Source organism: Petromyzon marinus, unplaced genomic scaffold, assembly GCF_048934315.1.
Source record: "Petromyzon marinus isolate PM22_M1 ecotype Great Lakes invasive population unplaced genomic scaffold, UKy_Petmar_22M1.pri1.0 PM_G_Scaffold_33, whole genome shotgun sequence".
In the NCBI taxonomy this organism is placed as follows: domain Eukaryota; kingdom Metazoa; phylum Chordata; class Hyperoartia; order Petromyzontiformes; family Petromyzontidae; genus Petromyzon; species Petromyzon marinus.
Window position 1 is genome coordinate 2,412,501 of NW_027422906.1, and position 205,607 is coordinate 2,618,107.

At 48.0% G+C, this 205,607-nt stretch overlaps 4 protein-coding genes, 1 long non-coding RNA gene and 1 pseudogene across 9 annotated transcripts; 2 read left to right on the top strand and 4 right to left on the bottom strand.

The window, feature by feature from the left end:
• Positions 1 to 33,779: 33,779 nt before the first annotated feature.
• On the top strand, positions 33,780 to 173,646 carry LOC142915635 (uncharacterized; annotated as a pseudogene).
• LOC142915659 (uncharacterized) lies at positions 45,707 to 50,615 on the top strand. The gene is made up of 2 exons (XM_076061393.1): positions 45,707 to 46,137; positions 48,529 to 50,615. Exon 2 carries the CDS (start codon positions 48,692 to 48,694, stop codon positions 49,736 to 49,738), a length of 1,047 nt encoding a protein of 348 aa, XP_075917508.1. The 5' UTR covers positions 45,707 to 46,137; positions 48,529 to 48,691; the 3' UTR covers positions 49,739 to 50,615.
• LOC142915626 (uncharacterized) lies at positions 66,083 to 68,530 on the bottom strand. The gene has a single exon (XM_076061348.1). The coding sequence runs from the start codon at positions 68,518 to 68,520 to the stop codon at positions 66,973 to 66,975; it is 1,548 nt and encodes a 515-aa protein (XP_075917463.1). The 5' UTR covers positions 68,521 to 68,530; the 3' UTR covers positions 66,083 to 66,972.
• LOC142915657 (protocadherin Fat 1-like) lies at positions 120,752 to 141,835 on the bottom strand. The gene is made up of 11 exons (XM_076061387.1): positions 141,761 to 141,835; positions 136,634 to 138,016; positions 136,250 to 136,374; positions 135,886 to 136,117; positions 134,301 to 134,362; positions 132,638 to 132,964; positions 132,202 to 132,415; positions 130,145 to 130,284; positions 125,324 to 125,620; positions 122,567 to 122,777; positions 120,752 to 121,872 (listed from the first exon to the last, which is right to left on the bottom strand). The coding sequence occupies exons 2-11, from the start codon at positions 137,886 to 137,888 to the stop codon at positions 121,622 to 121,624; spliced, it is 3,114 nt and encodes a 1,037-aa protein (XP_075917502.1). The 5' UTR covers positions 137,889 to 138,016; positions 141,761 to 141,835; the 3' UTR covers positions 120,752 to 121,621.
• LOC142915658 (uncharacterized) lies at positions 157,228 to 167,694 on the bottom strand. 5 transcript variants are annotated; one of them, XM_076061391.1, is made up of 7 exons: positions 167,522 to 167,694; positions 164,466 to 164,555; positions 161,750 to 161,842; positions 161,471 to 161,576; positions 159,965 to 160,131; positions 159,330 to 159,500; positions 157,228 to 157,946 (listed from the first exon to the last, which is right to left on the bottom strand). In XM_076061391.1, the coding sequence occupies exons 2-7, from the start codon at positions 164,533 to 164,535 to the stop codon at positions 157,813 to 157,815; spliced, it is 741 nt and encodes a 246-aa protein (XP_075917506.1). In that variant the 5' UTR covers positions 164,536 to 164,555; positions 167,522 to 167,694; the 3' UTR covers positions 157,228 to 157,812. The 5 variants fall into 5 exon arrangements, with proteins under 5 accessions (XP_075917506.1, XP_075917503.1, XP_075917504.1 ...); XM_076061388.1 differs by lacking the exon at positions 167,522 to 167,694 and adding an exon at positions 164,698 to 164,971; XM_076061389.1 differs by lacking the exon at positions 167,522 to 167,694 and adding an exon at positions 164,698 to 164,968 and having other exon boundaries at positions 164,478 to 164,555.
• A 27,887-nt stretch (positions 173,647 to 201,533) lies between the features above and the next one.
• LOC142915660 (uncharacterized) lies at positions 201,534 to 205,413 on the bottom strand. The gene is made up of 3 exons (XR_012936041.1): positions 205,256 to 205,413; positions 204,216 to 204,560; positions 201,534 to 202,426 (listed from the first exon to the last, which is right to left on the bottom strand). It is a non-coding gene; the product is annotated as an uncharacterized LOC142915660 (long non-coding RNA).
• Between the last annotated feature and the right edge of the window lie 194 nt (positions 205,414 to 205,607).

Here is a 205,607-nt window from a genome sequence, read left to right on the forward strand (position 1 = left end):
ACACAGAGACACACACACACAGAGACACACACAGAGACACACACACAGAGACACACACACAGAGACACACAGACACACACACACAGAGACACACACACAGACACACACACAGACACACACACAGAGACACAGACACAACACAAATGTCTCCCCGTGTAGTCTCCCTGACGGGCTGCGTGAGGCTGACAGAGCCCGCGCGTCTTTGTGGGCCTCAGGCTGTGAGGGCGAGAGGTCGGCTCCACTCTCTCACTCACCGCCCCCGTTGTGTCGCTCGCTCTCGTTCACGTTTTTGTTTTATTATAGTCGTAGTAGTTGTTGATATTACAGTATTAGTTATTATAGCAGTTCATGTTTTTATTACTATTGTAATTGTTTCTATTATTGCTGTTGTAAGTTGTTGATGTTATTATTAGTGTTATAGTTACGATTGTAGATGTTATTGCTATTATAGTAGTAGTTATACTTATGATTATAGATGTTGTGGTGATGGTGGTGCTGGTTGTTAGTCTCCTCAGAACACACAGCCGCCTTCTCCCGCCAAAACGCGACAGTTTGGTGGTGGAGGGAGAGGGTCGTGGGCGAAACCAACGCGAGCAGCGGGCGAGGGAGGGGTGAATGCCACCGGCGAACTTAAATTGTTTTAATTTAGGAGGGTACACAGCAAACCCCACCTTTCACTAACGCTAGCGAGCCCCTCTTGCTTCTTGTCGCTATGGATGAAATAATTAAACATCAAACAAATTCGCTACATTTATTCAGCGCGTCTTGAGTTTTGATGCTTTTCATCCCCCTCCCCCTCTTCTGGGCTATGCTTGGTATAGTCTGAAACGCAGCAGCGCCTTATCTACTCTATGCTATTTACCATGGGCCTTAATCCGGGCTATGAAATAAAGTTCAATGTCACGTGCAATGGAGCTGACCAATTAAAAAACACCCACAAAATATCAACACCACGTGACTCGTGGTGGGAGGGGGGTTGCCATCTTGGTAAGGGAGAAGCCACCACACACCCCCCTACCCAAGATGACCGCCCACACGTTGTTTGACTGGTTGTTGGGGAGAACCTCTGATAGCCAATAGCGACTATTAGGCGACTATTCACACTCGACTATTGCGGAGCTGTAGAAGCCCATCACGCTTTTACCCCGTCGTGGTCTTTGCGCAGGCAAAGTGAGTTCCCAGGCCCGTACGGGCATACAGCCGTTTCAATATGGGCAAACAACAATACAAATCCGTGTCGATTTGTTTGTGTTTCTTCCTTGTGATGGGACTTTGTAGGATTAACGTTGAGATTTATAAGGGGCACGGGGTGATCAGTAAGGTCTGAATTGGTCTGTAATAAGGTAGGGCACTGATAAGGGGTTGACAGCTGTGTAGTGTATAGTGTAGTATAATGTATAGGATGAACGTTGAGATTTATAAGGGGCACGGGGTGATCAGTAAGGTCTGAATTGGTCTGTAATAAGGTAGGGCACTGATAAGGGGTTGACAGCTGTGTAGTGTATAGTGTAGTATAATGTATAGGATGAACGTTGAGATTTATAAGGGGCACGGGGTGATCGACCAGGTCTGAATTGGTCTGTAATTAGGCAGAGCGCCGATAAGGGGTTGACAGCTGTGTAGTGTATAGTGTAGTATAATGTATAGGATGAACGTTGAGATTTATAAGGGCCACGGGGTGATCAGTAAGGTCTGAGTTGGTCTGTAATAAGGTAGGGCACTGATAAGTGGTTGAGAGTTATGCTACTGACACTAACGGTGTGACTATGCATACGTAGCCGTTCAGAGTGTTCAACGTCGGCCTGGGTGCTGTGGTCGTCCAGGCGGGCACCGTTCTGGCCCACGCAGTGGCCGCGTGTCGTGGGGAGGCCGGCAAGGCGACCACAGATGTCTCGTGGCCATGGTGAAGCGGAGGAGCGAGCCGGACGAATCATGGATGGACGCGCTGCGCTGCAAGAATTCCGATTTTATCCGGCGAGCAGCGGGGCGAATTTTCAAAACATTTTCAGTCAGGGTAAATATGACACTTTGGGCGCACGTCCCTGATGGCAGCACCGCATTGACACGTGCAACGCCGCTTCCGTACGCCAGAATTCACACGGGCTCAGTCGTCAGGAGGAGGACCACGTTCGCCACTGCGGTCGACGAGGGGAGCTCTCGTTGTTCCCGTTAAGAAACACGATGGGAGTCTGCGGCTTCGCGTGGATTTCCACCAATTGAACAGGGTCTCCGTGGCAGATGCACACCCGCTCCCACGGATGGACGATTCATTGGATGCCCTGTCGGCCGTGTGGGTTTTCTACCACACTTGACTTGTCGTCGGGGTGTTGGCAGTTGCCTCTTGATGAGAGCTCTAAACCAAATCCTGCCTTCTGAACACCTCGGGCTCTGTTCCAGTTTAATTGTCTCCCGATGGGACTCCACTCGGCTCCGGTCACGTTCCAGCGACTCACGCAACTGGTCCTAGCAGGCCTCCAATGGGACTCGTGCCTTATTTATTTGGACCACGTGATCATCTTCGGATGCATGTTCCAGGAGCAGCTGCAGCGGTCGCGATCGGTGTTTGTTAAACGTTCGGGCGGCCAATCTTACGTATAAACCACAGGAGTGTCATCTCCTGCAGACATCGGTTCGCTACTTGGGGCACATCGTCAGCGAGTCCGGGATAGCCACGGACCCCAACAAAACTGCGTGCGTGCGCAACATGGCCAACCCCCACGTCGGTGGGTGATGTTTGCAGCTTTGTCGTAATACCGCCGCTTTGTGCCCAAATTTTGCAAAAATTGCAAAACCGCTCCACGCTCTCACCGCGGAAAGGCCAAAGATTTCGCTGGGGAGGGGGGGTGGAGGAGGAAACCGCATTTGTCGCGCTGTGGGACGGCCTCGTGACTTCTTTGTGACGTCATACACCAACGTGCATTGAGGCCCTTATAAGGACTGCTTTGTGACGTCATACACCAACGTGCATTGAGGCCCTTGTAAGGACTGCTTTGTGACGTCCTACACCAACGTGCATTGAGGCCCTTATAAGGACTGCTTTGTGACATCATACACTAACGTGCATTGAGGCCCTTATAAGGACTGCTTTGCGACATCATACACCAACGTGCATTGAGGCCCTTGTAAGGACTGCTTTGTGACGTCATACACCAACGTGCATTGAGGCCCTTATAAGGACTGCTTTGTGACGTCATACACCAACGTGCATTGAGGCCCTTGTAAGGACTGCTTTGAGACGTCACACACCAACGTGCATTGAGGCCCTTGTAAGGACTGCTTTGTGACGTCATACACCATTTGCCATGACGTCCAAGCCATTAAACACCGGAACGAACGTGCCATTCAAGTACATCTTGAAACCCATTATCTGAAGTAGTTTGTATTAAACAATAACTAAATAATAGAAACACGTTTACAATATTGAGCGAAGTTATAGTCACGGACTTTTTACAACTTTAGCTCAACAGGACCACAAAAGCTCAAATATGTGGTTCATAATAAATGAATCAATCTGATTGCAATCATGAACTGGCCAAACACTTTTCGATTTCAACATCACTTTATAAAATAACATTTTAAATATAAGCGCACAACTTTATCTATCTGTGATGAGCGCTGCACTTTCCGTTGTTTTCATGCAGGGGGCGCTGCAAACCTACGCACCCCCTGCATGGACGACGGAGGCGCAGGGACAGACGTTCGATTACGTTGGAATCGATCTGCAGACGGCGGTCTTCTCGCACGGCCAGCAGCTCCGTGTCGCCTTATCTCGATCCCGCAATCCCAAACAGGTGAAAGTCCGCATCGAACCGAACCCCCGGCAAGGCCGTCTACTTAACGTTGAGATAAAATTCACACGAAATGTCCTTTTCAATGAAGTCTTCCAGATGTAAATTGAGACAAGCTTTTAATGAAGAAATAAAATCATCTAATTCAAAACACAACACAATTCAAAGATGTTTCATTTTAAAACTTCAAAATGGAGCATGGGGTACTTGCGTGAATGCGTCCTTCGTGTGCAAATGTTGTGACTTTCCTGGCCTGAAAGCCGTCAATGTGTTGGACCCTTATTGGTGGACAGCGTCTCAACAACAGCAGTGGGGTTTGCTTCAACCGATAGGTACGAACATCCAGACATCAATCAGCAAGGAGCACTTCTAGTCCTAGTTAGACAAAATCTATGTCTACACTTAAGACAAAACTACAATTCGTGTTATAGAGAATGTACCTCCTCCTATACGTGTAACTTTCAAGTGGTATGCCTTGTAACTGATGAATGATCCGAGCGTGCTCCCTATTTCAAAGACAATGAGGCAGACGCTTCGTGGAACACAAAAATACCCTTTGACTTGTATCACAAGAACAACGGATCTCAACTGAGTTCTCTGTACAGGTTACTTCCAAAACACACACACACTTTGTCCTAACATCACTTATTCAATGTTTGACCCTCAGACAAAATGTTACATGCACGCGCACAATCAGACAAGTATTCATTCTAAATCATTGACGGGCATATTAACAAAATTGAATTTCTGCAGCGAAATTGACTGCATCACGTTACATCGTATTAACAAGAAGTTATTTTACAAATACGCACCGTCTGCTTAACCGTGTATGTACAACGTACTATTGTTGCGTCATTCAAAACGAGTAGGCCGTTGCATGCTGGCGCCTGGGTCAAAATGTAGCAAATTCAAACCATTACGCTACGAATAATAGATCATGGCACTTCAATGGCAACACAAGCAATCGTCATCAGGTGGGACAAGCACAGCAGCAAGAAGAAGAAACTGCTGGAGTAGGCGCCTACTACTTCAGCAGTTTCTCTTGCTGTGGTTGTCCCACCTGATGACGATTGCTTGTGTTGTGATCTAAACGCCGTGATCTGTTATGTTTCTACTACGTGATGACTTTACTGAAAGAATTCAAGAGTGTGGATTCCTGCAGTCACGAAAGCTTCGAATCAAGATTGCCTACAAACTACACAAATGAGATGACGCATCAATCATCGCCCCCTACTGACAGGCTCTTGCCAGTGCAGGGCCACCACCTTGTGCCACACAGGGGCAGCTGCTACTTGGGGATGTTTCAGACGAGGTATGACAAAAAACTCTGAGTTGCTGAGGCGGTTAAGCAAGCACCGTGTAAATGCAATTATTATTATAACATAGTGAATGCTTGGGGGCTTATTGTCTCTCGCTCCTGGTTAAAGATCTACCCAACCCACAGGTCCACAAAGACTGGCCGCTCTTACCCTGCAGGTTGAACCAAGGAACTGAGTGTCCAACTTCACGTTCTTGTCATTAAAGGCCTGTGACAAAGGTGCATCTATTGGAGCGACATTGACTCAAGCTTACACATCTACCGGGTCTCCACTTGACTTTGTATTGTCTCGGAGGAAGTCCACCCACACCTCCACTTCCACAAACTGCTGGGAGTTGCATCGCTCTACCTCACAGTCAGAATTCTCCTCCTGCTTCACGTTGCCTCCATCGATGTGAAGGTCCCATTTTGGATTTGAATCTTCATCTTCACATTTCACCTTCACTTCTTCACTCTTCACCATCACTTCTTCACATTTCACCTTCACTTCTTCACATTTCACCATCACCTCTTCATATGTCACCTCGATACCTTTAAAAGTGTCCAAGCTGGGATTTTCCTCCGGTTTGTGTTTCATGAGGGATGGGCTCATTGCGGCACTTTGACTTTCACAAGCTGATTTCAGACTGCACTCCTTGTGGATCTTCTGATGCTTCTGTGTTCTCTGGTGTACGTGAAGATTTGATGAATTTGCAAATGCCTTCCCACACACACTGCACTTGAAGGGTTTCTCTCCCATGTGTGTTCTCTGGTGTTTTTTAAGAGCAGATGACCGTGAAAATGCCTTCCCACAGACACTGCACTTGAAGGGTTTCTCTCCCGTGTGTGTTCTCTGGTGTGTTTTAAGAGCAGATGAATCTGAAAATGTATTCCCACACACACTGCACTTGAAGGGTTTCTCTCCCGTGTGTGTTCTCTGGTGTCTTTGAAGATGAGATGAATCTGAAAATGCCTTCCCACACACACTGCACTTGAAGGGTTTCTCTCCCATGTGTGTTCTCTGGTGTGTTTTAAGAGCAAATGAACCTGAAAATGTCTTCCGACACGCACTGCACCTGAAGGGTTTCTCTCCCGTGTGTGTTCTCTGGTGTTTTTTAAGAGCAGATGGCTGTGTAAATGCCTTCCCACACACAGTGCACTTGAAGGGTTTCTCTCCCGTGTGTGTTCTCTGGTGTTTTTTAAGAGTAGATGAATCTGAAAATGTCCTCCCACACACACTGCACTTGAAGGGTTTCTCTCCCGTGTGTGTTCTCTGGTGTTTTTTAAGAGCAGATGACTGTGTAAATGCCTTCCCACACACAGTGCACTTGAAGGGTTTCTCTCCCGTGTGTGTTCTCTGGTGTGTTTTAAGAGTAGATGAATCTGAAAAAGTCTTCCCACACACAGTGCACTTGAAGGGTTTCTCTCCCGTGCGTGTTCTCTGGTGTCTTTGAAGATGAGATGAATCTGAAAATGCCTTTCCACACACACTGCACTTGAAGGGTTTCTCTCCTGTGTGTGTTCTCCGGTGTGTTTTAAGAGTAGATGAATCTGAAAATGTCTTCCCACACACACTGCACCTCAAGGGTTTCTCTCCCGTGTGTGTTCTCTGGTGTGTTTTAAGAGTAGATGAATCTGAAAATGTCTTCCCACACACAGTGCACTTGAAGGGTTTCTCTCCCGTGTGTGTTCTCTGGTGTATTTTAAGAGCAGATGACTGTGCAAATGCCGTCCCACACACAGTGCACTTGAAGGGTTTCTCTCCCGTGTGTGTTCTCTGGTGTGTTTTAAGAGCAGATGAATCTGAAAATGTCTTCCCACACACAGTGCACTTGAAGGGTTTCTCTCCCGTGTGTGTTCTCTGGTGTATTTTAAGAGCAGATGACTGTGCAAATGCCTTCCCACACACAGTGCACTTGAAGGGTTTCTCTCCCGTGTGTGTTCTCTGGTGTTTTAAGAGCAGATGAATCTGAAAATGTCTTCCCACACACAGTGCACTTGAAGGGTTTCTCTCCCGTGTGTGTTCTCTGGTGTTTTTTTAAGAGCAGATGAATCTGAAAATGCCTTCCCACACACAGTGCACTTGAAGGGTTTCTCTCCTGTGTGTGTTCTCTGGTGGGTCTCAAGAACTGATGGCCATGCAAATGCCTTGTCACACACAGTGCACTTGAAGGGTTTCTCTCCTGTGCGAGTTCTCTGGTGCTGTGTCAAATTTCCAGTCCGATCCGTGCTGTATGCACGCTGGTCGCATTGTTGGCTTGTTGTACCAAGCTGCTGTGCTGAGGGCCTTTGCTCCATCAGACCAGCATCAGCTGCAGACAGAAAAAAAGAATATCCACACCATCTACACGTCAGTATCGAGCCATGGAGCAATTAATATATACAGTCACACGTGACTTAGACGTCTATATTCATTCATGTATTCACGACTAGCTGTACTACCCGGCTTCGCCCGGGACTTTCATCCACCACGTCCGGCCGCCTTTGTTTCCCCAGTGGCGATGTTCACACCTCAACAGTTACTCGTTTTAGGCTGAGTCGACCTAGGGGAGGCCCAGAAGCGGTTTAAATAATCGTCGCCGGTGGTGGCCGTGAGCGGGAATCGAACTCGGGTCGCCGGGTTCGTAGCGTAGCGCTAACCACTACACTACAATGCGTTACGCTTCCACACACACACAGACACAAAAACACAAACACACACACAGACACACACACAGACACACAGACACAAAAACACAGACACACACACAGACAACGCTAACGGCTACACTACAATGCGTGACGCTTCCACATGCGAGGGTCACGTGACAGATTTGACGTCACAGCTCACTTGCTGTGCAAAAAATCTATACATTATTGAGCTCCCCCCCCCTAAAAAAACCAAAAGTGTATTTGTATAATGTTTGTACGGTGTACAGTCTGGAAAGTACCCACATGGCAAACTTCCAGTTTGTTGCATGTCGGGAAGTACGCTAAACATTTTGAACAGACGCACACAATCACAACTTTGCCTTTTATATATATTTGGAGATGCAGTGAAAAACTTTCCCAAAATTCATCACGCAGTTTCAGTTTTTTTTTATTTTCAGTTTGATTTATTTTGGTTATAGTCCCGTGAGCCATTCGGCTCTTGAATTGGGTGCAACCACAACAAGCAACAAAACAAAACCACGACCAAGAAAAACATCTTACAGTGACTATGTGTGACTGTGCAAACAGCACTGTCATGGCACGCAATGAGAGGGCAAATGTCAAATATTCCTGTAAGCCCTCGCATCTTCAACATTAATGTTGCCATAGAAACGTTGTGGGGTGTTTTGCTTCATTGTAAAAAAATATATATCTGTTATTTTTATTTTATTTTCTATCTACGTGACTTTACCGAAAGAACCAAGAATATTAATTCCTGCAGTCACCAACGTTTTAAGTCAAAACATTCACACACGTTGACAAAGCCCCACCTTGTGTTGTTGTGGGCAGGTCGCTTCTGATAACAAGAGCGGTAGAGCAGCTCAAGCGGGCTTGGCCTTGTGAAAAAAATCAAAACTGCGTGAATATTGACAATAAAACAAAGTTACAAAGTGGCGAGCCGGGTGAAGACAAATTAAACTTAAGCGAGATAATTAAAGTGAATGCAATCAGGCGAGGGCAGGAGGCAAGGCCCCGCGTGGCTAGGCCCCGCGTTGTAAAGTTCCAACCTGGACATCGATTCCCATGCACGCTGCTACTCAACTGACATCCCTGAGAGAGAGAGCGAGGCTCTACCTTGGTAAACAACAACAACCACCACCACAACAACCACCACAACGACCACCACCACCACTACCACCATGAGAATTTCTCACCTCGGATTTCAGTGCAAGGGCGGATCGGCAGCCTCCTGTTACCTCGCGACGTCACGCGTGTAAGGAGGTAACATGACGTCACTTCCGGGGTAAGAGACACGCCCCTCCCACAAAGAGCGGCTCTGTAACTGAATTATGTTAATGAGCCCAGGCCATACGTCGAGGGATGGGGCGTGGCTGCTGAACCCGTCGCAATAAACTCTCGACGGCTTCAACAAATACATTATGTTAATGAACCGCCAGTCACTGGGCGTAGCTTTGCCCAAATAAGGATTTCCACTGGAACGATATCGGCAGTGACCCAAGCGGAGGTGACGTCATGCTCAAGAGCGCTGTGGACGGGGTTGGGGGAGTGTGAATACCTTGGTGACCTGACGTCACTAGCGAGGTACACCTCCCGCTGGCACTTCATGCCGATGAAGTCATGGGGATGGAGTTTAAGTTGATTTAGATTCATTTTCCATTGCCCCCTCCCTTGAGTGCGTGAACTCAGCAACAACAACGTGGACATTATTGTGTATACGTACACACTGTGTACACTTTGAGGCCACGTGAAGCGTCAAAGGCTCGCTGGAAGGAGGAAGTCGCGTGACAGACTCAGCAGTTGCGATGGGTTAACTGACAGATGGCTATCGATTAGAAATCACATATCCCCGAGTCTCACCTGTGAGTGGCACCGCCTCACGCTGTTGTGGATCCCCACGTGGCTCGGAGCCTCAAAAGCTCCGTGACTCCTGGGTGGTGATACAAAGACAAAGATCCCCCGTGTAGCCTTAACAGACTGTTGGGGAAAGTGTTGATAGCAAGTAGCAGCACCACCTATGAAGGCCGGAACGGAACACGAGGGGGTGGGTGGCCAGCACCGCGCCTGACCGCCTTTGTCTCCCCAGTAATGATGTTTGCACATCACACCGGGTACTCACTTGAGGCTGAGTCGACCTAGGGGAGGCCCCCCAGAACCGGTTCAAATAATCGTCACTGGGTGTTGGCTGTGAGTGGGAATCAAACTCGGGTCGTTATGTCCGTAGAGCAGCGCACTAACCGCTAGACTACCGCCACACACGTTACACACACACACGGTACACACACACACAGTACACACACACACAGTACACACACACAGCACGCACACACACAGTACACACACACGGTGCACACACACGCACGACACACACGCACAGTACACGCACAGTACACACGCACAGCACGCACACACACACGCACAGTACACACACACGCACGGTACACACACACACATGCACAGTACAAACACACATGCACAGTACAAACACACACGCACAGTACACACACACGCACAGTACACACACACGCACACACACTCACAGTACACACACATTTACGGTACACACACACGCACGGTACACAAACACGCACGGTACACACACACGCACGGTACACACGGTACACACACACACGCACGGTACACACACGCACAGTACGCGCTCACACGGTACACACACGCACGGTACACACACACGCACAGTACACACACACGCACAGTACACACACACGGTACACACACACACAGTACACACACACGTACGCACGGCACGCCCACACTCCTTCAGTCACGTGACTAAGGTTGACGCGCCGCCCCGTCTCCCGAGGTGACCTCTTGGCTCTCTCGTCTCTCCTCGACACGTAGATTCATTTCTTACTCTAACCTAGAAACCTCATTGTCTGTCTGTGTGGACGCAACTTGCGAGGAATTGTACTCACAAACTGTGGGGTTTACGTTTCAAATAAAGTGCCCAGATACCACGCGATAAGCCCCGTGGTGAGCCAGTGCTATTCCTATTTCCAATCCGTCAACATGAAAGTAGTTAAATTAACAATTTATTACTAATCTCCATATATATCAAAGGCAAAGTTGTGAATGTGTGTGTCTGTTCAAAATGTTTAGCGTACTTCCTGAACTTGAAATTTGCCATGTGGGTAATTTACAGACTGTACACCGTGCAAACATTATACAAATACACTTTTGTATATTTTTGGGGGGGGGGCGCGCAATAATGTATAAGCATGAAAACACCACGATACATAGGACTTACTTTGATTAGAATCTTGGAATTGATTGTGTACATGTTGAAATTGTTAAATGAGCATTTTGAGCACACTGCTGTTTTAATAAATGTTCATGATTCTGAGAATATAAGTGTAATTCTGAGCATCATAATGACCATATTGGAATTGTCATCATGAATGGGGGTACAATGATTTTCATAACAATAGGAATGCGGTTGTGAGCATGACTATTGATATTTCGGACTCATTTATGACAATAGATTCACGATTAAATTGCGATACTGTTAATGATGCGCATGCCCATAAATTGTTGAAATTACTAGAACTGCAAGTTGTGTATACTCTCCAACCCCATTCCTCTACCTACCCATTCCCTTGACGGGCTCCGTGCCCACTTAAACCCATGACGATGGCGGTGATGATTCCACCTCTCGCTGTAACAATCAAAGCACCTCCAACTTCTGAATGCAAAGGTGCTGCTTGGTGTAACGCCAAAACACATCGTCAACGCCGCTCCCAAGCTCGCCCTATGTTAGTTCAATCGTTAGGATCAACAAAATAAAAAGTTCCACAGAGGAAACTAAAATGGCATTACGCAATCCCCAAAGCTGCACGCGGTAGGCTACACGACTCGGAGAACAGCGTCAGACTTCAAGACTTGCATCGCCATCATCATCATCATTCTTCCTCTCCACAAGTCATCGCACGTCAATATTCAACAAGCTGCACACACGTGCAAGTCACCTCTCGACCCGCCACCTGCACAGTTAACGCGATCAGACCCGGGGGTCAAATTAAAATTGTGTCGTCTTTGGTGACGTATTGCAATCTTTTAATGATGTACGTACAGCAACTGCTGTACAGCAACTGCTGTACGTACATCGAATTATATCATTGACAACGGGGTCCGCTTTTGCGACATCTGCGTGCGGCCTTTTAATTATATAAATACGTATTCAGTTCATTAGTATGGGGTTCCTCTATGAGGAATTGTAATTGTAAAATGTATTATTTAATAATACGATTCCAGGGCGCACTTAGCTTGTAGCAGTCAGAGCAGTTAAAATGACTGTACATGTGTAGGTATGAAATAAAATAAATTTAATTTAAATAAAATAAATGTAATTTATTAAAAAATTAAATTAAACGTAGGTATAAAATAAATTAAATTTATTTAAAAAAATCAATTTAATTTAACGTATGTATGAAATAAAATTTAATTCATTACAAATTTAAATTAAATTTAACGTAGGTATAAAATAAAATTAATTTAAATATAAAAAAATATTCATTTATAAAAAATTACGTATGTATAAAATGAATTTTAATTAAATTAATGAAAATGTTAAATTTAATTTAACGTAGGTATAAAATAAATTTTAATTAAATTAATTAAAAAATTTAATTAAATTTAACGTAGGTATAAAATGTAATTAAATTAAATAATAAATAACATTTATTTTCTACCTCCGTGACTTTTACCGAAAGACACAAAGAGTGTGGACCCACGTGACATCAAGGCTGTCCTAGTCTAGGCAAGGCGTCAGGGTGTACCGGGCCTTTGAACAACAACAGCAGCAGCAACAACAACGGTTCTCTTGAGAAAATGATTTTTTTAAAAAGTCAACGTAGCTTACCTTGAGACTCGCGAACTTTAATGATTAAAATAATTAAAACAAAACTAAACACTCATACGCACATGGGCGCGCGGCGTTCAGCGTGTAGGGCATTAAAAATGGTAGCGTCCTCCCGCGATCTGATTGGTCGCCGCGTGCCAAAGTGGGGGGGGGGGGGGGGGGGGGGGGGGGGAGGGCCAGCGATCCGATTGGTCGAGAGGCAAACCTGGGCGCGTCTCCGGCGATGGTGCGCAGCGATTGGTCAACGGTTGTCCTATGCTAATTTTGGTATGCTAATTAGTTTTAATCTATATGCTAATGCAGTATATTTATCCATACTCATTAAGTTTAATGCTTATCCTAAATTAGTTAAAAATGTATTCTCGTTTAGTTAACATTCTATGATAGTATCGTTATATTTTTTATGCTATGATTACAGCAGTGCATACTGGCTGTGGTGGTACCTGCTATGATTACAGCAGTGCATACTGACTGTGGTGGTACCTGCTATGATTACAGCAGGTATACTGTGGTGGTACCTGCTATGATTACAGCAGTGCATACTGTGGTGGTACCTGCTTTCATTACATCAGTGCATACTAATGTGGTGGTACCTGCTATGATTACAGCAGGTATACTGACTAGTGGTACCTGCTATGATTACATCAGGTATACTGACTAGTGGTACCTGCTATAATTATATAAGGACATACTGTGGTGGTACCTGCTATAATTACATCAGGGCATACTGTGGTGGTACCTGCTTTCACTACAGCAGTGCATACTGACTGTGGTGGTACCTGCTAAGGTTACAGCAGTGCATACTGCTTATATGCTTTATCACGTGTCGTGAATGTGATAGTTTCATCCCAGAAATGGTGTCCTTGACTGGCCCAGAGCAGACATTTCACTTTGCCTTAGAACCTGAGGTGGCACAGCATTAGCAATTCCAAGATCTTTATGTGACCAATAGCAACGAATAATGTGGCAAGCATTTGAAATGAGTTGGTTATGACGTACTGTACTTCACTCTTATCGACCATTAACATGAGTCTGTGTTACTGGCGTTGTGCTGCCTTGGCTGGTACCAACTTCTTCTTTGACCACGTGGACCACGCAGATGAACGGTCTACGCGAGTCGAGCGACCGATGGAGAAGATCTATGGGGGCACGCGGCGGGAGACTTTCAGGCGAAATCATGGAAGTCGCGTGACAGAAGCCACGCGTGGAGGATAGATGCATGCTGGCGAGACGTCGTCTTCAGTTTAATTTAAGTTTCATGTGTCAGGTGTAGAGCCCTGTGAGCCGTGCGGCCCTTGACTCGGGTGCAACCGCAACAAACAAAAACGTGAACATATTCATGTTGTGGGTCACTGTTGACGATGTGGGTCCCTGATGACGATTTGGGTCCGTGTTAACGATGTTAGCACTGAATTGGTCCTCGTCTAATAGCCTATATGTTCTACCATATGTAAACCCATAAGACAATGCATGTTACAATACATAGCATGTATAAGAATTCAAATTCATGTCAACCACCACTCACCCTCCCCTCGACTCACTCCCACGCTCAGCCCTCCACCAGGGTACCCCCCCACCCCCGCCCACACCGGTGGCAGAGGGCCTTGTTTGACCCAAGACACCTCTCCATCTTTCCACAGAGCTACAAGACAATCAGAGTCTAGTCGTCCTACACATCGTCAGCAAGACGGATGAGGTGAGCTACGTCTGGCTGTGTGTGGCGCCGAGCGTGAAGATTTTCTTCTCTTCCGCAGCGTGCGTCCACGTCAACTTTCACCATCAAGCGCGCCCAGACTCCTCCACGGCTCCGCTGCCTCTCCTGCCCTCGTCCTCCTGCTTCCGCTCTGTCCGATCGCCCCCCTCTCCTCCCGCCCCTTGCCGTCTCTCTTCACACGCGCACTCCGACCTCCCTCGCCTTCCACGTCAGGAGGTACGCCCGAGATCATTCGTCCTGCCCGCACCAACGGCTAACCCATCGTCTGACCGCGTCTCCGTTCATGCAGGTAAGGGCACCATCACGGCGTAGCGGTTAGCGGCGCTGCGCCATTCTCGCTCACGGCCAATACCAGCGACAATTAGGGGCCGTCCGTGAATGACGTCACGCACCTAGAGGGGGGGGGGGGGGCGGGGTCAGAGGTTTGTGACGATGTGACGAGGGGGGGGGTTTGAGAAAAGTGACGTCACATCAAATTGCGCAACTATAAATAAATATAAACACGTTCTACTTAATTAGACTTTGTAATAAATGTTTTTTACCTACATCAGAGTGCAGCGCCCCATTAACTACGCACTACAATGACAACAATAGTTTAAAGCAATTTGAAGCATGTTTTATTTTTTGGGGGGGGGGGGCGGAGGGGGGCAGAGCTTTGTGACGTCATATTTGAGGCGAGGGGTCTGACTTTGTGACGTCGTGTGACGATGGGGGCGGGGGGGGTCAAAAAATCCTCTAAAATCACGTGACGTCATTTAAGGTCGGCCCCTTACCTGAAGCAGTCCTGAGCGTCACTTAGGTGGACTCAGCCATAATTAAGGAGGTGGTGAGGTGGGTGGGGGTGCTAACATCAGAATTTGAGAGACGAGCGGCCAGCCGTGGTTCTGTCCACACCAGCCCCTGGTGTTGTTCCATCGCGACCCTCACCGGTGCTCGCTAACAGCGCACGCCCAGTGGGAGTCGATGAGCCCGTGGGTTTCTGTGCGAGTCCGTGGGTCCACGTGTGGGTCTGTGGATGCGTCAGTCTACATTGGGGAGCCTTTGTCTTTGCAGTTTGGGGACTAGTGCAGCACTAGTGTATGTAGTGTATAGTAGTGTATAGTAGTGTAGTGTATAGTGTAGTGTATAGTAGTGTAGTGTATAGTAGTGTATAGTAGTGTAGTGTATAGTGTAGTGTATAGTGTAGTGTATAGTAGTGTAGTATATAGTGTAGTGTCTAGTGTAGTGTAAAGTGTAGTGTATAGTGTAGTGTATAGTAGTGTAGTGTATAGTAGTGTAGTGTATAGTAGTGTAGTGTATAGTAGTGTAGTGTATAGTGTAGTGTATAGTAGTGTAGTGTATAGTAGTGTAGTGTATAGTAGTGTATAGTGTAGTGTATAATAGTGTATTGTATAGTGTATAGTAGTGTATATTGTAGTGTATAGTGTAGTGTATAGTAGTGTAGTGTATAGTAGTGTTTAGTGTAGTGTATAATAGTGTATTGTATAGTGTATAGTAGTGTATATTTTAGTGTATAGTGTAGTGTATAGTAGCGTAGTATATAGTGCAGTGTATAGTGTTGTGTATAGTAGTGTATAGTGTAGTGTATATTGTAGTGTATAGTAGTGTATATTGTAGTGTATAAGTGTATAGTGTAGTGTAAAGTAGTGCATATTGTAGTGTATAGTGTAGTGTATAATAGTGTATTGTATAGTAGTGTTTAGTGTAGTGCATAGTGTATAATAGTGTTTAGTATAGTGTAGTGTATTGTAGTGTATAGTTTAGTATACTAGTTATCACGTGACTAGTGTAGCTAGCCAGGTGGTGACCACACCCGTGCGTGCATCTCCACTCGTCCGTGTCTGCAAGTAAGCGCTCGTGTGTGTATGTGCACCCGCGTGTTTGTTCGTGTTTGTATGTACGCACACTGTTGCACATGGTTCGCTCATGTGGGTGTGTAGTGGAACGCATTGCTCATGAAAACGTTGCCTCGTTATGCGGTAAATGCTGCGGGAGAACAGGAGGGAACTGCAGGGATGAGGCTCTCCGCTCTTGGTGCTGTGAATTAAAACAGCGTCAGGGTGGAGCGTCCCGTCCCTACAGCTCGTAGCTGTGACGGAGCGGGAGTGATCAGCGGACAGCCACCATGGTTGCCAGGTAAGGGGAGACTTGAACATTGTTGCAATAAACGTACGATCAGTAATCTTTAAAATATCCGACCTTTGTTGTTCCGCAAGAATATTAACGCTCAAACTCGTATCGAACTCTTCGTGAATTCACTTGGTCAAACAGTTCAGGTACTCGGCAAAGCATTTCACCACCCGGTATGCAACAGTTAAACAATCTACTCCAAATCAATACCGAAATGTCAAATTATCATCCACCATTGACTTCCACATCGATGGAAGCCATTTGCCATGACGTCCAAGCCATTAAACACCGGAACAACGAACGTGCCATTCAAGTACATCTTGAAACCCATTATCTGAAGTAGTTTGTATTAAACAATAACTAAATAATAGAAACACGTTGAGCGAAGTTATAGTCACGGACTTTTTCCAACTTTAGCTCAACAGGACCACAAAAGCTCAGATATGTGGTTCATAATAAATGAATCAATATGATTGAAATCATCAACTGGCCAAACACTTTCCAATTTCAACATCACCTTATAAAAGAATAACATTTAAAATATAAGCGCACAACTTTATCTATCTGTGATGAGCGCTGCACTTTCCATTGTTTTCATGCAGGGGGCGCTGCAAACCTACGCACCCCCTGCATGGACGACGGAGGCGCAGGGACAGACGTTCGATTACGTTGGAATCGATCTGCAGACGGTGGTCTTCTCGCACGGCCAGCTCCGTGTCGCCTTATCTCGATCCCGCAATCCCAACCAGGTGAAGGGCCGCATCGAACCGAACCCCCGGCAAGACCGTCTACTTAACGACGAGAGAAAATTCACATGAAATGTCCTTTTCAATGAAGTCTTCCAGATGTAAATTGAGACAAGCTTTTAATGAAGAAATAAAATTATCTAATTCAAAACACAACACAATTCAAAGATGCTTCATTTTAAAACTTCAAAACGGAGCATGGGGTACTTGCGTGAATGCGTCCTTCGTGTGCCGTAAATGTTGTGACTTTCCTGGCCTGAAGGCCGTCAACGTGTTGGACCATTATTGGTGCACAGCGTTTCAACAACAGCAGTGGGGTTTGCTTCAAACAATAGGTACGAACATCCAGACGTGAATCAGCAAGGTGCATTTCTAGTCCTAGTTAGACAAAATCTACGTCAACACGTAAGACAAAACTACAATTCGTGTTGTAGAGAATGTACCTCCTCCTATACGTGTAACTTTTAAGTGGTATGCCTTGTAACTGATGAATGATCCGAGCGTGCTACCTATTTCAAAGACAATGAGTTGCTCCAGATGCTTCGTGGAACACAAAAGTACCCTTTGACCTGTATCACAAGAACAACGGGTCTCACCTGAGTAATCTGTACAGGTTACTTTCAAACACACACACACACACTTTGTCCTAACATCACTTAATCAATGTTTGACCCTTATAGATCAAATGTTACAAGTATGCACAAAACCAGACAAGTATACATTCTAAATTATTGACAGGCATATTAACAAAATTGGATTACTGCAGTGAAATATACTGTTACATCGTATTGACAAGAAGCTTTTTAAAAAAAGTTGCACAGTCTGCTTCACCGTGTATGTAAAACATACTATTGTGTCATTCAAAACGAGTAGGCCATTGCATGCTGGCAGCTGAGTGAAAATGTAGCAAATTCTAAACATTACCTACAAACCACACAACTGAGATAACACATCAATCATCGCCCCCTACTGACAGGCTCTTGTCCACATGCAGGCCGGTGCAGGGCCACCACATTGTGCCACACAGGGGCAGCTGCTACTTGGGGATGCTCTTTGAGTGTTTCAGGCGAGGTACGACACAAAACTCCGAGTTGCTGAGGCGATTAAGCAAGCACCGTGTAAAAGCAATTATTATAACATAGTGAATGCTTGGGAGCTTAATGGCTCTTGCTCCTGGTTAGAGATCTACCCAACCCACGGGCCCACAAAGTGTTCAACTTCACATTGTCATTAAAGGCTTGTGACAAAGGTGCATCTATTGTAGCGACATCGTCTCTGGCTTACACATCTACCGGGTCTCCACTTGACTTTGGATTGTCTCGGAGGAAGTCCACCCACACCTCCACTTCCACAAACTGCTGGGAGTTGCCTCGCTCTGCCTCACAGTCAGAATTCTCCTCCTGCTTTACGTTGCCTCCATCGATGTGAAGGTCCCATTTTGGAGTTGAATCTTCATCTTCACATTTCACCTTCACTTCTTCCCTCTTCACCATCACTTCTTCCCTCTTCACCATCACCTCTTCATATTTCACCTCGATACCTTTAAAAGTGTCCAAGCTGCGATTTTCGTCCGGTTCTTGTTTCATGAGGGATGGGCTTATTGTGGCACTTTGACTTTCACAAGCTGATTTCAGATTCCACTCCTTGCAGATCTTCTGATGCTTCCGTGTTCTCTGGTGTACTTGAAGATTTTATGACTGTGCAAACGCCTTCCCGCAGAGTGCACCTGAAGGGTCTCTCTCCCGTGTGTGTTCTCTGGTGTACTTTAAGATGTGATGACTGTGCAAACATCATCCCACACAGAGTGTACCTCAAGGGTTTCTCTCCTGTCTGTGTTCTCTGGTGTACCTGAAGATTTGATGAATGTGCAAATGCCTTTCCGCACACACTGCACTTGAAGGGTTTCTCTCCCGTGTGTACTCTGGTGTTTTTTAAGAGCAGATGACTGTGAAAATGCCTTCCCACACACAGTGCACTTGAAGGGTTTCTCTCCCGTGTTTTCTGGTGTGATTTAAGACCAGATGACTGTGAAAATGCCTTCCCACACACACTGTACTTGAAGGGTTTCTCTCCCGTGTGTGTTTTCTGGTGTGTTTTAAGAGCAGATGACTGTGAAAATGCCTTCACACACACAGTGCACTTGAAGGGTTTCTCTCCCGTGTGTGTTCTCTGGTGTTTTTTAAGAGCAGATGACCGTGAAAATGTCTTCGTACAAACACTGCACTTGAAGGGTTTCTCTCCCGTGTGTGTTCTCTGGTGTTTTTTAAGAGCAGATGACTCAGAAAATGTCTTCCCACACACACTGCACAAGAAGGGTTTCTCTCCCGTGTGTGTTCTCTGGTGTGTTTTAAGAGCAGATGACCGTGAAAATGCCTTCACACACACACTGCACTTGAAGGGTTTCTCTCCCGTGTGTGTTCTCTGGTGTGTTATAAGAGTAGATGAATCTGAAAATGTCCTCCCACACACACTGCACTTGAAGGGTTTCTCTCCCGTGTGTGTTCTCTGGTGTGTTTTAAGAGTAGATGAATCTGAAAAAGTCTTCCCACACACACTGCACTTGAAGGGTTTCTCTCCCGTGTGTGTTCTCTGGTGTCTTTGAAGATGAGATGAATCTGAAAATGCCTTCCCACACACACTGCACTTGAAGGGTTTCTCTCCCGTGTGTGTTCTCTGGTGTGTTTTAAGATTAAATGAATCTGAAAATGCCTTCCCCCACATACTGTACTCGAAGGGTTTCTCTCCCGTGTGTGTTCTCTGGTGTTTTTTAAGAGTCGATGAATCTGAAAATGCCTTGTCACACACAGTGCACTTGAAGGGTTTCTCTCCTGTGCGAGTTCTCTGGTGCTGTGTCAAATTTCCAGTCGGATCCGTGCTGTATGCACGCTGGTCGCATTGTTGACTTGTCGTACTGAGCTGCTGTGCTGACTGCATTTGCTCCATCAGACCAGCGTCAGCTGCAGACAGAAAATAAGAATATCCACACCATTGACACGTCAGTATCGAGCCATGGAGGAATTAATATATACAGTCACACGTGACTTACACGTCTATATTCATTCATGTATTCATGACTAGCTGTACTACCCGGCTTCGCCCGGGACTTGGATCCACCACGTCCGGCCGCCTTTGTCTCCCCAGTGGCGATGTTTACACCACAACAGTTACTCGTTTAAGGCTGAGTCGACCTAGGGGAGGCCCAGAAGCGGTTCAAATAATCGTCGCCGGTGGTGGCCGTGAGCGGGAATTGAACTCGGGTCGCCGGGTTCGTAGCGCGGCGTAGCGCTAACCGCTACACTGCAATGCGTTACGCTTACACACACACACAGACACACACACAACGCTAACCGCTACACTACAATGCGTTACTCTTCCACACACACACACACAGACACACACAGACATACACACACAGACACACACACACAGACACACACACACAGACAAGGCTAACCGCTACACTACAATGCGTGACGCTTCCACGTGCGCGGGTCACGTGACAGATTTGACGTCACAGCTCACTTGCCGTGCAAACAATTCAATACATTATTGAGCTCCCCCCCCCCAACAAAAACACAAAAGTGTATTGGTATAATGTTCGCACGGTGTACAGTCTGGAAAGTACCCACATGGCAAATTTCCAGTTTGTTGCATGTCGGGAAGTACGCTAAACATTTTGAACAGACAACACACACAATCACAACTTTGCCTTTTATATATATTTGGAGATGCAGTGAAAAACTTTCCCAAATTCATCACGCGGTTTCAGTTTTTTTATTTTCAGTTAGATTTATTTTGGTTATAGTCCCGTGAGCCATTCGGCTTTTGAATCGGGTGCAACCACAACAAGCAACAAAACAAAAACACGACCGAGAAAAACATCTTACAGTGACTATGTGACTGCAAACAGCACTGTCATGGCACGCAATGAGAGGGCAAATGTCAAATATTCCTGTAAGCCCTCGCATCTTCAACATTAATGTTGCCATAGAAACGTCGTGGGGTGTTTTGCTTCATTGTAAAAAAGAAAATTTTGTATCTGTTATTTTTATTTTATTTTCTATCTACGTGACTTTACCGAAAGAACCAAGAATATTAATTCCTGCAGTCACCAAAGTTTTAAGTCAAAACATTCACACACGTTGACAAAGCCTCACCTTGTGTTGTTGTGGGCAGGTCGCTTCTGATAACAAGAGCGGTATAGCAGCTCAAGCGGGCTTGGCCTGGTAACAAAAGAAAATAAAAACTGCGTGAATATTGACAATAAAACAAAGTTACAAAGTGGCGAGCCGGGTGAAGACAAATTAAACTTAAGCGAGATAATTAAAGTGAATGCAATCAGGCGAGGGCAGGAGGCAAGGCCCCGCGTGGCTAGGCCCCGCGCTGTAAAGTTCCAACCTGGACATCGATTCCCATGCTCGCTGCTACTCAACTGACATCCCTGAGAGAGAGAGGCTCTACCTTGGTAAACAACAACAACCACCACCACCACAACGACGAGAATTTCTCACCTCGGATTTCAGTGCAAGCGCGCACACGGCAGCTTCCTGTTGTGTCGCGACAGCAGGAAGTAGTATGACGTCACTTCCCTCCCACGAGCGGCTCTGTGACTGAATAAATTATGTTAATGAGGCCGGCCCATATGTCGAGCGATGGGGGCGTGGGCGCTGAACCCGTCGCAATAAACTTGCCACGGCTTTAACAGAAACATTATGTTAATGAGCTACCAGTCACTGGGCGTAGCTTTGCCCAAATAAGGATTGCCACTGGAACGATATCGGCAGTGACACAAACGGAGGTGACGTCACGCTCAACAGCGCGGTGGACGGAGGGGTGAATACCGTGGTGACATGACGTCACTAGCGAGGTACACCTCCCCCTGGGGTTTCACGCCGATGAAGTAATGCAGAGTGGTGATGTCACAGAGTTGGAGTTTAAGTTGATTTAGATTCATTTTACATTGCTCCCTCCCTTGGGTGTGTGAGCTCAGCAACAACGTGGACATTATTGTGTATACACTGTGTGTGTGTACACTGTGTGTGTGTCACTATGTCACTGTGTGTGTCACTGTGTGTGTGTACACTGCGTGTGCACACTGTGTCACTGTGTGTGTGTACAGTGTGTGTGTATATATACACTGTGTGTACCCTGTGTGTGTACACTGGGTGTATACACTGTATGTACACCGTGTGTACACTGTGTGTGTGTGTACACTGTGTATATCCTGTGTGTGTACACTGCGTGTGTGTACACTGTGTGTATAAACTGTGTGTGTACACTGTGTGTGTACACTGTGTGTGTGTGTGTACATTGTGTGTGTACACTATGTGTGTGTGTACATTGTGTGTGTGTACACTGTGTGTGTACATTGTGTGTACACTGTGTGTGTGTACACTGTGTGTGTGTGTACATTGTGTGTGTACACTGTGTGTGTGTGTCACTGTGTGCGTCACTGTGTCACTGTGTGTACACTGTGTGTGTACACTGTGTGTGTCACTGTGTCACTGTGTGTGTGTACACTGTGTGTGTACACTATGTGTGTGTGTACATTGTGTGTGTGTACACTGTGTGTGTGTACATTGTGTGTGTGTACACTGTGTGTACACTGTGTGTGTGTACATTGTGTGTGTACACTGTGTGTGTGTACACTGTGTGTGTACACTGTGTGTGTACACTATGTGTGTGTGTACATTGTGTGTGTGTACACTGTGTGTGTGTACATTGTGTGTGTGTACACTGTGTGTACACTGTGTGTGTGTACATTGTGTGTGTACACTGTGTGTGTGTACACTGTGTGTGTGTGTGTCACTGTGTGCGTCACTGTGTCACTGTGTGTACACTGTGTGTGTACACTGTGTGTGTCACTGTGTCACTGTGTGTGTGTACACTGTGTGTGTGTGTACACTATGTGTATACACTGTGTGTGTACACTGTGTGTGTGTACATTGTGTGTGTGTGTACTGTGTGTGTACATTGTGTGTACACTGCGTGTGTGTGTACATTGTGTGTGTGTGTGTACACTGTGTGTATACACTGTGTGTGTGTACACTATACTCTTTGGTTCTATTGGGTAAAGTCACGTAGGTGAAAATAAAATAAAAATCACGACGTTTCGGCCACAACACAAGCGGCCTTCATCAGGTGAAGGGACGAGACTGCCTGGAGGACAGCGCTGGAGTGAGAAGCCACGCTTAGATCACGACCTTTAAGCTTGTGATCGCGGCATCTTTTGAGGAAGGTCAGCGTCTCGATGAGTTGCGACTTATTGTCCCGTTGTCTGTTAATAGAATAGAACCAAAGAGTATGGATCCTAGCAGTCACGAAAGCTTTAAATCTAGAATTGTGTGTACACTGTTTGTACACAGTGTGTGTGTACACCGTTTGTATACACTGTGTGTGTACACTGTGTGTATACACTGTGTCACTGTGTGTCGCTGTGTGTGTCACTGTGTGTGTCACTGTGTCACTGTGTGTCACTATGTGTGCGTCACTGTGTCAGTGTGTATATACTGCGTGTGTATATATACTGCGTGTGCACACAGTGTGTGTACACTATGTATATACACTGTGTGTACACTGTGTCACTGTGTGTGTGTACACTGTGTGTGTGTACACTGTGTACCTTGTGTGTACACTGTGTGTACACTGTATGTGTGTACAGTGTGTACAGTATGTGTACACTGTGTGTACACTGTGTACACTGTGTGTGTGTACACTGTGTGTGTGTACACTGTGTATACAGTGTGTGTGTACACTGTGTGTGTACCCTGTGTGTGTACACTGTGTGCACTGTGTGTGTGTACACTGTGTGTACACTGTGTATACAGTGTGTGTACACTACGTGTGTTTACACTGTGTACATACACTGTGTGTGTGTACACTGTATGTGTTCACTGTGTGTACACTGTGTATACACTGTGTGTGTAAACTGTGTGTGTACACTGTGTGTGTACACTGTGTGTGTGTGTGTACACTGTGTGTACACTGTGTGTGTACACTATGTGTGTGTACACTGTGTGTATACACTGTGTGTGTACACTATGTGTGTGTACACTGTGTGTGTGTACACTGTTTGTGTCCGCATTGAACCGAACCCCCGGAAAGGCCATCTACTTAATGACGAGAGAAAATTCACACGAAATCTCCTTTTCAATGAAGTCTTCCATATGTAAATTGATACAAGCTTTTAATGAAAAAATAAAATCATCTAATTCAAAACACAACACAATTCAAAGATGTTTCATTTTAAAACTTCAAAACGGAGCATGGGGTACTTGCGTGAATGCGTCCTTCGTGTTCAAATGTTGTGACTTTCCTGGCCTGAAGGCCGTCAATGTGTTGGACCATTATTGGTGCACAGCGTCTCAACAACAGCAGTGGGGTTTGCTTCAACCGATGGTTGCGAACATCCAGACGTCAATCAGCAAGGACCATTTCTAGTCCCAGTTAGACAAAATCTACGTCAACACGTAAGACAAAACTACAATTCGTGTTGTAGAGAATGTACCTCCTCCTATACGTGTAACTTTCAAGTGGTATGCCTTGTAACTGATGAATTATCCGAGCGTGCTTCCTACTTCAAAGACAATGAGTTGCTCCAGAGGCAGACGCTTCGTGAAACACAAAAGTACCCTTTGACCTGTATCACAAGAACAACGGATCTCACCTGAGTTCTCTGTACAGGTTACTTCCAAAACACACACACTTTGTCCTAACATCACTTATTCAATGTTTGTTCCTCATACAAAATGTTACACGTACGCACACAATCAGACAAGTATTCATTCTAAATCATTGACGGGCATATTAACATTGAATTACTGCAGCGAAATTGACTGCATCACGTTACATCGGATTAACAAGAAGTTATTTAACAAACACGCACCGTCTGCTTAACAGTGTATGTACAACGTACTATTGTTGCGTCATTCCAAACGAGTAGGCCGTTGCATGCTGGCGTCTGGGTCAAAATGTAGCAAATTTAAAACATTACGCTACAAATAATAGATCACGGCGTTTCGATGGCAACACAAGCAATCGTCATCAGGTGGGACAAGCACAGCAGCTAGAAGAAGAAACTACTGGAGTAGGCGCCTACTACTTCAGCAGTTTCTCTTGCTGTGGTTGTCCCACCTGATGACGATTGTTCCTGCTGTGATCTAAACGCCGTGATCTGTTATGTTTCTACCCACGTGGTGACTTTACCGAAAGAACTCAAGAGTGTGGATTCCTGCAGTCACGAAAGCTTCGAATCAAGATTGCCTACAAACTACACAACTGAGATGACGCATCAATCATCGCCCCCTACTGACAGGCTCTTGTCCACATGCAGGCTGGTGCAGGGCCACCACCTTGTGCCACACAGGGGCAGCTGCTACTTGGGGATGCTCTTCAAGTGTTTCAGACGAGGTACGACACAAAACTCCGAGTTGCTGAGACGATTAAGCAAGCACGGTGTAAATTCAATTATTATAACATAGTGAATCATTGGGGGCTTATTGTCTCTCGCTCCTGGTTAAATATCTACCCAACCCACAGGTCCACAAAGACTTGCCACTCTTACTCTGCAGGATGAACCTAGAAACTGAGTGTCCAACTTCACATTCTTGTCATTAAAGGCCTGTGACAAAGGTGCATCTATTGTAGCGACCGTCTCAAGCTTACACATCTACCGGGTCTCCATTTGACTTTGTATTGTCTCGGAGGAAGTCCACCCACACCTCGACTTCCACAAACTGCTGGGAGTTGCCTCGCTCTGCCTCACAGTCAGAATTCTCCTCCTGCTTCACGTTGCCTCCATCGATGTGAAGGTCCCATTTTGGAGTTGAATCTTCATCTTCACATTTCACCTTCACTTCTTCCCTCTTCACAATCACCTCTTCCCTCTTCACCATCACTTCTTCCCTCTTCACCATCACCTCTTCATATTTCACCTCGATAACTTTAAAAGTGTCCAAGCTGGGATTTTCTTCCGGTTCTTGTTTCATGAGGGATGGGCTTATTGTGGCACTTTGACTTTCACAAGCTGATTTCAGACTCCACTCCTTGTGGATCTTCTGATGCTTCTGTGTTCTCTGGTGTACTTGAAGATGTGGTTGCTGTGCAAACGCCTTCCCGCACGGAGTGCACCTGAAGGGTTTCTCTCCCGTGTGTGTTCTCTGGTGAATTACAAGAGGAGATGACTGTGCAAACGCCTTCCCACACACACTGCACTTGAAGGGTTTCTATCCCGTGTGTTCTCTGGTGTATTACAAGAGCAGGTGACCGTGAAAATGCTTTCCCACACACACTGCACCTGAAGGGTTTCTCTCCCGTGTGTGTTTTCTGGTGTTCTACAAGAGTAGATGATTGTGCAAACGCCTTCCCACACACACTGCACCTGAAGGGTTTCTCTCCTGTGTGTGTTCTCTGGTGTTCTACAAGATTAGATGACTGTGCAAACGCCTTCCCACACACAATGCACTTGAAGGGTTTCTCTCCCGTGTGTGTTCTCTGGTGTGCTAGAAGAGCAGATGAATGTGCAAACGCTTTCCCACACACACGGCACTTGAAGGGTTTCTCTCCTGTGTGTGTTCTCTGGTGTTCTACAAGATTATATGAATGTGCAAACGCCTTCCCACACACACTGCACTTGAAGGGTTTCTCTCCTGTGTGAGTTCTCTGGTGCCGTGTCAAATCTCCTGTACGATCCGTGCTGTATGCACACTGGTCGCATTGTTGACTTGTCATACCGAGCTGCGCTGAGTGCCTTTGCTCCATCAGACCAATTCTGCAGAGGAAGCGTCAGAGGAAGCGTCAGCGGCAGACAGAAAAAAATAATATCCACACCATCTACACGTCAGTATCGAGGCACAGAGGAATGCATATAGTCACACGTGACTTACATGTCTATATTCATATATTCATTATGTAATAAAAACGTTTCCCAAATTAATCACACGGGCTGTTATGGCACACAATGAGAGGGCAAATGGTTATAAACATGCCTGCAAGCCCTCGTATCTTCAAAATGAATGTTAACACAAAACTCCGAGCAAACAATTTCAGCTGTCTGGCTACAAAAGGAATATTTATGAGAGCTAAATTCAGCTGACATAGCAGAGGGTGTTGAAAACAATACTTCATAAATTAATGTTCAATCGCAACTTAGAGGTGTGAATCCAGGCTCAGATGTCCTTGAATGCTGGGATGAACAGTTCCGACTTCAGCTGCATGTGCGTACTGTGTTAACTTCCTGTTTCCATTCTTATAAAGAGTTCCAGAGGAAAACAAAAGTAAACTATTGTTACGCTATAACCTCCGTGTTCAACAGAGTTAATAGACGTTACTGCAAACACAAACTGTACACTGTCACTGGGTAAACAGGCGGTGGCGTGTCTAGAATCACGCCTGGCCACCTTCATCTGCTTGGCATGAATGCTTCCTCACTCCACCAAGTAATTAATTGAGGATCAATGAACATAGCTGAGGCTAACTGGAGTTTGCGTGTCTCTCTCCGTGGTGAGATGTTAACTACCTCACCTGGTATACAGGAAGTCGTGGGTTCGATTCCGACCCTGACGCCTGCTGTATATTTGGAGTTTGCGCGTCTCTCCGTATAGCGTCTTTGACCGATAGACATTGACACACGTATTCTTGTTTCTTTCGGTAAAGTTACATAGATAGAAGATAACAATAACAGATAATACAATTACATTAAATAAAGAGCACTTGTGTTGCGATCAAAACGACGTGACTTTTTTTGCTTTATTTACATTCATTTTTATTGTTATTTTCATTTAATTTTCTATCTACGTGACTTTACCGAAAGAACCAAGAATATTAATACCTACAGTCACCAAAGTTTTAAGTCAAAACATTCACACACGTTGACAAAGCCTCACCTTGTGTTGTTGTGGGCAGGTCGCTTCTGATAACAAGAGCGGTATAGCAGCTCAAGCGGGCTTGGTCGCTTCTGATAACAAGAGCGGTATAGCAGCTCAAGCGGGCTTGGCCTGCTAACAAAAGAAAATAAAAACTGCGTGAATATTGACAATAAAACAAAGTTACAAAGTGGCGAGCCGGGTGAAGACAAATTAAACTTAAGAGAGATAATTAAAGTAAACGCAATCAGGCGAGGGCAGGAGGCAAGGCCCCGCGTGGCTAGGCCCCGCGCTGTAAAGTTCCAACCTGGACATCGATTCCCATGCTCGCTGCTACTCAACTGACATCCCTACGAGAGAGAGGCTCTACCTTGGTAAACAACAACAACGACCACCACAACAACCACCACCATAACGATGAGAATTTCTCACCTCGGATTTCAGTGCAAGCGCGCACGCGGCAGCTTCCTGTTGCCTCGCGACAGCAGGAAGTAGTATGACGTCACTTCCCTCCCACGAGCGGCTCTCTAAGTGAATAAATTATGTTAATGAGACCAGACCATACGTCGAGGGATGGGGGCGTTGGCGCTGAACCCGTCGCAATAAATTCGCGACGGCTTTAACGGATACATTATGTTAATGAGCCGCCAGTCACTGGGCGTAGCTTTGCCCAAATAAGGATTGCCACTGGACCGATATCGGCAGTGACCCAGGCGGAGGTGACGTCACGCTCAAGAGCTCGGTGGACGGGGGAGGGGTGAATACCTTGGTGACATGACGTCACTAGCAAGTTACACCTCCCCCTTGCGTTTCACGCCGATGAGGTATGGCAGAGTGGTGACGTCACAGAGTTGGAGTTTAAGTTGATTTAGATTCATTTTCTACTGCTCCCTCCCTTGGGTGTGTGAGCTCAGCAACAACAACGTGGACATTATTGTGTATACACTGTGTGTGTACACTGTGTGTGTGTACACTGTGTGTCACTGTTTGTGTGTACACTGTGTGTACACTGTGTGTGTGTACACTGTGTATACTGTGTGTGTGTACACAGTGTGTGTCCGCATTGAACCGAACCCCCGGCAAGGCCATCTACTTAATGACGAGAGAAAATTCACACGAAATGTCCTTTGCAATGAAGTCTTCCAGATGTAAATTGATACAAGCTTTTATTGAAGAAATAAAATCATCTAACTCAAAACACAACACAATTCAAAGATGTTTCATTCTAAAACTTCAAAACGGAGCATGGGGTACTTGCGTGAATGCGTCCTTCGTGTGCAAATGTTGTGACTTTCCTGGCCTGAAGGCCGTCAACGTGTTGGACCTTTATTGGTGCACAGCGTCTCAACAACAGCAGTGGGGTTTGCTTCAACCGATGGTTACGAACATCCAGACGTGAATCAGCAAGGACCATATCTAGTCCCAGTTAGACAAAATCAACGTCAACACGTAAGACAAAACTACAATTTGTGTTGTAGAGAATGTACCTCCTCCTATACGTGTAACCTTCAAGTGGTATGCCTTGTAACTGATGAATGATCCAAGCGTGCTCCCTATTTCAAGGAAAATGAGTTGCTCCAGAGGCAAACGCTTCGTGAAACACAAAAGTACCCTTTGACCTGTATCACAAGAACAACGGGTCTCACCTGACTTCCCTGTACAGGTTACTTCCAAAACACACACACACACTTTGTCCTAACATCACTTATTCAATGTGTGACCTCAGACAAAATGATACATGTACGCGCACAGACAAGTATTCATTATAAATCATTGACGGGCATATTAACAACATTGAATTACTGCAGCGAAATTGACTGCATCACGTTACATCGTATTAACAAGAAGCTATTTTACAAATATGCACCGTCTGCTTAACAGTGTATGTACAACAAACTATTGTTGCGTCATTCAAAACGAGTAGGCCGTTGCATGCTGGCGTCTGGGTCAAAATGTAGCAAATTCTAAACATTACGCTACAAATAATAGATCACGGCGTTTCGAATGGCAACACAAGCAATCATCATCAGGTGGGACAAGCACAGCAGCAATAAGAAACTGCTGGAGTAGGCGCCTACTACTTCAGCAGTTTCTCTTGCTGTGGTTGTCCCACCTGATGACGATTGCTTGTGTTGTGATCTAAACGCCGTCATCTGTTATGTTTCTACCCACGTGGTGACTTTACCGAAATAACTCAAGAGTGTGGATTCCTGCAGTCACGAAAGCTATGAATCAAGATTACCTACAAACTACACAACTGAAATTACGCATCAATCATCGCCCCCTGACAGGCTCTTGTCCACATGCAGGCTGGTGTAGGACCACCACCTTGTGCCACACAGGTGCAGCTGCTACTTGGGGATGCTCTTCGAGTGCTTCAGACGAGATACAAAACTCCGAGTTGCTGAGGCGGTTAAGCAAGCACCGTGTAACTGCAATTATTATAACATAGTGAATGCTTGGGGGCTTATTGTCTCTCGCTCCTGGTTAGAGATCTACCCAACCCACGGGCCCACAAAGACTGGCCGCTCTTACTCTGCAGGTTGAACCTAGGAACTGAGTGTCCAACTTCACGTTCTTGTCATTAAAGGCCTGTGACAAAGGTGCATCTATTGTAGCGACATCGTCTCTGGCTTACACATCTACCGGGTCTCCACTTGACTTTGTATTGTCTAGGAAGTCCACCCACACCTCCACTTCCACAAACTGCTGGGAGTTGCCTCGCTCTGCCTCAGTCAGAATTCTCCTCCTGCTTTACGATGTGAAGGTCCCATTTTGGAGTTGAATCTTCATCTTCACATTTTACCTTCACTTCTTCGCTCATCACTTCTTCCCTCTTCACCATCACTTCTTCACATTTCACCTTCACCTCTTCATATTTCACCTCGATACCTTTAAAAGTGTCCAAGCTGGGATATTCGTCCGGTTCGTGATTCACGAGGGATGGGTTCATTGCGGCACTTTGACTTTCACAAGCTGATTTCAGACTCCACTCCTTGTGGATCTTCTGATGCTTCTGTGTTCTCTGGTGTACTTGAAGATTTGATGAACGTGCAAATGCCTTCCCACACACACTGCACTTGAAGGGTTTCTCTTCTGTATGTGTTCTCTGGTGTTTTAAAAGCAGATGAATCTGAAACTGTCTTCCCACACACACTGCACTTGAAGGGTTTCTCTTCTGTGTGTGTTCTCTGGTGTTTTTTAAGAGCAGATGACCGTGAAAATGCCTTCCCACAAACACTGCACTTGAAGGGTTTCTCTCCCGTGTGTGTTCTCTGGTGTAATACGAGATTATATGACTGTGTAAACGCCATCCCGCACATCGTGCACCTGAAGGGTTTCTCTCCCGTGTGTGTTCTCTGGTGTTTTACAAGATCAGATGACTGTGCAAATGCCTTCACGCACACACTGCACTTGAAGGGTTTCTCTCCTGTGTGTGTTCTCTGGTGTTTTTTAAGAGCAAATGACCGTGTAACCGCCATCCCGCACACACTGCACTTGAAGGGTTTCTCTCCCGTGTGTATTCTCTGGTGTTTTCTAAGAGTAGATAAATCTGAAAATGCCTTCCCACAAACACTGCACTTGAAGGGTTTCTCTCCCGTGTGTGTTCTCTGGTGGTTCTTAAAAACTGATGGCCATGCAAATGCCTTGTTACACACAGTACATTTGAAGGGTTTCTCTCCTGTGCGAGTTCTCTGGTGCCGTGTCAAATTTCCAGTCCGGTCCGTGCTGTATGCACGCTGGTCGCATTGTTGACTTGTCGTACCGAGCTGCGCTGAGTGCCTTTGCTCCATCAGACCAATTCTGCAGAAGAAGCATCAGCTGCAGACAGAAAAAAAGAATATCCACACCATCTACACGTCAGGCACAGAGGAATGCACACGTGACTTACACGTCTATACTTATTAATATATTCATGATGTAGTGAAAAAGTTTCCCAAATTCATCAGATTTGATGAATCTGCAAACGCCTTCACGCACAGAGTGCACCTGAAGGGTTTCTCTCCACGGGCTGCTATGGCACACAATGAGAGGGCAAATGTCATTAATATGCCTGGAAGTCCTCATATCTGCAAAATGAATGTTAACCCAAAACTCCGAGCACACAATTTCGGCTGTCTGACTACAAAGGAATATTTATGAAAGCTAAATTCGGCTGACATAGCAAAGGGTGTTGAAAAAAATACTATTTCTGTTGTGCAGAAATGCATTAATTAACGTTCAATTGCAACTCAGGTGTGAATTCAGGCTCATATGTCCTTGAATGCTGGGGATGAACAGTTCCGACTTCAGCTGCATGTGTGTGCTGTATTCACCTCCTGTTTCCATTCTTATAAAGAGTTCCAGCGGAAAACAAAAATAAACTATTGTTTTGATATAACCTCCGTGTTCAATAGAGTTAATAGACTTTACTGCAAACACAAACTTGACACTGTCACACACTGCCATGAGTAAACAGGTGGCGGTGTGACCAGCACCATGCCTGGCCACCTTCATCTGCTCAACATTAATTCTTCCTCACTCCACCAAGTAATGAATCGAGGATCAATCAACATAGCCGAGGCTATCCGTGTGTCTGTCTCTCTCTCCCCGTGGTGAAGGTGTTCCCCTCCACACATTCAGAGTCAACAGCGGCACGCGCTTAGCGTCTTTGACCGATAGATACATTGACACACGTATTGTTGGTTCTTTCAGTAAAGTCACGTAGATAGAAAATAAAAATAACAGATTACATTTAATAAGATAAAGACCACTTGTGTTCCGATCGAAACCTCGTGGGTTTTTTGCTTTATTTTCAATTTTTCATTTAATTTTATTGTTATTTTTATTTTATTTTCTATCTACGTGACTTTACCGAAAGAACCAAGAATATTAATTCCTGCAGTCACCAAAGTTTTAAGTCAAAACATTCACACACGTTGACAAAGCCTCACCTTGCGTTGTTGTGGGCAGGTCGCTTCTGATAACAAGAGCGGTATAGCAGCTCAAGCGGGCTTGGCCTGGTAACAAAATAAAATAAAAACTGTGTGAATATTTACAATAAAACAAAGTTACAAAGTGGCGAGCCGGGTGAAGACAAATTAAACTTAAGCGAGATTATTAAAGTGAATGCAATCAGGTGAGGGCAGGAGGCAAGGCCCCGCGTGGCTAGGCCCCGCGTTGTAAAGTTCCAACCTGGACATCGATTCCCATGCTCGCTGCTACTCAACTGACATCCCTACGAGAGAGAGCGAGGCTCTACCTTGGTAAACAACAACAACCACCACCACAACAACAACAACAACCACCACCACGACCACCACCACCACAACGATGAGAATTTCTCACCTCGGATTTCAGTGCGAGCGCGCCACGGCAGCTTCCTGTTACCTAGCGACAGCAGGAAGTAGTATGACGTCACTTCCCTCCCACGAGCGGCTCTGTAACTAAATAAATTATGTTAATGAGGCCGGCCCATATGTCGAGCGATGGGGGCGTGGGCGCTGAACCCGTCGCAATAAACTCGCGACGGCTTTAACGAACACATTATGTTAATGAGCCACCAGTCACTGGGCGTAGCTTTGCCCAAATAAGGATTGCCACTGGAACGATATCGGCAGTGACCCGAGCGGAGGTGCCGTCACGCTCAAGAGCGCGGTGGACGGGGGAGGGGTGAATACCTTGGTGACCTGACGTCACTAGGGAGGTACACCTCACCCTGGTGTTTCACCCCGATGAGGTAATGCAGAGTGGTGACGTCACAGAGTTGGAGTTTAAGTTGATTTAGATTCATTTTCCATTGCTCCCTCCCTTGGGTGTGTGAGCTCAGCAACAACGTGGACATTATTGTGTATGCAGTGTGTGTGTGTACACTGTGTGTGTCACTGTGTCGCTGTGTGTGTCACTGTGTCACTGTGTGTGTCACTGTGCCTGGCACAAGCATCGTGACGTCACCACCACTTAGTGGCGAATGGCAGTTGTTGTTGTGTCACTATGTCATTGTGTGTGTCACTGTGTCACTGTGTGTACCCTGTGTGTACACTGTGTGTGTACAGTGTGTATACACTGTGTGTAAACTGTGTGTGTACAGTGTATACACTGTGTGTGCACACTGTGTGTGTGTACACTGTGTGTCTACACTGTGTGTGTGTACATTGTATGTGTACATTGTGTGTGTACAGTGTGTGTACACTGTGTGTACACTGTGTGTGTGTACACTGTGTGTGTGTACACTGTGTGTACACTGTGTGTGTACACTATGTGTACACTGTGTGTGTGTGTACACTGTGTGTACACTGTGTGTCTACACTGTGTGTACACTGTGTGTGTGTGTACACTGTGTGTCCGCATTGAACCGAACCCCCGGCAAGGCCATCCACTTAATGACGAGAGAAAATTCACACGAAATGTCCTTTTCAATGAAGTCTTCCAGATGTAAATTGATACAAGCTTTTAATGAGGAAATAAAATAATCTAATTGAAAACACAACACAATTCAAAGATGTTTCATTTTAAAGCTTCAAAACGGAGCATGGGGTGCTTGCGTGAATGCGTCCTTCGTGTGCAAATGTTGTGACTTTCCTGGCCTGAAGGCCGTCAATGTGTTAGACCATTAAATGGTGCACAGCGTCTCAACAACAGCAGTGGGGTTTGCTTCAACCGATAGGTAACGAACATCCAGACGTCAATCAGCAAGGAGCATTTATAGTCTTAGACAAAATCTACGTCAACACGTAAGACAAAACTACAATTCGTGTTGTAGAGAATGTACCTCCTCCTATACGTGTAACTTTTAAGTGGTATGCCTTGTAACTGATGAATGATCCGAGCGTGCTCCCTATTTCAAAGACGATGAGTTGCTCCAGAGGCAGACGCTTCGTGAAACACAAAAGTACCCTTTGACCTGTATCACAAGAACAACGGGTCTCACCTGAGTTCTCTGTACAGGTTACTTCCAAACACACACACACTTTGTCCTAACATCACTTATTCAATGTGTGACCCTCAGACAAAATGTTACATGCACGCGCACAATCAGACAAGTATTCATTCTAAATTATTGACCGGCATATTAACAAAATTGAATTACTGCAGCGAAATTGACTGCATCACGTTACATCGTATTAACAATAAGTTATTTTACAAATACGCACCGTCTGCTTAACAGTGTATGTACAACGTACTATTGTTGCGTCATTCAAAACGAATAGGCCATTGCATGCTGGCGTCTGGGTCAAAATGTAGCAAATTCTAAATACGCTACAAATAATAGATGACGGCGTTTCGATGGCAACACAAGCACTCGTCATCAGGTGGGACAAGCACAGCAGCAAGAAGAAGAAACTGCTGGAGTAGGCGCCTACTACTTCAGCAGTTTCTCTTGCTGTGGTTGTCCCACCTGATGACGATTGCTTGTGTTGTGATCTAAACGCCGTGACCTGTTATGTTTCTACCCACGTGGTGACTTTACCGAAATAACTCAAGAGTTTGGATTCCTGCAGTCACGAAAGCTTCGAATCAAGATTGCCTACAAACTACATAACTGAGATGACGCATCAATCATCGCCCCCTACTGACAGGCTCTTGGTCACATGCAGGCTGGTGCAGGGCCACCACCTTGTGCCACACAGGGGCAGCTGCTACTTGGGGATGCTCTTCGAGTGTTTCAGACGAGGTACGACACAAAACTGTGAGTTGCCGAGGCGGTTAAGCAAGCACCGTGTAAATGCAATTATTATAACATAGAGAATTTCGATTTAAAGCTTTCGTGACTGCAATGATTCATCTTCTTTGGTTCTTTCGGTAAAGTCACGTAGAATGATAATAAAATAATAAATTGATAAAATAAAATAACACAATAATATTCTCACGACGTTTCGGCCACAACACAAGCGGCCTTCATCAGGTGAAGGGGGCGAGACTGTCTGGTAGGACAGCGCTGGAGTGAAAGAGCCACGTTCAGATATGGCCTTTAAGCTGTGTGAGAGGAACAAAGCGCCTTGACAAAGGAATTAGCATATCATTTAGCATTGAAATGGCTGAATGATTAACTTGTGACTGGTCACAGAAATAGCTATGTTAAAAGTTAAAGCATACACACCCGCAGAGGCACCCATTGTTAAAGGAATTAGCATAGAATTTAGCATTGAAATAGCTAAGTTAAGGCATACACATCCGCAGAGGCACCCCTTGACAATGGAATTAGCATACAATTTAGCATTGAGATAGCTGAGTGATTAGCTTGTACCTGCTGCAGAAATAGAGCTTGTACCTGCTGTAGAAATAGCTACGTTAAAGTCAGAGCATACACATTCACCGAGGCCCTTAGTACAAATCAAACAGGAGAATTTAGCATTGAAATAACTAGGCGAATCCAGCATTGAAACAACTGATTGATTAGCTAGTGACTGGTCACAGAAATGACTACACATCTGAGCTATTCACAGTACTATATAGTGAACCAATAAAAACTAAAATATAAATTACCTTCATGTTCATATTCTTAGTTTTTTCGGTAAAGTCACGTTGAAGAGAAACAACAAAATAACAAAATATATATAAAACAATAAAAAATTCTCACGACGTTTCGACCATAACTCAAACGGTCATCATCAGGTGTGTCGGTTTGCATAAATTTATTTTGAAAACGGCATATCTATTTATTTATTTATATAAAAAAATAACGTTTGCGTCACGCGCAACGATTGGCAGTTTGCCAGGACTAGTCCATCTATTTTTTTAAAAGAGGAGGGGGGAGACGAAATTTGTTTTTATGTATGCTGTCTGAAAGCCACTGTAAGCGTGAACAATCAATCAAGAACTGAAATGATTTATCAAATCTTTCCAATGATTGCTAAGATAGAATCCATCTTCTCGGTTGAAATTGTCTCTGTGCTTGTATATGTGGATAGCCTCATGAACGAATCTCTCATGGAAGCCAGATGGCTTACAAAGAACCTCCGTCTTGGAAAAGTCAATGGCATGTGAGCCTACTGAATTAGAACAATGATCTGCTACGGCCGAGGTGTTGGTCCTACCGTGTTTAAGGTCTGCTTTATGTTCACGAATGCGGTCCGAGATATGGCGTTTGGTTTCTCCAATGTAACTACTACCACAGAGGCAACTTAGTTTGTAGACACCAGGGTATTGTATGTCCGGAATCACATCTTTTACAGACGGAACCAGATCACGGATTTTATGTAATGTGTTGAAACGGACCTGGATCTTGTGTTTATTCAAGATTTTGGAGATCTTTTTTGTGATCCCAGCAATGTAGGGTAAAGTGATGGTTTTGAAAGGCTCCTCAAGAGGGTTTTTCTTCATGGTTTGAGTGATAGCTTTGCGGATTGTATAGTCGGAGTAACCATTAGCCCTAAGAGCTTGGTGTACGTGCTTGAGTTCACTGCTTATGTGTTCCTGGTCGGATATGCATTGGGCTCTATGATACAGAGTCTTGATGAGAGAATTCTTCTGTGATGGATGGTGGTGGGAATCCGGTTTCAGATAAGCATCCGTATGGGTAGCTTTCCTGTAGACAGAGTGGCTCATTGAACCATCAGGTCTCTTTTTAATTAGGACATCCAAAAAAGGTATCTTGCCATCTATTTCGACTTCCATGGTAAATCTGATGGCTGGGTGTATGGAATTGATGTGGTCGAAGAATTGGTCTAGAGCAGGCCGGCCATGTGGCCAGATGACAAAAGTGTCATCCACGTACCTCTTCCATAAGGTTGGGCGCAGAGTGGCAGTCTGGATGGCGTCAGTCTCAAATTTCTCCATGAAAATGTTAGCTATAACTGGAGAAAGGGGGGAGCCCATTGGGGTGCCCTCAGTTTGTTTGTAGAAAGTTCCATTCCAAGTGAAGTATGTATTGGTTAAACAGTGTCTCACCAGGGGGGGTACCTCAGTGTTTAGTCCTTGATGAACCAAGTCTTCAATGATTGCAATGGTGTCAGGTACAGGAACCTTGGTGAATAAGGAAACTACATCAAAACTGACAAGCAGGTCGTCTGGGGACAGGGAAATACCCTTGATTGTTGATACCAGGTGAGTAGAATTTTGTACCGCAGAGGTAGTTTTTCCAGTGAAAGGACGCAGGATTTCAGACAAAAAACGAGCTAGTTTGTAGGTGGGGGAGCTGATAGTAGAGACTATGGGACGAAGAGGTGTATCAACTTTATGTATTTTTGGTAAGCCGTATAATCTTGGTGGCCTGGCAGCAGAAGGTTTCAACGAAAACTGTTTAGATTGATCAATTAATGCGGTTGAATCAGAAATTATTTTGTTGGTTTGTGTGACGAGGCTGTTGGTGGGATCTCTTTTTATTTTTGTATAACTACCATCGTCGAGTAATTCTTTAATTTTGTTGTTGTATTCTATTTTATCCATGATAACAGTAGCGTTGCCTTTGTCAGCTGAGAGAACTACAATATCATTCCTCTTTTTTAATTTATATGATACAAAACGCTCATCTTTGCTGAGGTTGCTAGCTGGCATCTTAGCGTTTTTGAGGGTTGCAGCGATTTCAGATCTTGCTACGTCTGCAGCGATGTGACCCAGGCCCCTGAGAGCAACGTCTACTTGGGCAATTATATCATTAACTGGTATGTGTTTAGGTGTGACTGCAAAGTTTAGACCTTTAGCTAAAACGGATTTCAGACCATCGGAAATAGAACTGTTACTGCGATTAATTACGACTTTATTAACGTCTAACTTTTTGGTGTATGGGTCCGGTCTTTTGTTGAAGAGGAGGTTAAATTTGGAAATCAGGTTTTCCTTACATTTGGTCGACATAGTAGCAGCTGAAGAGGCAGTCATATTGTCTACATGTTCCCAATCCGATGTGGACATTATTGCCGTCAATGATAAGTGTGATTTGTAGAGTGTCTTGTCTAACTGATCTAGTTCTGTGCGTATAAGTCTGATTTTTTCTGAGATAAGAGCTAAGCTAGTTTTGAAAAGAATTCGTTTCGCATTAGAAGAAGTTACAGTAGCAGAGGTGAGTGTAAATGCGATTGGTATTACCCCAGAGTCGCGGCATCTCTTCAGGAAGGTGAGAGACTCGATCAGCTGAGCTTTCTTATCCCGGAGTTTGTTGAACGATCTTAAAGTTATGTGAAAACCCTCCCCGTAGAGGCGATTAAATTTTGATTTAAAGCTTTCGTGACTGCAGTAATTCATATTCTTAGTTTTTTCGGTAAAGTCACGTTGAAGAGAAACAACAAAATAACAAAATATATATAAAACAATAAAAAATTCTCACGACGTTTCGACCATAACTCAAACGGTCATCATCAGGTGTGTCGGTTTGCATAAATTTATTTTGAAAACGGCATATCTATTTATTTATTTATATTAAAAAATAACGTTTGCGTCACGCGCAACGATTGGCAGTTTGCCAGGACTAGTCCATCTATTTTTGAAAAGAGACTTATACGCACAGAACTAGATCAGTTAGACAAGACACTCTACAAATCACACTTATCATTGACGGCAATAATGTCCACATCGGATTGGGAACATGTAGACAATATGACTGCCTCTTCAGCTGCTACTATGTCGACCAAATGTAAGGAAAACCTGATTTCCAAATTTAACCTCCTCTTCAACAAAAGACCGGACCCATACACCAAAAAGTTAGACGTTAATAAAGTCGTAATTAATCGCAGTAACAGTTCTATTTCCGATGGTCTGAAATCCGTTTTAGCTAAAGGTCTAAACTTTGCAGTCACACCTAAACACATACCAGTTAATGATATAATTGCCCAAGTAGACGTTGCTCTCAGGGGCCTGGGTCACATCGCTGCAGACGTAGCAAGATCTGAAATCGCTGCAACCCTCAAAAACGCTAAGATGCCAGCTAGCAACCTCAGCAAAGATGAGCGTTTTGAATCATATAAATTAAAAAAGAGGAATGATATTGTAGTTCTCTCAGCTGACAAAGGCAACGCTACTGTTATCATGGATAAAATAGAATACAACAACAAAATTAAAGAATTACTCGACGATGGTAGTTATACAAAAATAAAAAGAGATCCCACCAACAGCCTCGTCACACAAACCAACAAAATAATTTCTGATTCAACCGCATTAATTGATCAATCTAAACAGTTTTCGTTGAAACCTTCTGCTGCCAGGCCACCAAGATTATACGGCTTACCAAAAATACATAAAGTTGATACACCTCTTCGTCCCATAGTCTCTACTATCAGCTCCCCCACCTACAAACTAGCTCGTTTTTTGTCTGAAATCCTGCGTCCTTTCACTGGAAAAACTACCTCTGCGGTACAAAATTCTACTCACCTGGTATCAACAATCAAGGGTATTTCCCTGTCCCCAGACGACCTGCTTGTCAGTTTTGATGTAGTTTCCTTATTCACCAAGGTTCCTGTACCTGACACCATTGCAATCATTGAAGACTTGGTTCATCAAGGACTAAACACTGAGGTACCCCCCCTGGTGAGACACTGTTTAACCAATACATACTTCACTTGGAATGGAACTTTCTACAAACAAACTGAGGGCACCCCAATGGGCTCCCCCCTTTCTCCAGTTATAGCTAACATTTTCATGGAGAAATTTGAGACTGACGCCATCCAGACTGCCACTCTGCGCCCAACCTTATGGAAGAGGTACGTGGATGACACTTTTGTCATCTGGCCACATGGCCGGCCTGCTCTAGACCAATTCTTCGACCACATCAATTCCATACACCCAGCCATCAGATTTACCATGGAAGTCGAAATAGATGGCAAGATACCTTTTTTGGATGTCCTAATTAAAAAGAGACCTGATGGTTCAATGAGCCACTCTGTCTACAGGAAAGCTACCCATACGGATGCTTATCTGAAACCGGATTCCCACCACCATCCATCACAGAAGAATTCTCTCATCAAGACTCTGTATCATAGAGCCCAATGCATATCCGACCAGGAACACATAAGCAGTGAACTCAAGCACGTACACCAAGCTCTTAGGGCTAATGGTTACTCCGACTATACAATCCGCAAAGCTATCACTCAAACCATGAAGAAAAACCCTCTTGAGGAGCCTTTCAAAACCATCACTTTACCCTACATTGCTGGGATCACAAAAAAGATCTCCAAAATCTTGAATAAACACAAGATCCAGGTCCGTTTCAACACATTACATAAAATCCGTGATCTGGTTCCGTCTGTAAAAGATGTGATTCCGGACATACAATACCCTGGTGTCTACAAACTAAGTTGCCTCTGTGGTAGTAGTTACATTGGAGAAACCAAACGCCATATCTCGGACCGCATTCGTGAACATAAAGCAGACCTTAAACACGGTAGGACCAACACCTCGGCCGTAGCAGATCATTGTTCTAATTCAGTAGGCTCACATGCCATTGACTTTTCCAAGACGGAGGTTCTTTGTAAGCCATCTGGCTTCCATGAGAGATTCGTTCATGAGGCTATCCACATATACAAGCACAGAGACAATTTCAACCGAGAAGATGGATTCTATCTTAGCAATCATTGGAAAGATTTGATAAATCATTTCAGTTCTTGATTGATTGTTCACGCTTACAGTGGCTTTCAGACAGCATACATAAAAACAAATTTCGTCTCACCCCTCCTCTTTTCAAAAAATAGATGGACTAGTCCTGGCAAACTGCCAATCGTTGCGCGTGACGCAAACGTTATTTTTTTATATAAATAAATAAATAAATATGCCGCTTTAAAAATAAATGTATGCAAACCGACACACCTGATGATGACCGTTTGAGTTATGGTCGAAACGTCGTGAGAATTTTTTATTGTTTTATATATATTTTGTTATTTTGTTGTTTCTCTTCAACATGACTTTACCGAAAAAACTAAGAATATGAATTACTGCAGTCACGAAAGCTTTAAATCAAAATTTATACCTTCATGTTATCAATAAACTCTATATTCTCCAATCAGCTAAGCTACCAACAATAAGTCGTTATATATCACAATGCTATATGGCGAAAAAATGGGTGGATTCTTACCCTCAAATTTCAGCACCACGGATAGCTACGGGCCCCGTTCAGACGGACGAGTTCGTCCATGGTCGGAACAGAGGAGGGGGAGAGAGACAGCTGCGAGGCCCTAGTATGCTCCATGTTGTAAAACTATACCATTAACCGTGGTGTGAGAGGTATTAAGAGGCAATGCTGGCGAAAGAGCTGCGGTCTGAAGGTCATCGTAAAAATACAATTAATTAAGAACAGAAATGATTTAAAACATCTTTCCAGTGGTTACTAAGCCTGAATCCATCTTCTCGGTTGAAATTGTCTCTGTGCTTGTATATGTGAATGGCCTCATGAACGAATCTCTCATGGTAGCCGGTTGGTTTGCAAGGAACCTCCGTCTTGGAGAAGTCAATGTCATGTGAGCCCACTGAATTATAACAGTGATCTGCCACGGCAGAGAAGTTCGTCCTACCGTGTTTCAAGTCTGCTTTGTGTTCGCGGATGCGGTCCGAGATATGTCTTTTGGTTTCTCCAATGTAGCTACTACCACAGAGGCACTTTAGTTTGTAAACGCCCGGGTACTGTATGTCTGGAACAGCATCTTTTACAGATGGAACTAAATCACGGATTTTATGTACTGTGTTGAATCGGACCTGGATCTTGTGTTTGTTCAGGATTTTGGAGATCTTTTTAGTGACCCCTGCAATGTAGGGTAAGGTGATGGTTTTGAGTGGCTCCACAAGAGGATCCTTCTTCATGACTGGAGTGATGGCTTTGCGGATTGTGTAGTCGGAGTAGCCATTAGCCCTGAGAGCCTGGTGTACGTGCTTGAGTTCACTGGTAATGTGTTCCTGGTCGGAAATGCATTGGGCTCTATGGTATAGAGTCTTGATGAGGGAGTTCTTCTGGGATGGATGGTGGTGGGAATCCGGTTTCAAGTAAGCATCTGTATGGGTAGCTTTCCTGTAGACAGAGTGGCTCATTGAACCATCATGTCTTCTTTTAATTAAGACATCCGTTAAAGCCGTCGCGAGTTTATTGCGACGGGTTCAGCGCCCACGCCCCCATCCCTCGACATATGGGCCGGCCTCATTAACATAATTTATTCAGTTACAGAGCCGCTCGTGGGAGAGAAGTGACGTCATACTACTTCCTGCTGTCGCTAGGTAACAGGAAGCTGCCGTGTGTGCGCTTGCACTGAAATCCGAGGTGAGAAATTCTCATCGTTGTGGTGGTGGTGGTGGTGGTCGTGGTGGTTGTTGTTGTTGTTTACCAAGGTAGAGCCTCGCTCTCTCTCATAGGGATGTCAGTTGAGTAGCAGCGAGCATGGGAATCGATGTCCAGGTTGGAACTTTACAACGCGGGGCCTAGCCACGCGGGGCCTTGCCTCCTGCCCTTGCCTGATTGCATTCACTTTAATTATCTCGCTTAAGTTCAATTTGTCTTCACCCGGCTCGCCACTTTGTAACTTTGTTTTATTGTAAATATTCACGCAGTTTTTATTTTCTTTTGTTAGCAGGCCAAGCCCGCTTGAGCTGCTATACCGCTCTTGTTATCAGAAGCGACCTGCCCACAACAACACAAGGTGAGGCTTTGTCAACGTGTGTGAATGTTTTGACTTAAAACTTTGATGACTGTAGGAATTAATATTCATGGTTCTTTTGGTAAAGTCACGTAGATAGAAAATAAGATAAAAATAACAATAAAATAAATGAATAATTCCAAATAAAGCAAAACAACTCACGTCGTTTTGATCGCAACACAAGTGGTGTTTATTTAATGTAATTGTATTATCAGTTATTGTTATTTTCTATCTACGTAACTTTACCGAAATCAACAAGAATACGTGTGTCAATGTCTATCGGTCAAAGACACTAAACGGAGTGACGCGCAAAATCCAAATATACAGCAGGCGTCAGGGTCGGAATCGAACCCACAACTTCCTGTATACCAGGTGAGGTAGTTAACATCTCACCACGGAGAGAGACACGCAAACTCCAGTTAGCCTCGGTTGTGTTCGTTGATCCTCAATTAATTACTTGGTGTAGTGAGGAAGCATTAATACCGAGCAAATGAAGGTGGCCAGGCGTGATTCTAGACACGCCACCGCCTGTTTACCCAGTGACAGTGTACAGTTTGTGTTTGCAGTAACGTCTATTAACTCTGTTGAACACGGAGGTTATAGCGTAACAGTAGTTTATTTTTGTTTTCCTCTGGAACTCTTTATAAGAATGGAAACAGGAGGTGAACACAGCACACACATTCAGCTGAAGTCAGAACTGTTCATCCCCAGCATTCAAGGACATCTGAGCCTGGATTCACACCTCTGCAAATAGTATTGTTTTCAACACCCTTTGCTATGTCAGCTGAATTTGGCTCTCATAAATATTCCTTTTGTAGACAGACAGCCGAAATTGTGTGCTCGGAGTTTTGGGTGAACATTAATTTTGAAGATACGAGGACTTCCAGGCATGTTTATGACCATTTGCCCTCTCATTGTGTGCCATAACAGCCCTGTGATGAATTTGGGAAACGTTTTTACTACATCATGAATATATGAATAAGTATAGACATGTAAGTCACATGTGACTATATATGCATTCCTCTGTGCCTCGATACTGTCGTGTAGATGGTGTGGATATTATTTTTTTCTGTCTGCAGCTGACGCTTCCTCTGACGCTTCCTCCGCAGAATTGGTCTGATGGAGCAAATGCACTCAGCGCAGCTCGGTAGGACAAGTCAACAATGCGACCAGCATGCATACAGCACGGATCGGACTGGAAATTTGACACGGCACCAGAGAACTCGCACAGGAGAGAAACCCTTCAAGTGCACTGTGTGTGACAAGGCATTTTCAGATTCATCGACTCTTAAAAAACACCAGAGAACACACACGGGAGAGAAACCCTTCAAGTGCAGTATGTGTGTGAAGACATTTTCAGATTCATTTGCTCTTAAAACACACCAGAGAACACACACGGGAGAGAAACCCTTCATGTGCAGTGTGTGTGGGAAGGCATTTCCAGATTTATCTATTCTTAAAACACACCAGAGAACACACATGGGAGAGAAACCCTTCAAGTGCAGTGTGTGTGGGAAGGCATTTTCACGGTCATCTGCTCTTAAAACACACCAGAGAACACACACGGGAGAGAAATCCTTCTTGTGCAGTGTGTGTGGGAAGACATTTTCTGATTCATCTGCTCTTAAAAAACACCAGAGAACACACACGGGAGAGAAACCCTTCAGGTGCAGTGTGTGTGGGAAGACATTTTCAGATTCATCTACTCTTAAAAAACACCACAGAACACACATGGGAGAGAAACCCTTCAAGTGCAGTGTATGTGGGAAGGCATTTTCAGATTCATTTGCTCTTAAAACACACCAGAGAACACACACGGGAGAGAAACCCTTCAAGTGCAGTGTGTGTGGGAAGGCATTTTCACAGTCATCTGGTCTTAAATCACACCAGAGAACACACACGGGAGAGAAACCCTTCATGTGCAGTGTGTGTGGGAAGGCATTTTCACAGTCATCTGCTCTTAAAACACACCAGAGTACACACGGGAGAGAAACCCTTCAAGTGCAGTGTGTGCGGGAAGGTATTTGCACATTCATCAAATCTTCAAGTACACCAGAGAACACAGAAGCATCAGAAGATCCACAAGGAGTGGAGTCTGAAATCAGCTTGTGAAAGTCAAAGTGCCGCAATGTGCCCACCCCTCATGAAACACGAACCGGAAGAAAATCCCAGCTTGGACACTTTTAAAGGTATCGAGGTGAAATGTGAAGAGGTGATGGTGAAATCTGAAGAAGTGATGGTGAAGAGCAAAGAAGTGAAGGTAAAATGTGAAGATGAAGATTCAACTCCAAAATGGGACCTTCACATCGATGGAGGCAACGTAAAGCAGGAGGAGAATTCTGACTGTGAGGCAGAGCGAGGCAACTCCCAGCAGTTTGTGGAAGTGGAGGTGTGGGTGGACTTCCTCCGAGACAATACAAAGTCAAGTGGAGACCCGGTAGATGTGTAAGCTTGACATGATGTCGCTCCAATACATGCACCTTTGTCACAGGCCTTTAATGACAAGAACGTGAAGTTGGACACTCAGCTCCTAGGTTCAACCTGCAGAGTAAGAGCGGCCAGTCTTTGTGGACCTGTCTGTTGGGTAGATCTTTAACCAGGAGCGAGAGACAATAAGCCCCCAAGCATTCACTATGTTATTATTGCATTTACACGGTGCTTGCTTTATCGCCTCGGCAACTCGGAGTTTTGTGTCGTACCTCGTCTGAAACACTCGAAGAGCATCCCCAAGTAGCAGCTGCCCCTGTGTGGCACAAGGTGGTGGCCCTGCACCGTCCTGCATGTGGACAAGAGCCTGTCAGTAGGGGGCGATGATTGATGCGTCATCTCAGTTGTGTAGTTTGTAGGTAATCTTGATTCGAAGCTTTCGTGACCGCAGGATTCCACACTCTTGAGTTCTTTCGGTAAAGTCACCTCGTGGGTAGAAACATAACAGGTCACGGCGTTGAGATCACAACACAAGCAATCGTCATCAGGTGGGACAACCACAGCAAGAGAAACTGCTGAAGTAGTAGGCGCCTACTCCAGCAGATTCCTCTTATTGCAGCTGTGCTTGTCCCACCTGATGACGATTGCTTGTGTTGCCATCGAAACTCCGTGATCTATTATTTGTAGCGTAATGTTTAGAATTTGCTCAATGATTTAGAATGAATAGTTCATAATAAAGGTTTTTGGGTTAGATCGCGTTATTTATAAATGTGTCGTAACCCTCCACCACCCGACACGGCCAATCAGCAAAAAAAGTCACGTTGACAAAAGACAAATAATTCACTACTTTAGCCCACCGGTGTGTTGAAGAGTGAATCCACAACATTTACAGTTTGAGTAGTACTGTGACGTTTCGCTGGTAAATACATCCAGCATCATCGGGCAATTCGCCAGAATGGTAAAGCCCTCGCTTGCTCCCGGTTTTATATAGAGCAGCAGGGTGACGTCATCACTTAACTCATATCAGGTGCAGTGATTAGAGGCGGAGGGGGGTATTGTAATTATATAATCGATTAGTAATCAGTCATTGGTAATGATTAGTAATAAGTGGTAGATTAGTAATTAGTTGTAATGTGTGTTAGTGATTATATGCTATGTTAGTAATCCGTTAATTAGTTTGTGTTTCCCCTATAAGGAATTGTAATGTGCATTCATGTTCTTAGCTTCCTCGGCAAAGTGACGCTGAAGGGAAACAACAAAACAACAAACATAGATATTCTATTATTTTATTGCTTCCCCCCCAACGTGACTCCACCGAAAGAGCCAAGAACATGAATCACTGCAGTCACGAAAGCTTTAAATCAAAATGTAATGTGTATTATTTAATAATACGCTTCCAGGCCGCACTAAGCCTGTAGCTGTCAGAGTGATTAAAGTTATTCTTATTCCTCTCAATTTCAATGGATTCTCTAATTAGTCTTTGCCAGTAATAATTAGTTTTACACAACACTGCAACATTGTCAAAATCAATTAAGTGTCCTTGTTTACAAGCATGTTCTGCCACTGCCGACAGTTGTGTTTGAGATAATTTATATCTCTCTGATGTTTTTTTAGTCTTACACTGATGTTACGTCCCGTCTGTCCAATATAGCATCTGCCACATAAACAATTAATCCGATATACACCTTCTGTTGATAATTTAGGTAATGCGTCTTTAGTGCAAGATACTAGTTTTTGAATTTTGTGTACTGTACCAAATCTTACTGTAATGTTTTGCTTTTGCAAAACACGGGCTAATCTGTCAGTTACTCCTGAGATATATGGAATTTTTATTGTTTTAACAATCTGATCGCTTTCAGCAGTATTGCTTTGCGACCGTGATTTGGCATTCAGTGCTCTGTTAATTTGAGCATTATTGTAGCCATTCTGTCGTAGTGCGTCTTTAACGTGTTTGATCTCTCTCACTAGACTCTCACCATCTGACACTGTTTTAGCCCGATGTATGAGCATCTTGATAAGAGAGGATTTCTGAGCTGGATGATGATGCGAATCTGCATTCAGATAGGCATCAGTGTGCGTTTGCTTTCTGTAAACGCTGTGTGTTATTTTACCGTTTAGGCCATGTCCAAGCAAAATATCTAGGAATGGGAGTGTGTTATTCACCTCCATTTCCATGGTGAACTGGATGGCCGGGGTTTGTGCATTGAGATGATTTAGAAAATCATTAAGCGTATCTTTACCATGTGGCCAGACAACCAAAGTGTCATCCACATATCTAAACCAAAAAGATGGTTTTAACGTGAATTATTTGTCTTTTGTCAACGTGACACTTTTTTTTGCTGATTGGCCGTGTCGGGTGGTGAAGGGTTACGACACATTTATAAATAACGCGATCTAACCCAAAAACCTTTATTATGAGTTTATATAGGTAGCTCTGCTTAAACGCGTCTCTCTCTCTCCATCCATCTCTGTCTCCACTCTCTCCCTCTCCCTCTCTTCCTATCCCCTGTAGGTTCGGGCCCGAGCGAGTTCCTGCCGGGGATTTGGCTCTTCAGGAGTTGATTCCCCCTGTGGCTTTGTCGGCACGAGGCGACCGCGCGAAGCGTCAAGGGCTCCACCGGGCCCCAAGCTGCCGCCCCAGCACCACCGTAGCAGCCAAACCACCGGTGCTCGGCATGGCCTGTATGAAGGTCTTGCTGGACCGCATGTTGCGCACGGGGTACAGCGTCGTCCAGGAGAACGGACAGAGGAAGTTCGGACCGCCGCCCGACTGGCAGGGGCCCCCTCCCGCCCGTGGCTGCGAGGTGTTTCTGGGGAGGATCCCGCGCGACCTCTACGAGGACGAGCTGGTGCCCGTGCTGGAGACGGTGGGGAAGCTCTACCAGCTCCGCCTCGTGACGGGGCACGGCGGAGAGACCCGCGGCTACGCGTTCGCTACCTACGCGACGCTCGCCCAAGCCACGGATGCCGTCAAGAAACTCGACAAATTAGCGATCCGTCCCGGACGCCGCATTGCAGTCTGCATCAGCGTGGACAATCGCCGCCTCTTCATTGGGGGGCTGCCAAAGAACAAGAAGCGAGCGGAGGTGATGATGGCGATGAGCGGTGCCACGGAGGGCGTGGTGGACGTCAAGATGAGCGTCTGTCGCCGAATCAACTTCCAGCTATGGGGCCGGACCATCAAGGTGGACTGGGCCATCCCGGAGTGGGACACGGTGGCTGCGGCTGCGACAACGGAACACGAGGAGGAGAAGGAGGCGGCGGTGCCAGACCTGCCGGAGCCGGAGTGCACGGGCACCGGCAAAGCCGCACACAGCCTGTTTGAGGGCTGGGGGGCACGGACGCGGCTGTGGTGGGTACCTCTCCACCTGCGGCCCATGCCCATTGCTCTCGAGGCGCTGCCGGAGGCGGCCATGCTGTCGTGGGAGGTGCGGCTGTGGATGCTGTGCCGGACCGCCGGTATCAGCTACCCAATCTTCGAGCTGCACGCTTACTCGGAGCCCGGGATACCCGTAGGCCTCCTCTATAAGGTCTCGGTTCCCGGGATGGGAGAAGGCGCCGGCATCTTCCCTGCATTTCTGAGCTCCAGCGAGGAGGGAGCACGGGAGGTGGCGTGTCAGCTCGCCTACAACATCCTCAGCGATGCGAATCCTCTGAGAATGTGCCCAGCCTCTGCCGCGACACCGCCTCCCAGCCGCCTTTTCCAGGACCTCTCGGCGTAACCCGGCTCCTTCCCCATGACCCGGCAGGTGGTCGCCATGTACTGTACCTGCCCAAAAGCGACATGTACCCGTAGCGCATGTGTCCATTGCAGCGGCGTTCGTCAGACCACTGACGATGTTCTACCCACGAGCCCTCACTTAGCGTTCACTCTGAACCTCACGTCCATTGCGGCGTTCAAACAGCAAATTGTCCGGCCACTCACTCTCCACGTTCACGTTACCGCACGCTCTCCACTCAGCCATCCGCCCCCTTTCCTTTTTCCCTCGTGGGGGGGGGGGGACCACCCCTGACTTCACGTCGCGCCTCTCTCATTTGACTCATCGCTCCGCACGTGTCCTCGTTCGCTCCTTCTCACCAGACCACGCGCCGCTACCTCGCTCGCTACGCACGTCTCACGAAATGACTTTCCACGTTAACGTCTCGTCACTGTGCCGGCTCTTCTTGGCCGCGATTCCGGCTGGCGGCGTGACGGCGACGGAGAGAGATGTCGGCGAACGGCGACACGCCAGGACCCGGGACCCCACGCATGAGCCCCGAGCTCCGGGTCTGCTCCCCCATATATACCCCTAGGCGTGACCTTCCAGCAGGTTACACGAGAGGGCGCGGCCGAAGGCGTGGCTAGGCCCCGCCTCCGGCCACGCCCTCTCGTGGAACCTTCCAGCAGGTTACACAAGAGGGCGTGGCCAGAGGCATGGCTAGGCCCCGCCTCCAGCCATGCCCTCTCGTGGAACCTTGGAGCAGGTGACCGGAGTAACTCGGCTAGCCCCACCTGTTGCCTTTGCCCCAGATGCGCCTCCTTCCCTGATTGGTTCTTACCTCTGTGGCTGTACCCGTGAAGCCCTTGCCAGGCCAGCGGGTGTCACCCTGTCATGTCAGCAGGTGTCACCCTGTGATGTCAGCAGGTGTCACCCTGTGATGTCAGCAGGTGTCACCCTGTCATGTCAGCAGGTGTCACCCTGTCATGTCAGCGGGTGTCACCCTGTGATGTCACCAGGTGTCACCCTGTCATGTCAGCAGGTGTCACCCTGTCATGTCAGCAGGTGTCACCCTGTCATGTCAGCAGGTGTCACCCTGTGATGTCACCAGGTGTCACCCTGTGATGTCAGCAGGTGTCACCCTGTCATGTCAGCAGGTGTCACCCTGTCATGTCAACAGGTGTCACCCTGTGATGTCAGCAGGTGTCACCCTGTGATGTCAGCAGGTGTCACCCTGTCAGCAGGTGGCACCCTGTGATGTCAGCAGGTGTCACCCTGTGATGTCAGCAGGTGTCACCCTGTCATTACACTTTAATGTAAATCGACAACAGAATCCTTGAAGAAAAAAAAAACTCATTCAGGTTTTTTGACATGTCGACGCCATTTCGTTTTTGAAAATGCACGGGAGAAAAATATATTTTGTTCACATCGCATTCTGATGTCAGAACATTTGATTGTTTATCAAATTGAAAAACCCTTGAACAACTTTGCTGCACACGGAGATGTTCGTGCACCGCCTCGTTTCCACGGCCTCTATCCCGGTGCCATTTGTATTTCAGTTCTGTTCCTTCGCCTGAAGAAGGCTACTTGTGTTGTGGCCGAAAACGTCGTGATTTTTGTTGTTTTATTTTTTACCTACGTGGTGACTTTACCGAATAGAACCAAAGAGTACACATACAGCTGTTAAGAGTTTGATGTTTTATTGATTTTCAGTTTAGGTGTTTTTTCCGGTAATGTTTCTGTTAATGTTTCAGTGGAAATAAAGTCCTGAAAAGTCTCTCTCCACTCTCTCTCTCTCCACTCTCTCTCCACTCTCTCTCCACTCTCTCTCCACTCTCTCTCCACTCTCTCTCTCCACTCTCTCTCTCCACTCTCTCTCTCTCTCCACTCTCTCTCCACTCTCTCTCTCCACTCTCTCTCTCCACTCTCTCTCTCTCTCCACTCTCTCTCTCTCCACTCTCTCTCTCCACTCTCTCTCTCCCCACTCTCTTTCTCCACTCTCTCTCCACTCTCTCTCTCCACTCTCTCTCTCCACTGTCTCTCTCCACTCTCTCTCTCCACTCTCTCTCTCCACTCTCTCTCTCTCTCCACTCTCTCTCTCTCCACTCTCTCTCTCTCCACTCTCTCTCTCCCCACTCTCTTTCTCCACTCTCTCTCCACTCTCTCTCTCCACTCTCTCTCTCCACTGTCTCTCTCCACTCTCTCTCTCCACTCTCTCTCTCTCCACTCTCTCCACTCTCTCTCTCCACTCTCTCGGCCGAGCCTCTGCCACTTGTGGTTCTGAGTGTCGCACGCTTCGGATCCTTCTTGCCCTCCTCTGCGGTTGTGTGTGTGACCGACGACGTGTGTGGAGAGCTGAAGGGTAGCGGTTAGCGCTACGCTGCACCACGATCCTGGCGACCCAAGTTCGATTCCCACTCACATCCAACACCGGTGACGATTCTCTGAACCGGTCCAGGGCCTCCCCTAGGTCGACTCCGCCTCAAATGAATACCTGGTGCGGCATGTAAACATCGCCACTAGGGAGACAAAGGCCGCCGGGCGTGGTGCTGGCTACCCACCCCCTCGTGTACCATGCCGGCCTTATAGGAGCTCGTTAACAGCACTTGCCCCTACAGTCTGTTAAGGCTACACGGGGGATCTTTGTCTGTGTGCGGCACGGTGAGTGTGTGCAGCGAGGTTCTCTGCTGGGCGTATCAGAAGGCAACAAAAATAAGGACAACTTGGCAGTCACACAGACACAGACACACACGTGCGCAGAGACAGACACACACATGCAGAGACACAGACATACACACGCAGAGACAGACACACACACAGAGACACATAGACACACACTCGCAGAGACAGACACACACGCAGAGACACATAGACATACACACGCAGAGACAGACACACATACGCAGAGACAGACACACGCAGACACACACGCAGAGACGCAGACACCCGCAGACACATAAACACACACGCAGACACATAGACACACACACGCAGACACATAGACACACACAGAGACACATAGACACACACGTAGAGACATAGACACACACGCAACCACATAGACACACACGCAGAGACAGACACACAGACACACACAGAGACACATAGACACACACGTAGAGACAGACACACATAGACACGCACGCAGAGACACAAAAACACGCAGAGGCACATAGACACACACGCACACACCGATACAGACACACACACAGATACATGCAGAGACACAGACACACACCGATACAGACACACACACACAGTCACACACAACAACAACTGCCATTCGCCACTAAGTGGCGGTGACGTCACCATGACCCTTGTGCCAGGCCATGTGCACCTTGAGGCCAAGTGAAGTGTCGAACGCCCGCGGGCAGGAGGTCACGGGGCAGACCCAGGTACCACGGGTCGACTGACTGAGATGACTGGCTGGTGCACCACCTGTGCCCCCTACTGTGCTAACTTGCTGTGCTTTAGCCACCCGGCGCTCCGCTCGAGACAGACACACACAGACACACAATCACGCAGAGACACATAGACACACACGCACACACCAATAGACACACAGACCCACGCAGAGACACAGACACATACCGATACAGACACACACCGAAACAGACACAGACAGACACATAGACACACGCAGAGACACAGACACACACAGACACACGCAGAGACAGACACACACCGATACAGACAGACACACACACAGAGACAGGCGTGTGTGTGTTGGGATGAGTAAAACAAAACCCATAAAAAGCGTTGTTGTTGTGAGGGAGTTTTTGGTGTTTTCACTTTGGGAGCTCATTGATGAGAGATGTAAACATCTCCAATAAATACATGTCAGTGGGTTCATAATGGCCGTGTCAGAGACACTGACACCCTGGGTTCAAGCCCTGGGTCTGGGTGTCTCTCTCTCTCTCAGTGGGTTCATAATGGCCGTGTCAGAGACACTGACACCCTGGGTTCAAGCCCTGGGTCTGGGTGTCTCTCTCTCAGTGGGTTCAAAATGGCCGTGTCAGAGACACTGACAACCTGGGTTCAAGCCCTGGGTCTGGGTGTCTCTCTCTCAGTGAGTTCATAATGGCCGTGTTAGAGACACTGAGACCCTGGGTTCAAGCCTTGGGTCTGGGTGTCTCTCTCTCTCAGTGGGTTCATAATGGCCGTATCAGAGACACTGAGACCCTGGCACCCTGGGTTCAAGCCCTGGGTCTGGGTGTCTCTCTCTCTCAGTGGATTCATAATGGCCGTGTCAGAGACACTGGGACCCTGGGTTCAAGCCCTGGGTGTCTCTCTCTCTCAGTGGGTTCATAATGGCCGTGTCAGAGACACTGAGACCCTGGGTTCAAGCCCTGGGTCTGGGTGTCTCTCTCTCTCAGTGGGTTCATAATGGCCGTGTCAGAGACACTGAGACCCTGGGTTCAAGCCCTGGGTCTGGGTGTCTCTCTCAGTGGGTTCATAATGGCCGTGTCAGAGACACTGACACCCTGGGTTCAAGCCCTGGGTCTGGGTGTCTCACAGTGGGTTAATAATGGACGTGTCAGAGACACTGACACCCTGGGTTCAAGCCCTGGGTCTGGGTGTCTCTCTCTCTCAGTGGGTTCATAATGGCCGTGTCAGAGACACTGACACCCTGGGTTCAAGCCCTAGGTCTGGGTGTCTCTCTCTCAGGGGGTTCACAGTGGCCGTGTCAGAGACACTGAGACCCTGGATTCAAGCCCTGGGTCTGGGTGTCTCTCTCTCAGGGGGTTCACAGTGGCCGTGTCAGAGACACTGAGACCCTGGGTTCAAGCCCTGGGTCTGGGTGTCTCTCTCAGTGGGTTCATAATGCCCGTGTCAGAGACACTGACACCCTAGGTTCAAGTCCTGGGTCTGGGTGTCTCTCTCTCTCTCAGTGGGTTCATAATGGCCGTGTCAGAGACATGTGGGGGCTACCGTCCCCCGCCATCACTGAATTGTCGGGGCCGGTGCCCACCGACTCCCCCGTTCCACTCACACCGCTACCCCCCGGCTGCTCTGTCAGGTCCAGACTAACGACCCCTAACCTCTCGCCCCCCTGTACCTCTGCCTGGGATGTCGACCGCGTTTGCGTAGTTTAATTAGCGGCTCGTACGCTTCGTGCTTGCGATGCGCTACACTGTGCAACGGCGGGGTGGGGCTGTAAGTGCGCTCGCCAGTAAATCTCCGTACCGCCCGTAAACAAACAGGCGCGGCGCGTGTTTCCCTCCCACCCGCGCTCCACGTGTGCCGACAATAACAACCACGCCCCTACCCTCCGCCCGTAAACAAACCAATCGCACGCGAGGGGGTTGGAGCTGGGGGACGGGCGGGCGGGGTTTCTGCCGTGCGTGCGCCGCTGATTGGGGACGCTCGCTTGGCTCTGAGTTAAAGGTCCCGCTCAAACAGTCGCGCGAATACACGCGCGCTCGGCGCTTTAATTAGCTACCTCGCGATCAGACATTTGTGCGGGTGCGTGACCGCGGCCCAGCCACCCAGGTACGCGATCGCTAAGCACTATTGTGAGCAATCGTGCGGGCACGTAAGCACCCCATGCTTCGTCTCGAGGTGCACAGCCGCGCATACACGTAGACACCCAGCGCACACTGCCCTCCACTTCACACTGCCAAAAGACCACGCAACACAGTTTTATCCCCCCACTAGCGAATTTTATTTACCTGTGATGGTATGGTCAGTGGACGCTAATCTATCCCTCGGAGGTCTTCGAGTCGATTTCCCCTACCGATCGCCCCGCTCTCTATCCTGGATTTAAAACGCCTAAACTTACTCCTCTCTCGCTCGTACTTACTTCTCCCCGATGTACTGACCGCTGTAAGGGAATGAGGCGGCGAGCCTGCTGATGCTGGAGTACGTCTCACGGACGTCTCGGATGGCTGACTCTCCTGCTCCCGGGACCGCGATGATCTTGAACAAGAAGAACCCCCCTGCTACCCCAACCCCCCTCCTTTTATCCTACCTACAACAAAGGAATTTTTTGCTCTTTCCGACCCTTGGCCTCCCGTCCAATCAGGGGCTCGGATTCTCCCGCCCTTTCGATGCCCGGATCCCAGCTCAGGTGACGTCGCCGCAGTGATCTCACCGACGTCCGCTCTCTGTTCTCCCGCTACCAGTCCACTGACCCGTGCGTGTGTGTGTGAGGCTCCACTCGCGGTGGTTCGATGGCCCTTGCCGCGACCATGCAACTTTAATATCAGGTCGCGGCGCCGCAGTGCATGTCAGCTACAGGGGGAAGATCGCCCAATTTCCCGCCCGCAGGAAACCATGAAGTTCGATCCCACTAGGGACTTCTGGACAAAAACCTATCAGCCGGGTGACCTCCCTTCCTGGCTCTACGTGGGGCGTGTGTACGTTCGTGTGGGGGGGGGGGTGGTGAGGGTGCGCAGCAGGGCCGCTCTGCCGACCTCGGCAGAGCGGCCCTGCTGCAGCGGCCTCACGACTGTGCAGGGGCCAAAACGCGGACGTCTGAGAAGGCACCGGCTCCGGGAGAGTGGCGGGAAATCCGCGGCATAGGTGATGGCGCCGCGGCAGTGGGCGCGGTTCCGCTGGAGCGGCTCCGCTGCGGCGGCACCACAAAGTGTCGATCCACACACACCCACAGACACCCACACACACACATACACCTACCCACACACCCACACACACACACCCACACACACACCCACACAGACAGACACACCCACCCACACACCCACACACAGAGAAAAAGACAAAGATCCCCCATATAGCCTTAACAGACTGTAGGGGCAAGTGCTGCTAGCGAGTAGCACCTGTAAAGGCTGGAACAGTACACGAGGGGGTGGGTGTCCAGCACCACGCCCGACCACCTTTGTCTCCCCCGTGGCGATGTTTACACACCGCACCAGTTACTCATTTGAGGCTGAGTCGACCTAGGGGAGGCCCGGGACCGGTTCAGATAATCGTCACTGGTGTTGGCCGTGAGCGGGATTCGAACTCGGGTCGCCGGGTTCGTAGCGCAGCGTAGCGCTAACCACTACACCACCGCTCCCTACTTTGACACACACACACACAGATAGACACACATGGACACACACAGACACGGACACACACACAGACACACACACAGACACACACACGGACACACAGACACACACACAGACACACACACAGACACACACACGGACACACACACAGACACACACACAGACACACACACACAGATAGACACACACGGACACACACACACACACAGACACACACACAGACACACACACGGATACACACACATGGATACACACACACAGACACACACAGAGACACACACACAGACACAAACACAGACACACACACGGACACAATGTATAAACCTCCACCCACTCGTGCGAGTGATGAATATAATAGTTAAGTGCCAATATGGCCTTGTAAACACGCGTCCACGTCACGTGCTCTCGCAATTAACTCATTAACCCGATTGGCAATCATTGACATCCACGCGCGTGGCTTCCCAGCGTCACGTGGCCGTCAAGGCATCGGCCAATCAATTATGCAAATTAGTGTCGCAATCCCACTGATTGATGAATCAAGGCGGGCAGGCTGAAGGAGGAGTGAGCCTAGTGAATAGTGAATTGTTCACTCGGTGCGTGTGTGGAGCGGTGGCTACCACCGGCGCTGTGGAGGGCTTGTTAATGATCGTTCACTGGACTCGACATTGGTGGTGGTGGTGATCTTGTAAGGAGTTGGGGCACAAAGTGAAGCTTCACCTGGCCAGGAGCACGGTCTGTTGTCTCGAGTTTACGACGTTTGTTATTCGAGCTACAAATAGCCGAGTGGGGGGTGGGGTGTGGACGCGTGGCAGACCCCCAACTCTGTGCGTTCTCTACCGTAGTCTCCAGATTCATAGACGCACTTTCTGGAGAATGTGACCATTCTTAATTTCAACAACAACAGCAACAACAAACACCGCGTTAAGCAGTAGTGGTAGTAATAATACTGTAGCTCTTGGGTTACGTTATGCATTTCGTACAATGCCGAGCCGTTAGGATGTTTTGCGATGACCATAATATTAATGACTTAAAACTGTCATGACTGCAAGAATCACTTTTATGTTTCCTGCCTCAGCAGCTCTCCCGCTATATGATATTGTTATTATTTTTATATTTTTTTTCTATCTACGTGGCTTTACCGAAAGACCCAAAGAATATAATAATCATGTTTGTCAATCATCATCATCATCATCAGCTGCGATAGCATTAAGTGGCATCATCAGTTGAATCATCATCATCAGCAGCATCATCATCACTGCCCTTGTCGCTATCTGACAGCATCATCATCACTGCCCTTGTCGCTATCTGACAGCAGCATCATCACTGCCCTTGTCGCTATCTGACAGCATCATCATCACTGCCCTTGTCGCTATCTGACAGCAGCATCATCACTGCCCTTGTCGCTATCTGACAGCATCATCATCACTGCCCTTGTCGCTATCTGACAGCATCATCATCACTGCCCTTGTCGCTATCTGACAGCATCATCATCACTGCCCTTGTCGCTATCTGACAGCATCATCATCGGCAACAGAGGCAGCAGCAGCAGCAGCGTCATGACCGCCATGCAGTGCAGCGCTGCCAGCGAGACTCTTCCCAACTCGAACTCCTTAGCAGGAGGAGGAGGAGAGGCCGCAGCCGCAAGCACCACGTGGCCACTCGCAGGCGCTGCGTCACGTGGTGTCGGCACCGGGCTAGTCTCACTATCGCAGGGTTACCTGCACGTACCTCCAGGTGTGTATCAGACAGGTGTGTCTGTGTATCAGCCAGGTGTGTCTGTGTACCAGCCAGGTGTGACTGAGTGACAGCCAGGTGTGCCTGTGTACCAGCCAGGTGTGTCTGTGTATCAGCCAGGTGTGTCTGTGTACCAGCCAGGTGTGGGTGAGTGCCAGCCAGGTGTGTCTGTGTACCAGCCAGGTGTGTCTGTGTACCAGCCAGGTGTGTCTGTGTACCAGCCAGGTGTGGGTGAGTACCAGCCAGGTGTGTCTGTGTATCGGCCAGGCGTGGCTGAGTGCCAGCCAGGTGTGTCTGTGTACCAGCCAGGTGTGTCTGTGTACCAGCCAGGTGTGGGTGAATACCAGCCAGGTGTGTCTGTGTATCAGCCAGGTGTGTCTGTGTACCAGCCAGGTGTGTCTGTGTACCAGCCAGGTGTGTCTGTGTACCAGCCAGGTGTGGGTGAATACCAGCCAGGTGTGTCTGTGTATCAGCCAGGTGTGTCTGTGTACCAGCCAGGTGTGTCTGTGTACCAGCCAGGTGTGTCTGTGTACCAGCCAGGTGTGGGTGAATACCAGCCAGGTGTGTCTGTGTATCAGCCAGGTGTGTCTGTGTACCAGCCAGGTGTGTCTGTGTACCAGCCAGGTGTGTCTGTGTATCGGCCAGGTGTGGCTGAGTGCCAGCCAGGTGTGTCTGTGTATCAGCCAGGTGTGTCTGTGTACCAGCCAGGTGTGTCTGTGTACCAGCCAGGTGTGTCTGTGTACCAGCCAGGTGTGTCTGTGTATCAGCCAGGTGTGTCTGTGTACCAGTCAGGTGTGTCTGTGTACCAGCCAGGTGTGTCTGTGTACCAGCCAGGTGTGTCTGTGTACCAGCCAGGTGTGTCTGTGTATCAGCCAGGCGTGGCTGAGTGCCAGCCAGGCTCTCAGAAGGGCCACGCTCGTTGGGGGTTCGCGACGGGCGTGCGGCCGGTGTCGACGCCGGCGTGGGCGGCGGGCGAGCGGCGGGCGCCCCGCCCGAAGCCGGAGTCGCGTTCGCCCGGTTGGCAAGCCGGGCGGGCGGGCGGCGAGCTCGCGGGTCGCGGTGCGGGCGACGGCGAAGACGCCGCCGGGACTCGTGCGGGCGCGAGGAGCGGAGGTGACGCAGAGGCGCGGTCTGGCGCGCCCTGGTTGGACGCCAATCCGCGGGGCGCTTCTCACGCAAGTGTCAGCAGCCCAGGTGCGAGTCGCCGCACGGGTGCGCTGCGGGTAGACCCGAGTCCTCCAGGTGAGACTCGGTCCGGTGAGCCCCACCCAGGAGCTGCGAGTTGTGCAGGTGTGCCGCAGGTAGGGCGGCTTATTCCACGTGCCGGCGGAGGTGATGGCAGTGGTGGTATTGATTACGGTGGCAGTGGTGGTTATGACATTGGTGGTGATGGTAGTGGTGGTATTGATGATGGTGGTGGTGGTAGTGGTGGTGTTGGTAGTGCTGGTTGTAATATTGATGGTGGCAATGGTAGTGGTATTGACGGTGGTGTTGGTAGTGATAGTGCTGGTTGTAATATTGATGGTGGCAATGGTGGTGATGATAGTGGTGGTATTGACGGTGGTGTTGGTAGTGGTAGTGCTGGTTGTAATATTGATGGTGGCAATGGTGGTGATGGTAGTAGTGGTAGTGACGGTGGTGCTGGTAGTGGTAGTGCTGGTTGTAATATTGACGGTGGCGATGGTGGTGATGGTAGTAGTGGTAGTGACGGTGGTGTTGGTAGTGGTAGTGCTGGTTGTAATATTGATGGTGGCAATGGTGACGATGGTAGTAGTGGTATTGACGGTGGTGTTGGTAGTGATAGTGCTGGTTGTAATATTGATGGTGGCGATGGTGGCGATGGTAGTAGCGGTAGTGACGGTGGTGGTGGTGGTGGTAGCAGTGGGGTGTTGTGGCATGGCGTGAAAGCCCTTGGCGCTGCTGCTGCTGCCGCTGTGAGCCAGGCAGGCACCAGGCGCGCCCCGCCGGCACCCCCGGCCGGGGTGATCTGCTGCGTGGCGGCGCGCAACGCCTCGCACGGCCGTGCCATCCCACAACGCTCACAGGTAACGGAGCTCCCTCGCCACCCCCCCTCCCTCCCCCCCCCCGCGATGTCGCGAACGTCAACACACATTGCACAGTAGGTCCTCATTAAGACCGCACATTTATTTCACCGATCTGTAGTGCAAACGAATGAATGCACGTGTGTGTGTGTATGCATCTTCATTCGCGTGCGCCTATCTCCGACATTTCAGGAGATTAATTCCCGCCGCCTTTCCAGTCCTGCCAGGGTCGATAAAATAACGACCACTTTGTTAGGGGGGGGGGGGGGGAGTTGAAAGGGATCGCCCCCGCCAGAGGAATATGGAATTTCCACCATCGGCTCAGGGCTGTGAAACCGGACATGAGCACCGCCGCTCACCTGAGCGGCAAATCACTTTGACCTCGAGTTGACCTTCAGCAGAAACAAAATCACGTGACGTGCCTTGTGAACGCCTCTGATGCACCACAGTGCCTTGTGAACGTCTCTGATGCACCACAGTGCCTTGTGAACGCCTCTGATGTACCACAGTGCCTTGTGAACGCCTCTGATGCACCACAGTGCCTTGTGAACGCCTCTGATGCACCACGTGCCTTGTGAACGCCTCTGATGCACCACAGTGCCTTGTGAACGCCTCTGATGCACCACAGTGCCTTGTGAACGCGTCTGATGCACCACGTGCCTTGTGAACGCCTCTGATGCACCACAGTGCCTTGTGAACGCCTCTGATGCACCACAGTGCCTTGTGAACGCGTCTGATGCACCACAGTGCCTTGTGAACGCCTCTGATGCACGTGACGTGCCTTGTGAACGCCTCTGATGCACCACAGTGCCTTGTGAACGCCTCTGATGCACCACGGTGCCTTGTGAACGTCTCTGCTGCACGTGACGTGCCTTGTGAACGCCTCTGATGCACCACAGTGCCTTGTGAACGCCTCTGATGCACCACAGTGCCTTGTGAACGCCTCTGATGCACCACAGAGCCTTGTGAACGCCTCTGATGCACCACAGAGCCTTGTGAACGCCTCTGATGCACCACAGTGCCTTGTGAACGCCTCTGATGCACCACAGTGCCTTGTGAACGCCTCTGATGCACCACAGTGCCTTGTGAACGCCTCTGATGCACCACAGTGCCTTGTGAACGCCTCTGATGCACGTGACGTGCCTTGTGAACGTCTCTGATGCACCACAGAGCCCCGTCGCCCCCTGCGCCACGGAGCGGCTGCACGCCGGCTCCCGGGGGTCACGTGACCCGTGGGGCCACGTGACCCCTCTGGAACCCGTGGCCTCCGCGGACCCGTCGAGACTCCGGCAGTGGCCTCCGGGACCCGCGGGGCCTTCGGAGCCGGGCCGACCCCCGGGGCACCCCTGGCCTGGCCAGCCGGTGAGGGGCGGTGTTGGCTGTGCTGTGTTCGCTGTGTTGTGTTGTGTTCGCTGTGTTGTGTTCACTGTGTTGTGTTGGCTGTGTTGTGTTCGCTGTGCTGTGTTGGCTGTGTTGTGTTCACTGTGTTGTGTTGGCTGTGTTGTGTTGGCTGTGTTGTGTTGGCTGTGTTGTGTTCGCTGTGTTGTGTTCGCTGTGTTCGCTGTGTTGGCAGTGTTGTGTTCGCTGTGTTGTGTTCGCTGTGTTGGCTGTATTCGCTGTGTTGTGTTGGCTGTGTTGTGTTCGCTGTGCTGTGTTCGCTGTGTTGTGTTGGCTGTGCTGTGTTGGCTGTGTTGTGTTCGCTGTGTTCGCTGTGTTGTGTTGGCTGTGTTGTGTTCGCTGTGTTCGCTGTGTTGTGTTGGCTGTGTTGTGTTGGCTGTGTTGTGTTCGCTGTGTTGTGTTCGCTGTGTTGTGTTGGCTGTGTTGTGTTCGCTGTGCTGTGTTCACTGTGTTGTGTTGGCTGTGTTGTGTTCGCTGTGTTGTGTTCGCTGTGCTGTGTTCGCTGTGTTGTGTTGGCTGTGCTGTGTTCGCTGTGCTGTGTTGGCTGTGTTGTGTTCGCTGTGTTGTGTTGGCTGTGTTGTGTTCGCTGTGTTGTGTTGGCTGTGTTGTGTTCGCTGTGTTCGCTGTGCTGTGTTGGCTGTGTTGTGTTGGCTATGCTGTGTTTGCTATGTTGTGTTCGCTGTGCTGTGTTCGCTGTGCTGTGTTGGCTGTGTTGTGTTCACTGTGTTGTGTTGTGTTGGCTGTGCTGTGTTCGCTGTTCGCTGTTTGCTGTTTGCCACGAGGGCAACCGCGGTGTGTCAGTGACGTGTGGCCGTCTCTGTGGCGGTCTCTGTGGCGGTCTCTGTGGTGCGGCAGTCGAAGCCCAACGGGGCAGGTCGCGTGCGGCGGGCCGAGGCGTGGGAGTGGCCGCCGCCTCTCCCCGAGTCGTCTTGGCCAGCGTGGAAGAGCAGGCCGACACATTTACCCCCCCCCCCCCCCCCATCGTGAGGGGGTCGCTCGCCCTGTGCTTCTCCTTCCGCAGCGCCGTTCGTCGGGCCCCCGGGCCGGCCCGGTGGCCTGGTGCCCCCCCGGTGCCGCCCCCCCTGTTGTTCCGCACCCCGGCACCGGAGCTCTTCTCTGCCGTGCAGCGTGGCGAGCTGCGAGACGACTCCCAGCCAAGTCTCGTCGATATCGTCCTCCTGCAGCACCACCACCAGCAGCAGCAGCAGCAGGTCCACCACCAGCAGCAGCAGGTCCACCACCAGCAGCAGCAGCAGGTCCACCACTACCAGCAGCAGCAGGTCCACTACCACCACCAGCAGCAGCAGCAACAGCAGGTCCACTACCAGCAGCAGCAGGTCCTCCTCCAGCAGCAGGTCCACCACCACCACCAGCAGGTCCACCACCACCACCAGCAGCAGGTCCACCACCAGCAGTAGGTCCACCACCACCACCAGCAGCAGGTCCACCACCACCACCAGCAGCAGGTCCGCTACCACCACCAGCAGCAGCAGGTCCACCACCACGACCACCAGCAGCAGGTCCTCCTCCAGCAGCAGGTCCACCACCACCACCAGCAGCAGCCACAGCAGCAGCGGATGCTGCAAGCGGGGTCGTCCTGCGTGGTTCTCAAGGGGTCTCAGATTCCAGCTGGGCTCTGCAGGACTCTCACGGGTCCCTCCGTCAACTTCACCACCTCCACCACCTCCACCACCGTCTGCTCCACCACCTCCACCGCCGTCTGCTCCACCACCTCCACCGCCGTCTGCTCCAGCACCTCCACCGCCGTCTGCTCCAGCACCTCCACCGCCGTCTGCTCCACCACCTCCACCGCCGTCTGCTCCAGCACCTCCACCGCCATCTGCTCCAGCACCTCCACCGCCGTCTGCTCCACCACCTCCACCGCCGTCTGCTCCACCTCCTCCACCGCCGTCTGCTCCACCTCCTCGCGCTCCTCCCGCTGGTGCTCCTCCGCCTCCCCGAGGACAGCGGCTGCTGCCGCGTTAGCTCGGAAGAGCAAAGCGAACGCGCGCGAAAGGCTCCGGGTGAGAGGCCACGATCCCCTTAGGTTGACTCAGACTAAAATAAAACTTGGGGGGGTAGGGGGGGGAGGGGAGGGGGGGTGATATGGCCCGGCGGTGGCATGTTCGAGATTCGGTTCGGATCTCGCAGGCCACCCCAGCGATTACGTGAAAAGAGTAGCCCATCGTGGTCCATGTGAGTGATGTTTTAAACATTGACACTGCGCCTACATCAGTTGGGACCGCACGTAGCAGCGACAGTCTCCTCCCGACTGGCCCCCACTTGCAGGCCGGGCGTCACGTGGTGCAGCACGAGGACAGCTGCCACTGGGAGAGCTGACGGGTGCCCTTTCAAACGTCTGAGGTGTAAAACGTAAAGTCGCTCATCGTCGCGCGAAGAGATGGCCCACGACAAGGACGCCGCGTAAAACAAATAATTTTGATTTAAAGCTTTCGCGACTGCAGTAATTCATATTCTTAGCTCTTTCGGTAAAGTCACGTTGAAGGGAAACAATAAAATAATAAAATATATAAAACAATAAAAATTCTGATGACGACTGTTTGTGTTATGGTCGAAACGTCGTGATAATTTTTATTGTTTTATATATATTTTATTATTTTATTGTTTCCCTTCAACGTGACTTTACCGAAAGAGCTAAGAATAGAAACAAATAATTATTTAACTTAAAACTCGGAACCATCCGTCCGTCCGTGTGTCCATCCTCCCGCGTGCCCGTTTCTCTCCCCGTGCTTTTGAGTGACTTCGCGTTATCGTGCAACGCGGCACGGGGTGACGCGAGACGGTTTAAGTCTGGTCGAACCGAGTCCTCGCCCACGGGTGGCGGAACGAGTTAAATTCATGGGAACAAAAATCCCGTGCTGGTGGCGAGAGAAGAGCGATAGGGAGGGCGACTGACCGCCAGCGAGCGACCGGAAGCCGATCGGCGATTCACCGGATCGTCGATCGCCTTCGACGCCGCTTGGCCCTCGAGCGCCGTCGCTCAAGGGCCAAGCGGCGTCCATCCCCGGCGCTGACGGCGTGTCCGCGCGCGTCCGTCCGTCTGCGTGTCCGTGCCCTCAGGTGCGATACCTGAACCGCGCGTTCCTGCTGCTGCGTCGCCTGCTGCCGCTGGACCGCCTCCGGCCGTCGCGGGTGGCGACGCTGCGTGCGACGGTTCGCTACGTCGGCCTGCTGCAGGCCGTGCTGGCGGAGACCGCCGCGGCATGCGGCTCCTCCCCGCGTGGCGCGTGACAGCGCGGGGTGTGTGTGTTTGGTGAAGGGTGTCCCGCCGACTCGGCCAGGTGCGTACACGTAGGTGCGTGTGAGTCGGAGATGCGGGAGCGGGGGGGGGAAGGACAAAAACAGTTCTAAGTAATCTTCTTTGGTTCTTTCGGTAAAGTCACGTAGAATGAGAATAAAATAATAAAATAACACAATAAAATTCTCACGACGTTTTGGTCACAACGCAATGCATTGTTGTGAAATGTTAAACTTTAAAAATCTTAACTATTTTTTTGTGCTTCGGAAACGTGTACGAAAAAGGGGGGGGAACCCGCCCCTCTCTCTGGACGAACAGCGTCGACAGACAGACGCCTTCGAGATGAATCGAAGCGTCTGTTTCCTTGATGGTTTATGGCTTGAGGAAGACCCGAACAGAACCAGGACACAAACACACACACGAACGCACACACACACACAGACCACGCCCCCCCCCCCCCCCCCCCTTTTCCACTGCGCGAAGAGAATTGTCTTTGAATATAACGGTCAGCCGCATTTTCAAAAGTCAGTCAAGAGTGAAGCAGCGAGTCAAGACAGATCAGCGAGTCAAGACGTCCACAGGACGAGCAGTCGCATGGAGCGGCTGGCTCCGAGCCTCGCTGAGTAGTGAGGATCGCATGAGTCGCCATGTATCAACAAAAGTGAGTCATACAGCAGTGGAGAGAAACTGCTATCAGCGAATCAGCGCTGAGAGCGCTCGAGCATCTCCACAGAGAAAGCACGTGCAACGTAGCTGAACCAGCAGCGGAAAAGCTTGGACAGCCGCCAACAAATTCAGCAAACCAGCGACCAAGCGCGGTCCGAGTGTGCTTCCTATTTCAAAGACAATGAGTTGCTCCAGATGCTTCGTGGAACACAAAAACACCGTTTGACCTGTATCACAAGAACAACGGGTCTCACCTGAGTTCTCTGTACAGGTTACTTACAAAACACACACACACGCACTTTGTCCTAACATCACTTATTCAATGTTTGACCTTTATAAATAAAATGTTGCATGTACACACAGGAATTTTAACAAAATTTAATTACTGCAGTGAAATATACTGCATCAGATAACATCTGATTAAGAAGCTACTTGAAAAAAAATATGCACCGTCTGCTTAACAGTGGATGTAAAACATACTATTGTGTCATTCAAAACGAGTAGGCCATTGCATGCTGGCGAATTCTAAACATTAGTGACAAATTACACAACTGAGATGAAACATCAATCATCGCCCCCTACTGACAGCCTCTTGTTCACATACTCTTTGGTTCTTTCAGTGAAGTCACGTAGGCAGAAAAAATAATAATAGATCACGACGTTTCGATCGTAACACAAGCGGTCGTCCTGAGGCGGAAAAAATAATAAATGCAGGCCGGTGCAGGGCCACCACCCTGTGCCACACAGGGGCAGCTGCTACTTGGGGATGCTCTTCGAGTGTTTCAGACGAGGTACAATACAAAACTCGGAGATGCCGAGGCGGTTAAGCAAGCGCCGAGTAAATGCAATTATTATAACATAGTGAATGCTTGGGAGCTTATTGTCTCTCGCTCCTGGTTAGAGATCTACCCAACCCACAGGTCCACAAAGACTGGCCGCCCTTACTCTGCAGGTTGAACTAGGAACTGAGTGTCCAACTTCACATTCTTGTCATTAAAGGCCTGTGACAAAGGTGCATCCATTGTAGCGACATCGTCTCAAGCTTACACATCTACCGGGTCTCCACTTGACTTTGTATTGTCTAGGAGCAAGTCCACCCACACCTCCACTTCCACAAACTGCTGGGGGTTGCCTCGCTCTGCCTCAGTCAGAATTCTCCTCCTGCTTCACGATGTGAAGGTCCCATTTTGGAGTTGAATCTTCATCTTCACATTTTATCTTCACTTCTTTGCTCATCACCTCTTCACATTTCACCATCACCTCTTCATATTCCACCTTTATACCTTTAAAAGTGTCCAAGCTGGGATTTTCGTCCGGTTCTTGTTTCATGAGGGATGGGCTCATTGCGGCACTTTGACTTTCACAAGCTGATTTCAGACTCCGACTCCGCTCCTTGTGATGCTTTTGTGTTCTCTGGTGTCTTCGAAGATTTGATGAATCTGCAAACGGCTTCCCGCACAGAGTACACTTGAAGGGTTTCTCTCCCGTATGTGTTCTCTGGTGTTTTACAAGAGCAGATGACTGTGCAAACGCCTGCACGCACTCACTGCACTTGAAGGGTTTCTCTATCGTGTGTGTTCTCTGGTGTACTTCAAGATTTGATGAACGTGCAAATGCCTTCCCGCACAGAGTGCACCTGAAAGGTTTCTCTCCCGTGTGTGTTCTCTGGTGTTTTACAAGACCAGATGACCATGAAAATGCCTTCCCACAAACACTGCACTTGAACGGTTTCTCTCCCGTGTGTGTTCTCTGGTGTGTTTTAAGAACAAATGAACCTGAAAATGTCTTCCCACAAACACTGCACTTGAAGGGTTTATCTCCTGTGTGTGTTCTCTGGTGTATTACAAGATTATATGACTGTGTAAACGCCACCCCGCACATCGTGCACCTGAAGGGTTTCTCTCCCGTGTGTGTTCTCTGGTGTGTTTTAAGAGCAGATGACCGTGAAAATGCCGTCCCACACACACTGCACTTGAAGGGTTTCTCTCCCGTGTGTGTTCTCTGGTGTTTTTTAATATTAGATGAATCTGGAAATGCCTTCCCACACACACTGCACTTGAAGGGTTTCTCTCCCGTGTGTGTTGTCTGGTGAATTTTAAGAGCAGATGACTGTGAAAATGCCTTCCCACAAACACTGCACTTGAAGGGTTTCTCTCCTGTGTGTGTTCTCTGGTGTATTACAAGATTATATGACTGTGTAAACGCCACCCCGCACATCGTGCACCTGAAGGGTTTCTCTCCCGTGTGTGTTCTCTGGTGTGTTTTAACAGCAGATGACCGTGAAAATGCCGTCCCACACACACTGCACTTGAAGGGTTTCTCTCCCGTGTGTGTTCTCTGGTGTTTTTTAATATTAGATGAATCTGGAAATGCCTTCCCACACACACTGCACTTGAAGGGTTTCTCTCCCGTGTGTGTTCTCTGGTGAATTTTAAGAGCAGATGACTGTGAAAATGCCTTCCCACACACAGTGCACTTGAAGGGTTTCTCTCCCATGTGTGTTCTCTGGTGTTTTTTAAGAGTCGATGAATCTGAAAATGCCTTGTCACACACAGTGCACTTGAAGGGTTTCTCTCCTGTGCGAGTTCTCTGGTGCTGTGTCAAATTTCCAGTCCGATCCGTGCCGTATGCACGCTGGTCGCATTGTTGACTTGTCGTACCGAGCTGCTGTGCTGAGTGCATTTGCTCCATCAGACCAGGGTCAGCTGCAGACAGAAAATAAGAATATCCACACCATCGACACGTCAGTATCGAGCCATGGAGGAATTAATATATACAGTAACACGTGACTTACACGTCTATATTCATTCATATATTCATGACTAGCTGCACTACCCGGCTTCGCCCGGGACTTGGATCCCCACGTCCGGTCGCCTTTGTCTCCCCAGTGGCGATGTTTACACCACAACAGTTACTCGTTTAAGGCTGAGTCAACCTAGGGGAGGCCCAGAAGCGGTTCAAATAATCGTCACCGGTGGTGGCCGTGAGCGGGAATCGAACTCGTGTCGCCGGGTTCGTAGCGTGGTGTAGCGCTAACCGCTACACTACAATGAGTTACTCTTCCACACACACACACAGACACACACACAGACACACACACACAGACAGACACACACAGACACACACACACAGACAACGCTAACCGCTACACTACAATGCGTGACGCTTCCACATGCGAGGGTCACGTGACAGATTTGACGTCACAGCTCACTTGCCGTCCAAAAAATCTATACATTATTGAGCTCCCCTCCCCCCCCCAACAAAAACACAAAAGTGTATTTGTATAATGTTTGCACGGTGTACAGTCTGGAAAGTACCCACATGGCAAATTTCCAGTTTGTTGCATGTCGGGAAGTACGCTAAACATTTTGAACAGACAACACACACAATCACAACTTTGCCTTTTATATATATTTGGAGATGCAGTGAAAAACTTTCTCAAAATTCATCACGCGGTTTCAGTTTTTTGATTTTCAGTTTTATTTATTTTGGTTATAGTCCCATGAGCCATTCGGCTCTTGAATCGGGTGCAACCACAACAAGCAACAAAACAAAAACACGACCAAGAAAATCATCTCAGTGACTATGTGTGACTGTGCAAACAGCACTGTCATGGTACGCAATGAGAGGGCAAATGTCACAAATATTCCTCTAAGCCCTCGCATCTTCAACATTAATGTTGCCATAGAAACGTTGTGGGGTGTTTTGCTTCATTTAAAAAAAGATAAATTATTATCTGTTATTTTCATTTTATTTTCTATCTACGTGACTTTACAGAAAGAACCAAGAATATTAATTCCTGCAGTCACCAAAGTTTTAAGTCAAAACATTCACACACGTTGACAAAGCCCCACCTTGTGTTGTTGTGGGCAGGTCGCTTCTGATAACAAGAGCGGTATAGCAGCTCAAGCGGGCTTGGCCTGGTGAAAAAAATAAAAACTGCGTGAATATTTACAATAAAACAAAGTTACAAAGTGGCGAGCCGGGTGAAGACAAATTAAACTTAAGAGAGATAATTAAAGTGAACGCAATCAGGCGAGGGCAGGAGGCAAGGCCCCGCGTGGCTAGGCCCCGCGTTGTAAAGTTCCAACCTGGACATCGATTCCCATGCTCGCTGCTACTCAACTGACATCCCTACGAGAGAGAGCGAGGCTCTACCTTGGTAAACAACAACCACCACCACCACGACAATTTCTCACCTCGGATTTCAGTGCAAGCGCGCACACGGCAGCTTCCTGTTGCCTCGCGACAGCAGGAAGTAGCTTGACGTCACTTCCCTCCCACGAGCGGCTAAATGAATAAATTATGTTAATGAGGCCGGCCCAAACTGGGAGGGATGTGTGTGTGTACACTGTGTGTGTGTACATTGTGTGTGTACACTGTCTGTGTACACTGTGTGTACACTGTGTGTGTACACTGTGTGTACACTGTGTGTCTACACTGTGTGTACACTGTGTGTGTCTACACTGTGTGTGTGTGTGTACACTGTGTGTCCGCATTGAACCGAACCCCCGGCAAGGCCATCCACTTAATGACGAGAGAAAATTCACACGAAATGTCCTTTTCAATGAAGTCTTCCAGATGTAAATTGATACAAGCTTTTAATGAAATAAAATTATCTAATTCAAAACACAACACAATTCAAAGATGTTTCATTTTAAAACTTCAAAACGGAGCATGGGGTACTTGCGTGAATGCGTCCTTCGTGTGCAAATGCTGTGACTTTCCTGGCCTGAAGGCCGTCAATGTGTTGGACCATTATTGGTGCACAGCGTCTCAACAACAGCAGTGGGGTTTGCTTCAACCGATAGGTAACGAACATCCAGACATCATTCATAATAAAGGTTTTTGGGTTAGATCGCGTTTATTTATAAATGTGTCGTAACCCTCCACCACCCGACACGGCCAATCAGCAAAGAAAAGTGTCACGTTGACAAAAGACAAATAATTCACTACTTCAGCCCACCGGTGTGTTGAAGAGTTAATCCACATTTACAGTTTGAGTACGACGTTTCGCTGGTAAATACTTCCAGCATCATCGGGCAATTCGCCAGAATGATAAAGCCCTCGCTTGCTCCCGGTTTTATATAGAGCAGAAGAGTGACGTCATCACTTAACTCATCAGGTGCAGTGATTAGAGGCGGAGGGGGGGGTAATGTAATTATATAATCGATTAGTAATCAGTCATTGGTTATGATTAGTAATGAGTTGTAGATTAGTAATTCTTTAAATCAAAATGTAATGTGTATTATTTAGTAATACGCTTCCAGGCCGCACTAAGCCGGTAGCTGTCAGAGCGATTAAAGTTATTCTTGTTCCTCTCAATTTCAATGGATTCTCTAATTAGTCTTTGCCAGTAATAATTAGTTTTACACACCACTGCAACATTGTCAAAATCAATTGAGTGTCCTTGTTGACAAGCATGTTCTGCCACTGCCGACAGTTGTGTTTGAGATAATTTAATATTTCTCTGATGTTCTTTTAGTCTTACGCTGTTACGTCCCGTCTGCCCAATGTAGCAGCTGCCACATGAACAATTAATCCGATATACACCTTCTGTTGATAGTTTAGGTAATGCGTCTTTAGTGCAAGATACTAGTTTTTGAATTTTGTGTACTGTACCAAATCTTACTGTAATGTTTTGCTTTTGCAAAACGCGGGCTAATTTGTCAGTTACTCCTGAGATATATGGAATTTTTATTGTTTTAACAATCTGGTCGCTTTCAGTAGTATTGCTTTGCGATCGTGATTTGGCATTCAGTGCTGTTAATTTGAGCATTATTGTAGCCATTCTGTCGTAGTGCGTCTTTAACGTGTTTAATCTCTCTCACTAGACTCTCACCATCTGACACGGTTTTTGCCCGATGTACGAGCGTCTTGATAAGAGAGGATTTTTGAGCTGGATGATGATGTGATTCTGCATTCAGATAGGCATCAGTGTGCGTTTGCTTTCTGTAAACGCTGTGTGTTATTTTACCGTTTAGGCCATGTCCAAGCAAAATATCTAGGAATGGGAGTGTGTTATTCACCTCCATTTCCATGGTGAACTGGATGGCCGGGTTTTGTGCATTGAGATGATTTAGAAAATCATTAAGTGTATCTTTACCATGTGGCCAGACAACCAAAGTGTCATCCACATACCTAAACCAAAAGGATGGTTTTAATGTGCTCGAGGCAAGTGCTCTTATTTCAAAGTTTTCCATGTACAAATTTGCTATAGCAGGGGATAAAGGAGAACCCATTGCTGCTCCTTCCTTTTGTTTAAAGAAATCCCCTCTCCATAAGAAGTAAGTGTTATTTAAGCAATGGCCAGCAAGTTTCGGAATATCTTTTTGTAAACCGGTATTCTTTACTAGTGTATCAAGTAATTTAAGCGATTCGTCCACTGGAACCTTAGTGAATAGAGAAATCACATCAAAGCTTACCAGAATATCATCAGGAGTAAGTTTAATATCTTTAATCACATTCACAAGATGTTCTGAATTTTTTATGAATGAAGATGTCTTACCGATGTAGGGCTGTATTTGTTTGGTTATATATTTTGCTAATTGATATGTGGCAGAGCCAATTGTACTGACTATGGGTCGTAATGGGATGCCGATTTTATGAATCTTTGGTAGCCCATAGAGTCTAGGTGGTTTTGAGGCCCTTGGCTTAATTAGGTATTGCTCATTTTTAGGGATTAATGAATTTGCAATTATTGCAGTGGTCTTACGTTCTAAAGTATTAGTTGGATCTCGTTTAATTTTAATGTAGGTACTTTCCTCTAGTAAATTTCTAATTTTATTATCATAATCGGCTCGTGACATCAGTACAGTAGTGCGGCCTTTATCAGCTGCTAGGATTTGGATATCCTTATTTACACGCAGCTCTCTTAAGGCTTTTGCCTCGTTAGAGCTAATATTTACTTTTGGAACTTTGCTATTCTCAATTATTTTAGCAACCTCATGTCTAGTCATCTCTGCCTCATTATGTGGAAGGAGTCTAACTGCTGATTCTACCTCAGCAATTATCTCATCCACTGGAATTGTGCGTGGGGTAACGGCAAAGTTAAGGCCTTTAGAAAGGATAGAGACCATGTCACCGGTTAATACAGTGTTGGTCAAGTTCAGTACAGTTTTGTTTTTACATTTTTGGTTTTCAGTAGGGATTTGTTTATTATGTAGTCTAGAAAATTTATTAATTTGGTTAGTTTTTGTTAGTTTAAACACATTATCAGCCGATTGTTGTGTTATGTTATCGATTATATTCCAATAATGCATAGATACACTATTGCTTATATCTAAGTGTAACTGCTTTAGCGATTCCGAAATGTAAGATAATTCACTCCTATTGTGCTGTATTCTCTCTATTAATAATAATTCGCTAGCTTTGTGTAGTATTTGGTTAGCTTTAGAAGACTTTATGTGATGTGTTATTTTAACTGCGTTTGGTATTACCTTTGAATCTCTGCACCTTTTGAGGAACGCCAGTGAAGATATCAATTTCATCCGCTTAATGCGAAGCTTCTCCAATTTTCTGGTTTTAAGAAAAGTATCCTCCCCATAGAGGTTAGTCAGTTTAACACGTAGGCTTTCGCGACCAATATTATTCATAATAAAGGTTTTTGGGTTAGATCGCGTTTATTTATAAATGTGTCGTAACCCTCCACCACCCGACACGGCCAATCAGCAAAGAAAAGTGTCACGTTGACAAAAGACAAATAATTCACTACTTCAGCCCACCGGTGTGTTGAAGAGTTAATCCACATTTACAGTTTGAGTACGACGTTTCGCTGGTAAATACTTCCAGCATCATCGGGCAATTCGCCAGAATGGTAAAGCCCTCGCTTGCTCCCGGTTTTATATAGAGCAGAAGAGTGACGTCATCACTTAACTCATCAGGTGCAGTGATTAGAGGCGGAGGGGGGGGGTAATGTAATTATATAATCGATTAGTAATCAGTCATTGGTTATGATTAGTAATGAGTTGTAGATTAGTAATTCTTTAAATCAAAATGTAATGTGTATTATTTAGTAATACGCTTCCAGGCCGCACTAAGCCGGTAGCTGTCAGAGCGATTAAAGTTATTCTTGTTCCTCTCAATTTCAATGGATTCTCTAATTAGTCTTTGCCAGTAATAATTAGTTTTACACACCACTGCAACATTGTCAAAATCAATTGAGTGTCCTTGTTGACAAGCATGTTCTGCCACTGCCGACAGTTGTGTTTGAGATAATTTAATATTTCTCTGATGTTCTTTTAGTCTTACGCTGATGTTACGTCCCGTCTGCCCAATGTAGCAGCTGCCACATGAACAATTAATCCGATATACACCTTCTGTTGATAGTTTAGGTAATGCGTCTTTAGTGCAAGATACTAGTTTTTGAATTTTGTGTACTGTACCAAATCTTACTGTAATGTTTTGCTTTTGCAAAACGCGGGCTAATTTGTCAGTTACTCCTGAGATATATGGAATTTTTATTGTTTTAACAATCTGGTCGCTTTCAGTAGTATTGCTTTGCGATCGTGATTTGGCATTCAGTGCTCTGTTAATTTGAGCATTATTGTAGCCATTCTGTCGTAGTGCGTCTTTAACGTGTTTAATCTCTCTCACTAGACTCTCACCATCTGACACGGTTTTTGCCCGATGTACGAGCGTCTTGATAAGAGAGGATTTTTGAGCTGGATGATGATGTGATTCTGCATTCAGATAGGCATCAGTGTGCGTTTGCTTTCTGTAAACGCTGTGTGTTATTTTACCGTTTAGGCCATGTCCAAGCAAAATATCTAGGAATGGGAGTGTGTTATTCACCTCCATTTCCATGGTGAACTGGATGGCCGGGTTTTGTGCATTGAGATGATTTAGAAAATCATTAAGTGTATCTTTACCATGTGGCCAGACAACCAAAGTGTCATCCACATACCTAAACCAAAAGGATGGTTTTAATGTGCTCGAGGCAAGTGCTCTTATTTCAAAGTTTTCCATGTACAAATTTGCTATAGCAGGGGATAAAGGAGAACCCATTGCTGCTCCTTCCTTTTGTTTAAAGAAATCCCCTCTCCATAAGAAGTAAGTGTTATTTAAGCAATGGCCAGCAAGTTTCGGAATATCTTTTTGTAAACCGGTATTCTTTACTAGTGTATCAAGTAATTTAAGCGATTCGTCCACTGGAACCTTAGTGAATAGAGAAATCACATCAAAGCTTACCAGAATATCATCAGGAGTAAGTTTAATATCTTTAATCACATTCACAAGATGTTCTGAATTTTTTATGAATGAAGATGTCTTACCGATGTAGGGCTGTATTTGTTTGGTTATATATTTTGCTAATTGATATGTGGCAGAGCCAATTGTACTGACTATGGGTCGTAATGGGATGCCGATTTTATGAATCTTTGGTAGCCCATAGAGTCTAGGTGGTTTTGAGGCCCTTGGCTTAATTAGGTATTGCTCATTTTTAGGGATTAATGAATTTGCAATTATTGCAGTGGTCTTACGTTCTAAAGTATTAGTTGGATCTCGTTTAATTTTAATGTAGGTACTTTCCTCTAGTAAATTTCTAATTTTATTATCATAATCGGCTCGTGACATCAGTACAGTAGTGCGGCCTTTATCAGCTGCTAGGATTTGGATATCCTTATTTACACGCAGCTCTCTTAAGGCTTTTGCCTCGTTAGAGCTAATATTTACTTTTGGAACTTTGCTATTCTCAATTATTTTAGCAACCTCATGTCTAGTCATCTCTGCCTCATTATGTGGAAGGAGTCTAACTGCTGATTCTACCTCAGCAATTATCTCATCCACTGGAATTGTGCGTGGGGTAACGGCAAAGTTAAGGCCTTTAGAAAGGATAGAGACCATGTCACCGGTTAATACAGTGTTGGTCAAGTTCAGTACAGTTTTGTTTTTACATTTTTGGTTTTCAGTAGGGATTTGTTTATTATGTAGTCTAGAAAATTTATTAATTTGGTTAGTTTTTGTTAGTTTAAACACATTATCAGCCGATTGTTGTGTTATGTTATCGATTATATTCCAATAATGCATAGATACACTATTGCTTATATCTAAGTGTAACTGCTTTAGCGATTCCGAAATGTAAGATAATTCACTCCTATTGTGCTGTATTCTCTCTATTAATAATAATTCGCTAGCTTTGTGTAGTATTTGGTTAGCTTTAGAAGACTTTATGTGATGTGTTATTTTAACTGCGTTTGGTATTACCTTTGAATCTCTGCACCTTTTGAGGAACGCCAGTGAAGATATCAATTTCATCCGCTTAATGCGAAGCTTCTCCAATTTTCTGGTTTTAAGAAAAGTATCCTCCCCATAGAGGTTAGTCAGTTTAACACGTAGGCTTTCGCGACCAATATTATTCATAATAAAGGTTTCTTGCACTAAAGACGCATTACCTAAACTATCAACAGAAGGTGTATATCGGATTAATTGTTCATTCATCGGTAAGACATCTTCATTCATAAAAAATTCAGAACATCTTGTGAATGTGATTAAAGATATTAAACTTACTCCTGATGATATTCTGGTAAGCTTTGATGTGATTTCTCTATTCACTAAGGTTCCAGTGGACGAATCGCTTAAATTACTTGATACACTAGTAAAGAATTTCGGAATATCTTTACAAAAAGATATTCCGAAACTTGCTGGCCATTGCTTAAATAACACTTACTTCTTATGGAGAGGGGATTTCTTTAAACAAAAGGAAGGAGCAGCAATGGGTTCTCCTTTATCCCCTGCTATAGCAAATTTGTACATGGAAAACTTTGAAATAAGAGCACTTGCCTCGAGCACATTAAAACCATCCTTTTGGTTTAGGTATGTGGATGACACTTTGGTTGTCTGGCCACATGGTAAAGATACACTTAATGATTTTCTAAATCATCTCAATGCACAAAACCCGGCCATCCAGTTCACCATGGAAATGGAGGTGAATAACACACTCCCATTCCTAGATATTTTGCTTGGACATGGCCTAAACGGTAAAATAACACACAGCGTTTACAGAAAGCAAACGCACACTGATGCCTATCTGAATGCAGAATCACATCATCATCCAGCTCAAAAATCCTCTCTTATCAAGACGCTCGTACATCGGGCAAAAACCGTGTCAGATGGTGAGAGTCTAGTGAGAGAGATTAAACACGTTAAAGACGCACTACGACAGAATGGCTACAATAATGCTCAAATTAACAGAGCACTGAATGCCAAATCACGATCGCAAAGCAATACTACTGAAAGCGACCAGATTGTTAAAACAATAAAAATTCCATATATCTCAGGAGTAACTGACAAATTAGCCCGCGTTTTGCAAAAGCAAAACATTACAGTAAGATTTGGTACAGTACACAAAATTCAAAAACTAGTATCTTGCACTAAAGACGCATTACCTAAACTATCAACAGAAGGTGTATATCGGATTAATTGTTCATGTGGCAGCTGCTACATTGGGCAGACGGGACGTAACATCAGCGTAAGACTAAAAGAACATCAGAGAAATATTAAATTATCTCAAACACAACTGTCGGCAGTGGCAGAACATGCTTGTCAACAAGGACACTCAATTGATTTTGACAATGTTGCAGTGGTGTGTAAAACTAATTATTACTGGCAAAGACTAATTAGAGAATCCATTGAAATTGAGAGGAACATGAATAACTTTAATCGCTCTGACAGCTACCGGCTTAGTGCGGCCTGGAAGCGTATTACTAAATAATACACATTACATTTTGATTTAAAGAATTACTAATCTACAACTCACTACTAATCATAACCAATGACTGATTACTAATCGATTATATAATTACATTACCCCCCCCTCCGCCTCTAATCACTGCACCTGATGAGTTAAGTGATGACGTCACTCTTCTGCTCTATATAAAACCGGGAGCAAGCGAGGGCTTTACCATTCTGGCGAATTGCCCGATGATGCTGGAAGTATTTACCAGCGAAACGTCGTACTCAAACTGTAAATGTGGATTAACTCTTCAACACACCGGTGGGCTGAAGTAGTGAATTATTTGTCTTTTGTCAACGTGACACTTTTCTTTGCTGATTGGCCGTGTCGGGTGGTGGAGGGTTACGACACATTTATAAATAAACGCGATCTAACCCAAAAACCTTTATTATGAATAATATTGGTCGCGAAAGCCTACGTGTTAAACTGATCCAGACATCAATCAGCAAGGAGCATTTCTATTCCTAGCTAGAAAAAATTTACGTCAACACGTAAGACAAAACTACAATTCGTGTTGTAGAAAATGTACCTCCTCCTATACGTGTAACTTTCAAGTGGTATGCCTTGTAACTGATGAATGATCCAAGCGTGCTCCCTACTTCAAAGACGATGAGTTGCTCCAGAGGCAGACGCTTCGTGGAACAGAAATATACCCTTTGACCTGTATCACAAGAACAACGGATCTCTACTGAGTTCTCTGTACAGGTTACTTCCAAAACGCACACACACACGTTGTCCTAACATCACTTATTCAATGTTTGACCCTCAGACAAAATGTTACATGCACACGCAAAATCAGACACGGTATTCATTCTAAATCATTGACGGGCATATTAACAACATTGAATTACTGTAGAGAAATTGACTGCATCACGTTACATCGTATTAACAATAAGTTATTTTACAAATACGCACCGTCTGCTTAACAGTGTATGTACACCGTACTATTGTTGCATCATTCCAAACGAGTAGGCCGTTGCATGCTGGCGTCTGGGTCAAAATGTAGCAAATTCTAAACATTACGCTACAAATAATAGATCACGGCACTTCGATGGCAACACAAGCAATCGTCATCAGGTGGGACAAACACAGCAGCAAGAAGAAGAAACTGCTGGAGTAGGCGCCTACTACTTCAGCAGTTTATCTTGCTGTGGTTGTCCCACCTGATGACGATTGCTTGTGTTGTGATCTAAACGCCGTGATCTGTTATTTTTCTACCCACGTGGTGACTTTACCGAAAGAACTCAACAGTGTGGATTCCTGCAGTCACGAAAGCTTCGAATCAAGATTGCCTACAAACTACACAACTGAGATGACGCATCAATCATCGCCCCCTACTGACAGGCTCTTGTCCACATGCAGGCCGGTGCAGGGCCACCACCCTGTGCCACACAGGGGCAGCTGCTACTTGGGGATGCTCTTCGAGTGCTTTAGACGAGATACAAAACTCTGAGTTGCTGAGGCGCTTAAGCAAGCACCGTGTAAATGCAATTATTATAACATAGTGAATGCTTGGGGGCTTATTGTCTCTCGCTCCTGGTTAAAGATCTACCCAACCCACGGGCCAACAAAGACTGGCCGCTCTTACTCTGCAGGTTGAACCTAGGAATTGAGTGTCCAACTACACATTCTTGTCATTAAAGGCCTGTGACAAAGGTGCATCTATTAGAGCGACATCATCTCAGGCTTACACATCTACCGGGTCTCCACTTGACTTTGTATTGTCTCGGAGGAACTCCACCCACACCTCCACTTCCACAAACTGCTGGGAGTTGCCTCGCTCTGCCTCAATCAGAATTCTCCTCCTGCTTCACGTTGCCTCCATTGATGTGGTCCCATTTTGGAGTTGAATCTTCATCTTCACATTTCACCTTCACTTCTTCACTCTTCACTATCACTTCTTCACTCTTCACCATCACTTCTTCACATTTCACCTCGATACAAGTGTCCAAGCTGGGATTTTCTTCCAGTTCGTGTTTCATGAGGGATGGGCTCATTGCGGCACTTTGACTTTCACAAGCTGATTTCAGACTGCACTCCTTGTGGATCTTCTATTGCTTGTGTGTTCTCTGGTGTACTTGAAGATTTGATGAATGTGTAAATGCCTTCCCGCACACACTGCACTTGAAGGGTTTCTCTCCCGTGTGTGTTCTCTGGTGTGATTTAAGACCAGATGACCGTGAAAATGCCTTCACACACACACTGCCCTTGAAGGGTTTTTCTCCCGTGTGTGTTCTCTGGTGTGATTTAAGACCAGATGACCATGAAAATGCCTTCACACACACAGTGCACCTGAAGGGTTTCTCTCCCGTGTGTGTGTTCTGGTGTGTTTTAAGAGCAGATGACTGTGAAAATGCCTTCCCACACACACTGCACTTGAAGGGTTTCTCTCCCGTGTGTGTTCTCTGGTGTGTTTTAAGAGCAGATGACTCTGAAAATGCCTTCCCACACACACTGCACTTGAAGGGTTTCTCTCCCGTGTGTTTTCTGGTGTTTTTTAAGAGCAGATGGCCGTGAAAATGCCTTCCCACACACAGTGCACTTGAAGGGTTTCTCTCCCATGTGTGTTCTCTGGTGTGTTTTAATATTAGATGAATCTGAAAATGCCTTCCCATACACACTGAACTTGAAGGGTTTCTCTCCCGTGTGTGTTCTCTGGTGTTTTTTAAGAGTAGATGACTGTGAAAATGTCTTCCCACACACACTGCACCTGAAGGGTTTCTCTCCTGTGTGAGTTCTCTGGTGGGTCTTAAGAACTGATGGCCATGCAAATGCCTTGTCACACACACTGCACTTGAAGGGTTTCTCTCCCGTGTGTGTTCTCTGGTGTCTTTGAAGATGAGATGAATATGAAAATGCCTTCACACACACACTGCACTTGAAGGGTTTCTCTCCCGTGTGTGTTCTCTGGTGTGTTTTAAGAGCAGATGACCATGAAAATGTCTTCCCACACACACTGCACCTGAAGGGTTTCTCTCCCGTGTGTGTTCTCTGGTGTGTTTTAAGAGTAGATGAATCTGAAAATGTCTTCCCACACACAGTGCATTTGAAGGGTTTCTCTCCCATGTGTGTTCTCTGGTGTGTTTTAAGAGTAGATGACCGTGAAAATGCCTTTCCACACACACTGCACTTGAAGGGTTTCTCTCCCGTGTGTGTTCTCTGGTGTCTTTGAAGATGAGATGAATCTGAAAATGCCTTCCCACACACACTGCACTTGAAGGGTTTATCTCCCGTGTGTGTTCTCTGGTGTGTTTTAAGAGTAGATGAATCTGAAAATGCCTTCCCACACACAGTGCACTTGAAGGGTTTCTCTCCCGTGTGTGTTCTCTGGTGTATTTTAAGAGTAGATGACTTTGAAAATGCCTTCCCACACACAGTGCACTTGAAGGGTTTCTCTCCTGTGCGAGTTCTCTGGTGCTGTGTCAAATTTCCAGTCCGATCCGTGCTGTATGCACGCTGGTCGCATTGTTGACTTGTCGTACCGCGCTGGTGTGCTGAGGGCCTTTGCTCCATCAGACCAGCGTCAGCTGCAGACAGAAAATAAGAATATCCACACCATCTACACGTCAGTATCGAGCCATGGAGGAATTAATATATACAGTCACACGTGACTTACACGTCTATATTCATTCATGTATTCATGACTAGCTGTACTACCCGGCTTCGCCCGGGACTTGGATCCGCCACGTCCGGCCGCCTTTGTCTCCCCAGTGGCGATGTTCACACCACAGCAGTTACTCGTTTGAGGCTGAGTCGACCTAGGGGAGGCCCAGAAGCGGTTCAAATAATCGTCACCGGTGGTGGCCGTGTGCGGGAATCGAACTCGGGTCGCCGGGTTTGTAGCGTAGCGTAGCGCTAACCGCTACACTACAATGCGTTACGCTTCCACACACACAGACACACACGGACACACACACAGATACACACACACAGAGACACAGACACACACACACAGACACACACACAGACAACGCTAACCGCTACACTACAATTCGTGACGCTTCCACACATAGAGACGCACACACACAGACACACACACAGACACACACAGACACACACACAGACAACACTAACCGCTACACTACAATGCGTGACGCTTCCACATGCGAGGGTCACGTGACAGATTTGACGTCACAGGTCACTTGTCGTGCAAAAAATCTATACATTATTGAGCTCCCCCCCAAAAAAACAACACAAAAGTGTATTTGTATAATGTTTGCACGGTGTACAGTCTGGAAAGTACCCACATGGCAAATTTCCAGTTTGTTGCCTGTCGGGAAGTACGCTAAACATTTTGAACAGACAACACACACACACTCACAACTTTGCCTTTTATATATATTTGGAGATGCAGTGAAAAACTTTCTCAAATTCATCGCGCGGTTTCAGTTTTTTTGATTTTCAGTTTGATTTATTTGGGTTATAGTCCCGTGAGCCATTCGGCTCTTGAATCGGGTGCAACCACAACAAGCAACAAAACAAAACCACGACCAAGAAAAACATCTTACAGTGAGTATGTGTGACTGTGCAAACAGCACTGTCATGGCACGCAATGAGAGGGCAAATGTCATAAATATTCCTGTAAGCCCTCGCATCTTCAACATTAATGTTGCCATAGAAACGTTGTGGGGTTTTTGCTTCATTGTAAAAAAGAAAAATTATTATGTTATTTTAATTTTATTTTCTATCTACGTGACTTTACCGAAAGAACCAAGAATATGAAATCCTGCAGTCACCAAAGTTTTAAGTCAAAACATTCACACACGTTGACAAAGCCTCACCTTGTGTTGTTGTGGGCAGGTCGCTTCTGATAACAAGAGCGGTATAGCAGCTCAAGCGGGCTTGGCCTGGTAACAAAACAACGAAAATAAAAACTGCGTGTATATTTACAATAAAACAAAGTTACAAAGTGGCGAGCCGGGTGAAGACAAATTAAACTTAAGCGAGATAATTAAAGTGAATGCAATCAGGCGAGGGCAGGAGGCAAGGCCCCGCGTGGCTAGGCCCCGCGTTGTGAAGTTCCAACCTGGACATCGATCCCCATGCTCGCTGCTACTCAACTGACATCCCTACGAGAGAGACAGCGAGGCTCTACCTTGGTAAACAACAACAACAACCACCACCACCACGACCAGCACCACCACAACGATGAGAATTTCTCACCTCGGATTTCAGTGCAAGCGCGCACACGGCAGCTTCCTGTTGCCTCTCGACTGCAGGAAGTAGTATGACGTCACTTTCCTCCCACCAGCTGCTCTGTAACTGAATAAATTATATTTTGATTTAAAGCTTTCGTGACTGCAGTAATTCATATTCTTAGTTTTTTCGGTAAAGTCACGTTGACTCTGTATCATAGAGCCCAATCCATATCCGACCAGGAACACATAAGCAGTGAACTCAAGCACGTACACCAAGCTCTTAGGGCTAATGGTTACTCCGACTATACAATCCGCAAAGCTATCACTCAAACCATGAAGAAGAACCCTCTTGAGGAGCCTTTCAAAACCATCACTTTACCCTACATTGCTGGGATCACAAAAAAGATCTCCAAAATCTTGAATAAACACAAGATCCAGGTCCGTTTCAACACATTACATAAAATCTGTGATCTGGTTCCGTCTGTAAAAGATGTGATTCCGGACATACAATACCCTGGTGTCTACAAACTAAGTTGCCTCTGTGGTAGTAGTTACATTGGAGAAACCAAACGCCATATCTCGGACCGCATTCGTGAACATAAAGCAGACCTTAAACACGGTAGGACCAACACCTCGGCCGTAGCAGATCATTGTTCTAATTCAGTAGGCTTACATGCCATTGACTTTTCCAAGACGGAGGTTCTTTGTAAGCCATCTGGCTTCCATGAGAGATTCGTTCATGAGGCTATCCACATATACAAACACAGAGACAATTTCAACCGAGAAGATGGATTCTATCTTAGCAATCATTGGAAAGATTTGATAAATCATTTCAGTTCTTGATTGATTGTTCACGCTTACAGTGGCTTTCAGACAGCTTTCATAAAAACAAATTTCGTCTCCCCCCTCCTCTTTTCAAAAAATAGATGGACTAGTCCTGGCAAACAGCCAATCGTTGCGCGTGACGCAAACGTTATTTTTATATAAATAAATAAACAAATATGCCGTTTTCAAAATAAATGTATGCAAACCGACACACCTGATGATGACCGTTTGAGTTATGGTCGAAACGTCGTGAGAATTTTTTATTGTTTTATATATATTTTGTTATTTTGTTGTTTCTCTTCAACGTGACTTTACCGAAAAAACTAAGAATATGAATTACTGCAGTCACGAAAGCTTTAAATCAAAATTTAATCGCCTCTACGGGGAGGGTTTTCACATAACTTTAAGATCCTTCAACAAACTCCGGGATAAGAAAGCTCAGCTGATCGAGTCTCTCACCTTCCTGAAGAGATGCCGCGACTCTGGGGTAATACCAATCGCATTTACACTCACCTCTGCTACTGTAACTTCTTCTAATGCGAAACGAATTCTTTTCAAAACTAGCTTAGCTCTTATCTCAGAAAAAATCAGACTTATACGCACAGAACTAGATCAGTTAGACAAGACACTCTACAAATCACACTTATCATTGACGGCAATAATGTCCACATCGGATTGGGAACATGTAGACAATATGACTGCCTCTTCAGCTGCTACTATGTCGACCAAATGTAAGGAAAACCTGATTTCCAAATTTAACCTCCTATTCAACAAAAGACCGGACCCACACACCAAAAAGTTAGACGTTAATAAAGTCGTAATTAATCGCAGTAACAGTTCTATTTCCGATGGTCTGAAATCCGTTTTAGCTAAAGGTCTAAACTTTGCAGTCACACCTAAACACATACCAGTTAATGATATAATTGCCCAAGTAGACGTTGCTCTCAGGGGCCTGGGTCACATCGCTGCAGACGTAGCAAGATCTGAAATCGCTGCAACCCTCAAAAACGCTAAGATGCCAGCTAGCAACCTCAGCAAAAATGAGCGTTTTGAATTATATAAATTTAAAAAGAGGAATGATATTGTAGTTCTCTCAGCTGACAAAGGCAATGCTACTGTTATCATGGATAAAATAGAATACAACAACAAAATTAAAGAATTACTCGACGATGGTAGTTATACAAAAATAAAAAGAGATCCCACCAACAGCCTCGTCACACAAACCAACAAAATAATTTCTGATTCAACCGCATTAATTGATCAATCTAAACAGTTTTCATTGAAACCTTCTGCTGCCAGGCCACCAAGATTATACGGCTTACCAAAAATACATAAAGTTGATACACCTCTTCGTCCCATAGTCTCTACTATCAGCTCCCCCACCTACAAACTAGCTCGTTTTTTGTCTGAAATCCTGCGTCCTTTCACTGGAAAGACCACCTCTGCGGTACAAAATTCTACTCACCTGGTATCAACAATCAAGGGTATTTCCCTGTCCCCAGACGACCTGCTTGTCAGTTTTGATGTAGTTTCCTTATTCACCAAGGTTCCTGTACCTGACACCATTGCAATCATTGAAGACTTGGTTCATCAAGGACTAAACACTGAGGTACCCCCCCTGGTGAGACACTGTTTAACCAATACATACTTCACTTGGAATGGAACTTTCTACAAACAAACTGAGGGCACCCCAATGGGCTCCCCCCTTTCTCCAGTTATAGCTAACATTTTCATGGAGAAATTTGAGACTGACGCCATCCAGACTGCCACTCTGCGCCCAACCTTATGGAAGAGGTACGTGGATGACACTTTTGTCATCTGGCCACATGGCCGGCCTGCTCTAGACCAATTCTTCGACCACATCAATTCCATACACCCAGCCATCAGATTTACCATGGAAGTCGAAATAGATGGCAAGATACCTTTTTTGGATGTCCTAATTAAAAAGAGACCTGATGGTTCAATGAGCCACTCTGTCTACAGGAAAGCTACCCATACGGATGCTTATCTGAAACCGGATTCCCACCACCATCCATCACAGAAGAATTCTCTCATCAAGACTCTGTATCATAGAACCCAATCCATATCCGACCAGGAACACATAAGCAGTGAACTCAAGCACGTACACCAAGCTCTTAGGGCTAATGGTTACTCCGACTATACAATCCGCAAAGCTATCACTCAAACCATGAAGAAGAACCCTCTTGAGGAGCCTTTCAAAACCATCACTTTACCCTACATTGCTGGGATCAAAAAAAAGATCTCCAAAATCTTGAATAAACACAAGATCCAGGTCCGTTTCAACACATTACATAAAATCCGTGATCTGGTTCCGTCTGTAAAAGATGTGATTCCGGACATACAATACCCTGGTGTCTACAAACTAAGTTGCCTCTGTGGTAGTAGTTACATTGGAGAAACCAAACGCCATATCTCGGACCACATTCGTGAACATAAAGCAGACCTTAAACACGGTAGGACCAACACCTCGACCGTAGCAGATCATTGTTCTAATTCAGTAGGCTCACATGCCATTGACTTTTCCAAGACGGAGGTTCTTTGTAAGCCATCTGGCTTCCATGAGAGATTCGTTCATGAGGCTATCCACATATACAAACACAGAGACAATTTCAACCGAGAAGATGGATTCTATCTTAGCAATCATTGGAAAGATTTGATAAATCATTTCAGTTCTTGATTGATTGTTCACGCTTACAGTGGCTTTCAGACAGCATACATAAAAACAAATTTCGTCTCCCCCCTCCTCTTTTCAAAAAATAGATGGACTAGTCCTGGCAAACAGCCAATCGTTGCGCGTGACGCAAACGTTATTTATATATATATATATAAATAAATAAATATGCCGTTTTCAAAATAAATTTATGCAAACCGACACACCTGATGATGACCGTTTGAGTTATGGTCGAAACGTCGTGAGAATTTTTTATTGTTTTATATATATTTTGTTATTTTGTTGTTTCTCTTCAACGTGACTTTACCGAAAAAACTAAGAATATGAATAAATTATGTTAATGTACACGGCCCATATGTGGAGGGATGGGGGCGTGGGCGCTGAACCCGTCGCAATAAACTCGCGACGGCTTTAACGGATACATTATGTTAATGAGCGACAGTCACTGGGCGTAGTTTTGCCCAAATAACGATTGCCACTGGAACGATATCGGCAGTGACCCAGGCGGAGGTGACGTCACGCTCAAGAGCGCGGTGGACGGGGGAGGGGTGAATACCTTGGTGACATGATGTCACTAGCGAGGTACACCTCCCCCTGGCGTTTCACGCCGATGAGGAAATGCTGGGTGGTGACGTCACAGAATTGGAGTTTAAGTTGATTTAGATTCATTTTCCATTGCTCCCTCCCTTGGGTGTGTGAGCTCAGCAACAACGTGGACATTATTGTGTATACACCGTGTGTGTGTACACTGTGTGTGTGTGTACACTGTGTATACACTGTGTGTGTCACTGTGTCACTGAGTACCTGGTGCGGTGTGTAAATATCGCCACTAGGGAGACAAAGGCGGTCGGGCGTGGTGCTGGTCACCCACCCCCTCGTGTACCGTTCCGGCCTTCATAGGTGCTCGCTAACAGCACTTGCCCCTACAGTCTGTTAAGGCTACACGGGGGATCTTTGTCTTTGTGTGTCACTGTGTGTGTACACTATGTGTATACACTGTGTGTGTGTACACTGTGTGTGTACACTGTATGTGTGTACACTGTGTACACTGTGTGTGTGTACATTGTGTATACACTGTGTGTACACTGTGTGTGTATACTGTGTGTACACTGTGTGCACACTGTGTGTACACTGTGTGTGTGTACACTGTGTGTGTACAGTGTGTATACATTGTGTGTGTACACTGTGTGTGTGTGCACTGTGTGTGTACACTGTTTGTGTCCGAACCCCCGGCAAAGGCCATCTACTTAATGACGAGAGAAAATTCACACGAAATGTCCTTTTCAATTAAGTCTTCCAGATGTAAATTGATACAAGCTTTTAATGAATACACTCATCTAATTCAAAACACAACACAATTCAAAGATGCTTCATTTTAAAACTTCAAAATGGAGCATGGGGTACTTGCGTGAATGCGTCCTTCGTGTGCAAATGTTGTGACTTTCCTGGCCTGAAGGCCGTCAATGTGTTGGACCCCAACAGCAGTGGGGTTTGCTTCAACCGATAGGTACAAACATCCAGCCGTCAATCAGCAAGGAGCATTTCTAGTCCCAGTTAGACAAACTCTACGTCAACACGTAAGACAAAACTACAATTCGTGTTGTAGAGAATGTACCTCCTCCTATACGTGTAACTTTCAAGTGGTATGCCTTGTAACTGATGAATGATCCGAGCGTGCTCCCTATTTCAAAGACGATGAGTTGCTCCAGAGGCAGACGCTTCGTGAAACACAAAAGTACCCTTTGACCTGTATCACAAGAACAACGGGTCTCACCTGAGTTCTCTGTACAGGTTACTTCCAAACACACACACTTTGTCCTAACATCACTTATTCAATGTTTGACCCTCAGACAAAATGTTACATGTACACGCACAATCAGACAAGTATTAATTCTAATTAACATTGATTACTGCAGCGAAATTGACTGCATCACGTTACATCGTGTTAACAATAAGCTATTTTACAAATACGCACCGTCTGCTTAACAGTGTATGTACAACGTACTATTGTTGCGTCATTCAAAACGAGTAGGCCGTTGCATGCTGGCGTCTGGGTCAAAATGTAGCAAATTCTAAACATTACGCTACAAATAATAGATGAGGGCGTTTCAATGGCAACACAAGCAATCGTCATCAGGTGGGACAAGCACAGCAGCAATAAGAAACTGCTGGAGTAGGCGCCTACTACTTCAGCGTCTTCTTCTTGCTGTGGTTGTCCCACCTGATGACGATTGCTTGTGCTGTGATCTAAACGCCATGGTCTGTTATGTTTCTACCCACGTGGTGACTTTACCGAAAGAACTCAAGAGTGTGGATTCCTGAAGTCACGAAAGCTTCGAATCAAGATTACCTACAAACTACACAACTGAGATGACGCATCAATCATCGCCCCCTACTGACAGGCTCTTGTCCACATGCAGGCCGGTGCAGGGCCACCACCCTGTGCCACACAGGGGCAGCTGCTACTTGGGGATGCTCTTCGAGTGTTTCAGACGAGGTACGACACAAAACTCCGAGTTGCCGAGCCGATAAAGCAAGCACCGTGTAAATGCAATTATTATTATAACATAGTGAATGCTTGGGGGCTTATTGTCTCTTGCTCCTGGTTAAAGATCTACCCACCAGACAGGTCCACAAAGACTGGCCGCTCTTACTCTGCAGGATGAACCTAGCAACTGAGTGTCCAACTTCACGTTCTTGTCTTTGAAGATGAGATGAATCTGAAAATGCCTTTCCACACACACTGCACTTGAAGGGTTTCTCTCCTGTGTGTGTTCTCTGGTGTTTTTTAAGAGTAGATAAATGTGAAAATGTCTTCCCACACACACTGCACCTGAAGGGTTTCTCTCCCGTGTGTGTTCTCTGGTGTGTTTTAAGAGTAGATGAATCTGAAAATGTCTTCCCACACACAGTGCAATTGAAGGGTTTCTCTCCTGTGTGTGTTCTCTGGTGTGTTACAAGATTACATGACTGTGCAAACGCCATCCCGCACATCGTGCACCTGAAGGGTTTCTCTCCCGTGTGTGTTCTCTGGTGTTTTACAAGATCAGATGACTGTGCAAATGCCTTCACGCACACACTGCACTTGAAGGGTTTCTCTCCTGTGTGTGTTCTCTGGTGTTTTTTAAGAGTAGATAAATCTGAAAATGTCTTCCCACACACACTGCACTTGAAGGGTTTCTCTCCTGTGTGTGTTCTCTGGTGTGTCTTAAGAGTAGATAAATGTGAAAATGCCTTCCCACACACACTGCACTTGAAGGGTTTCTCTCCCGTGTGTTCTCTGGTGTGTTACAAGATTACATGACTGTGCAAACGCCATCCCGCACATCGTGCACCTGAAGGGTTTCTCTCCCGTGTGTGTTCTCTGGTGTATTACAAGATTACATGACTGTGCAAACGCCATCCCGCACATCGTGCACCTGAAGGGTTTCTCTCCCGTGTGTGTTCTCTGGTGGTTCTGAAAAACTGATGGCCATGCAAATGCCTTGTTACACACAGTACATTTGAAGGGTTTCTCTCCTGTGTGACTTCTCTGGTGCCGTGTCAAATTTCCAGTCCGGTCTGTGCTGTATGCATGCTGGTCGCATTGTTGACTTGTCGTACCGAGCTGCGCTGAGTGCCTTTGCTCCATCAGACCAATTCTGCAGAGGAAGCGTCAGCTGCAGACAGAAAAAAATAATATCCACACCATCTACACGTCAGGCACAGAGGAATGCACACGTGACTTACACGTCTATACTTATTAATATATTCATGATGTAGTGAAAAACTTTCCCAAATTCATCAGATTTGATGAACGTGCAAACGCCTTCCCGCACAGAGTGCACCTGAAGGATTTCTCTCCACAGGCTGTTATGGCACACAATGAGAGGGGAAATGTCATTAATATGCCTGGAAGCCCTCGTATCTTCAAAATGAATGTTAACTCAAAACTCTAAGCACACAATTTCGGCTGTCTGACTAGAAAAGGAATATTTATGAAAGCTAAATTCAGCTGACGTAGCAAAGGGTGTTGAAAACAATACTATTTGTGTGATGTACTAATGCATAAATTAATGTTCAATCGCAACTTAGAGGTGTGAATCCAGGCTCAGATGTCCTTGAATGCTGGGATGAACAGATCCGACATCAGCTGAATGTGTGTGCTGTGTTCACCTCCTGTTTCCATTCTTATAAAGAGTTCCAGAGGAAAACAAAAATAAACTATTGTTTTGATATAACTTCCGTGTTCAACAGAGTTAATAGACTTTACTTCAAACACAAACTTGACACTGTCACACACTGCCATGAGTAAACAGGTGGTGGTGTGACCAGCACCATGCCTGGCCACCTTCATCTGCTCATCATTAATTCTTTCTCACTCCACCAAGTAATGAATCGAGGATCAATCAACATAGCCGAGGCTATCCGTGTCTCTGTCTCTCTCTCTCCCCGTGGTGAAGGTGTTCCCCTCCACACATTCAGAGTCAACAGCAGCACGCGCTTAGCGTCTTTGACCGATAGATACATTGACGCACGTATTGTTGGTTCTTTCAGTAAAGTCACGTAGATAGAAAATAAAAATAACAGATTAAATTTAATAAGATAAAGACCACTTGTGTTGCGATCGAAATGTCGTGGGTTTTTTGCTTTATTTTCAATTTTTTATTTAATTTATAATTTGTTATTTTTATTAAATTTTCTATCTACGTGACTTTACCGAAAGAACCAAGAATATTAATTCCTGCAGTCACCAAAGTTTTAAGTCGAAACATTCACACACGTTGACAAAGCCTCACCTTGTGTTGTTGTGGGCAGGTCGCTTCTGATAACAAGAGCGGTATAGCAGCTCAAGCGGGCTTGGCCTGCTAACAAAAGAACGAAAATAAAAACTGCGTGAATATTTACAATAAAACAAAGTTACAAAGTGGCGAGCCGGGTGAAGACAAATTAAACTTAAGCGAGATAATTAAAGTGAATGCAATCAGGCGAGGGCTGGAGGCAAGGCCCCGCGTGGCTAGGCCCCGCGTTGTAAAGTTCCAACCTGGACATCGATCCCCATGCTCGCTGCTACTCAACTGACATCCCTGAGAGAGAGAGAGGCTCTACCGTGGTAAACAACAACAACAACCACCACCACAACAACAACCACCACCACCATGAGAATTTCTCACCTCGGATTTCAGTGCAAGCGCGGATCGGCAGCCTCCTGTTACCTCGCAACGTCATGCGTGTAAGCAGGTAACATGACGTCACTTCCGGGGAAGAGACACGCCCCTCCCATAAGGAGCGGCTCTGTAACTGAATAAATTATGTTAATGTTAACTGGGCATACGTCGAGGGATGGGGCGTGGCTGCTGAACCCGACAGCTTTAACGAACACATTATGTTAATGACCCGCCAGTTACTGGGCGTACCTTTGCCCAAATAAGGATTGGCACTGGATTGATTTCGGCAGTGACCCAAGCGGAGGTGACGTCACGCTCAAGAGCGCTGTGGACGGGGTTGGGGGAGTGTGAATACCTTGGTGACATGACGTCACTAGCGAGGCACACCTCCCGCTGGCACTTCATGCCGATGAGGTCATGCTGAGTGGTGACGTCACAGAGCGGGGATGGAGTTTAAGTTGATTTAGATTCATTTTCCATTGCCCCCTCCCTTGGGTGCGTGAACTCAGCAACAACAACGTGGACATTATTGCGTGTACACAGTGTGTATGTATGTACGTACACACTGTGTACGTACATACGTACACCACGACATCAAACAGAGGAATGAAGTTTAATAACTTTTTTGTCACAACTTCGTTCAACTCACCGTCGAGAAGTACGTCAATGATGCGGCGCCTGCTCACACATCAACGCTTACTTGAATTAATTGGTTATTTTATAAATCAATCTTCAATGTACAACTTTTGTTTGTGTGGAGTGAGGGTGCCCGTAACTCGTTCACACGGAGCAGGCGAGGCGATTCCACAGTTTAGGGACCGCGGCGTTTTTGACCTGCACACAAATATATATGAATAATAAGGCGTCCATACAAAATGTTAATCGCTTTAAGGGAGCCAATTAATTGATTAATTGATGCCGATTTTGATACAGGCATGCATTGTCACCGGATCTGAGTACCATGTGCGAAATGTGGAATTTATTGGACGACGGGAAGTGGACGAAATTTTTATCACAAGATTTGACCACGACAAACAGAGGAATCAAGTTAAGTAAAACCATTTTGAACGCGAATGAGAAATCCCCCCCCCACCCTCCACCGATGACGCGCGAGCGTTGCTAGGGGCATCCCCCGGGCAGCTTTAGCGGCGCAAGGAAATACTTAAATAATGCGAAATAGCACTAAATTATTAATTTAACAACATTTGAAGTTTACGGATGGGAAAACGGAATGGCGCTGGCTCACCACGGGGCTTACGGCGTGGTACCCGGCTACTTTTTTTAAAAGTAAACTCCATGGTTCGCGAGCAAGTGTGCGTCCACACAGAGACAGACGGACATACACACAGAAAAAAAATGCCTTTTATAAGTAAGAAAAGAAAAACGATAACGAGACTCAGATTAACACGTAGGCTTTCGCGACCAATATTATTCATAATAAAGGTTTTTGGGTTAGATCGCGTTTATTTATAAATGTGTCGTAACCCTCCACCACCCGACATGGCCAATCAGCAAAAAAAAAGTGTCACGTTGACAAAAGACAAATAAATCACTACTTCAGCCCACCGGTGTGTTGAAGAGTTAATCCACATTTACAGTTTGAGTACGACGTTTCGCTGGTAAATACATCCAGCGTCATCGGGCAATTCGCCAGAATGGTAAAGCCCTCGCTTGCTCCCGGTTTTATATAGAGCAGCAGGGTGACGTCATCACTTAACTCATATCAGGTGCAGTGATTAGAGGCGGAAAGGGGGGTATTGTAATTATATAATCGATTAGTAATCAGTCATTGGTTATGATTAGTAATGAGTTGTAGATTAGTAATTCTTTAAATCAAAATGTAATGTGTATTATTTAATAATACTCTTCCAGGCCGCACTAAGCCGGTAGCTGTCAGAGCGATTAAAGTTATTCTTGTTCCTCTCAATTTCAATGGATTCTCTAATTAGTCTTTGCCAGTAATAATTAGTTTTACACACCACTGCAACATTGTCAAAAGCAATTGAGTGTCCTTGTTGACAAGCATGTTCTGCCACTGCCGACAGTTGTGTTTGAGATAATTTAATATTTCTCTGATGTTTTTTTAGTCTTACGCTGATGTTACGTCCCGTCTGCCCAATGTAGCAGCTGCCACATGAACAATTAATCCGATATACACCTTCTGTTGATAGTTTAGGTAATGCGTCTTTAGTGCAAGATACTAGTTTTTGATTTTTGTGTACTGTACCAAATCTTACTGTAATGTTTTGCTTTTGCAAAACACGGGCTAATTTGTCAGTTACTCCTGAGATATATGGATTTTTTATTGTTTTAACAATCTGGTCGCTTTCAGCAGTATTGCTTTGCGATCGTGATTTGGCATTCAGTGCTCTGTTAATTTGAGCATTATTGTAGCCATTCTGTCGTAGTGCGTCTTTAACGTGTTTAATCTCTCTCACTAGACTCTCACCATCTGACACTGTTTTAGCCCGATGTATGAGCGTCTTGATAAGAGAGGATTTCTGAGCTGGATGATGATGTGATTCTGCATTCAGATAGGCATCAGTGTGCGTTTGCTTTCTGTAAACACTGTGTGTTATTTTACCGTTTAGGCCATGTCCAAGCAAAATATCTAGGAATGGGAGTGTGTTATTCACCTCCATTTCCATGGTGAACTGGATGGCCGGGTTTTGTGCATTGAGATGATTTAGAAAATCATTAAGTGTATCTCTACCATGTGGCCAGACAACCAAAGTGTCATCCACATACCTAAACCAAAAATATGGTTTTAATGTGCTCGAGGCAAGTGCTCTTATTTCAAAGTTTTCCATGTACAAATTTGCTATAGCAGGGGATAAAGGAGAACCCATTTCTGCTCCTTCCTTTTGTTTAAAGAAATCTCCTCTCCATAAGAAGTAAGTGTTATTTAAACAATGGCCAGCAAGTTTCGGAATATCTTTTGGTAAACCGGTATTCTTTACTAGTGTATCAAGTAATTTAAGCGATTCGTCCACTGGAACCTTAGTGAATAGAGAAATCACATCAAAACTTACCAGAATATCATCAGGAGTAAGTTTAATATCTTTAATCACATTCACAAGATGTTCTGAATTTTTATGAATGAAGATGTCTTACCGATGTAGGGCAGTATTTGTTTGGTTATATATTTTGCTAATTGATATGTGGCAGAGCCAATTGTACTGACTATGGGTCGTAATGGGATGCCGATTTTATGAATCTTTGGTAGCCCATAGAGTCTAGGTGGTTTTGAGGCCCTTGGCTTAATTAGGTATTGCTCATTTTTAGGGATTAGTGAATTTGCAATTATTGCAGTGGTCTTATGTTCTAAAGTATTAGTTGGATCTCGTTTAATTTTAATGTAGGTACTTTCCTCTAGTAAATTTCTAATTTTATTATCATAATCGGCTCGTGATATCACTACAGTAGTGCGGCCTTTATCAGCTGAACACAGCACAGCCAACACAGCGAACACAGCACAGCCAACACAGCGAACACAGCACAGCCAATACAACACAGCGAACACAACACAGCCAACACAGCGAACACAACACAGCCAACAGCGAACACAACACAGCCAACACAGCACAGCCAACACAGCGAACACAACACAGCTAACGCAGCGAACACAGCACAGCCAATACAACACAGCGAACACAACACAGCCAACACAACACAGCGAACACAACACAGCCAACACAGCACAGCGAACACAACACAGCCAACACAACACAGCGAACATAACACAGTGAACACAGCACAGCCAACACAACACAGCGAACACAACACAGCGAACACAGCACAGCCAACACAACACAGCCAACACAGCAAACACAACACAGCGAAAACAGCGAACACAGCACAGCGAACACAACACAGCCAACACAGCAAACACAACGAACACAGCGAACACAACACAGCGAACACAGCGAACACAGCACAGCGAACACAACACAGCCAACACAGCAAACACAGTGAACACAGCGAACACAACACAGCCAACACAGCCAACACAGCACAACACAGCCAACACAGCGAACACAACACAGCCAACACAGCACAGCGAACACAGCGAACACAACACAGCCAAAACAGCACAACACAGCGAACACAGCCAACACAACACAGCGAACACAGCACAGCCAACACAACACAGCCAACACAGCACAGCGAACACAGCGAACACAACACAACACAGCCAACACAGCGAACACAACACAACACAGCCAACACAGCGAACACAACACAGCGAACACAACACAGCGAACACAGCACAGCGAACAGCACAGCAAACACAACACAGCAAACACAACACAGCAAACACAGCGAACACAGTGAACACAGCACAGCGAACACAGCACAGTGAACACAACACAGCCAGCACAGCACAGCCAACACAACACAGCGAACACAGCACAGCCAACACAACACAGCCAACACAACACAGCCAACACAACACAGTGAACACAACACAGCCATCACCGCCCCTCACCGGCTGGCCAGGCCAGGGGTGCCCCGGGGGTCGACCCGGCTTCGAAGGCCCCGCGGGTCCCGGAGGCCGCTGCCGGAGTCTCGCCGGGTCCGCGGAGGCCACGGGTTCCGGCGATGAAGGCGGAGGAGGAAGAGGAGGAGGAGGAGGTTTTGACCGGGTGGTCACCGCTAAGCAAGCGGCGGGAGGCTGCGGCGGCGGATTGCCCGGCGGGACCGAATCCCGATCCCTGCCCGGGCTCCTCTACCTGCCGCGCTCCTCCGCCTCCTCCGCCTCCTCCTCCGCCGCCGCTGCCGGCGGCGGCGGTCGCGGGCAAGCGGCGCTCGGCCCCGCGTGGGGCGATGTTCCACTTCTTCTCGCTGATGCCGCGGCCGTTGGCTGAGCCGCCACCACCGCCCACCGGGAGGCGCCGGGGTCGCGCCCTGGAGAAGCAGCGGCAGCGACGGAGACAAATTCAGCAACAATACCGGCAGCAGAGAGCGTCGTCATCGTCGCCCAGCTGTTGGTCGTTCTCGGACGCATCGTCGTTGTCGTCTTCATCGCCGGAGGAGGTGGTGGAGGGTGACGAGGCGAAGGAGCGGAGGGGCGAGGAGGAGGTGGTGGAGGGTAACGAGGTGAAGGAGCGGAGGGACGAGGAGGAGGAGGTGGTGGAGGGTGATGAGGTGAAGGTGCGGAGGGACGAGGAGGAGGTGGTGGAGGGTGACGAGGTGATGGAGCGGAGGGACGAGAAGGAGGTGGTGGAGGGGGACGAGGTGAAGGAGTGGGGGAACGAGGAGGAGGAGGAGGTGGTGGAGTCTACGGGGGGCGTCCGCAGGCTGCTGCTGAAGTTTTGTGCCAGCCGCCTGCAGCCGAGCGTCGACAGAGCACGAGACGATGGGGAGGTGGCGGACAACGAGGAGGAGGAGAACGAGGAGGAGAGGAAGACGAGGAGGAGGAGGAAGAAGAAGAAGAGGACGAGGAGGAGAAGGAGGAGGGGACTACGGAGATCACGCAGTGCAGCCGATGATGGCGACTGCAAGTCGGGCGACGAGGCGGAGGAGGAGGAGGAGGAGAGGGTGGCGAGTCTCAAGAGGGTGGAGGAGTGCCGGATTCTCAAGCAGATAGACGACATCATGGCTGAGATACCCCAGCTGGAGGGGAGATGCAGGGTGAGGAGGAGCAGATGAGGTGTAGGGTGGTGAGGAGGGGCTGGGTGGTGAGGTGTAGGGTGGGGAGGAGGGGCTGGGTGGTGAGGTGTAGGGTGGTGAGGAGGAGGGTGAGGAAATTCCAGGGCAGCGGGTGAGGGCGTTGGGAGTGGCTCACTCAGTCACTCACTCAGTCACACACTCAGTCACTCACTCAGTCACTCACTCAGACACTCACTCACTCAGACACTCACTCAGTCACTCACTCGCTCACTCAGTCACTCACTCACTCAGACACTCACTCAGTCACTCGCTCAGTCACTCACTCACTCAGTCACTCACTCAGACACTCACTCAGTCACTCACTCAGTCACTCACTCAGACACTTACTTAGACACTCACTCAGACAGTCACTCACTCAGTCACTCACTCAGACACTCACTCAGACACTCAGTCACTCACTCAGTCACTCAGTCACTCACTCAGACACTCAGTCACTCACTCAGACACTCACTCAGACAGTCACTCACTCAGTCACTCACTCAGACACTCACTCAGTCACTCACTCAGTCACTCACTCAGACACTTACTTAGACACTCACTCAGACAGTCACTCACTCAGTCACTCACTCAGACACTCACTCAGACACTCAGTCACTCACTCAGTCACTCAGTCACTCACTCAGTCACTCACTCGCTCACTCAGTCACTCACTCACTCAGACACTCACTCAGTCACTCGCTCAGTCACTCAGTCACTCACTCACTCAGTCACTCACTCAGACACTCACTCAGTCACTCACTCAGTCACTCACTCAGACACTTACTTAGACACTCACTCAGACAGTCACTCACTCAGTCACTCACTCAGACACTCACTCAGACACTCAGTCACTCACTCAGTCACTCAGTCACTCACTCAGACACTCAGTCACTCACTCAGACACTCACTCAGACAGTCACTCACTCAGTCACTCACTCAGACACTCACTCAGTCACTCACTCAGTCACTCACTCAGACACTTACTTAGACACTCACTCAGACAGTCACTCACTCAGTCACTCACTCAGACACTCACTCAGACACTCAGTCACTCACTCAGTCACTCAGTCACTCACTCAGACACTCAGTCACTCACTCACTCAGTCACTCACTCAGACACTCAGTCACTCACTCAGACACTCACTCAGACAGTCACTCACTCAGTCACTCACTCAGACACTCACTCAGACACTCAGTCACTCACTTAGTCACTCAGTCACTCATTCAGACACTCAGTCACTCACTCAGACACTCAGTCACTCACTTAGTCACTCAGTCACTCACTCAGTCACTCACTCAGACACTCAGTCACTCACTTAGTCACTCAGTCACTCACTCAGACACTCAGTCACTCACTCAGACACTTACTCAGACACTCAGACAGTCACTCACTCAGTCACTCAGACACTCACTCAGACACTCAGTCACTCACTCAGTCACTCACTCAGACACTCAGTCACTCAGACACGTACTCAGACACTCAGTCACTCACTCAGACAGTCACTCAGTCACTCACTCAGACACTCAGTCACTCAGACACACACTGACACACACACACTGACACACACACACTCAGACACACACTGACACACACACTGACAAAGCAAAAAACAAAGATCCCCCGTATAGCCTTAACAGACTGTAGGGGCAAGTGCTGTTAGCGAGCACCTATACACACTGACACACACACTGACATACACACACCATGATACACACACTAACTGGAGGAGGTGGAGCGTGGTCAACACATCTACGCCTGAAACATTTTAGAAAGAAGCGGAGAATACGGAACAACCCACCTGTTGTTTATTTCGATTTCCGTGTTGCCTCTAATCTTCAGTCTTGCTGTGTATCCACCGTTTGCTGGAGCTCGCCTTCTATAGCGAGGATATCCATCATCTCCAGTTTGTGTCTTTAATAAATTGTCTCGGATATTTCTTGCTGCTCTCTATGTCCTTCATACATGCTGCTGCATTGACATTAAGGTTTCCGCATGGCCCATGAATCATATTTGCAGTCACTACTGCAAACAGATTTTGGGTCTTCCTCTGGATTTGGAAACTCGACAGATATAACATCGATTTGGATTGGATGATTTTTTTCTTTCAGCCAGATTAAAATATGAGCGTGGGGAAGTCATCTACATCATTAGACCTCCTTTGGCAGTACCAAAATATAATAATAGAGGTTTTTACCCTTTTTTCCGGCAACAAAACTGAAACCTTTTTACAAGGATTCATATTACAGCATTAACCACAATACCTGCAGTCAAAATGCAAACAAAAAACACGCACTATGATAATATATATGTGGCATTGTCCTTGAAACAACTTGTTCCACACCAAGGGACGGCTTTCTTGAGAGCCTCGACCCAATTGGTGCTCGACCAGAGGACGCCAAAAGGTTTCAGATTTGTTGCCACAAAAAAAGGGGAAACCCCTATGATGTGGAAGTCCTCGTTTCTGCCACTCAGTTGAGTACATCCAGCATCGTTTCTCCAAAAAACACGACTCTCAGTGAATGCTCTCGATGAATTTGACTTGCTTTTGTCTGAACACCCTGGCTGTGAAGTCGTATCGACGGCTGGGTGTCTGGCCGAATGAAAGTTATTATTTTTGTTTTATCTCAGGCCAAGTTGGATTACATGTAAAGGTAATAAATAAGTCGGGGACATCCATACGCCCGAACGTACGACATGGCACCTTGAGCATATTCGTGCATGCGTCTAGGGCTTCCTGTGAACGTAGCAGACGCCTGGATGTTACAAGGGGGGGGGGGGGATGATGTAGCGCCATTGTTGGGCTGTATGCGTATTACCACGGGAGCTGACCTGTAATAGCGGACATGCGTCAACAGGGGGTGGTGTACAGACCAGGTGTGACGAACAGGGCCCCCAGACCCCAAGAGGGGGGGGGCTGGGGGATGTTCCAGGGCCCCCTAGAGAGTTCCAGAAGGCTTGGCCAGGGGCGGAGAGACCCTGGAATGGGGATAAAAGCCGGACCCCTGAACGGGTTTGGCGGTCCTCGTCCACCTGAAGATCTGAAGAAGTCTCTGAGCGCTACCCTGAAGACCCTGAAGACCCTGAAGCAAAGAGCCCAGTGACCCTGGCTAGGGTCGGGTTCAGACATAACCAGTGTAGGGTTAGCGCTAGAACCAGAGTAAGGGCACCGTAGTGTGGAGGGACTGCCTACTGAGGTTATCGGTTGTGAGGGGTCGTCACCCCTCTGTGCTGTGGTTCCCTTGTTGAATAAACGTGTTGCCTCCAGCGAACCGTCTCGCCTCGTCTTGGACCCACTGCACGTGTCACCTATGGTAATGAAACCTCTTGTCGTAAAAAAATTAGCGGCGTGCGAAAGTGAAAGGTGTTAATGAACTAATAATAACTTTGATTTAAAGCTTTCTTAACTGCAGGGATTCATATTCTTGGTTCTTTTGGCAAAGTCACCACGTAGAAGGGAAACAAATAATACAAATATAAAACAATAAAAATTCTCACGACGTTTCGACTGCAACACAAGCAATCATCATCAGGTGTGAAAACCACAGCAAGAAAATTTGAAAAAAGTGGCGTTTTTGTTAACGTTAGCACCACAGAGAGCGATTTGACAGTCATTCAGATGGACGAGCCCATCTATGTTCGGGATAGAGGAGGGGGTAGACGAAAATAATGGATGCGGTCTGAAAGCCAGCATAAGTGTGAACAATCATTTAAGACCCGAAATGGTTTATCAAATCCTTCCAATGATTGCTAAGCCAGAATTCCTTCCTATCGGTTGAAATTGTCTCTGTGTATATGTGGATAGCCTCATGAACGAATATCTCATGGTAGCCAGATGGATTGCAAAGAACCTCCGTCTTGGAGAAGTCCATGTCATGTGAGCCTACTGAATTATAACAGTGATCTGCCACGGCCGAGGTGTTGGTCCTACCGTGTTTTAGGTCTGCATTCTGTTCTGTCCGAGACATGTCGTTTGGTTTCTCCAATGTAACTACTACCACAGAGGCAACTTAGTTTGTAGACGCCAGGGTACTTTATGTCCGGAATCACATCTTTTACAGACGGGACCAGATCACGGATTTTATGTAAAGTGTTGAATCGGACCTGGATTTTGTGTTTATTCAAGATTTTGGAGATCTTTTTTTTGATCCCCGCAATGTAGGACAAAGTGATGGTTTTGAAATGCTCCTCAAGAGGGTCCTTCTTCATGGTTGGAGTGATAGCTTTGCGGATTGTAAAAGCTTGGTGTACGTGCTTGAGTTCACTGGCTATGTGTTCCTGGTCGGATATGCATTGGGCTCTGGTGCAGAGTCTTGATGAGGGAATTCTTCTGGGATGGATGGTGGTGGGAATCCGGTTTCAGGTAAGCATCCGTATGGGTATCTTTCCTTAGACAGAGTGGCTCATTGAACCATCAATTTTTTTTACCAATTCCACTTTACAATAAAATTGTAGACACGGCACAATATATACTTCTGAATCTTTATTTTTACCAACATTTTAAAAAATATTCTCCGTTAAGGCAAACATTCTGAAATATTGGATTTTTTTACAAAGCCTTGTGAATTCACCTTGTATCTGAACAAGTTCAATTTGTGCAAAGATATTTTTTCAAACGTATAAATAAAAAAGACAATGCTTACAAATATCAGCTCTATGTTTTCAAGTAAATACATTTTGGGTAGTGAATAAATTATAGTCTAAATAAGCTACACATGATGAATTGTAGGCAATTATAGTTATAATCAAAGACATTTTTAAACAATCACGTGGTCCCTGTAGTCGCCGTTAGAGACAATCTGCTTGAAACAGTTTATCAACATATATGAATACATTGATTCGAATAAGCAGAGTTAATTTCCTATTTATGGCATGCCAGTTATGTGTCAATTTTCGATATCAACATCACCTTATAAAAGAATAACATTTAAAATACGCACAGACAAGTATTCATTCGTAATTATTGACAGGCATATTAACAAAATTGCAAGCACCGCGTAAAAGCAATTATCATGAGAACATCGTGAATGCTTGGGAGCTTATTGGCTCTTGCTCCTGGTGAGAGATTGACCCAACCCACAGGTCCACAAAGACTGGCCGCTCTTACTCTGCAGGTTGAACCTAGGAGCTGAATGTTCAACTTCACATTCTTGTCATTAAAGGCCTGTGACAAAGGTGCATCTATTGGAGCGACATCGTCTCTGGCTTACACACCTACCGGGTCTCCACTTGACTTTGTATTGTCTAGGAAGTCCACCCACACCTCCACTTCCACAAACTGCTGGGAGTTGCCTCGCTCTGCCTCACAGTCAGAATTCTCCTCCTGCTTCACATTACCTCCGTCAATGTGAAGGTCCCATTTTGGAGTTGAATCTTCATCTTCACATTTCACCTTCACTTCTTCGCTCTTCACCATCACTTCTTCACATTTCACCATCACCTTGTCATATTTCACCTCGATACCTTTAAAAGTGTCCAAGCTGGGATTTTCTTCTGGTTCGTGTTTCATGAGGGATGGGCGTATTGTGGCACTTTGACTTTCACAAGCTGATTTCAGACTCCACTCCTTGTTGATCTTCTGATGCTTCCGTGTTCTCTGGTGTACTTGAAGATGCTGTTGCTGTGCAAACGCTATCCCGCACGGAATGCACTTGAAGGGTTTCTCTCCCGTGTGTGTTCTCTGGTGTTTTTTAACAACAGATGAATGTGCAAATGCCTTCCCACACACACTGCACTTGAAGGGTTTCTCTCCCGTGTGTGTTCTCTGGTGTTCTACAAGAGCAGATAACTTTGCAAACGCCTTCCCACACACACTGCACTTGAAGGGTTTCTCTCCAGTGTGTGTTCTCTGGTGTACTTGAAGATTAGATGAATTTGCAAACGCCTTCCCGCACAGAGTGCACCTGAAGGGTTTCTCTCCCGTGTGTGTTCTCTGGTGTTTTTTAAGAACAGATGACTGTGCAAACGCCTTCCCACACACACTGCACTTGAAGGGTTTCTCTCCCGTGTGTGTTCTCTGGTGTACTTGAAGATGTGATGAAAGTGCAAACGGCTTCCCGCACAGAGTGCACTTGAAGGGTTTCTCTCCCGTGTGTGTTTTCTGGTGTTCTACAAGAACAGATGACTGTGCAAACGCCTTCCCACAAACACTGCACTTGAAGGGTTTCTCTCCCGTGTGAGTTCTCTGGTGTTTTTTAAGAGCAGATGAATGTGCCAACGCCTTCCCACACACAATGCACTTGAAGGGTTTCTCTCCCGTGTGTGTTCTCTGGTGTATTTTAAGAGCAGATGACTGTGCAAATGCCTTGTTACACACACTGCACTTGCAGGGTTTCTCTCCCGTGTGAGTTCGCTGGTGTATCTGAAGAACTGATGGCCATGCAAATGCCTTACCACACACTGTGCACTTGAAGGGTTTCTCACCCGTGTGTGTTCTCTGGTGCCGTGTCAAATATCCAGTCCGATCCGTGCTGTATGCACGCTGGTCACATTGTTGACTTGTCATACCGAGCTGCGCTGAGTGCATTTGCTCCATCGGACCAATTCTGCGGAGGAAGCGTCAGAGGAAGCGTCAGAGGAAGCGTCAGCTACAGACAGAAAATAATATCCACACCATCTACACGACAGTATCGAGGCACAGAGGAATGCATATATAGTCACCTGTGACTTACACGTCTATACTTATTCATATATTCATGATGTAGTAAAAACGTTTCCCAAATTCATCACAGGGCTGTGATGGCACAGAATGAGAGGGCAAATGGTTATAAATATGCCTGGAAGCCCTCGTATCTTCAAGATGAATGTTAACCCAAAACTCTAAGCACACAATTTCGGCTGACTACAAAATAAATATTTATGAAAGCTAAATTCGGCTGACATAGCAAAGGGTGTTGAAAACAATACTATTTGTGTTAGGCAGAAATGCATAAATTAATGTTCAATCGCAACTTAGAGGTGTGAATCCAGGCTCAGATGTCCTTGAATGCTGGGATGAACAGTTCCGAATTCAGCTGAATGTGTGTGCTGTGTTAACTTCCTGTTTCCATTCATTTAAAGAGTTCCAGAGGAAAACAAAAGTAAACTATTGTTACGCTATAACCTCCGTGTTCAACAGAGTTAATAGACGTTACTGCAAACACAAACTGTACACTGTCACTGGGTAAACAGGCGGTGGCGTGTCTAGAATCACACCTGGCCACCTTCATCTGCTTGGCATGAATGCTTCCTCACTCCACCAAGTAATTAATCGAGGATCAACAAACATAGCCGAGGCTAACTGGAGTTTGCGTGTCTCTCTCCGTGGTGAGATGTTAACTACCTCACCTGGTATACAGGAAGTCGTGGGTTCGATCCCGACCCTGACGCCTGCTGTATATTTGGAGTTTGCGCGTTTCTCCGCTGAGCGTCTTTGACCGATAGACATTGACACACGTATTCTTGTTTCTTTCGGTAAAGTTACGTAGATAGAAAATAACAATAACTGATAATACAATTACATTAAATAAAGACTGCTTGTGTTCAAAACGTGAGTTTTTTTGCTTTATTTACAATTTTTTTTTTCATTATGTTATTTTTATTAAATTTTCTATCTACGTGACTTTACCGAAAGAACCAAGAATATTAATTCCTGCAGTCACCAAAGTTTTAAGTCAAAACATTCACACACGTTGACAAAGCCCCACCTTGTGTTGTTGTGGGCAGGTCGCTTCTGATAACAAGAGCGGTATAGCAGCTCAAGCGGGCTTGGCCTGCTAACAAAAGAAAATTAAAAACTGCGTGAATATTGACAATAAAACAAAGTTACAAAGTGGCGAGCCGGGTGAAGACAAATTAAACTTAAGCGAGATAATTAAAGTGAACGCAATCAGGCGAGGGCAGGAGGCAAGGCCCCGCGTGGCTAGGCCCCGCGTTGTAAAGTTCCAACCTGGACATCGATTCCCATGCTCGCTGCTACTCAACTGACATCCCTACGAGAGAGAGAGCGAGGCTCTACCTTGGTAAACAACAACCACCACAACCACCACCACCATGAGAATTTCTCACCTCGGATTTCAATGAAAACGCGGATCGGCAGCCTCCTGTAACCTCGCAACGTCACGCGGGTAAGCAGGTAACATGACGTCACTTCCGGGGTAAGAGACACGCCCCTCCCACAATGAGCGGCTCTGTAACTGAATAAATTATGTTAATGAGTCCGGGCCATATGTCGAAGGATGGGGCGTGGCTGCTGAACCCGTCGCAATAAACACTCGACTGCTTCAACAAATATATTATGTTAATGAACCGCCAGTCACTGGGCGTAGCTTTGCCCAAATAAGGAATGGCACTGGATTGATATCGGCAGTGACCCAAGCGGAGGTGACGTCACGCTCAAGAGCGCCGTGGACAGGGTTGGGGGAGTGTGAATACCTTGGTGACATGACGTCACTAGCAAGGTACACCTCCCGCTGGCACTTCATGCCGTTGAGGTCATGCTGAGTGGTGACGTCACAGAGCGGAGATGGAGTTTAAGTTGATTTAGATTGATTTTGCATTGCCCCCTCCCTTGGGTGCGTGAACTCAGCAACAACGTGGACATTATTGTGTGTACAGTGTGTGTGTGTGTACACATTGTGTGTGTGTACGTACATACACAGTGTGTACACACTGTGTATGTACGTACATAATGTAAAGCTGTAAAGCTAACCTGATTTCTAAATTCAACCACCTATCAAAGAAGAACCCAGTTCCACATATAACAAAACAAGATGTTAACAAAATCGTCATTAATCAGAGTAGCACCCCGATTTCGGACAATCTGAAAACAGTACTGGCTAGGGGACTAAATTTTGCTGTCACCCCAAAACACATACCAATAGATGATATCATCTCTCAGGTCGATGTAGCCCTCAAAGGCGTAGGACACATCCAAGCAGATGTTGCGAGAGCTGAAATAGCCACTATTCTTAAGAATGCTAAGAAACCCATTAGTAACATCAGCAAAAATGAAAACAGAAGTGATATAGTCATCCTCTCAGCCGATAAAGGCAACGCTACTGTTATTATGGATAAAGATTCATACAACAACAAAATCCAGAATCTGCTCAACGATGGAAGTTATTCAAAAATAAAAAATTACCCCACTAATAGCCTAGCGATAAAAACCAACAAGATCATCACAAGTTCGACCTCCCTAAGCGACCCAACTAAACGTCCCTCCCTAAAACCTTCTGCTGCAAGACCCCGTAGATTCTATGGTCTTTCCAAGATTCATAAAGAAGGCACCCCACTTCGACCCATCGAATCCACGATCAACTCCCCTACCTATAGACTAGCCCGCTTTCTGTCAGATACCTTGCTGCCTTTCACTGGCAAGACCGCCTCAGCAGTACTTAACTCAGCCCAATTGGTCTCTATGGTCAAAGACGTTGTACTGTCCCCTGACGATATCCTTGTCAGCTTCGATGTGGTCTCTTTGTTCACCAAGGTCCCAGTACCTGATACCATTAAACTAATTGAAAATTTGGTCCTACATGGACTAGACCCCGACACACCTGCACTGGTTAGGCACTGCCTCAACAATACCTACTTTACTTGGAATGGCTCCTTCTACAAACAAAATGAGGGTACCCCCATGGGATCCCCCTTATCACCAGTGATAGCCACTATTTCCATGGAGAAATTTGAATCAGACGCCATCCAGACTTCCACCCTCAGACCTTCCCTGTGGAAGAGATATGTGGATGACACTTTCGTCATTTGGCCACATGGCCTCCCAGCTCTGAACCTTTTCCTACACCACATCAATTCCAGACATCCCGCCATCAAATTCAAAATGGAAGTGGAGAAAGATGGCAAGCTACCATTCTTAGATGTTCTGTTTGAGTGTAGACCTGATGGCCCATTGGGGCATTCTGTCTACAGGAAACCCACCCACACAGATTCCTACTTGAAACCTGATTCCCACCACCACCAAGCCCAAAATAATTCTCTCATCAAAACTTTATACCATAGGGCTCATTACATTTCGGACCAACACCACCTGACCAGTGAATTAAAACATGTACACCTGGCCCTCAAAAGGAATGGTTACTCTGACCGTACCATCCGCCAAGCTGTCTCTCCCTCCATACAGAAACAACACTTGATACTCCGGTCAAAACCATCACACTTCCATATATAGCAGGCGTTACTAAAAAGATTTCCAAAATTCTAAACAAACACAAGATCCAGGTCCGGTTCAATACAGTACACAAAATTCATGATCTGATCCCATCCGTGAAGGATGTCATTCCTGATGTACAGTACCCCGGGGTTTACAAATTGAGATGTACCTGCGGTGATTGCTATATCGGTGAGACAAAGCGACATGTCTCTGACCGAATTCGCGAGCACAAATCAGATTTGAAACACGGCAAAACGAATTCTTCTGCCGTGGATGATCACTTTTACAACGCTGTGGGGGATCACGATATAATTTTCTCCGATACCAAGGTTCTTTGCAAACCCACGGGCTTTTATCAGAGATTTGTTCATGAAGCAATTCAGATCTACAAACACAGACACAATTTCAACCGAGAGGATGGTTTCAAATTAAGCAACCATTGGAAAGGTGTTCTAAATCGAACTAAACATTAAACTCATTTCAATGGTACAGTATATTTTTCAAGTAGTGGTACCCCAAACTTTCGCAGCTCTTATAAATTCCCTTTTCACACCATCAATAGGTAAACTCCCCCTCCCCCCCTTCTCCCCCCCCGCGCCAAACGGCACGTACACCACCTCTTTCCTAAAATCCGCCAATCAAATGCTAATTTTTATGCTAATTTCTTTGTCAGAACACCTTGTTTGCTCGCACACAGTCTAAAGGTCCGCTGTCTGAGCGTGGTTGTGTTTCGCTAAATTCTCCTGTTTGATGAGTACTAGGTGCCTCGGTGAATGTATATGCTCTGACTTTAACATAGCTATTTCTGTGACCAGTTACAAGCTAATCACTCAGCTATTTCAATGCTAGATTCTATGCTAAGTCCTTTGTCAAGGGGTACCTCTGCGGATGTGTATACTTTAACTTAGCTATTTCAATGAGCCATTTCAATGCTAAATTATATGCTAATTCCTTTGTCAAGGCGCTTTGTGTTTTTCTTCTCACACAGCTTAAAGGTCGTGATCTAAGCGTGGCTTCTCCCACTCCAGCGCTGTCCTCCAGACAGTCTCGTCCCTTCACCTGATGAAGGCCGCTTGTGTTGTGGCCGAAACGTCGTGATTTTTTGTTATTTTATTTTCACCTACGTGACTTTACCCAATAGAACCAAAGAGTATGGATCCTAGCAGTCACGAAAGCTTTAAATCTAAAATTTATTTGTTTTGGCTTTTTTCTTTCTTGCAAGCATCATTTTTTTCCAGGGTTTTTCAGTGAAATAGAAGGGAATGCGAAGTTAACCAAAGACAAGAATCCAAGTCCCGGGCGAAGCTGGGTAGTGAAGCTCGTTACTAATAAACCCCAATGATCCTATCAAAATGAGGGATTTCAATCGGATCGTTGGGGGGGCACGTGCCACCCCACCCCCCACTGGCTCCACCACTGTCACACACTGGCATGGTTCACAGGTGGTGGTGTGTCCAGACCCACGCCTGGCCACCTTCACCTGCTCAGTATTAATGCTTCCTCACTCCACCAAGTAGTTAATTGAGGATCAATCAACACAGCCGAGGCTGCGTTTCTCTCTCTCTCCCCGTGGTTGTGTGGATTTCCTTCCCGATCCCCCGGTCTCCCCTCTACATGTAGAGAATTAACACCGCCACGCGTCTAGAGTGAACACCACCAAGCGTCTAGAGTGAACACCGCCACGTGTCTAGAGTGAACACCGCCACGTGTCTAGAGTGAACACCACCACACATCTAGAGTGAACACCACTACGCGTCTAGAGTGAACACCGCCACGTGTCTAGAGTGAACACTGCCAACGCGTCTAGAGTGAACACCACCACGCTGTTGACAAGCCCCACCTTACACCATTGGAAACCTCATTTGCCAGTAACAAAATGATTGTTTTTTTACCCTTTTATCTGGCAACAAAACTGACACCTTTTTTACAAGGAGTCATGTTTACATTGACCACAATACCTGCGGTCGGAACGCAAACACAAAACAACAACTCTGATAATGTATGTGGCACTGTGGTGCATTGTCTTCTGGTCCAACACCAACGTGAGACGAGGCTCTAAAGAAAGCTGTCTCGGGTGTGGACCAATCAATTTCAAGGACAGTTCCAATACATTATCAGAGTTGTTGTTTTGTGTTTGCTTTCCGACCGCAGGTATTGTGGTCAATGTAAACATGACTCCTTATAAAAAAGGTGTCAGTTTTGTTGCCAGATAAAAGGGTAAAAAACCAATTATCAAGTCCCACCTTGTTGTTATTGTTGTTGTGGGCAGGTCGCTTCTGATAACAAGAGCGGTATAGCAGCTCAAGTGGGCTTGGCCTGGTGAAAAAAATAAAAACTGCGTGAATATTTACAATAAAACAAAGTTACAAAGTGGCGAGCCGGGTGAAGACAAATTAAACTTAAGCAAGATAATTTAAATAAACGCAATCAGGCGAAGGCAGGAGGCAAGGCCCCGCGTGGCTAGGCCCCGCGTTGTAAAGTTCCAACCTGGACATCGATTCCCATGCTCGCTGCTACTCAACTGACATCCCTACGAGAGAGAGCGAGGCTCTACCTTGGTAAACAACAACAACCACCACCACAACCACCACAACAACCACAACAGCAATGAGAATTTCTCACCTCGGATTTCAGTGCAGGAAGCGATAGCTTCCTGTTACCTCGTGACGTCACGTGGCAGCAGGTGGCATGACGTCACTTCCGGGGATGAGACACGCTCCTTTCTAGATTTAAAGCTTTCGTGACTGCTAGGATCCATACTCTTTGGTTATATTGGGTAAAGTCACGTAGGTGAAAATAAAATAACAAAAAATCACGACGTTTCGGCCACAACACAAGCGGCCTTCATCAGGTGAAGGGACGAGACTGTCTGGAGGACAGCGCTGGAGTGGAAGAAGCCACGACCTTTAAGCTGTGTGAGAAGAAAAACACCAAGCGCCTTGACAAAGGAATTAGCATAGAATTTAGCATTGAAATGGCTCATTGAAATAGCTAAGTTAAAGTATACACATCCGCAGAGGTACCCCTTGACAAAGGAATTAGCTTTTTAAATTTCGATTTAAAGCTTTCGTGACTGCAATGATTCATCTTCTTTGGTTCTTTCGGTAAAGTCACGTAGAATGATAATAAAATAATAAATTGATAAAATAAAATAACACAATAATATTCTCACGACGTTTCGGCCACAACACAAGCGGCCTTCATCAGGTGAAGGGGGCGAGACTGTCTGGTAGGACAGCGCTGGAGTAAAAGAGCCACGTTCAGATACGGCCTTTAAGCTGTGTGAGAGGAACAAAGCGCCTTGACAAAGGACTTAGCATAGAATTTAGCATTGAAATGGCTGAATGATTAGCTTGTGACTGGTCACAAGCTAAAGATGGATTCAGGCTTAGTAACCACTGGAAAGATTTTGATTTAAAGCTTTCGTGACTGCAGTAATTCATATTCTTAGTTTTTTCGGTAAAGTCACGTTGAAGAGAATAAATTTATGCAAACCGACACACCTGATGATGACCGTTTGATTTATGGTCGAAACGTCGTGAGAATTTTTTATTGTTTTATATATATTTTGTTATTTTGTTGTTTCTCTTCAACGTGACTTCACTGGAAAGATGTTTTAAATCATTTCTGTTCTTAATTAATTGTATTTTTACGATGACCTTCAGACCGCAGCTCTTTCGCCAGCATTGCCTCTTAATACCTCTCACACCACGGTTAATGGTATAGTTTTACAATATGGAGCATACTAGGGCCTCGCAGCTGTCTCTCTCCCCCTCCTCTGTTCCGACCATGGACGAACTCGTCCGTCTGAACGGGACCCGTAGCTATCCGTGGGGCTGAAATTTGAGGGTAAGAATCCACCCATTTTTTCGCCATATAGCATTGTGATATATAACGACTTATTGTTGGTAGCTTAGCTGATTGGAGAATATAGAGTTTATTGATAACATGAAGGTAATTTATATTTTAGTTTTTATTGGTTCACTATATAGTACTGTGAATAGCTCAGATGTGTAGTCATTTCTGTGACCAGTCACTAGCTAATCATTCAGTTGTTTCAATGCTGGATTTGCCTAGTTATTTCAATGCTAAATTCTCCTGTTTGATTTGTACTAAGGGCCTCGGTGAATGTGTATGCTCTGACTTTAACGTAGCTATTTCTGCAGCAGGTACAAGCTAACCACTCAGCTATCTCAATGCTAAATTCTATGCTAATTCCATTGTCAAGATGTGTATGCCTTAACTTAGCTATTTCAATGCTAAATTCTATGCTAATCCCTTTAACAATGGGTGCCTCTGCGGGTGTGTATGCTTTAACTTTTAACATAGCTATTTCTGTGACCAGTCACAAGCTAATCATTCAGCCATTTCAATGCTAAATTCTATGCTAATTCCTTTGTCAAGGCGCTTTGTTCCTCTCACACAGCTTAAAGGCCGTATCTGAACGTGGCTCTTTCACTCCAGCGCTGTCCTACCAGACAGTCTCGCCCCCTTCACCTGATGAAGGCCGCTTGTGTTGTGGCCGAAACGTCGTGAGAATATTATTGTGTTATTTTATTTTATCAATTTATTATTTTATTATCATTCTACGTGACTTTACCGAAAGAACCAAAGAAGAAAAAGGAATTAGCATAGAATTTAGCATTGAAATAGCTGAGTGATTAGCTTATAACTGGTCACAGAAATAGCTATGTTAAAGTCAGAGCATATACATTCACCGAGGCACCTAGTACTCATCAAACAGGAGAATTTAGCGAAACACAACCACGCTCAGACAGCGGACCTTTAAACTGTGTGCGAGCAAACAAGGTGTTCTGACGAAGAAATTAGCATAAAAATTAGCATTCGATCGGCGGATTTTAGGAAAGAGGTGGTGTACGTGCCGTTTAGCGCGAGGGGGAAGGGGGGGAGGGGGAGTTTACCTATTGATGGTGTGAAAAGGGAATTTATAAGAGCTGCGAAAGTTTGGGGTACCACTACTTGAAAAATATACTGTACCATTGAAATTAGTTTAATGTTTAGTTCGATTTAGAACATCTTTCCAATGGTTGCTTAATTTGAAACCATCCTCTCGGTTGAAATTGTGTCTGTGTTTGTAGATCTGAATTGCTTCATGAACAAATCTCTGATAAAAGAAAGCCCGTGGGTTTGCAAAGAACCTTGGTATCGGAGAAAATTATATCGTGATCCCTCACAGCGTTGTAACAGTGATCAGCCACGGCAGAAGAATTCGTTTTGCCGTGTTTCAAATCTGATTTGTGCTCGCGAATTCGGTCAGAGACTTGTCGCTTTGTCTCACCGATATAGCAATCACCGCACGTACAACTCAATTTGTAAACCCCGGGGTACTGTAAATCAGGAATGACATCCTTCACCGATGGGATCAGATCACGAATTTTGTGTACTGTATTGAACCGGACCTGGATCTTGTGTTTGTTTCAAATTTTGGAAATCTTTTTAGTAACGCCTGCTATATATGGAAGTGTGATGGTTTTGACCGGAGTATCAAGTGGTTGTTTCTGTATGGAGGGAGAGACAGCTTGGCGGATGGTACGGTCAGAGTAACCATTCCTTTTGAGGGCCAGGTGTACATGTTTTAATTTACTGGTCAGGTGGTGTTGGTCCGAAATGCAATGAGCCCTATGGTATAAAGTTTTGATTCGAGAATTATTTTGGGCTGGGTGGTGGTGGGAATCAGGTTTCAAGTAGGAATCTGTGTGGGTGGGTTTCCTGTAGACAGAATGCCCCAATGAGCCATCAGGTCTCCTCTAAAACAGAACATCTAAGAATGGTAGCTTGCCATCTTTCTCCACTTTCATGGTGAATTTGATGGCGGGATGTCTGGAATTGATGTGGTGTAGGAAAAGGTTCAGAGCTGGAAGGCCATGTGGCCAAATGACGAAAGTGTCATCCACATATCTCTTCCACAGGGAAGGTCTGAGGGTGGAAGTCTGGATGGCGTCTGATTCAAATTTCTCCATGAAAATATTGGCTATCACTGGTGACAAGGGGGATCCCATGGGGGTACCCTCATTTTGTTTGTAGAAGGAGCCATTCCAAGTAAAGTAGGTATTGTTGAGGCAGTGCCTAACCAGTGCAGGTGTGTCGGGGTCTAGTCCATGTTGGACCAAATTTTCAATTATTTCAATGGTATCAGGTACTGGGACCTTGGTGAACAAAGAGACCACATCGAAGCTGACAAGGATATCGTCAGGGGACAGTACAACGTCTTTGACCATAGAGACCAATTGGGCTGAGTTAAGTACTGCTGAGGCGGTCTTGCCAGTGAAAGGCAGCAAGGTATCTGACAGAAAGCGGGCTAGTCTATAGGTAGGGGAGTTGGTCGTGGATACGAAGGGTCGTAGTGGGGTGCCTTCTTTATGAATCTTGGGAAGACCATAGCATCTAGGGGGTCTTGCAGCAGAAGGTTTTAGGGATGAAACGTTTAGTTGGGTCGATTAGGGAGGTCGAACTTGTGATGATCTTGTTGGTTTTCATCGCTAGGCTATTAGTAGGGTCATTTTTTATTTTTGAGTAACTTCCATCGTTGAGCAGATTCTGGATTTTGTTGTTGTATGAATCTTTATCCATAATAACAGTAGCGTTGCCTTTATCGGCTGAGAGGATGACTATATCACTTCTGCTTTTTAAATTCCCGAATTCAGAGCGTTCATTTTTGCTGATGTTACTAATGGGTTTCTTAGCATTCTTAAGAATAGTGGCTATTTCAGCTCTCGCAACGTCTGCTTGGATGTGTCCTACGCCTTTGAGGGCAACAGTTAACTCTTACATTACGCATAGGGTGGTGACCACCGACTTACTCTAGCTAACACACACTTCTCAGATACTCTAGCGTGACCCAGCCAGGTGGGCTACTGGCAGGTCTGTAGGGTGGTGACCACCGACCTACTCTAGCTAACACACACTTCTCAGATACTCTAGCGTGACCCAGCCAGGTGGGCTACTGGCAGGTCTGTAGGGTGGTGACCACCGACCTACTCTAGCTAACACACACTTCTCAGATACTCTAGCGTGACCCAGCCAGGTGGGCTACTGGCAGGTCCGCTGACTGGAGGCTTGACTCTTCTTGGCGTCTTCACGATGCATCTTCATTCTTGATATGGGCAGCCTCGAACCTCGTGAGGAGGCTGCATATATGGGCCTCGGCGGGCCCCGGCCTGGCCACGCCTCCTTTCGAGGACCCTCTCGAAGCCCCCCCCTGCTGTCCACGTGCCCCCCGAGGTGCCCCCTAGGCCCCCGGCCCCCACTGGGGTCCAGTCACGTGTCCAGCCGGGGTCACAGAGAGTGCCACGACCTCACACCACCCTCATGACCTCCCGAGTCCAGACCCGGCCCTGACGTCATTCCCGCCTCCAGCCGGGATGACGTCATGTGTGTGTGTGGACCCGCGTGGTAATGACGCTCCCCCGCATATTGACGTCACACATGTGCGTGTGTGCACAGTGGTGATGCTACAATCACTACACTTAGAGGCATAGATGTGGTGACCACGCTTGTGTTAATTGATTGGCACTGTTAATTGATTGCCACTGTTATTTCATTTCCACTGCAACTTAATTAATTGCTACTGTTGATTGATTTGATTTAAAACGTTAATTGCTTATTTGACACTGTTAATGAACAATGTAAATCGTTGGCAACGTTTAATCGATTTATACACGGGCTCGCCCAAATTATTGTCACGGTGTAATGTTAATTGATCGTCCTTAATTGATTACGCGTGTACGTTGAACGTCTTTCGCGCCGTACGTAGCCAACCGTGCTAATCAGAGATGCGATTGGTTTGGCGCATCGATGTTAATTGACCGATGGTGGCCAAACGCTGCGTCACGTTGACTGATCGGCATAGTACCGCGTCAATCGATGACATTGGTACGTCGGATCAGTTGGGACAGTGTTGGTCGGGCTCCGTGTTCCGGCATTTAATTGGCGTAACTTTACTTTAATTGATTTGGACCGGTGTCATGTTAATCGATCATGACGAGTTTCAATGCAGCGTCAATGTCACTGATTGAAAATCGCCTTTGTTTGCAGATGGGTAGGCACTGCCGTGAAACTTTCTACAGTGAGGGAAAAAAGTATTTGATCCCCTGCTGATTTTGTATGTTTGCCCACTGACGAAGAAATGATCAGTCTATAATTTTAATGGTAGGTTTATTTGAAAAGTGAGAGACAGAATAACAAAAAAATCCAGAAAAACGCATGTCAAAAATGTTATAAATTGATTTGCATTTTATTGAGGGAAATAAGTATTTGACCCCATCTCAATCAGAAAGATTTCTGGCTCCCAGGTGTCTTTTATACAGGTAACGAGCTGAGATTAGGAGCACACTCTTCAATCGCACTTTGCCCCACTCTGCGCAGACCATCCCCGGATGAGCGTCTCTTTGAGAGGGACCTCAAGAAGGTCCTTGCCCCCGCTGGTGATCAGACGGAAATTGTGGTGTCTTCCCGGCACTGCCACCGTAAACACTGACGATGCACCCGGTATGAGATTCTACAGATTTGCGGCTTTCTGAACCAGTCCTGGGCCTCTCCGAGGTCGACTCAGCCTCAAATGAGTACCTGGTGCAATTCCAGGCATGGTGCTGGCCATCCACCCCCATGTACGCCGTGCCGACCTTCACACGTCAAGAGGTTCAAGGCACCCAGGACCGCCACGGCCACCGCCACTCCCGCCACCAGGAAAGGGACCGCAGTAGCCGTGGTCAGGGCCAGCAGTGCAAAGGGCGCGGCACGTGGAGCCAGGGCGAATGTTGGGCCAGATCCTGCACCTCGACAATCACCGAAACACAGCTCCAGCCCCCCCCCCCCCCCCCCGCTGCCTGTCCTCAACAAAGGCAGTGTCACTGCTCGTGCCACGACATCGCGTCAACCCAAGTGGGTTCCTCCAGGTAAGGATAAAGCATTGCACCACGACCGGCACAAAGCACACGTGTTTCTAACTCGGCATTTACTTTCACGTTTTCCCCCACGATGAAACCATCCATGAATGTGCCTGATCTCCACTGGGTCTAGGAAGCTAATCAGGGGTTTTTTTTAAGCCTGCTAAGTACCTTGATAAGTGATGACCACCAGAGCTTTCCAAGTGATGTAGGTTGTGAGACCGCGAGATGGTGTGGACCTCGCAGTGCTGAGTGTTATCGCCTCGTAAGCGAGGCTCGCGACGGAGTGGCAACACGTGGACGTCAACTGCGGGGACGGAGCGAGGATATGGAAGCGTGTGCTAAATTCATTTTTGTGTGACCGTGAGGGATGGCGACAGCTTTGGGGTGGCCTTCATCTAGCAGTGGATAGAGCACGTCAGAAATGCCGATTGAGCAGAAACAAAACTCTTTGAAGGAGGCAGAAAAACACAAAAAGGGATGCAAAAAGAGAATGTTTTTTTAAGTCGAATTGTGACTCCAAATGAAGACATTCTTCGAATTACTTCGGAGGAAGTCAATGGTCGCATGGCAACTAAATATGTGTAATGCTCGGAGTAACTTTAAAATAATGTTTAAAAATCCCCCCGATAGTTTGTGGTCCACTCACGGACGAAGGCCTCTCCATGCCGCCGCAGTCACCAAAATAACGACTACTTAAAAAAGTAAAATGTGAGTTCGCATTTGTTACTCTCGTAGCCTGACCCCAACAACACCCTTGGACCCGCCTGTCGTGCCGTCAAAATATTTCACATCAGGTCCGACCTTGCGTCTTGGCCTCTCTAAACGTGCCAAGCTGACGCCACTCCACCCCGGATCTCCGTGAAACTGCCACGGACCACCACGGACCGCCACAGCCGCCAGCCACTGACTCTCTCCACGTGCCGTGGAATGTCCCAGTCAGCTACTAAGCCATTCCACTTGCCACGGTCTTCGAGCGACACATTCCAAATACCAAGCACTCCCACAGTCTGCCACTGAACCCATGGACTTGTCGGGGACAAGCACCGACCCATTCAACTGCCAAGGGCCACTAACCATTGACACAGCCCAAGCGCGACTCGACTTGCCATTACTCAACATATACAAGACCCGCCATGCCTCAATAGGTATGGTCTGCTGTAAGCTAACCTGACTCTCTGCCACGCCAGCTACAGTAGAGATTGCCACAGCCATGCTGTGAGGTGACTGCTGTCTGCCTGTAGCAGCCACGGCCTAAAACGTGGCTGCTAGACTGGCTTGAAGCACCACCACCAAAGGCAACCTCACCTGCCATGGCTTTTACCTGGCTGCCCTGAACCGGCCACAGATGAAATCTGAGGCACGGTTTAACAGTGAAAGCCCTTCATTCCATTTTAATAGCACGTTCTTGTTTAGCACATGGTTAAAAATCATCTGAATAACTTAGCTTTAATGATTTTTGTTAGAGTCTGTAGAGCCAACTTAGTTTTGCATTTTGTTATGTTGTTATATACCACGAGTGTTTGGTGTAAACTTTAACGCAAGATTGGTTTTAATTCCGTATGACATCACGGGATATTTCCCGGACTCTGTTTCAGGAAAATCGAAATGTTTTCATCCTGACTCCTCCCCCGCCCCTCGTCACACGGCGTCATGAAAAGTCAAATATGACGTCACAAAGCTCTGCCCCCCCCCACCCCCCAAAACCATATTTCTATTTTGAAAATAAAACATGCTTCAAATCGCTTTAAACTATTGTTGTCATTGCAGTGCGTTGTTCATGTGGCGCTGCACTCCAATGTTGTAGGAGTGTTGTTATAACAATTCTATATTTATTTAAAGTTGAGCATTTTGAAGTGACGTCACATTTCTCAACCCCCCCCCCCTCGTCACACATCGTCACAAATGTCTGACCCCCCCCCCCCCCAGGTGCGTGACATCATTTATGTACGGCCTCTTAACTGCTGCTGTTGTTCATTAAACCTCCTTTGCCAGTACAAACATGTAATAATAGTAGGGTTTTCCCCTTTTTTCTGGCAACAAAACTGAAACCTTTTTTTACAAGGATTCATGTCACTGCATTAACCACAAAACTTGCGGTCAAAATGCACAAAAAAACATACTATGATAATATATGTGGCATTGTCCTTGAAACTGATTGAGCTGTGTGACGCCTTTTGGCGTCCTCTGGTCGAGCACCCATCGGGTTGAGGCTCAAAAGAAAGCCGTCCCTTGGTGTGGACCAATCAGGCTCAAAAGAAAGCCGTCCCTTGGTGTGGACCAATCAGTTTAAAGGACAATGCCACATATATATTATCATAGTGTGTGTTTTAATAATGATGATTAAGTATGTGTTTTGTTTGTATTTTGACCACAAGCATTGTGGTTAATGCAGTAAACATGAATCCTTGTCAAAAGGTTTCAGTTTTGTTGCCAGAAAAAAGGGGAAAAACCCCTATTATTGCTGCTGTTGCCGTTGTTGCTGGTGTTACTGTTGTTGATGTTGCTGTTGTTATTGAGACTGTTGTTGCTGCTGTTGCTGTTGTTGTTACTGTTGTTGCCTTTGTTGCTACTGTTGTTGTTGGTGTTGTTACTGTTGTTGCTGCTGCTGCTGTTGTTGTTACTGTTGTTGCTGCTGCTGTTGTTGTTACTGTTGATGCTGCTGTTGTTACTGTTGTTGCTGTTGTTGTTACTGTTGTTGTTGCTGTTGTTGCTGTTGTTACTGTTGTTGTTGCTGCTGTTGTTGTTGCTGTTACTGTTGTTGTTACTGTTGTTGTTGCTGTTGTTGCTGTTGTTACTGTTGTTGTTGCTGCTGCTGTTGTTGTTGCTGTTGCTGTTGTTGTTACTGTTGTTGTTGCTGTTGTTGCTGTTGTTACTGTTGTTGTTGCTGCTGCTGTTGTTGTTGCTGTTGTTGCTGCTGCTGCTGCTGTGACAACTCCCAGCGCGGTTCTCTCTCTCGCCTCACTGTGCACCTGGGGCCCTGGTGCTTCTCCAGTCCGCTACGCTCCAGCGTGCACCCCCTGCCCTCTGCATCTGCTTGAGACCTTCACACATTTGACCCTCATGGCGGTGACCCCGGGGTCCCATAAGCCCCCCCCCGCCCCCCGGCTCTCGCGTGAACTGCGTTGCGACGTCGTTTCATGTCCGATGAAGGGCCAACCTACGAGGCGACCTCTTCCTCTCGACGAGCTCCGCTCGACGCGCGCTCATCAAAGTTTTGTGACTACGGCCGTTCTGGCCGCGACTTAGACGACGACTTAGACGACGACTTAGACGACGACTTAGACGACGACTTAGACGACGACTTAGACGACGACGGGGTGCTCGGCGGAGCACCGGAGGATTGATTCCCGGTGGCTCGCTGCGTTTATTGCGTGCGCTAGTGGGGGGGGAGGGGGGGGTGGGGAGACGGAGTCGCCCAAAAGTAAATAATTGGGCGGCGATTTTGGCTTCCGTTTATTGGGGACCCCCGGGGGGTCCGGCCACGAGGTTCACTTCACGTCGGGGACTCTCCGAGAAACTCGACCGTCGTTAAATTGTCACGTGGCTGGATGTTACTGCACACCCCACCCCTCTCCCCACCCCCTCTGCATTTCCCCATTCTCACGATGAAATGAGTTGCAGGGAAAAAACAAAAACATTGTATGCGCAAAAATCCAAAACAACGTTTAGCAATTTTGTTTAATCGAGAACATTCACTGACAATGTCACCGCAATAGACAATGACTCCCCACGCCCCGTGTAGCCCCAACAGACTGTCGGAACGAGTGCTCCTACTCGCACACCTAACACTGTGGCACCACCCCTGACCGACCGCCTTTGTCTCCCCCGCGGTGATGTTCACTACGCAGCAGCAGCAGGAGCTGCAGCAGCAGGTACGCTCGTTTGAGGCAGAGCGTACATAGGGGAGGCCCAGCACCGCTCCGAGGGGGGGTAAAGAGAGAGGCAGGCTGGGTGGTGGACGGCTGGTGAAGTGAGTAGGATAGTCCAGCAGGTCTCTGTGTGAATCTATGGGTCTTTGTGTTAAGTCTACGGGTCTCTGTGTGAATATATGCGTCTCTGTGTGAATCTATGGGTCTCCGTGTGAATCTATGGGTCTCTGTGTTAGTCTACGGGTCTCTGTGTGAATCTATGGGTCTCTGTGTTAGTCTACGGGTCTCTGTGGGAATCTATGGGCTCTGTGTTAGTCTACGGGTCTCTGTGTGAATCTATGGATTTCTGTGTGAATCTATGGGTCTCTGTGTTAGTCTATGGGTCTCTGTGTCAATCTATGGATCTGTGTGAATCTATGGGTCTCTGTGTTAGTCTACGGGTCTCTGTGTGAATCTATGGATCTGTGTGAATCTATGGGTCTCTGTGTTAGTCTACGGGTCTCTGTGTGAATCTATGGGTTTCTGTGTGAATCTATGGGTCTCTGTGTTAGTCTACGGGTCTCTGTGTTAGTCTACGGTGTGTTAGTCTACGGGTCTCTGTGTTAGTCTACGGGTCTCTGTGGGAATCTATGGGCTCTGTGTTAGTCTACGGGTCTCTGTGTGAATCTATGGATCTCTGTGTGAATCTATGGGTCTCTGTGTTAGTCTACGGGTCTCTATGTGAATCTATGGGTCTCTGTGTGAGTCTACGGGTCTCTGTGTTAGTCTACGGGTCTCTGTGTGAATCTATGGGTCTCTGTGTTAATGTCTGGGTCTCTGTGTTAGTCTACGGGTCTCTGTGTGAATCTATGGATCTCTGTGTTAATCTCTGGGTCTCTGTGTTAGTCTTCAGGTCTCTGTGTGAATCTATGGGTTTCTGTGTGAATCTATAGGTCTCTGTGTTAGTCTACGGGTCTCTGTGTTAGTCTACGGGTCTCTGTGTTAGTCTACGGGTCTCTGTGTTAGTCTACGGGTCTCTGTGGGAATCTATGGGCTCTGTGTTAGTCTACGGGTCTCTGTGTGAATCTATGGATCTCTGTGTGAATCTACGGGTCTCTGTGTTAGTCTACGGGTCTCTGTGTGAATCTATGGGTCTCTGTGTGAGTCTACGGGTCTCTGTGTTAGTCTATTGGTTTTTGTGTGAGTCTACGGGTCTCTGTGTGAGTCTACGGGTCTCTGTGTTAGTCTACGGGTCTCTGTGTTAGTCTATTGGTTTTTGTGTGAGTCTACAGGTCTCTGTGTGAGTCTACGGGTCTCTGTGTTAGTCTACGGGTCTCTGTGTGAATCTACGGGTCTCTGTGTGAGTCTACGGGTCTCTGTGTTAGTCTACGGGTCTCTGTGTTAGTCTACGGGTCTCTGTGTGAGTCTACGGGTCTCTGTGTTAGTCTACGGGTCTCTGTGTTAGTCTACGGGTCTCTGTGGGAATCTATGGGCTCTGTGTTAGCCTACGGGTCTCTGTGTGAATCTATGGATCTCTGTGGGAATCTATGGGTCTCTGTGTTAGTCTACGGGTCTCTGTGTGAATCTATGGGTTTCTGTGTGAATCTATGGGTCTCTGTGTTAGTCTACGGGTCTCTGTGTTAGTCTACGGGTCTCTGTGTTAGTCTACGGGTCTCTGTGTTAGTCTACGGGTCTCTGTGTTATTCTACGGGTGTAAATCGACCACTCCGCCTCTGGAGGCGAATGTGGGTGGAGCGCCGTCCGAGGCGGTGTTTGCGGTAGCGGCGGCGACGACGACGACGACGTGGACGGTGATACTCGTGGAGCGGCACGGGCGCCCCCGGTCGGCCGCCCTCACCGTCAGCTCGTAGGCCTCTACCGCGGAGCCGTCCAGCTTCCTCGCCACAGAGACGACGCCCAGCGCGCCGTGGACGGCGAAGGAATTCCCCACGTTTCCTGCCGGGGGAATTCGCGAGTTCGCGTCGTCAAAAGCGAAGGGAACCGCCGAGGGCGAACGCCGCGGGTGGGAAGCCCCGGCGCCCGTCGGCCGCCGGCGATCCGAGCTGGACGGGGGAGAGACACGCGACGGAGCGTCGCCACGAAAAAAACGCGACACGGGAAATGTGCTCCAGTGCAGAAACTCCCTCCGCGTGGGGGGGAGTGGCGGTGGGAGTGGTGGGAGTGGTGGGAGCGGTGGGAGTGGTTGTGGTAGGAGTGGTGGGAGTGGAGGTGGGAGTGGTGGGAGTGGTGGGAGTGGTGGGAGCGGTGGGAGTGGTGGGAGTGGTGGGAGTGGGAGTGGTGGGAGTGGTGGGAGCGGTGGGAGTGGTGGGAGTGGTGGGAGTGGTGGGAGCGGTGGGAGTGGTGGGAGTGGTGGGAGTGGGAGTGGTGGGAGTGGTGGGAGTGGTGGGAGTGGTGGTGGGAGCGGTGGCGGTGGGAGCGGTGGGAGTGGTGGGAGTGGTGGGAGTGGGAGTGGTGGCGGTGGTGGGAGTGGTGGGAGCGGTGGGAGTGGTGGGAGTGGTGGGAGTGGTGGTGGGAGTAGTGCGAGTGGTGGGAGTGGTGAGAGTGGTGGGAGTGGTAGTGGGAGTGGTGGGAGCGGTGGGAGTGGTGGAAGTGGTGGTGGGAGCGGTGGGAGTGGTGGTGAGGCGGTCACCGTGGCTGATGCTGTATCTGACGTCGGCGTTGGGGCCTTCGTCGCGGTCCAGCGCCGTGACGCGCACCACGGCGGAGCCCACGGCCGCCGACTCGGCCACGCGGGCCTCGTAGGGGCCGCCGGTGAAGCGGGGCGCGTGGTCGTTGGCATCGTCGACGCTCACCGCCAGCGTGGCGTACGCTCGCCTCACGGGGATCCCGCCGTCCTGCACCTGTTTGTGCGAGAGAGTGAGAGAGTGAGAGAGACAGTGAGAGAGTGAGAGGGTGAGGGAGAGAGAGTGAGAGAGAGAGAGTGAGAGAGAGATAGAGAGAGAGAGTGAAAGTGAGACAGAGAGAGAGTGAGAGAGAGTGAAAGTGAGACAGAGAGAGAGTGAGAGAGAGTGAAAGTGAGACAGAGAGTGAGAAGAGAGTGAGAGAGAGATAGAGTGTGAAAGTGAGACAGAGAGAGAGTGAGTGAGAGAGAGTGAGATAGAGATAGAGAGTGAAAGTGAGACAGAGAGAGAGTGAGAGAGTGTGAAAGTGAGACAGAGAGAGAGTGAGTGAGAGAGAGTGAGAAAGTGAGAGAGAGTGAGATAGAGAGTGAGAGAGAGAGTGAGAGAGAGGTCCGAGCGGAGAGATCGCTCGCCACGAACGCCCCCTGACAGGAGGAGACCGTCCGCGGTGAGTCACGTCGTGCTGGTCGCGTGCGACGTGACCGGCGCTGCGGTGCCGTCAAACTGCGACACCGGCACCTGACACGGCCAATCACCAAGGTTTGTCGTCACCGAAACAAAACGTGGCCATCGGTTACGCGGTTTGTTTACGTGACAAACTACACGACACAATACTATACACTACACTGTACACTACTATACTGTACACTACACTACACACTACTATACACTACACTACTATACACTACACTGTACACTACTATACACTACACACTACTATACACTACACTATACACTACACTGTACACTACTATACACTACACTATACACTACACTGTACACTACTATACACTACACTATACACTACACTATAGACTACTATACACTACTATACACTACACTATACACTACACTATACCACTATACACCACACTATACACTACTATACACTACACACTACACTATAGACTACTATACACTACTATACACTATACACTACTATACACTACACTACTATACACTACACTAAACTATACACTACACTATACACAACACTATACACTACACTATACACTACTATACACTACACTAATATACACTACACTATACACTGCACTATACACTACTATACACTACACTGTACACTACTATACAGTACACTATACACTACTGTACACTATACTACTATACACTACACTACACACTACTATACACTACACTACTATACAGTACACTATACAATACTGTACACTACACTACTATACACTACTATACACTACACTGTACACTACTATACAGTACACTATACACTACTATACATTACACTACTATACACTACACTGTACACTACACTATACACTACTATACGGTACATTATACACTACTATACACTACACTATACACTACACAACTATACAATACACTATACTATAGACTACTATACACTACACTATACACTACTATACAATACACTATACACTACACTATACACTACTATACACTACACTATAGACTACTATACACTACACTATACAGTACACTATACAGTACACTATACACTACACTACTATACACTACACTATACACTACATTATACACTAGCCTATACACTACTATACACTATACTATACACTACTATACAGTACGCTAAACACTACGATACAGGACACTATACACTACACTATACACTACTATACACTACACTATAGACTACACTACACATTACTATACACTACACTATACACTACACTACACACTACTATACACTACACTATACACTACACTATAGACTACACTATACACTACTATACACTATACACTACACTATACACTACACTACACATTACTATACGGTACACTATATACTACTACACAGTACGCTAAACACTACTATACAGGACACTATGGTCACCACGCAAGACAGCGGTCACGGCATCGTTGTCATCGTCGTCATCATCGTCGTCATCAGCACCTTCGATTTGCACGGTCGGCACACACACGTACACACACACATGTACACACACACGTACACACACACACGTACACACACACGTACACACACACGTACACACACATATGTACACACACACACGCACACACACACACGTACACACACACGTACAACACAACACATGTACACACGCACACACACACGTACACACACGTACACACACACACGTACACACACACACGTACACACACACACACGTACACACACATACACACACACACGTACACACACACACGTACACACACGTACACACACGCACACACACACGTACACACACGCACACACACACGTACACACACACTCACTCACACACACTCACTCACACAAAGATAAAGATCCCCTGTATAGCCTTAACAGACTGTAGGGGCAAGTGCTGTTAGCGAGCACCTATGAAGGCCGGAACGGTACACGAGGGGGTGGGTGGCCAGCACCACGCCCGACCGCCTTAGTCTCCCTAGTGGCGATGTTAACACCTCACTCTCACACACGTACACACACACGTACACACCTCACTCTCACACAAGTACACACACACGTACACATGTAAACACGTACACACGTACACACACGTGCACCTGGCGTGGCGCCCTCTCACCATGACGGTGAGCAGGTGGCTCCGCTTGGCCTCTCGGTCCAGCCTCTCGGCGGCGGTGACCTCGCCGGTGACGGGGTCCACGCGGAACAGACGCAGGCTCTCCGCGGCGTCGCCGCCGCCTAAGCCGACGAGGGAGAAGGAGAGCCGGGCGGCGACGGCGCCGGCATCGGCGTCCGTCGCCTCCAGCCGCAGGATACCGGCGGCGGCAGGAGGAGTCTCCTCGGCCACGGTCGCCTCGTAGAGGTCACGGGAGAAGCGGGGCCGGTGGTCGTTCACGTCCAGTACCGTCACCTCCACCTGGCGGGGGGGTGGGTGGTGAGGGTAGTGGGGGTGAGTAATGTGGTGATGCGGGTGGTAAAACAACCCACTACCTCCTCGTGGTGCCGGACGGGCAACGCTGTCGTGGACGGTGCACACACAGACACACACACAGACACACACAGACACACAACAACAACCGCCATTCGCCACTAAGTGGCGGTGACGTCACCACGACGCTTGTGCCAGGCTATGTGCACCCTGAGGCCACGTGAAGTGTCGAACGCCCGCTGGCAGGAGGTCACGGGGCAGACCCAGGTGCCACGGGTCGACTGACTGAGATGACTGGCTGATGCACCACCTGTGCCCCCTACTGTGCCAACCTGCTGTGCTTTAGCCACCCGGCGCTCCGCTCGTTGTTGTGAGCGTCGCTCCTCCGCCCTCCGTTGTTGTTGGAGGGCGACTGCCTCCAACTGCCCAGTAGCATCCTTCACGAGCCTCCTCCACAGAGGCCGATCTTGACACCGCTGGTACCAGTCATCGGCAAGTCCACTCAGCTCCACGTCCTCCTGTACCACATCACTCCATCTCTTCTCTAGCCCGTGCCGCTCCCGCTTAGCCCCCTCAATCCGGCCAAACAAAAGCTGTTTCGGCATGCGGTGGCTGGGCATGCGGGCTACATGACCCAGCCATCGCAGCCTTGCCTGCCGGAGGAGCTCACCGATGGGACCCTGCCCAGATCTTTCAAGGATTTGTGAGCTCCTCACACAATCCAGTCTGGTTAAACCCAGGATGGATCGTAGGCAGGCCAGCCTAAATGTTTCTAACCGGCGAAGATGTTCCATTAGGGGGGTCCACGTTTCGCAAGCGTAGAGAAGGGAGGGAATGACCGTGGCCGAGAAGACCTGAAGCTTAGTGCGGAGCGACAGACCAGGTAGCTTCCACACAGCGTTACACAACCGATGAAAAGATATTGCCGCTCGACTGATTCGGAGTGAGACCTCTGCTGTTAAACTGGAGCCAGTCATAAGCACACTGCCCAGGTATGGGAAACTCTCCACTCTCTCCACAACTGCCCCATCACCGATTGGGAGTTGTGGGGGTGGAGTGTCCGATGGTACAAAATACCCAGGCAGGTGCTTAGTTTTGGTGGGGCTGATGGTAAGGCCCCACCTCTTAGTGGCACGCTCCAGTCTCAGCAGCAGCGTCTCCAACTCCTCCTCTGACTGAGCAGCTATTACCAAATCATCAGCATACATAACGTGGTTGAGCAATAGGGAGCCATCCCTTGACCGCACCCGGGCATCGATTAGCCTCCCATTATATCTGTACCATATGGAGATTCCCCTGGTACAGCTATTGAAGGCTTCACGGACTACGTGGTCAAAATAGATGTTAAATAATGTGGGAGCCAGAGGACATCCCTGTCGCACCCCAAGGTGTACAGGGAATGGCTCTGACTCCCGGCCACGTAGTTTTACCCGGGCCCGCTCACCATCATGAAGGTCCTTAATGATCGTGAGCAGATGGTCAGGTACTCCAAAAGCACGAAGAACGACCCAGAGCCCAGGCCTACTGATGGTATCATAGGCCTTGACCAGGTCAATAAAGCAGAGATGTAGGTCTTGTTGGAATTCCCTACACCTCTGCTGTAGCAGACGGACAGAAAATATGGCATCTGTGCAGGACCGCCCTATCCTGAAACCGCATTGGGGCTCCGCAAGCCTCTCCTCAGCGTGCCTGGCAAGGCGATGCTGAATAATCCTTGCCAGGACCTTTCCCGGCACACTGAGGAGTGAGATGCCCCTGTAGTTGTTACAGTCTGTGCGGTCCCCCTTCTTAAAAAGGGGGACCACCAGGGCATCCTTCCAATCCTGCGGAACCCGTCCAGTGGTCCAGACTGTTGTTATGATGTCATATAGGGCAGTCTGTGCACAAACGCCACCCTCCCTCAGCATTTCGCTTGGGAGATCATCTCTGCCCGCTGCCTTTCCTGGTCTCAGACTCCGGATCACCTGCAATACTTCCTCAGCAGATGGCACCTCAGCCAGCCACTCACAGGGGGTGACTTCTTCCAATATTTGAGGCACCGCAGCCTCAGCAGGGTCATCCTCACTTTGTGCCACGATGTTTTCCTGGCTGAGGGATTTTCCCTCCCCCAGGACCTCACAGAAATGCTCAGCAAATCTGCGAACCTGTTCCTGGGGGTCGGAGATTGGATCACCGTTTTTTCCCCTAATGATGGTAATAGGTGTGGCGCTGCAGGTTACTTTTTTGATGGAGTTAAATAGAGATTTGTGATCACGGGCCACTGAGGCAGACTCCATCTCCTCAGCAACCCGCGACCACCACCCATCCTTGCAGCGCCTCACGGCTCTCCGAACCTCCGAGCGAAGGCTGCGGTAAGCCTCCTCATTCTCTGACGTGGGATTCTGTAGCCGATGACAGTGGGCCTGTCGCTTTTTCTCAACCATCCTGAACACCTCCTCTGTCAGCCAGGGTCTCTGGGGAGGTCTGGACCGTGTACCCAAAGCAGCCATTGCAGCTGCATGAGTCACAGTTCTAAACCTCGCCCATTTACCCTCGACATCAGGAGGAGTCGGGGACGATGCCAATCCCAGCCGCAAGCGATGATGAAATTCTCGCTTGCAACTTTCATCAGATAACTGAGACCAGGCCACTTTAGGTTGGAATGGGGTCCTGGGTGTACACCCACCACCGGAGTGGAAGAATGGCAGGCGCATCTTACAGATGACTAGTCGATGGTCAGAGGGCAGATCAGCTCCACGGTAGGTCCTGGTGTCAAGGACATGTGCTCGCATTCGCTGGTCCGTCACTATGTAGTCCAGCAGATGTTCTTGCTTGGACCCGGCATGCATCCATGATGTTGTGTGGATGCGCCGATGCCGGAACAGCGTGTTGGTAATTACAAGCACATGGGCTGCACAAAAATCTAGCAGCCTCCTACCGTTGTTATTGAGCTGATCTGGCCCATGCCCTCCAATCACTCCAGACCAGGTGCCAGTATCATGACCAACTCGGGCATTGAAGTCACCCAACATGATGACTCTATCCCGAGAGGCCACTTTAGCCAGCACCTGTGACAGGAGGTCATAGAAGGCATCTGACTCATCGGCTTTGCCTGCATCCCTCCACGGATGTTCATCTTCGGTGGGGGCATAAGTAACCACGACCACCATTTCTCGCCTCCGGTTGATGGGAAGGCGAGCCCAAAGTAGCCTGGGGCTTACAGCTTCCCACACCTCACCGCCACGCTCCCACGCCCCCTTCATTCTTTTGTTCAAAAGAAGACCCACACCCTGTTGTTTGGCAGTCTGCTGCCCCGAGTAGAGAACTGTCCACCCCTCATGGTGGCAGGAGCCAGAGCCGGTCCACCGGACCTCCTGAATGCCGCATAGATCCAGGCGATACCGGTCCAGCTCCCGACAGAGGAGTGGCAGCCTCTCTTCTGCAGTGAGCGTTCGAACATTCCACGTGGCCACCCGTAGTGGCTTTTCGTTGTTTCTGGAGTAGCCCCGAGGGTAGGTATTCAATCTCCTGGCTCCGCCAATTGGGGTTTGGCCAGGAGACGTCATAGACGCCTGGCCCCCCGGGGCCTCCAGCACAAGCTTATTAGTTACATATTTCAGTTTAATTCGTGGTTTCGTGGTAATTCATTGAAGGTGGAGGGGTTACCAGCCCCTCGCACCCGTCCAGAGCCCCCGTTTAGCCCCTGTGGTGGACACATATGCCATGAGGGGAGGAGCCAATCAAAATTGGATCTCCCCCCACAGCACTGTCCACGACAGAGTTGCCCGTCCGGCACCGCGAGGAGGTAGGGGGTTGTTTTGCCGGACAGACACACACACAGACACACACACAGACACACACAGACACACACACACATTCACACACACACAGACACACACAGACACACACACAGACACACACACAGACACAGACACACACACAGACACACAAACACACACACAGACACACAGACACACACACAGACACACAGACACACACACAGACACACAGACACACACAGACACACACACAGACACACACACAGACACACACACAAAGACAAAGATCCCCCATATAGCCTTAACAGACTGTAGGGGCAAGTGCTGTTAGCGAGCACCTATGAAGGCCGGAACGGTACACGAGGGGGTGGGTGGCCAGCACCACGCCCGACCGCCTTTGTCTCCCTAGTGGCAATGTTTACACACCGCACCAGGTACTCATTTGAGGCTGAGTCGACCTAGGGGAGGCCCGGGACCGGTTCAGATAATCGTCACTGGTGTTGGCCGTGAGCGGGAATCGAACCCGGGTCGCCAGGTTCATAGCGCAGCGCGCTAACCGCTACACTATCGCTCCCCACACAGACACACACACAGACACACTCAGACACACACAGACACACACACAGACACACACAGACACACACACACAGACACACACACAGACACACACAGACACACACACAGACACACACACCGACACACACAGACACAGACGCACACACAGACACACACACAGACACGCGTGCCTGCCCACCAGGGTGGTTGCAGCGTTGGTCCCGTCGGTGAGCGTCACGGTGAGCCGGTAGAGGGAGCACCGCTCGGCATCCAGCGGCTTGGCCACCTCCACAAAGCCGCTGTGCTCCGTCACGTGGAAGCTGCCCTCCCAGTTACCGCCTGCCAACACCGTCACCATCGTCATCATCATCATCATCACGTCACCGTTAGCACACCACCATCAAGATGTCACCGTTAAACCATCCACATGATGTCACCATGAACACAACACGTGGGTTGGGGTGTGGTGTGTATTGTGTGTGTGGTGTGTGTGTGGTGTGTGTGTGGTGTGTGTGTGGTGTGTGTGTGGTGTGTGTGGTGTTTGTGTGTGGTGTGTGTGGTGTGTGTATGATGTGTGTGGTGTGTGTGTGTGGTGTGTGTGTGTGGTGTGTGTGGTGTGTGTGATGTGTGTGGTGTGTGGTGTGTGGTGTGTGTTCTGTGTGTGTGGTGTGTGTGTGTGTGGTGTGTGTGGTGTGTGTGTGTGTGGTGCGTATGGTGTGTGTGGTGTGGTGTGTGTGGTGTGTGTGATGTGTGTGTGTTACTGTGTGTGTGACTGTGTGTGTGGTGTGTGTGGTGTGTGTGTGGTGTGTGTGTGGTGTGTGTGGTGTGTGTGTGGTGTGTGTGGTGTGTGGTGTGTGTGGTGTGTGTGGTGTGTGGTGTGTGTGGTGTGTGTGGTGTGTGTGTGTGGTGTGTGTGTGTGGTGTGTGTGTAGTGTGTGTGGTGTGTGTGTGTGTGGTGTGCGTCGTGTATGTGTGTGGTGTGTGTGGTGTGTGTGTGTGTGTGGTGTGTGTGGTGTGTGTGTGGGTGTGTGTGTGGTGCGTGTGTGTGGTGTGTGTGTGTGGTGTGTGTGTGGTGCGTGTGGTGTGTGTGTGTGGTGTATGTGTGGTGTGTGTGTGGTGTGTGTTGTGTGTGGTGTGTGTGTGGTGTGTGGTGTGTGTGTGGTGTGTGTGGTGTGTGTGGTCTGTGTGGTGTGTGTGGTGTGTGGTGTGTGTGGTGTGTGTGGTGTATGTGTGTGGGGTGTGTGGTGTGTGTGTGTGGTGTGTGTGTGGTGTGTGGTGTGTGTGTATGGTGTGTGTGGTGTGTGTGGTGTGTGTGTGGTGTGTGTGGTGTGTGCGGTGTGTGTGGTGTGTGTGTGGTGTGTGTGGTGCGTGTGTGTGGTGTGTGTGTGTGTGGTGTGTGTGTGTGTGGGGCGTGTGGTGTGTGTGTGTAGTGTGTGTGTGGTGTGTGTGGTGTGTGTGTGGTGTGTGTGGTGTGTGTGGTGTGTGTGGTGTGTGTGGTGTATATGTGTGTGTGTGTGGTGAGTGTGTGGTGTGTGTGTGTGGTGTGTGTGGTGTGTGTGTGTGGTGTGTGTGTGGTGTGTGTGGTGTGTGTGGTGTATGTGTGTGTGTGTGTGTGGTGTGTGTGTGGTGTGTGTGGTGTGTGTGTGGTGTGTGTGTGGTGTGTGTGGTGTATGTGGTGTGTGTGTGGTGTGTGTGGTGTGTGTGGTGTATGTGTGTGTGTGGTGTGTGTGGTGTGTATGTGGTGTGTGTGGTGTGTGTGTGGTGTGTGTGTGGTGTGTGTGGTGTGTGTGGTGTGTGTGTGGTGTGTGTGGTGTGTGGTGTGTGTGGTGTGTGGTGTGTGTGGTGTGTGTGTGGTGTGTGTGGTGTGTGTGTGGTGTGTGTGGTGTGTGTGGTGTATGTGTGTGTGTGGAGTGTGTGGTGAGTGTGTGGTGTGTGTGTGGTGTGTGTGGTGTGTGTGGTGTATGTGTGTGTGTGGAGTGTGTGGTGAGTGTGTGGTGTGTGTGTGGTGTGTGTGGTGTGTGGTGTGTGTGGTGTGTGTGTGGTGTGTGTGGTGTGTGTGTGGTGTGTGTGGTGTGTGTGGTGTATGTGTGTGTGTGGAGTGTGTGGTGAGTGTGTGGTGTGTATGTGGTGTGTGTCGTGTGTGTGGTGTGTGTGTGGTGTGTGTGTTGTGTGTGTGTGGTGTGTGTGTGGTGAGTGTGTGGTGTGTGTGGTGTGTGTGTGGTGTGTGTGTGTGGTGTGTGTGGTGGCACCACGTGACCTGTGATGCTGAACCACAGGAGGCTCCCCCACGTGCTCTCCGTGGGCAGCACGATCACCACCATGCCCACGGCGGCCGTCTCCGCCACGGTGACCGCGTGCTGCCTCAGGGCGAAGGCCGCGGGCGTCTCGGGTGGCCGTGGAGCGGCGATCCACTCCACGTGGAGCGTGGCCGTCGACGACTTGGGCGGTCGCCCCCCGTCCGTGGCGTGGACCTGCGGGGCCGGCGACGCCGACATCGGCGAGTTCCGTTTCAGCGGTCGAATCGTCGCGGCGATAAGAGGCGAGGCGGGGGGGGGGGGGGTCCTTGCGTCGAGTCGGGGTTACCTCGTCATGCGTGTCTGCGTGAGGAGGGAGAGGAGGAGGGAGAGGAGGAGGGAGAGGGGGAGTAGGGAGAGCAGGAGAGGAGGAGGTAGCATGTGGAGTGTGCCCAGCACCGTGATTGAGTTGGATGTCCCCGCAGGCTGCCGCCTGCTCTGGCTGTAGACGATTCCTCGCGCGCGGTCGATGGCAAAGTCTCCAACGTCGTGCCCCCCGCTGATGACGTAACGCAGATCCGCGTTGATGCCCCGGTCGGCGTCGGCGGCGTAGACACGGGCGACGGGCACCGCCGGGCCCGGGGTCGGCGCCGCCGCCGCCGCGACGACTTTGACTCGCGTGAGGTTCCTGGGGAAGCGCGGGGCGTTGTCGTTCTCGTCGGAGACGCTCAGCGTCACCGCCACCCTCGCTTCACGCGGGGGGACGCCGCCGTCCACGATGGACACCTGGCGCCGGCCGGCGGGAAGCACACACAGACACGCACAGACACGCACAGACACGCACGCACAGACACACACGCACAAACACACACAGACACGCACAGACACACACAGACACACACAGACACGCACAGACACACACAGACACGCACGCACAGACACACACACACAGACACACACAGACACACACAGACACACACAGACACAGACACACACAGACACGCACAGACACACACTGACACGCACAGACACGCACAGACATGCACAGACACACATGCACAGACACACACGCACAGACACACACAGACACGCACAGACACGCAAGCACAGACACACACAGACACGCACAGACACGCACGCACAGACACGCACATACAGACACGCACGCACAACAACAACCGCCATTCGGCCACTAAGTGGCAGTGATGTCACCATGACGCTTGTGCCAGGCTAGGTGCACGTTGAAGCCACGTGAAGTATCGAACGCCCGCTGGCCGGAGGTCACGGGGCAGACCCAGGTGCCACGGGTCGACTGAGATGACTGGCTGATGCACCAACTGTGTCCCCTACTGTACCACCACTACCACCACTACTACCACCACCACCACTACCACTACTACCACCACCATTATCACTACCACCACAACTACCACCACCACAACTACCACCACCACAGCCACTACTACCACTACCACCACCATCACTCCACCACCACCACCATCCCTACCACCACTACTACCACTACCACCACCACCACTACCATCATCATCACTACTACTACCACCACTACTACCACTACCACCACCCACCACTACCATCACCACTACTACTACCACCACCACAACTTCCACCACTACCAGCACAACTTCCACCACCACTACTACCACTACCACCACCATCACTACCACCACTACCAATGCCACCACCAACACGACTACCACCACCATTACTACTACCATTATCATCACCACCACCAATAGCACCAGCACTACTACCACCATCACCACTACTACCACCACCACCATCACTCCACCACTACCACTACTACCACCACCACTACTACCAGCATCACTACCACCACCGCCACTATTTCCACCACTACCACCACAACTTCCACCACCACTACTACCACTACCACCACCATCACGAACACCGCTACCAACACCACCACGACTACCACTAACACCACCACTACTACAACTACCACCACTACTACCACTACCATTATCACTACCACCACCACTACTACTACAACCACCACTACCACCACCACTACCACCAACACCACCACCACCACAACTACCACCCCCACCACAACCACCACCCTCACGGTGACTCTTACCTCCAGCTCGTGCTCCGCCTGCCTCTCTCTGTCCAGCGGCCTGCTGGTGGTGTGGATGACGCCTGTGACGAGTCGTTCACCAGAGGTGAACCACAACCCTCCCACGCCGGCCGGCACACGCACACGGTGGGGTGGGGGGCGTCAACGTGGAGATGGGGTGGGGGGGGTAGCTCGTCAGTTGACAACTTAAAGACGACATCACCACGTGATGTCAGGCTATGTTGGGTCACATCGTGCCAAATGGAAATGCGTCGATAGTAAATGTTGTTGGATTTGCTCTCTATACACTACAATACACTACAATACACGCTATACACTACGCTACACACTGCTATACACTACACTATACACTACTATACACTACACTATACACTACTATACATTACACTATACACTACAATACACTACTATACACTACAATATACACTACACTATACACTACGCTAAGCACTATTATACACTATACAATACACTCTACACTACTATACACTACACTATACACTTATAACTACGCGCTGTTGCGTAACCTGCATTGCCACCAGGGCAGTACAGCATTACCCCTGGGTACAACGGTTGGGGTCAGTCGAGGTGAAACAAATCGTGGCCAGGGTTTGGTACGAACCAATCAGACGGTTCCACGTGGGAATGTATGATTGGTTCTACCTGGCCACGAAGGAGTATAAGACGGGTGACCCAACGGACCTTGGGGAGTTCTCTCCCTGCACAAAGACAGAAGACTGGGCTGAAGCCTAGCTAGGACCCTGGACCAGCCTTCCAGCCCTTCTAAGGGCTAAGGCTCGGCAAACCCAGTGGTCAGGACCCACCGGGCCAGCGGTGGGTCAGATAGCCTCCCCTAGGTCCTAGCCGGAGGACTAGGATAGCGGTAGACGTGTGAGTCCCGCCAAGTCCGGAGGTTGTACCTCCTTAGGTATCAAGGAGGTTAGCGGTAGACGTGAGAGTCCCGCCAGGTCCGGAGGCTGTACCTCCCTAGGGTATCGGGTGAGGGGACCGAATATCCCTCTGTGTGTGTTAAGCGTTGTATAAGGAAATAATACAATAAACAGAGTGTGCCTCCTAAAGAAGTCTGCTCGTCCTTACAACACTAAACTACAATACACTACAATACACTATACACTACGCTATACACTACGCTATATACTATACACTGCACTATACACTACACGCTATACACTACTATACACTACGCTACACACAACACAACACACTACGCTACACACAACACAACACACTACACTACACACAACACTACACTATACACTACACTATATACTACACTGCTACACACTACACTATACACTACTATACACTACACTATACACTACACTATACACTACGCTACACACTGCTATACGCTACACACAACACTGTACACTACACTATACATTACTATACACTACACTACTATACACTATACTATACACTACACTATACACTACGCTATACACTATACACTACACTATACACTACGCTGCAAACTGCTATACGCTACACACAACACTGCACACTACACTATCGTTGTAAATGTTGTGGATTTGCTCTCCACCCCCAGCACCACCGCCCCCACCTGTGCTGGTGTTTATGTTGAAGAATCCCTGCGGGTCTCCGCAGACGATGTTGAACGTGAGGCCCCTGCCCCGCGCCTCCCCGGCGGTGTCGGCGGCGGTGTTGGCGGCGGCGTCGGCGTTGTCCGGGTCCCAGGCGTCAACTTGTGCTGCCGCGACGCCCCCTGGGGAGTTCTCCGCCACCTCGGCCCGGTACCACGGACGCGACGCCCGTGGGGGGTTGTCGTTCACGTCCTGGGGGGGGGCGGCGGGACGGGGGCGGGAGAGACGCACGGCATTCGCATCGTGTCGTTTTAAAACGCAGCGGTGCAAACGCACGCACTCACACGTGCGTGCGTGCGCGCAAGTGCGCACGGGTTCCCGTACCTGCACCTCCACGTAGACGTGCAGCGTGGCGAAGCGAGGGACGAGTCCGCGATCCGTAGCGCGCACCGCGAGCCAGTAGCTGCTCGCCGTCTCGCGATCCAGCGGCCGCGCCGTGACGATCGCCCCTGCCGGCGCGGGACACGGCGTCATTAGCCGCGAGGGTTTTTAGTTTTTTTAGTTTATTTATTTTGGTTATAGCCCTGTGAGCCATTCGGCGCTTGAATCGGGTGCAACCACAACAAACAAACAAAAACACGAACAAGAAAAACATCTTACAGTGACTATGTGTGACTGTGCAGGATGAGGGGGGGAGGGAGGAGGGAGGTAGCGGTGGTAGCTGTAGAAGTGGTGGTTGTAGTGATAGCAGTAGTGGGTGTGATCTACCGGTCTCCGGATGAACGCTGAAGACCCCCAGGTCGGACCCGTCCACGAGGGAGTACCGCACCTCCCCGTCGATCCCCCGGTCTTCGTCCGCGGCCGCGACGGTGACGACGACGGCCCCCGCGGGGGCGTCCTCCCGCACGGCGGCGGCCGCCGCGAACTCCGTGAACCGCGGGGCGTGGCGGTTCTCGTCCACGTCCGCCACCTCCACCGTCGCCCGGCAGACCGCCGGCGGCGGCCCCCCGGGGTCGCCGTCGCGCGCGGCCACCGTCAGGTCGTAGCGGCGTCGCCTCTCGAAGTCGAGCGGCCGCGCCAGACGCAGGGCCCCGCTCGTCTCGTGCACCGCGAACGTGACGCCGTCCTCGTCCTCGCCCCGCAGGGAGTAGCGCGCCTCCCCGGCGGGGCCACCAGCGTCGAGCCAGCCGAGGACGGCCCCCACCGGGACGTCCTCGGGCACGCGGAGGCGGAGGGGGGCCGGCCCGCACGCGGGCGCGCGGGTCGCGGCGACGGCGACGCGCGGGGCGTGGGCGTTCGCCCGGCTCACGTTCACTACGACGCGCGCCGAGCCGCTCAGCCCGCCGCCGTCGACGGCCGTCACCTTGAACTCGTGCGGCCCCGCGTCGCCGGGCTCCGTCAGCCTCCTGGCGAGCGTCACCTCGCCGCTCGCCGGGTGCACGGCGAAGGCGTCCGAGCGCTGCTCCAGGGTGTAACTGAAGCGCCCGTTGGGGCCCTCGTCGGCGTCCGTGGCGGCGACGCGTAGGAGCGCGGCGCCCGCCGGCGCGTCGTCGGCGACGCCGGCGGAGTACGACGACGCCGAGAACAGCGGACTCAGGTCGTTGCGGTCCAGCACGTGGACGAAGACCTCGGCGGACGCCGCCCCGCGGCCGTTCTCGGAGAACGCTTTGACCCCTAGCGTGTAGCCGTGGCGCTCCTCGCGGTCCAATGGCACGCCCCTTGTGCGGACGCGCAGGAACCAAAAGTCGCCCACGACGAGCCCCTCCGCCTCGAACGCGGCCTCCTCGTCCCCGGACACGACGGCGTACCGGGCCCCGGGGGCCGAGCGGCCGACGTGGATCCCCATCTTGTCGTGGCTCTCCACGTACGTGGCGGGCGCGGAGTTCTCGTAGACGGTGGCATGGTAGGACGGCCTGGTGAAGCGCAGGGGCGACCCTGGCGGGCCGCGTTGCCCGGCGAGGCATCTCACGCACGGTGGCAGCAGCAGCAGGAGCAGCGGCAGCGGGAGGAGCGCCGAGGCCATCGTGTCGGGCGTCGGGCCCTGCGCCTGAGAGCCGCCGACGACACCGAGCCGCGGTCGGAGAGGCGGGCGCCGTCAAAGTCTCCGGGTTCGTTGGGCGCTCCCGATGGGGTGTCGGTCCTCCTCCTCCTCTAACGTGTCAGATCGAGACCAAACACAAACCAAACAATTTTTCTTTTTGCCAGGCAAGGCGCCCCGCTGAGTTACCGGATAGCGCTTTTTCAGAAGCGACCTGGCCATCGTAAACGATAGCTCGACAATGTGGCTCATCAGCATCGTCGTCATCATCACCATCACGTGGACATTTACAATTACAGCAGCAGACAAATACTCAAAAGGGACGTTTCTACAACCACCGCCATTCGCCACTAAGTGGCGGTGGCGTCACCACGACGCTTGTGCCAGGCCATGTGCACGTTGAGGCCACGTGAAGTGGCGAACGCCCGCGGGCAGGAGGTCACGGGGCAGACCCAGGTGCCACGGGTCGACTGACTGAGATGACTGAGATGACTGGCTGATGCACCACCTGTGCCCCCTACTGTGCCAACCTGCTGTGCTTTAGCCACCCGGCGCTCCGCTCGTTGTTGTGAGCGTCGCTCCTCCGCCCTCCGTTGTTGTTGGAGGGCGACTGCCTCCAACTGCCAAGTAGCGTCCTTCACGAGCCTCCTCCACAGAGGCCGATTATGACACCGCTGGTACCAGTCATCGGCATGTCCACTCAGCTCCACATCCTTCTGTACCACGTCATTCCATCTCTTCTCTAGCCCGTGCCGCGCCCGTTGAGCTCCCTCAATCCGGCTGAACAAAAGCTGTTTAGGCATGCGGTGACTGGACATGTGGGCTACATGACCCAGCCAACGCAGCCTTGCCTGCCGGAGGAGCTCACCGATGGGACTTTGTCCAAATCATTCAAGGGTTTGTAAGCTCCTTACAGAATTCAGCTTGGTTAAACCAGCATAAATTTTTCCAACCGGTGAAGATGCTCCATTAAGGGAGTTAACGTTTCGCAAGCATAAAAAAGGGAGGGAATGACCGTGGCCGAAAAGACCTGAAGCTTCGTGCGGAGCGACAGACCAGGTAGCTTCCACACAGCAGCGTTACGCAAACGATGAAAAGATATTGCCGCTCGACTGATTCGGAGACATCTGCTGTCAAACGGGAGCCGGTCATGAGCACACTGCCCAGGTATTGGAAACTCTCCACTCTCTCCACAACCGCCCCATCACCTCCTTCTGTTCGCCCCCTTATTGGTTACTCACAATACTCCTCTACACTACTGTAGAGCCAGACACTACTACAGAGTCACTACTGGATACTAACTTGATTAGGCGCTTTCGTGATTTTTAATTAACCGACCGTCTGTGTTGCTTTATATAGTTTACAAATTTTGCTAAACCCTGTTTGATTTAGTGTGATGTTCCGTCTCTCTGTATCCCTTGGTATATCTGTGTTAATTCTCCCTACTTAAGGTCTGTCTGCTGTTATGTTTCCTCTACCTGATGATGATTGCTTGTGTTGCGATCGAAACGTCGTATGCTATTATATAATTTTATTTTTTTATTACTTTTTTATTATTTCTATGTGAATTTACCGAAAAAAACAGTCACTACATACTACCCACCTGTATGTAGGGTGTGTAGGTATCTATGCCTACACAGGGATGTGTCCCCCCACCCCAATATATATTAAAATTACGGCCTTGCCACACACTACACATTCTTATAATTTCAAGACCACGCACTACACATAAAAAAAGACCACACACTACATCGATATATAAAAGGCAAAGTTGTGATTGTGTGTGTTGTCTGTTCAAAATGTTTAGCGTACTTTCCGACATGCAACAAACTTTAAATTTGCCATGTGGGTACTTTCCAGACTGTACACCGTGCTAACATTATACAAATACACTTTTGTTTCTTTGGGGGGTGGGGGTGCAATAATGCATTTAGATTTTGCACGGCAAGTGAGCTGTGACGTCACATGTGTGTTGTGGTTCGAGCAGCCAGCGACCCGGGTTCGATTCCCGCCCATGGCCACCACCGGTGACGATTATCTGAACCGGTCCTGGGCCTCCCCTAGGTCGACTCAGCCTCAAACGAGTAACTGCTGTGCGGTGTGTGAACATCGCTAGCACTGGGGAGACAAAGGCGGCCGGGCGTGGTGAATCCAAGTCCCGGGCGAAGCCGGGCAGTAGCAGCTAGTTGTCTGTATATATATAATAAAAGGGAAATGTGTGGATGTGTGTCTGTTCGAGATGTTTAGCATGCTTCCCAACATGCTATAAAAAACTAAAATTTGGCACGTGGGTAGCTCCCATATTCTAGATTTGAAGCTTTCGTGACTGCAAGGATCCATACTCTTTGGTTCTATTCGGTAAAGTCACGTAGGTAACAAAAATAAAATAACATAAATCACGACGTTTTGGCCACAACACCTGAAGAAGGCCACTTGTGTTGTGGCCGAAACGTCGTGATTTTTGTTATTTTTTGCCTACGTGACTTTACCGAATAGAACCAAAGAGTACGGCTCCCATATTGTACACAATGTCAAAACGTATAAAAATAAGACTTTTTGTATATTGGTCTGCAAGGCTGAACCCCTACCACGTGGCGTGCCCCACGCGGCGCGCTCCACCTCGACAGCTGTGAGCAGCGTGCCCCACGCGAGAGTTCAGGTGGCGTACGCCTCGCTCCTGGCCCATTAAGCCACTTGGCCTTCTTCTCCCGAGTTGCAATACTTGACATGGCACGCGCCACCTCTCAAAGTTTTCACTCTTTTGCGGATATCACCTAACTTCCTGGGACTCGTGAACCGATATAACAGCCTGCAGAGCGGCATTGAAAATCAGACAAATATCTTGTTGGATTCCGTTAGTGTTTTATAAGAGCAGGCCCCGTGCTTACGAGGCCTAGGGAGGCCATTTCATTGTCACGCAATTTGTGGAGGGGTTTTTTGTCTACTTGGGGGGGGGGGGGTGTGAACATTTTATCTCGCCGCGTCTGCAATAAGAGCCAGTAGCGTGTTGTCTGGAGCTTGGTGTCTGTCCTCACGCAACCCTCTAGGCTCAGAATCACCAGCGGCACTCAGCTGTTTAATATTACGACTAGGACTAAACTATCGATTTCCGTGAACGGGGACAACTTTGAGTCATTAATATATCAAGACCACACTTACAGCGTCAAGTGCAGTGGTAGTAGCAATGGTAGTAGTGGTGGTGGTAGTCATGGTGGTGGTAGTGGTGATAGTAGTGGTGGTAGTAGTGATAGTAATAGTAGTAATAGTAGTGGTAGTCGTGGTAGTAGCAGTGGTAGTAGTGGTGGTAGTAGTGGTGGTGGTGATAGTAGTGGTGATTGTAGTGATAGTAATAGTAGTGATAGTAATAGTAGTGGTAGTAGTCGTGGTAGTAGTGGTGGTAGTAGTGGTGGTGGTAGTCGTGGTGGTGGTGGTAGTAGTGGTGATAGTAGTGGTGATAGTAGTGATAGTAATAGTAGTGATAATAATAGTAGTGGTAGTAGTCGTGGTAGTAGTGGTGGTAGTGATAGTAGTGGTGATAGTAATAGTAGTGATAGTAGTGGTAGTCGTGGTAGTAGCAGTGGTAGTAGTGGTGGCAGTCGTGGTGGTGGTAGTTAGTGGTGGTAGTAGTTGTGGTAGTAGTGATAGTAATAGTAGTGATAGTAATAATAGTGGTAGTCGTGGTAGTAGCAGTGGTAGTAGTGGTGGTAGTTAGTGGAAGTGGTGGTAGTCGTGGTGGTGGTTGTGGTGATAATAGTGATGTTAGTAGTGATAGTAATAGATGTGGTAGTCGTGGTGGTGGTAGTTAGTGGTAACATAGTGGTAGTTAGTAGTAACATTGTAATAACATTGCCACTCGCCTGCAGGCTTGTGAGAGTGAACGGCGCGACGTGGAGCGAACAGCTGCACCAGCACGAGACGGAGGCAGCGGCACACTGAGGGGGAGGGGCAGCGCTGGGGGGAGGGGCAGCGCTAGGGGGGAGGGGCAAAGCGAGTGGGTGAGTGAGTGTGTGGCTGTTTGGCTGATTGGGTGAGTGGGTGGGTGAGTGAGCGGGTGGCTGATTGGGTGAGTGGGTGGGTCAGTGGGTGGGTGAGTGGGTGGCTGCTTGTGTGAGTGGGTGGGTGGGTGAGTGGGTGGCTGTTTGGCTGATTGGGTGGGTGAGTGGGTGGGTGAGTGAGCGGGTAACTGATTGGGTGAGTGGGTGGGTCATTGGGTGGGTGAGTGGGTGGCTGCTTGTGTGAGTGGGTGGGTGAGTGGGTGGGTGAGTGGGTGGCTGAATGGGTGAGTTGGTGGGTGAGTAAGTAGGTGGCTGATGGGCTGATTGTGTGAGTGGGTGGGTGAGTGAGTGGGTGGGTGGGTGAGTGAGTGGGTGAGTGAGTGAGTAGGTGGCTGATGGGCTGATTGGGTGAGTGGGTGGGTGAGTGAGTGGGTGGCTGATTGGGTGAGTGGGTGGGTCAGTGGGTGGGTGAGTGGGTGGGTGATTGGCTGATTAGGTGAGTGGGTGGGTCAGTGGGTGGGTGAGTGGGTGGGTGAGTGAGTGGGTGAGTGAGTAGGTGTCCGGCAAAACAGCCCCCTACCTCCTCGCGGTGCCGGACGGGCAACTCTGTCGTCGACAGTGCTGTGGGGAGAGGGCCAATTCCGATTGGCCCCTCCCCTCATGGCGTCTGTGACCACCACAGTGGCTAAACGGGGGCTCTGGACGGGTGCGAGGGGCTAGTAACCCCTCCACCTTCAAAACATTACCACGAAACCACGACTTAAATATGTAACTAATAAGCTTGTGCCGGAGGCCCCGGAGGGACAGGCGTCTATGACGTCTCCTGGCCAAACCCCAATTGGCGGAGCCAGGAGATTGAATCTCTACCCTCGGGGCTCCTCCAGAAACAACGAAAAGCCACTTCGTGTGGCCACGTGGAAGGTTCGAATGCTCACTGCAGAGGAGAGGCTGCCACTCCTCTGTCGGGAGCTGGACCGGTACCGCCTGGGTCTCTGTGGCATTCAGGAGGTCCGGTGGACCGGTTCTGGCTCCTGCCACCATGAGGGGTAGACAGTCCATGAGGGATGGGTGGTTACTTATGCCCCCACCGAAGACGAACATCCATGGAGGGATGCAGGCAAAGCCGATGAGTCAGATGCCTTCTATGACCTCCTGTCACAGGTGCTGGCTAAAGTGGCCCCTCGGGATACAGTCATCTTGTTGGGTGACTTCAATGCCCGAGTTGGTCATGATGCTGGCACCTGGTCTGGAGTGATTGGAGGGCATGGGCCAGATCAGCTCAATAACAATGGTAGGAGGCTGCTAGATTTTTGTGCAGCCCATGGGCTTGTAATTACCAACACGCTGTTCCGGCATTGGCGCATCCACACAACATCACGGATGCATGCCGAGTCCAAGCAAGAACATCTGCTGGACTACATAGTGACGGACCAGCGGATGCGAGCCCATGTCCTTGACACCAGGACCTACCGTGGAGCTGATCTGCCCTATGACCATAGACTAGTCATCTGTAAGATGCGCCTGTCATTCTTTCACTCCGGTAGTGGATGTACATCCAGGACCCCATTCCAATCTAAAGTGGCCTGGTCTCAGTTATCTGATGAAAGTTGCAAGCGAGAATTTCATCATGTCGAGGGTAAATGGGCGAGGTTTAGGACTGTGACTCATGCTGCTGCAATGGTTGCTTTGGGTACGCGGTGCAGACCTCCCCAGAGACCCTGGCTGACAGAGGTGTTCAGGATGGTTGAGAAAAAGCGACAGGCCCACTGTCATCGGCTACAGAATCCCACGTCAGAGAATGAGGAGGCTTACCGCAGCCTTCGCTCTGAGGTTCGGAGAGCCGTGAGGCGCTGCAAGGATGGGTGGTGGTCGCGGGTTGCAAAAATAACCTGCAGCGCCACACCTATTACCATCATTAGGGGAAAAAACGGTGGTCCAATCTCTGACCCCCAGGAAAAGGTTTGTAGATGTGCTGAGCATTTCTGTGAGGTCCTGGGGGAGGGGAAATCCCTCAGCCAGGAAAACATCGTGGCACAAAGTGGGGATGACCCTGCTGAAGCTGCAGTGCCTCAAATATTGGAAGACGTTACCCCGTGTGAGTGGCTGGCTGAGGTGCCATCTGTTGAGGAAGTACTGAGGGCGATCCGGAGTCTGAGACCAGGAAAGGCACTGGGTAGAGATGATCTCCCAAGCGAAATGCTGAGGGAGGGTGGCATTTGTGCACAGACTGCCCTATATGACATCATAACAACAGTCTGGACCTCTGGACAGGTTCCGCAAGATTGGAAGGATGCCCTGGTGGTCCCCCTCTTTAAGAAGGGGGACCGCACAGACTGTAACAACTACAGGGGCATCTCACTCCTCAGTGTGCTGGGAAAGGTCCTGGCAAGGATTATTCAACATCGCCTTGCCAGGCACGTTGAGGAGAGGCTTGCCGAGCCCCAATGCGGTTTCAGGAAAGGGCGGTCCTGCACAGATGCCATATTTTCTGTCCGTCTGCTACAGCAGAGGTGTAGGAAATTCCAATAAGACCTACATCTCTGCTTTATTGACCTGGTCAAGGCCTATGATACCATCAGTAGGCCTGGGCTCTGGGGTGTTCTTCGTGCTTTTGGAGTCCCTGACCCTCTGCTCACGATCATTAAGGACCTTCATGATGGTGAGTGGGCCCGGGTAAAACTACGTGGCCGGGAGTCAGAGCCATTCCCTGTACACTTTGGGGTGCGACAGGGATGTCCTCTGGCTCTTACATTATTTAACATCTATTTTGACCACGTAGTTCGTGAAGCCTTCAATAGCTGTACCGGGGGAATCTCCATTTGGTACAGATATAATCGGAGGCTGATCGATGTCCGGGTGCGATCAAGGGATGGCTACCTATTGCTCAACCACGTTATGTATGCCAATGATTTGGTAATAGCTGCTCATTCAAAGGAGGAGTTGGAGACGCTGCTGCTGGGACTGGAGCGTGCCACTAAGAGATGGGGCCTTACTATCAGCCCCACCAAAACCAAGCACCTGCCTGGGTATTTTGTACCATCGGACACTCCAACCCCACAACTCCCAATCGGTGATGGGGCAGTTGTGTTTCCCATACCTGGGCAGTGTGCTTACGACCGGCTCAGGTTTAACAGCAGAGGTCTCACTCCAAATAAGTTGAGCGGCAATATATTTACATCGGTTGCGTAATGCTGTGTGGAAGCTACCTGGTCTGTCGCTCCGCACGAAGCTTCAGGTCTTCTCGGCCACGGTCATTCCCTTCCTTCTCTACGCTTGCGAAACGTGGACCCCCCTAATGGAACATCTTCGCCGGTTAGAAACATTTAGGCTATCCTGCCTACGATCCATCCTGGATTTAACCAGGCTGGATTGTGTAAGGAGCTCACAAATCTTTGAAAGATCTGGGCAAGGTCCCATCGGTGAGCTTCTCCGGCAGGCAAGGCTGCGTTGGCTTGGTCATTTAGACCGCATGCACAGCCACCACATGCCGATACACCTTTTGTTCGGCCGGATCAAGGAGGCTAAACGGGCGCGGGACAGGCTAGAGAAGAGATGGAGTGATGTGGTACAGGAGGACGTCGAGCTGAGTGGACTTGCCGATGACTGGTACCAGCGGTGTCAAGTCTTTGTGGAGGAGGCTCGTGAAGGACGCTACTGGGCAGTTGGAGGCAGTCACCCTCCAACAACAATGGAGGGCGGAGGAGCGACGCTCACAACAGCGAGCGGAGCCCCGGGTGGCTAAAGCACAGCAGGTTGGCACAGTAGGGGGCACAGGTGGTGCATCAGCCAGTCATCTTAGTCAGTCGACCCGTGGCACCTGGGTCTGCCCCGTGACCTCCTGTCAGCGGGCGTTCGACACTTCACGTGGCCTCAAGGTGCACATGGCCTGGCACAAGCGTCGTGGTGACATCACCGCCACTTAGTGGCGAATGGCGGTTGTTGTTGTTTAGGTGGCTGTTTGGCTGATTGGGTGAGGTGTATAGTGTAGTGTATATTGTAGTGTATATTGTAGTGTATAGAGTAGTGTAGTGTATAGTGTCATGTATAGTGTAGTGCATAGTGTAGTGTATAGTGTAGTGTATATTGAAGTGTATAGAGTAGTGTATATTGTAGTGTATAGTGTACTGTATATTGTAGTGTAGTGTATATTAGGGTAGTGTAGTGCCTCCATAGAGCCCAATGTATTAGCTTACCGTCCATTCCCCTGTTAACGATAGGCTGTTGAAGGTACAGTAAAAATGTATGAATGCATCCATTAACCATGTTTCTTTTAATATTACCTGTTTATATCTTTATGTTTTAATATCTATTGTTTCAATATATGAAGTACAGTGGCACCTCGGTACACGTCGTTAATTTGTTTCAGAAGGTAGGAGGACTTATACCCAAAATGACGAATACCAAACGCATTTTTCCCATAAGAAATAAAGGGAATGGAACTAATCCGTTCCAGAGTAAAAGAAATGATATTTTATATGGCATATTATACATTAATGGGGTTGTATAAGATAATTTAGACACTACTTATTACTAAAATGCATACATAAATTAAAATAAATAAATATAAAAAATAAAATTTAACATCACTTTGCCTTGCTGAGAGGAGTTGATAGCCTACGAGGATGGTGGTGAGGAAGGGGAGGAATCAGTGACTCATCCCGACCCAGACAAGTTCGAGCAAGCGCATCGTACCTCAAGCAAGACGCCGTATCACAAGACGACGTATCACAAGACGTCGTATCACAAGCAAGACGTATCACAAGACGTCGTATCACAAGACGTATCACAAGCAAGATGTATCACAAGACGTCGTATCACAAGCAAGACGTATCACAAGACGTATCACAAGACGTTGTATCACAAGCAAGACGTATCACAAGCATGACGTATCTCAAGCAAGACGTATCACAAGCAAGACGTCATAAAGTCACGTAGATGAGTTATTTTATTTTATTTGAACCTATCAACGTGACCTGAAAGACCCAATAATACGTACACTAGCCTACTGTACACTACACTACCATGCTCCTCTACACTATCCACTACGCTACACACTACACCAGTGGTTCTTGACCTGTGGGTCATGCACCCCCTGGGGGGTGCGAGACATGGCCGGATGATTTTTTAAAGTGAAATCGTCAAACTCAAACGAAGCCACGGGGCAACGTAAGAACTTTGTTTGGTCAAGCCCCCTCCCCCTACGTTGTTATTAACATCGTCACATGTCTAACGATTTCAGAGCCAAAGGGGGTGGGTGCAAGGCTACAGTAAAGGTTCAAGAACCACTGCCCTTAGGTTACAACAGCAGCAGCAGCAGGAACTCTTGCACTGGGAAGTTCAGCATGCATACATACACGAGCACAGTTTTGTTTACCATCTTTTTAATAATTCCCTATAGCAAGAGACAGGCACGACTCTATTGTATACACGCACGTGGGGTGGTCACACGTGGGGGGGGGGGGGGGGGTGGTATAGTGTCCCCGGGTAGGCACTAGGCCTGAACGATTAAATCGATTTAAAATCAAACAATCGCAATTTGAAACAATGCGATTAGCAAAATTGCAAAGGTTGCGATTTTTTTGCGCTTTGACGAGTCCTATTACTTTCTTAATGGAATTGTTTTGTTATTATAACTTCATTTCACTTAACAATCGTTCTACGTTTCATCGTTCCATTCCAATTAAAACGTTTTAAATGAATACACGTCGGACTTGCGATTCACATCTTTTAAGTTCTCATCCTTGCATTAGAATATATATAGAGAGAGCAGTTGATATTGTTGATGGTATCACGTGCTAATGCTCCATCACGTGTTTTACATCTATTACACAGTGAATATTGAACTGAAGCTTCACTTGACAATGAGGCGCGTGTCGCACAAACGACTCGCCCCACGATATTCTCCCTCGCGGGCGCCCCTTGGGTTGTCGGCTTCCCTGCCTCTGTGCTGGAAAGAAGTCGAGCAATAAACGATGCCAAAATATGCCATAGGGGCACGGTTAATGCCGAACCATCCTGAATCTGCAGACTCCTCGCAATCTAACAAGGCATCCGTTAAACAAACTAAAAAAGAGGCGTTGTCCACGATTAAATTAGTTTTTTTTATTCGTCGGAAGTTACAACCGCACGGCTCAAAGTGTTGGCTCAACGCGCATCCTCTTCGCTTAGATTGCGTTTCGAGCTGAAGAGAGTGAATCTTCAGCGGCGCACTGCGTGAGAATCCTAAAACACAATCAACAATCCCACGACGGCTGGGCAAAAACAACCGTGACTTTCTAAACTAGATCCCCGCTCGCTGGCAAACGACCGTGACGATTGTCTGAACCGGTCATCCCTGGGCCTCCCCCCCAGGTTGACTCGGGTTCAAATGGGTACCTGGCGCGTTGTGCAAAACATCAACACTGGGGAGACAAAGGCGGACGTGCGTGGTTTGCTGGCTACCTACCACCTCGTGCCCGATGCCAGCCTTCACAACACGAGGTGCCGCTGGCTAACGCCGCTTGCTCCAACGGTCGGCTAAAGGCTAGACGGGGTATTTCTGTCTTTTTAGTTCAACCGAGTTCAATGCGCTGTCAAATAATGAATAGTTAAACAATGGACAAAGAGCTTTCGTGAACGGCGCGCAAGCGATAAGTGACACGGGCCACCACCAGGGTTGTACCAATAATCCACGCCGAACGGAATTCCTTTCGGGCCACGAGCGTCTCCTCGTTATCACTTCGAGCGTAGACCTCTAAGACTGTGTGGGTGGAGTGGGGGGTGGGGTGGGGGGTGGAGTGGGGGGGTGGAGTGGGGGGTGGAGTGGGAGGGTGGGGTGGGGGGTTGGGGTGGGGTTGTGGGGGGTGGGGTGGGGGGTGGAGTGGGGGGTGGAGTGGGGGGTGGGGGGTGGAGTGGGGGGTGGAGTGGGGGGTGGGGTAGGGGGTGGAGTGGGGGGTGGAGTGGGGGGTAAAGTGGGGGGTGGGGTGGGGGGTAGAGTGGGGGGTGGAGTGGGGGGTGGAGTGGGGGGTAGAGTGGGGGGTGGGGTGGGGGGTCAGGTGGGGGTGGGGTGGGGGGTGGAGTGGGGGGTGGAGTGGGGGGTGGGGTAGGGGGTGGAGTGGGGGGTGGAGTGGTGGGTGGAGTGGGGGGTAGAGTGGGGGGTGGAGTGGGGGGTAGAGTGGGGGGTAGAATGGGGGGTAGAGTAGGGGGTGGGGTAGGGGGTGGAGTGGGGGGTAGAGTGGGGGGTAGAGTGGGGGGTGGAGTGTGGGGTAGAGTGGGGGGTAGAGTGGGGGGTGGAGTGGGGGGTAGAGTGGGGGGTAGAGTGGGGGGTGGAGTGGGGGGTAGAGTGGGGGGTAGAATGGGGGGTAGAGTAGGGGGTGGGGTAGGGGGTGGAGTGGGGGGTAGAGTGGGGGGTAGAGTGGGGGGTGGAGTGTGGGGTAGAGTGGGGGGTGGAGTGGGGGGTAGAGTGGGGGGTAGAGTGGGGGGTGGGGTAGGGGGTGGAGTGGGGGTGGAGTTGGGGGTGGGGGGTGGAGTGGGGGGTGGAGTGTGGGGTGGAGTGGGGGGTGGGGTAGGGGGTAGAGTGGGGGGTAGAGTGTGGGGTAGAGTGTGGGGTAGAGTGGAGGGTGGAGTGTGGGGTAGAGTGGGGGGTAGAGTGGGGGGTGGAGTGGGGGGTGGGGTGGGGCACCACAGTGCCAGCTGTCCCGGCACACCCGGCTGGTCACTGCTGTGCTCGTTACGCCGCTGCCGCTCCACCGGCCGCTCCGGCACCTCGCGGCTCCGCCTCGGCCAGGGGCTGCCCCCGCTCGGGAGTTGTCGCTGCACGGCCCGCCAGCGCTTCCCTCCTCCGCCGCAGGTCCTCGTGCGCCACACGCGAGAGCCGGGGGTGGGGAACGAATTCAGGGGCCGAGGCGCAGGAATGGGTTTGTCGCTGGTAGGAACCTCCTGGTGGTTACTACACCGGCAGCAGCAGCGGCACACAGGAGATTGTTGTTGTGTCCGTCCGTCTGTCGTACATCCACAAATGGGAGGGGTGGAGAGGGGAGGGTGGGGAGGGTGGGGTGGGGAGGGTGGGGAGGGTGGGGACGGGCTGGGTGGAGGGGGTGGGGAGGGGCTGGGTGGGGAGGGAGGGAGGGGATGGGTGAGGGTGGGAGGGGTGGGCCTGGTTGGGGAGGGGCTGGTCACCCCGTGGTGCCCTTATAAACTCAACCCAACGTTCCCTACCGGCTCCCTCCGGCAGGAATGTGTTCTCACGCCGATGTCGGCGCGGCGGCCTCTGCCCGGGGGGGGTCACGTGCCGGCAAAGGCGACTTCGCCTGACCCCATCCCCCCTACCCCGCCGTGAAGGAGCGGACCGCCTGCGTGCCCTCGGCCGCTACGCAGGAGGTCGTGGGGTTCCATCCTGACCCCGACGCCTGCTACTGCGTGCGTATTTGGGAGTTGGCGTGCGTCTCTCTCGACGTCGATTTCCCCCCCGGGTTCCTCCGGGTTTTTCACCCTCCGCATTTTGTAATCGACGTCGCACGTTCGGAGAGCACTCGGCCTACCGCGGAACATTTTCCACGCGGTGATAATAATGAGCCACTTCCGCTTGGGCTATCGTCATTTGTGATTGCCAGGCAGCTTACGATGCGGCTCAGTGAGCCTTACCTGGTAAAATAAAATAAAAAGTTGATCGTTGAAATAGTTGAAATCAGAATAATGATTTATACTGGAGGAATCCGATGAGCTGCGGAGTGAATTTTCACAGATGTCCAGCAGGGGCGGATAAAAACGTTAGAGTAACAAACAGCAAAACAAATGACCCAATCGCATGCAAATGAAACTAAACCATCCCCATCTCACCAGGCAAAGCCCACTGATGTATTCACTTATATTTTTTGTTACAAGTGACACTGGCCACGAATGACAGCTCGACAAAGCGGCCCATCGTTTGCACATTCGGGAGCACCAAATTAATCTCCCAAAGTCTCAACGCATGTTTCTTCATGTGGAGGGATAAAACCGGAGGAGCTGGAGGAAGAATTTCACACGACCGCGTCAGGGTCGGGATCTAACACCCGACCTGCATACCAGGCGCAGGAGTTTACATCATCTCGGAGCCGCCCTCCGCAGAGAGAAGGGCGGCAAGCGAGCCGTGGCCAGAGGAGAAGAGGAAGGCCCTAAGTGGGGGCACGAGTTCATCTTCTTTGGTTCTTTCGGTAAGGTCACGTAGAATGAGAATAAAATAATAAAATAACAATAAAATTCTCACGACGAAACGTCACGACGAAACGTTGTGTTATTTTATTATTTTAGTCTCACTCTACGTGACCTTACCGAAAGAACCAAAGAAGATCAATCCTTGCAGTCACGAAAGCTTTAAATCGAAATTTGGGGGCAAGAGGTCCAGCGGCACGGATGGTTCACGATGGATTTCTTTGGTGGTGGGGCCAGTTGGGTCACCGCGTAAGTAAAATGTCGTGCCGCACACCCTCCTCCACCCGACGCGGCCGATGAAAACGGCCGTCACGTGGCGAACTGCAAGCGTTGCCATATTACGGCTTTGACAGCACCGCCGGGTGCTTCTTGCGGGAGAGCGATCCGCACGCGACGTTTGACCACACGGGACGGACGTTTTGCTGGTGGCTGCCGGCACAGATGGCTTCTTCACATCAGCGTGCGTTGCAGGGACGCCTCTCTAAGCGGGAATGCCGTGTAAACCCCAACCCACAATGCCTTGCGAGGTGCGGCCACTCACCAGTGTGTGCCTGGAGTGAATCTACCACCACAGCGACAGGAGATAAACCCCCTGGCGCAGATCAAATAAGACACGCGCGCAGAGCGTGAATATTTCCCTCTCCTGCCCACTTCACACTCTTTCGTTCTTTCGGCAAACTCGCGTGGGGAGAAATAAAAGAAAAACAATTTTGATTTCTTTTAAATTTGTGTTACTTATTTTATTTTATTTCTAACTACGTCACTTTACCCTACACCCCCCCCCCCCCTCTCTCTATCTCTCCCCCCTTGCTCCTCCTCCCCCCCTCTCTTACCTACATGGCCTCTTGTCATGGCAGCCCTTCTGCCCACCTCAGCAACTGTCTCCTTGCTGTGGTTGTCTCCACCTGGTGACGTACAGCTTCGTGTTGCGCCCATAAACGTCGCGGATTAAAATTTAGATTTAAAGCTTTCGTGACTGCAAGGATTCATCTCCTTTGGTTCTTTCGGTAAAGTCACCACGTAGAATGAGAATAAAATAATAAAATAACACGATAAAATTCTCACGACGTTTCGAAGAAGGCCACTTGTGCTGTGGCCGAAACGTCGTGAGTATTTTATTGTGTTAGTTTATTATTTTATTCTCATTCTACGTGGTGACTTTACCGAAAGAACCAAAGAAGACGTCGCGGATTTAATTTATTTTATTCCCGCGGGGACTTTACCGACGGAAGCAAAGAGCACGTGGTACCTATTGGTCCCATGTTGTAGTTGCTCACTACCAGCTGTAAATGCTCCGATAGCGACCCTTTGTCTTTGTACTTTTGTCCTCTTGATGTGCTCTGGGGGTACGACTCTAAGTGTAGGGTGTGGGCCAATCAGTTTCAAAGACAATGCGAATGTGATCGGAGCGTGTTTTGTTTACATGTTCAACACAAACACTCTCTCTGTGTCTGTGCGTGTGGTTAATGCAGATTGTATTCGGTTTCTATTTTTGGTGTTTGAACATCTTAACGCATTTTATTTTTCGATTTAAAGCTTTCGTGGATGCAGGGATTAATATTCTTGGTTTTCACACCCGATGATAATGATGATTGCTTGTGTTGCAGTTTGAGTGTGATGGGGGTGTGAGTGTGATGGGGGTGTGAGTGTGATGGTAGTGTGAGTGTGATGGGGGTGTGAGTGTGATGGGGGTGTGAGTGTGATGGGGGTGTGAGTGTGATGGGGGTGTGAGTGTGATGGGGGTGTGAGTGTGATGGGGGTGCCCCCTACTGTGCCAACCTGCTGTGCTTTATCCACCCAGCGCTCCGCTCGTTGTTGTGAGCGTCGCCCCTACGCCCTCCGTTGTTGTTGGAGGGCGACTGCCTCCAACTGCCCAGTAGCGTCCTTCACGAGCCTCCTCCACAGAGGCCGATCTTGACACCGCTGGTACCGGTCATCGGCAAGTCCACTCAGCTCCACGTCCTCCTGTACCACATCACTCCATCTCTTCTCTAGCCCGTGCCTCGCCCGTTTAGCCCACTCGATCCGGTGGCTGGGCTACATGACCCAGCCAACGAATCCTTGCCCGCCGGAGGAGCTCACCGATGGGACCTTGCCCAGATCTTTCAAGGATTTGTGAGCTCCTCACACAATCCAGCCTGGTTAAACCCAGGATGGATCGTAGGCAGGCCAGCCTAAATGTTTCAACCGGCGAAGATGTTCCATTAAGGGGGTCCACGTTTCGCAAGCGTAGAGAAGGGAGGGAATGACCATGGCCGAGAAGACCTGAAGCTTCGTGCTGAGCGACAGACCAGGAAGCTTCCACACAGCGTTACGCAACCGATGAAAATATATTGCCGCTCGACTGATTCGGAGTGAGACCTCTGCTGTTAAACTGGAGCCGGTCATAAGCACACTGCCCAGGTATGGGAAACTCTCCACTCTATCCACAACTGCCCCATCACTGATTGGGAGTTGTGGGGGTGGAGTGTCCGATAGTACAAAATACCCAGGCAGGTGCTTAGTTTTGGTGGGGCTGATGGTAAGGCCCAACCTCTTAGTACACTCACACGGACACACAGACACACACACACTAGTACACTCACTCTGTGACACTCTCTGACACTCATTAACACTCTCTCACACTCATTAACACTGTGACACTCTCTCACACTCATTAACACTCTGTCACACTCTCTCACACTCATTAACACTCTGTCACACTCTCTCACACTCGTTACCACTCTGTGACTCTCTCACACTCAATAACACTCTGTGAAACACTCTCACACTCATTAACACTCTGTGACACTCTCTCACACTCATTGACACTCTGTGACACACTCTCTCACACTCATTAACACTCTGTCACACTCTGTCACCCTCTCTCACACTCTGTGACACGCTCTCACACTCATTAACACTCTGTCACACTCTCTCACACTAATTAACACTCTGTGACACTCTCTCTCACACTCATTAACACTCTGTGACACACTCACACTCATTAACACTCTGTGACACACTCTCTCACACTCATTAACACTCTGTGACACACTCTCTCACACTCGCTGACCTCGCTGATGGAGAGGCGTTCTCGTGCGTGCGAGAAGACACAAAGTGGGCAGCGAGTTGACGCCGAGACCCAGCACACAGAGGAGGCCTCCCCAGAGACCCAGCACACAGAGAAGGCCTCCCCAGAGACCCAGCACACAGAGGAGGCCTCCCCAGAGACCCAGCACACAGAGGAGGCCTCCCCAGCGCATCGCTCACTCCAGCAGCAGCAGCAGTGGCGGTGGTGGTGTAGGTGGTGGTGAAGGTGGTGGAGGTGGTGATGGTGATGGTGGTGGTGAAGGTGGTGGTGGTGAAGGTGGTGAAGGTGGTGGTGAAGGTGCCGGGCAGGGAGCAGCAGCAGCAGGAGGGGGTGGGGTGCCCCACGCTCGTCTCCTCCTCCTCCACCACCAACAGCCTCTCTTCTCAGCAGCAGGAGGAGGAGGAGCCATGTCTCAACTTTCTCGATTTGCACCAAGCGCACTAATAATGATGATGATGTTGGCGTGTAGTTTGTGGACGCGGCTTTGCTGTCTGTGTGTTGTATGTTATATGTATGTTATACGTGTGTTGTATGTGTGTTGTATGTATGCTGTATGTATGTTATATGTATGTTGTATATATATGGAGATGTTGACATCGCACAGTACGTAGCCAAGCGTTTGGTGGAGTCAGCTGGACGACTGGGTGAGTGAGAAGGTGGCTAATTGGCTGATAGGTTGAGTGAGGGGGTGGCTAATTGGCTGAGTGGGTGAGTGAGGGTGGCTAATTGGCTGAGAGGTTGAGTGAGGGGGTGGCTGATTGGCTGAGAGGGTGAGTGAGGGGGTGGTTGATTGGGTGAGTGTGTGAGTGAGGGGGTGGCTGATTGGCTGAGAGGGTGAGTGAGGGGGTGGCTGATTGGCTGAGAGGGTGAGTGTGTGAGTAATTGTGAATGAGTGGGTGAGTGAGTGGGTGTGTGAATGAGTGGGTGAGTGAGTGGGTGTGTGAGTGAGTGGGTGAGTAATTATGTGAATGAGTGGGTGGGTAACTGAGTGATTGGATGGGTAAGTGGGTGAATGGGTGAGTGAGTGGGTGGGTGTGTGAATGTGTGGGTAAGTGGGTGAATGAGTGAGTGAGTGTGTGAGTGAGTGGGTAGGTGAGTGAATGGGTGAGTGGGTGTGTGAGTGAGTGGGTAAGTGAGTGAGTGGGTGAGTGAGTGGGTGAGTAATTGTGTGAATGAGTGGGTGGGTGAGTGAGTCGGTGAGTGTGTGAGTGGGTGAGTGAGTGGGTAATTGTGAATGAATGGGTGGGTGAGTGGGTGGGTGAGTGGGTGGGTGACTGAGTGATTGGGTGGGTGGGTGAGTGAGTGGGTGGGTAACTGAGTGATTGGGGTGGGTAAGTGGGTGGGTGACTGAGTGATTGGGTGGGTAAGTGGGGGAGTGAGTGGGTGAGTGAACAAGTGAGGAACATATTTCAGTCTCAACTGCCAACAACCTCAACATTTTCAATCCCCTAGGAGGTGGTGTTGGTGATGGAGGAGTGTAGGTGGTGGAGGTGGAGGGGGTAAGAGGCCTCCATACTCGTACATCGCTCGCATAGCGATGGCGATTGTCATCCCGGCCGAGGGGCGCCTGACAGCGAGGGACATCCGTCGCTTCATTACAGAGAACTTCCCCTTCTATCAGAACAATAAGAAGTGGGGAAACTCTGTCCGTCGCTGCCTCACGTTTGAAGACTGCTTTGTTAAAGTGCCCAGAAGGCCGGGTCGGCCGGGCAGAAGCAATCACTGGGTCGTGGACCCGGTGGCTGCGGACATCTTTGATGACGGCTCGTATCAGCGCAGGAGGAAGAGGTTCAAACGGTGCGGTGTGGGGTGAGTGGGCGAATGACTGGATGGGTAGATGAGTGGGTGGGTAGGTGAGTGGGTGGGTAGGTGAGTGGGTGGGTAGGTGAGTGAGTGGGTGAGTGAGTGGGTAGGTGAGTGGGTAGGTAGATGAGTGGATGGGTGAGTGGGTAGGTGAGTGGGTGGGTAGGTGAGTGAGTGGACGAATGACTGGATGGGTAGATGAGTTGGTGGGTAGGTGAGTGGATGGGTAGGTGAGTGAGTGGGTAGGTGAGTGGGTGGGTAGGTGAGTGGGTGGGTAGGTGAGTGGGTAGGTGAGTGAGTCGGTAGGTGAGTGGGTAGGTGAGTGGATGGGTAGGTGAGTGGGTGGGTAGGTGAGTGGGCGAATGACTGGATGGGTAGATGAGTGGGTGGGTAATTGAGTGAAAGGGTGGGTGGATCGGTCGGCGGATGAGTGGAAGGGTGGGTGTGGATGTGTACTGTAGTGCATCTGCCAATTGTCTCAGTCAATCCATGGCATCTGGGTCTGTCCCGTGACCTGTCAGCGAACTTGGCCTAAGCTCCGTGGTGATCTCACAGGTGGTCGGGGCATTTAAACTGGAGCATGATGTGTTTATTTTGTTCCCCATTGAATGTGGAGATTTTACGTGGTAACAACTTCTTTAAACACCACCGAGGCGTCGTTAAGCGTCTCTTTCAAACCGTGATAGTTTGCGAACGGTAGTTTCCCTTATCTCCAGATATATAAAAGGCAAAGTTGTGATTATGTGTCTGTTCAAAATGTTTAGCGTACTTCCCGACATGCAACAAACTTTAAATTTGCCATGTGGGTACTTTCCAGACTGTACACCGTGCAAACATAAAAATACACTTTTAGCTTCTATTTTATGGGGGGGGGGGGGGGGGGAGCTCAATAATGCATTTATTTTTTGCACGGCAAGTGAGCTGTGACATCAAATCTGTCACGTGACCCGCGCACGTGGAAGCGTAACACATTGTAGTGTAGCGGTTAGCGTTGTCTGTGTGTGTCTGTGTGTCTGTGTGTGTGTCTGTGTGTGTCTGTGTGTGGGGGGGGGAGCGGTAGTGTAGCGGTTAGCGCTACGCTGCGCTACGAACCCGGCGACCCGAGTTCGATTCCCGCTCACGGCCACCACCGGTGACGATTATTTCAACCGGTCCTGGGCCTCCCCTAGGTCGACTCAGCCTCAAACGAGTAAATGTTGTGGTGTGAACATCGGCAGACAAAGGCGGCCGGGTGTGGTGAATCCAAGTCCCGGGCGAAGCCGGGTAGTTAAAGCTCGTGCTGTTATATTCACAATCAGATGTTTTTATTTCGACTCGAGGAAAATCGGTGAAATCGGAAGCCAACGATAGGCCCCAGTTGTGGGCCCTTCTTAACCTGGTAACAAAATATTATTCTTCGTCAGTGATGTCCTCACCTAAGCGTGTGAGACGAGACGGACGCACAAAACTCGTCTCCCGTTGCTGTACATCACTCACAGAGCACCACAGCGCCCCCCCCAGATCCACAACAGCGTTCGCCCCGCAAGACTCTGGCACCTTCTCCCTGCCTCAGCTGGACCATCAACAACGGCAACATTTGTGTCAACAACAGCAGCAACAGCTAACTTGGCGCCTTTATGATTACGTCTTCAGCACGGCAGCAGCAGCACGGAACAACTTCAGGGCATGACTCAGTCGCAACTCGCGTTTAAAATCGTCACGCAAGACGGCTCTCCGCGAGACGTCGCGGGCACACGGCGCGTTACTTTTTTCCCCGAATAAAACTCGGGACAACGTGAATGCGTGGAAACGAGAAACGATGTCAGAACGCAACGGGGCATCACAAATCGTAAAGATTTTTGCGAGAGCGAGAAAGAAAAGCTTCCTTCTAGACGTCGCCGCCGCGCGCCAACGACGGCACCAGCGTGAGCAGAAGCGCCGTGGGCCAAGCGGCACCGGGGCAGCAAGACGCCTTGCTGGTGGCGGACGCCCGCCCCGCTGACGTTGTCGCCGCTGACGTCGCTGCAAAGGGGCAAGCGGAGAAACGAGACGTCAGTCGCCATCGCTACGATGAGAGCCATGTACGAGTACCGGGGGGCCTCTTACAACCCTCCGCCTCCTCCTCCATTTCCACCACCATCACCACCAACACCACCAACACCACCACCACCAACACCACCACTACCACCACCAACACCACCACCAACACCACCAACAACACCAACACCACCACCACCACCAACACCACCAACACCATCACCAACACCACCAACACCACCGCCACCCCCACCACCACCAACACCACCAACACCACCAACACCACCAACACCACCAATACCACCAAAACCACCACCGCCACCACCTCCTAGGGGATGGAAGATTTGTTGGAGGTTGTTGGTAGTTGAGACTGAAACCTCTTCCTCACTTGTTCACTCAGCCACTCACCCACCCACCCAATCACTCATTCAGAGAGACGATCCATCACACTACGTTTAAAACTATTTGGTAAATTAAAACGCCGACTGTCACATCATCGACGTCGGGTGCCCGATTGTAACTCCTCTGCAGTGAGCGGTGCACCACCACCACCACCACCGCCACCCCCCGCGTGTCAACAACGCTCTTTGCCAAAACAGCAAACCCCTGCCCAGAGTTACGATGCTGAGAATCTTTTGTATTGTCAAAGCGTTAGTTTATCTCCGTTTGACCGGAACTTTGTTGACTGCCCTCGATGTGTGCACCTCCGTGAGTCTATGGGAGCCTTTAACATTGAAGTCTATGGGAGCCTTTAACAGTGAAGTCTATGGGAGCCTTTAACAGTGAAGTCTATGAGAGCCTTTAACAGTGAAGTCTATGGGAGCCTTTAACAGTGAAGTCCATGGGAGCCTTTAACAGTGAAGTCTATGGGAGCCTTTAACAGTGAAGTCTATGGGAGCCTTTAACAGTGAAGTCTATGGGAGCCTTTAACAGTGAAGTCTATGGGAGCCTTTAACAGTGAAGTCTATGGGAGCCTTTAACAGTGAAGTCTATGGGAGCCTTTAACAGTGAAGTCTATGGGAGCCTTTAACATTGAAGTCTATGGGAGCTTTTAACATTGAAGTCTATGGGAGCCTTTAACATTGAAGTCTATGGGAGCCTTTAACATTGAAGTCTTTGGGAGCCTTTAACATTGAAGTCTATGGGAGCCTTTAACATTGAAGTCTATGGGAGCCTTTAACATTGAATCCAAGCATGAATGAAGCAAGCACTTGGGAACCCGAGCAGCCAATGGAGATTCGCGGGGTGGCCGAAACCCAGTTTTTTGAAAACCCAGGAATTTCCGCGCCGCCGACCTCATTGGGCTGACTACGGCCATTTGCATCGTCAGGGTGGTCAGACGATCCAAGCCGCCGCCCTCCCGCGTACCTGGCGAGGTAGCTAACAGCTCGTTGTCGTCATCCTCGCCCTCGTCAGCACCGCCGTCACGGCCGCTACCGGCGTTGAGGGCCGATGGCGAGGACGTAGAGGCCTCCTTGCCATCGTCCTGGCCCTCCTCCTCGTCCTCCTCCTCGTCCTCCTCCTCACCGCCCGGCGCCACTGTGGAGGTGGTTGTGGGGGTGATGGTGGTGGTAGTTAATGGTGGCGGCGGTGGTGGCGGCGGCGGGTGTAGTGGTCTACGCCGCGCTACACCGCGCTACGAACCCAGCGAACCCAAGTTCGATTCCCGCTCACGGCCACCAACACGCGGTGACGATTATCTGAACCGGTCTTGGGCCTCCCGTAAGGTCGACTCAGCCTCAAACGAGCACCCGGCGCGGTGTGTGACGAACATCGCCAGCACCGGGGAGACAAAGGCGGTCGGGCGTGGCGCCGGCCACCCACCCCCTCGTGCGCCGTGCCGGCCTTCACAGGCGCCGCTCGCTAACGGCGCTCGCCCCCGCGGCCTGTTGAGGCTACACGGCGGGGGATCTTCGTCTTCGACGGCGGCGGTTAACGGCTCGGCGCCGGATCGGAGAGGGATTCCGGCCGGCGGGTTTGTTGCCGGCGGCGACTTTGCTCACCTTCGACGGAGAGGTGCGCCCGCAGCTGGTCTGTGTTGAGGTTGTTGGTGGCGAAGCAGGTGTAAGTGTCCGTGTCCTCGCGCCGCAAGTCCACGATGTGAAGGGTGCCATTCTCGAAGATCTGGAAGCGCTCGCCCTCAACATTCAAGCTCCGGTAGTTCCTGAACCTGGCGGTGCGCGGGAAGGCGTGGGGGGGGGGCAGGCGGGGGGCGTGAACCGTTGAGGTTTGACGGCGATGCCGTCGGGGGATTTGAGATCCGGGGTCGGCGGCTTCGGGAGACGCGGAGGCGAACGTCCCGGGGGACGTTGGGGCGGCGAGGTTCACGCGGCCCTCCGCCGCGTTGAGTGCCCCTCTCGCTCTCTCGCTCTGAGCCACGTCCGCGTGGCGGCCATCGACAGTCGCCCTACCCCGCCCCCGCGCGCGCAAAATTATAAATGTTAGCCTATGGGAGCCTTTAACATTGAAGCCTATGCGAGCCTTTGACATTGAAGTCTATGGGAGCCTTTGACATTGAAGTCTATGGGAGCCTTTAACATTGAAGTCTATGGGGGCCTTTAACATTGAAGCCTATGGGAGCCTTTAACATTGAAGTCTATGGGAGCCTTTAACATTGAAGTCTATGGGAGCCTTTAACATTGAAGTCTATGGGAGCCTTTAACATTGAAGTCTATGGGAGTCTTTAACATTGAAGTCTATGGGAGCCTTTAACATTGAAGCATATGGGAGCCTTTAACATTGAAGCCTATGGGAGCCTTTAACATTGAAGCCTATGGGAGCCTTTAACATTGAAGCCTATGGGAGCCTTTAACATTGAAGTCTATGGGAGCCTTTAACATTGAAGCCTATGGGAGCCTTTAACATTGAAGCCTATGCGAGCCTTTGACATTGAAGTCTATGGGAGCCTTTGACATTGAAGTCTTTGAGAGCCTTTAACATTGAAGTCTATGGGGGCCTTTAACATTGAAGCCTATGGGAGCCTTTAACATTGAAGTCTATGGGTGCCTTTAACATTGAAGTCTATGGGAGCCTTTAACATTGAAGTCTATGGGAGCCTTTAGCATTGAAGTCTATGGGAGTGTTCTATGTTGAACTTCTTTCGCTCCGTACGTGGTCAGCCATGCAAACCCGCTGGCGGCATTCACAAAACAGACTCGGCTCTCGTGCCTCTGATTAGCACGGTTGGCCACGTAGGGTGCGAAAGAAGTTCAGGGCACATACACATACAGAGAGACCCACAGACACCCAGATCCACGGAGGCACAGATTAGCATGGTTGGCCACGTAGGGTGCGAAAGAAGTTCAGGGCACGTACAGCCCTCGCGACAGGGAGCTTCGAGGCGCGTCGTCAGGGCCGTCGTTTGCGACATGGCCGGGTAGCTTCTGAAAAACAGCTGCACGGCTCGGTGGGCATCAGGCGGTGAAATAAACAAAAAGAGTCTCCAGCGAGCGGAGAGCGAGAGGAGAGGCGGAGAGGGACGGACGCTCAGGCGCAGCGTTCGGTCTCACCACAGGATGGTGGCGGGCGGCCACACCGAGCACTCCATGTACACCGCCTCTCCCTCTCTCGCCCTGTACATCCTGTCTGGCTCCGACAGCATCGACGGGGGGTTGGCTGTGTGAGGCGGTGGTGGGGGGGGGGGCAGATACAGCGAGCGGGCAGAGGTCGCTCCCGAGGGTGGGGGGGGTCGCTCCGGGCTGAGCAAGTACTTGCAGTGCTGCACCTTAACAAACTGCGTACTCAACTGGGCCCTGTACGTGTGTGTGTGTGATGTCGCAACCATGCACCTTTCCGTCGTGTTTCAGGAGGTTGCTGCTTTGCTGCATACACCTGATGTGAGCTTCTTTGGTACCGTACGTGGCCAGAGATGATAACCGCAGCTGCGGGCGAAAATACAGCAGAGTGTTAATAGGGTCTCTGTGTGAGTAGTGTGTGGATCTCTGTGTGAGTAGTGTGTGGGTATCTGTGTGAGTAGTGTGTGGGTCTCTGTGTGAGTAGTCTGTGGGTCTCTGTGTGAGTAGTATGTGGGTCTCTGTGTGAGTAGTGTGTGGGTCTCTGTGTGAGTAGTCTGTGGGTCTCTGTGTGAGTAGTCTATGGGTATCTCTGTGAGTAGTGTGTGGGTCTCTGTGTGAGTAGTCTGTGGGTCTCTCTGTTAGTAGTGCGTGGGTCTCTGTGTGAGTAGTCTGTGGGTCTCTGTGTGATAGACTGTGGGTCTCTGTGTGAGTAGTGTGTGGGTCTCTGTGTGAGTAGTGTGTGGGTCTCTGTGTGAGTAGTGTGTGGGTCTCTGTGTGTGAGTAGTGTGTGGGTCTCTCTGTGAGTAGTGTGTGGTTCTCTCTGTGTGAGTAGTGTGTGGGTCTCTCTGTGTGAGTAGTGTGTGGGTCTCTCTGTGTGAGTAGTGTGTGGGTCTCTCTGTGTGAGTAGTGTGTGGGTCTCTGTGTGAGTAGTGTGTGGGTCTCTGTGTGAGTAGTCTGTGGGTCTCTGTGTGAGTAGTCTGTGGGTCTCTGTGTGAGTAGTGTGTGAGTCTCTCTCTGAGTAGTGTGTAGGTCTCTCTGTGAGTAGTGTGTGGCTCTCTGTGTGAGTAGTGTGTGGGTCTCTGAGTGAGTAGTCTGCGGGTCTCTGTGTGAGTAGTGTGTGTGTCTCTGTGTGAGTAGTGTGTGGGTATCTCTGAGTAGTGTGTGGGTCTCTCTATGAGTAGTGTGTACGTCTCTCTGTGAGTAGTCTGTGGGTCTCTGAGTGAGTAGTCTGTGGGTCTCTGTGTGAGTAGTGTGTGGGTATCTCTGAGTAGTGTGTGGGTCTCTCTATGAGTAGTGTGTACGTCTCTCTGTGAGTAGTCTGTGGGTCTCTGAGTGAGTAGTCTGTGGGTCTCTGTGTGAGTAGTGTGTGGGTCTCTGAGTGAGTAGTGTCTGGGTCTCTATGTGAGTAGTCTGTGGGTCTCTGTGTGAGTAGTGTGTGGGTCTCTGAGTGAGTAGTGTCTGGGTCTCTATGTGAGTAGTGTGAGGGTCTCTGTGTGAGTAGTGTGTGGGTCTCTGAGTGAGTAGTGTGTGGGTATCTCTGTGAGTAGTGTGTGGGTCTCTCTGAGTAGTGTGTGGGTCTCTCTGTGAGTAGTCTGTGGGTCTCTGAGTGAGTAGTCTGTGGGTCTCTGTGTGAGTAGTGTGTGGGTCTCTGAGTGAGTAGTCTCTGGGTCTCTATGTGAGTAGTGTGAGGGTCTCTGTGTGAGTAGTCTGTGGGTCTCTGTGTGAGTAGTCTGTGGGTCCCTGTGTGAGTAGTGTGTGAGTCTCTCTCTGAGTAGTGTGTGGGTCTCTCTGTGAGTAGTGTGTGGCTCTCTGTGTGAGTAGTGTGTTGGTCTCTGAGTGAGTAGTCTGCGGGTCTCTGTGTGAGTAGTGTGTGGGTCTCTGTGTGAGTAGTGTGTGGGTCTCTGAGTGAGTAGTGTCTGGGTCTCTATGTGAGTAGTGTGAGGGTCTCTGTGTGAGTAGTGTGTGGGTCTCTGAGTGAGTAGTGTGTGGGTCTCTCTGTGAGTAGTGTGTGTGTCTCTGTGTGAGTAGTGTGTGGGTATCTCTGAGTAGTGTGTGGGTCTCTCTATGAGTAGTGTGTGGGTCTCTCTGTGAGTAGTCTGTGGGTCTCTGAGTGAATAGTCTGTGGGTCTCTGTGTGAGTAGTGTGTGGGTCTCTGAGTGAGTAGTGTCTGGGTCTCTATGTGAGTAGTCTGTGGGTCTCTGTGTGAGTAGTGTGTGGGTCTCTGAGTGAGTAGTGTCTGGGTCTCTATGTGAGTAGTGTGAGGGTCTCTGTGTGAGTAGTGTGTGGGTCTCTCTGTGAGTAGTGTGTGTGTCTCTGTGTGAGTAGTGTGTGGGTATCTCTGTGAGTAGTGTGTGGGTCTCTCTGTGAGTAGTGTGTGGGTCTCTCTGTGAGTAGTCTGTGGGTCTCTGAGTGAGTAGTCTGTGGGTTTCTGTGTGAGCAGTGTGTGGGTCTCTGAGTGAGTAGTCTCTGGGTCTCTATGTGGGTAGTGTGAGGGTCTCTGTGTGAGTAGTGTGGGTCTCTGAGTGAGTAGTGTGTGGGTCTCTATGTGAGTAGTGTGAGGGTCTCTGTGTGAGTAGTGTGGGTCTCTGAGTGAGTAGTGTGTGGGTCTCTGAGTGAGTAGCCTGTGGGTCTCTGTGTGAGTAGTGTGTGGGTCTCTGAGTGAGTAGTGTCTGGGTCTCTATGTGAGTAATGTGAGGGTCTCTGTGTGAGTAGTGTGTGGGTCTCTGAGTGAGTAGTGTGTGGGTCTCTCTGTGAGTAGTGTGTTGGTCTCTGTGTGAGTAGTGTGTGGGTCTCTCTGTGAGTAGTGTGTGGGTCTCTCTGTGAGTAGTCTGTGGGTCTCTGCGTGAGTAGTCTGTGTGTCTCTGTGTGAGACCCACAGATACCCACACACTACTCACAGAGAGACCCACACACTACTCACACAGATACCCACACACTACTCACACAGATACCCACACACTACTCACAGAGAGACCCACACACTACTCACACAGATACCCACAAGTGTTTCGAGTACTCGGCCCCGCTTGAATGTCAAAGTGCTTCGTTGAAGCCATCATTTGCAGGAGCCGGGGCGCTTCTGAAAAAAAAAGAGCCACGAAGCTCAGTGGGCATTGCCTGGTGAAGTCAAAAGAGTCGAGTTTAGTCGATGGCCTTTAGCGGGAGTAGCGTTGAGAGGGGGCATCGTCTCAAGTGGGGTAGCGGCGCTGTTTGCTACTCACGGTCAAGGGGCAGGGCGAAGGGGTTGTGACGGTCGCCCAGCACAACGACCAGCAAGGCCACTAAATGGGTGGTGGTGGAGAAAGTCTCCATGGGGGGGGGGGGGGGGGGTGGCAGATGGTCGGCCTGGCGGCTTCCTTCACTTGGCTAGGAGGGGTGAAGGGGAGGGAGTGGGAGGAGCAGTGGGAATGATATTTATTTAGACTGCAAGAGGAGGAATCCAAAGCGCTACGAAGCTCTTTTTGTCACAGATGTCCAGCTGTGGCACTGGGTCAGAACATGACAACAAACACAAAACAAAAACACGGCGTGAGTGTAGAGTTACAGGAAGAGTAAAACAAATCACTTTAAAAATATATATACTAATAAAAGTAACCAATGTTTCATGTTGCCACGTGAAGCACACCACCGTGCTACATAGCTCTTTTCAAGAAGAGACCTGGCCCATAAATGGTGGGCTGATATCAAGTGGACATTCAGGGCAAAATACTCTAAACGCGTGGCGTTTCTGAATGTGGAGGGGAAAAAACCGGAGGATTCGGGGAGAGAAATCCACGCGGCCGCGGGGCGCGAGAAACGTCAACTCCAAAGATAGAGCAGGGAGTGTCAGGGTCGGTATCAAACCCCACGACCTCCTGTACACCAGGTGACAACCATGCCGGGTTAAAGACCTCCTCCTTCACAAGGGACAATTGGATGCATGCCTAAGGCTCCCTCACTGATGGACATGTTCCTCCTGCGTTGAGAAAAATGTTTAGGTTCTCATCGTTTTGCAGAGGCTGCATTTTTTGCCACCGCAGAAAACGAACGTTGGGGGAAACGCCTCCTCGCATTGGACTCGTTGGTTTTTTTGCTAAAGTCACGTAGGTAAAAAAAAATCTATAAAATAAATAAATGAAAAAAACAACAATTAAAATCACGACGTTTCGGAGGCAGCAGCACAAGCTTCCGTCTTGAGGTGGAAACCGTCACGGCAAAATTGCTGCATCAGGTGAAGAGAACTCTAAGACACCCGAGATTGTATACAGGTTAAGGGGGGGGGGGAGATAAGAAGGGCCGTGGGGGGGGCTAAGTTAAGCCGCCTTCTGTTATGCTGCAGGGGGTTGGGGACGGAGAGATGGCCGTGTGCAGGTTGAAGAGCGTTACACACGTGAACCAGAGGCAGGAGGCAGTAGTTAAGCTGACAAACTGGTTGCCTTGCAGAGCATACTGCTGTAAACTATAAGGCTGCTAAAGTTTAACTTGGGTTTAACTTTATTTTTTTTTACCCCCGCGACTTTACCGAAAAAAATCCAAAGAGTATGAATCCTTGCACATCGCGAAAGCTTCAAATCTAGCGCCTCACATCGTGTTAGTTTGGCACCGATGTTCGTGCTGATGTTTTAAACTAGATCAATAAAACAACATTGATTACAGCCCCAGCTCAGGTTTTTTTTCCCATCAATGAAACATCCCCTGAAGTGAGAGCACCTTCCAGGATATAAACCAACACTGCCGCACGTCTGTCCAAGAGCTGTGTAAAAAAAACAATTGAGTTGAAAAAAATGTCAAGCCGACAGGGAAAGGGGCTCCTGGCAACTGTGACCGCCAGCCAGGTCGATGTATTGGTAATGAGAATGTGCAATTTTTTTGTCCTTGGAAACACAGACTATGAATAAAATGAGATATTCTTAGCTCTTTCGGTAAAGTCACGTTGAAGGTAAACAATAAAATAATAAAATATATATAAAACAATAAAATTTCTCACAACGTTTCGACCATAACACAAACGGTCGTCATCAGGTCGAAACGTCGTGAGAATTTTTATTGTTTTATATATATTTTATTGCTTTATTGTTTCCTTTCAACTCTGACTTTACCGAAAGAGCTAAGAATATGAATTACTGCAGTCACGAAAGCTTCACATCAAGATTCAAAACGAGATACTCGCAGAGTTTACGCTTCTGAATGTGCACTTGTTCAAGCGATTCACTCGGTCTAAGAGGCAGACGCACGGTAAATTATTGGGCGGCACTTTGTAAGCTCCTAAGGTAGACAAAGCGAGCTTGAACACGACACACTCGAGTGAAGTCTTTGAGCGACGCATAGTTCATAGTTCATTTATTTGGTATAGCCCTGTGAGCCATTCGGCTCTTGAATCGGGTGCAACCGCAACAAACAAAAAACATGAACAAGAAAACATCTTAAAGTGATTATGTGACTGTGCAAACAGAAAATATAGGAAAAAAATATCAAAATATTCCTGAAATAGCACCGTACACCAATGCTGTGTGCAAAAATCCCAGTGGGATGCAAGTCAAATAACAACAACAACCACAAGACAACTAAGATTAAAGCCATCAGTCTAACTCCGTACTACAATAAACAAAAACATGGCCAAAACAAAAAAAAACTTTTCGAAATCACCAAAATAAAAGCCATAAATCCAATGTAACAGTGATCATAGGGACTGTGACCGAATTTTTAACAATAAACTACATAAAAAAATTATAACACCAAAATCTAGAGCCATAATTTAGGCCACTGAACAGCAGTGGCAGCTAGGGTTGTACAACTCCTCTAGAGCACATTGACACGCGTGCATTGCAAATAATTCAAGTTTAAAACACGCAGCAAAGATTCGTTACAAAAGCCGAGCGGCAGCCTTCACGCATCCTTGGGAAGCTTGCTAACCCACAACATAACCTAGAGACCATCTTCCAGGTCTCTATGGAGGCCATCGCATGACAGCGGCATCTGTAGCCGGCCAAAGTGCCGCCTCGGTCGGCTGGGCAATCTAGCCGAGACCGGTGACACTCCCGGAATAGGCCTCAACACGGCACTCACCAGCGCAACGCTGCGTAGGTGTCTGGGGGGGGGGGGTCTTGAGCTATATCCTCCTTCGTGGTGAGGTTACAAACAAAACAATGTCCTCGTGTGGTCGTGGTGGAGGAGGAGATTCGACGTCCCGTGCCTTGAATCACGGGCAGGCGACTCGGCAGGTCTGCTATCACGTGAGGCCTTAGCAGGGCGCTTTTATAAATCGTAGTGCGGATAGGCGAACACGCAGTGCGAGCGAGGCTCAGATTCTGTAGAACTGATAAACACTGCCCATAGACTCAGCACTGCCCATAGACTCAGCACTGCCCATAGACTCAGCACTGCCCAGAGACTCACCACTGCCCATAGACTCAACACTGCCCATAGACTCAACACTGCACCATAGACTCAACACTGCACCATAATAGACTCAGCACTGCCCATAGACTCAACACTGCCCGTAGACTCAACACTGCCCGTAGACTCAACACTGCCCATATACTCAACACTGCACCATAGACTCAACACTGCCCGTAGACTCAACACTGCCCGTAGACTCAACACTGCCCATATACTCAACACTGCACCATAGACTCAACACTGCCCGTAGACTCAACACTGCCCATAGACTCAACACTGCCCATAGACTCAACACTGCCCATAGACTCAACACTGCCCATAGACTCAACACTGCCCCATAGACTCACCACTGTGATCTCTACATTGGGTCAAACTTAACATCTCTTAAAGTTCGACGGCTTGTGCACCAGATCTTATTTATTCACGATGTACTTACAAAAAATTCCGCAGACTACCTACTGGATCTCCTCTCTGTTTCAAAGAACAAATTTGACCTCAGGTCTTCACTCATTTACCAGCTTCACATTCCCTATTGCCGTACAAAAACTGGAGGAAGGGCCTTTGCTATTCATGACCCCAGGGTCTGGAATGCTATTGCCAATAAACTGCAACTTGAATCACTACCTATGAGATCTTCACTCAAAACTGCTCTAGAGGAGTTGTACACCCCTAGCTGCCACTGCTATTCAGTGGCCTAAAATATGGCTCTAGATTTTGGCGTTATAATTTATGTATATAGTTTATTGTTAAAAATTCGGTCACACTCCCTATGATCACTGTTACATTGCATTTATGGCTTTTATTGTGGTGATTTCGAAAAGTTTTTTTGGTTTAGGTCATGTTAATGTTTATTGTAGTACGGAGTTAGACTGATGGCCTTAATCTTAGTTATCTACATAATGACACCTTGCCGATATTAACTATGTTAACCTATTTGCATTTTTTATTTTTCAATTATATCTTAAAGCTATTTTATATTCGATATTTATTCAATTTTACATACTTCAGCCCCTTGGTGTTAGACTTTTAACCCTTATTATTATAGTAAGACTTGTTTAAAACTTATTTAAGATTTTAGATTCCTATATGTTGAATGTATGCACCATCCTGCCAAAGTAAATTCCGTGTCGGTGTGAACTTTCATGGCGAATAAAACCCTTTCTGATTCTGATTCTATTGTGGTTATTGTTGTTGTTATTTGACTTGCATCCCACTGGGATTTTTGCACACAGAGTTGGTGTACGGTGCTATTTCAGGAATATTTTGATATTTTTTCCTGTATTTTCTGTTTGCACAGTCACATAATCATTTTAAGATGTTTTCTTGTTCATGTTTTTTGTTTGTTGCGGTTGCACCCGATTCAAGAGCCGAATGGCTCACAGGGCTATACCAAATAAATAAACAAATGAACTGCAATGAACTAATATCGAAATGTACATTAGCATAATTTATTCATACTCTATTTTTTTATTTACGGAGAAGCTCATTGTGGGAGGAGCGTGTCCCGTTCCCCGGAAGTGACGTCATGTCACCTGCTGCCGCGTGACGTCACGAGATAACAGGAAGCTATCACTTCCTGCACTGAAATCCGAGGTGAGAAATTCTCATTGCGATTGTGGTTGTTGTGGTGGTGGTTGTGGTGGTTGTTGTGGTGGTTGTTGTTGTTTACCAAGGTAGAGCCTCGCTCTCTCTCGTAGGGATGTCAATTGAGTAGCAGCGAGCATGGGAATCGATGTCCAGGTTGGAACTTTACAGCGCGGGGCCTAGCCACGCGGGGCCTTGCCTCCTGCCCTCGCCTGATTGCGTTTACTTTAATTATCTCGCTTAAGTTTAATTTGTCTTCACCCGGCTCGCCACTTTGTAACTTTGTTTTATTGTAAATATTCACGCAGTTTTTTTTTTCACCAGGCCAAGCCCGCTTGAGCTGCTATACCGCTCTTGTTATCAGAAGCGACCTGCCCACAACAACACAAGGTGAGGCTTTGTCAACGTGTGTGAATGTTTTGACTTAAAACTTTGGTGACTGCAGGAATTAATATTCTTGTTTCTTTCGGTAAAGTTACGTAGATAGAAAATAAAATAAAAATAAAATAAAAAATTTAAAATAAAGCAAAAAACCCACGACGTTTCGATCGCAACACAAGTGGTCTTTATCTTATTGAATTTAATCTGTTATTTTTATTTTCTATCTACGTGACTTTACTGAAAGAACCAACAATACGTGTGTCAATGTCTATCGGTCAAAGACGCTAAACGGAGTGACACACAAACTCCAAATATACAGCAGGCGTCAGGGTCGGGATCGAACCCACGACTTCCTGTATACCGGGTGAGGTAGTTAACATCTCACCACGGAGAGAGACACGCAAACTCCAGTTAGCCTCGGATATGTTCGTTGATCCTCAATTAATTACTTGGTGGAGTGAGGAAGCATTCATGCCAAGCAGATGAAGGTGGCCAGGCGTGATTCTAGACACGTCACCACCTGTTTACCCAGTGACAGTGTACAGTTTGTGTTTGCAGTAACGTCTATTAACTCTGTTGAACACGGAGGTTATATCATAACAGTAGTTTACTTTTGTTTTCCTCTGGAACTCTTTGTAAGAATGGAAACAGGAAGTTAACACAGCACACACATTCAGCTGAAGTCGGAACTGTTCATCCCAGCATTTAAGAACATCTGAGCCTGGATTCGCACCTCTAAGCTGCGATTGAACATTAATTTATTAATTTCTGCATAACACAAATAGTATTGTTTTCAACACCCTTTGCTATGTCAGCTGAATTTAGCTCTCATAAATATTCCTTTTGTAGCCAGACAGCCGAAATTGTGTACTCGGAGTTTTGGGTGAACATTCATTTTGAAGATACGAGGGCTTCCAGGCATGTTTATGACCATTTGCCCTCTCATTGTGTGCCATAACAGCCCGTGTGATGAATTTGGGAAACGTTTTACTACATCATGAATATATGAATATAGACGTGTAAGTCACATGTGACTATATATGCATTTCTCTGTGCCTCGATACTGACGTGTAGATGGTGTGGGTATTATTTTTTTCTGTCTGCAGCTGACGCTTCCTCTGACGCTTCCTCTGCAGAATTGGTCTGATGGAGCAAATGTACTCAGCGCAGCTCGGTATGACAAGGCAACAATGCGACTGGCGTGCATACAGCACGGATCGGACTGGAAATTTGACACAGCACCAGAGAACACACACAGGAGAGAAACCCTTCAAGTGCAGTGTGTGTAACAAGGCATTTGAACGGTCATTTGCTCTTAAAATACACCAGAGAACACACACGGGAGAGAAACCCTTCAAGTGCACTGTGTGTGGGAAGGCGTTTGCGCGTTCATCTACTCTTGTAATACACCAGAGAACACACACGGGAGAGAAACCCTTCAAGTGCAGTGTGTGTGGGAAGGCGTTTCCACATTCATCTACTCTTGTAGAACACCAGAGAACACACACGGGAGAGAAACCCTTCAAGTGCAGTGTGTGCGTGAAGGCGTTTGCACAGTCATGTGCTCTTGTAAAGCACCAGAGAACACACACAGGAGAGAAACCCTTCAGGTGCAGTGTGTGTGGGAAGACATTTTCAGATTTATCTACTCTTAAAACACACCAGAGAACACACACGGGAGAGAAACCTTTCAGATGCACGATCTGTGGGATGGCGTTTACACAGTCATGTAATCTTGTAACACACCAGAGAACACACACGGGAGAGAAACCCTTCCAGTGCAGTGTTTGTGGGAAGGCATTTTCACGGTCATCTTCTCTTAAAAAACACCAGAGAACACACACGTGAGAGAAACCCTTCAAGTGCAGTGTGTGTGGGAAGACATTTTCAGATTCATGTAATCTTGTAATACACCAGAGAACACACACGGGAGAGAAACCCTTCACGTGCAGTGTGTGCGTGAAGGCGTTTGCACAGTTAGCTGATCTTGTAAAACACCAGAGAACACACACAGAAGAGAAACCCTTCAAGTGTACTCTGTGCGGGAAGCCGTTTGCAGATTCATCAACTCTTCGAAGACACCAGAGAACACAAGCATCAGAAGATCCACAAGGAGTGGAGTCTGAAATCAGCTTGTGAAAGTCAAAGTGCCGCAATGAGCCCATCCCTCATGAAACAAGAAGCGGACGAAAATCCCAGCTTGGACACTTTTAAAGGTATCAAGGTGAAATATGAAGAGGTGATGGTGAAATGTGAAGAAGTGATGAGCGAAGAAGTGAAGGTAAAATGTGAAGATGAAGATTCAACTCCAAAATGGGAACTTCACATCGTGAAGCAGGAGGAGAATTCTGACTGAGTCAGAGTGAGGCAACTCCCAGCAGTTTGTGGAAGTGGAGGTGTGGGTGGACTTGCTCCTAGATAATACAAAGTCAAGCGGAGACCCGGTAGATGTGTAAGCCAGAGACGATGTCGCTACAATAGATGCACCTTTGTCACAGGCCTTTAATGACAAGAACGTGAAGTTGAACACTTTGTGGGCCCGTGGGTTGGGTAGATCTCTAACCAGGAGCAAGAGCCAATAAGCTCCCAAGCATTCACTATGTTATCATAATAATTGCTTTTACATGGTGCTTGCTTAATCGCCTCAGCAACTCGGAGTTTTGTATCTCATCTCACGCTCGAAGAGCATCCCCAAGTAGCAGCTGCCCCTGTGTGGTACAAGGTGGTGTCCCTGCACCGGCCTGCATGTGGACAAGAGCCTGTCATCTTCTTTGGTTCTTTCGGTAAAGTCACGTAGAATAAGAATAAAATAATAACATAAAACAATAAAATTCTCACGACGTTTCGGCCACAACACAAGTGGCCTTCGACAGGTGAAAGGAACAAACCTGTCGGGACGACAGAGCTACAATGAACGCTGCTAAGATTCTACGTGACTTTACCGAAAGAACCAAAGAAGATGAATCCTTGCAGTCACGAAAGCTTTAAATCGAAAAAAAGAGCCTGTTAGTAGGGGGCGATGATTGATGTGTCATCTCAGTTGTGTAGTTTGTAGGTAATGTTTAGAATTTGCTACATTTTCACTCAGACACCAGCATGCAATGGCCTACTCGTTTTGAATGACACAATAAAAGCTTTTTGTTAATACGATGTAACGTGATGCAGTATATTTCACTGCAGTAATCCAATTTTGTTAATATGCCTGTCAATAATTTAGAATGTATACTTGTCTGGTTTTGTGCATACTTGCAACATTTGATCCATAAGGGTCAAACAATGATTAAGTGATGTTAGGACAAAGTGTGTGTGTGTTTGAAAGTAACCTGTACAGAGAACTCAGGTGGGACCCGTTGTTCTTGTGATACAGGTCAAACGGTGTTTTTGTGTTCCACGAAGCATCTGGAGCAACTCATTGTCTTTGAAATAGGTAGCACGCTCGGATCATTCATCAGTTACAAGGCATACCACTTGAAAGTTACACTATAGGAGGAGGTACATTCTCTACAACACGAATTGTAGTTTTGTCTTACGTGTTGATGTAGATTTTGTCTAACTAGGACTAGAAATGCTCCTTGCTGATTGACGTCTGGATGTTCTTTACCTATCGGTTGAAGCAAACCCCACTGCTGTTGAGACGCTGTGCACCAATAAGGGTCCAACACGTTGATGGCCTTCAGGCCAGGAAAGTCACAACATTTGCACACGAAGGACGCATTCACGCAAGCACCCCATGCTCCGTTTTGAAGTTTTAAAATGAAACATCTTTGAATTGTGTTGTGTTTTGATTTAGATTATTTCTTCATTAAAAGTTAATTTTACATCCGGAAGTCTTCGTTGAGAAGGACATTTCGTGTGAATTTTCTCTCGTCGTTAAGTAGACGGCCTTGCCGGGGGTTCGGTTCGATGCGGACTTTCACCTGTTTGGGATTGCGGGATGGAGATAAGGCGACACGGAGCTGCTGGTCGTCTGCAGATCGATTCCAACGTAATTGAACGTCTGTCCCTGCGCCTCCGTCATTTGCAGGGGGCGCTGTAAACCTACACGCGCCCCCTGCATGAAAACAACAGAAAGTGCAGCGTTCATCACGGATAAAGTTGTGCGCTTATTTTTTAAATGTTATTCTTTTATAAGGTGATGTTGATATCGAAAACTGACACATAGCTGGCATGCCATAAATAGGAAATTAACTCTGCTTATTCGAATCAATGTATTCATATATGTTGATGAACTGTTTTCAAGCAGATTTTGTGTCTCTAACGGCGACTATAGGGACCACGTGATTGTTTAAAAATGTCTCTGATTATAACTATAATTGCCTACAATTCGTCATGTGTAGCTTATTTAGACTATAATTTATTCACTACCCAAACTGTATTGACTTGAAAACATAGAGCTGATATTTATTCTTGGTTCTTTCGGTAAAGTCACGTAGAAGGGAAACAATAAAATAACAAAAATATAAAACAATTACATTATCATGACAATTCGACTGCAACACAAGCAATCATCATCAGGTGTCACACACAGGCACACACACAGAGACACAGGCACACACAGATACAGGCACACAGTGTGTACACACACAGTGTGCACATACACAGTGTACACACACAGTCTGTACATACACAGTATACACACAGAAACAGTGTGTACACACAGAAACAGTGTGTACACACAGTAATGTCCACGTTGTAGTTGCTGAGCTCACGCACCCAAGAGGTCTCTGTTGAAGAGATGGAGCAATGGAAAATGAATCTAAATCAACTTAAACTCCATTCCCGCTCTGTGACGTCACCACTCAGCATGACCTCATCGCTGTGAAACGCCAGGGGGAGGTGTGCCTCGCTAGTGACGTCATGTCACCAAGGTATTCACCCCACCCCCGTCCACCGCGCCCTTGAGCGTGACGTCACCTCTGCTTGGTCACTGCCGATTCTGTTCCGGTACAATCCTTATTTGGGCAAAGCTACGCCCAGTGACTGGTGGCTCATTAACATAATGTTTCTGTTAAAGCCGTCGCGAGTTTATTGCGACGGGTTTAGCGCCCACGCTCCCATTGCTCGACATATGGGCCGACGTCATTAACATAATTTATTCAGTTACAGAGCCGCACGTGGGAGGGAAGTGACGTCATACTACTTCCTGCTGTCGCGAGGCAACAGGAAGCTGCCGTGTGCGCGCTTGCACTGAAATCCGAGGTGAGAAATTATCATCGTTGTGGTGGTGGTGGTTGTTGTGGTGGTGGTTGTTGTTGTTTACCAAGGTAGAGCCTCGCTCTCTCTCGTAGGGATGTCAGTTGAGTAGCAGCGAGCATGGGAATCGATGTCCAGGTTGGAACTTTACAACGCGGGGCCTAGCCACGCGGGGCCTTGCCTCCTGCCCTCGCCTGATTGCGTTCACTTTAATTATCTCGCTTAAGTTTAATTTGTCTTCGCCCGGCTCGCCACTTTGTATCTTTGTTTTATTGTAAATATTCACGCAGTTTTTATTTTCTTTTGTTAGCAGGCCAAGCCCGCTTGAGCTGCTATACCGCTCTTGTTATCAGAAGCGACCTGCCCACAACAACACAAGGTGAGGCTTTGTCAACGTGTGTGAATGTTTTGACTTAAAACTTTGGTGACTGCAGGAATTAATATTCTTGGTTCTTTCGGTAAAGTCACGTAGATAGAAAATAAAATAAAAATAACAGATAATAATTTTTCTTTTCTTAAATGAAGCAAAAAACCCCACAACGTTTCTATGGCAACATTAATGTTGATGCGAGGGCTTACAGGAATATTTATGACATTTGCCCTCTCATTGCGTGCCATGACAGTGCTGTTTGCACAGTCACACACAGTCACTGTAGGATGTTTTTCTTGGTCGTGTTTTTGTTTTGTTGCTTGTTGTGGTTGCACCCGATTCAAGAGCCGAATGGCTCACGGGACTATAACCAAAAAACTGAAACCGCGTGATGAATTTGGGAAAGTTTTTCACTGCATCTCCAAATATATATAAAAGGCAAAGTTGTGATTGTGTGTGTTGTCTGTTCAAAATGTTTAGCGTACTTCCCGACATGCAACAAACTGGAAGTTTGCCATGTGGGTACTTTCCAGACTGTACACCGTGCAAACATTATACAAATACACTTTTGTGTTGTTTTAAGGGGGACGGGGGAGCTCAATAATGTATAGATTTTTTGCACGGCAAGTGAGCTGTGACGTCACACCTGTCACGTGCCCCTCGCACGTGGAAGCGTCACGCATTGTAGTGTAGCGGTTAGCGTTGTCTGTGTGTGTGTGTCTGTGTGTGTGTCTGTGTGTGTGTGGCCCGTGATCACAAATCTCTATTTAACTCCATCAAAAAAGTAACCTGCAGCGCCACACCTATTACCATCATTAGGGGAAAAAACGGTGATCCAATCTCCGACCCCCAGGAACAGGTTTGCAGATTTGCTGAGCATTTCTGTGAGGTCCTGGGGGAGGGAAAATCCCTCAGCCAGGAAAACATCGTGGCACAAAATGAGGATGACCCTGCTGAGGCTGCGGTGCCTCAAATATTCGAAGAAGTCACCCCCTGTGAGTGGCTGGCTGAGGTGCCATCTGTTGAGGAAGTACTGAAGGCGATCCGGAGTCTGAGACCAGGAAAGGCAGCGGGCAGAGATGATCTCCCAAGCGAAATGCTGAGGGAGGGCGGCGTTTGTGCACAGACTGCCCTATATGACATCATAACAACAGTCTGGACCACTGGACGGGTTCCGCAGGATTGGAAGGATGCCCTGGTGGTCCCTCTTTTTAAGAAGGGGGACCGCACAGACTGTAACAACTACAGGGGCATCTCACTCCTCAGTGTGCCGGGAAAGGTCCTGGCAAGGATTATTCAGCATCGCCTTGCCAGGCATGCTGAGGAGAGGCTTGCGGAGCCCCAATGCGGTTTCAGGATAGGGCGGTCCTGCACAGATGCCATATTTTCTGTCCGTCTGCTACAGCAGAGGTGTAGGGAATTCCAACAAGACCTACGTCTCTGCTTTATTGACCTGGTCAAGACCTATGATACCATCAGTAGGCCTGGGCTCTGGGTCGTTCTTCGTGCTTTTGGAGTACCTGACCCTCTGCTCACGATCATTAAGGACCTTCATGATGGTGAGCGGGCCCGGGTAAAACTACGTGGCCGGGAGTCAGAGCCATTCCCTGTACACCTTGGGGTGCGACAGGGATGTCCTCTGGCTCCCACATTATTTAACATCTATTTTGACCACGTAGTTCGTGAAGCCTTCAATAGCTGTACCGGGGGAATCTCCATATGGTACAGATATAATGGGAGGCTGATCGATGCCCGGGTGCGGTCAAGGAATGGCTCCCTATTGCTCAACCACGTTATGTATGCTGATGATTTGGTAATAGCTGCTCAGTCAGAGGAGGAGTTGGAGACGCTGCTGCTGAGATTGGAGCGTGCCACTAAGAGGTGGGGCCTTACCATCAGCCCCACCAAAACTAAGCACCTGCCTGGGTATTTTGTACCATCGGACACTCCACCCCCACAACTCCCGATCGGTGATGGGCCAGTTGTGGAGAGAGTGGAGAGTTTCCCATACCTGGGCAGTGTGCTTATGACTGGCTCCAGTTTAACAGCAGAGGTCTCACTCCGAATCAGTCGAGCGGCAATATCTTTTCATCGGTTGCGTAACGCTGTGTGGAAGCTACCTGGTCTGTCGCTCCGCACTAAGCTTCAGGTCTTCTCGGCCACGGTCATTTTCTCCCTTCTCTACGCTTGCGAAACGTGGACCCCCCTAATGGAACATCTTCGCCAGTTAGAAACATTTAGGCTGGCCTGCCTACGATCCATCCTGGGTTTAACCAGACTGGATTGTGTGAGGAGCTCACAAATCCTTGAAAGATCTGGGCAAGGTCCCATCGGTGAGCTCCTCCGGCGGGCAAGGCTGCGATGGCTGGGTCATGTAGCCCGCATGCCCAGCCACCGCATGCCAAAACAGCTTTTGTTCGGCCGGATTGAGGCGGCAAAGCGGGCGCGGCACGGGCTAGAGAAGAGATGGAGTGATGTGGTACAGGAGGACGTGGAGCTGAGTGGACTTGCCGATGACTGGTACCAGCGGTGTCAAGATCGGCCTCTGTGGAGGAGGCTCATGAAGGATGCTACTGGGCAGTTGGAGGTAGTCGCCCTCCAACAACAACGGAGGGCGGAGGAGCGACGCTCACAACAACGAGCGGAGCGCCGGGTGGCTAAAGCACAGCAGGTTGGCACAGTAGGGGGCACAGGTGGTGCATCAGCCAGTCATCTCAGTCAGTCGACCCGTGGCACCTGGGTCTGCCCCGTGACCTCCTGCCAGCGGGCGTTCGACACTTCACGTGTCCTCAGGGTGCACATAGCCTGGCACAAGCGTCGTGGTGACGTCACCGCCACTTAGTGGCGAATGGCGGTTGTTGTTGTTGTGTGTGTCTGTGTGTTTGTGTCTGTGTGTGTGTCTGTGTGTCTGTGTGTGTGTGTGTCTGTCTGTGTGTGTGTGTCTTTGTGTGTCTGTCTGTGTGTGTCTGTGTGTGTCTGTGTGTGTGTCTGTGTGTGTGTGGAAGCGTAACGCATTGTAGTGTAGTGGTTAGCGCTATGCCGCGCTACGAACCCGGTGACCCGAGTTCGATTCCCGCTCACGGCCACCACCGGCGACGATTATTTGAACCACTTCTGGGCCTCCCCTAGGTCGACTCAGCCTCAAACGAGTAACTGTTGCGATGTAAACATCGCCACTGGGGAGACAAAGGCGGCCGGACGTGGTGGATCCAAGTCACGGGCGAAGCCGGGTAGTATAGCTAGTCGTGAATATATGAATGAATATAGACGTGTAAGTCACGTGTGACTGTATATATTAATTCCTCCATGGCTCGATACTGACGTGTAGATGGTGTGGATATTCTTATTTTCTGTCTGCAGCTGACGCTGGTCTGATGGAGCAAAGGCACTCAGCGCAGCTCGGTACGACAAGTCAACAATGCGACCAGCGTGCATACAGCACGGATCGGACTGGAAATTTGACACAGCACCAGAGAACTCGCACAGGAGAGAAACCCTTCAAGTGCACTGTGTGTGACAAGGCATTTGCATGGCCATCTGTTCTTGAGACCCACCAGAGAACACACACAAGAGAGAAACCCTTCAAGTGCACTGTGTGTGGGAAGGCATTTTCACAGTCATCTGCTCTTAAAATTCACCAGAGAACACACACAGGAGAGAAACCCTTCAAGTGCACTGTGTGTGGGAAGGCATTTTCACAGTCATCTGCTCTTAAAATTCACCAGAGAACACACACGGGAGAGAAACCCTTCAGGTGCAGTGTGTGTGGGAAGACATTTTCAGATTCATTTGCTCTTAAAACACACCAGAGAACACACATGGGAGAGAAACCCTTCAAGTGCAGTGTGTGTGGCAAGGCATTTTCAGATTCATCTACTCTTAAAACACACCAGAGAACACACACGGGAGAGAAACCCTTCAGGTGCAGTGTGTGTGGGAAGACATTTTCAGATTCATCTAATCTTAAAATGCACCAGAGAACACACACGGGAGAGAAACCCTTCAGGTGCAGTGTGTGTCGGAAGACATTTTCAGGTTCATTTGCTCTTAAAACACACCAGAGAACACACACGGGAGAGAAACCCTTCAAGTGCTGTGTGTGTGGGAAGGCATTTTCAGATTCATCTCATATTCAAAGACACCAGAGAACACACACGGGAGAGAAACCCTTCAAGTGCAGTGTGTGTGGCAAGGCATTTTCAGATTCATCTACTCTTAAAACACACCAGAGAACACACACGGGAGAGAAACCCTTCAGGTGCAGTGTGTGTGGGAAGACATTTTCAGATTCATCTAATCTTAAAATGCACCAGAGAACACACACGGGAGAGAAACCCTTCAGGTGCAGTGTGTGTCGGAAGACATTTTCAGGTTCATTTGCTCTTAAAACACACCAGAGAACACACACGGGAGAGAAACCCTTCAAGTGCTGTGTGTGTGGGAAGGCATTTTTAGATTCATCTCATCTTCAAAGACACCAGAGAACACACACGGGAGAGAAACCCTTCAAGTGCACTGTGTGCGTGAAGACATTTTCAGATTCATTTGCTCTTAAAAGACACCAGAGAACACACACGGGAGAGAAACCCTTCAAGTGCAGTGTGTGTGGAAAGTCATTTTCACAGTCATCTTCTCTTAAAAAACACCAGAGAACACACGGGAGAGAAACCCTTCAAATGCACTGTATGTGGGAAGACATTTTCAGATTCATCTGCTCTTAAACCACACCAGAGAACACACACGGGAGAGAAACCCTTCAGGTGCAGTGTGTGTGGGAAAGCATTTTCAGATTCATCTACTCTTAAAAAACACCAGAGAACACACACGGGAGAGAAACCCTTCAAGTGCACTGTGTGTGGGAAGACATTTTCAGATTCATCTGCTCTTAAATCACACCAGAGAACACACACGGGAGAGAAACCCTTCAGGCGCAGTGTGTGTGGGAAAGCATTTTCAGATTCATCTACTCTTAAAAACACCAGAGAACACACACGGGAGAGAAACCCTTCAGGTGCAGTGTGTGTGGGAAGGCATTTTCACAGTCATCTGCTCTTAAAACACACCAGAGAACACACACGGGAGAGAAACCCTTCAAGTGCAGTGTGTGTGGGAAGACATTTTCAGATTCATCAAATCTTCAAGTACACCAGAGAACACAGAAGCATCAGATGATCCATAAGGAGTGCAGTCTGAAATCAGCTTGTGAAAGTCAAAGTGCCGCAATGAGCCCATCCCTCATGAAACACGAACCGGAAGAAAATCCCAGCTTGAACACTTTTAAAGGTATCGAGGTGAAATATGAAGAGGTGATGGTGAAATGTGAAGAGGTGATGGTGAAATGTGAAGAGGTGATGGTGAAGAGGGAAGAGGTGATGGTGAAGAGGGAAGAAGTGATGGTCAAGAGCGAAGAAGTGAAGGTAAAATGTGAAGATGATTCAACTCCAAAATCGGACCTTCACATCGATGGAGGCAACGTAAAGCAGGAGGAGAATTCTGACTGTGAGGCAGAGCGAGGCAACTCCCAGCAGTTTGTGGAAGTGGAGGTGTGGGTGGACTTCCTCCGAGACAATACAAAGTCAAGTGGAGACCCGGTAGATGTGTAAGCTTGAGATGATGTCGCTCCAATAGATGCACCTTTGTCACAGGCCTTTAATGACAAGAACGTGACGTTGGACACTCAGTTGCTAGGTTCAACCTGCAGAGTAAGTGCGGCCAGTCTTTGTGGACCTGTCTGTTGGGTAGATCTTTAACCAGGAGCGAGAGACAATACGCCCCCCAGCATTCACTGTTATAATTGCATTTACACGGTGCTTGCTTTATCGCCTCAGCAACTCGGAGTTTTGTGTCGTACCTCGTCTGAAACACTCGAAGAACATCCCCAAGTAGCAGCTGCCCCTGTGTGGCACAGGGTGGTGGCCCTGCACCGGCCTGCATGTGGACAAGAGCCTGTCAGTAGGGGGCGATGATTGATGCGTCATCTCAGTTGTGTAGTTTGTAGGCAATCTTGATTTCGAAGCTTTCGTGACTGTAGGAATCCACACTCTTGAGTTCTTTCGGTAAAGTCACCACGTGGGTAGAAACATAACAGGTCACGGCGTTTAGATCACAACACAAGCAATCGTCATCAGGTCGGACAACCACAGCAAGAGAAACTGCTGAAGTAGTAGGCACCTACTCCAGCAGTTTCTTCTTGTTGCTGCTGTGCTTGTCCCACCTGATGACGATTGCTTGTGTTGCCATCGAAACGCCGTGATCTATTATTTGTAGTGTAATGTTTAGAATTTGCTACATTTTGACCCAGGCGCCAGCATGCAACGGCCTACTCGTTTGGAATGACGCAACAATACTACGGTGTACAAACACTGTTAAGCAGACGGTGCGTATTTGTAAAATAACTTCTTGTTAATACGATGTAACGTGATGCAGTCAATTTCGCTGCAGTAATTCAATGTTGTTAATATGCCCGTCAATGATTTAGAATGAATACTTGTCTGATTGTTCGCGTGCATGTAACATTTTGTCTGAGGGTCAAACATTGAATAAGTGATGTTAGGACAAAGTGTGTGTGTGTGTTTGGAAGTAACCTGTACAGAGAACTCGGGTGAGACCCGTTGTTCTTGTGATACAGGTCAAAGGGTGTTTTGTGTTTCACGAAGCGTCTGCCTCTGGAGCAACTCATCGTCTTTGAAATATGGAGCACGCTCGGATCATTCATCAGTTACAAGGCATACCACTTGAAAGTTACACGTATAGGAGGAGGTACATTCTCTACAACACGAATTGTAGTTTTGTCTTACGTGTTGACGTACGATTTTGTCTAACTTGGACTAGAAATGCACTTTGCTGATTCACGTCTGGATGTTCGTAACCATCGGTTGAAGCAAACCCCACTGCTGTTGTTGAGACGCTGTGCACCAATAAGGGTCCAACACGTTGACGGCCTTCAGGCCAGGAAAGTCACAACATTTGCACACGAAGGACGCATTCACGCAAGTACCCCATGCTCCGTTTTGAAGTTTTAAAATGAAACATCTTTGAATTGTGTTGTGTTTTGAATTAGATGATTTTATTTCTTCATTAAAAGCTTGTATCAATTTACATCTGGAAGACTTCATTGAAACGGACATTTTGTGTGAATTTTCTCTCGTCATTAAGTGGATGGCCTTGCCGGGGGTTCGGTTCAATGCAGACACAAACAGTGTACACACACACAGTGTACACACACAGAGTGTACACACACACAGTGTATACACACAGTATACACACAGTGCACACACACAGTGTGCACACACGCAGTGTACACACACAGTGTACACACAGTGTACACACATAGTGTACACACACAGTGTACACACACAATGTACACCCACACAATGTACACACACAGTGTACACACACACAGTGACACACACAGTGACACACAGTGACAGAGCGACACAGTGACACAGTGTATACACACAGTGTATACACACATAGTGTACACACACAGTGTATACACACAGTGTACACACACAGTGTACACACACAGTGTACACACACACAGTGTATACACAATAATGTCCACGTTGTTGTAGCTGGGCTCACACACCCAAGGGAGGGAGCAATGGAAAATTAATCTAAATCAACTTAAACTACAACTCTGTGACGTCACCACTCTGCATTACCTCATCGGCGTGAAACGCCAGGGTGAGGTGTACCTCGCTAGGGACGTCATGTCACCAAGGTATTCACCCCTCCCGCGTCCACCGCGCTCTTGAGCGTGATGTCACCTCCGCTTGGGTCACTGCCGATATAGTTCCAGTGGCAATCCTTATTTGGGCACAGCTACGCCCAGTGACTGGTGGCTCATTAACATAATGTGTCCGTTAAAGCCGTAGCGAGTTTGTTGCGACGGGTTCAGCACCCACGCCCCCATCCCTCGACGTAGGGTCCAGCGTCATTAACATAATTTATTCCGTTAGAGAGCCGCTCGTGGGAGGGAAGTGACGTCATACTACTTCCTGCTGTCGCGAGGCAACAGGAAGCTGCCGTGTGCGCGCTTGCACTGAAATCCGAGGTGAGAAATTCTCATCGTTGTGGTGGTGGTGGTCGTTGTGGTGGTGGTTGTTGTTGTTTACCAAGGTAGAGCCTCTCTCTCTCAGGGATGTCAATTGAGTAGCAACGAGCATGGGAATCGATGTCCAGGTTGGAACTTTACAACGCGGGGCCTAGCCACGCGGGGCCTTGCCTCCTGCCCTCGCCTGATTGCATTCACTTTAATTATCTCGCTTAAGTTTAATTTGTCTTCACCCGGCTCGCCACTTTGTAACTTTGTTTTATTGTAAATATTCACGCAGTTTTTATTTTCATTTTTTTCACCAGGCCAAGTCCGCTGGAGCTGCTATACCGCTCTTGTTATCAGAAGCGACCTGCCCACAACAACACAAGGTGAGGCTTTGGCAACGTTTGTGAATGTTTTGACTTAAAACTTTGGTGACTGCAGGAATTAATATTCTTGGTTCTTTCGGTAAAGTCACGTAGATAGAAAATTAAATAAAAATAACGGATGCTAAATTAAATGAAAAAAAATTAAATGAAGCAAAAAACCCACGACGTTTTGATCGCAACACAAGTGGTCTTTATCTTATTGAATTTAATCTGTTATTTTTATTTTCTATCTACGTGACTTTACTGAAAAAATCAACAATACGTGCGTCAATGTATCTATCGGTCAAAGTCACTAAGCGCGTGTCGCTGTTGGCTCTGAATATGTGGAGGGGAACACCTTCACCACGGGGAGAGAGACACAGAGACACGGATAGCCTCGGCTATGTTGATTGATCCTCGATTCATTACTTGGTGGAGTGAGGAAGAATTAATGCTGAGCAGATGAAGGTGGCCAGGCATGGTTCTGGTCACACCACCACCTGTTTACTCATGGCAGTGTGTGACAGTGTCAAGTTTGTGTTTGCAGTAAAGTCTATTAACTCTACTGCACACGGAGGTTATATCAAAACAATAGTTTATTTTTGTTTTCCTCTGGAACTCTTTATAAGAATGGAAACAGGAGGTGAACACAGCACACACATTCAGCTGAAGTCGGAACTGTTCATCCCAGCATTCAAGGACATCTGAGCCTGGATTCACACCTCTAAGTTGCGATTGAACATTAATTTCTGCATAACACAAATAGTATTGTTTTCAACACCCTTTGCTATGTCAGCTGAATTTAGCTTTCATAAATTTTCCTTTTCTAGTCAGACAGCCGAAATTGTGTGCTTAGAGTTTTGAGTTAACATTCATCTTGATGATATGAAGGCTTCCAGGCATATTAATGACATTTTCCCTCTCATTGTGTGCCATAGCAGCCCGTGGAGAGAAACCCTTCAGGTGCACTCTGTGCGGGAAGGCGTTTGCAGATTCATCAAATTTGATGAATTTGGGAAACTTTTTCACTACATCTTGAATATATTAATAAGTATAGACGTGTAAGTCACGTGTGCATTCCTCTGTGCCTGACGTGTAGATGGTGTGGATATTCTTTTTTTCTGTCTGCAGCAGACGCTTCCTCTGCAGAATTGGTCTGATGGAGCAAATGCAGTCAGCGCAGCTCGGTACGACAAGTCAACATTGCGACCAGCGTGCATACAGCACGGATCGGACTGGAAATTTGACACGGCACCAGAGAACTCGCACAGGAGAGAAACCCTTCAAATGTACTGTGTGTAACAAGGCATTTGCATGGCCATCAGTTCTTCAGACCCACCAGAGAACACACACAGGAGAGAAACCCTTCAAATGTACTGTGTGTGGGAAGGCATTTTCATGGTCATCTGCTCTTAAAACACACCAGAGAACACACACGGGAGTGAAACCCTTCAGGTGCACTCTGTGCGGAAAGGCGTTTGCACATTCACCACATCTTAAAGTACACCAGAGAACACACACAGGAGAGAAACCCTTCAAGTGCAGTGTGTGTGGGAAGACATTTTCAGATTCATGTAATCTTGTAATACACCAGAGAACACACACGGGAGAGAAACCCTTCAGGTGCACTCTGTGCGGGAAGGCGTTTGCACAGTCACCACATCTTAAAGTACACCAGAGAACACACACGGGAGAGAAACCCTTCAAGTGCAGTGTGTGCGTGAAGGCGTTTGCACAGTCATCTGATCTTGTAAAACACCAGAGAACACACACAGGAGAGAAACCCTTCAAGTGTACTCTGTGCGGGAAGCCGTTTACAGATTCATCAACTCTTCGTAGACACCAGAGAACACAAAAGCATCGGAAGATCCACAAGGAGCGGAGTTGGAGTCTGAAATCAGCTTGTGAAAGTCAAAGTGCCGCAATGAGCCCATCCCTCATAAAACAAGAACCGGACGAAAATCCCAGCTAAAGGTTCTCGAGGTGAAATATGAAGAGGTGATGGTGAAATGTGGAGAAGTGATGAGCGAAGAAGTGAAGGGAAAATGTGAAGATGAAGATTCAACTCCAAAATGGGACCTTCACATCGTGAAGCAGGAGGAGATTCTGACTGAGGCAGAGCGAGGCAACTCCCAGCAGTTTGTGGAAGTGGAGGTGTGGGTGGACTTCCTCCTAGACAATACAAAGTCAAGTGAAGACCCGGTAGATGTGTAAGCCAGAGACGATGTCACTACAATAGATGCACCTTTGTAAATAGGCCTTTAATGACAAGAATGTGAAGTTGAACACTTTATGGGCCCGTGGGTTGGGTAGATCTCTAATCAGGAGCAAGAGCTAATAAGCTCCCAAGCATTCACTATGTTATCATAATTGCTTTTACATGGTGCTTGCTTAATCGCCTCAGCAACTCGGAGTTTTGTGTCGTACCTCATCTGAAACACTCGAAGAGCATCCCCAAGTAGCAGCTGCCCCTGTGTGGCACAAGGTGCTGGCCCAGCACCGGCCTGCATGTCGACAAGAGCCTGTCAGTAGGGGACGATGATTGATGCGTCATCTCAGTTGTGTAGTTTGTAGGTAATGTTTAGAATTTGCTACATTTTCACTCAGACGCCAGCATGCAATGGCCTCGTTTTGAATGACACAATAGTATGTTTTACATACACTGTGAAGCAGACTATGCAACTTTTTTGTAAAAGCTTCTTGATAATACGATGTAACGTGATGCAGTATATTTCACTGCAGTAATCCAATTTTGTTAATATGCCTGTCAATAATTTAGAATGTATACTTGTCTGGTTTTGTGCATACTTGTAACATTTGATCTGTAAGGGTCAAACATTGAATAAGTGATGTTAGGACAAGGTGTGTGTGTGTGTGTTTGAAAGTAACCTGTACAGAGAACTCAGGTGAGACCCGTTGTTCTTGTGATGCAGATCAAAGGGTACTTTTGTGTTTCACGAAGCGTCGGCCTCTGAAGCAACTCATTGTCTTTGAAATAGGGAGCACGCTCGGATCATTCATCAGTTACTAGGCATTCCACTTACAAGTTACACGTATAGGAGGAGGTACATTCTCTGCAACACGAATTGTAGTTTTGTCTTACGTGTTGACGTAGATTTTGTCTAACTGGGACTAGAAATGCACCTTGCTGATTCACGTCTGGATGTTCGTAACCATCGGTTGAAGCAAACCCCACTGCTGTTGTTGAGACGCTGTGCACCATTTAATGGTCCAACACATTGACGGCCTTCAGGCCAGGAAAGTCACAACATTTGCACACGAAGGACGCATTCACGCAAGTTCTGAAGTTTTAAAATGAAACATCTTTGAATTGTGTTGTGTTTTGATTTAGATTATTTTATTTCTTCATTAAAAGTTAATTTTACATCTGGAAGACTTCGTTGAAAAGGACATTTCGTGTGAATTTTCTCTCGTCGTTAAGTAGACGATGGCCTTGCCGGGGGTTCGGTTCGATGCGGACTTTCATCTGGTAGGGGATCGCGGGATCGAGATGAGGCGACACGGAGCTGCTGGTCGTCTGCAGATCGATTCCAACATAATCGAACGTCTGTCCCTGCGCGTCCGTCGTTCGCATGCAGGGGGCGCGTGTAGGTTTACACAGCCCCCTGCATGAAAACGACAAAGTGCAGCGTTCATCAAGGATAAAGTTGCGCGCTTATTTTTTAAATGTTATTCTTTTATAAGGTGATGTTGATATCGAAAACTGACACATAACTGGCATGCCATAAATAGGAAATTAACTCTGCTTATTTGAATCAATGTATTCATATATGTTGATAAACTGTTTTCAAGCAGATATTTTGTCTCTAACGGCGACTACAGGGACCACGTGATTGTTTAAAAATGTCTTTGATTATAACTATAATTACCTACAATTGGTCATGTGTAGCTTCTTTAGACTATAATTTATTCACTACCCAAAATGTATTTACTTGAAAATATAGAGCTGAATTTCGATTTAAAGCTTTCGTGACTGCAATGACTCATCTTCTTTGGTTCTTTCAGTAAAGTCACGTAGAATGAGAATAAAATAATAAATTGATAAAATAAAATAACACAATAATATTCTCACGACGTTTTGGCCACAACACAAGCGGCCTTCATCAGGTGAAGGGACGAGACTGTCTGGTAGGACAGCGCTGGAGTGAAAGAGCCACGTTCAGATCACAACCTTTAAGCTGTGAGAGGAAACAAAGCGCCTTGACAAAGGAATTAGCATATAATTTAGCATTGAAATGGCTGAGTGATTAGCTTGTGACTGGTCACAGAAATAGCTATGTTAAAAGTTAAAGCATACACATCCGCAGAGGCACCCCTTGATAAAGGAATTAGCATAGAATTTAGCATTGAAATAGCTAAGTTAAAGCATACACATCAGCAGAGGCACCCCTTGACAAAGGAATTAGCATAGAATTTAGCATTGAAATAGCTGAGTGATTAGCTTGTAACTGGTCACACCACCATCCATCCCAGAAGAACTCCCTCATCAAGACTCTATACCATAGAGCCCAATGCATTTCCGACCAGGAACACATTACCAGTGAACTCAAGCACGTACACCATGCTCTCAGGGCTAATGGTTACTCCGACTACACAAACCGCAAAGCCATCACTCCAGTCATGAAGAAGGATCCTCTTGTGGAGCCACTCAAAACCATCGCCTTACCCTACATTGCAGGGGTCACTAAAAAGATCTCCAAAATCCTGAATAAACACAAGATCCAGGTCCGATTCAACACAGTACATAAAATCCGTGATTTAGTTCCATCTGTAAAAGATGTTGTTCCAGACATACAGTATCCGGGCGTTTACAAACTAAAGTGCCTCTGTGGTAGTAGCTACATTGGAGAAACCAAACGACATATCTCGGACCGCATCCGTGAACATAAAGCAGACTTGAAACACGGTAGTACGAACTCCTCTGCCGTGGCAGATCACTGTTATAATTCAGTGGGCTCACATGACATTGACTTCTCCAAGACGGAGGTTCTTTGCAAACCAACCGGCTACCATGAGAGATTCGTTCATGGCCATTAACATATACAAGCACAGAGACAATTTCAACCGAGAAGATGGATTCTGGCTTAGTAACCATTGGAAAGATGTTTTAAACCATTTCTCTTCTTAATTAATTGTATTTTACGATGACCTTCAGACCGCAGCTCTTTCACCAGCATTGACTCTTAATACCTCTCACACCACGGTTAATGGTATGGTTTACAACATGGAGTATAATAGCGCCTCGCAGCTGTCTCTCTCCCCCTCCTCTGTTCTGACCATGGATGAACTCGTCCGTCTGAACGGGGCCCGTAGCTATCCGTGGTGCTAAAGTTGAGGGTAAGAATCCATATAGCATTGTGATATATAACGGCTTATTGTTGGTAGCTTAGCTGATTGGAGAATATAGAGTTTATTGATAACATTAAGGTAATTTATATTTTAGTTTTTTATTGGTTCACTATATAGTACTGCGAATAGCTCAGATATGTAGGCCTTGACTTCAACATAGTCATTTCTGTGACCAGTCACTAGCTAATCACTCAGTTATTTCAATGCTAAATTCGCCTAGTTATTTCAATGCTAAATTCTCCTGTTTGATTTGTACTAAGTGCCTCGGTGAATGTGTATGCTCTGACTTTAACGTAGCTATTTCTGTGAGCAGTTACAAGCTAATCACTCAGCTATTTCAATGCTAAATTCTATGCTAATTCCTTTGTCAAGGGGTGCCTCTGCGGATGTGTATGCTTTAACTTAGCTATTTCAATGCTAAATTCTATGCTAATTCCTTTATCAAGGGGTGCCTCTGCAGATGTGTATGCTTTAACTTTTAACATAGCTATTTCTGTGACCAGTCACAAGCTAATCACTCAGCCATTTCAATGCTAAATTATATGCTAATTCCTTTGTCAAGGCGCTTTGTTTCCTCTCACAGCTTAAAGGTCGTGATCTGAACGTGGCTCTTTCACTCCAGCGCTGTCCTACCAGACAGTCTCGTCCCTTCACCTGATGAAGGCCGCTTGTGTTGTAGCCGAAACGTCGTGAGAATATTATTGTGTTATTTTATTTTATCAATTTATTATTTAATTCTCATTCTACGTGACTTTACCGAAAGAACCAAAGAAGATGAACATAGAGCTGATATTTATTCTTGGTTCTTTCGGTAAAGTCACGTAGAAGGGAACCAAAATAACAAAAATATAAAACAATTAAATTCTCACGACGTTTTGACTGCAACACAAGCAATCATCATCAGGTGTCACACACAGGCACACACGCAGAGACAGAGGCACACACAGAGATACAGGTACACACAGTGTGTACACACACACAGTGTACACACACAGTGTATACACATAGTGTACACACACACAGTGTGTACACACAGAAACAGTGTGTACACACTATAGTGTCCACGTTGTAGTTGCTGAGCTCACGCGCGCAAGGGGTTTCTGTTCAAGAGATGGAGCAATGGAAAATGAATCTAAACTTAAACTCCATCCCTGCTCTGTGACGTCACCACTCAGCATGACCTCATCGGTGTGAAACGCCAGGGGGAGGTGTGCCTCGCTAGTGACGTCATGTCACCAAGGTATTCACCCCACCCCCGTCCACCGCGCCCTTGAGCGTGACGTCACCTCTGCTTGGTCACTGCCGATATCTGTTCCGGTACAATCCTTATTTGAGCAAAGCTACGCTCAGTGACTGGCGGCTCATTAATATAATGAGTTCGTGAAAGCCGTCGCGAGTTGATTGGGACGGGTTCAGCACCCACGCCCCCATCCCTCGACATATGGCCCGGTTCATTAACATAATTTTATTCAGTTACGGAGCCGCTCGTGGGAGGGGAGTGTCTTGTACCCCGGATGTGACGTCATGTCACCTGCTGCCGCATGACGTCACGAGCTAACAGGAAGCGATCGCTTCGCTCTTGCACTGAAATCCGAGGTGATAAATTATTATCGTGTTGGTGGTCGTAGTTGTTGTGGTGGTGGTTGTTGTGGTGGTCGTTGTTTACCAAGGTAGAGCCCCTCTCTCGTAGGGATGTCAATTGAGTAGCAGCGAGCATGGGAATCGATGTCCAGGTTGGAACTTTACAACGCGGGGCCTAGCCACGCGGGGCCTTGCCTCCTGCCCTCGCCTGATTGCATTCACTTTAATTATCTCACTTAAGTTTAATTTGTCTTCACCCGGCTCGCCACTTTGTAACTTTGTTTTATTGTAAATATTCACGCAGTTTTTATTTTCTTTTGTTAGCAGGCCAAGCCCGCTTGAGCTGCTATACCGCTCTTGTTATCAGAAGCGACCTGCCCACAACAACACAAGGTGAGGCTTTGTCAACGTGTGTGAATGTTTTGACTTAAAACTTTGGTGACTGCAGGAATTAATATTCTTGGTTCTTTCGGTAAAGTCACGTAGATAGAAAATGAAATTAATATAACAGAAAATAATTTTTCTTTTTTTAAATGAAGCAAAAAACCCCACAACGTTTCTATGGCAACATTAATGTTGAAGATGCGAGGGCTTACAGGAATATTTATGACATTTGCCCTCTCATTGCGTGCCATGACAGTGCTGTTTGCACAGTCACACATAGTCACTGTAAGATGATTTTCTTAGTCGTGTTTTTGTTTTGTTGCTTGTTGTGGTTGCACCCGATTCAAGAGCCGAATGGCTCACGGGACTATAACCAAAATAAATCAAACTGAAAATCAAAAAACTGAAACCGCGTGATGAATTTGGGAAAGTTTTTCACTGCATCTCCAAATATATATAAAAAAGGCAAAGTTGTGATTGTGTGTCTGTTCAAAATGTTTAGCGTACTTCCCGACATGCAACAAACTGGAAATTTGCCATGTGGGTACTTTCCAGACTGTATACCATGCAAACAATATACAAATACACTTTTGTGTTTTTGTTGGGGGGGGGGAGCTCAATAATGTATAGATTTTTTGCACGGCCAATGAGCTGTGACGTCAAATCTGTCACGTGACCCTCGCATGTGGAAGAGTAACGCATTGTAGTGTAGTGGTTAGCGTTGTCTGTGTGTTTGTGTCTGTGTGTGTCTGTGTGTGTGTGTCTGTGTGTGTGTGTATGTGTGTCTGTGTGTGTGTATCTGTGTGTGTCTGTGTGTCTCTGTGTATCTGTGTGTGTGTGTCTGTGTGTGTGTCTGTATCTGTGTGTCTGTATCTGTGTGTGTATGTGTGTGTGTCTGTGTGTGTCTGTGTGTGTGTCTGTGTGTGTGTGTGGAAAAGTAACTCATTGTAGTGTAGCGGTTAGCGCTATGCTGCGCAACGAACCCGGCGACCCGATTCCCGCTCACGGCCACCACCGGTAATGATTATTTGAACCGCTTCTGGGCCTCCCCTAGGTCGACTCAGCCTCAAACGAGTAACTGCTGTGGTGGTGTGAACATCGCCACTGGGGAGACAAAGAAACCCTTCAAGTGCAGTGTGTGTGTGAAGGCATTTTCAGATTCATTTGCTCTTAAAACACCAGAGAACACACACGGGAGAGAAACCCTTCAAGTGGAGTGTGTGTGTGAAGGCATTTTCACGGTCATCTGCTCTTAAAACACACCAGAGAACACACACGGGAGAGAAACCCTTCTTGTGCAGTGTGTGTGGGAAGACATTTTCTGATTCATCTGCTCTTAAAAAACACCAGAGAACACACACGGGAGAGAAACCCTTCGGGTGCAATGTGTGTGTGAAGACATTTTCAGATTCATCTACTCTTAAAAAACACCAGAGAACACACACGGGAGAGAAACCCTTCAAGTGCAGTGTTTGTGGGAAGACATTTTCACGGACATCTGTTTTTAAAACACACCAGAGAACACACACGGGAGAGAAACCCTTGTGCAGTGTGTGTGGGAATACATTTTCAGATTCATCTACTCTTAAAAAACACCAGAGAACACACACGGGAGAGAAACCCTTCAAGTGCAGTGTTTCTGGGAAGACATTTTCACGGTCATCTGCTCTTAAAAAACACCAGAGAACACACGGGAGAGAAACCCTTCAAGTGCAGTGTGTGTGGGAAAGCATTTGCACATTAATCAAATCTTCAAGTACACCAGAGAACACAGACAGGAGAGAAACCCTTTAGGTACACTCTGTGTGGGATGATGTTTGCACAGTCATCACATCTTAAAGTACACCAGAGAACACACACGGGAGAGAAACCCTTCAGGTGCACTGCGGGAAGGTGTTTGCACATTCATAAAATCTTCAAGTACACCAGAGAACACAAAAGCATCAGAAGATCTGCAAGGAGTGGAATCTGAAATCAGCTTGTGAAAGTCAAAGTGCCACAATAAGCCCATCCCTCATGAAACAAGAACCGGACGAAAATCCCAGCTTGGACACTTTTAAAGGTTTCGAGGTGAAATATGAAGAGGTGATGGTGAAGAGGGAAGAAGTGATGGTGAAGAGGGAAGAAGTGAAGGTGAAATGTGAAGATGAAGATTCAACTCCAAAATGGGACCTTCACATCGATGGAGGCAACGTGAAGCAGGAGGAGAATTCTGACTGTGAGGCAACTCCCAGCAGTTTGTGGAAGTGGAGGTGTGGGTGGACTTCCTCCGAGACAATCCAAAGTCAAGTGGAGACCCGGTAGATGTGTAAGCCAGAGACGATGTCGCTACAATAGATGCACCTTTGTCACAGGCCTTTAATGACAAGAATGTGAAGTTGAACACTTTGTGGGCCCGTGGGTTGGGTAGATCTCTAACCAGGAGCAAGAGCCAATAAGCTCCCAAGCATTCACTATGTTATAATAATTGCTTTTACATGGTGCTTGCTTAATCGCCTCAGCAACTCGGAGTTTTGTGTCGTAACTCGCCTGAAACACTCAAAGAGCATCCCCAAGTGGCAGCTGCCCCTGTGTGGCACAAGGTGGTGGCCCTGCACCAGCCTGCATGTGGACAAGAGCCTGTCAGTAGGGGGCGATGATTGATGCATAATCTCAGTTGTGTAGTTTGTAGGTAATGTTTAGAATTTGCTACATTTTCACTCAGACGCCAGCATGCAATGGCCTACTCGTTTTGAATGACACAGTAGTATGTTTTACATACACTGTGAAGCAGACTGTGCATTTTTTTAAAAGTTTCTTGTTAATACGATGTAACGTGATGCAGTATATTTCACTGCAGTAATCCAATTTTGTTAATATGCCTGACAATAATTTAGAATGTATACTTGTCTGGTTTTGTGCATACTTGTAACATTTGATCTGTAAGGGTCAAACATTGAATAAGTGATGTTAGGACAAAGTGTGTGTGTGTGTGTGTTTGAAAGTAACCTGTACAGAGAACTCAGGTGAGACCCTTTGTTCTTGTGATACAGGTCAAACGGTGTTTTTGTGTTCCACGAAGCATCTGGAGCAACTCATTGTCTTTGAAATAGGTCGCACGCTCGGATCATTCATCAGTTACAAGGCATACCACTTGAAAGTTACACGTATAGGAGGAGGTACATTCTCTACAACACGAATTGTAGTTTTGTCTTACGTGTTGACGTATATTTTGTCTAACTGGGACTAGAAATGCACCTTGCTGATTGACGTCTGGATGTTCGTTACCTATCGGTTGAAGCAAACACCACTGCTGTTGTTGAGACGCTGTGCACCAATAAGGGTCCAACACATTGACGGCCTTCAGGCCAGGAAAGTCACAACATTTACGGCACACGAAGGACGCATTCACGCAAGTACCCCATGCTCCGTTTTGAAGTTTTAAAATGAAACATCTTTGAATTGTGTTATGTTTTGAATTGGATGATTTTACTTCTTCATTAAATGCTTGTATCAATTTACATCTGGAAGACTTCATTGAAAAGGGCATTTCGTGTTAATTTTCTCTCGTCGTTAAGTAGATGGCCTTGCCGGTGGTTCGGTTCGATGCGGACTTTCAACTGTTTGGGACCGCGGGATCGAGATAAGGCGACACGGAGCTGGCCGTGCGAGAAGACCGCCGTCTGCAGATCGATTCCAACGTAATCGAACGTCTGTCCCTGCGCCTCCGTCGTCCATGCAGGGGGTGCGTAGGTTTGCAGCGCCCCCTGCATGAAAACAACGGAAAGTGCAGCGCTCATCACATAGATAAAGTTGTGCGCTTATATTTAAAATGTTATTCTTTTATAAGGTGATGTTGAAATCGAAAAGTGTTTAGCCAGTTGATGATTTCAATCAGATTGATTCATTTATTATGCACTACATATCTGATCTTTTGTGGTCCTGTTGAGCTAAAGTTGGAAAATGTCCGTGACTATAACTTCGCTCAATATTGTAAACGTGTTTCTATTATTTAGTTATTGTTTAATACAAACTGCTTCAGATAATGGGTTTCAAGATGTACTTGAATGGCACGTTCGTTGTTCCGGTGTTTAATGGCTTGGACGTCATGGCAAATGGCTTCCATCGATGTGGAAGTCAATGGTGGATGATGATTTGACATTTCGGTGTTGATTTGGAGTAGATTGTTTAACAGTTGCATACCGGGTGGTGAAATGCTTTGCCGAGTACCTGAACTGTTTGACCAAGTGAATTCATGAAGAGTTCGATACGAGTTTGAGCGTTAATATTCTTGCGGAACGACAAAGGTCGAATATTTTAAAGATTCCTGATCGTACGTTTATTGCGACAATGTTCACGGGAAACACGTGTGGAGGAGAGTTCCGGGTGAAGTCTCCCCTTACCTGGCAACCATGGTGGCTGTCCTCTGATCACTCTCGCTCCGTCACAGCTACGAGCTGTAGGGACGGGACTCTCCACCCTGGCGCTGTTTTAATTCACAGCACAAAGCGGAGAGCCTCATCCCTGCAGTTCCCTCCTGTTGTGCCGCAGCATTTACCGCGTAACGAGGCAACGTTTTCATGAGCAGTGCGTTCCACTACGCACCCACACGAGCGAACCATGTGCAACAGTGTGCGTACATACAGACACGAACAAACACACGGGTGCACATACACACACGAGCGCTTACTTGCAAACACGGACGAGTGGAGATGCACGCAGTAGTGTGGTCACCACCTGACTAGCTTCACTAGTCACGTGATAACTAGTATACTAAACTATATACTACACTATACACTACACTATACACTGCACTATATACTACACTTCTATACACTACACTATACACTACACTACTATACACTACACTACTATACACTACACTATACACTACACTACTATACACTACGCTACTATACACTACACTATACACTACAGTAAACACTATTATACACTATACAATACACTATACACTACTATACACTATACACCACACTATACACTTATACACTACAATATACACTACACTATACACTACACTAAACACTTATACACTATACAATACACTATACACTACACTATACACTTATACACTACTATACACTACAATACACTATTATACACTACACTATTATACACTACACTATACACTTATACACTACAATATATACTACTATACACTACAATATGCACTATTATACACTACACTATACACTTATACACTACAATATATACTACTATACACTACAATATGCACTATTATACACTACACTATACACTTATACACTACAATATACACTACTATACACTACACTATTATACACTACACTATTATACACTACACACTTATACACTACAATATACACTACTATACACTACAATATACACTTATACACTACTAATTCAAAGCGTTCATCTTTGCTGATGTTGCTAGGTGGTAACTTAGCGTTTTTGAGGGTTGCAGCGATTTCAGATCTTGCTACGTCTGCAGAGATGTGACTCAAGCCCTTGAGTGCAACGTCGACATGGGCAATGATATCATTAACCGGTATGTGTCTCGGTGTGACAGCAAAGTTTAGACCTTTAGCTAAAACGAATATCAGACCATCAGAAATGGAACTGTTACTGCGATTAATTACGACTTTGTTGACGTCTATCTTTTCGGTGTGTGGATCCGATTTTTTGTTGGAGAGGTGATTTGAATGATCAATTAAAAGGAGATATTGTCGTCCTCTCAGCCGACAAGGGCAATGCCACTGTCATCATGGACAAAACAATATAACAACAAAATTCAAGAACTACTCAACGATGGCAGCTATACAAAAATAAAAAGAGATCCCACCAACAACCTGGTTACCAAAATGAACAAAATCATCTCTGATTCAATAGCATTAATTGATCAGACCAAACAGTTCTCGTTGAACCCCTCTGCTGCCAGACCACCAAGATTATATGGCCTTCCAAAGATACACAAAGAAGATACACCCCTTCGTCCCATCGTCTCTACTATCAATTCCCCCACCTATAAACTGGCACGTTTTCTTGCTGATATACTGCGACCTTTCACTGGAAAAACCACCTCTGCGGTACTAAATTCTACTCACCTGGTATCGACAATCAAAGGCATTTGCCTGTCCCCAGACGACCTGCTTGTCGTGATATACTGTAGTGTATAGTAGTGTATATTGAAGCTCTGTCGTCCTGACAGTTCTGTACCTTTCACCTGAAGACGGCCGCTTGCGTTGTGGCCGAAACGTCGTGAGAATTTTATTGTGTTATTTTATTATTTTATTCTCATTCTACGTGGCGGTGACTTACCGAAAGAACCAAAGGAGATGAGCTCGATTTATTTGGGGCGGATAAAGGCCACCGGCGCAGGCACTCTAGATCCCGGGGACGTGAATAACTCCACGCGCATTCAGGGCGTCCACATTGCCCTGTCAAGAGGCTGCAGGAGAGCGGGCGAAACAAAGAGCCCTGTGCTCGCCACGCGGACGGTCGCCCAGACAAACAACAAACTCTTCCAGGCTTCATCTTCTTTAGTTCTTTCGGTAAAGTCACCACGTAGAATGAGAATAAAATAATAAATTAATAAAATAAATTGACAATTAAATTCTCACGACGTTTCGGCCACAACAAAAGTGGCCTTCTTCAGGTGAAAGGAACATACCTGTCGGGACGACAGTTTCAATGAACATTGTGTTATTTTATTATTGAACCAGAAGCAATATATACATGAACCAGAAGCAATATACACATGAACCAGAAGCCATATATACATGAAACAGAAGCCATATATACATGAACCAGAACCCATATATACATGATCCAGAAGCCATATATACATTACCCAGAAGCCATATATGCATGAACCAGAAGCCATATATGCATGAACCAGAAGCCATATATACATGAACCAGAAGCTATATACACATGACCCAGAAGCCATATATACATGAACCAGAAGCCATATATATATGAACCAGAAGCCATATATACATGAACCAGAAGCCATATATATATGAACCAGAAGCCATATATACATGAACCAGAACCAATATATACATGATCCAGAAGCCATATATACATGACCCAGAAGCCATATATACATGAATCAGAAGCTATATATACATGACCCAGAAGCCATATATACATGAACCAGAAGCCATATATACATGAACCAGAAGCCATATATACATGGACCAGAAGCCATATATACATGAACCAGAAGCAATATATACATGAACCAGAAGCAATATACACATGAACCAGAAGCCATATATACATGAAACAGAAGCCATATATACATGATCCAGAAGCCATATATACATGATCCAGAAGCAATATATACATGAACCAGAAGCCATATATACATGAACCAGAAGCCATATATGCATGAACCAGAAGCCATATATACATGATCCAGAAGTCATATATACATGAACCAGCAGCCATATATACATGAACCAGAAGCCATATATATATGAACCAGAAGCCATATATACATGAACCAGAAGCCATATATACATGGACCAGAAGCCATATATACATGAACCAGAACCAATATATACATGATCCAGAAGCCATATATACATGACCCAGAAGCCATATATACATGAATCAGAAGCCATATATACATGACCCAGAAGCCATATATACATGAACCAGAAGCCATATATACATGAACCAGAAGCCATATATACATGGACCAGAAGCCATATATACATGAATCAAAGCCATATATACATGATCCGGAAGCTATATATACATGAACCAGAAGCCATATAGACATGACCCAGAAGCCATATACATGATCCAGAAGCCATATATACATGATCCAGAAGCAATATATACATGAATCAGAAGCCATATATACATGAACCAGAAGCCATATATACATGAACCAGAAGCCATATATACATGATCCAGAAGCAATATATACATGAATCAGAAGCCATATATACATGAACCAGAAGCCATATATACATGAACCAGCAGCCATATAACGCAAGTTAAAACTAAAGTTGTACGCGTATTAGATCATATTGACGAGAGCAATTGTGAGCCCAAGTTACAGACAGACAGAGCTCAAGTATTAACACCCCCAACCTTAGCCGCAACAAATATATTTGTTTAATTCTCTACTTGACCTCCGCCCTTCCTCTCTTACCGATGTTTGGTTCTTCTAATCATATTTGCAGGTGTATGGAACCAGAACGCTTTTGGAACTCACAGGAATACCTCTGACGTATGAACAAATCAGCTCCAGAGCAGATTTGTGCTCCCAAAAGGAAATAATGAAAATGAGATGTGTGTGTGCTTGTCCAATCAAATTCCCCAGGAGTTTAAAAGCGAGAACTTTAAGTCATAGATCGATAGTCATTACAAGTGCAGTAGTAAACACAAGTTTAGAACACGGTGGCAGCCAATCATCCCACTGCTAATGTACCAAGGATAGGTTATATCACACACATATATATAAGCATGCTAACCTTGGATGGTACATTACAACTAAACTATTACAACTATTTATTATTTTACCAGGTAAGGCCCAGTGAGCTATATAGTTCTATTTCAGAAGCGACCTTGCTATCTCAAATTAAAGCTCAACGAATTAAGATTGTACGTGCAAATTTGTAGCAGCCAAAAACTAAACATTAATCTTGCCTTTTTAAAGCTTTCGCGACTGCAGGAATTCATCTTCTTGGTTCTTTCGGTAAAATCACCACGTAGAATGGAAATAATAAAATAAAGTAGTAAAAATAAAACATAATAAAATAAAATTCTCACGACGTTTTGGCCACAACACAAGTAGCCTTCCTCAGGTGAAGGAACATAACTGTCGGGAAGACAGCGCTTTAGTTATTATGTTTAATTTTTATTATTTGATTCCCATTCTACGTGACTTTACCGAAAGAACCAAGAAGATTAATCTCGCCATCCCGATTGCTTGGGTTGCCGATTGAAAGCGTCCCAAACATTGTGAGTAACGCCTGGCCTACGTAACATCAGCACCAACGTCATGTGGCAATATGCCTGCAGGATCTCATCGTTCAAACAGGCGTCTGGCTTTGATGAAAGAATCCTTGAAAACAAAGCTCCATGAGCATCCCGGTCTCATGACGGTTCCCATTGCGCACACGGACAGCTGCTCTTCCACTCCGCTGCTGGACGAAGGCCTCCCCACGCCGCAGTCGAAACGTTGTGAGAATTTTATTGTTTTATATTTTTATTATTTTGTTTCCCTTCGAGGTGACTTTACCGAAAAAACCAAGAATACTCATCTGTTCCAGTTATCGACGTAACTGATGATTTGAGATTAGAATGTATATGCTCTGAACCCTCAGCCCTGTTCACAAAAATGTAATGCTGCTTTGGTTAATTCATGAGAACCAGACAGGAGTTAATTAAGGGTAGACACTCGGATAGTAATACAAGAATGGTTATGACAAGAATGTTTATTAATTCAATTATAATTGCCCAAGCGTCGTAGCATTGAAATGGTTGTGGTGGCTTTTGAATAGTGAAAAACTCCTTTTAAAAACGGTTTTATTTTAAAGTGCACTAAAAAGTAAAGAAATCGATTGGACAACGGGAAGTGGACGACATCTTGAGTACAAGATTTGACCACGACATCAAACACAGGAATGAAGTTTAATAACTTTTTTGTCACAACTTCGTTCAACTGACCATCGAGAAGTGCGTCAATGATGCGGCGCCATCTCCCACATCAACGCTTACTTGAATTAATTGGTTATTTTATAAATCAATCTTCAATGTACAACTTTTGTTTGTGTGGAGTGAGGGTGCCCGTAGCTCGTTCACACGGAGCAGGCGAGGCGATTCCACAGTTTAGGGACCGCGGCGTTTTTGACCTACACACATATATATGAATAAGGCGTACATACAAAATGTTAATCGCTTTAAAGGAGCCAATTAATTGATTCATTGATGCCGATTTTGATACAGGCATGCATTGTCACCGGATCTGAGTACCGTGTGCAAAATGTGGAATTGATTGGACGGCGGGAAGTGGACAAAATTTTTATCACAACATTTGACCACGACAAACAGAGGAATCAAGTTAAGTAAAACCATTTTGAACGCGAATGAGAAATCCCCCCCCACCCTCCACCGATGACGCGCGAGCATTGCTAGGGGCAACCCCCGGGCAGCTTTAGCGGTGCAAGGAAATACTTAAATACTGCGAAATAGCAATAAATTGTTAATTTAACAATTTTAAAGTTTACGGATGGGAAAACGGAATGGTGCTGGCTCACCACGGGGCTTGCGGCGTGGTACCCGGCTACTTTTTTTAAACGTAAACTCCACGGTTCACGAGCAAGTGTGCGTCCACACAGAGACAGACAGACACACAGAAAAAAATGCCTTTTATAGGTAAGAAAAGAAAAACGATGATGAGACTCAATGTGTGAAGAACACAGGATTTATTCGGCTCACAAGTCAACGGATATAACTTCAAAACACTTTTATCGGTCATCTCTTTCTCGAGACAGCGTTCCCGTGGGATTATTTCCAAGTCGATAGACGACACCTTTTTTTACTTATCCTGGCAGACACACAGACACGCCTGTCTATATGTGTCTGTGTCTCTGTGTGTGTGTCTATGTGTCTGTGAGTATGTTTGTGTGTGTCTGTGTCTGTGTCTCTGCGTGTGTCTCTGCATGTGCCTGTGTCTCTGTGTGTGTCTGTCTCTGCGTGTGTCTATGTGTCTTGTGTGTGTCTGTGTCTATGTATCTCTGCGTGTGTCTGTGTCTTTGTGTGTGTGTGTCTATGTGTCTCTGCGTGTGTGTCTGTGTGTCTCTGCATGTGCCTGTGTCTCTGTGTGTCTGTGTCTCTGCGTGTGTCTGTGTCTTGTGTGTGTCTGTGTCTATGTATCTCTGCGTGTGTCTGTGTCTTTGTGTGTGTCTATGTGTCTCTGCGTGTGTGTCTATGTGTCTCTGCGTGTGCCTGTGTCTCTGTGTGTCTGTGTCTCTGCGTGTGTCTATGTGTCTTGTGTATGTCTGTGTCTATATATCTCTGCGTGTGTCTGTCTGTGTGTTTGTCTATGTGTCTGTGTCTATGTGTCTCTGTGTGTGTCTATGTGTCTGCATGTGTCTATGTGTCTGTGTGTGTCTACAGTGACGCGCGGTGGTGGTAGTGATGGCGGTAGTGGTGGCGGCCGTATGGTGCATGTCGAACTTCTTTCACGCCGTACGTATCGTGAACATCGCCACTGGGGAGATTAAGGTGGCTGCGGGTGCTGGCGATGATTACTGGGCGCCCCCCCTGCCCGCCTTCGCCGCTAAACGTCGCTCGCCAGTCTGTTCCAAGCCATAGGGTAGGGGGAGCGAGATAGAGAGGGGGGGGGGGGTGGTGGTGGTGGACCTTTGTCTTGCGGCGTGTAAATATTGTTGCGTGCGTGCGGGGTTTGTCCATGTGGTGGCGGTAATGGTGAGTCGAGCAAAAGTGGTGAAAGTTTGTGGGGTCGCTCCGAGCTCACCCTGTCACCCATCGCTCTCGAGCTCCCTCCTAGGGGAAGATGATGAGGTTGACGAGGTTGATGATCCTCATCGTTTGTGAATGCAGAAATAAACATCAGAATCTGGTGGTTTCATTCTGACCTCCGATCCTGGTCAGCAATTGAACGTCGGGAAACCCTCGCGCCGAGGGGCCCCACTAGTGGGCGTGGCCGTGCCCCACCAGTGGGCGTGGCCGTGCCCCCATCACGTGGCGTGTGTAGTGACGGCAGCTACGCTCGGAGTGGCTGGATAATAAAGCTTGAAACGCACAGCAAACCACGTGGCCTTGGTGACACGCGATGCGAGGAGGACAGGCAGCCTATACAAAGACAAAGGCACCCCCAGTAGCCTCAGCACACTTTTGTGGCAAGTTCTGTTGGGAGTAGCAATTAAGGGCAGCACTGTAGGGCACTCCGGGGTGGGGAGATAGGGGGGTGGACAGCACCACAGGCCATCAGCCAGCTGCAGAAACATTCCCCTCCTCCACTCATCTCACTCACCCAGTCACCCCTCCACTCACCCCTCCACTCACCCCACCACTCATCTCACTCACCCCTCCATTCATCTCACTCACCCAGTCACCCCATTCACCCCCCCACTCACCCCTCCACTCACCCCTCCACTCACCGCTCCACTCATCTCACTCACCCCTCCACTCATCTCACTCACCCCTCCACTCACTCCTCCACTCATCTCACTCACCCATCCACTCACCCCTCCACTCACCCCTCCACTCACCCCTCCGCTCACCCCTCCACTCATCTCACTCACCCAGTTACCCACTCACCCCTCCACTCACCCCTCCGCTCACCCCTCCGCTCACCCCTCCACTCATCTCACTCACCCCTCCACTCACCACTCCGCTCACCCCTCCGCTCACCCATCCACTCACCCCACTCACCCCTCCACTCATCTCACTCACCCAGTCACCCACTCACCCCTCCACTCACCCCTCCGCTCACCCTCCGCTCACCCCTCCGCTCACCCCTCCACTCATCTCACTCACCCCTCCACTCACCCCTCCGCTCACCCCTCCGCTCACCCCTCCACTCATCTCACTCACCCCTCCACTCATCCCTCCACTGATCTCACTCACCCCTCCACTCACCCCTCCACTCACCCCTCCGCTCACCCCTCCACTCATCTCACTCACCCCTCCACTCACCCCACTCACCCCTCCGCTCATCTCACTCACCCCTCCACTCACCCCACTCACCCCTCCACTCATCTCACTCACCCAGTCACCCACTCACCCCTCCACTTATCCCACTCACCCCTCCACTCACCCCTCCACTCATCTCACTCACCCACTCACCCCTCCACTCACCCCACCACTCACCCCTCCACTCATCTCACTCACTCACCCCTCCACTCACCCCACTCACCCCTCCATTCATCTCACTCACCCAGTCACCCACTCACCCCTCCACTCACCCCACTCACCCCTCCACTCATCTCACTCACCCACTCACCCCTCCGCTCACCCCTCCGCTCACCCCTCCACTCATCTCACTCACCCCTCCGCTCACCCCTCCGCTCACCCCTCCACTCACCCCTCCGCTCACCCCACCACTCATCTCACTCCGCTCACCGCCCAGCCCCCCAGTAGCCCGAGCTGCTGCTGCTGCTGGGGGGCGTTGTCCCCCAGCGCCGCGTTGGCCCTCAGCAGGAACCTCGTGCGGTGACGCCGCCTCTCCCCCCCCCCTCCCTCCCCTGCCAGCAGCGCCCTCCTGCACCACCACCTCGTCCGCCTCCTCCTCCTCCGCGTAGGCCGCTGCCAGCAGCAGCTCCGCAATGCCTCCCACCGTGTCGCCGTCCCTCAGGGCCCTCCCCGGGGGGGTCGCCCCCCCCCCCACCGCCCCCCCCGCCGCGTGGATCCGCGCCGAGCGGCGCACCGGCGTCACGAGCCGCGGCCGCGAGGGGGGGGCTGCCGGCGCTGCGGTGGAAGGGGGGGCCGTGATGTTAGGGGGGGCAGCCAGGGTGGTGGTGGTGGTGCAGGAGATGTTGGCGGCTGGGGTGGTGGTGGTGCAGGAGATGTGGGCGGCTGGGGTGGTGGTGGTGGTGCAGGAGGTGTGGGCGGCTGGAGTGGTGGTGGTGCAGGAGATGTGGGCGACTGGGGTGGTGGTGGTGGTGCAGGAGATGTGGGCGGCTGGGGTGGTGGTGGTGCAGGAGGTGTGGGCGGCTGGGGTGGTGGTGGTGGTGCAGGAGATGTGGGCGGCTGGGGTGGTGGTGCAGGAGGTGTGGGCGGCTGGGGTGGTGGTGGTGCAGGAGATGTGGGCGGCTGGGGTGGTGGTGGTGCAGGAGATGTGGGCGGCTGGGGTGGTGGTGCAGGAGATGTGGGCGGCTGGGGTGGTGGTGGTGGTGCAGGTGTGGGCAGCTGGGGTGGTGGTGCAGGAGGTGTGGGCGGCTGGGGTGGTGGTGGTGCAGGAGGTGTGGGCGGCTGGGGTGGTGGTGGTGGTGGTGGTGCAGGAGGTGTGGGCGGCTGCAGTCACGAAAGCTTTAAATAAAAAATGTTCGACTTTAAATTAAAAAAAAAATTCGACTAAATTAAATTAAAAACTTAAAACATTTTTCGACTTAAATAAATTAAAACAAATTTAAAAAAAATTTCGCCCTCAAAAGCACTCGAACCTTGGGCAGCTGAGGCGCGCGAGTTCTCTTTGTCCATCGTAGACATCGCCGGAGAAGTTGTTGTTGTTGTGCTGTTGTTTAGTCGTCGTTGTATAGCTGTTGTATAGTCGTTGTTGTGCTGTTGTTTAGTCGTCGTTGTATAGCTGTTGTATAGTCGTTGTTGTGCTGTTGTTTAGTCGTCGTTGTATAGCTGTTGTATAGTCGTTGTTGTGCTGTTGTTTAGTCGTCGTTGTATAGCTGTTGTATAGTCGTTGTTGTGCTGTTGTTTAGTCGTCGTTGTATAGCTGTTGTATAGTCGTTGTTGTGCTGTTGTTTAGTCGTCGTTGTATAGCTGTTGTATAGTCGTTGTTGT

Excerpts from the sequence above, each read along its gene's own strand:
- LOC142915659 (XM_076061393.1), top strand. The coding sequence starts at position 48,692 with ATGGCCTGTATGAAGGTCTTGCTGGACCGCATGTTGCGCACGGGGTAC.
- LOC142915626 (XM_076061348.1), bottom strand. The coding sequence starts at position 68,520 with ATGGAGCAAATGCACTCAGCACAGCAGCTCGGTACGACAAGTCAACAA.
- LOC142915657 (XM_076061387.1), bottom strand. The coding sequence starts at position 137,888 with ATGGCCTCGGCGCTCCTCCCGCTGCCGCTGCTCCTGCTGCTGCTGCCA. Across the intron at positions 132,416-132,637 it reads GGACATCCAACTCAATCACG|GTCCACGCCACGGACGGGGG; the intron begins GTGCTGGGCACA and ends CCGGCCCCGCAG. Across the intron at positions 122,778-125,323 it reads GCCACCTGCTCACCGTCATG|GTGCAGGACGGCGGGATCCC; the intron begins GTGAGAGGGCGC and ends TCGCACAAACAG.
- LOC142915658 (XM_076061388.1), bottom strand. The coding sequence starts at position 164,788 with ATGGAGACTTTCTCCACCACCACCCATTTAGTGGCCTTGCTGGTCGTT. Across the intron at positions 161,843-164,465 it reads AAACACTTGTGGGTATCTGT|CTGCGGTTATCATCTCTGGC; the intron begins GTGAGTAGTGTG and ends TTTCGCCCGCAG. Across the intron at positions 157,947-159,329 it reads GCTGTTAGCTACCTCGCCAG|CGACGTCAGCGGCGACAACG; the intron begins GTACGCGGGAGG and ends GCCCCTTTGCAG.